At 39.4% G+C, this 288,358-nt stretch overlaps 2 protein-coding genes and 2 long non-coding RNA genes across 9 annotated transcripts; 2 read left to right on the top strand and 2 right to left on the bottom strand.

Annotated features, from left to right (window-relative positions):
* Positions 1-57,438: 57,438 nt before the first annotated feature.
* LOC140593880 (uncharacterized) lies at positions 57,439-94,641 on the bottom strand. The gene is made up of 4 exons (XR_011994237.1): positions 94,517-94,641; positions 93,686-93,812; positions 58,270-58,398; positions 57,439-57,663 (listed from the first exon to the last, which is right to left on the bottom strand). It is a non-coding gene; the product is annotated as an uncharacterized lncRNA (long non-coding RNA).
* Positions 94,642-102,995: 8,354 nt separating this feature from the next.
* Positions 102,996-229,272, bottom strand: B3GLCT (beta 3-glucosyltransferase). Of its 5 annotated transcripts, none has more exons than XM_072719946.1 (16): positions 229,170-229,272; positions 214,408-214,457; positions 204,759-204,798; positions 200,662-200,789; positions 198,762-198,871; positions 185,560-185,636; positions 184,975-185,086; positions 177,622-177,758; positions 164,758-164,821; positions 159,398-159,517; positions 157,668-157,737; positions 150,375-150,488; positions 147,547-147,646; positions 130,013-130,132; positions 122,849-122,993; positions 102,996-105,123 (listed from the first exon to the last, which is right to left on the bottom strand). In XM_072719946.1, the coding sequence occupies exons 4-16, from the start codon at positions 200,768-200,770 to the stop codon at positions 104,956-104,958; spliced, it is 1,446 nt and encodes a 481-aa protein (XP_072576047.1). In that variant the 5' UTR covers positions 200,771-200,789; positions 204,759-204,798; positions 214,408-214,457; positions 229,170-229,272; the 3' UTR covers positions 102,996-104,955. The 5 variants fall into 5 exon arrangements, with proteins under 5 accessions (XP_072576047.1, XP_072576046.1, XP_072576048.1 ...); XM_072719945.1 differs by lacking the exon at positions 229,170-229,272 and adding an exon at positions 228,812-228,992; XM_072719947.1 differs by lacking the exon at positions 229,170-229,272 and adding an exon at positions 227,540-227,560.
* A 16,133-nt stretch (positions 229,273-245,405) lies between these two features.
* LOC140594060 (uncharacterized) lies at positions 245,406-248,902 on the top strand. Its single transcript, XR_011994585.1, has 2 exons — positions 245,406-245,485; positions 248,004-248,902. It is a non-coding gene; the product is annotated as an uncharacterized lncRNA (long non-coding RNA).
* A 12,371-nt stretch (positions 248,903-261,273) lies between these two features.
* On the top strand, positions 261,274-287,228 carry HSPH1 (heat shock protein family H (Hsp110) member 1). Of its 2 annotated transcripts, XM_025996747.2 has the most exons (18): positions 261,274-261,821; positions 264,281-264,338; positions 266,560-266,700; positions 267,407-267,529; positions 269,674-269,773; positions 270,934-271,067; positions 271,704-271,948; positions 272,715-272,943; positions 274,628-274,734; positions 274,994-275,127; positions 277,198-277,406; positions 279,059-279,190; positions 281,735-281,872; positions 282,738-282,863; positions 284,040-284,147; positions 284,252-284,371; positions 284,770-284,931; positions 286,327-287,228. In XM_025996747.2, the coding sequence occupies exons 1-18, from the start codon at positions 261,715-261,717 to the stop codon at positions 286,531-286,533; spliced, it is 2,580 nt and encodes an 859-aa protein (XP_025852532.1). In that variant the 5' UTR covers positions 261,274-261,714; the 3' UTR covers positions 286,534-287,228. The 2 variants fall into 2 exon arrangements, with proteins under 2 accessions (XP_025852532.1, XP_025852533.1); XM_025996748.2 differs by lacking the exon at positions 279,059-279,190.
* Positions 287,229-288,358: the final 1,130 nt, after the last annotated feature.

Below are 288,358 nucleotides of genomic sequence, written 5' to 3'. Positions count from 1 at the left end.
CAGGCTTATGCTACAAACTACCTATTGTGATGTCAGTAATGAGAGAGCTCCCCTAGCCTCCATAGTTAGCCCACTCCCCCCTTTCTCCAAGAGACCAACACCAGGAAAGTTAAAGGCTAAGACTCATCCCTGGATTGCCTTGGATTTCCTTTTGCTATGTCTAACGTATAATAATAATAACAATATTAATTATACACATATGTTGCTTAGCACTGCCCTATACAGCACTGATTTGTAATAATATTCTCATGACAGAAATATTTGTATTAAAAATAGAGACTATAGGGATCCCTGGGTGGCGCAGTGGTTTAGTGCCTGCCTTTGGCCCAGGGCGCGATCCTGGAGACCCGGGATCAAATCCCACGTCAGGCTCCCGGTGCATGGAGCCTGCTTCTCCCTCTGCCTATGTCTCTGCCTCTCTCTCTCTCTCTCTGTGTGTGTGACTATCATAAATAAATAAATAATTTAAAAAAAAATAGAGACTATAAATTCATTATGGTGAGTCAGAGCATAATTGTAATGGTGAAGCATATTAAATTACCAACATTCAACCTTTTCAACCTACAAAAAAAAAATGTTTTCTTATGTACAATGAGTATACTATGTAGAGTGTCTTAAGTTCTTACCCAATGAACCAACTTCCCATAGGGCGCTTTGCTCAATCTCAAAGACATTTAACTCTCTGGTCTCTCTTCTGTTATTGTATATTCTTGTGGTTCAACTCTAACTCACAAAATTAAAAAAGGTACACAGGTGACAGGGTTTCAGATGCTACAAAGCCTTATTGAAGAGCTGACAGGTGATGTGAAATGCAGGCTTAGGGGCTAAGTGGCCTTCCCAAGGCAAGGTCAGAGAAATACAAGTGAAAATCGGCTGCCAAGTAGAGAGTCATGCAAGACCTAAGACATTACGAAGAGCATCATAAGCATCATTGTTGTAGTGGAAAAATAGAACAGAGACACGTTACAACTTCAGGAAGTATGACAAGAATTAATAATTGTCAAGATTGCCTTTTCATAGAGACTATCCCCTGCTAACCCATGTTTCCAGAAAGAATTCTCTATATTAAAAGATGTGTATAAAATAATAATGGTTATTCTATGCTTTGTGGGGACTGTGATGGGCTAACTACTCTGCATGTATCTATTAGGATTCTCCAGAGTGACAGAACCAGTGGGATATATATATATATATACACACTGAGATCTATTTTAAGGAATTGCCTTACACATTGGTGAGGCTTGCAAGTTCAAAATCTATATGGCAGGCTGGTAGGCTGGACAGCTCCAAGTGGCTGCTGATGCTGCCATCTTGAAGCAGAAGAAATCTCAGTGCTACTCTTAAGGCTTTTCAACTGATTGGATGCTGTTAACTCAGATTGTGGAGGATAATATCCTTTATTTAATGTTTTGATTGCAGTTATTGACCGCATCTACAAAATAGCAATCCCTAGATTAGTGTTTAAATGAACAGCTGGATACTATGGTCTAACCAAGATGACAGCTTAAACTATTCATCACAACATGTATGCCATTTTCTCCTCATGAAAAATCTGTGAGGATGGTATCATTTTATCCTCATTTTACAAATAAAGAATCAAGTCCAAGAAGGTCAAGAACTTGTTCAAGGTGATAAAGTTTGTAAAGGATGAGAAGCCATGTTTTGAAACTAGGGAATTTAACCTCAGAGCTTGTGAATTTGACCACTGCATTCTTCTGTCTCACCAAGTAGCAAGGATTTTATCCTAAGGATGCAGAAGTTGAAAAGCCAAAAACCAACAAAATGTAAAGCCAAAAAGAGGTCAGTATTAGAGAATCATAAGCTTTCCAGCACCTAGCCTACCCCCCAGCCATCTCACCATGCAGTGAATGCAAGCTGAGATGTATTAAATAAGCCACCCTATAAATAGAAGATTATGACAGTGCATACAGAGGTACCAACTTGTGTGGGGGGAAAAAAGCCAGATCAAATTGGATTACACATAAGACAGAAATCAGAGGGATGAATAAAAATGTCCTCTTTCTACCATTCCACATTGACTCCTTCCAAGGTTTCATTCTAACGGCAGCATTAGCAGTACCTGGGAAAGCTACACTCTTACAGCTGTGACATTGTGGACATAGAGGATGTGGGAGTTGAGGACTCCCAGGGAAAGCAAGTTAACATCTAGTTGGAGGGGGATTTTATAGTTGCCTTTCCCATAAACTATTGGTAGCACTTGCAAAACCTTTCCATGTCCCTAAAACTCTCAGCTCTGCTTATAGGTATTTTAGTAGAATAATTTTCTCCTACCTTGGGAGAAAACCAGAGACTACCTTCTTTTTTTTTTTTTAATTTTTATTTATTTATGATAGTCACACACAGAGAGAGAGAGAGAGAGGCAGAGACACAGGCAGAGGGAGAAGCAGGCTCCATGCACCAGGAGCCCGACATGGGATTCGGTCCCGTATCTCCAGGATCGCGCCCTGGGCCAAAGGCAGGCGCTAAACCGCTGCGCCACCCAGGGACCCCCAGAGACTACCTTCTTAAACATCTTTTCATACCACCACCAAACACTGATCTGTACCAATCCTCCTTGGCTTCCTCTGTAAGATGACCCCTTGTCTCATGCTCTGGACTCTGAATATCACTACCATCCATCAGCTCTAGAACATGCCTTGTCAGTCTCAATTTCCTTTCTTCTCTTATTTTTTCAACCTTTTTAGTTTTTTTTCATTCTTCTGTCCCTGCAAGTAGAACAAATGCTTCCACCATCTTAAAAAATACCTTGCTTCTACATCTTTTAATAAACATAAATAGATTAAAATGCTTTACAAATGGGAAAATTTGATCAGAGAAGTTGGATTAAAAAACAATATTATTCTGATTATAATAAACACATCTTACATATAAGGTAATAAAGATATTATAGGGGCTCCTGAATGGCTCAGTTAAGTATCTGCCTTAGGCTCAGGTCATGATCCCAGGGTCCTGGGATGAAGCCCCATGTCATTGGGCTCCCTGCTCAGTGGAGAGCCTTCTTCTCCCTCACCTTCTGCCTATCCCCTGTTAATGTTCTCTCTCTCTCTCTCTCTCTCTCTCTGAAATAAATAAATAAAATCTTCAACAAAATAAAGATATTATAATAAAAAGAAAAAATATTTTCCTTCCAAACCCTAAGCAAAATATAGTGTATATCAGATTAGAGCAAGAAATATTACTAGAGGTAAGAAAAGGAAGTTTCATAGAGATTAAAAGTTCAATTTACCAAGAAGATATAAAAAATTTAAATCTGTGTATGTTTAAATATACTCTTCTAAATTTTCGTGTTCTTCTGAACACGAAACAAAAATTAACAAAAGCAAAAATTAACAAAAGAGGAAGTATATATCAGTAATGTACTTTGGGTTTTAACATACCTCTACCAGTAATTTACAGAGCAAGCAGATGCACACACAGTAAGATTTTAGATGATTTTGTCAACCAAAACAGGGACACACATATACCCAGAGACACTTACAAGAATATTTATAGCAGCACTATTCTAATTGTCAACAACCAGAAACAGGTAATGATATCAAGGCAGATGAAATAAAGGAATTATGGTATTTAAAAATATATACACCTTACCTCAACTCTGCTTCTCCTCAAGCTACTAAAACTTTTCTTATCTATCTTGAGTACAAATATTTTCAGAAAAAAAAAAAAAAAAAACACTAGCTCCCTTTCCTCACTTCTATTGCACTGCTCAATCCTTAGCAATATTCCCAGCCTCCATCTTGCCACAGAATTTGTTCTGGACAGGGCAGCAATTACAAAACTCCATAATCTTGTTTCTTTCGTCTTTTTTTTTTTTTTAAGATTTTATTTATTTATTTGATAGAGAGAGAGCACAAGCAATTGGAGAGGGGCAAAGGGAGAAGCAGGCCCCTGCTCAGCAGGGACCCCAACCCAAGGCTGGATCCCAGGACCCTGAGATCAGGACCTGAGCTGAAGGCAGATATTTAACCAATTGAGCTACGCAGGTGCCTCTCCATTATCTTTTTTCTTATTCCTGGTTTCTTATACTTGATTGGCTTCTCCATATCACCTAGAAGTGACAATTACTCCTTTCAACCTAAAAATTCCTTGTTTCTTAATTTATTTTTTATTTAAAAACTTTTCAAATCTATTTACTTTAAATTTCAATTTTACTTTAATTCCAGTAAAGTTAACATACAGTATTATACTAGTGTCATGTGTACAATATAGTGATTCCACAATTCATACGTCACCCAGTGCTAATCACAAGTGCCCTGCTTAATTTCTTGATTTCCCCCTTGGTTCTCTTTCTGTTTCTAAGTTGTTGTTTTTTTCAATGTCTTCCACATCTCCCACAGCCGTTTGTTCTGTCATTGCAGGTATGCTAAGACCTGAGGCCCTGTCTCCGCATGAGCTGGGCAACAATCCTCAGTCCCTTAGCTTTAGTGCCATGTCTGTGTGGAGGCAGGTGGTACAGTTACATGGTTGAGCATAGACTCTGAAGTCAGAGAACAAGTTAACTCTGCACATCAACATCTCTAAACCCAAGCTCTTTTCCTGAGCGTTAATGAGACGGGCCCTAAAAATAAACTTGCTCCAGGTCCTGTCTGTGTAGTGAGCAAATTTGTATCCCTTCGCATTCATAAACTTTTGAAAGTTCATATCCTATTCTCATAATACCACACCCAGTTTGTGCATTTCTCAGATTTGCTTGGCTATGTTGTCTGCTTGGTGATACAGATGACCCTCCAGGAATATCACTTGGTACCAATGGCATTCTTGTTGATCCATGAGGTGATGTCCATCTTTACTAAAGAGAAGCTTGCTGAGCTCTGTCCTTGCCCTCATGAAGGAGGCTGATGTCTCGCTGCCCAGCACTTGGCCTTGCTTCAGTAAGCAGCCACTTTGCATTTCCCGTGTTGCTACAAGCAGGACCAAACCATGCCTGATCTCACACCTCTGGCCTCATGCTGCAGGGCTCTCCCTGCCCTTGTGCTTTGCTGTCACTACTAAAGTGCTGATGTGAGAAGCTTCATAAGCTCCCCAACCCACCTATCCCACTGGTTTTCCAGAACGTGTCTTTCAGAAATGCAGTTTGCAAAAAAGGCAGGCACAAAATGTTGCTGGCTCGTACCCTTTAACTACCTAAATGCCACTGCTCTTGGGGAAAAAATAACCAGAAATGTGGGAGAGTTACACCCTAGTGGTGGAAAGAGACTGTTCAGTGAATAAAAGGAGATAGCAAGGAACCAACAGATTCTTCTCCCTTCTTCCTCCCCGAGAGACTGTTCTGGGACTAAGTATTTCCATTTTCCTTCTTGGGAGTTGTCCTATGTGACTGAGCAACCAGTAAGTTGCTCCCGGTACTAGTTTCCTGGTAAAGTCTGGACCAGCTTGGAATGCTCTCCTTTGTACTTGCTTTCTCTCATCCCCTACCTCACTTACCTGGTTCCTTCACTTTTGCTTCCCTGTATTACACCCCCTCAGCAAAACTGACACCAAAGTTTTGACTTATGCTAGGTACTCTAGGGAAACTACACTAAATTATTCACCATACAAAGGAAAAGGGAATGTAATCCTCTTGATTCCTTAATAAGTGCCTATGTTTTTGCTGAGTGACTTATGTTTATCTTTGAATCCTCACAGAAAACTATGCAATAGATATAATTTTTCCCCTATTACAGTGACGAACTGAAGCTCAGTGAGGTTTAAGCAACTTACCCAAAGAGGCACAGCTAGGAGTAACCAAGCTAAAGTGCTAAGGCACATGTGTCTGGCATCCAAGGCATTGTTCTTCCCCTGTTCTCTACTGTCTCTAATATCAGGACACTGCAACCAGGGGATTCTGTGAAGGTTATATGTGATTATTCATTGTTGGGAGCTTTCAGAAGCTTTGAGAATGATTCAGTGAAGAACATTTAACTATCCAAGCAGAGCACCATAAGAAAGTCCTAAGATGACAGGGTAAGCAATCAATAAAAGCAGATGGTTAAATCATCCTTATTATTTGACATTTAGATGTCACTTATATAGTCATGTCTAAATGGAATTCCACTAATGAGCCAACTAAAGGTCATGAGAGTAGCTGCTTCAGGAGAAGAAACAGAGATCCAAAAGGAGAAAAGAGAAAAAAAAAACAAAAAACAAAAAACAAAAGGAGAAAAGAGGGAGAGGAGCTCCGCCCCAGCCAAGCCTCACTCATTGCCCTATCGATATGTGAGATCACTTGGCCAAGCTCATCTAGATCATCCAGATCTGTCTGTTCTCCTCCTAAAGATATTTGAGAACAAAGAATACGAAGATTTAACTAGAAAATTAATCTTCAAATGAAGTAGAGGGGTCTTGACTGCCAGAGACTGACAAGGGAAGATTTCCTCATCCTGCACAAACTGTTACTGGCAGAGTTCTGTGTGTGTCCAGAGGTTTGGGCCAGGATTGCACTTTGAAAATTGGAGAAAGACTGAATTTGGACCCTAGTGTAACATTCAGCATCTCTCCAGGTTGTCAATTACAAACTGAATTTTTTCATTCCATGTCCCTCCTATGGGAAGGAGATACTTCTTTTTTCGTGTATTATACTGTTTGCAGATCTAATGATTTTCTCTTGGTCTGATAAAGTGCTGAAGGACTGACTCCTTGAGCGTGGTTGTTAAATCATAAATGCATACTTCCAAAAACTGGTGGATTTTGAAGAAAGTATTAATACCACCTGTCTGATATTGTAACTCTTGTCTTTAAACTTGATAGGCATCTCAGAGGTCTCCAGGAGCTCTGCTGTGCCATAGATGGTTTATTCTCTCAGCATCATTGCCAGCAGTGATTTTCATCTTCTGTATCGTCCCTGGATGCTGTTTTGCCACACTGCTACAATGCCCAAACCCTCACCTAAAGAATCAGCACTTGTCTCTTAAGATATGTAAACTTCTTGTCTCTCAAACCACCCTCCAACAAAAACTTATCAAAGAGCTTAAAACACAGTTAATCTGAGAAGGACAACTATCATACGGTTTCATTCTCATGCAGAATATAAGAAATAGTGCAAGGGACCATAAGAGAAGGAGGGGAAACTGAATGGGGAAATATCAGAGAGGAAAACAAAGCATGAGAGACTCTTTAACTCTGGGAAACAAACTGAGGACTGTTGAGGGGGACATGGGAGGAGGGATGGGGTAAGTGGGTGATGGGAATTAAGGAGGGCACATGATGTGATGAGCACATGTGATACAACTGATAACTGAACTCTACATCTGAAACTAATGTGCTGTATGTTGGCAAATTGAACTTAAATTTTAAAAACATAAAAAAAAAACACATTGTCTCAACTTGTAATGTCACCTGGAAGTCTTGATAAAATGACATTTTGATTCAGTAGGTCATAGGAGGAGGTTGGGCGCTGGGATTCTGTATTTCCAGCATGCCCTCAGGATATGTCAATGCGGCCGATCCATGAACAAAACTTAGAATAGTGAGCTCTTAGAAGACCACCTTGATTCTCTTTTGAGTTTGAAGATAATTTGGTCCCGAGAAAAATTTGCCCCTTGAAACTTCCTCATTGCTACCAACAAGCTGTTCTGGGCACCACTGCAGAAATTTTCAAACAGATGGGGATAAAGTTAGAAACACTGAGAACATCACAAAAGAGCTGTTCTCATTGGCCACATTGTTTTAGCTCTCAGCACAGGCACAAACTCAATGCTGACCTAAAGGCTTATTCTCAAAATTACGTACAAAAATGGATTTTTCCAATGCTACTTGACTAATGTGCTTGTTCCTCAGACCACCAGAATTGTTTTATTCCATCTCAAATTGGTTATTTTTCTTTGGGCAATTTCAATTATTGTAGGGCGGTAAGAAGATTTAAATGTTAAAGCACACAAACAGAAGCAGCTCAATTGTGTATTTAAATTCTATATTTGTTTTAACAGAAGTAATACTTGTTATTCTGCCTCTATTTTAGGGTTTTCATTTTCTGCCTGGAGAATTCAGTCATTTTAATGTCTTTTTAAAAAAACCTATTGTGGAAATGAAGCTAGTCCAAAACATGTCTAACTGTCTAGAACAGATGAGGGAAAAGGGTATTAAACTAGGGAGCTCTTTCCAGATGCTTTAGAAATGCTTACTGAGTACATGCCTTTTACCCAAAAAGTAGAGCTGTGTATTATCTTATGTAGAAAATTTACCTTACTTGGGGAAAAATAAAAATAAATATGTGGTTATATATAAACTATACCAGTTTTTAGACTTATCCCTTACATTCATTTTTGAAAACTGCCTGCCTAGAGATCAAATCTTTACCACCACATTTCAGTAACATCCTCCTGGTTACTATCCCTGCCTCTAGAGGCTATCTATTCTAAGTACATATCTATTCTAAAACACATTTACCAAAATCCCCTTGATTTAAGGAGATTAAGACCTTAACAACCACTTATCATTCTCCTATTTTTAAGACATTTGTTTAAAACCTGTAGTTCTCAACCTACTACTCAACACCATTCATTAAATAAATTAATCAAAATATCAGATTTGGGGGACCAGTATATTGCTCAGCAGGGGCAAAATAAGGAGCCCCACCTCAGTAAATTAGTCTTAATTCATTTTCTGTATCCATACTGACCTGTGCCATTCAACTATGAATCCATTTAATAAATATAGAACTATTCAAAAGTTATCTATTTCTTCTTCAGTGAGGTTTGGTAGTTTACGTATTTACAGAAATTTCTATTTCATCCAAGCTGTTTAAATGTATGTGCATAGAGTTCTTTATCATATTCCCTTTATTATACTTTAAATGTATGTTGGGTCTGTAATGATGCCATCTTTTTTCCTCCTGATATAATTTGTATCTTCTCTCTCTCTCTCTCTCTCTCTATGTTTTGGTCAACCTGTACAAAGTTTTACCAATCTTATTGATCTTTTGAAAAAGTCAATTTCTGATTGTACTTATTATTTTTCTTTTTTCAATTTTATGGATTTCTGCTTTCCATTATTTACTTCCTTCTGATAACTTTGGTTTATTTTGCTCTTATTTTCTAGTTCCCTAAAGTAGAATTATATCATTAATTTGAAACCTTTCTCTTTTTCTCATATATGCATTTAATGACATATTCTGCACCCTGCCCCAAGTACTATGGTAGTTTTACTTCACCAATTGTGTTATGCTGTATTTTCATTTTCACTGAGTTCAAATGTTTTATTTTCTCTGAGAATTGCTCTCTGGCCCATGGATTGTTTCTTGTCAATTTTTATCTAAATTATTATCTAATTTCTAAGAATCGGAGAATTTTCCAGATATCTTTTTATTATTGATTTCTAGATGAGTTCCATTATGGTTAGAGGATATACTTTGCATGATTTCAATACTTTTAAATATGTTAAGCTTTTTTATGATCCAGTATATGTTCTATCTTGCTAAGCGTTCCCTGTGCACTTGAAAGAATTTGTATATTCTGCTGTTCTTTGGTGGAGTGTTGTTGTTCAATATGGTATTATTTTTTGTCTACCTGTTCTATTACTGAAAGGGGAAACTGAAAGCCTCCAGTTAACGATTGTGGGCTTACTTCTCCTTGCAGTTCTTCTAGTTGTATTTTAACACCAGTTTTGGTTTTGTTTTTTATGTGTGGCACACATATTTAATATCGTATGTCTTCTTAGTGGATTGACCCTCTTATTACATAATGCTTCTTTGTAATTTTGCTTGTTCTAAAGTCTACTTTGTTTAGTATTAATAGAAACAATCCAGCTTTCTTTTAATAAGTGTTTGTATGTGACATATTTTTCTTTTTACTTTTAACCTATTCATATCAGGATGTTTCAAGTGAGTTGGTTTCTCTCCACAACATATATTTGAGTCTTAGGTTTTTGTCCAACATAATGATCACTCCTTTATTGGATGTTCTTAGACCACTTAGAGTTAATGTAATTATTGATGTTATTGTTTTGCTCTGTCATTATTTTGTTTTCTTTTTGTCCTTCTATTTTATATTCCTTCTTTCCCCTTTTGTGATTTTTTTGAAATATTTAGCTATATATTTATATTCCATCTTATCTACTGTCTTTTTGTCTTATCTCTTTTCTTAGGGGTTGCTCTAGGCATTACTACTACATATATCTGTCACTTTTTACAGATATTTTTTCCTGAGGTTGATTAAGATGCATCTGGGCATGGTTTCCTATGAGTTCATCCAGTGAGGGGTTCTCTAAGTTTCCTGAATCTCTGAGTTTCTTGAATTCTCTGAGTTGAGTAGATTAAGCTCAGCATCCATAGATACCAGTGGCTGGAATTTATAATACAAATAACAAATATGGGAGGACTGCCCAAAGAGAGGACTATGGAGATCTATAAGAGACCTCTTTTGAGTATTCTGAAGAGTACTGATTAGGGCATGTGTGTAGGAAACTACTGGATGCTAGCAAATAACCACCCCAAATGGATCAGAGAAAATATTCTTTGGATTTCATACAGGACCAGGAACATGACTCCTTTCCACCAGAATGGAAAACCTCATAATCCACGAAACAATTAGTAGAGTCTCATAAGTATCTTATTTCAGTAGTGAGAAGTAATTAGCCTTAGGTTAAATGCTGCTCTGATTCTGCCCAAACAAATCTTAAAAGCAAGACACAAAAAGATCAAACTGTTTCTTATTTGCATCCCAGGAAAAAAGATTAATATTTATAGGAAGATAAAAAGTCAAGCACCTAATGAGGTAAAATTCACAAAAACTGGAATCTAATTTAAAAATCAGCAGACATGCGAAGAAGCAGAAAAATATGACCAATAATGAGAGCAAAAATCAACCAACCCAGAATTGACATAGGTGTTAGAATTAGCAGAAAAGGGGACACCCAGATGGCTCAGCAGTTGAGTGTCTGCCTTCAGCTCAGAACATAATCTTGGGGTCATGGATCAAGTCCCACATCAGGCTCTTCTCAAGATGCCTGCTTCTCCCTCTGCCTATGTCTCTGCCTCTCTCTGTGTGTGTCTCTCATGAATAAATAAATAAAATCTTAAAAAAAAAAAGAATTAGCAGAGAAGGGCATTAAAATTTATTATAACCACATTAGATATGTTCAAAAATGTAAGTAGAGATATATGACGATATTTCTAAAACCCAAATCAAATTTCTAGAGATGAAAACTACAATATCTAAGAGAAAACTACATTGGATGAGATTAACATCAGATTAGACATTATTAGAAATAAAGATTATTGAACTTGAAGACAGAAGCAATAGTCACTATCCAAACTGAAGTATGCAGAAAAGAGAATCCAGAAAAGAGTCAGTTAACTGTGGGATAACTTCCAGAAACATAGTATTAGTGTCAATGGAATCTCTAAACTAGAGGAGGAAAAAAAGAAAATATTTGAAATAGTAGGGGGAAAAAAAACCTCCCAAATTTGATAAATGCTATGAACTCCCACAACCAACAGGCTCAATCAACACAAACTTGCCCAAAAACTATGATAAAGAGAAAAATCTTAAAATCAGAAAAAAAGATTTGTCAGGTATAGAGAAACTAAAGTAAGGGTGACATCAGATTTCTTATTGGAAATAAGGCAAACAAGAAGATAGTAGACAGCATTCTAAAAGTGCTAAAATAAAAATTACTATATGAAACATATACCTAGTGAAAGTATCTTTCAAAATCATAGCAAAATAAACCATTTTCCAGACATATAAAAGCTGAAATAATTCACTGTTAGCCTGAAATAAATGTTAAAGGATGTCCTCCAGGCACAGGTAACTGATTATCAGATTTAAAAAAAAAAAATTTTTTTAAAGGAATAGAGAATATCAGATATATAAGATTCATTTTATTTAAATGTCTTCAAAAATAGTTTTTATATTTGTTGAATAAGAAACCAGGATTCAACCCTATGCTGCCATTCAAGACTATATATGTGTATCTACATATGTGTGTGCATGTGTGTGTACATACATATATATAGAATCCTTTTATTTATACCAATATATATAATAAAAGAAATTCTACCATCCTAATATTAGTTATAAAAAATCTGTTGTAATTATGTTAACAGCATAAAAAGCATAATTCAGAGCAAAGGATATCACCAGAGTTAAAGAAGTTTTAATAATGATAAAAGAAATAACTCAAAAAAATCCTAGTCATTTACATATCTAATAATAGAGCTTCAAAATAGTTGAAGAAAAATTAATAGAACTATTAGGAGAAATAGACAAACCCAAACTTATATTCAGAGATATCTATACTCCTTTATCAAAAATATATAGAATATGTAGATAAAAATTCTAAAAAAGACTTTTAATAAACTGAATCCAACAACATGTTAAAAGGAAAACACAACAAGGTCTGTAGGATTTATTCCAGGCATATAGGGTTGGCTTAACATTAGAAAATCAATCTGATTCATCATATTAACAAACTAAGTAAGAAAAAAATATCATGTTAATAGATGGAGAAAAAGCATTTAATAAAATCCAACATTCATTCGGATTTAAAAAAAAAAAACCTCTTAGCATCTAGGAATAGAAGAAAGCTTTCTCAACCTGGTAAATATCACACATAATGGTAAAAGATTAAATACTTCTCCCTAAGACCAGGAATTAAGACAGAAATGTCTGTTCTCACCACTTCTGATCATTATTGTACTGGAGATTCTAAGTACTGTGATTAACGAAGAAAAGGGAATAAAAACCATTCCAATTTAAAAAGAAGTAAAATTCTTTATTTGTAGATAACATGGCCATCTACGTAGAAAATTTGAAGTTTCATCAAAATAAATAAAATCTACTAGAACTAGTAAGTGAATTTAGCAAGATTGTAGAACACAAGTTTAATATACAAAAAATTAATTGCATTTCTAAGTAGTAACAATAATCAGAAATTGAAATTTACAAGAAATTACAATAAAAAATATCATCCCAAAATATTACATACTTAGAAATACACTGAAAACTATAAAACAATAAGAGAAATTAAAGAGGACCAAAATAAATAGGCTATGTTCATGGCTCTGAAGACTCAATATTGTTACGATGTCAGTTCTGGGGCACCTGGGTGGCTCAGTTGGTTAAGCATCTACCTTCAGCTCAGGTCATGATCTGAGGGTCCTGGGATCCAGCCCTGCATCATCTGGCTAGGGCTCTCTGCTCAGCGGGGCATCTGCTTCTCCCTCTCCCTCTGCCCCTCTTCCTGTTCATGCTCTCACTCTCCCTCTCCCTCTCAAATAAATAAAATCTTTTTAAAATAAAGGTGTCAGTTCTGTCCAAATTGATGTATATATCCAATACAATATCAATTAAAATCCCAGTTGGATTTTTTTTGGTAGAAATCGACAAGCTAATTCTAAAATTTATATTGAAATACAAAAAAAAAAATCTAAATTAGCTAAAACAAATTTTTAAAGAAAAACAAAGTTAGACAATCAACTTTTTCCTGATTTCAAGCTTATTATAAAACAGAAGTGGGATGCCTGGGTGGCTCAGCAGTTGAGCATCTACCTTCCACTCAGGTCGTCATCTGGAGGTCTGGGATTGAGTCCCGCATCAGTCTCTCCACAGGGAGCCTGCTTCTCCCTCTGCCTATGTCTCTGACTCTCTGTGTCTCTCATGAATGAATAAATAAAATTCTTAAAAAAAAAAACAGAAGTAATCAGGACAGTGATTGTCTTGATTGGCATAAAGATAAATAAATCAATAGAAAGAAGGATTCCAAAAATATATGAACATATCAACAAATATTGACAACTGATTTTTGGCCAAGGTACAAAGCCTCTAAAGACAGTTCAATGAAAAAATTGGATATCCTATGCAAAAAAGATGACTTCAATTTATACTTCATACCATAGATAAAAATTAACTCAAAATAAATCATAGATTTAAATATAAAATCTAAAACTATTAAACTGGTGGAAGAAAATAAAAGACAAGCTACAGACTAGGAAAATTCTTTGCCCGTTTTTAATATTGAGTTATTTTCTTAAAAAAATTTTTTTTAATTTTTTATTTATTTATGATAGTCACAGAGAGAGAGAGAGAGGCAGAGACACAGGCGGAGGGAGAAGCAGGCTCCATGCACAGGGAGCCTGATGTGGGATTCGATTCCGGGTCTCCAGGATCGCGCCCTGGGCCAAAGGCAGGCGCCAAACCGCTGCGCCACCCAGGGATCCCGAGTTATTTTCTTATTATTGAGTTTCAAGAATATTATAGATAAAAGTCTTGTACAGATGTATGTTTTGGAAATATTTTCATTCATTTTCTTTTTATTCTTTAAACAATCTTTTTTTTCCTCCAAGGTTTTATTTAAATTCCAATTAATTAATGTACAGTTTAATATTAGTTATGGGTGTAGAATTTAGTGATTCATCATTTATATACATCACCTGGTGCTTATCACAAGTGCCTTCTTTAATCCCCATCACCTGTTTAACCCATCCCTGCCCACCCTCCCCTCCAGTCACCATCAGTTTAAACAGTCTTTTTTTTTTAATTTTTTTTAAAAATACTTTATTTATTCATGAGAGACACAGAGAGAGAGGCAGAGACATAGAGCAGAGGGAGAAGCAGGCTCCCTGCGAGGAGCTTGATGTGGGATTTGATCCCAGGACCCCGGGATTATGCCCTGAGCTGAAAGCAGATGCTCAACCACTGAACCAGCCAGGTGCCCCCTAAACAGTCTTTTAAAGAGCAGACATTTTTAATTTTAATAATGTCTATTTTATCAATTTGTTGATTTATGGATCATGCTTTTGGTGTCCTATTCAAGAAATCTTGCCTAACCCAAAGTTATAAACATTTCTTCCTTGCTTTCTTCTAGAAGTTTTATAACTTGAAGTTTTATATTATATTCAGGACTATAATTCACTTTGAGTTATTATATGATGTGAAGTACAAAAGAAAGTCAAAATTTTTTAAGTCTGAAAATATTTATAAATCAATAAATGATTTATATCCAGAACCTATAAAAAAATATCCAAAACACAGTAATAAGAAAATTCACAACCCAGTGAAATAAGCAAAAACAACTGATGCTTCACCAAAGAAGATAATATAAATGGTAAATGAGCATATGACAAGATGCTCAATATTCCTAGTTATTATTAAAATGCAAATTAAAATCACAGTGAAATACCACTACTCACCTATTAGTATGTCTAAAATCAAAAAGACTGGTCAAACCAAGTACTGGGAAGGATGTGGAGGAAATAGAACTCTCATGGTCTGCCTATCATAGGTCAGATTTTTAAATGATACAATCATTTTGGAAATGAGTTTGGTAGTTTCTTGAAAAAGCATGTACTTACTATGTGATCCATCCTTCCTCTCCTAAATACTTATCCAAAAGAAATGTGTATATCTACACAAAGCTGTAGCTCAAAACAGCTTTTATTAATAGCTTAAAACTGAAAACCATCCGAATGTTTATCAGTAGAGCTAAATGGACAAAAACATTTTGTTTATTCACATGTATTAGTTCTTAGGGCTGCCATAATACAGTGGGTGGCTTAAACAACAGATATTTATTGTTTCACAGTTCTGGAGGCTAGAAAGCCAAAATGTTGGTTGCTTCTGAGAGCTATGAAAGAGATCCATCCTATCTAAGTCTTTTTCCTAGCCTCTGGCTGCCTCAGGAATTTATTGACTTGAAGTTGAAGTTCTCTCTGAGATTTTACATCACCCTTTCTCTGTGCATTTCTCTGTGTACAAATTTTCCCATTTTATAAGAACACCAGTCATATTGGATTAGAGTCTGCCCTAATAACCTCATTTTAACTTGATTACCTCTGTGCAAACCCTATTTCCAAATAAGGTCACATTCTCAAATACTGGAGGTCAGGACTTCACCATATCTTTTTGGGGGTGGTAGGGGAGACACAATTCAACCTATAACACTATACAGTGGGTTATTATTCTGCAATAAAAAGCAAAAGCATAAATGATTCTGAAAACATTTATGAATGAAGGAAACCAGACCAAAAAAAAATGGGACATAGGGTATTATTCCATTATATAACATTCTAGAAAATACAAGCTCATCTATAAACTACTTTCTTTATTGAAGGCAGATCAGTGATTGCCTGAAACAAGGTATATATGGAAACTTTTGTTGATGATGAATGTTTGCTATTTTTATTGTCATAATTATGGTCATACGGGTAAAATGATTTAGAGACAAAACAATCAAATTCAGTCAGTGGAATGATACCACACAAAAAATAATTCAATTATTGACAATGTTGGGTATCATTATCCAGGGCAAAGGAACCAGTAGTTCTCCCCTCTGGTTTCACCATCATGTCAGTTAAGCTTTTTGTACAAGCATACCTCAAGAGATACTGTGAATTTCATTCCAGACCACTGCAATAAAGTGACTATGGCAAGTCAAAAGTTTTTTCTGTTTTCTCAGTGCATGCAAAAATTATGTTTATACTGTACTATATTAAGTGTACAATAGCATTATGTCTAAAAAAATATACATAACTTAATTAAAAATAATTTATTGCCAAAAAATGCTAATCATTATCTGAGCCTTCAATGAATTGTAATCTTTTTGCTTATGGAGGACCTTGTCTCAATGTTGATGGTTGCTGTACATGCCTCCATATGCAGTGTAAATGGATATAAATATCAGTTTTGCCAATTATTGGACCCTTAGCTAAGATGTTTTGTATTTCTGGGTCTTGGCTTCTTTAACTAAAAGACAGAGATAATCATATCTATTGCAATTCAACTAGATTTGATAATATCTACAGTTGTTTCATGTTAACACAATCTAAGAGAGGTTTTTTTGTTTATTTAATAAACTGGCATGGTACTATTTGCCAGCCATTGTTCTGAGCAGTGTTCAAATATTAATTCATTTAATACTAATAATAATCAACAATTAGGTATTATTTTCCTCATTTTTAAAGCTTGCATAACTTACCCAATGTAACAAGGCCATAATATGACAGAGTTAGACTTGACCCAAAGAGCACAGTCTAGCTACAGTCTGTGTTCTTAACCACTACACGTTGCTGCCTTATTTTGGGGATTAAGTATAAACTTTTAACAGGAAAAAAAATCCAAATCACTCACTAAAAATGACAGTCATTGTGTTCAAGCAACAGTTTTCACTATCCAATATTAGATAATACTTCTAGTTATTTGTAACTGTCTACCAAAGTCTCTAGCACTCAGTAGGCACACAGCAATATTGATTAGCTGACCTCTCACGTCATCAATTCTCAATTACCTAAACTGAAAAAACAGAGATCCAACAAGTAATAGCAAATCATTTATATATGGCTTATCTAATATGCTAGAGCAAGATGGAGAGGGTTCTTGTCTGCATTTCCCCCTCCTAAATGTACTTTCCTAGCACTTTTACTAAATTGTCTTTCATTCTGTAAGATGTCAGTACATTTTATTTCTTTCATTAAAAATATCATATTCTATATTTCTGAAATCATTTTCCTCTCTTAGCCTCTATGAATCTGTAATTCATCCCTTTGTTAGCTCTGGGATGGCAAGTGGGTTTCATCTGGAGTGTCAACCCTGGATAGTTGTGTCTTCCTTGGAATAATGGATGCAAGAGTTCTGAGGCTGGCTCCTGGCATAATCATATGGAGCTGCATCTATAGGGGACTACAGGAGACATGTATACAGGGTCACACTTATTTCTGTCCCTGTGGCCCACCTCCTTACTCAATACTACATGTCCAGCCATCAGAGTACAATAACGTATGTTAACTAAATGGAATTTAAATAATAACTTTAAAAAAATGATAATGGTGAGGGATTCAAACACCAGTTAGAGAATCCTCCAATAGTAAGAAAGACATCCTCATTTTATTAAATTGAAGTCCAGTAAAGATAGAGCCTACAACAGTCTGCTTGTTACTCTTAAAAGTCAGCTGGGATTCTACTTCTATTTCCTCAGCTTCAAATGACTGGTTTTCAAATAAGTGATTCAGAATCAGGGTCATTAGAGATTACTTTAACCTCAAAGTTGAGAAGATGGAGATGATGCAAGTCAAATCAAGGGTGGTAACAGAACCTGAGAACCTTTGGCAACTGAAAGTAAGGATCCTCGTCTTCTATGAGCATTACTTTATCTATGAAATGTACCTATTTCTCAAGGATGAGTCATTGGAAATAAGATATTTACAGGATATAGGTAGGAAATATCTGAAAATCATTAGAATTCATTTTCCTAATGTTAACTTAGATAAAATCAATTTCAATGAAGCATATGACAACACACACACACACACAAAACAATTTACTTGAAAATTGACTCAATTTTCTTACATCAAGTGGCCCACTTCTTAGTAATCTAAGGAGATGACCTCTGTATGAAGAAAATTAAAAATCCAGAAAAGCTCCGTGGAAGACTGAAGGAAGAAAAATTGGATCGGCCCTTTGCTGTATAGAGAAAAGGCTTTCAGCCAGAGGGGCATTGATTACCTCAGAACATGGCACTATCCTCAGACTATTTTAACTCTTCCTCTTACTACTTTCCTACTGTACAAAGGCACAGGAAAGCATGTTCATTTTTCCTACCTCAGAGACCTCTGACAGCCTGGAATGCTCCAGTGGTGCTTGAATTTCTTCTCCCATCATTGGGGCAAATCTCTTCAGAACAAAGATTTCAGGCATATATGTCTGGTGGGCCAGCCTGAGACACACATGAAAACCCATGGCAGAAAAAGAAATTGCCATGTTGTGTAAAAATATTTCTGCCACTTTAATTTTAGAACATTAGAAATAGACTTTTAAAATGGAAAGTAGCCCAGTGGCTTTAAATACTTAGCTATTAGTTTTTCTAATAAATTGTATAAATGAAACTGAACCCTTTAACCCTCAAAAAAAAAAAAAAGAGTGGATAGAACTGTGTCATTTCACAAGGTGACTTTTTTCAAAGCCTTTTTGACTCTCAACTTTAAAAAGGCTGACATTTGATAAGAACTAAAAGCCTCACATTGTTCATTCCTCTTTGAGCATCTCTTGAAGATGGTCTCTGATTGTGGTGTTTTTAGATAGACTCCCATTATAGCAGCTGCCCAGTGATCCATTAAAATGACAAGCTAAGGGCCACATAGTGGGCTGAGCACATTTAGTGCAACTCTGACAGGAGACATGACAAAACTGTTTCTTCTGGTCAGCTACAGAGATGCCTCCATACCTGGGAGCAGAGGGAGAACTTCTAAGTTAAAGCATAGAATGATCTTTGAAACTCCAGAAACTGGAAACAGAATTGAGGAGCTATGGCCAACTGAATCAAAGTGATTTCAAATTGGTATTAGAAACCAATGGGTTAAACTATATTTATGAAGTTTTATGCACATCACTCAGTAGGCGATACCATCCATGGTTATCTCTTTAATGACAATTAAGCGAAGATTGTTTATACTAATGTAGAATCTGGATGGGTGACAGAAAACTATAGGTGACAATGACCTCCCTGGGATTTTTTTTTAGCCAACAACTGTTAAAACCCATGACCTTACTACTGCAGAGATCAAATTCTATATTGCAAGCTTTGAGAAACATAAATGTGAAAACTTTGCTTTTTGGAGATAGGCCTTTTAAGGGATTCCATTTCTAGTTAATGTGAGCAACAACGAGCTAGATTAAGAAATAAGTGCTACGTGATTTTTATCTGATTAAAATTTTTTAAATGAAAGTCGTAAACAAGACGTGTTTTCTTTTTAAATTTCTATCTTGAAATAATTTTAGATTTACAAAAAGTTGCAAAAAAGGATGGAATAGAACTCCATGAACCCTTTACCCATCTTTCCCCAATGGTGACGCCTTTTATAACTATAGTACAATATCCAAATCAGTAAATTGACATTGGCACATTATTATTTTTTAAAGATTTTATTTATTAATGATAGACACACACACACACGCAGAGAGGGAGAGGCAGGCTCCATGCAGGGAGCCCAACACGGGACTCCATGCCGGGACTCCAGGATCACGCCGTGGGCCAAAGGCAGGCGCTAAACCGCTGAGCCACCCAGGGATCCCCTGGCACATTATTATTAATGAGATTACAGATGTTACTCAGTTTTCACCAGTTTTTGCTCAAACCAGTTATTCTGTCAAACTTCCAAGAAACAGATTATTCCAAATATATATTAAAGGAGTACCACGTAAAATGTCAATATTTGGTCATTTGAAAATAAATATGATTCCATTATGCTATTGAGAATTTGCAACAATACTATCTCTTTAATTTTGTTTTCTTACTGAGTTTATTTTTATTGTTTTTATTTTCCCACAGAAGTAAACAATATATCTTTGAAAGAAATGTAAGAAGTTTTTAAAATGAAGTTAAATGAATATCTTACAGCTAAAGGCAGATAAGATTGTTTTGGGTTTTCTATGTAGACAATCTGATGTGAATAATGACAATTTTATTTTCTCCTCTCTAATCCTTATATTATTCTTTTCCTTGATGTACTGCTTTGTCCAGAACCATCACATAATGTAGAAAGGACATGGTAGTAATGGGTTCTTGATTTTCTAATGGGATGATTCAACAGTTTCACCCATCTGAAGTTTGGTGTAGGTTTTGAAAAGATAACCTCAGTCATATTAAAGGAGTTATCTTCTATCTCTTACCATGTCTTTACCAAGAGCTTTTTGTAAAAAAAAAAAAAATCATGAATAAGTATAGAATTTTCCCAAATTCTCTTTGTGCCCCTATTGAGATGTCTGTACTTTTTTCTTCTGTGTCAATATGGTTGACTACATTTAGAGATTTGTTTTAATTTAAATTCAATTAGCCAACATATTACTATGAGCCATCATTACTTTCAGATGTAGTGTTCAATAATTTGTCAGTTGCATATAACACCCAGTGCTCATCACATCACATAACCTCTTTAATGCCCATCACCCAATTACCCCATCCCCCCACTCACATCTCCTCCAGCAACCCTCAGTTTATTTCCTATAGCTAAGAGTCTCTCATGGCTTTTCTCCCTGATGACTTCCCCTTCAATTTTCCTTCCCTTATTCGACATCCTCTGCACTGTTTCTTATATTCTACATATGAGTGAAAACATATAACTGTCTTTCTCTGATTGGCTTATTTCACTCAATATAATAGCCTCCAGTTCCATCCCTGTCAATGTAAATGATAAGTATTCGTACTTTCTAATGGCTGAGTAATATTCCATTGTATATATACCACATCTTTATCTATTCATCTGTTAATGGAAATCTCAGCTTTTTCCACAGTTTGGCTATTGTGGAAATTGCTTCTTTGGACATTGGGATGTAGGTATGCCTTCAGATCACTACATTTGTATTTTGGGATAAATACTTAGTAGTATTTATTGACCCAATTGCTGGGTCATAGGTTAGTTCTATTTTTAAATTCTTGAGGAACCTCCATACCATTTTCCAGAGTGGCTATACCAGCTTGCATTCCCATCAAAAATATGAGAGAGTTCCTGTCTTTCTGCATCCTCGCCAATATTTGTTGTTTCCTGTCTTGTTAATTTTAGCCATTCTGACTGGTATAAGGTGGCAGCTCATTGTGGTTTTGATTTATATTTCCCTGATGCCAAGGGATGAGGAGCATTTTTTCATGTGTCTGTTGGCTATTTGTATGTCTTCTTTGGAGAAATATCTTCTGCCCATATCTTAACCTCAAACAAATAGGATTTATTCCTGGGCTGCAAGAGTGGCTCAACATTTACAAATCAATCAGCATGATACATCACATTAGTAAAAGAAAGGACACGAACCCTATTATCCTCCCAATTGATGCAGACAAAAGTATTTGACAAAATACAGCATCCTGTGATTATAACTCTCCATAGTGCAGGGATAGAGGGAACATACCTCAGTATCATAAAAGCCATCTATGAAAAACCCACAGTGAGTATCTTTCTCAATGGGGAAAAACTGAGAGCTTTTCCCCTAAGGTCAGGAACACCATAGGGATATCCACTCTCACCACTGTTGTTCATCATAGTACTAGAAGTCCTAGCCTCAGCAAACAGACAACAAAAATAAAAGGCATTCAAATTGGCAAAGAAGTCAAACTCTCACTCTTTGCAGATGACATGCTACTTCATGTGGAAAACCAAAAGACTCCACTCCAAAATTGCTAGAACTCATACAGCAATTCAGCAATGTGGCAGGATATAAAATCAATGCACAGAAATCAATTGCATTTCTATACACTAACGAGACAAAAGAAAGTGAAATTAAAGAATTGTTCCCATTTACAACTGCAACCAAAAACCATAAGATATGTAAGAATAAACCTAATCAAAGAGGTAAAGGATCTGTACTCGAAAAACTACAGAACACTTATGGAAGAAATTGAGGAAGAGAGGTGTAAAAACATTCCATGCTCATGGATTGGAAGAATAAACGTTCTTAAAATGGCTATGCTACCCAGAGCAATTTATACATTCAGTGCAATACCTATCAAAATGCCATGGACATTTTTCACAGAGCTGGAACAAATAATTCTAAAATTTGTATGGAACCAGAGAAGACTGCAAATAGCCAAAGGAATGTTGAAAACCATAGCTGAAAGCATCACAATGCCTGACTTCAAGCTATATTACAAAGCTGTAATCATCAAGACAGTATGGTACTGGCACAAAAACCAACACATAGATCAGTAAACAGAATAGAGAACGCAGAAATGGGCCACTCATGTGTCAACTCTATGGTCAACTAATATTCAACAAAGCAGGAAAGAGAAAGGGCAGTCTCTTCAATAAATGGTGCTGGGAAAATTGGACAGCCACATGCAGAAAAATGAGACTGGACCATTTTCTTACACCATGCACAAATATAAATCAAAAGGGATAAAAGACCTAAGTGTGAGGCAGGAATCTATCAAAACCCTAGAGGAAAACACAGGCATTTAGAGATTTTTCTAATAGTAACCACTCCTGCATCTCTAGGATTAGCCCAACTTCGTCAGAGTATAATTTCTGTCCTTTATATTATTGAATTTAGTATACTTTTACCATGCCTAGGACTTTTTATGTAGATAAATGAGTGATATATATAGATAAAGATAATACAATTTTCTTTTATTATATGATCCTTGTCTGAATTTGGTGCCACACTTGGCTAACCTCAAAGATGAGTCAGGATATATCCTCTTTTTATTCTCTAGAAAAATGTATGCCAAATGAAGTTGCTGTACTTATAAATAATAGAATTCTGAAATTTGGAGGAAAATAAGTTTTAACTAACACATATATACCATTAACAATAATTTTTTACAATAGCATATTAAACAATATATTCAACTTAAAATTTGGTGGTTTTAGATAACATAAATTGTTCTAGTCTTCCAATTTACTAGTTCTTGATTGGGGAAGGTTTTGTTTTTTAAAGCTTCAATTGATGAATGTTGTGGTGGTCTGCTGGAGAAAGTTTCATTGAGTATGACAAATAAAATTTGATGATATCAATAGTTGTCTTACCTGGGTTTAATAAACCACAACATAGCCACCAGATTTATGAGCTTATCTTGCTAGTATTTGGTGAAACATGGATTCTAATCTTGACAAATTGAGTTCAGAAAACTTAAAAATCTTGAATTCCACACTGAAAAAGATATAAATCTGTATGATGCCTGATTTTCTGGGAAGTGTTCAGTGAGTATAAAGTAAGCAATGAAAGATGGCTGTCCATCAGTAGCTGCTGTCAAATTCTGGTCTCTCCTAATCAAATACATTAATCATAGTTTATGTGTCTTGGGAAGCAGTCCTTATTCTTATGGAGGAATGTTAGAAATAAGTACCTTTTGAAACTCACATCTTGAGGCAAAGATATGCTTGACATCCTCTACACTGAAAATATTAGTAATATATATATAAATAAAATACACACACAAAGACATAAGCCATAAGGGGCACTATCATAATCACTCACTTGCATACACTCTCAACCCCTCAACTTCTGCCTGGCATCACCATACTCTTTGGGCAAAATCACAATCCTAGCCAAAACCCACTGTCTGCATATATCATATGTATCTGTACAGCTAATATGACTGGAGGAAAACACAAAATCACAGTGATTGATCTTACTTCAAATTTATAATTTTAAGTCAATTGGACCCTTACTTTATGATGCCAATCATTTATACTTCCCTATTTCATTCACTCTCCTGTTCTTCTAAAAAAAAGTGCAGTCAATTCTTGTTATTCACTACAGTTACATCCTTTGAAGTCACCAGCAACAGTGAACTAATGCATACTGAACCAGTGCTCCTAGCAGAAATACAGAGTCAGGTTCCTGTAAGCTTTTGGCTACATTTTCATCAACTGGTAGCATATAACACTTTTTTTGTCAGTTTTCATTTAAAAACATCTTATTTAATATATATTATTGATTCATTAGAATTGAGCTTACAGATTATGGCTTTATAACTCATGCCTGAATAAAGCTTATCTAGTACACATATTTTCTCCATGAGGCATGCCACAGCCTCCTTGCTCTTAGGAACACTAGACAGCATTTCAGCACTATGCCTGGAAGGGAGCATTGTAAACAGCAAAATCACCAATAAAAAGCACAAAATGCTAAAAATCTGGCTCTAAGTAGACCGTGAAAAAGACACTTTCTTATAGTATGAGAGCTGAAACAAAAAGGCAGAATGTCATCTCGTTCAGTCTCAGCTAGGAGTGTACATCTTGGGTAACAACAATTTTTCACAGTTCTAAGTGTGCATGTATCTGCAATTGAAAACACTGAGAGTACAGATCTGGGGGTGCCAAGTTAATTGTAACAAATGGGTGAATTTGCAAATATTAAATCCACAAATAATGAGAATCAACTATAGTTTACCATCTTTTCCTTTTAAACCTTCATCTTCTCTACTGCCTTCACTCTAACTCATGACCTTGGTTTTTACTTCTCTAAGAAATTTGAAGCAATCAGAGTTTCTCTCCCATCACCACACTGTCAACCTTCTAGCATCTTCTCCCACATACTGTACCTTCCTGCTTTCTACCAAAGATAAGTTCTCCTTGTTTCTGTTTAAAATCACCCCCACTCCTTTTGGGCACTAAGATCCCATACTCTCTTTCTTCCTCAAGGACATTGTTTTGACTATGCTGCCCTTACTACCAAACATCAGTTTTTCTCTCTCCTAGGTCATTTCTATCAGTACAGAAATATTGTTCTCTCTTCTTTCTTGATAACTTTTCTGGAAGTTATTTTGCAGTGTTATGAAAAACTTTTTAAATAATCATACAGGTTTGGAAAAAATTCCTCTCCATCCTTAACACTAATGAAATCATCAGAAATAAGTAGTTTCTATGAGGTTATTAATTGCAGCAGTATTAATAAAAGCAAACAATTAAATCTTAGGCAACAAGGGTGGATCTAGAGGGTACTATGCTAAGTGAAATAAGTCAGACAGAAACAAATACCATATTTCACTTATATGTAAAATCTAAAAACCAAAACCATTGAAACAATTGTAAAAAAGCAGATAGACCCATAAATACAGAGAACAAACTAGTGGTTGCCTGAGGGGAGAATAGAAAAAATGAGTGAAGGGAAGTGGGAGACACATGCTTGCAGTTATGGAATGAGTAAGTCATAGGAGCAAAAGGTACAGTGTAAGGATTGTAGTCAATGGTATTGTAATCATGGTGATAGATGGGAACTCCAGTTGTGGTGAGCACAGCATAACATATAAACTTATGTAATCACTATGTTGTACCTGAAACTAATATGTGTGTCAACTATACTTAGACAAAAACAAAGAGTTGAAAGCAATCTAAATAAAGATTAAGAGGGCTGGTTAAATATATAGAGTAAAATACTACGCAGACATTATAAGCTACAGATTGATATTAAATAATGTAGACTATTGATTTCTATAAATTAAGTTAGAAACACAATTTACTGAGACATAAAATATTGTCCTACCTTTATAAAAAAAAAGAAAAAAGAAATTTATTTTGCCTATTGCACTCTGAAAAATAGTTGGAAAAATATATGCCAACATTTTACTCCTGATTTGCGTAACACATAAGCCTAGGGTCTTAGCCACTCCACTAAACTGTCAGGTGTGCCTGTTCTCAACTAGACTAGGATGGAAGCCCGTAGAAGGTACTCTAAATCTTGACCCAGAAAGCTACACTGAAATTATATATGTTTTGCTAACTTATTTCTAGAATATATTTTTAAAAAGCCAACTAATTGGAGTTGCAGTGTCGTCTTTGTCTTATATCGATACACCCTATTTAATTTTAAAACTGGGAATATAACCAAGGTACTTCTTAACTCTAACAAAATGTCTGCCAAAGTGGTGAGCTGGAATTATCTTCCCTTAGGCGAAGGCAGAGACCACAAAATCCAATACCCCTGGTAGAATAAGAACAAACAGCTCTTACAATAACAAAACTAACCAACAAGTGTCTCAAAACTGTGTTTGAAAAAAACAACAACTCCAATGTCAAAGAGCAAGCAGAGCCTTTTCTAGAGTAGGTAGGAGGTATGTTTGCAGTGGGTTGACTAGTTCAGAGCCAGACTTCATCTTGACAGCTGTTCTGATTCTCACAAATTGTCACCATGGCTACTCCTCAGCTAATCCTCACCAGATGTTTTGAGAGATTGAGAACATTTCCCAAAACCTAGCCTAGTTCCTCAAAATAATTAGGAGCTATAATCAGATTCTAAAACTCACCTTCATATACTGTCAAACAACATAGAAGAAAATAAGAAGAAGCAATAGAATTTAAACTTAATACTATTTCAGTTGTTGAAGGACTTAAGTAAACTTACATTTTTTGTTTTCACAACAATCTCATGGAACATGAAGAGATTGTACAATTACTCTGTTTTATAGATGCAGAAAGCAGAGCTCAATGGGATTAAGTGCTCTACATGTCCAATAAGACCCAGGTGGTGGGGGGACAAAAGCCCAGATCTGCCGCTCCTGGTTTACTGTTCCTGGTTTCATGCCTTCCTGATCAATGTCTTTTCAGACCTTGGCGTGTATGTACCATGAAGCAATCATACGCCATCATCCCCACCTCCTTCTTGCTCACCTCCAACACTCCCCGCTATTCTTTTACATGTTCTACCAAGCCTTTTCCCCTATTTGCCCTACAAGCTCTCACATCAGTCAAGTTCAAGGACTATATTCTGCCTTTATAGGAAACACATTATTAGGCCATATAGGTGTTTGCTTAAAAATTATTCTTTAAACGGTAGTTTTATGTATCCTTCTGCTTTAATATCTCAAACAAAGTAAAAATAGTTCTACGATGAAAAAAATGGTTAACTTAGGGTTTTAAATATTATGTCCTTTTCTTGCCCTTGACTGTTAGCAGATCATGACAGAACTTTGACCAAGTTCCAAATTTTTGGAAAATTGACCCAAATTTTTCCTAGGTTCCTGATGCCTGTTCAACTTCCCTCTCTGCTCCTACCCCGCCCTACGTTAGTACTCCATCCCCTGCAGAAATCAGCCTCATTAGCAAGAATGCTGCCCAACGGGCTCCTAAACTCTGGGAGCCTAGTCTTCGGGCCTACCCAATCCATTTATGGGCATAGAAAAATACCTAGAATTCTTTAAGTTAGGATTTTATATGAAAATAGAGCAAAACAACACACTTAATATGACTAGAACACATACATCAAAATGAAAATTATATAGGTTTTTATATGCATGTAAAAGGGCATTTTTATCCAGGCCACACCTGAGAAACCTTAGAACTCATGACCTCTGACCCAGAGGTCAGCTGTGATGCTGCAGGCAGACCGTTCTTAACTGTCGTGGAACATTGGGAAAATTCTTAACTGTCACTGATAGCAATGTCTAGACATATCTCTTGATGTACCTGATGGAGCAGGAACCCTGTGGGGACATGTGAAATCAATGTATATCTGCTGAATATACAATCCAATCTGCTGGACTGAGTGTCCCCAGAGGAAGCCAGACTAAAGAGAAGTAGGGTCCTAAGAGAAAAATTCCTGTGAATAAGGAAGCTTAGCCCATTGGATCTGACAGGGCATGGTGAAGCAGATGTGCCAGACAGGAGGGATATCCTGTGTGTCCCTAAGCCAACTTTTCTGCCCACCTACCCACAACATGCTCTCCCTCCCATAGGGAGGAGTATGCTCCAGAAAGGAGGGGGCTGTGGTCCAAAGGAACAAAACCATGTCACTTGTGCTCTAATACTGGTGGAGTGGTGATCCAGAGGAGATGAGCAGCCATGTGGGGAGTGGCCTGTGTGGGAGGTGGCCAGAGCATGGAGATGAGGCCAGAGAGGTTGTAAAGCATGTGAGCTTTGTTTTTAGGATGTAAGTCACTGTGCCTCCTTCCAGGGGCTTCAGGAAGAAAATGAACTTCTACCTTCCTAGAAGTAGGGATATTCAGATTACCAATGAAAATACAATTAGAAATCCCGAGGAATGTTTTTGGAAGAGGGATCTTAAAGGGGGGAAAAATAGAATTTTTGCTGGGAAGAGACGTGGGAATCCAGAATAGGGAGAAAGGTAGGGGCACTACAAATGGGCCATGTATATACTCAGGGGCAGATGAAACTGGCTATAAACTCAATGTGTATACAGTGGGGGATGGTATGAATCTGGAATTCTTCCCTACTAAAGGGATCAATGACAATCCTTATCCAGGGTGGATTAGGGGACCATCCTGGTCTAGTCTGGGTCCTCTTCCTCATGTCCCAAATGTCCATGTTCCACAGAATATCTTCTTTGTGTATCCCCTTCTTGATTTGGTGCCCTTATAACTGGACTTTATGCTTAGGAAGTTGTTCACAAAATAGCTTCCAATGACACTGTCCTTCCCATTTGTTTTATGGCAGGCTCTGCTTCCCTGAACTATGCCCTATGAGGTTTGCTATGGCCCTAAGAGTCCAATCCTGCTGTGCCTGTTTCTGCGTTCTCTTTGGCAATTGCATTCTCTCTGTGGGACCCAGCTTCTTCCTTCATGCTATGGTAATCAGATAGGTGTTTTAAATCCAGCTCAGCAGCTGAATATTAGCTCAAATGTATCACCATTAGATTAAAAACAATGTGGATGGGCTACAGTTTCAACATAAAAGGTCAGTTCCTGTTTGAAATTAGAGGTGAAAAGTGTTCCCCACTAGTCCAAAACATGGACAGCAATCTATTGCTTATGCAGGAGGCAGTAAGCTGCACTCTCCAGCCTCCCACCCCATCCTCTTGCCAAAGTAGCTGATAGCAAGTATATTTTGCCAATTTTGTGCCTGTAATTAATGTAAACCTCCATAGAGCAGGTCCTCAGACTTTGCTGCCCACCTCTGGTCATTTTGCTTCTTTGTTTCTTAACTTGCCACCCAGTACCCTAATACCTAACCTATAGATAACCAGGTTACCTACGTGATCTATACTCTTGCTGCCCCTCACTGTTGTCTCTTTCAGAGGGCCAGTAGGACCCAGGTTGCAAGAGTCTGGCTTCACAGGAAGAAGGGTCTGGATGGTGTAGGCAAAGTGTTGAAGTCTAGAAGTCTGTTGAACTTAAGGGAAAAGTAGCCACCATAAAACTATATAAATATGTCTGGAGTTTGGAAATCCGGGTTTCTGGAGCCATTGAATCCCCTGGGGTGGAAGTTGACACCTTTGGCAACGGTCCCATGATACTAAGAAAAGCACACAGCTTCCAGTTCTTTTGTGCCAGGTTGGTTGGGTGAATTTGGGCAGGTCACCTACTTTTTAACCTTGGTTCTTTATCCAGATTTTGGGGAGGATGGGAAAAAGCTAGAGGGCAATTACCAAGAATCTTGCGGATCTGCAGATCCAGAGTGAAGGCAGGAGAGACTGACACCAGTAGAAGAAGATGCTCAGATGGCTCAGGCTGGGGGCATCCGCTCTGCTCTTGTTTTTGTAAAACTATGTGGTCTGGGAACACAGCTATGTGGTCTGGGAACCCTCTTGAGGCAGATGTTTTTCTGTGTCTCCTGACTCCTGTAGCTCACTAGGCTGCTTGCTTCTAAGACTCTCAGGATCCCTAAAAGAATCTTGAGATTCCTCTACTTTATCCATATGTTTCTTTTATCATCATATCCCCTAGCATGTTGAATAGCATTGAGTAGAGATCTCCCCAGCTATAAAAAAGACATTAAGGTCTGATACAAGAGCAGCCTCATTTTGTTGTCTTTTTTTTCTCTGCTTTGATTATTTTTAATTCTAAAAGGATTTTAAATTTAAAATGTATATTTTATGAGGTGACTTGTACTCTCCCACTTAAAACTTTATTTAGATGATGCCCCATTGTCAACAAATCAAATCAAACTCCTTGGAATGAAATTCACAATTCTTCACAATCTGACCCAAACTTTCCAATGTAATCTGTCACTTTCTCCCACCCTAATCACTCTGATTCCTTCAGAGTGAGCCTAGAGAGCCTAGAACATGCTAAATAGCGCCATGTCTCTGCATTTTTGCTTATGTTGCTGTTCCTTCTCTCTCCTCTACCTCTAGACCATACCTCTACCAAATTCTCTTCAATATTACCTTGCTACCTACCCTTACCTCCTTCCTCCTTGAAAGCCACCTGTTCTCCTTGCTCCATACTCCCAAAGTCTACTTCATTCATTTTCTTGTTTGTATACAGCCTTATTTAACTTGTATATGTGTCTCATCTTCCCAACTGTTATAAGTTTTAGGGCAATAGAGATAGTTCTTGCATTTCTTTTATACTCCCCATGTTGCCTAACTTAGTACACACATGTAAATCAACAATAAATGTTGAACTAAAATATAGGGAAAGAAAGCATACCAACCAAACCCCTCTGAGGATGTGCCAACCTGAAGTTTTCCTTCTAAACCTGCCACGTTTGTCTCTTGGCTGAGCACTTTTCTATTGTTACATGTCTTCACTGCCTTCAGTGTTGAAGTCAGTTGATTAACATTGATGATGCTCTTGCATGTCCAACGCATACACAGAAGCCAGGTTCCCAGGCATAAACCAAGGAGAGCAGAAATCTTCTCAACATTGCTTTTAGGATATCTGAATCTGTCACATTGAGATTAGACTAAAATGTCATGAAAGGAAAAAAAAAGTGAATGCCCTGAAGCTATGCCTATAGAGATGAGGTCGAGTTAGAATCTATCTACTTAATCATACTTTAGAGAGATAAACTGTATTATTCAAAGATTAAAATGGGGTTTTTAAGAAATTTGACAAAGCAGATAATGCAATAAAACTTTTATTTTTTTTCTTAATGTCTTTTAAGTGACAAATTATGTCTTAGGAGTTTTGGTGTATCTACTCAAATCCAACTGAGTTTTCTTTCTAGTGATTTCCCTCAGGATTAAGTGAGGAGAAAGATTTATTATGGGTTACTGAAGAATGATTTTTAAAGTATTAAGGAAGCTATTTATAGCATTTTAGATCTTCTTCCCAACTATTTCCAAAACATATATTACAAGTATTCATATAACATAGGTAGTGGTGTATACCAGAACATAAATACACAGTGTATGCCCTTAAATTGGAAAAAAAAAAAATAGACTTGAAATGAATGCTATACTTTCTTGTCTGAAGAAAACCTTCAAGCCCAAACCACAACATTCTACAAAACCATCAACACTATATTGGCGTGACTTTTACTCATATTCTCTCCTGGCATTCTTTAGTCTTTCAAGATAGGACAAAAACCAAACTGTCCTAGATAGGATATGTTCATCATGCTGAGAAATAAAAATATTTGCAAAACAAAAATAAGCCATGAATTCAATCATTCATCAAGATCTGGGGATTATGAAGATTCTTGGCTCTTGGGCTATTACTCGTTTCTCAGAAAACCAAAAGGACATCAGTTTTCACTATCCTTAACATAATTAAAATCATTTTGATGCAAAAACACTTCGAGAGGTAGTTATTCCCATGATACTCACACACTAAATCTCTTTTCTTCTGGACAGACACTGGACACCATTGTAGATATATATAGTCCCTGAAGAGAGGGTTTTTAATCCTGAAATCAAGTTCCACTGGATAAGATATAAATTATAAGAGGACTTCCAAATCTATAATTTCCATCTGATTTTTCATCTTATGAACATATGATTTTCAAAATTGTAGACACTGAAGGATAGCTTGCATTTTATTTTTACCTGTAAAACTGTCCTCAGCACCCTCTCTAATAACTCCATAACTCTTGCCTTCTAATCTGTTTTGCACACACAGGTCAAAGTATCTCTAAAATGCAAACATGATCATGTCACTTTCCTGTTTAAAATCCCTCAAAAGTCCTCCATTGCTCTTAGGATGAAGTCCAAATTCCTTATCTTGGCTTTTACAGACTCTGCTGGGTCAGCCCTTGCTTATCCAACTCTTTATCTTTCCATCCTCACCCCCACCATCAGTACACATCTCTGCTTCCCAACGATATAGAAAATACCTTACTTCTCTGTGCTCCGTTGTCTCCATGTCTTGAACATGTTGTTCCCTCCTATGCCTGCTTCTACCCTCTGTGCTCCTTTAATTTAGACTTGACTTCACATGTACATGTTTGCACAAATGCATGTAAGAATGAATGCCCTAGTGGTGTGAAGAGTAAGATTTCTTAAATGTTACACACTACTAATTCTACGGTAATTTTACAGGCCAACATGTAACTTATTCTTTTAAACAGAGTCATATCCTTTTTGTCTTGATTACCTCTCCCACACTCCACCAAGTTGGTTTAAATGTTTGACATGTAATGGAATAAGTTCTGTTTCAAATTAAAAGCAACTCTAATATGTGGAGTGTTCTGGCCATCTCTCTTGACACCTGTAATTGTACTCTAATGAGATTAGATGTAATCACTCCAGCTGTCTGTGTTTCATTTGGTTTGGTCTTGACTAAGAGTATACAGTGACATTAATAAGATATCTAATTCGGGGATCCCTGGGTGGCGCAGCGGTTCGGCGCCTGCCTTTGGCCCAGGGTGCAATCCTGGAGACCGGGGATGGAATCCCACATCGGGCTCCTGGTGCATGGAGCCTGCTTCTCCCTCTGCCTATGTCTCTGCCTCTCTCTCTCTGTCTCTGTGACTATCATAAATAAAAAAAATAAAAATTAAAAATTAAAAAAAAATAAGATATCTAATTCATCAAAGAGGTGTTTAATTTTCTCATTTTGCTAAATTAACAGTACAATAGTTAATCTAGGGGATTATAGGAGAGAGAAAATGAGTGAGAAAAATTAGAGAGGGTGACAAACATGAGAGACTCCTAACTCTGGGAAAAAACAAGGGGTAGTGAAAGGGGAGGTGGGCAGGGGATGGGGTGACTAGGTGACAGGCATGGGGGGGGCACTTGATGGGATGAGCACTGGGTGTTATACTATATGTTGGCAAATCCAACTCCAATAAAAAATATATATATATAACAAAAATAAATAAAATAACAGTACAATAAATAATCTAGGGGAATGATGAAATAGAGTTCACTTGCCCAATTTTTACTAGATTTTATAGTTCCTAGAGATCCTTAGAAAAAGTATCTTAGTACTTTCTGTAGTTCCATAGGAAAATTATGCATTTGGAATCATTACTTCTCTCAACCTCTAAGCTTTTACTTTCAACTATTGACATTCAGGACCATATATAGTAAGCATTCACAATTTTTGCTGGTTGTTGGTTACTGCCAAAATGGTTAATGATCTGAATTCAAGTTTAAGTTGTTTTAATGGCAAGAAACCATAGCTTTATATAACCTAACTTTAATCCAGGAAGCTTTTACTAAACATTTACTATATTTCAAGGCTTTGCTCCTTGAAAAAGCCCTTATTTTATACCAACTTACATGAGTGATTGTGTAGAGAAGCAAATGTTCAAATATTGACATTAACTCTAGGACCTCCCTAAGTGATGAGACTCTCTAAGGGGCAGGCCTTCCTAAAGCCGCCTGATGCTTTATGTACTGATAGCACCCCTTGCTGCTGCTTGCCCCTCAGAGGGTTTGTGATTACTCCTAGATAGGTGACTTCATCTATCATACATGGTGTTACAGAATACCACTAGAATGCGTCTGGAAAATGAGATATTTATGATAATAAATTCTTAAATAATTCCATAAATCAAGATTTGTATAACTAGGGTCTTTACCCAGTCACAGTTTACCCAGGATCCCCATTTCCAGCAGCCCAAGAGTTCCTAGAATGAGTTCAGCAAGTCTTCACATAAGTGATGGCTAGAGCTGTGCATGCAGCTGGAGCTGGGGTGGCCTAGATAGGGCACCCACTGCCCTTGCATCCCCCACACAAGAAAATCTTACATCCAAATGGCAGGGACTGAGCCTGCGCCTCCTACCCTGCCCTGAAGTTAATAGAGGCACTTGACAGTGAATCAGAGAATGAAGTGGGAAGCTTTTCAAAATGCAGAAGTTTATCCTAATCAAACCAGTCTTTTTTAGTGCTTGAGAACAAAGTCAAACATAGGATTAAACCAAACTCAAGAATTAATACATTTAAGGGGAAAGAGCAAATGAAAGAGTGTTAAGATTTGGTAGAAAATAATATCCTTCCTGGCCGTAATATTGAAAACTTAGGCAATCTCCCAAGAAACAAGTCACCAGTGCCTCTCTCAGTAAGTATGGTGCTGGGAATGCACAGAAGAGTCTGAAGACATGATAAGTAAAAGAATCAATAGAACTTGGCCTATGGTGAGGAAAGATGGGCAGAAGACATGGAAATAAAAAATAATTGGAGTATAACTTCTCTGGTGTGCTCATTACCATCAGTGTGGGCAGCCATCCCTCTGTCCTGGAAAAGAGAAGCTGCCTGTGAGTGCCAACTCACCTGTCTTCCTTATGGGATGTGGGGATGGGAGAAGGGAGGCTGTCTGTTGGGTCTTTCAGACCCCTCTAAAGCTCAGTATGCTGTGATGCAGGGTGAGCTGTGCACTGCTAGAGGAAGTTTTACTCTCAGCAAGCCACACCAGGTTTGTTTGGGAGCCATGTGACAGACTAACCTCTGGGAGGGAAGGATAGGAAGGGATGAACCCTATGAGAAACTCCTGTGGCACCATTAGCAGCCTTCCCTTGACCTCAGCAGTACTTATGTGACTGTCAGCTTTACAAATATTTGTTAAACTGCATGGATTTATGCACTTCTCTGTAGCTTTATTTTACAACATTAAAAATGTTAAAATGAAAAAAGAACAGGGCACGAGGATATTGTAAAAGCAGGCCTTTTCCTGGCACCTTAGTAACTGTAGGATTTTGGGCAGTAAAAATAAGAATCAAAACTATTAGTCGCTGGTTGTGTCCTTGTACTAAACTTGCATTATGCAGCAGTCCCATAGGTTAGATATTATTGTGCCCATTCTACAGATGAAACTACCTTAGCAAGGTAAAGGAGTCTGCTCAAAATTCCATACGCCTTGAAAGGCAGGGCCAGGTTGAGACACAAGGTCCTCTTATAGGTCTACCCAGACCCCGCTGTCCTGCCAAGACACGGAAAGATATCTTCCAAGGCCAGCTTGCTGCTGGCACAGCCACTCAAACAAAACCATGCTGTCATGCTATTCCTGGAGAGTAAGGTCATTTTATGAAATTGTAATCCAAAGATGTGGTCTTGACAGCATACTTTAAAGAATGTGCTGCCAAGATACACATAATGTGATTTTTTAAATTACTTATAAGATTTTTTAAATGCTTATAAGAGTCGAATCAGAGTTTTGATTCGACATGATGTTTCTGCTGGGTTGTGCAAAAGAAAATGGATGAAAGAGCTTAAATACTTCAAGCGGTTTTTACTTCTGTTAAATGGCATATCAAAATACAGTTACATGATTGGCTTTCCCTGTAGTGTCCCTGGTTTAGCCTCTGGTTCCTGCGCCGTAGTCCTTCTGCCCCTGAGGAGCAGTGACTTGGATAGTCACTGGGTTCAGGTGACCCCGGAGAGCCCCAGCCTCCAACTAGAGGAACATGGCCCTCCCCAACCTGGGAAAAAAATGAGCACATGGGGACCAAAGGCCGTTGAACCATTTCTTTAATCACAGGCTCCCACCGCACAGACAATACCAAGGCATGGGGTCGAGGCAATACACCAAGACATGGGGTCGAGGTCCAGGACTTTGGGGACATGGGTGACTGTCACTGACTCTGTGCTTGAGCCAAGCCCTTGGGTCCTGTGGAAATTGTTACTCCACAGTGTCCCATCTGGTTCCCCAAGCCCCTATGTTCATAACCCTGGTACTATAATGCCATTGCCATGCTTCCCCAAAAAGAGGGTGCTTAGGCCTGGATATAAGTGGCAGAAGGTTGGGGGGGGTGGTGTTGGGTACATAAGCCACTCAATAAAATGTGTATATTTTCCTAAAGCATTCAAGTAAACATTATAGTTGCAGGATTGTCCCTGTAGTCTAATTGTAAGAGGCCCCTGGATGTCAGTCTTATTCAAGTTCACAGCTCTAAGATTGGGAAAGGTGCAGGTGGTGTTGGCCTGAAGAGGTGGGGGGCACTAAGTCAGGAGAATGTGCATGCCCAAATGTGCTGGCCCCTCATATTGTACCTGGCACAACATGAGAGCAGTGGCATGCACTTTGCACAGAGGAGGGCCTCCAGCATGTGTTCCCAGTCTACAAGGCCTGGCCTGAGAGGGAAAAGTGATCAACTGCTGTGTATCTGCTTCCATGAGCCTACCCTGGGGCCCTGGAACCTCAGATCTCCATCTGTCACTGGGGGTATGTAGCTGTTCTCTCTGCTGTCTACCCTATTTGCCCAGACTTCTTTATCCTTTAGAGAAGCAGATTTTGTTGACAGACCTATGCCCAGTCTATCAATCAGAACCTATTATTGCCATTTATCAATATGGGGCCTGGCTTGGGGCGGGGAGGGGTATAAAAGTAAACATGAATATACTAGGTAGCAAGTACAAAATAGCCTGAATTTTCAGACAAAATGTGATATTTCAAAAATAGCATCAATGCTTCAGGGTAGCTTTGGGCTGGGGTAGCTTTGGGCTGGCCCAGAGTAAGATTTGGTAGGGTGTGTTTGCTACCAGGGGAGGTGGAATAATATAAATTCATTCTCCTCTGCCCTTAGGCATAGGTAGCTTGCAGAGCACATTCATCAAGTCCAGGCTGACAGCTACCTCTCAGGAATAAATGATCAGGACAGGCCGTCTGTGGTCTCCTGTGCTGCACATGAATAAAAGTTGTGGGCGGCATTGTCCTAGAGTTTAGACCAGGACTGTGGGCTGCTCCTGTGTGGGGTTGTGTCCCAGCTCCGCCACCACCTGTGCTACCTCTAGTAAATTATATCTTGGCTTCTCATTCTCCTCTGGAGATGGTACTAATAGGACCTACCTCACAGAGTTGTTGTGAAGATTAAATGGGTTAATGTGTGTGAGGCTCTTAGAAAGTGTCTGGCAGAGAGTGAGCGCTCAGTAAGTGTTAGCTAGCAGCGATGGCAGGATGCATAGGAGCAGCAGAAGGAGGACGAGGAGTGTCGTTGAGGAAAAGCAGCCCTCACCGGAGATCTCAGCCTGGTTCTGGGGAAAGCTGGTTATTTTCACCTGAAGTTCTCCCTGTCATCCGTCCTCTGTGTGCTGTCAGTGGCTTATAGCATCATCTATCGCCCGTGTTTTTAAATCCATGAGCAATTGCAGGGACTTCTGAGAGACATTCTTCAGCTCCCCTGCGACTGTTGCTGCTACTCCTTTCTCCTCAGAGAAGTACATGATTTCCATATTCATTTTTCCCTGGGGTACAGAGCAAAGGTCACACTGCAAGGGAAATCCTGGCCTCTGGATGCCACTTGATCCTGTTTTCTATTAATATTGCCTTTCATCCAGATCCACACCTCAGAGGCTTTTCGACACCAAACAGAAGAGAAAGACAGAGAGAGGGAGGGAGGGAGGGAGGGAGGGAGGGAGGGAGAGAGAACAAACTCTGCCTTTCGATTGGTTCCTGAAACATTTTCCTTAAATGCTGGACAGAGGCTACATTGTTCTCCTTCAACGGTGTAACTAAGCATTGACCAATTAGAGTAGGAAATGTATCCCTCCCCAGATTTCACATATGCTTTTCAAGCACACTCCCCATTTAATATATTAGTGTCAACGTACAGCAGCAGCAAAGGACCAGGGTGCAGAACGCTGGCCCACCCAGACTTCTGGTTTACAGCATGGGGACCTTTCCTGGCCTCGGGTTGGAAGACTGGGTGTAACCCAAACCACACAGCAAAGAGAAGTGACCACAGAGAGCTGAAAAGAAAAGAGTGTCTTCCTGCCTTTTAAGTTTCAAAAGCTTAGACCTTTATGGAAATTTCCTTAAAGTTTTTGGCTTTAAAAGATTTGGGAGAAAGCCAGGTGGGTAAGAGCAAGACTCCCCATGTTTCTCCATACCTAATGATAGAAGATTCCTCCCCACTGGAGTGGAAGAGAGAGGAAGGATACAAGGGCTGATGTTTGTGGTTCTCTGGAAGAGATCCTGCTCTTCAAGTGAAGCTGTGGGAGGTCTGTGGGGACCATATAAAGAGAGAGCCTGTGCCATGGTTCCCAGGGAAATTCCTAGAGAAATGGGCAGACTCCAAAAAATTAGATGAATAAGGTAAGGGAGGTGTCAGAAAGATGGGACCTTACATGGCCTCCAAAACTTCCAAGCAGCTCAGACTAGTTGAAAACCTGAAGCTGGTTCCTTTGTGCTAGAGACATGGCATATCAATCAGAAGATTGTAGCACCCTGTAGCACCCTGTGTGGTCCAACAACTGTAGGCCCAATGCAACAATGGACATCACAGTGGACACTGTGCAGATAGGTGACCCTTTTGTAAAGTCCTGGAATTTAGCCAAGATCCAGAGCCAAATGTGAGAATCCCTGATTTGACTAGGATTATTTTTCCATTGTCTTATCAGATTGACAGCTTCGAAGATATATTTCTGAGATATCTGGCCATTTAGATATACATGCATCCTAAAATAATACAAAATATAGTGTGCAAATTATTGAGTCTGCATTATCACTACCAAAGACATCTCTTCAAATGAAATATTTATAAACCTTATAGAAAATAAGTAAAATTTGTTGAGAGTTTATTATTCTGAGGGCTTATCCCACATTTGGTGCAGCACTGTCCATGCCATGGTAGGAGAATGGTGAGTAGCCACAAGTACAACCAAGCTGAGGAACCTCTTAGGCCCACTGCTTCACCATAGGGTAGGGAGAAAGTCAACAAATGTTCCTAGATCTTCAAGGAGATTTTGGAATTCTGAGAGGAAGAGTGGCCAAGAAGGGGTCTGAGGTCTAGAAGTTAAGAAGACAATGGTAAGGTCATCAGTAGGTGGCAAGAGAACCATAACCTAATGGATCCCAGGACCAGACATCTGATGCCCAGACCACTGACACGTTCAACAGATACTGCAGGGACAGCTAGCTATGCTCACTGGAGACAAGACATCCCTTTCCTAGTGCTAGAAAGTACATTAGTCCACTTCCCCCCTCCCCTAGGCACTTAATGTCACCTCCAAAAAGGAAGGCTGGTGAAAGTGGAGAAAAAGAAACCCTAGGAAGCAGAACACTTACTTCACCATGGTAAGCTCTGAACTTTGCAGTGGTTGAGAAAACAGCTTTTGAGTGTATTGAAAAAAAATTCTGGGATTAGATTGAATATGTCAAAATGGGAAGGAATGAGTTATCTGTTCTCAAGAGCAAAGTTGAATTCAGCATTCGAAAATAATATCATCTTTGCTCACATTCAAATTTACTATGGTCTGATATAAACTCACATTACATGCCCAGGAGAATACAAGTAGTATTGCAGGAGTGTTCTAGGAAAAAAATAAGTGGGAAAGCAGCAGGCAGTTATAGTCATAGCAGTCCACATGCAAGGAGATGTGGTACTGCAAGAGGGGTTATAGCAAGGAAACATTGCATTAAGCTAGAAAGCCTCTTAAGTTTAAAATCACATTAGAAAGTTCACAAAGGTAGCAATACAGATAGAGCAGGGAGTGCAGTGTTAGAGGTAGAAAGCCAGAGGGAAGTTAGCATTTACCAGTCCAGGAGATAGAAGTGACAAAGTTGAGAAGAAGGGATGGATTTCAGAGAGATTTAGACCTTGCTGTCTGATGCTTGGCTAAGGAGAGGGCAAAGGATGGTAAAGGATCCAGGGTAGATTAGAGCCAGCTCCTTTGAACAACTGTATGAGAGTGGCATTCAATAGTTTCACCAGGGAAGGCAAGGGCTAAGGAGACAGAAGTTTGGGTGGTGAGGGAATAAGGGCGATACTAAACTTGAAGCACCTGTGCAACATTCAGTTGGCAAGTTCTGCTAGCCAGGAACTGTCCACAGAGACCTAGAAAGGAGTATTTGGGAGTTACCAACATAGAGATGGTAGCTGAAGTCATGCCATGTGTGAGACTGCCCAGTGGCCAGTCATAGAGTGAAAAGAGAAAAAGGGCCCAGGGGCAGAGAGTAGGGAGGGTGGACATTTGGGCAGAGTAAAAAGAGCCCATAGTGAGCCCTGGCCATGACAGCCAGAAGTCCAGGAAGTGAGAGGAGAGAGTAGGTTCAGGGAAATGAATGGAGGTTTTCAAGAGGGAGTGGGCAGTTGGGTCAGATTTGCAGAGGAGCCTGGTAAACCAGCTCGCAACTTTAGAGTCAAAGGCTCTGAGTTACGTTTCTGCATTTCTTCTCTCTTCTATGGTTGCATGATTCTAGATGAGCTCGGGGTTGCTGTAGCCTCTCTTACTGAGCCACCAACCAAGATGGGATTTTGTTTTTGTTTTTCTCCTACCACTCCCCTGATTTTGATAAGAACATATAAATTAGCATGACAGTAAACGTAGAATGGCGAGACCTATGAGGGGTAAATGCAGCCTTTTGGAGAGTCCCCAGCCCTGCTGTTCCTGTGAGACTTTCACTTTTTCAGCATTTCCTTTGAACTTCAAATGCTGAACTCTCCAAGAATCTCTTTAGAGAAATATGGCCAACATACAAACCAAGTAGCCTGAGAATTATTCCAGGGCTATAGTGTGCCCTTTGCTTATAGTGGCCCCCAAACGGGATAGATCCATACTTTAGATTGTTTTCAAATGTTCTCCATGGCCATTCTTCTCCTTAGGAGGTGGATAACATTCAGTACTAACCTTACTCTGGTTTCTAGACCTGTATAAATCTCTGTCCTCTTTTTATCTTACTACATGGGCCACTAAAAGGATCGCCAATCACAAACAAAATGGATTAATGAAACTCTCCCCCATGCAATCCTCCAAGGATATGTGTTTGGAGAGTTCTCCAAGATTTCTATCCTCCCTGCTGGTCTCCTCCAGCTCTACTCAGATGCAGAGACAGGAGAACACCAAGCTGTGAAATCAGCTCCATGCCATTTCTTCACCTTCCTAAGCATGGTATTTGATGAATTTCCTCCAGTGCATTCTGGGATATCCACTGGCCCACTGAGTCTTTCTTTAATCCCAGCATGGTAACTTGTCTGAGTCCTATTTTCTTGAATATGCTATAATTTGCCACACTAGGATGGGAACTTGTATCAACCAAACTTGTACTCAGCTTGTCCCATAGCCTCACCTATTCATGTTCACCTCCTTTTTATTCTCCAGAGACTCTGGAGGTATTAAGCCCAGCATGCCTATATATCATCTAATAGTTTATCCATTCAACAAATATTTTTGTGCCAGATACTGGATATAACGAATTAAAATTCAGTCCTTGCTCTCATGGTACTTGTAGACAGACAAAAGAATAGACATGACAATGCCATGATAAATGGTTACAGTGATAAAGGTGCAGGTTGAGGAAGTCAGCATGATCCATGAGAAAAACCCAGATTCTAGGCCATTGTAATACATCCTAAAGTCGGAGCAGAGATCGGGCAGATAGTGAAAGCCTGGGCCTGTTGGGGAAAAAAGCTTGGACTTTATCCAGTAGGCAATGAAGAACTGTGGAAAAGATTTTAGCCAGTGGAATAACAGGATGAGGTTATATATCAGAAGATCTTTGGAAGGCCCTGACTTGCTTTAATCAATGGGCATGGGCAGGGAAGAGCATACTATGGAGAGGACTATCAAATCATCTCTTTAGGATGGCATGGCACTGACACCATTTTTTTTAAAAGAAATGTACCTGCACATGTAGAAGAGATTAGATGATGGGCACCTAGACTTGAAATTAAAGTAGCTAGTTTTTATTCTGCTAATTGGAAATGGCACATGTCCTGATTTAGTTTTGCTAGTGGCTTCCTGTTCACACTCCTTCATTTTGAAACATTTATATGCATCACTTGATAAGCCTTCTACATATTCTCATGGAAATCTAATGGTCATTAATTTCTTTTTTTTTTTTTTAAAGATTTTATTTATTCATGAGAGACACAGAGAGGCAGAGACACAGGCAGGGGGAGAAGCAGGTTCCATGCAGAGATCCTGACTTGGGACTCGATCCCAGCTCTCCAGGATCACACCCTGGGCTGAAGGTGGCGCTAAACTGCTGAGCCACCGGGGCTGCCTTGAGCCACCTGGGCTGCCCTGGTCATAGATTTCTTACTTTGAAATTTCTACTTTTTTTGACCCAGGCCTCAGGTGGATTGGAATACATTCATCTTACATTGTCACAGGGGTAGTGCCCAGGAAAAAAAATATCAGAAACCTCAATTCAGCTTGAAGTCCACCTTTGTGCATTGATAGAAGGATGTGACGATGTTTGTGGTGGTTCAAATGAACCCTTATGTGTTAACAGAACTGCCTTCCTAAGCCGCCCATACCATATCCTTTTTCATGAAAAATGTCTCCCCACAATTTGGCAGAGCCCAGTGCTGAATCTATAATGCATGGGGTCACGCTACACAGGTGCCAGCATGTAAGAGGCCACTATCAAAGAATAACCCTTGTCAGAGCAACAGAGAGGGGCTGTCCCCTGGATCTCAAAACATACATTTGATCAGTGTCCCAAATAAACCTGTTGCATGACTTGGAAGAAAGGATTGCTTTAGCTGGAGGAGATAATACAGAAAGCTCCAAGCTCAAACTCAAGCTCAATTGGTTTTTGAAAAGAAATGGTATTTCCATATTCTGATCTCATATCAGAAGATATTAGAGACCATTTCTTTAAGGTGATGTTTTAAACTTCTGTTGTTTTTAAGAACAAAGCCTTATCCCTTGCACAATGTGGAATAAGAAACAAAATAATTTGATAAAAATAATGAAATGCAACAAAGTATTTCAGCATTTGGGTGATACCTTTGACATACCAAAATCACCTATTTCTGACATTCCTCTCATGCTAAACCATGTGGAATCAATGGTGAATCTTTCTCAAAAGTCCAGGAATGCTATTTGGAAAAATACTTGCAAATTTTTTTTTCTCTAAATCTGAAACAGATGAAACAAGTGGAAGAAACCAATGATTTCCTTTTTTCTTTTTAAATGAAAATGAATACCACTTGCAGATATTAATAAAATAATTAGATGTGACAGCATAGTCCTTTGAACTAGAGCACAGGTAAAATTAATAAATGACGTGGAAAAAATTTACTAGCCTGAGTTTTGACAACTAAGAGAACCATTCTGCTGGCCCATTTGTGTGCTTTTCAGGACAATCACTAGAACATGCAGTGGCTCTAGCCAGAAGACTCCACACACTATTAGCAAAGAGTTAGTTAGAAGCTTACCCAGCAGGGGAAGAAGAGTGGCACTGACTCAACATCTAAGGAAATGCCCTCATGCTGGATAGTGGTCTGCAGTTGGGGGAGGTGGTGAGAAGGAAAAGAGGTGGCTTAGGAGTGGGGGAGTGATGGAAAACGATGGGATTTGCAAGGATGAGGGAAAGACATAGAAGGGGAGTGTTTATGAGGGTAGAGGAAGCCATAAAGCAAGGATTAAAGAAGTCCATATGGAGGAGAAGGAGGTGATGGTGGACGTGTAAGATAATTTTTTAAAAGAACTTCATAAATTACATGCTTATTCTTGGTAGATACTTCAGGTACAGTATCCTAAATAACATGCATGAATGTCATTTTAGAAGTAAGCACTTAATATTCTCAAATCTGGTTAATAGGTGAGAATATTGTTTTTTATACTAAAAGTTGTTCTTTAAAAAAATAAAAGTTATTCTTTTAGAAGAACAACTTTTTTCCCCATACTTCACATATCCTGAGTATGGCAGCTCTTTTTAAGTCAAATATATATATATATGTGTGTGTGTGTGTGTGTATACACATAATACAAAAAATATATATGTATGTATGTACATAATATATGTATATATAATCAAAAACTTTTAAATAAAATATATACTACCAACAAACATGAAAAATGCAGAGTATATTGTCATAATTGAACATAGACTGTGACCTATATTCAGTTTGAATATATGTTTGAAACAAATGACTCTTCTTCTAAAGCAAAGAAATGTAAACTCCTAGCCTCATTTAAAATAAAAAGTCAGCCTGATCAGTGCAATACTTTTTGAAAGTGGTTAAATAAATAAAAGATCCTAACCCTCTCAACCCATAAACAGATTGGTTAAGGTTTCCTTGGGAACTGAGGTCAGGTTACAAGAAGCAGATAACTCCCCTGAAGCTAACAGCTTCTAAATAAAGCCTCCCTGGGCAACAAGAGATATTTCTTAGATGCTGCTGGCTTAGCCACAGGCAAAATTATCAAGTGAAAAGAGGCAACATCTGGTCTCTTTTCCTTTTTTCAATCACATATGGACCTCTGGCTCCCAGAACACTGCCTAGCCTATAGTCATACTCAATAAATCTTGTATGACTAAATGTGAGGGATGAATGAATGAAATGAATGGAAAAGTTATTGAGCATTGCCAAGCTCTCAGAGCCCACAGGCCAGCACTGGAGACAGAATAGCATAGAAAACAATAGAACAATAGAATAGAAAATTAAAATAGAAGATAAAGCACCAAAGGAAAGTGTTTTGGTAGGAATAAGTACAATGCTAGAGGCACATCAGGGCTCTTGCCTGCATTTGTCTTTTTCTGTGTTTTCCTTTTTTCACACCCACCTGTGTCCTCATTTCATTCATTCAAGTATTCTTTGGGTACCTGTAACACACATACCAGTAGTGAGTGGGATATGCCAGGTTCTGCCCTGAGAGACATTACATTCCAATAGAGACGACAGGCAATACACAGTGCACATGGCTCAAGATAATTTCAAAGACAATAAAAGCTATTACGGCCATAACATAGGATAATATAGCAGTGATGGGAATTGGAGGACTATTTCATATAGGATGGTCAAGGAAGGCTTCTCTGATGAAGTGACAATGGCCTTCTGCCCACTACCAGAATAGAAACTGGCCTTTCCCCAGACAGTACCATCTAGGAGAATAACTTTCAAACTGAAAATATCCCCAAGAAAGCAGAAGATATCTAACTATAGAAGTAATAAGAGAACTGCTAGCAGCTAATTATTTTAAATCCCTGCTTAGAAGAGCTAAAAACATGAGGAAATGTGTACACACAATCCTGGAAACTGAGTAATCTTTGAGGAATTATGGAGAATAAGAGGGGAGGCAAAAAAACAAAAATGCTGATTATCCACAGAAGGAAAGAAAGTGCAGATTTCGACCCAGATTGCTCAGTTTAATGTGAATTCTCAGGAAAATGCAAGACTAAGTTTCAAAGAACTGATGCATGTATCCTTGAGGATACCCACCCCATCCACTCAGCACACCCGTGGCTTGACATTGAGCCTGCACTTCCCAAATATCTCCTGGATTCTATTTGCCTGGGTGCTCAGAGCATTTTATGCCCACATCAAAATCTGAGTTCATCATACCTCCACCCATATGTCCCTCTTCTCTCATTTTAATTTACTCACATTCATTTCACAAAGACTTAGTGAGCACTACATGGCAGGCAAGATGCTACATGCTATCAATGCAAAGAAGAATGCGCTGCACAATGTGGCCTGAAACAACTTCAGAGTCAGGCATTCTGCACACCAACCTAGGGGCTTCCACTGAACTAACTATATGCATATAGACAAACATCTTATCCTTGCTCTACCTCAATTTCCTCATCTGTAAAATAGGGGTGATGGCATAGGTTTGGTACTAAAATGTGTGTGGAAAGAGGGAAGGGCAAAGGGAGAAAGGGAAGAGCCGGGGGGGGGGGGGGCGGGTAGAGAGGGGAAAGTGGGAGACGAGGGAAGGAGGAAGGATTGGCACTTACCTCATTTGTGAGGATTAAATGAAATACAAGCATTTAACACTGTGCCTGGCACATGGTAGTATCTACATTTACAGCCCCTCATTTCAAGGAGCCCACTATCTAGTGAGAAAATAGAAACACAGTTCAAGTAATAGTTAACACTTACTGAGTGCTTATAACGTGCCTGGCACTATTCTAAACACTCACTTCATCCTCAGCACTTCGTGGGTTAGTTCTATTATTATCCTGACTCCATAGATGAGAACTACTGGCATAAAATGATTAAGTAACTTGCCCAAGGTTGCACAAGGAGCGAATCGGGAGCAGAGCTGGGATTCAGACTCAGGCACTTTGGCTCCAATCACTACAATCTGGTGCCTCACACAAGTATGAGCAAATGCATCGCAGTGAGGTACACATACTATTATGGGGGATTTGCAGCCCAGTAAGGTGACAATATGGCTGAGGAACTGTCCTGGGGAAGAAGGATGCCTGCATTTGGGGATTTGAGGATACTCATGAGGAGTCAGCACAGGGAAGAGGAGGCAAAGGGCATCACAGAGAAGATAACATAAGTAGAGCTCTGTGTTGCTGGGGCAGGGATGGTGGTGCAGGTCATGTAGCATTGCACACCATGCTAGGGGCTTGGACTTTATCCTCTAAGCAATGGGGAGTCATAGAGAAGCAGCATGATGGGAATTGCACTGTAGAAGGTTTGCTCTGGGGCTGAATGGGTGTGAGGAATATGATCGTGGAGAAAGGAGGTCAGTCAGAGGCTGCTGCTGGGTCCCTGGGATAGTGAACAAAAGTAGGGGGAGATTCATGACCTATTTAGAAGGTATCATTGGAAAAACATTGTGCTTGTTGAGTGAAAACGCTGAAAGAGAAAGAGGAGATGAGGAAGACCTTTAAGACTTTTGACTTGGAAGCTAGAAAGACAGTGGTATCATCTTTTAGGCAAAAAACATAGAAACATTGACGTAAAGATGTCAGGAGCAATATATTTCCTATGTCCCAAAGTTGGGAAGTTCCTCTTCTTTGCCTTCTTTAATTTTTTTTATCATGATAATAATAAACTTTAAACATATAGAAAAGAGAACAATAAATACCCATCACCTAGATGCAAAAATTCTTCACAAATTGTTGAGTTTGCCACATTTGCTTCATATGTACATTATATATTTTTTATAATTATATACTCTTTTATTTTGCTTTTTATTATCAAATAATTTTAAACAAACTACATTTGTTTGTTTGATATCATTTGATATCATTACATTTACCCTTAAACACTGTATCCTGTATCATCAAAAAGTACTTAACAATCACAATACCATTGCCACAGCTCAAAAAATTAATTACATAGTATCATCTCATAATGAATCTACATTAAAATTTCCCTAGTAATTTCTGGAATTATTTTATAGGTTTTTTTTTTCAAAACAAGATTGAAGAAATGTTCTCATATTGCTTTTGCTATGTCTTTGAAGTCTCTTCAAATCTGTAACCATCCACCCACATTTTTTATGACGTTGACTTTTTTATGAACCCAAAAAATGTCTGATAGGATGCCTCATTGTCTGGTCTTGTCTGCTGGTTTCATCACTATGTCTTTTAACTTGTTCCTCTACTCCCTGCATTCCTAGCAAACTGAGAGAAAGTTCTAAAAGCTTGATCAGGGCAACCGGGGTGGCTCAGCGGTTTAGTGCCGCCTTTGGCCCAGGGCGTGATCCTAGAGACCGGAGATGGAGTCCCACGTCGGGCTCCCGGTGCATGGAGCCTGCTTCTCCCTCTGCCTGTGTCTCTGCCTCTCTCTGTCTCTCTCTCTCTCTCTCTGTCTCTCTCTCTCTCCCTCTCTGTCTGTCTCTCATGAATAAATAAAATCTTAAAAAATAAAAATAAAGAAAAAATTAAAAAAATAAAAACTTGATCAGATTCGAGTTTAACATTCTGATGAGCATATGTCATTGATGATGCCATATCCCTTGTATCACATCCCATTAGTATCAAGATTTTGGTTTCAAAATATCATCCTAATCATGCTACTGACAAAACTTGACTGATTTCCGGATCTGAGATGGAGGACAAAGAAGGTCAACCAACCTTGTTCTGGAAAGCACAAAAGTATCCAGATACTAGTGGGTCACATCAAAAGAACAAAATAGCCAATTCAAGGGGTCTCACTGGTTAAATCTGGGACACTTTAAGCATCAAAAAAAAAAAGGACTGGGATTGATTAAAATACATTGAATCTATAAATCTGTATAATAATCATAATACTTTAAAAAGTAAATAAACAATGCAGGATCACTTGGAGATGAGGAATGGTTCACACACTCCTAAGGTAGGTTCTCTCCCTGTCTGGCATCTCAATCTGATCCACACCTCCATGTCTTGAGTCTAAAATACTCCAGCTTTCACTTACACTTGGACATTGATCCCAGCTATCCCTTATGTGTGGCTGGAATAATTGGTAAAGGTCATGGGAACTGAAACTAGATTTTCTTCCCGAAAATTACTTAAGTCTCATCAAAAAAGATAATATATCAAACATCACATTATCATTTTAAAATAAAATTGACAAAAAAAAAAAAAAAGAAAGAAAAAAAATAAATAAATAAAATAAAATAAAATTGACAGCATATTTCAGGACTTCCCTAGTACTGCATAATTCTTCAAACTATTAAAAACCAACAACAAGTTTCTGATCCCAATTAATAAATATGCCTTGCTAGTAAACATTTTTCTTGTGGCTCTGGACCCACTCTAGTTATTTCTCTAAAGTTTACAGCTGTACTGTAAGAATGAGTAGCAGTTTTTCTCTTTAATATTTGAAAACTGGTCTCATTTCCTTATGTTGCCAACAGTCGAAAACACCAAACAAAATTCTACTTCAGAATTTAAAGAAAATATACATTTGTTCATTAAAGTCCAACTGCTTTGTATCATTTTTTTCTCATGTATTAACATAGTAAACTAACATCTAATCCATGCTGCAGAAGTCATACTAAATGCAACAGAAATAGTAAAATATCACAACGAGGGAAACCATCTTTGTGAAAATATATGCAAGAAGATAGAGTTCAAAAAGGAATATTCAGTACCTTTTTTTACCCAGAAAAATAGGTATGGTGTCAGATAAAGACTTCTCAAACAGGTTCTGTTCGGTTCTTAACAGAATCTTAATTCTCTCCTATATTTACCAACAATTTGAGAGACTTGCTTTGGGCCCGTTTTGCTTCCTTTTCATTGCACAGACATTTGTTCAAAGGCTACCCAGTCATTCCTATAGATTCTATAGTAATAGTATCATATATATTGTATCATACACACACACGTATATATTCTAAAATACAATTTTAGTCATGTTTTAGAAAGCCACCATCATACCTTATCCCCTAACTGGATAAGTATTCTCTCTCTCTCATTCTGGTTTTGTACTAGAATAAATTTTTTAGCTTAGAAACAACTTTGAAAATTGATCTTATTAACCATGATCTTGAGAGCAGGATCTTTTCAAATACACTTCAGAAAAGTACAGTTTGCATCTCCCAAGTCTGAAATTAAGAAACCATTAGCTGGTTTACGCCTCATTTCAGTACTGGTTTAAATCTGAATAGCTTTACTGTGCATTCATCAAATATTTAAATATTAATCATTAGAAGTCTTCCTGGCTGCAGACAGAACTAGAGCAGGGGCATTGGGAAAGGCTCAGAGAACTAGAAGAGGCTTGTGCCTCATTTATACCATGTGCAGCAAGGAGATTTCAGCATGGGTTTCAAAAAGGCCTGGGGATGCTTTCTAAAAATTCATCTCTCTTTGGAATAAACCATTTTTTTTCTGCACAAACATTCAATTCTTACTAAAGGGAAGAACTAGGACAAAAAAAAAAAAGACTATCTTCTGTTGTGTGATAGAAGAGCCAGCTCCACATATACTTTTCTGAGTTGTAGTGTGCACTCTGTTGCCGTAAAGGGATTGTCATTTCACTTTTGCTTCAGTTCTTGCCACACAGAAGAGCTCTTCCTGAGAAATGAAAAACTTCAATTCCGTGTACCCCTAACGGTGTCTTATAATCTGGCTTAGATGCTCCATGATGAATCCCTGCTGGCAGGAAATTACTCTCCACTAATATTTGTCTACTGCACAATACTTTAAGTACCAGGCAAATTGACTATCAATCTCAAGCTAAATCTCAGTGCCACTTGCTCAGTGAAGAAATTCATTCATCATGTTCTAAATTAACCATTAATAAAACTCACCTTGCTAACGGAGGTGTAACTTTTTGTTAACTGCAGAAGTTGTTGATGCTGCATTTGACTGACTTAGCATCAGCTTCTTCCTCAGAATCAACTGGCCACTCTCCCATAGTTAAATTAAATTGTACCTGATTTGCCTCCTAATCTTTGTACCATCACTCAACATTAACTTGCAAACTCACTGAATAGCTTGGCTTGTCAGTTATACAAGGAAGACCAAGGGACACCACTGGCATAAAGTAAGCATTGCAGTGGGAGGGAGGGAGACTTTTCTCTGTATTTGCAGCACACTTTCAGAATCAAAGAGGTGAGCCATGATTCTACTGGCTATTGGATCAACAGAGCTGTATTAATTGACAATATAAAAGCTCCAGGGCCTCCATTATATTTCTTAGAAATTAAGTTCTTAATTTCTTCTCACCTTCTCACCATTATATTGATACTCAACTGCTATAAACAGAGTCCCTGAGTATGAACTAAGCTGTGATTCAGCCACCAGGGGACTATCAGAGCAGGACAAGACTTCTTTCTCAGGGCGTGTCTTTCATTGTAAAGAGAACATTCTGAATGAGTCTTAGGGGCTTAGACAGTGTACAAATGATTGAAGCTGCCCTTACATACCGCTTCTACTGTTGCTATCACAAATAATATTTGCAGTAATCTGTGTTTTTTAGTAAAACATGGCTTTGCTCCTGAGACAAGCTTTCTTGGCAAGAAATTGAATTCAACAAATTGTCTACCCAAATGAGATTCCCACCCCCAATCACAGACAAAGTTAATTACTACACCCATTTCATAAAACTGTCAAGTCTCTCTATGAGTCTAGTAAGCTCATGGACACAGGAGCCTTCTAAAATCTGACACCATTAGTTTGGAAACTAGTTTCCTGGGTTCCATCTCTTCTGTGCAAGCAGTTCTCTCCAAACCATGTGAAGGTATCCTTCCTTGCTGAGGTTCTAGCAGCTGTGTGTTTGCTGGACTCTCTCCTGTAGAGTTTTTTCTCTTCTTACTAGGTGACAGCTTTGGCTTATCAGAAAGAAGTTTGGGGAAAAGTTCCCAGAATACAAACTACTTTGGAAGAACAGCTCATAGATTGAATTATTTTTTTTGTAAAGTCTTCATCATATTCCTCTTCAATTCTGTTTTAGGGCAAGACAAGAGTTGTTAATATTTCTGTCAGCTTCAATTCCTTCATCTTCATCAATTATTCTGTCTTCAGTGTCCTGCAGCCTCCTCTAGGCAGCCTCCCATGGTAACTCTCCAGTTACCTGATCCATTGCTTCACAAAGATCTCTCATGCCAAAAGAGAAAGGTCACCAGTACATGGAGCCCTCATATTCTCATGTCCATCAAGAATGCTGCCATTGGAACCCAGCACAGAGCATTGCACCAGTCAGGCTTTGTTTTCTTATTGGACAGTCTCCATCATCATTATGCTTTTGCCTGTGTTTCTTTCCTCAGTAAACTAAAACTCCTCAGGTCTCTAGAATCTAGCTACTGCAGTCTGAGCCATAGCTGATAGGACACCTCAACCTATCTGCCTCCATGGGAACTCAGACAAATGTGGAGGCTGCACCCATCTCTGGCCTGCCCAACCCCCAGTCCATGAGCTGCAGCCACACTGAATGTCCAATCCTGACCTCAAAACATGTGTTTTTATTTGATTATAATCCCCCTGCTCATGTTTTCTCAGATGGGTTGTCTCCCAAGTGCATAAGAATAGTGAATAAGAAAATTTCTTAACTTTTATAATAGAATGTCAACCCTATCCCTGTCTCTTCTAACTTAACACACAAATGCATATTTAGCCATATGGAGTAGCCTACACACCAGATCCTTATATAGGAGGATTATTACTATTTGCTATCCACCACCATCAAATGCTCCACTCAGAGAACTGACATTCAATATAGAGAAAATGGCATAAGACAATTCTTAATTTAGCTATACATGAGAATTGCTTGAGAGAATTTTAATTAAAAATACAAATTCCCTGTACCCCACCCTAGAAGTTCCTGATTTGGTAAGCATAGAATTTAGGAACAGCTGGCTTTTGGAACTCCTGGATCTACTTTTGGATCTACTAAGGAGTAGATCTCTATGCACATCTTCAGCTGTGTCCTCCTATAGTGGGATCACTGTTACAATCTTTATGCTTGTTTTCCTTTATTTTTTCCCCTACACTGATCTCTGCAACTCCAAGAAGGTAAGGGGTTGTACTAGCTTGCCTCACAGTAAGTTTTTACTGGGGTTGAAAGCAGAAATGGCGGGAAGCCTATCTATTCAAAGCCTATCTATTGAAAAAAATGTCATAAATACCCAGAGGAAGATGATGAAGCAAAGTCATGCAGACTAAGAAAGATTGTACATACCATGGTAGAGAGTTATGCTGAACCACATGGCACATATCTGGGACAGTGACAGGGTCTCATAAGGAGAGGATGTAGATATATATGTAGGAAGGACCCAACCCTAGACCATGGGATTCCAATGTTGACAAAGGCTTCTACCCTCAGTGAGCAGTGTGGAAGTGCATTTGTCAAGGTTCACTCAAAGAAGTATAAACAGTAGGAGATTAAAATATTTGGACTTATTAAAGGGAATTGGCTTAAGCACTCATGGGAGCTGTCTCCACATCTAATGCTGGAACCCAGAACCTACAGGCTGGCTGACAGGAAAGAAGGTCATGAACAGGTTGGAACCCCAGAAGCATGATCTGGAACCCCAAGAAGCTAGGGTAATACACATCAATTCTTGTTGCCTGTGCCCTTCATAACAAGAGTGACTTGCAGAGGCCAGGGTCCTCTGTTGAGGACCTAACCAGATCAGGAGTCAGAGAAACAAACTGAAAGAAGTTCCAAAGGGAAGGGAGACCAATTACAGGACAAGTTGCTGCTGCTTTCCAATTAAATGAATCAACAGATCAGGACTGATGTGAATGTGCAGTAAAATAGCTGCTGTCTTCATTACCTTCTCCAACTCTCAGGAGAATCCCCCTGGTGGGTCATGCTAACAGGAAACACAGAGAGAAAGGGAATTCTGGGAAGTGTAGTTCAGTTTAGCCAAGTGGGCATATGGCAAAGTCATCGTGGGAAGCAACAGAGGCTCCGGGTGTCACAAGGAACCAGTGTGGACAAAGACATCCCGAACATTCTGTTTTGTGTAAGGGGATGGGAGAACCGTTGCACCATCCTGCAGAGAATCCCAATTATTATGAACATTAAGTTTTCTGTCAGCCTTACAGGAGAGGGCTTAGTTAGAATTACTTTGGTTTAAGGGAGATAAAATAATGTGATAAAAGTGATGAAATGCAATCCAGTGAGGCCTTCAGAAACTTGTATGTTTGGATCATCTTAGCTTAGCTCCCTCTCAAAACTGTCTTCATTAAAAATTCATTTAATATGACTTTGTATTATCAGTCATAAGAAGAAACAACTGTATGAATACCATTGCATATTTATTACTGAAAGTATACATCACTAATATCAAGGGCATTATTTAGTTTGCTGTCCCCTATTATAAGACTTATGTAGAGAACCAAAGTTAAAGTGTCCCAAAGATGCCATAGACTAAAGTAGGCAAGAAGTGCAAGGGCCATTTTGGGTTTTTTTTGTTTTGTTTTGTTTTACTTTTTATTTTTTTATTTTTTATTTTTATTTATTTTTTTAATTAATTTTTATTGGTGTTCAATTTACCAACATACAGAAAAACACCCAGTGCTCATCCCGTCAAGTGTCCACCTCAGTGCCCGTCACCCATTCCCCTCCAACACCCACCCTCCTCCCCTTCCACCACCCCTAGTTCGTTCCCCCGAGTTAGGAGTCTTTATGTTCTGTCTCCCTTCCTGATATTTCCCAACATTTCTTCTCCCTTCCTTTATATTCCCTTTCACTATTATTCATATTCCCCAAATGAATGAGACCATACACTGTTTGTCCTTCTCCGATTGACTTATTTCACTCAGCATAATACCCTCCAGTTCCATCCACGTTGAAGCAAATGGTGGGTATTTGTCGTTTCTAATTGCTGAGTAATATTCCATTGTATACATAAACCACATCTTCTTTATCCATTCATCTTTCGATGGACACCGAGGCTCCTTCCACAGTTTGGCTATTGTGGCCATTGCTGATAGAAACATCGGGGTGCAGGTGTCCCGACGTTTCATTGCATCTGAATCTTTGGGGTAAATCCCCAACAGTGCAATTGCTGGGTCGTAGGGCAGGTCTATTTTTAACTCTTTGAGGAACCTCCACACAGTTTTCCAGAGTGGCTGCACTAGTTCACATTCCCACCAACAGTGTAAGAGGGTTCCCTTTTCTCCGCATCCTCTCCAACATTTGTTGTTTCCTGCCTTGTTAATTTTCTCCATTCTCACTGGTGTGAGGTGGTATCTCATTGTGGTTTTGATTTGTATTTCCCTGATGGCAAGTGATGCAGAGCATTTTCTCATGTGCATGTTGGCCATGTCCATGTCTTCCTCTGTGAGATTTCTCTTCATGTCTTTTGGCAAGGGCCATTTTGGTTCAGAAACCTATTTCTGAGGATTTCTGAATAGTTTCCTGATATTTAAGTTGGAGCAGTGTGTTGTTCTTAACATCATTAGGACATCTTGGAGACCAGGATGTCCTTTCTCACAGTAATAGCTATTCATAACAATTCTCATAATGCCCTAAATGGAGCTAAGTTTCCTCTCTGGCCAGGACCTGCATAATTGTCTTCTATCAATGGCTGGGACCCTTGGCCCATTGTGCCCTAGAGTCTGTAACTGTGTTCTTGACCTCACTCAGAGAGCTTCCATACAAATCACTCAAAGTATTGAAACTCAACTGACCTTTTTAAAGAATATTACTAGTCTTGCTTCCCAATCCTCTTGGAAAATGCTTTCATTTATGTCAAATTCTATAAAAATCCATTTTTCTAATTGTAAAAGAACTAGCAAATTTATTTTTTCTCTCCCTGATATCAACTGCTATATTGCATCATTGGCAGCAGATCTTTCCTATAATCTGACAATGTAGCTTCCCCATAATTGTCGGGAAATAAAGCAGAGACCCAGCCCAAGAAACTTCTGGGTGTTATGAAGACTCATCCCAAGTGTGTTTTGTAAACACTTGTCTTCTCTCTCAGAGCCTTTTACCCCTCAGAGTTGAGAGCAAAAATGTTGGAAGTGCAAGGATTTGGGACTTAACAGACCGGAGGCTGGATCTGCACTTGGTACTTAACCAATACAATAGTGTGACTTTGAACAAGTTGCCAAGTTTGCTGAAGAAGATTCTTCATCTGTAAAATGAAAATATTGTTATCTGTCTCAAAGGGGGAGTATCTGAGTTAAATAAAATACCTGTGGGCATTCATTTCATCACAGCTGTGTTGACAATGATTGGTGTTGACATAGTGCTACCTGTGCATGTATATGAGGTTACAGATATCATTGCTTTAAAAGCATTACATAGACATACTGTTATATTAAAAAGTTATATATAAGTAATATATTATGTAATATGTACATATATGTATCCTTTTATTGTGGTGATGTCTAAAGTAGTAAACATAATACTTTAAGGAAAGCAATGAATAAATCTCTCAAGAATGTAAAAAAAAGAAAGAAAACTCCTTTTCTCAAGAAAGAAAAAGGAAAGAAAAAAGAAAAAAACTAGTGTCTGAAAGTAGAAAACACTTGACTGGTTTAATATTTTGTGTGGTCGCTGGGACACCTGCACCCCAATGTTCATAGCAGCAATGTCCACAATAGCCAAACTGTGGAAGAAGCCTCAATGTCCATTGACAAACAAATGATGTGGTCTATATATACAATGGAATATTACTCAGCCATAAGAAAGGATGAATACTCACCATTTGCTTTGACATGGATGGAACTGGAGGTTATTATGCTGAGTGAAGTAAGTCAATTGGAGAAGGACAATCATATGGTTTCACTCATATGGGGATTATAAGAAATAGGGAAAGGGATGATAAGAGAAAGGAGAGAAAATGAGTGAGAAAAATTAGAGAGGGTGACAAAACATGAGAGACTCGAAACTCTGGGAAACGAACAAGGGGTAGTGGAAGGGGAGGCGGGGGGATGGGGTCACTGGGTGATGGGCACTGAGGAGGGCACTTGACAGGATGAGCACTGGGTGTTATATGTTGGCAAATTGAACTCCAATAAAGTGTGTGTGTGTGTGTGTGTATATATATATATATATATATATATATATATATATATACATAGTGTGGTGTGTGGTGTATTCAGCAGTAGTATCACTTCTTCAAACAACCTTTAATGAGTAATGATGAAATTTTATTTTTGTATTTGGTCATTAGTTGGTTGTGAGTAGAGATGGCAAGGAAGGGATGACAGAAAATAGAGATTATACTAACTGTCCTTGCTGAAGACTATTCCAGCTTATTAACTGCTACTCAAAGGTAGAGATGGCCACTACTACCCCAGAGAGAATTGCCACCCTGAAAATGAGAAATATGTGCAGCTGTGGCTGTGAAGATGACTAGGGCACAGAAGCCACTGGAAGATGACTCCTAGTTTTAACCCAGAGAGCTGTGTCCTAGAGCCATCCTAGGGCCCTAAATTGTGCTCATTGATGGATTCTGAGGAGCCAGGCTCTCTGAAGTACCCTGAGCTAGCTACAGGACCTAGCTGCAAGGTCCTAAAACCCTTCCTACAGGAAGAGAAAGGTGGGAATAAAGTTTATACATTGGGATGAGAGATATAAATTTGAATGTTATTCAACCTCTGTGACTTAGTTTCTTTCTGTCCAGGCACCATGTCCTTCTCATATCTGGGGTATATAGGGCAGAAGGAGAGGGTACAATCAAGAGCAAATAAAAACTAAAAGATCTCTTTCACTAAAAATCACTGTAAGGCTTTGAGGACTCAGGGGTGTAGTCTTATGCAGCTTGTGAATACAGAGAATAAAATATGCAAGGGTGGCAAGTCCTTCTTTGTCTCATTAGGACCAAGAACAGACATAGGGGACCTGAGGAATAAATCATTTTTCTGCATGAACCCCAGGCTAGAGAGAGAATAGTAGGAAAAAGTAAATATGAGTTGGCAATCAAATTAAATATTGATAGCATTTAAATTTTTTTAATTAAATATAGCTATAGCTACTTACTATTTATCAGGTCTTGTTTTGAAACACTTTGCAAATATCCATTTAACTGTCATAATGACTCTGTGACATTGAAAAAGTAAATATTATCTTTATCTTCACTTCAGGTGGGGATTTTCAGCCATTTCATAATGCCCATAATATTCACTTCATTGTGTATTAGTAGCTACTATAGCACTGGGTCCTACAAATCGGAACAAAAATGAGGGACAAAGTGAATGCAGTAAGCCATACAACTATGAGACACACCTCCAAAGGTATTCCAAGTATATTTGGGGAGAATTTTAAGGAACTAGATTAGCCTATTTATTTATTTTATTGGTCCCAGGGATTTATGAAGCCCAGATTTCATCATGTTGCCTGAAAACATGATTAAAAGTAATATCCTCGTATCAACTCCAACAATACTTTCTAGCAAAGGTCACCAAGTCAGATCTCTGCAAGGACCAGGCATAAAACGTAAGTGAATGAATCTACTCAGGTGTAGAAATATGGTGTCTGCCCCATATAAAGGAGGAAACAGCTTATCAGATCTAGTCAATTTGCTCAGACTCTCCATTTTTTCAAGAGAAGCTAGAAATCCATATTTTATGCTAAATTTCCCTATTTTCACATGTTGGCAGCTAATTCAATTTTTGTAACACTATATAGGTTAATGAAGCACATCTGCTAGTCTCTTCTGGATCTTGGTCATCCATTTTACCATATCTGTTCCATGGCCTTTGTGCCATGGCCACATGAGGAATGTCCTTATAAGAAACAGAGAATCCTGTCAAGGACTCCAACTTACGTGCAAGTCATGCTCCTTATGCTGAGCTGCAATCAGCCCGGAGACTTCTCTTTTCCTCTCTGGAATTTCTTTCAAAACATTTTGAAAGGACTTCTTTAGAAGTGCCAGCCTTACTTATTCCTGTGGAGTCTGAGAGGAAATAAACAGTACACTGCATAATGTTTCCCAGTCACTCCCTTTAACCAATAATCAAAAAGCAAGATTTCTCTGAAGCTTCTCCAACTTGTTCAAGTGTATCCAGTGTGCCTGGTTCTTTGTCTTCACCAATTTCTCTTACATTCTTCTTCTGTTTCCCAAACTATCATAAAAGACTCAGAACAACCTAATTTCATGCAACCCTCTGCTCCATGATGCTCCATTCCTGGAGCTCCAAGGACTGCTCAACCCAGTGGCTCACATCAGTCTTGGCTGTCCATACAGTCTCCTCCATCACAAGGGCTAGAATATGTCTGTCTTGTTCACTGCTACTAAACTAATCTTGGCCAGGTATCTAATATAAATCCCTAGGTAGGTGCCAGTCATCTGAAAAATTATTTTAGAATGACTCAATGTAGGAGTGAACAAATTCATTGACATTATGTCATTTTATGTAGCTGACCATACCATCTTTTTTTAAATCTCAGATACCTTGACTTCTGGAACACAGCATATATCTCCTTGCTTCTCACAGTGCTGGATCTTCCCTCTCTGGTCTGTTTGCTCTTAGCTATCACTTACGTAACTGTTAGGTAACTGGGGCTCTTCTTTCTATATCCCTGCTGCACCTTCCTGCACAGCTGAAGGACTCCCACAAACTGGACTCAACCCAAAAGCAATGTCAATAGGGTTCAGGGTTCATATAAGCTTGGAAGATGCTAGTCTGACTTAAGTCTCATGTTTCTTTTGATCAGGGCTTCCTAGGGTTTTAGAAAGATAAAGAACATACTAACATGTTCTGAGAATTTCTAAGAAAATTTTAAAAAATTACTTAACTCTGAAAACCTCCTTCTTACAAGTATTCTAAAGGTCAAATATTGTGTGGGTCACATCCTGGGAAGCCCATTCTAAAGAAAAATAAGCCAACTAAAATAATCCTAGATTAGGATGTATGTAGGACAGAAGACCAGAAGTAATGAGTGAAGGGCCATACTTCTTGACCTTCAAAGGTCTTTATAACTACTCAGTGGGCAGTCATGATTCCTTCAAGAAATCTCTACCAAGTCACCTGGTTAGTCACTTAGTTCTAGTGAGCAGAGCATCGGACATAATTCATGTCCTTGATGAGTTCTTTTTTGATGCAGCCTGCCTGGGTGTGCCACAAAACCTCAGGGAAAGAGCTCAGTTAGTCTATTCTTTTATATATATATAAATATATATATATAAATTATAAAAATTATATAAATTATATAAAAATTGCTTTTATATATATATATACTTTTAATTATACTTTTTAATTATACTTTTAATATATAATTGCTTTTATATATATATATATATATATAATTGCTTTGATGATGTGTCAGGGAAGAGGTATAGAGGACACACATTGGAAATAAATCTTGTTAGAACACTCAGAACCTGACAGAAAGGTTTGTCAGTCATAGAGGAAAAATGAGATGTGAAGAGTTCCAAGACAATAACCTTTGGAAAAACCAACAATCAATGAGAAGGGAGAGAAAGAAGAGCCAAAAAATATTACAGAGGGGAAGCCAGAGAAGAAAGAAGAAAATCAAGATACTGCATTATTAATAGTAGTAACATTGGCTAACATTCAGTGAGCTGTTGTAGTTATTCATTGCATTCATTCAGTGAACTTTATATTATTGAATCCTCACAAGAGCCCCAGTGAGCTTGCTAAAGTTAAGAAATTGCCCAAAGTCACCCAGCTAGTAAGTGGTGGTAGAGTTGGAATATGAAACAGTCTACTCCTAGAGCCCATATGTAGAGATGGGGAAGTTCCCACCCCCACCCCCCACCCAGCAAGGTGGAGGAAGAACTTTAGAAAAAACAGTTTGGGTAACAGTGCCAAATACCACAAGGACACAAGTGAAACTGGGAAGGATTTTAGTTTTGGCAGTTATAAATTTTGGAAAGTGCACATTCCAAAAGAAGAGAGTCACAGAAACAGAAGCCAGATTATTGGTAATGAGATAGTGATTGGATGGAAAGAAGTTAGAAGTAGTTGGATATGTAGCATTTATGTAAGAAATCTGACCTCAAAGGAAACTGAACTTTCTGGAGGTAACTTAGTAAGCCCTTAATCCATTGAGGCCAGTATACTACTCAGAATACAGTAGTTGCTTTAACAACCCCCAAATCTCCGTAGCCTAAAACCAGAGAAGTTTATTTCTTGTTTTCATTAGAGTCCAGTTAGGTTTATGAAGGAGGAGTACTCGGTTCCAGGTAGTCCTTCAGGAACCTAAGCTCCTAGCATGTGGGTCATCCTTTAAGACCTCAGAATCCTCTACTCAATCTGTGACTCTTAAAATTAGGAAAGAGTTTATAAATGAAAGAGGGAGAAAGGGAGAGATGACTAATGGCTAGGCTTAGAAGTGATGTACAGGGGATCCCTGGGTGGCCCAGCAGTTTAGCGCCTGCCTTTGGCCCAGGGCGTGATCCTGGAGACCCAGAATCGAGTCCCGCATCAGGCTCCCTGCATGGAGCCTGCTTCTCCCTCTGCCGGTGTCCCTGTGCCTCTCTCTCTCTCTCTCTCTCTCTCTCTCTCTATCATGAATAAATAAAATCTTTAAAAAATTTAAAAAGAGAAGTGATGTACATACATTTACATTACATGTGTCCAACTATCACATGTTCACATGACCCCACTCTGACCAGAGGGCTATCTAGGATATGTGCTATAGGTGTGTCGCCAGGAAGAAAAGCAAGCAGCTTGCCTTTAGCCTCTCTCTCTGAGCTCCTCTGCTACAACTCTGTTCTTCCTCTGCTTACTAGCTACATGGTACAGTGAAGAGATAGGTTGAGATGCTTAGAAACCCTAGTTTCTTTTCTACTTTTCATTTCAAAAATGAACTTGAAGTCCAGTCTTGGTATAGGCTGCCATCCTCTCCTGCCTCATCTCTCCTGACTGGCCCAGAGTTGGCCTCTGCCTGCAGTGCTAGACTTCTACTTCCAAGGAGACTGGTGGCCCTAAGCTGGCCCTGAAATAAGAGAAGTGATGGAGGGATCAAAGCAAATACAGAGGAAAAGAAAATCCCATTCACTGTGCTGACAGTTCCAGGGAAGGCTACATTACTTGGTAAATGTGAATGAATAGGGGAGACAGGGAACAGTGGGTCCCCTAGAGAATACTTGCTCCTCCTAAACTTCTAGCTGATTGCAGGGCTTAGGAATATGGGTCCCTTGTTGCCAGATCTTCACATTTTTCAAGAAAAGTCAGAAATCTGGATTTTTATTTGAAAAATCATAATTTAAAAAAAAGATCAAACAAACACACATGGGCCAAGTTCAGCCAACAGGCAAACCATTTTCTGTCTCTAGATTCTGCAATGTGACTCCAGGGACTCTATCCTCCTCACCACTAGGCCCCATTATGCCACTCATAGAGCAATCAGAAGACCTCTGGCACTCTTGAATAACCAGTATCATAAGGAGGGAGGGAACTGGGGGCAGGGGGAAAATGCATTCTGAAGAAGAACCACTGATAAACCTGACTTTGAAACAGCCTACCAGATGCTGGTATGCCAATGATGCCCAAAGTGCCAGAAAGAGGATGTGCCTTCCAGATGCATGTAGTTTAGAACATTTCTAGGTTAGGCTAGAGATTGGGTATAAAGAAATCTTCCTCAGGGGAACCTCTACCTCACATTACCTCTGGGATCCTGGCATGCTATTGCCAAACTCTGTCCCACATCTGGGGTCCATCATACCCCAATTTATTCTGGGAAGTAATGCCACTCTGAGCCATTATGATCTCACCAAGTACTTAGAGAAGTGGACCCATATATAAACAAATTTCAGAAAGCCAATAATGCTTTATTGCCATGTGATACTGCATCTATGACATCTAGGCTTACAATCTTGACTTTTCTTCCTCCAATTTATTTTTTAAAGATAAAGATTTTATTATTTATTCATAGACATAGAGAGAGAGAGGCAGAGACACAGGCAGAGGGAGAAGCAGGCTCCATGCCAGGAGCCCCACGTGGGATTCGATCCCGGGACTCCAGGATCACGCCCTGGGCCAAAGGCAGGTGCTAAATCACTGAGCTACCCAGGGATCCCCTCTTCCTCCAATTTAAATCCCAGTTGAAAAGAACCTTCTGATTAGGTCTGAGAAGGGATTCGCCAATGTAGAAAAGGGAAAGGCTAGAAAAAATTCTACTATTGAATTAGAATTAGATGCATTGATTACTGTGGGGATTTTTAATATGTATACACAGATATGGGAATGGTTACAGATGTTATATATGTGTGTATATTAATATATATGTATGTATGTGTATATACATAACTTTGTCTGCTGAAGGGGCCTGAGAGCAATGACTGCCCAGTAGAAATGAGCATATTGCTCAATTAAAACTTGGCATCTAAATGTCATTTTTACTAAAAGGAACCAGAGCTCCTCAGTGGAATAGCTGTTTCCATCACTGGATTAGGAATAGCACCCACCCACCCACCTTTTTTTTTTTTTTTTGCCAGAAAATACAAAGATACTCAAAAGAATTACTGGAACAAAAGAGTAAGAGCCAGCTTGAAGGGGCCCCCACTGACCAAATCTAGAAAAATTTTAGCATATATAGTGGGCATACCACTGTCTAGCAACTGCAGAGACTCCATATGATTCTGTCAATGCCTTGATAGGGAATTTGAGGCCAACATTAAATTTGAAATATTTAAAATACTTCAAATAGATAAGTGCTGAGATACTTTAGCAACATAAACAGTTGTATTGTCAGTGAAAGAGCCATTAGTTAAAAAAAAAAAATCACCTTACAGCCTATCCAAATTCCCATCTGAACATATACCAGACATGCCTGACAGCTGGGCAGGTACGGTTAACATATAGAGAGCCATATGCTCTTGAACTTTTTGATTCTACAGAGCAAGATGCTTATAATAAAATATGACCTATCACCAGTCCACAACAGATGCATCCAGAGTCTGTTTTTCAGTGCTCTCTGTCTTTATTCATAAATATGAAAGAACAATGGGTATTTGAGACACTACTCTCCACAGTCTCCTTTCTTGCTTGTTGGGACCAACACTGACCTCAAATGATCTCTCTACTACTGAGACATTCTCTAAGAATAAAGCCTATAACACTGAAGACTGCTGAAAAGCAGGACACTTAAAATGGTGTCTACACAATGTTTAAATTGAACTAAAGATTAAGAATTAAAATATGCTTTTGCAATAATGACAAATGCCCTGCTGCATCCAACCACATGTACTCTTGTGAGACAAGGCCCATAGGTATGGTCTAACTCAATTTAAATACTAGTTAATGTTAAGTGCTGTGCATGATAAGAAAAGTGATCAGTACCATTCTTTGGTCTTTTATTTCAAAAAGTTTTGTTCATTTAAAAGGAAGGCATGCTTGCCATGACTGAAAAATTCTTGGCTCTAATTGTTGAGACTCCTTCCTGGTTACACTCTGGAGAGTAATTTGGTACATCTTAGTGAACTTTTTTTTTGTTTGTTTTTTGTTTTCTTCTTTTTCCTTTGAGGATATGTATGGAGCAGTTTTTATTTGGTCTTGTTTTTAATTAACCAGTGGATAGCCCTTGAGTAGAGGAGTATAGATTAATTACTTATTCCACTTCCTGGACCTAATTTGGAAAACATAATCCCATGTAGTGCTATTAGGAAGTAATATAATGGGGTAAATGTCTCATTTAATAACACATAATCCTTTTTGAAAGTTGCCTTTTCTCTCCTTGAGTGGGTCCAGTATTTTATGGAACTTATTGTGACTTATAAGAATGGATGGAACTTTGATGCACCATATATGTGACTATGACTGGCAAGGAAATTTGTCTGCCATGTGTTTTTCTTGAAGTTGTTTTCTGACCTCTTTCACTGATAAGGAGAGAAAAATATTGCACCTTCTGAAATAATCCAAATGGATTCAGTTCTTAATTACTTCCCTGTTTAGAAATATGCACAAAATGTGGGATTGCAACCCATTACATAAAATCATAACCACGGAGCCCATATTAACCCAAAGTTAATAAATACAAAGGGAAAAAGAGAAAGCTCATCCTTAAAATAGAATACCAGCCAACGTGTATAGAAGCAATGGTGAAAATAATCACCACTTGACAGTCAAACCATCACAGCAGCACTTGATGCCAGCAGGAGTTGTCAATGAATATGAGGTTTGGTGGATGGAGATTTGAGGAAGAGGGTAATTTCAGACCATCTTTTCACAAAAGATGGATTAAATACAAAGGGAGAGATAGCAGCTTTACGTGAGGAAAGCTGGCAGACACTAACTTGCCAGGTGATCATGATCAATGTCTTAGTGGGACCAGTAAACATTGTGTGGCCATTGACATGATGCACTGAGAAGAGTCCAGCATCATTTCTGTGCTATCTCTGCCTAGAATATATGGCCCACATCTGGTGAGGAGGAAACATAAGACCAACTCTGGCTGGTGGCCATGCTATAGACCACTGTATTTTTTTAAGCTTTGTAACGACATGAGGACAGGAAAAGACTGTTCCGGACTGAAGGAAGTTGATATGACATGATCACTAAATATAACACATGTTCCTAGGTTGGATGCTGAGCCAGAAAGGAAAATAAGACATTTGGTGGACAGTTGTTAAAATTTGAATGGTTTATAGATGGGAGGGTAATGTACCAGTATTGATTTCCTGATTTTCAGAGGTCTGCACAGTGGCAATGTAAGGGAATAAATAGTATTGTTTGGGAGAAGTATATCCCACAATATTAGTGGTAAGGGGAAATCTGGGTTTAAGGGATGAGGAAGTTCTTTGTTGTGTGCTTGCAATTTTTGGTAGATTTAAAACTATTAAAAACAAAACAAAAGGCTGGAAGAAAATAAAGCAAAATGGTAAGAGCAGCTGCCCTCTGAATACCAAGATTATGCCTGGTTTTTTAAATGTTTTGTTAAATTTTGCTATACTTTCCAGGTATTCTATAATAAACATACATTTTTTTCGTCGATGAGGCATCAGAGTACATAAAGTATACTCACTTGATTTCTTACTTGTGTATACATACTGGGTGAGACAGAACATTTGCAGCATGATGGAAGTTTCCTCTAGGTGGCTTCCCTGTTTATAGACCATCACCAGAAGTTTCCATTATTCTAACTTCTGATATTTTACCAGCTCTTGAATTTCATATAAATAGAACCACAAAATTACATTCTCTTTTGTGTCTGGCATCTTTTGCTCAATATACCTGTGACCATCATTCATGTTATATCTACCAATAGTTTACTTCTTTTAAATGCTAGGAAATATTCCATTATTTGAATAGATCGCAATTTATTCCCTTTCTTCTTGGTGAGAGTTGTTTTTCCAGTTTGGAGCTATTGTAATAAAACTTCTATGAACTCTTTTGAACATTTCATTTTGTGGAACCATGCACTTAGGAGAGGAATTGCTTAGATGTGGTATAGACCAGTGGTCAGCAAACTTTTTCTGTAAATAACCAGATAGTATTTTAGGACTTGCAAGCCATACATTCTGTCTTAACTAGTCAACTCTGCCACAGACAATACCCATTTTCCAAGCCTTCTTAGATACTTGTAAGTTGCCTCTGGATGCGCTCTGGATGCTGCTCTGGTATCTGCATTTGTTGCAGTTATTTTTGATCATGAAGCACAAGCATGAGGACAAAGGCAACATACTAAGGATGACAGGGCAAAATATAAAAATAGAAATTAGTCTCTGATGGCATTTTTGAGCAGCTAAACCAAAGCCAGAAACTACCTACTTCAAAAATAATTTATATGTGATAAAAATAAAACCCTATTAAGATTCTGTGAGTTTAATTTTTTACTGGTAACTTAATGCGTTGCTAATAGATATTTTAATTCAGCTTCAGTTATTCAACAAACTAACACAGATTTGATGAATACTTGGATACACTATGATTCTGTTCTGCTTTTGTTTCGCTGAGTATTAAAAGGAGTTCACAACATGATTCCCACTTGAACTATAGTATCTTTCAAAGTAAATAGAGAAATGTATCAGTATTAAAAAATGAACACATGATACATAACCATCCCATTTCAAATAAATGATATGATAGTGACCAATTGATATTTCTAAATATAATTATTTTCTCTATTCTTTGTGGGAAAATAAATATTTCTTGCCTGGATATTGAAAAGGAGAAGACTGCTTCAGTCTAAAGATTGAGGTTGATGCCATTCACAAGTGAAAGGCAGCTACTCTCATGGAGAGATTTAAGAGCTCCTAAAGGCCTGTGTAAGTGAAGTTAAATTACTTAGTCACATTTCTTCATGTTTTAAAAAGCCCACTGCTAAAACACTTCTTTGGAATTAGGGAATTATCCTGGAGTGGTCCTGATTAAAGTAAATATCTTAGCCAGAACGTGTAATATTAATAATCATCATTGTAGTTTATGTGCCATAGTGCTACCTGAAAGCAAGCTTCTGAAGGATTGAGGTGACAAAAAGGTATAATTTGAGGGAGATTTGCAAAGAGAGGCTTAGAAGGAATTTTGAAAGGTTTAGGACATTCCCTGGGAAGCCAAGTATACTTGTCTACTCGGGCTGCCATAACAAAATACCACAGATCGGGTGGTTTAAATGACAGAAACTTATTTTCTCACAGTTGTGGAGAGTGGAAGTCCATGATCAAGATACTGGCAAATTCACTTTCTGGTGAACTCTTCCTGGCTTGTAGATGGCCACTTTGTCACTATGTCCTCACATAGTCTTTCCTTGGTGCCTATGCAATGGGAGAGATGGAGAGCAGGCTCTCTGGTGTCTCTCTTATAAGGGCACTAATCCTCTTGGATCAGGGCCCCCTTTAATGACCTCATTTAGCCTTAATTACTTCCTTATAGGCCCTATCAACAAAATCAGCCACATGGGTATTAGGGCTTCAATATATGAATATTGGGGGGAAGGACACATTCATTCCATGACACCAGGAAACAGAATGAGGTGCTAAATGTTGAAGGGAAGGAGCAAGAGAAAAATCATACAGAAGCCATGTGACATGAAGACATGGTCACTGGCTTGGAGCCTAGGGTTCTGGTCAAAGCCTTACCACCAACTTGTTGTGTCCTGGGCTGTGTGGTTCAACTGCTTTGCGTATCTTCAGTTAAAATGAAAAAAGCAAGTAGGAGATCTCTACAGTCAAACATATAATGAGGTACATGTGGAAAGAGGTAGTATGGCTCTTAGATCAGGGAAACAGATCCCTGGCACTGGCCCCATGCCTCAGGACTCAGGGCCCTGGAATGCCTTCCTTCAAGGAATCCCCCCCATCCGCCGACCCGCCCTAAGCCTGGCACTTGTTGGGACTAGCCATGCCATCTGTACTTGGTGTGCCAACCCCAGATATGGCCATTTTCTTTTCTGGGAGCACTTTCCAGCCCTCCTCCTCACATGTAGGGTAGACTAGAAGCCCTATGGAGCTCTGGAATTCATAATCAGGAGTCAGCCTGGGGCCTCATAGAGGTACAAAGTCACAGGAAGCAGCTTGAAGAGCAGGTTACTACCACTGCCTGCCACAGTGATTCTTTTACAGGATCACATGAGATTGGGCCACCAAAATAGTACTGAGACACTAAATTTGGGCTGACTCTCACTTATATAGGACACAGGACAAAGAATCTTCACATCCACTGATTGGAAGATAAACAAGTACCCCCATTATTTTAAGTCTTCATCAGTAAATCTCTAATTCCCATGGGTCCATGAATTTTGCAATACAATTTCTAATTGAACTGCTTATGTAGACAGGCAACCTACAAAAAAATTTTCCCAAGGCCCATGTACCCTGGGGGTAGCTCTAGAAAGAGGCATACCTATGTTAGTTACACTTTGTCTGACACTATATCTGGTTAAGAAATTAGAGGAATCAAAGTAGGTAAGAATTAATGGAAGGTTTCCAAAAGGGGAAATCCTGGCAGCTAGAAGATTACTCAATCTTTGGGAAAAGGAAAAGCAATTCAGAACCTTTATGAGCCTTTGTTTCTTTTAAATAACACTAAGGACAATAAATGAAATTGAATCTCATGACTTAAAATTACTGAATGCTGAGTTCTTCAGCGTTAATCACATGTCAGATGTCTGGGTACTTATTCATTGCTCTATAAACAGCCCCCTAGTCCTAATCTTTTTTCCCCCCTAGTCCTAATCTTGAGAGTTAAACTGTAGAGCAGTCTCTCCTCTTATAAGACAGATGCAATTGAAAAAGCAGCTAGGCAGTTCTTAGTGGGTCATTTCTAGGACTTCATTGGACTGGTACATCAGTGTTTTTGGTGCCCTTGTGGCTTTTGGACACAAGGCCAGTTATCAGTTGATTACCTTTCAGCTCCAATCTACCCTTTACCTGTTCTGCCATATTGGAGAGACCATTTAAGCATTTCTCCTTTGCAGCAAGCATGATGTTAAGTTTTGTCAGTAAAGTTCTGTAGAGGGACATTGCAGGAGGGAAGGGGCTTCTCTTCCTGGTGCCAGTGTGTTCACCTCATTAGACAATTGCATATGCATGGTTTTTCCTGCTGTGCCCAGTGGGCCAGCAACATGTGCCATCTGCTAGTGAGACTCTCCCCCTACCTATCTCAGAAAGCTGTGCAGCAGAATGCCTCTGGTGGGGGTCCTTTCTATTACAGGCTTCCCCCCAGCTCACTCTCCTTTGGACCTCTAGAGTTCACTTTCCAAAAATGTTAGCAAATCCTCATTTTCTAATGCTAAACTTACAGCACTCATTGTGTGAACATTTTCGGTCTGCAGAAATTCTGCAAATGGTTTAAAAAGGGAAAAATAGAAATGAGCTTTAGGGAACACTTACATTTCTCAACATATTTGCACCATTTTTATTCCGCAGAGGAAGAAAGACTAGGAGAAATGAAGGCAGGGTGGCACATGCTGCCAAGGTAGAGCTTGGCAAATTGATTATTAATCTGGCTCTTAGGATACCTGAAGATTCTGGCACCTATCTAGATGCCAAGATCAGTTAGGAACACTTTTTATGAATCAGGCACTGTTTTAAAGATTACTAGAACAATCATTTAATTCTCACCACCACCATATGAGGACAGTCTCCAATATTAGCCTTGTTCTAAATGAGGTTGAATAACTCGGTTGAGGTCTACAAATGGCAGAGCTTGGATTTCAACCAGGATATTCTGGCTGTAGAACATATACTCTTAACCAACTGTGCTAAAGTAATGAACTTGGTGGTTAAGCTTAGAGTGTCCCTTTGGAGGGAATTCCTCAAGACAGCCCTTAAAAACAAAACAAAACAAAACAAAACAAAACAAAGCAAAACAAACCCCATAGTAGCTTAACTATTGTTTTGCATTACACTACAACCCAAAACTTATTGAACCCAAATATCCACTTTCTTCACTTGGCATCCAAACACTAAAATGTTAGAGATATCACAAAACCAGACTGTCATACAGAATTTAAACTCATGATCATCAATTTCAAAGGGACACAGAACCCTCCCCCTCTCTGTTTTCCTCATCATAAGCTCACATTCTCATATTCTGAGGCATTTTAACTTTCTCTTCATCCCTCAAACTTCTCCCACCATCTTCTCAACAGCCGTCTTCCCCCCTACCTTGCCTCATTTTTTAAAAAAATTTTTATTATGATAGTCACAGAGAGAGAGAGAGGCAGAGACATAGGCAGAGGGAGAGAAGCAGGCTCCATGCACCAGGAGCCCGACGTGGGATTCGATCCCGGGTCTCCAGGATCGCGCCCTGGGCCAAAGGCAGGCGCCAAACCGCTGCGCCACCCAGGGATCCCCTTGCCTCATTTTTAACTGAAAAGTAGAAGTCATCAGATAAGAACCTTATCTTCCCACAGTGGAATCCAAAGGCCTTCCTGGATTTGCAAACAGGTTTTCTTCCTATCACAATGGGAGAAAGGCCTTCCTTCTAACAATGGTGGGTTCTTCCACCGTACTCAGGTCATATCCACTCTCTGCTGTGTCAGGAGTTCACTCTTTCAATCTTCCCTCTTTTTTCTGTATTCCTGTAGCAATGTTCTCTCTCTGCTTGATTGATGCCATCAGTATTTCATATGCTGTAGTATCTCACATCTTAACAAAGAGATTCTATTTTGACCCTATAGCCCATTCCATTGCTCTGTTCTCATCCACAGCAAACCTTCTGGAAAAGACTATATTCACTTCGTCACTTGACATGCTCACGCAGTCCAGTTTTCTTTTGTCCTACAATCTCTAAATGTAACTGAACTAGTCAAGTCCCCAGTAAATTCCGCATTTTTCAAATCCAGTGGCTTATTTGCAAAAACTTATTCATTTAACTTGGTGACCTTTGTCATTGGCTATTTTTTCAAATCCTTTTCCTATCTTAGTTTCCCTGATAGCATATTTTCTTGGTTTTCCTTCATATCAGCCCGACTGGCTACATAGACCATGGATTGGGAAACATTTTCTAGATTCCAAATAGTAATATTTTAGGCTTTGCAGTCCACACAGGACTCTGTCCCATGTTCTTTTCTGTATGTTTAGGTTTTTTTTTAAAATAGCACTTTAAAAAATATAAAAAATCATTCTTAGTTCATGGGCAACATAAAAAAACAGACTACAGACCAGATTTGGCCTATGGGTTATAGTTTACCAATCCCTGGCTTAAACAACAAACATTTAATTCTTGCTCATGTTTTACCTTAATCATGGGTCAGGTGAGGGTTCTGCTCATTTTAGTGACTCTGGATTCAGGCTTATTGAATAGCCACCATCTCAAACATGATAGTCACTATGCCAGAAGGGGTGAAATGAGGGTTCTGGAATGTTCCATATCAGCAGTGCTGATTCATAACTCATTGGCTGGAAGTAGTCACATGGCCCACCCAACCATAAGAAGGCTCTGAAATTCAGCCCTGATGGTGAACATCACTAATCAGAGTCACATTTTTGGAAGGCAGTTCTCCATAGGTCTCTCCTATTTCTGCATGTCTTACAAGCAGAGCACTGACAGCTTTTGTTCTAGACCACCGTTGCAAAGATGTCTTTATAGCAAAAAGCCATGAAAGATAGAAGCTATGCTTCATTCTGGAGCATAGGTTGTTTACTGTTCAATATAATAATGTGTTTCCGAGACAACAGATGGGCTAGTTTACTTGGAACCCATTAAAAATATTCCCTAAGTTCTGATCTGAGTTCCTCACCTATGATATAATCCCATTGTGTGTGCAACAACTATATATCACCCCCATTGGATTTGGGGGCAGAAGGGACCGAGTGAACATGAAGTTCCCATGGCTTTCTGTGTCCTGAGAAATAAAGTGCTTTGTTCCCGACCCAAAATCTTATGTCTTCTGTCAGCACCCATGAAACCATAGCAGGCTAAGTCAGAAAACAAAGAAGGTCCTCATCCTCATGGGACTTATATAAGAGTGGGGCCAATTTTATTCTTGGCACTTTATCATAAAGGTCTTTCTTAAACTTCCCTATAAGTTATTCTCTACCACATTATCCCAATTCCTTCTTAGATGTTATAAAAATTTGAAACAAATTCTGTCTTAATTGTCCATTTCCCTTCTGTTGAATGTAAGCTTCCTAAAAGTTGACATCACCATCTTCAGTGCCAAGAACAGTGGTCTGGCACAATGGCTACATTGAAGGAAGAGAGGATGGAAGAGAGAAAGAAAATTAATGTGGGTGTCCCCAATCTACAACAGGTCTGAGTACTTCTCTCAAACTCCAGAATCAAAATGTATTCAGAGGGGTTGGCCAAAGGGACAGCGAAGCCTAGCCTTCAGGAAAGGTTAGCCAATGAGAGTTAATCCAGATGTAGAGATCTTTTTCCATCAGAACAAGAACACTTGCATGCTGAACTGTATCCCTGAATAGAGCTAAAAGTTTCTCCCTTGAATGGACAGGTATGGATATAGATCTTGGCTGGTCCTTTGCTGGAGCCCTTTCAACCTGCATGGCAAAGCCAATCCTGACAATACAAGGAAAAGGCCCGGGTATCAGCTTTGACAGGTTAGGGAGGATGGAGGCAGGCAGTTTGTCTTTAATTTGCCTCTCTCTCTTAGCATGGCTTTTGTAAGGTTCCCTCAGTCTGTACTTTCTGTGGATTTTATTTCCAATCTAGTGACTCTTGACAATTTTTAGGTGAAAAGTCACACATCTACCTCTCCTTGCCCTGCCACATTTAGAGGGGAGACAAAAAGGGCCATTCTTGTAAAAATATGTGGTTTTGTTCTAATTACTATTATCTCCTTCCAAAATTCAGTTTCTCCTGTTTATTTTTGTTCTCTTCTGCTCTCTTGGTGTTCTCATCCTTTTCTCCTTTTGCTTTTCACATTGCCAGCTTTCTTTGGGATTTCACCTGAAATAGCATTACCCTGACTGTTGACATTTTCAATATCTCTTTTCTTACTTGAATTTTAGGTCTTGCAAACTGGATTGGGGAGAATGACAATTTTTACTTATTTACTTCAAATTGCAGCAATAGTTCAAAAGGTCTTGAATTTCTAGAGCAAGGTGATGTATTGTTTTATTAATTCAACCACTTAATACAGACAGAAGAATTTGTTGGCTTTTGAATCAATGTGACAAATGGAAGAATCAATTTCTTTTCTTGAAATGAACTAATTAGGCAAATGTTTACTTCAGTAATGAAGGGCAAATGTGAGCTATGCACTTCTGGTGCCTTGGAATTAATTTCCATATTAGTTGAAACAGTGATTCTCAAAAAGGTATTCCTACAGAGTAGTTTCCCAATGAAATGGGCTAACATATTCTAGTGCTCAACTTTTAACAGTAGTATTTTCCCATAAAATTATGTGGGGGGAAAGTAGATGAACTATTTTCTTAATTTTAATATTTTTCTCCCATAGTGTTCATGCATGTGGAAGCTGTCACTGCTTATCTGTTAATAAAAGTCAGTAGATGTGACCACATTTAATGAATTAATAGTAGACAGATATTTACAGAAAATTCTGTTATCTTGCTAAATCTTTTGCATTCTTTTTCCAAATCCATCATTTCACACATCTGAAATGGTTCCTGGCTTCACGAGGAAATTCAATATTTGTGGATCTCTAAAATAAATTCTTTGATTTCTGGTTGTTTTACTATCTAAACAAAATTATCACTCTCTATTACAGACCATGACACAGATCAGTTCTCCTCATAATAGCAAAATTATGAAGTGTTTATTATTCAGTCTTAGAGAAACCCTCATACTACTACTACTTCTACATTCTCCAAAATTCATTAGCTAACCTGATTAGCCCAATGGGGACTCCTAAATCAATGCTAAACAAGGCCAAATTCTAATACAAGATTGTACCTCCCACTATCTCTTGGACTTTCTCATTTGGTTTTTCCACTTAAAACTGCAGAGTCAGAATGTTTCTTTCTGTATATGTTGATTTGAAAAAATGATTGTTCTAGGAAAACCTGGCTGAGTTAATGGCAATGAACATCTATCTACTAGGGTTCTTTCTTTGTGCTGAGTTTGGATGGATTTCCATATTAATCATTATTATCCGTTTCTCTCTCTCTCTCTCTCCTCTCTCTCTCCTTCTCTCTCTCCTTCTGTACGTATGTGTGCCTGTGTGTGGCTGTGAATGTATTGATTGAATGACCTATCATTCAACCTCAGGTCAACAAAGTGATTTAAATTACTATTTCTGTGGACCCATTTAAGATGAAAACATATAAATCAAGTGCTGTGAAATAATAAAAGAAACATCATTCATCACACTGTTAGTGTGCAGTAATGAGGCAGGATGCTGAGTTTAGGTTAAGAGGAATAGAGCTGTCTTATAGCATATGCGACATATGGAAGCTGTGTGCTCAAGTGTTTGTGATATAGATCATCTTGCAGGAGACTTCATGCCTCCACTGAGAGCAAACACTTGATATTTATGACCCATCTGTCAACTCAGAGTTTACTTTGGTTTTTATGTTCCCAGTTCTTCCAATCTTGGTGGCCGTGAGAAAGTGAAGCATAATTGGTTTCCATGGAGATATTATCACTTTTTGCATGTTATAGTGCAGCTGAACCCTTTAAACCCTTGTTTTCATGTTTAAATGCATCACTAAATTGTTTAGATTACCTTTTCCCAAATGGACTTCATGTCCAGATTGTTGTTACTTTTCCCAAAGATTTAGTTGCTTGTAATATTATAAGAGGAAAGGAGCTAACTTGCTTGTATTGAAATAGATAACCAAGACAGGATAGCCAAGAACTACATGAAAAATAAGTACCAGTAAATGTACTGACCAAGTGCCAACTACTCTTACTTATCCAACTAAAATTGTATACCACATAACAATTAAGTGAGAGATGAAAATTTCATTAGGTTTTCTGGTTATTTCCTACAGTTATGTTTGTCACTAAATAACTGCCACTTTTTTGCCACGTAACAAGACAGTTGTGATAGGGAGTGTGAAAATAAAATGGGTTTCATACAGTGTCTATACCAGGAGTTCTGAAAAATAAAGGGTAAATCTTAACCTCAAAAGTGGTGCTTAGGTTAAGAGAAGTGTGTCCTGATCAGGATGGGCTAATGTTCTCTGAGGCAGTCCCCAGATGCTTCTATTCCTCTGCCTACTACATTAACCTTGACATTTTTTATTATGGCTCATGGATCCTCCTTCTGTATTATTTGAGTGATTTAACCCACAATCATGGGTTCTGTGGATCATAGGTAGTTTTGTGGTTTTTCCCCCAAACATCCTGGCAGAGCTATACACTCACATTCCTAACTGGCCCAATGGCCTTCCAGAGGCCACTTTAGGCACTTCAAATGCAATATGACCAAATCTAAACTCTACCTTCCTCTTTCCTAAATCAGCTTGCCTTCTCTTATCCTTTGCCTCTGGGAATGGCTCCACCAAACTCCCAGTGTCCAAACCAGCCTTCTTCCTTGCATTCTACTCCATTGCTTTAGCCAAGGCCCTTGGCACCTCTTACTTGATCTACTGCAATGGCATCCTTACTAATTCCCTGTCTCTAATCTTACACCACACTAATCAATCCCTCAAAATCTCTCTCTAGTGTGCATATTGCTATAAGCTTTTTCCTTGATAAAAATTCTTCAAGATCTTACCATCACCTAGGACAAAAATCTAACTCTACAGTCCACCAAATTCTGCATAAATTTAAACCTTAGTTCTCAAATCAGCACCATCTTCTTAATTGCACTGCTTTTAAAATGTTAGTGCTTTCACATTTTATTAAAAAAACACATACATATAGTTTTCAAAATCAAGTAGTACAGAAGGTCTATAATTAAAAGCAAATGTTCTTTCCCTGATCCTGTCCTCCCCCAGTCCAGATCCCCAGGTCAGCACTAGTTTCTAATTCTTCTGGTGTTCACCTGTGTATATTTAGAAAATACACTTTCACTATCATTTTTTTGCTTAGCAACTTTAGGGATCCTGTTACCTGCATTCCCCACCTCCTCCTCATACAGTCACATCACCTATGTGTACCTCTACCTTTTTTTAACTTCAAGTAATTAAACTATTTCTTATAAAATCAATTCTAGATATTTCCTTTCCACCCTTCAGACTATAAGGATAATAGTCTTCCTACCCTTTCTTTCTCTTCTCTCCATTTCTCTCGCCTTCCCAAATTTTGTCAAATGTGCTTTTACTATTACAATTTGTATATGCTATTCTGTAATAATAACTGTTTTGTTCCTTTCCTGTAGGGAGATTTTTCAAGTTTTAAATATCAATGACATATTTACATTATCATGCCCATGTGAATATTTACTGCAGGGCTGTGTTATGATGTTTCTTTCCTTTACAGCTTTTATTTTCCAAAATACTAATTGCCTTGCTAGCATTTCCTCCCTTTATCACATTCTTAAGTTCATCCAGCATCTCAACAGTACTGTGTGGTCTATGGATATTCTTTTTCTCCAGATCTCCCTTCTGGGTTGTCCCATTTTCCTGCTGCAGTCTGGACTGCTTTTCTCTAGGCCTGCTGCATTCTGTCACTCTGGAACCTTTATTGTTCAACTTAGTAGGAGCCATTGTTTTCTGGATCTCTTCCTTTGTTTACTATCTCATTTGGCTGGAACAGGAGTAACTTCCTAAGAAGTAGTACATAGTGCATGAGAAATAGAATTTCTGCATCCTGGCATATTTACTAACATATTTACTGGTTCCTCATACTTGACTGATAGTGTGGCTTGTATAACATTCCAAGTCCTAAATAAATTTCCTAGCACATTAATGGTATTGATCCCCCTGATTCAGACATTTAGAATTGCTTAAAGCCCATCTTATTCTTCCTTTTGTGTAAGAGTTCTATAGTTTTCTTCATGGATCTTTTGGATTATCCCTTTATCCTTGGTTCTATTAAATTTCACATTGTTGTGTGTAAGTGTAGGAGGTTCTTATGTTTTGCTTGTTGCATTTTTTTTATTATGCTAGACATAGACTAGAGCCTTTCAATTAGAAGATTGGAGAAAATTGTTTCTTTGATAATTTCTGATCTCTAATTTCTATATTATCTATGTAAACCCCATTCTTTGGATGTTGTACTTCTGATTTCATTTATATGAAATTCTAGAAAAAGCAAAACTATCATGACAAAAAGCAGATCAGTGGACACTTAGGGCCCCGGTAGCAGATGGGATTGACAATAAGGGGATATGAGGGAACATTTTGAAAGATGAAAATGTTTTATATAATGATGATGGTGGTAGTTTCATAAATGCATGTATTTTTCAGAGTTCATCTAACTGTGCACTTAATATTAGGAAATTTTAAGGTACATTATAACTCAAGGAAAATAGCCTTTTAAGAAAGGAGATGAGTCAAAACAGAGTAAGAAGCATAATGAGATCTACAGCATGCTATCGGTATAAATTAAAAGTAAATTTGATAAAGGAGGAAAGACTATCCACTGGAAGAAAGACAGTCTCTTCAATAAATGGTGCTGGGGAAATTGGACATCCACATGCAGAAGAATGAAACTAGACCATTCTCTTTCCCCATACACAAAGATAAACTCAAAATGGATGAAAGATCTAAATGTGAGACAAGATTCCATCAAAATCCTAGAGGAGACACAGGCAACACCCTTTTCGAACTCGGCCACAGTAACTCCTTGCAAGATACATCCATGAAAGCAAAAGAAACAAAAGCAAAAATGAACTATTGGGACTTCATCAAGATAAGAAGCTTTTGCACAGCAAAGGATACAGTCAACAAAACTCAAAGACAACCTACAGAATGGGAGAAGATATTTGCAAATGACGTATCAGATAAAGGGCTAGTTTCCAAGATCTATAAAGAACTTATTAAACTCAACAGCAGAGAAACAAACAATCCAATCATGAAATGGGCAAAAGACATGAACAGAAATCTCACAGAGGAAGACATAGACATGGCCAACAAGCACATGAAAAAATGTTCTGCATCACTTGCCATCAGGGAAATACAAATCAAAACCACAATGAGATACCACCTCACACCAGTGAGAATGGGGAACATTAACAAGGCAGGAAACCACAAATGTTGGAGAGGATGCGGAGAAAAGGGAACCCTCCTGCACTGTTGGTGGGAATGTGACCTGGTGCAGCCACTCTGGAAAACTGTGTGGAGGTTCCTCAAAGAATTAAAAATAGATCCGCCCTAGACCCAGCAATTGCTCTGCTGGGGATTTACCCCAAAGATACAGATGCAATGAAGCGCCGGGACACCTGCACCTCCATGTTTCTAGCAGCAATGTCCACAATAGCCAAACTGTGGAAGGAGCCTCGGTGTCCATCGAGAGATGAATGGATAAAGAAGATGTGGTTTATGTATACAATGGAATATTACTCAGCCATTAGAAACGACAAATACTCACCATTTGCTTCAGCGTGGATGGAACTGGAGGGTATTATGCTGAGTGAAATGAGTCAATTGGAGAAGGACAAACATATGTTCTCATTCATTTGGGGAATATAAATAATAGTGAAAGGGAATAGAAGGGAAGGGAGAAGAAATGGGTAGGAAATATCAGAAAGGGAGACAGAACATAAAGACTCCTAACTCTGGGAAATGAACTAGGAGTGGTGAAAGGGGAGGAAGGCGGGGGGTGGGGGTGAATGGGTGGCAGGCACTGAGGGGGGCACTTGACAGGATGAGCACTGGGTGTTATTCTGTATGTTGGCAAATTGAACACCAATAAAAAATAAATGTATTATTAAAAAATAAAAAGTAAATATAGCATACTCAGAAATTGACTATCATTCAGCCATAAATAGAAAAGAAGTATTGACTCATGCTATGACATGGATGAAACTTGTTTTCAATTATACAAAATGAAAGTAGCCAGATACAAAAGAATGATTAAGAATAGAGAAATTCATAGACACAGAAGATTTGCCATTTCCAGGGCCTGGAGGAGAGGGAATCAGAGTGACTGATTAATGGATATAAAGTTTCTGGCATGGGGTGATAAAAATTTTCTAGAATTAGGTAGCAATAATGGTTGCACAACACTAAATGCTACTGAATTGCATATGACATAACATGGATAAAATGGTAAATTTTGTGTTATCTATATTTTCCCACAATAAAACTAAGTGCATATATACTGTTTTTCCACTTGCAGCACTGATGAGGTAACATACTAGACCAAATTTTCCATCAAGGAAAACTATAAAAATAGTATACATGTACTTTTGGTGGGGGGGAGGGGAGGAAGCTTTTGAATCTGGTCATCAAAAATTGGCTAAGGCAGGCAGAACATGAGGCAGGGTAGGTATGATAGACTTTCAGATGAATCCCAATGATCCTTGTTTCATGGTATTCATGCCTTTGAGTAATCCTCTCAAGTGTGACTTGTGATTTGCCAACAACTAGTATATTGCAAAGGCTGTCCTTTCTGTGATTCTATTACATAGGACTATAACTTATCATCCTACCAGCTGAGTCTATTAATGCTCTCAGCTTGTATACTTTGAAGAAAGTGTTGCATTAGCCCATAAGGCAAGGAACTGAGGACATTCTATGGACAAAAGCTAGCCAGTAAGTAAAGCCCTCTTTCTAATAGCCTGCAAGGAACTAAAACCTTCTAACAACCTTAAATGAGTTTGAAGTAGATTCTTTCCTGATCAAACCTTGAGATGAAATTCTACCCCTAGCTGATACCTTAGTTGCAGTCTCATGAGAGAGCTGGAAACAGAGGACTCAGCTAAGCCATGTCTGGACTCCTGACCCCGAGAACTGACATAATCTGTCTTTTAAGTCTCTAAGTTTATGATAATTTATTACACAGCAATAAATAATTAAGAGTAAAGGACAAAGTAAAGGACAATATACTAGGTGAGCTGGACTGTCTTTGTCCCCCTTCCCTCAGGGAATTGCTTGTTTTTAATGCAAAAGATTGAGGCTGAGCAGAAAATAACTGCCTAGAAATTTTTCCAGTTAGAAGTCAAAAATGAATGCAAGATTAATAAGGCAGCCAAACTTGAAGGACTAAGATCCTAAAGTAAAGGAAGCCACAGAAAAGTGAGTCCAACATTCTGCATCATTCTATTCTACATTTTTCCTCAAAGAATTTGCCACATCATAAACTACTCTGGGTCAAGAGGCCAAGAAATTAAGCAGAAAATAGTTACTAAGTGGTTACATGATGGAACAAGAGTTTAGGGGAGGTAAAATTGCAGGTAAGGATAAGACAAGGAAGAGGGATCCTGGTAAATATTTCATGTTTTCAGCTGAGACTCTTATAAACTGCCAAGACCTAGATGAACAGAATGACCAGTTCTCAGAAAGCCTGGAATCCTGCTTGAATCACCTCAAGCCCTGATTAGATCAAATTTTTGCCTCCAGTTTATCTCCTAAAAGGAAATTAAATCATCTCTAGGGGAGATAAAATCAACCACAGTTGATACAGTATTTCATATAAAATGCCCAGCATTCAATCAAAGAATACCAGGCATGGCAGGAAACAGGAAAAATAACTGATTATCAAAAGATAAAACAACAGAAACAGATAATCCAGAAGATAGATGAAGAATAGAGAATTTTGCCATAATACTGGAATCTAAAGTCAAATGGAAATTCTATATCTTAAAATTCCTTTTACTGATTTTAAGAATAAGAAAAAATTCACAGCAGAAAAAAAGAAAAAAGAACTGGAACGTCAAGCCATTTGAAACGATCCACAATTCAAACCACAAAAAATAAGGATGGAAAACACAAAAATAAACTATAATTGGTGGAGTGAATGCTGTAATATATATATACCTGGAGTATTATAAGGAAAGAAAAGAGAGAATGTGACAAAAATATATTTGAAGGGACAAATGACTGATAATTTCCTAAAACTGATGAAAGATATTAGCCACAGATTCAAGAATCTGTATAAACACAAGACCTTAAAAATATTAGTAAAACCACAACTACACACACTAATAACATTCCTGGAAACCAAGGAAAAGAGTAAATTTTAAAAACAGAAAAAAATAAGTCTTAATTCCAGAGAGAAACAAGGACAACAACTGACTTACCAACATAAATTATGAAGCCAGACCCGGGATCGAGTCCCACGTCAGGCTCCCAGCATGGAGCCTGCTTCTTCCTCTGCCTGTGTCTCTGCCTCTCTCTCTCTCTGTGCGTCTCTCATGAATGAATAAATAAAATCTTTAAGAAAATCATGGTATATATACTATTGAATATTATTCAGCTGTAATAAAAAAGGAAATATTGTCATTTCCAATGATATGGATGGATCTTGAGGGCATTATGCTAAGTGAAATAAGAGAAAACTAAATATAGTATGATCTCACTGATATGCAGAAATTAAAAAAAAAAAAAACACCTCACAGATACAGAGAACAGACTGGTGGTTAAGCGTTGGACTGCTGATCTCAGCTCAGGTCTCCATCTCAGGGTAGTGAGTTCAAAGTCCTCATTGGGCTCCATGCCCAGCATGGAGCCTATTAAAAAAAAAAAATCTTTGGTAATAATTTTAGAACCAATATGTGAATCTAACAAGGTGAATAGAAACTGATAACTTGCTGAAATTTAAGTATAAATTCCTTTTTTTTAAAGATTTTATTATTTATGAGAGACAGAGAGAGAGTGAGAGAGAGAGGCAGAGGGAGAAGCAGCTCCATGCAGGGAGCCTGATGTGGGACTCGATCCCGGATCTCCAGGATCAGGCCCTGGGTGGAAGGCGGCGCTAAACCGCTGAGCTATCCGGGCTGCCCATGAGTATAAATTCCTTAAAAGCTTATTGGGAGGAGAAGGGGAAAATATAGTTTTCCCCTCTTATGTTGTTTGAACTGATTATCCCGCAAATAATGATATCTCTGGTTAGACTATTCAAACACTAGTGTGTTCTGCTAACTTTCTTTGGTTGACTGCCTTTCTTCATGTCACTGCACTGGGGACATGACAGGATATTTCTGCTCTCAATTCCAGGCAAGTGAGTCAGTGCAACTTTCTGCATTAATATGTCAGAATAAAATATCACTATTAGCTTCTAATGATACAGAATATTTTTCATCTTAAATTGCTTTTCCATCAAAAAATTTTGTCAAATTCTGATATAAATCTGTAGGTTGTGTTTTCTTCATTTTGTAAATTTCTCTTTGAAACTATATTCGCAGGTTATCTGAGGTTAATTACACAATCAATATGGTGGGTTCAGTGCACCTGTACTAGGAAGTCATTTACACCCATTGAAAAATTGGCATTGGTGCCTGAGGGAGTCCTACTTGGCAGCATCACAAAGTCATAAGCTAAATTATTTAGAGTAGCAGCCTTCAAACTACATAAGTGGTTATGATGTTTAACAGGATCAGTTTCCAGATCTGCACTTGCACATGTACCCTTGGTAGCGCAGGCTTAGCTGCTTCTTCCCCATCCCTCCTTTTACTCTTGTGAAAGGAAGGCCTATCACTCTCCTATCCCTGATTTAACTATGATATGTTGCTCTGGGTAGGCAAACCTCCAAGTTGCAAAGTGAAGGATCCATTCAAAATCTTGGTGTCAGCAATGGGAAATGACTAAGTAAAAGTCCTTATATAGGTGAGGTGGTTTCTAGTTCTTTGCTGTCAACAAAATTGAAAGATGATATAGTGGAATTAGTACTAGCTAGTAGATCACTAAACATCATTTTGGAAGAATAAATTGCTATGTAATTTTTGGCATGTAACTCAGGATTTCAAAGAATTAAGATGCTATAATATCTCCTCCATTTTTATCTACTTATTGGTCAATAAAAATTAAAATAGCAATAAATATTCATCCATGGATATATAAAGGTCATATAAACACACTCCACCAATCTCACTGAGTTGCATTTCCAATAAAATAGTTTCTTATATTTAATAATTTTTTTAAAATGTAGTACATATGGGCGCCTGGGTGACTCTGTGGTTAACTGTCTGTCTTTGGCTCAGATTGTGAACCTGGGGTCCTGGGATCAAGTCCTGCATTGGTTCCCCACAGGGAGCATGTTTATCCCTCTGCCTAATTCTCTGCCTCTCTGTGTGTCTCTCATGAATAAATAAATAAAATCTTTAAAAAATGTAACATGTAGCTGTTGTTTTGGTCATAATGATTATAATGATAAATTGATTTTTTAAAATTTAAAGCCTCAGAGTCAGAGGAAAAATTTTATAACAATTTTATATGTATGTAAGTAAAAATATATATATATTTGCATATATATCTTTATATACATATATACATATTATATATATACACTTATTTGCCAAGAGGTATGATGAATTATTAATAAATGACTTCTGAGAATTCTGGGCATGAATTTAAGGAGGAAAAGCAACGATTTAAAGCTTCTGATTGTTGAAGAATAGATCATTCCTGTATTTTTAAAATGAATGATGGTAGTTATTAAATTGCCATGGTATTTGGATTCATCTAGATAGATCAAAAGAGTGATTTAGCAGTTTTACTTTAATTTTTATAATTACATATTTTATGACTACTTGAACTGTCAAAGCACAACTCACAAAATGTCAAAAATGTAATTATTATACAAATAGAAGTTAAAAACCATATAAATAGATGAGTCAAAGTTTTAGTTAACCCATTACAGAAGGAACTATCATGAGACAAGTCTGTTTTAAACAGGAAATGAGAAACTGGGATTTTATGTAGTCAGTGAAAAAAGGAACAAATAAACAGCATAGGTATATTAGAAACAAAATTGGCTAATATACTATGGGGCAATAAGATCATAACCCATAAGGTTATCTGCTGTGGCAGACAGACTAGAAAAGTTCACATACCTTATCATTTTTCTACCAGCTAACTTGTAACTTGACAGAATTATAAAATGACTTGGCCCCCATCAAGCACAAAACTAAGTCAGACTTCTAGTCCCTGAAGAGTCAGATTATCCTCTGACTGGATGATTAGAAAATGCTCCTAGCAGGAGCATTCATATTATTTACCAGATTTGTATAGTTCTCCTCAGTAAAACTTATGATGAAACATTTTAAATGTCAGGTTTAAAAGGTAAGAAAGGAAACATAATTTTTTTGGAAAAAAAATCAGGAGCTACATAATAATGGTATGATTGAAGCCTGGGAATGAAATTCACTGTTGGCTATGTTTTAAAGAATTGGTAGGCTATTTTTGCCCAGATTTGTGTGTATGTCCTAAGAACAAGAACACAAATAATTGCAGCCCAAAGGTCAAACTCAGAATATATAATATAGAATTCTAGTGCCTAATCCACAATTCATACTCAAATTCCATCAGTCATCCCAGGGGAGTCCTTTATACCTATTTTTTTTCCTACCTGGAGTCCAAAATGTGAGGAGGTATGATACATGCCAAGAGAACTGTGTGATCTTTCTAATTTACATAGATAGGGAATGGGAGTGTGTGTGGGAATGGATCTTAAAGATGTGGGATGAAGTTGGAAGAAATAAAAAGTTGAGTGAGGCTAAAATTATGAAGATGGGATCGCTAAGCAGAATTCTGAATTCAGTGTTTCAGCATGAGAGGGTAGGAAGAGCTCTGTTCGTTTAACTGAAATATGACCAAAGTAGCCAAATGTTAGAACTGCCTTGGTACATTACAGAGGAAGTTAATTAAAGATTTAGGGACATTAGAATGTTAATACGGATTTACCATATAAATCCTGCTCACCCACCCTGGGAGAGACCAGAGAACACACTTTTTACTACGATTGTGAGAGACAGATTTGGGAGGGGAGCCCCAGCATCCTTGAATAGCTCTATGGTTGCCCTTCTCTGTAGGTCAGAAATTACAGGGGGAATTGCTACCACCATATTGAGATCTCTAAATGCAATGTGAATTATGAAGTCTCAGGGTGGCAGGGGCTAAGAGGTGGCACTTAACTGCCAAAAACAACGTGGGTGTGGTTACTGTAATAGACAGTGGGACCAAAACAATAATCAAAATAGTCTAACTGGCCGAGACCAATGGCAATGTCTAGTTGATCTCAGTGTCTCTAGAAAAGAAATAGATGGGCAGCCTACTAAATTCCTACCTGATCTATGTAAGTAAAAAAAATCCAGGTCAAGTAAATAGAAGTCTGACTTGAATCACTAAAATAGTTACTCACTTAATTTGCAGCCTTCAAACCCAGACCATGGATGAAGGTAAGGGGACAACCCCCCTGAAGAAAGCAACCCACTGAACTGCCAAAAAATCTGTACTGTCTTTCAGACATTCCCCCTAAGGGACCTATGGAGCCTGTGAATTGGGAAAAGGGAAATAATTTGATTTCTCGGGGATAACTTGACACTGGCTTTGAACTGACATTAATTCCTGGGGACCCAAAATGCCACCACCAGTGGCATTATCAACCACCAGTGAGAACAGGGGCTTTTGGAGGGCAGGTGATCAATAGATTTAGTTCAGATCAGTCCCACACTGGACTTAGTAGATCCTCAAACCTACCCAGTTCCAGACTGCATAATTGGAGTAGACCTACTTAGGAACTGGCAAAATCAACCACTGGTTACCTGGTCCACAGAGTAGGCATTATTAAGATAGGAAAGGCCAAATGGAAGTCACTAGAATTGCCTCTACATATGAAGAGAGTAAATCAAAAACAATACTGCATTTCTGAAGGGACTACAGAGAAAATGCCATTATATTTGAAAGATGCAGGGGTGGTGATTTTCACCACATCCATATTCAACTTGACTATTTTGCCTGTGTAGTAGGCAGATGGATCTTGAAGAACAACAATGGATTATCAGGTGGTCACTCTAAATATAACTGCTGTTCCACATACGGATTTCATTGCTTGAGCGAATGAACACATACCCTGGTACCTAGTATACAACTATTGACCTAGCAAATGCTTTTTCCTTTGTTCGTATTAGTAAAGACCACCAGAAGTAATTTGTTTTCATCTGTCAAGGCCAGCAATTCACCCGCACTGCCCTACCTCAGGGATATGTCAACTCTCCATCTCTTTGTCATAAGTCTTACCCCAGAAACTTTGATCACCTTTCCCCTCCACAAGACATCATGCTGGCCCATTGCATTGCTGATGTTATGCTGATTGTGTCTGGTGATCAGGAAGTAACAACTATACTAGATATATTGGTAAGACACTGCATATCAGAAAGCGGAAAGTAAATCTTACAGATTTCCAGGGGCCTTCCACCTCAGTGATGTTTCTAGAGGCCTAGTGATATAGAGCATGTCAAAATATCACTCCTAAGGTAAGGAATAAATAGTTGCATCTGGCTCCTTCTGTGACCCAAAATAGTGCTACGCCAACCTATTTGGTGAGTGACCTAAAATTATGTTTTAGTGTGTGAGACCATTCCTCTCGAATCTTAAATTTCTAAATGTGTAGGCATTAACAGCCCATTTGCTTTGAGCAATCTTTGCAAGAACATTTGTATAAACAAAGAGCCTTGGACAGACGAAGTGACTCCTCCTGGAGCAGATTCACTTAGATTCCTTATATGCATTACATTACTATTATGGTAAAGATAGAGCTGTCTCCTTCCTCTACACAGAGCAAATTTGCTTATAATGCAGGGTAATAAGAAAATGCCTCTCCATGGAGGAGAGGATAAGCAAGTTTTCTAGTAGCCCCTGAATAAGACCACAAGAAATTTCCTAATCTCTGGGTTCTACTCCAGAAATGCCTCCCACTCTATGTGTAGGAAACACCTTAACTTTGAGCACATGGTCCTTCGAGAGTTGAGGCTCAGGGAACAGAGACAAAAGTTTACCTCTGGCTACAACTATTGCTAAAAGTAATCATTTTTTCTGACCCAGATGCTTCATGTTCTTCTGCCAGTATCCATCGAACTGTAATAGGCTTACTTCTTAACTTGCAAAGAGAATAAAGCTCAGAGTTTTCACAGTCTCTGACTTGAGAGTTTAACACTGATAACTTATTACATTGAGCTTCTTTTTATGTGCTTATTGGCTGTTCATATATATTCTTTGGGAAGTGTCTATTCACATCTTTTGTCCATTTATAAATCAAATTGTTTGTCCTATCATTTATCATATATTGGGAATATAAGTAACTTGCTAGATAGATGTTTTGTGAATATTTTCTTATCTGGCTTGAAAAAATGACATAAAATATGAAGAGGGTTAATCCTCAATTGGATGTGCAGAAATCATTTCCTCTACCTACATATCAAAAAGAGGAGCTGAAATCTGAGTGCAGACTACAAAATTTTAATTTCCTAATCTCTGGGTTTAATTTCCTAATCACTGGGGGCAAAACTTACCTGAGCAAAAGGGCATTTGTCTATTTGGGGTTTTTCACTGACATGGTAGGCATGACTAGATTCTCAGAATATTCACCTACAGCTCATAGAATTCTTGTGTCTCAGTCTTGAATCTGTGTGCGGTAAGTAATCAGCTCTCAGTCCTAATCTTCTAACAGTAAATTCAGCCATCCTGTGATGGCAATCTGCTTCCCCTAGCTCTGTAAATGCCATTATCACACCAAGAAACTATGTTAATAACTAGAGAATAAAAGTGACAATAGATTTTCTCTTTACATTTCAGAAACATATCAATCTACTTGTGTTTATTATTTAAGGTCTTTTCAATATTCAAGAAAATTAGGTCTTCTGTTTTCAGAGGTGTGGTGGACTCGTATCTACCCTACTGCTGAAAACAACTAAAAATCAAAAAGCTGAACTGGAAATAAGAATACACAAGGGAAAAACAAACTTGAGATGGGAACCAAAGAAGTAGGTGGGATGGTGAAGGCTTGTTTTGTGTTGAAGGTATTGGACAAATTGGATTAAGTTGAAGTTTGCTGTCATGGCACATCCTGGAGACAAATGCCAGGGCCCAGATCAGGAGATCCTGATCCGCTCCATTCTTTCCACATCAGTCATTGTGAGGTTCCAGGGCCTCAGTTTCATGGAATGAAATTCCAGGAATGGTTCTGAGCTGTTGCAGTGTTTTATGACCTTCCCTCATCTTAACCATCCACTGTTACGGACTAGACCTTACTACCTGTCTGTAGGCTTGTTTGATCTGATGTGGACTGTCACGTTGCCCATGTAAGCTTATCAGTTTCTTCAAACATGCACTTTGTTCTCTGCTCTCTCAAAGTGCAAGTAGTAAAACTTAATACAAGATGATTTGAAAACAGGTATACAACTTCTTCTTCTTCAGAGGTCCCATGTTTTCCTTCCAGTGAAATGTACTAATTGGTCTTGGACCAAGGGCATGTATTAATAGTGACACATGCTATAAAAGCAGAACTGTATTAATTTGTACTTTGCAGAATATTCCTGTTCAAATCATAATTCATTTTTCACTGTCTGGAGGAAATGCAGTTGGATTCATCATCTCTTGGAATGCAATCCTCTCAAAAGCAGCAACAAGCTCTATTTTCCACAGGCTTCTAAAACTATTTGTCAGAACTTCATTTAAATTTGCTGTGACTTCTCAAGGTTATTTTTCCTTGCCTTTGGTTCTTAAGGAGCCACTCTGGAAATTTTGGAAATTGGCAGATGCTGAGCATTTTAAGTGTCAGTGCAGAGATCTTATCATTTGAACGTAGTAAGCATTAGTATGATGCAAGAGCCTAGCTTCCAGCTTTATCACTAAGCAGTTCTTACTTCACATTGTGCACAACATTTCTCTGAGCTGCTCTAAGTGGCTCATTTGTCCAAGTCACTCTGCTTTCCCTGATGAAGTGTGAGAACACCCAGAAGTGATAATCATGTGTAAACAGCCATGGTGAGGAGGTGTTACACATAGGTCAATGGACCTCTACAGTCTGTGGATTTTAAACCTTTTGTGTGATGACAGGGAGAAATGTGTATAGCTGTCACTAAAAGCATTTCAGAACAATACCAGTTACATTCAAGGTGTACATGAATGCCTGTGGAATTGATTTGGCAGAAAAAGCACTGGCCACACATTGAATGTAAGCATACATGTAGCCCAAAGTAGTACTCAATAGAAGCATGTTTGACTTCCAGCCAGGTAAGACAGAGCCTAAAATGGTGTGGTAGGTAGAGTAATGGCCCCCCAGAGATGTCTATGTCCTAATCCTCCTATGTCCTAACATACCTATGAGTATGTTACCTTAGATGGCAAAAGGTACGCAGGTATGATTAAGTTAAAAATTTTGAGATTGGGAGGTTATCCTGGATTATTCAGGTTGGTCCAGTGTAATCACAAAAGTGCTTATAAGAGGGAGGCAGGAAGGTCAGAGTTAGAGTAAGATTTGAATACCATGTGCTGCTATCTTTGCAGATGGAAGAAAGAACCAGGACCCAGGGAATGCAGGTAGCCTCCAGAAGCTACAAGGAAATAGATTCTCTCCTAGGAACCCCAGAAAAAAAGCAGCCCTATTGACACCTTGGTGATTAACATGGTGAGGTCCGTTGCAGATTTCTGACCTCCAGACCTACAAGATAATAAATTTATGTTGTGTTAAACTACTAGGTTGTGGCAATTTGCTACAGCAGCCAAAGAAAACTAATATGGAAGGTGTATGGAAATCCCTGCCTATGGTTTCCATGTTCTGTCTCATATTCTTCCCTATTGAAAATTGAAACTTTGGGTATATACCTCAGAGATACAAAGTGCCCAAAAAGTCTAAGCGTGCATCTTTAAGTGATCTACTTTTTTTTTTAATTTATTTTTATTGGAGTTCAATTTGCCAACATATAGCATAACACCCAGTGCTCATCCCATCAAGTGCCCCCGTCAGTGCCCGTCACCCAGTCACCCCAACCTCCCCCCGCCCACCTCCCCTTCAACCACCCCTTGTTCGTTTCCCAGAGTTAGGAGTCTCTGTCTCCCTTTCTGATATTTCCCACTCATTTTCTCTCCTTTCCCCTTTATTCCCTTTCACTATTTTTTATATTCCCCAAATGAATGAGAACATATAATGTTTGTCCTTCTTTGATTGACTTATTTCACTCAGCATAATACCCTCCAGTTCCATCCACACTGAAGCAAATGGTGGGTATTTGTCGTTTCTAATGGCTGAGTAATATTCTACTGTGTACATAGACCACATCTTCTTTATCCATTCATCTTTCGATGGACACCGAGGCTCCTTCCACAGTTTGGCTATTGTGGACATTGCTGCTAGAAACATCGGGGTGCAGATGTCCTGGCATTTCACTGCATCTGTATCTTTGGGGTAAATCCCCAGCAGTGCAATTGCTGGGTCGTAGGGCAGATCTATTTTTAATTCTTTGAGGAACCTCCACACAGTTTTCCAGATTTAAGTGACCTACTTTCAGAGAGTTTCATGATTCTGTTGCCTAATATGAAAAGAAATCTGTATTTTTTTTACATTTTTTAATTTAAATTCAATTTGTCAACATATAGTATAACACCCAGTGCTCATCTCATCAAGTGCCCACCTCATTGCCTGTCATTCAGTTACCCCATCCCCCACCCACTTCCCCTTCCCCCCAACCCTTTGTTTGTTTCCCAGAGTTAGGAGTATCTCATGGTTTGTCTCCCTCTCTAATTTTTCCCATCCAGAATATAAGCAATAGTGAAAAGGATTATAAGAGAAAGGAAGAAATCTACATTTTTAATTAATTCTTTGGGTCCTTGGAAAAGTCATCAGTTAAGCAATGCCCAGTGCACCTCTATACCAAAGGAGCAAGCAAGCAACTGTGCAAGCAAATAATTTACACTTTTGTTAGATCCAGCAGCCCAACCTGAATCCTGCCTAGAATATCTCTCACTGTCTTTTTTTTATTTCAGGATTTCTTACTTAGTGAAAACATTACTAAATCCCCATTGCTTAGGAATTATAGAATGGCCTGCATCCTTTATTTCTGCTTAAAATTTTTTCAATAATAAGAGCTATTTACTAATAGCACACAAGGATTATAAGTTAGATACATGGCTCTATCAGTAACTTTTTGTTTGACTAGGAAATTTTACCAGAATTAAGAAGACTAGGGGCAAAATGGCATGGATAATTTTAAAACACAAGACAGGGCTTTATCGTAGGTTTGCATATACAATGCTAGGTATTTTGATGCATTATATTATCTAAATCCTTTATTCCTTACAACAACCATAAAAGACAGGAAGTATTATTATACCCATTTTACAAAAGAGAAAAATGAGAAAGAGGTTAATTAGCCTGTCCAGCATCACACAGTAAATTGTAGAGCCAAAGTTAAAATCCGGTTATCATGGCTTCCAGCACTCTCAGATTTTAAGTACAAAGCCCTTTTCATTAAATCTGAAAAATATAAAGCCCTTTCTCAGGTAACATTGCTCTTGGAATCTGGCCATCATCTTTAATTATTTTCATTGTAATGTTACTTAAGCATGTACAAACAAAACTGATTGCACATTTCTGTATTAGTCTGTGTGGGCTATCACAACAAAATACCATAGACATGGGCCTAGGAGAACAGAATTTTTTCCCTCACAGTTCTGGAGGCTAGGTGTCCATGATCAAGGTGCCAGCAAGCTCAGTTTCTGGTGTGGCCTCTCTTCCTGGCCTGTAAACAGCCACCTTCTCACTGCCTCCCCACATGGTCATTTTTCTGTATGTATGTGTAGAGTGAAAGAGATCATTAGTTTCTTTTCTTATTAGGATACCAGTCCTATCAGGTAAGGGTCCCACCCTAATGATCTCATTTAACCTCAGTTATCTCCTTGGAGGCCCTGTCTCCAAATACAATCACACAGAGGGTTAGAGCTTTACATACGAATCTGGTGGGGACACTATTCAGTCCATAACAATTTCTTGTTATTGCTCTTATACAACTATAAAAGCAAAACTAATATACAAAGTAAATACAAACAACATTCCCAAGCCAAGAAAACTAATTAGTTTAGCGTGATGGATTTTTGTTCCCTAAAACTAAATTGCCAGGATTAGGTTTAATACTAAAAAAGTGGGGCAGCCCTGGTGGCCTAGCGGTTTAGTGCCGCCTTCAGCCCAGGGTGTGATTCTGGAGTCCCAGGATCGAGTCCCACATCGGGCTCCCTGCTTGGAGCCTCCTTCTCCGTCTGCCTGTCTCTGCCTCTCTCTCTCTCTCTCTCTGCATCTCTCATGAATAAATAAATAAAATCTTTAAAAAAAAAAAACACTAAAAAAGTGGAACCCAAGGTCTGGTTCTGTTTTGACTCTATCTGCATTTTGACTTCAATAACCCAATTGCCTAAGATCCTTGCTCACAGAAGCATATTGAACAGGTTATTAATGACCTCAATACTTTGATCAAAAGGACTCAGGTAGACACCAATGACTGTCCCATGGTGCTAGCTGGAAACTGTAGGCTCATAGATCCATACGTTTCTCCCTGTTCTCCTGGCGTGCATGGGCCATATGCTTGTGCAGGACACAGTGGATGCTTTTAGCATCATGAGGCTGTGCTCCCAAAGAGGGAGGCTGCCTTCCCCTGAAACCAGTCTTCCTGAGAGGTGGGGGCACCTTGTCCCAGCTAACTCACTGCCAACTCTGAAAGGGGTGTCACAGCTCCGATAGGACTCAGATCACACACTCAAATTGGGTAATTGAGAAGAGTTTAAAAAGCAAAGGAGTGGGTAGGGTTTAGAGAAACCAAAACCAATCTTGCAGTAGTATCTCAACACTAGCAATTGTACGAAGCTATTACCACCACCACCACCACTACCACCCCCACCCCGGAAAGGGTCAGGCAAGAGAACTGTTCCCGGGACCACACACAGAGGGGCTGCATGGGAAAAGTTCTCCAGCAAGAGCAGAAGCTTTAATGGAGGGGCATCCCAAGCCACAGTGGCCCAACAGTAAGGTAGGAAGTAAAATAGCTCACCCTCCTCCACTTTTGGTCTCCTACAAGTGTCTCCCGTTGGCTAACCCGGATTGGAAGCCAGTGGGCCTCCCCATGTCACAAAGAAGGGAAGAGAGTAGATCTGAGGGGCAAACGGAAATTATCCAGTGTACCTGGCCAGAGCCTCTGAGGTCATTTTGCTGACAATCCCATTTATCCACAAACACTTTGCTGATTCATGATAATTAAGTAAATAAACCAATTAAGGTAGCCAAAACAATGCTGATAGTAGAATATGGCAACACTATTACATCAGTTTGGCCTTTTGAAAACAAGGTTAGTATTATGGCATTATTGAAATCTACTTTAAATGGATATCTAATCCAATTATTGCTGGAATTAGAACCTGAAAATATCTGAAATTCATTTGCAGTCTTGCAAATAATGAAAAAAAAAAAAAACAGATTCCAGAAGGAAAACAGTAAATGGCTTATTCATTTCTAATAGTATATCAAAGTTTGTTGTTATTGCTTCCACTTTGCCTCAATGCAGGTTACATAAACATATGGAAAGTATCTTTCCCTAGCATGCCCTGACATCATTTGGCCTTGGTGGTGCACACAAGTGCCATCTGTGAACCAGGTCTGTCTCCACTCTTTTCTGACTTAATGATTAAGTAGCACATTATTTGCCCCAAATCGTTGTTTTCACATCAAAATCAAACCCTTAATATGTTAATTAAATTCTTGTGAAAATGACTTTCATTGGTTACTTTTCTCTAGAAAGGGAAAGTTACTTTTAGAGTTGGTAAGAGAATGTAATGGCAGTTGTCATTTTGACATTGATGACTGCTTGTTGCCAACACAATCATAGACACAAAGATGATAGTTGGTCATCAAAATGCTGAGATTACTTTCATCATATTATCTAAAAGAAAAATCAGAATCATCACAAAGAACTGTCAGACTCCCAAAACTGTGTCTAGGGATCTGTACACCAGGATGTGATAGCTTGTGGAAGGTTCCTGGTATCTATGGGTGTTAAAGATACTCAGAAAAGTGGGAGGCCATGGAGACAAATCATCTTACCAAGGAGCTCTTTGTAGGCTAGTTTCATGTGGTGATGGATATGTTACCTCCTTGGTCAAACCTGCAGATCATGGGAGGCTTCTTTGCCCTTTTCACCTGGCTCCTGCTGCAACCAGACTGCCTTGGCCTGCAGGAAGCAAAAAGTGTATTTGAATCTGACAGTGCAGGACTCAAGTCTCTCTTTGTCTCTCTTTTTGCTGAGCCAAAATGTGAAGTAATTTCAGTCCCTCATTTTATACCCTCTTTAAACATATTTGCTGAGTCCAAAATGCGGGTCAGGCTGTGTTCCCTGAGCTGGACTATCACAACACATGGTAATACAAAATGCGTACATTTTATCTAATCCAAGGCAAATAATGTTGGCAGGAGATAAGGGGCAGAATTCTTTCTAGATTAATACAGATACTCCATCCCCTAACAATCTGGGCATCCACAGGGGGTAAAGACCAAAGGGAAAAGGTTGTATGTAAATTACTAACCCTGAAGAGTCACAAGAAGAAGGGCAAGGCCCACCAACAAAGGGAGACCAAAGCTGTCACAGTGGGCAGCAGCCTTGAAGGTGATTAGTAGACAGCAAGCCATCTCCTCTGCCCTGTTTGCTTATCTCATCACACCACAGGTTATTAAAAACCTGAAAGGAACCCAACAGTTGATGAAAGACAAGGAGCAGCTGGCTTGCCCAGAATAGGTAATGATGGTAATGATGAAGGGAATAGGATCCTCTCATGCCCACCTTCCCACTGGGCCCTGGCCAATGAATCATGTCTACCATGTGCTAGAACAAGGTCCTTTTGTTACAAAGGACAATAAAAAACAAAATTCTCTACTTACTTTTAGAAAGCACTTTTATAAACTGCCTTTTCAAATTCAGTAGATTCATAACACCTTTAGCATCTGGGAGTCAGAAAGTCTTTAGATCATATAGTGCAGAAATCTGTGAAATTAAAAAAAAAAAACAGATACACACACACCAACTAAAAAGTTAAAGCACAGAGTGAGGAAAGTACCTTCTCAGAAGAAGAATCAAGATAGTCTATCCTGTGTTAACCATTCCTGACTCAACTATAGGTTAATGCTCTTCAACAAGTATTTATTGAGCATGAGCTCTGTGCTGGGCTCTGTAAAGGACACAAGGATAGTAAGCAGAAGCCCATTTATCAGGAAATCCTAGAGAATAATAGACTAGTAAGTAGATTTGAATCAAAATGGAAAGGAGACATTCAAGAAAATAGAAGGCTCCCATAAAAAATAAAAATGTTATGAAATATGAAAAGTTCTCTGGGACTGGTGGAAGTATAACTTGGCACACTGCTAGAGTACTCTTTGATAATACATAGTAAATGCATTCAAATTACAATATCTTATTGTATCAAATGTTTCACAGGTAGGAATTTAGCTTAAAGAAGTAGTCTTGAACTCTTGAATGTGTACCAACATCTAGCTATTAGGCTGTGTACCACAGTACTGTTTATAAATAGAGGATACAGATGTATATATAATTAAACAGGAGAATGAAAGGAGAAAGAAGGGAAGGAAAGATGGAGAGGAAGAGTTGGTAATTGTTTTAGAGATGGTTGTTATTTTTTTTCACTTTCTTCAAAATAACACTTTTCATTTAAAAAGTTAAAGTCCTGCAACCCACCTACTTGCTTTGACCAACATAACTAATCTAACCCAGAATCTTTGCCTTAATGTCTAATCTTAGTCAAATCATCCTACTTTTATTTCATTTAATCTCTTCTAAAAATTAAATAAAAGTGTAAAAACAACAGGGGCACATGGATGGCTCAGTCATTTGAGCATCTACTCTTGATTCTGGCTCAAGTCATGATCCAAGGCAAATAATGTTGGGCATTACTACATACTACATCCTACATACTATTAAGATATAAAATCTTAAGGGTCATAGGATACAGTCCTGCCTCAGGCTCTGCCCTCAGCAGGGAGTCTGCTTGAGATTCTCTCCCCTTCAACTCCCCCCACCCTCCCACCTCCACTCACGTGCTCGTGCACTCTCTCTCTCAAATAAATAAATGTTTTAAAAAGTGTGAAAACAGGGTGCCTGGATAGCTCAGTCAGTTAAGCATCTGCCTTTGGCTCAGGTCATGATCTCAGGGTGCTAGATTGAGCCCCACATTGGGCTTTCTGCTCAGCAGGGAGTCTGCCTCTCCCTCTCCTTCTGTGCTTGCTCTGTCCCTCAAATATATAAATATTTTTTTAAAGTGTGAAAATAGCAAATAACCAATAATGAGAATTTTTTAGAATATAGTGTAAATATGCAGTGAAATACCATATGGGGATTTTATTATAGAATATTTAATAGTATGTAGGATGTCCATGATATATTATATATGAAGAAAGCAAGCTACAAAGGGCTATTCTTTGTGATCCTAGAGCATTCCAACTTTTTCCAGTTTCTTAAAGAAGATGTAATGCCACCATCACTGGGCCCTTGCATATGCAGTTTCTTCTTCCTGAAATGGTCTCCTTTTGACTCCTTCATAGGATTAGCCACTTTTTATTTTTATATCTTAAAGACCAAGTCCTTCTCAGCATTTATTATGAATACTGTTTTAGTAAAATAGTAGGAATCTGTGCCCTAGATCATAAAGTCTATAAGGACAGAAAATCTGTCTGCTTTTGCTCACCATTCCATGTCCAGAATCTGGAACATAATAGAAACATATATTTTTTAATGACACAAAGTTAATTTTCACATCTAGGAAAAAAATTACCTTAAAACTGTCTCATTACCTAGTTTTCCTATATTTCTAAATCCATGAATGAAAGCCAAGTATATTTCAAATTGATTCAATTTAATAGGACACAATTTTCCAGATTGATAGAGCAGATAATTCATTTTAATTAGAAAACTTTGAAGTCTTAAAATTCTTTTCATAATGGAACATAAAAATGTAGAAATAGCATCCACCGGGAATATTTAGTAATGGAATATTTAGTAATATAGGCCCTATATTTAGACAGTAGAATCATAACATTTTCAAGTTCAATCTGCTTCATTTTATTACAAAGCTGAAGCCCAGAGACACACAGTGAATCACCCAAGATTGCATAGTGAACGCAGAGCTAGGACCTTTTAATCTAGTGCTTATTCTACCTAAACATAAAGGAACAGAGTAATTCCCAGTTCCAGCTGTGGAATCAGAAGAAACTCAGAGGAGGAATAAAGCAGGAAGGTAAAAATAGTGAAAAGAAATTCTAGATATAGACATGTCTGAAAAGGTCCGGTAGACTGGTATGCAGGCCTCTAAACTAATTTCTTCTCCATATAAAGAATGCCTTTAAAAAAAGAAAAATCTGGTATGTGTGTGGGTGGGTGTGTTTCCTGATGTGGGATGATCTAAGTAGCACCATTGAGAACCCAGTGCCTTCTGACATCTAGCAACAATGCCTGGCACAACATAGTCACTAAAAATATTTGTTAAGTAAGTAATGAGTGAATGAATGAATGAATGAATGGGCATGTCACCCATAGACTCCCCCAATTTGCCCACTTGCTTGCTCATGTCATCACCTATCAGTGAATGTTAGCACACTGAAGTAGGCTGAATAATGCTCTCCCTCAAAAAGATAACCATGTCCTAATTCCTAGAACCTCTGAGCGTTAGCTGATACGGCAAGAAAGGGATTTTGCAGGTATGATTAGAGATGGGAAGGTTATGATGGGTTATCTAGGTGAGCTGTAAATACAATTACATGTGTCCTTATGAGAGGGAGGTGGAGACATGGATATTTGACATATAGACAAGAGAGAAGTCAGTGTGACCAGAGAGGCAGAAATTGGAGTGATGCACCACAAACCAAGGAATACAGCCGCCACCAGAAGCTAGAAGAGGCAAAGCATGGATTTCTCCCCTCTGAAGGAAGCGTTGCCCTGCCAGCACTCTGATTTTCACCCAGCAATATTAATTTCAGCTTTCTGGCCTCCAGAACTATAAATGTATAAATTTCAGTTGTTTTGAGCCACCAGGTTTGTGGTAATTAATTAAAGCAGCCACAAGTACAAATTTTGGCCCTGGAAGCAAGATGCTGCTATGATACATAGCTAAAAATGTGGAAGTGGCTTTGGAATGGGTAATGGGTGGAAGCTGGAAGAACTTTTACATGTATGATGAAAAAGCAAACATTACCCTAAATATCCTATTGGTAGAAATGGATGTTAAAGGTTCTGCCAGCCAGTACTCAGGAGGAAGCAAGGAGCACGGGAAAGAAAACCTATGTCACATTAGAGAATACATACCTTGTTATAAACAAAATGTTGGTAGAAATTTGAGCTTTCAAGGCCCTGCTGGTGAGGACTCAGGAGGGAATAAGGAAAATATTTTTGGAAACTGGAGGAAAGAGGATCCTTGGTCTGTAATAGCAGAAAGCCTAGCTAAATTATGTTCTATAGTTAGTTACATGGAAAGTAGAACTTGGAAGCAAAGAACTTGAATATTTTGCTGAGATTTCCAAGTAAAGTATTGAACGTGCTCTGGTTTCTTCTTGTAACCTGTAGTAACATTAGAGACGACAGAGATAAATAGAAAAACCGTGAAGCAAAAAGGAAACTGAACTTGACAATTCAGACTGGGAGATTTTTAGCCAATTCAGACTGTAAAGGATGCCCAAATTAGGAGATTGATGCTGAGGAAGGAATGCCATGAAGAGAAAGCCAAGGGCGTAGCCATTGGAGCAGAAGCCAAGGGTAGAGATGAGACCGTCAGGAAGGATCTGTGGAAGAGCCCCTCGTCCCATTGCATGAGTCCCCTTGACATACACAGGAGACCCACAGGGTTTTTGAGATTGTTACACAAGCAGAAATGATGCCTGTTTGACCCAAAGGGACAGACACAGGACAAAATGAAAGAAGGTTGCTAGACTCCCAGAATTCCACAGGCAGGACAGAGGATAATCATTCTTGCTTTTGTAAGGCCACCCAGTTTGTGATAAATTGTTTCTGCTGCCACCAGAAATTAATACACATTAGATGCTTAACAAGACACTCTTGGGTTTTTTAATGAAATCAAGTTTGGGGGATTCCTGGGTGGCTCAGTGGTTTAGTGCCTGCCTTCGGCCCAGGGCGTAATTCTGGAGTCCCGGGATCAAGTCCCATGTCGGGCTCCCTGCATGGAGCCTGCTTCTCCCTCTGCCTATGTCTCTGCCTCTCCCTATCTGTGTATGTGTATCTCTCATGAATAAATAAAATCTTTATAAATTAATTAATTAATTCGGTTGTCATTAATTACATTAAAATTAAATGTTGAACAGGGAGTATTTATAACATGTATCAGGCATAAAGACTACTTATGAAATAAACACCCATATACACACCAACTTGTTTAAGAAATAGAAATTAAGGTTACCGTTGAGGCCCCCATGTGTCTGACAGCATATCCCTCTCACTTTCCCCAAGAGGTCATTACTGTCTTGAATTCTGTGTTTATCATTCTCGTATTCCTTATTTGTTTAGGTATGTATCTCTGGGTTTACTGTTTCATTTTGCATGGTTTTAAATTATTCAAAGGAAATCCTACTACAAGTTTTGTTCTGTGACTTTTTAAATTTGCTACATGGAGAGGTCTCATGTAGCGGTAGTACATTCATACTAATTGCTGCATGACGTGATATTATAAAGACATACCACAACTTATTAGTTCTTCAAGCAAGGGACACATAAACTGGTTGCAGCTTTTGGCTCTCCTGAACTGTGTATTCTGCTATGAATATTGTTGTACATGCTTTTCAGTGCATTGGCGTACGGGTGTCACTAGGGCATATGCCTCAGAGTAGAACTGTGGAGTCACAGTGCAGGAGTACCTTCATCCCTTCTAGATGTATTGTTGTCCATAGTGCTGGTACAGAGTTTAAAATTCAATCTCAGGTAGCCGATTCCTCATTTTTTTTTTAACCACCCAACACATCTCGCTTCTATAATTTATCTGATATATAATCACATTGGCCTTGAATCTCTCTAATATAGGGTTACTTATGACTGACTCTTGGGTTCTCGGTCATCTTTATCTGTGCTAGTGTTACATGTTCTTCTTAGAGGTCAAAGTCCACAGATATTCAATGAATAGACTCTGGAGCCAAAATGGGCTTAAAACCCAGCTGTGTCACTTACCAGCTAGCTGTGTGACTTTTAACTGGTTACTCAATCTCTCTGTGCTTCAGTTACCCCCAGTGTAAACTGGGAAAAACTATAGTATTCCCTTTGAAGAGTTATTGTGAGGATTAAATAAGCTGATGTGTGAAGCCCTTAGAACAGTGCCAAGCAGAGTAAGCTCTATGTATTATTCACATCACAGCTCTTCATAGGAACAAACATATGTGAAAAGTCACTCCCAGCAGGTTACCTGTCTCACAATAGAAGTGATCAAATTCAGGGTGCCTGGGTGATTCAGACAGTTATGCCTCTGCCTTAAGTTCAAGGCATGATGAGCCCCACATTGGGCTCCCTGCTCAGCGGGGAGTCTGCTTTTCCCTCTCCCTCTGCCCTTCACCCTACTTGTGCAGGCTCCCTCTCTCTCTTTCTGTCAAATAATAAAATCTTAAAACCAAAAAATGATCAGATTCAAACACTCACATTTTCTTGTCAGCAAATCTAAAACTCTTTCTCTGTACCTACACTTTCTCCCATTCGACAGAGTGGATTCCTCCACTGAACTCTGGATTCTGTCCTGTTGTGCCAAGACTGCCCATGTAGTCATTGTACCAGCCTTACTCTCTATGTGATCATTCTCATCACATGTGGACATTCCCTAGAATCTTCTACCTTAAAATGCAAACTACCTAGTCTCCATGCCCCCCCTTAAGCTGCTTCCCCTTGTCTTGAACTCATCCCCCCCCCAAAAAATGTTTATAATTGCTCTCTGCAGTCTCAGAATCCATTCTTCCCCCATGCTACCCCATTCACTGGGAGTGAACTTATCAAGGTCACCTCCATGCTGCTGAATCACATAGTCACTTCTCCATCCTCTCTAATGAACCCCTTGGCAACATGGGACACACCTGACCATCTGCTTCTTAAAAAAAATATTTATTTGGCTTCCTTTATACATCACTGGGGGTCCCTCCCACCTCACTGACTGACCTGCTCAGGCTGCCCTTGTTCTGTTCTCTCCTATACTTTCTCCCTAGATGACCTCCTTGTTCTGTTCTCTCCTGTACTTTCTCCCTAGACGACCTCATTCAATCTTGTGATTTTCAAAACCTGTAACATGCTGAGGAGTTCCAAAATTGTATCTCCAGGCTTTACTCTTCTGGCTGATCTCCAGATTTCCCTATCAATTATTTATTTGACATCACATGGATGTCAGGTAATGATGATAGTTAAGCAATGGTCACACAATGATGATAGCTAAGCAGTGCCACACACACAAAGTTGTGTCTTTTCCCACAACTATCTTGTTCCTACCTTTGAACCTTCACATTTCCTGTTCCCTCTGCCTAGAACAATCCATGAATATACCTTGCATTCCTGATCCCTTCCAGTCCTTTGGATCTTTGCTCAAACATCATCTTCTCAGAGGCCTTCTCTGACCACTCCCACCCAATGTAGTCTCCAGATCTAACATGGTATCCTGTTTGTGCCAACCTCACTCTCTATGTGATCATTCTCATCACATAGGACATTCCCTAGAACCTTCTATCTTAAAATTTATGATAACATTTATCATTATGAGAAATTATCTTGTTCCTTCACTTGTTTACTACTTTACATTCCTTCTCCTTCTACCTACCCTTACTCCTACAAGGAATATAAATGCCTCTTAAGGGAAGACATGCACTAAAAGACAACATGAGATACAAACACTTCACTTTCTACAGAGAGGAGGAAAACACATTTTGCAGGTGACATGTTTATAGAATTCATGGGAATATAAAACAACACTACCTACTGTGTGCCAGGCATTCAAAGATGCCAGGGGCAGAGTGATGAAGAGGACAGATAAAGGGCATCCTGGAATGTCTGCTACATAGCAGGTGTTTAATAAACAGCTGCTGAATGAATCTATTGATTGATTCATTCATTTTAGTCCACAGAAATTATATCTCTGATTTTTAAAAAACATTTATTTTTTTGAGAGAGAGAATGAGAGCATGAGTGGGGGAGGAGCAGACAGAGAAGCAGACTCCTGCTGAGCAGGGACCCCCACCCCCCATGTGGAGCTCAATCCCAGGGCCTAGAGATAATGACCTGAGCTGAAGGCAGACATTTAACTGACTGAGCCACCCAGGTGCCCTGAAATTACATCTCTGATTATGAATAAAAGACAATAGAAACATTCTTAAAATTCTTCCAGCATTCTTCTATTGGATTTTTGAGGAAAAACAAACAATTTTAACGGATACGGATGTGGAAATACTTAAGGTATTCAATAATCAGGAAATTCAGAAAACATTGATAAACCTGTGCAAATAATCACTTTGTGCTACTGTTTTATGTTCCCGAACATTCCATAAGGGCTATGTTTGTGTCTAAATTTCTAATTTAGCTACAAGATGTAAAAATCCTACATAGACAATGTGGCTTTAGTTATATCAGAAGTGCCTTAAAAGCAGAAATAGCATTCCAGCTATTGACATCTCTAGGATAAAAATAACCATCTGGGAGTAAATGCCTATTAAAAAGGCAAAAGAGGGGATCCCTGGGTGGTGCAGCGGTTTAGCGCCTGCCTTTGGCCCAGGGCACGATCCTGGAGACCTGGGATCGAATCCCACGTCAGGCTCCTGGTGCATGGAGCCTGCTTCTCCCTCTGCCTATAAAAAAAAAAAAAAGGCAAAAGAAATGTAACTAGGACAGTATCTGTCCTGGGAAGTTCAGATTCAAAATGTATTTCTTAAGATAGGAACTGTATGGGAATCCATTCCAAAATAACATGCCCACTTTTAAATAATAAGATAGATGATCATTTCATGGACTTAGTATAAATATATCTTCAATGTCTGATGGTTTTCTCTTAAAAGGATAGCTTATTGAGGGATCCCTGGGTGGCTCAGCAGTTTAGCGCCTGCCTTCAGCCCAGGGCGTGATCCTGGAGTCCCAGGATCGAGTCCTGCATCGGGCTCCCTGCATGGAGCCTGCTTCTCCCTCTGCCTGTGTCTCTGCCTCTGTGTGTGTGTGTGTGTGTGTGTGTGTCTTTCATTAATAAATAAATAAAATATTAAAAAAGGATAGCTTATTAATTTTTCTCTCTGAAAACTGTTTACCAATACACCGGCTTTTCCCACTGACTCCATTAATTCTTTTTCCCCTTGCCCTTCCCACTCTAGGTTGGACTAATGAATACATTGGAGGAAAGAGTAACTTAGGCAAAGACCTTTTATTTGTGGTTAGGCTTACATAGTTCCAGAAACTAAACATAATTAACAAAACACCAACAAGTACCAGAGGAGGTGCTCCGGTATCAGTAGAAGGCACTGATCATAAGAAAGCTTGACGTGGATCTTCACATACAGATGCCGGTTCAGTCCTGTCAAACGAATATGCTGTATTCTGAGTGTGACAAGTGGGAGCAGGAGCAGGAAGAACCAAAGCCTCTTCTCCACTGGATCAGGCAGCCAGGCCCTCCAGGGGTATTATCACAGGTGACACGGAGGCCTCTGCAACAGTAGCCATGACAGCCAGCCCAGCTATGACAACGATGCTGATGTCACCACCAATAGTTTGATAGATCTATAAATCCTTAGGGTGCTTCACATCCAGTTCATCGTCTCCGATCCATTCCTTGCACAGGCCACAAAAATCCACTTTCACAGAAACAAATCTAGTGCATTCAGGTACCACTGAAAACACACCAGTCCTGGTATTTGCTAATTTGGAACAATGGTAAAAATACTATTGCATCATTTTGGAAATGAGTCCAGTCTAAGCTACAAGAAAAAAATATTCTTAAAAAAAACACACATGGGTACTTTTGGTGGTATGGCTTTGAAACCCTGCGCTTCACTATAATTATGAGCCTTATAAGCAAAGTTAACAAATAGCAATTTTTATTTTTTTTAAAAAAAGGAAAGTATTTTACTAGACCAAAATTAGTTTAAGACATACGAAAATCAAATTTTATGCAAACACTCTTAGAAAAACTGAATTCTATAATTAAAACATCAGAGTACTTTTTACAAATTAATAATGTGTTAAATTACTATATATTAAAGATATGATTTGAAAATAAAAAATACTGTGTTCAAATCTCATTCTGTAAGAACCAGGGTAATTGCCAAATCACCATGCTGTCTTTCCACGAGGGTTTCATGGTACACTGGAGGGTCTATTATGAGCCAACAGGGAGTCATTAAGTAACATTCAAGAAAAAATAAGAGTAAAACATCAGGTACAAATTAATTTAATTCACTTCCTGAGACTTACACAGAGCTCACTGACTTGAATAAAGCATGACAACATTGTCTTTAAATATTGAAAACACTATTTTCTGGCAGCATCCAGTACACTTTTGTGTTACAAGGAGGTCATAAAGATAGGGCTTCGGGGAGAAATAGAACACAGATGAACCTCTAAAGAAATAGAAAGTTCTAACAGAAGACTTCTTATTCTCTTTTTATGAGGCAAAAACAGAAAAATAGATAAAACATAACAACCTTGATTACAGACTATGGGGGACTTCATACCTAGACTTTTATGATGTTTTATGAATGATATTTACTACAGCATTATTCCTACTGAATAACCAGAAAATAATTTTCATCATCAATAATACAGTCAAAAAGTTTACACCATGGCAATATCCATGTCAACAGATGTTGCTTCTTCTATCTAAAGTATAGAATATATACTGTATGTATAAAGTATATATTCTATATGTACTACATATATATATATACACACACACACATATATGTATCTAGCACATATATAAATACAGTCATGTCTTTCTAGTCTCATACCCATCTGACACTTTATAATGAAGAGAGAAAATAGGAGGGAGACTTCTGGTACCATTTATTTTTCTGTGACAGTAATAAAGCTGCTCTACCACAACTTGAAAAAATACACAGTAATCATTGTATATTAACAATAACTGCATAATGCAAAAGCAAATGCTTTTTTCCCCAGAAAAAAAAAATCCCAGGGTTTTCCCTATGACTCTGTTCCCTGCCCCCCGCCTCAAAAAATACCGTATATGTAATTTCAACCTAAAGTCAAAAGGCTTCCAATGCCATGTAGCATGTGGCAACAGTATGCTCACCGCTCAGCAGGATGATGCCAGTCTCCGACCCAAACTGTGCTCCCAGGCTAGCACGCTTTATAACTCTTCCTTAAAGCCCTTCTGTGTCTCCTGCCTGGCTTTGTCTTCCTCACCAGGTGCCAGCCACGTGAAATACACTTTTACTGGATCAATGTTCCAGTGTTTGTGAAAGGATATGGGAACCTGGTGAGAAAGGTAGTCCCTAGGATAATCCACGGGCCGAGCCTGCAGGAAGAAGGAACAGAGAATTATGTTCCTTTATTCGCTGAAAACAATTTTGCTTCAGAATAGCATTTGAATTTACGAAATGACTGATTTTCTTCAATATTTGATATGGGTTATGGGAATCTAAAGGCAAAAAGGAAAATCTTTTCCGCCCTCTTCCTGCTGACGTGAGGCTTTGGCTTTTGTACCTCCAATTGGAGATTGGAGATTTAATTAAATTTAATATCCATATGTACCACTTTTTGCTTCCATGATCTATAGTCATACCTCCAGGAAATTCCTCAACCATGGTAATAAATCTAAAAAGCCTTCCTTGTAAGTTATTTAAGTGACTATTACAACTTCTGTAAAAGGCAGAAAAATTGCTATTTCCCAGGCCTGTCTAAAGAAACTCTGACTATACATTGTGTGTGTGTGTGTGTGTGTGTGTGTGTGGAATGGGGTGAAGAGTTCTTGGGGTTCACCTTGCCTGCCCACTGCCCTGATGTGTAATTAGGTGTATGTCTCTCAGAGAAGGAAAATGTGGAGCTCATCAGAGGTCAGGGAGAAATGTGAGTAACGCGACACTCTCTTCCTACCCAGATACTTAGTCTGACTCCAGAAATGGCAAGGGAAACATTAAGTAACTAGAAGTAGTTAAAGAGAGCCTAAAAAGTTTGTCCACAGTAATTTCAATATTTTCTAGAATTTACAAAATGAAGTTTAAGCAGAATCAGACATAACCTAGGATGACTGAGATTGAAATATCCTTCAGGGTATAAAAGGAAACAGAAACCAGATATTTTTTTTTACTCTAAACAAAGCATCCACACACTTTCAATGTTTATCTTGTTTACAGATTTATATAGACTATCTGTGTTCTATAGTAATTCACTGGGTTATCAATACTAAAATAGTCTTGGCTTTATTAAAGCTGGATAGGAGGGATCCCTGGGTGGCGCAGCGGTTTGGCGCCTGCCTTTGGCCCAGGGCGCGATCCTGGAGACCCAGGATCGAATCCCACATCGGGCTCCCGGTGCATGGAGCCTGCTTCTCCCTCTGCCTGTGTCTCTGCCTCTCTCTCTCTCTCTGTGACTATCATAAATAAATAAAAAATTTAAAAAATATATTAAAAAAAAAAAAGCTGGATAGGATATTTTTTTAAAAAGTCTTCTCTAGGCTACTACTTTATTACATTATGCTTAAATGTTTAATAAGAATACTATAAACTCTCTTAAATGGTTTACAAAATACCGTTATTAAATTTTATCTCATTCAACCCTTAAAACAACTTTGCAAGATGGTCAGAGTATCCTGATTCATCTTCAATTTATATAGGAGGTAACTGGAGCTCACAAAAGTTATAACTTCCTTAGGGTAACGTGACTAGCACATATTGGAATGGGGACAAGAGCAGGTACCTAGCCCCTAGAGTCCAGTGTTCTACAGGGACACCTGAAGCTGGTCCTGATTCTGTGTGGCACAAGCCTGGCACATCAGCAGTATCTTGGCTGCCCTAGCCTCCTTGAGAGGCTTTATCCATCGATGGTACAAATATTCTGCTCTGATAAGTGTTCACAATAATATCTGCTCAGAATACTTCAAAGTAATGTAGGGGGAGAACTTCCATACCAACCATTTATCGTCCTTTAAAAATTCTAAGTGCTCATGGAGTTAAAAATCTAAGAAGACAATTTTAAAGGAAGAGAGTGAAACAAAGACCAAAAATACACACTAGAATAAAGTCTAACAGAGTTGAGAAAGTTCTGAGTATTAGCTGAGGGGATTCATATATGGTGTCTACTTGTAAGGCCCTCTGGGAGTCTACTGGCTTGGAAGAAACCCCAGGGAAAATATACTCTCAATTCAGTTCTCAGATAATTCCACAATGCTCCCAGGAGAAAGAAAGAAAAGCATGGAAACAAATATCGGCTTGTTTTTCATATTTAAAAATGAACTCTTAGAGACACAAATGCATTTCACAGGGAAAAAAAGAAATCCATAATATCTTTCCCTTTATTGATGCAGATTCCAGAAATGATTATAGTTGAATGTTAGAAGCCATGGATGAGTGAAGAGCTGGTTTAGTATTAGAATGTGCTCATTGTTTCTGGAAAATGCAGTTTTGGAAAAGAAGAAGACAAAACTGGAGAAGTGAAATGGATTCACAGAGGTGTCCATAATACCAGAAGTCTAAATGGACTCTGGTCATCACATTTCTGTGCCCAAAATGCCAAAAGGAAGTACCAAACAGGCAGGGTCGGGGTGAGGGAGGTGGCCTTAGGAACAGACATGGAGCATGATGGGAAGCTGTGTACAGAAAGAGAGAGGTGGCATAAACTGCATGAGAAGTACATCCATTAGGTGAAATTAAAATTAATCTGTAAATATTAGAGCACATTGAACACTGCAACAAATGGAGATTAAATCTGTATTTCCTTAGACAAAAATATTTTTTCTAGCTGTATTGACATTTGATTTACATACCATATAATTCACACACCGTCATGGTAGTTTGAAAATTTCTAATAGATTTCCATATTAAGCAACCACAAATCCAGTTTTAAAATATTATAGTCATTTCCCCAAAATTCCCTGCCATGCACTTTCAGTCAATCCCCACCCTCACTGTCCCAAGAAATCACTGGTTTGCATTTTCTCTATAGTATTGCTTTTTCTAGAAATTTCTTTATCAGTGGAATCATAAACTGTGAATGTTTTGTGCCTGGCTTCCTTCACTTAGCATTGCTGCATCATTACTTTTACTGCTGAGCAGTATTACGTTGAGTGGATATACCATTCAAACAATACACAGTTATTATCACATAGCTTCCATGGGTCAGGAGTCTTGGCACAACTTAGCTACAACCTTTGCTTCAAGGTGTCTCACAAGATCATAATCAGGATGTCAGCCCAGGCTCTATGATCTCATTTGAAGGCTCAACTAGGAAAAGATCCACTTCTAAGCTCACTGGGTGGTTACTAGTTTCTGGTGGGCTTATTCAGTTCATGGTGGGCTACTGAGCTGAAGGCTTCACTCTCATGCCCTGCCCCCTTACAGCTTGCTCCAACAAAACCTGCAAGCCAGGAAGGAAGTAGGGAGAGTCTACAAGGAAGACGGAAGTCACAATCCCTTGTAATTTAAGTACAGAAGAGACATCCCATCACCTTTGCCATGTGCGACTGGCTCATACTCAGGAAAGGAAACACGGGGTATGAATACCAGCAGGAGGGAACCAATGAGATCTATGTCATAAAGTGCCTGCCACATGTATATTTAACTTTTTAAAAACTGCCAAAACATTTCCAAAGAAACTGTATTTTATATTGCCACTAGAGGTCCAGGTTTCTATATCCTCATCAGCACTGGGAATGATCTGTTTGCTTATAGTTGTTCTATAGATATGATTTTAGTTTGCATTTCCCTAATGACTAATAATGTTGAGCATATTCCCATGTGCTTAGTAGCCGTTTATGTATCCTCTTTAGTGAAATGTCTATTCAATCTCTTACCCAGTTTAAATTCTATTTTCTTATTGGGTTGTAAAAAATTGTTATATATTCTGGATTCAAGACCTTTACCAGATACATAATTTATAAATATTGCTCCCAGATTATGAATTTTTTCATTCTCCTAAGGATATATTTTAAAGAGCAAGGATTTTTTAAGTTATATGAGTTCAATTTATGAATTTTTCCTTCTATGGGTCATGCTGCTGATGCCATAAATCTTTGCCTGAACTGAGGTCACAAAGAATTATCCTTATGGTTTTTTTCCAGCAGTGTATAGTTTTAGTATATTTTGTACTTATATTTTGTACTATGATCCATTTTGAGTTAATTTTTGTGTTATGAGGTCAAGTTTCAGGTTCAATTTTTTGTGTAGAATATATAATTGTTCAGCACCATCTGACCATCTGTTCTACTTCTCCACTGGATTGCCTTGGTATCTTTGTCAAAAACCAGTTTACCATAAATGAGAGGATTTATTTCTAGAATCTATCCTGTTCCACTGATGTGTGTGTATGCGTGTGTATAAGTATATCCTTATACTAATTATGCATTGTCTTGATTATCATAGCTTTATAGTAGGTTTTGAAATCACAGGAGGGTAAATCTTCAAATCTTGCTCTCTTTTTTAAGAATCATTTGTATTTCCATATAAATTTTAGGATCAGCTTGTCTATCTTTACAAAGAAGCCTGCTATGACTTTGATTGGGGGACGCAGGGAAATAAAATTTCCTGTAAAAAAGCCCTAAAGCCTACAAGAAACATTTCACATTCCATTTGTCTAAACTGATCTGATCCCCAAAGAGAGTAAAACCGACCTTATCTCTTGGAGAAGCCAATGGTTGTATCCCTGAACCAGGTCCAGAGGGTAAGCGCACCAAGGCGCCAGAGAGACCTGAACACTTTCACCTGGGGATACAGTTACATTTCAAGGAAGAATGACGTATTTATTTGCATACCAAAATGCTAAAGTAAGGAAGGCTTCACCTTTAGAAGCAGAGAAAACAATTTTTCTTTGTCCCTTGCCTATGGGGTATCTAGTCACTTGTGTAGGGAAAGTGAATTGGCCCTCATATGCCTCCCTGAAGGTAAAAACTATCTCCAGGCAGTGGGAGTGGCAGTGAGGGCAAGATGGGCTTATTATTTATTGTGAGGTACTTAATGTAAAAATCTATCTCTGATCCAGAACACTTCATTTAGGCACTCAGGATAAGTTAATTTTAAATGAATAAGATGAAATAATATAGTTCACTTTAAATGAATATTAAAAAGTCGATGGAGAAATTGCCATCATAGCAATATTGAATCTTCTAATCCATAAATATGGTATATATCTCTTCATTTAATTATATCTTAATTTCTCTCAGAATTTTATTGTACAGTGTAACTTCCTTTTTAGATTATCCCTGATATTTTATTCATTTGGATGCTACTTTGAATAACATTATTTTCTTCATTTTCAATTATTTTGTTGCCAAATCACTACACAAATTTTGTTGCATTCTTGTGATAAATCCCACTTGGTTATGGCATATAACCTCTTTTATACATTGCTGGATTCAATTTGCTAATATTTTCTTAAGGATTTTTCCATCTATGCTCAAGAGTAATATCAGCTGGTAGTTTACTTTTGTGATATACCATTTTAATCCCTCTGTTACTTTTTTAGCAATATTTTGGAGTGATTTTCTAAGTTCTTGCTCTAGGGATACAATATGCATCTTTTTTAAAGATATATTTGAGAGAGAGAAAGAGAGAGCATGCATGTGTGGCGGGGAGGGGAGCAGGAGAGGGAGACAGAACCCAAGCAGACTCCCCACTGAGTGTGGAGCCCTGGTGCAGGGTCCCCTGATGTGGGGACCTTAGCCAAAACCAAGAATCAGATGCTTAACTGACTGCACTACACAAGCGCCTCAACAATATGTGTCTTTGACATATTAGACTAATATTGGCCTCATAAAATGAATTGGGAAGTATTCTCACTCCTTTAATTCCATTCCATCAATGTATGTAGGTTCAAATACTTTTAAAAAGTTTTGCTAATGAGCATGATCCTAGATATTTCTCGCATATTATTTAAATTGTCTAAGTTGTTGGCACAATTTTGGTATGACTTGCAGTGATGTCCCTTCTTTCATTATCAACCTTGGCAATGTCTGTCTTCTTTCCTTTTCTCTTGAGCAATCTAGCTTAACGTTTACCAAATTAGCTGATCTTTCCAAAAAAACTCATTTTTGACTTAATTTTCTCTGCTTTTTTTCTGTTTTCTACATTGACTTGTGCTCTAACCTTTAATATTTCTTTTATTCCACTTAATTCAGATTTGTATAATATTCTTTTGCTTTCAATGCAGATGTTTAATGATTTAATATCAGTACCATTTCTAGTATGTTTTTTTAAAATATTTTTTATTGGAGTTCAATTTGCCAACATATAGCATAACATCCAGTGCTCATCCTGTCAAGTGCCCCCCTCATTGCCCATCACCCAGTCACCCCAAGCCCCCACTCACTTCCCTTTCTACCACCCCTTGTTCCCAGAGTTAGGTGTCTCTCATGTTCTGTCACCCTCACTGATATTTCCCACTCATTTTCTCTCCTCTCCTCTTTCACTATTTTTTATATTCCCCAAATGCATGAGACCATATAATGTTTGTCCTCTTCTGATTGACTTACTTCAGTCAGCATAATACCCTCCAGTTCCATCCATACTGAAGCAAATGGTGAGTATTCGTCATTTCTAATGGCTGAGTAATACTCCATTGTATACATATACCGCATCTTCTTTATCCATTCATCTTTTGATGGACACCGAGGCTCCTTCCAGAGTTTGGCTATTATGGACATTGCTGCTATAAACATTGGGGTACAGGTGTCCCAGCATTTCACTGCATCTGTATCTTTGGGGTAAATCCTCAGCAGTGCAATTGCTGGGACATAGGACAGTTCCATTTTTAACTGAGGAACCTCCACACAGTTTTCCAGAGTGGCTGCACCAACAGTGCAAGAGGGTTTCCCTTTCTCCACATCCTCTCCAACATTTGTTGTTACTTGTCTTGTTAATTTTCCCCATTCTCACTGGTGTGGGGTGGTATCTTATTGTGGTTTTGATTTGTATTTCCCTGATGGCAAGTGAGGCGGAGCATTTTCTCATGTGCTTGTTGGCCATGTCTATGTCTTCCTCTGTGAGATTGCTGTTCATGTCTTTTGCCCATTTCATGACTGGATTGTTTGTTTCTTTGCTGTTGAGTTTAATAAGTTCTTGGTAGATCTTGGATACTTGCCCTTTATCTGATAAGTCATTTGCAAATATCTTCTCTCACTCTGCATGTTGTCTTTTACTTTTGTTGACTGTTTCTTTTGCTGTGCAGAAGCTTTTCATCTTAAGTCCCAATAGTTCATTTTTGCTTTTGTCTCTCTTGCCTTCATAGATGTATCTTGCAAGAAGTTGCTGTGGCCAAGTTCAAAAAGGGTGTTGCCTGTGTTCTCCTCTAGGATTTTGATGGATTCTTGTCTCACATTTAGATCTTTCATCCATTTTGAGTTCATCCTTGTGTATGGTGTAAGAGAATGGTCTTAGTTTCATTCTTCTGCACATGGCAGTCCAATTCTCCCAGCACCATTTATTGAAGAGACTTTTTTCCAGTGGATAGCCTGTCCTGCTTTGTCAAATATTAGTTGACCATAGAGTTGAAGGGCCATTTCTGGATTATCTATTCTGTTCCATTGATCTATGGTGTGTTTTTGTGCCAGTACCACACTGTCTTGATGATCACAGCTTTGTAATACAACCTGAAATCTGGCATTGTGATGCCCCCGGCTCTGGTTTTCTTTTTGAATATTCCTCTGGCTATTCGGGGTCTTTTTGATTCCACACAAATCTTAAAATAATTTGTTCCAACTCTCTGAAGAAAGTCCATGGTATTTTGATAGAGATTGCATTAAATGTATAAATTGCCCTGGGTAAGCATTGACATTTTCATGATATTAATTCTTCCAATCCATGAGCATGGAGTATTTTCCCATCTCTTTGTGTGTTCCTCAATTTCTTTCAGAAGTGTTCTGTAGTTTTTAGGGATAGGTCTTTTACCTCTTTGGTTAGCTTTATTCCTAGCTTATGCTTTTGGATGCAATTGTACATTGGATTGACTCCTTAATTTCTCTTTCTTCAGTCTCATTGTTAGTGTATAGAAATGCCACTGATTTCTGGGCATTGATTATGTATCCTGCCACACTGCCAAATTGCTGTATGAGTTCTAGCAATCTTGGGGTGGAGTCTTTTGGATTTTCTATGTACAGTATCATGTAATCTGCAAAGAGGGAGAGTTTGACTTTTTCTTTGCCAATTTGAATGCCTTTTATTTCTTTTTGTTGTCTGATTGCTGAGGCTAGGACTTCTGGTACTATGTGGAATAGCAGTGGTGAGAGTGGACATTCCTGCCGTGTTCCTGATCTAGGGGAAAGGCTCCCAGTGTTTCCCCATTGAGAATGATATTTGCTGTGGGCTTTTCGTAGATGGCTTTTAAGATTCTGAGGAATGTTCCCTCTATCCCTACACTCTCAATATGAGTTTTGATCAGGAATGGATGCTGTATTTTGTCACATGCTTTCTCTGCATCTATTGAGAGGATCATATGGTTCTTGTTTTTTCTCTTGTTGATATGATCTATCAGGTTGATTGCTTTATGAGTGTTGAACCAGCTTTGCATCCCGGGGATAAATCCCACTTGGTCATGGTGAGTAATCTTAATGTACTGTTGGATCCTATTGGCTACTATCTTGTTGAGAATTTTTGCATCTCTGTTCATCAGGGATATTGATCTATAATTCTCCTTTTTGGTGGGGTCCTTGTCTGGTTTTGGAATTAAGGTGATGCTGGCCTCACAGAAAGAGTTTGGAAGTATTCCATCCCTTTCTATCTTTCGGAACAGCATTAGAATAGGTATTGTTTCTTCTTTAAGCATTTGATAGAATTCCCCTGGGAAGCCATCTGCCCCTGGACTTTTGTGTCTTGGGAGGTTTTTGAGGACTGCTTCAATTTCTTCCCTGGTTGTTGGCCTGTTCAGGTTTTCTATTTCCTCCTGTTCCAGTTTTGGTAGTTTGTGGTTTTCCAGAAATGCGTCCATTTCTTCTAGATTGCCTAACTTACTGGTGTATAGCTGCTCATAATATGTTTTTAAAATCGTTTGTATTTCCTTGGTATTGGTGGTGATCTCTCCTTTTTTCATTCATGATTTTATTAGAGTCTTTTCTCTTTTGTTTTTAAAAGGCTGGCTAATGGTTTATCTATCCTATTAATTCTTTCAAAGAACCAACTCCTGGTTTTGTTTATCTGTTCTACAGTTCTTCTCGTCTCTATTTCATTGAGTTCTGCTCGAATCTTTTAACTCTCTTCTTCTGCAGGGTGTAGGTTTTATTTGCTGTTCTTTTTCCAGTTCCTTTAGGTGCAAGGTTAGCTTGTGTATTTGGGTTTTTTTCAGTTTTTTGAGGGATGCTTGTATGGTGATGTATTTCCCTCTTAGGACTGCTCTTGCTGTATCCCAAAGATTTTGAACGGTTGTATCTTCATTCTAATTCATTTCCATGAATCTTTTTAATACTTCTGTAATTTCCTGGTTGACCATTTCATCTTTTAGCAGGATAGTCTTTAACCTCCACATGTTTGAATTTCTTCCAAATTTCTTCTTGTGATTCCATTCAAGTTTCAAAGCATTATGGTCTGAAAATATGCGGGGGACAATCCCAATCTTTTGGTATCAGTTAAGATCTAATTTGTGACACAGTATGTGGTCTATTCTGGAGAAAGTTCCATGTGCACTTGAGAAAAATGCGCATTCAGTTGCATTTGGATGTAAAGTTCTATAAATATCTGTGAAATCCATCTAGTCCAGTGTATCATTTAAAGCTTTTGTTTCTTTGGAGATGTTGTGCTTAGAATATCTGTCATTTGCAGAAAGCACCGTGTTGAAGTCTCCCAGTATTAGTGTACTATTATCTAAGTATGTCTTTACTTTGGTTATTAATTGATTGATATGCTTGGCAGCTCCCTCATTAGGGGCATAAATATTCATGATTTGTAGGTCCTCTTGTTGGATAGATCCTTGAAGCATTACATAGTGTCCATCTTCATCTCTTAGTACAGTCTTTGGGATAAACTTTAATTTAACTGATATGAGGATGGCTACCCCTGCTTTCTTTTGAGGACCATTTGAATGGTAAATGGCTCTCCAACCTTTCATTGTCAGGCTGTAGGTGTCCTTAGGTCTAAAATGAGTCTCTTGTAGACAGCAAATAGATGGGTCTTGCTTTTTTTATCCAGTCTGAAACCCTGCATCTTTTGATGGGATCATTAAGCCATTCACATTCAGAGTTACTATTGAAAGATACGCATTTAGTATCATCATAATACCTATTCAGCCCCTGTTTTTGTGGCTTATTTCTTTGGGCTTCCTCTTTCTTTTACAGAGTCCCCCTTATTATTTCTTGCAGAGCTGGTTTGGTGGTCACATATTCTTTCAGTTTCTGCCTATCCAGGAAGCTCTTTATCTCTCCTTCTATTCTGAATGAGAGCCTTGCTGGATAGAGTATTCTTGGCTGCATGTTCTTCTCATTTAGGACCCTGAATATATCCTGCCAGCCCCTTCTTGCCTGCCAGGTCTCTGTGGAGAGGTCTGCTGTTAATCTAATATTTCTCCCCATATAAGTTTGGGATCTCTTGTCTCTTGCTGCTTTAAGGATTTTCTCTTTATCTTTGCAAGTTTCACTATTAAATGTCGAGGTGTTGAACGGTTTTTATTGATTTGGGGGGGGGGTCTCTCTATCTCCTGGATCTGAATGCCTGTTTCCCTCCCCAAGTTAGGGAAATTCTCAGCTATGATTTGTTCAAATATGCTTTCTGGTCCTCTGTCCCCTCCAGCATCCTCTGGAACCCCAATCAAACGTAGATTTTTTCCTTCTTAGGCTGTCATTTATTTCCCTTAACCTTTCCTCATGGTCTTTCAATTGTTTTTCTCTTTTTTCCTCAACTTCCTTCCTTGCCATCAACTTGTCTTCTATGTCACTCACTCTTTCTTCTACCTCTTCTATGTCACTCACTCTTTCTTCTACCTCATTAACCCTTGTCGTTAGGACCTCCAGTTTGGACTGCATCTCATTTAATCGATTTTTAATTTCAGCCTGATTAGATCTAAATTCTGCAGTCATGAAGTCTCTTGAATCCTTTATGCTTTTTTCCAGAGCCACCAGAAGCTTTATAATTGTGTTTCTGAATTGGTTTTCTGACATCAAATTGTAATCCAAATTCTGTAACTCTATGGCAGAGAGTACTGTTTCTGATTCTTTCTTTTGTGGGGAGTTCTTCTTTCTAGTCATTTTGTTCAGTGCAGAGTGGCTAAAAACGAGTTGTACTGGAAAAAGGAAGAAAAAACTAAGAAAAAAAACAAAACAAAGAAACAAAAAAACTAGGAAGGATATCCTCTTGTTCTATATACTGGAAATCCCTTGACTTCCCCTGGAGCTTTCCAGTGCTGCTCGGTCAAGAACTTGCTTGCTCTTCCCCTGTCCTTCCAGCTGGTCTTCTGGGGGAGGGGCCTGCTGCACTGATTCTCAGGTGTGTGCACCTGGGGGTGCTGCCCCGCCCTGTGCCAGGTGGTGGGCTCAGTGGGAGCTGTGAGGCCCCTGTCCCCTGGCAGCCCCGCCTCTCCCAGGCACAGGTGGACACCAGGAGAAACAACACCACTGGCGGCCAGCTCTCCATCATCCTTAAAGCCAGCTCTCCATCTCTGGAGTCAGCTCCACAGTAACTACTAGTCTCCCAGTCTGCGCTGGCTTGGATGCTCTCAGGGGCAAGGGGGCACTGACCTGCACAGCTCGGGGGCATATGGCGGCAGGAGCGTCCTCAGTGTCCTGTGCCCTCTCCGCCTCTGTCTGTCCCGGGGGAGCGCAAGATCCTGGGCTGTGTCCCCTGGCACCGGGGGATCCCAGGCCTGTGCTGCTGGAATTGTGCTCCTGGGGCCGTGCAGCCCCCTCCAAATGGAGCCACTGCCTGAGCTGCTCCCGAGGCCTCACCGGGCATGCTTCAGCCCTTTACCAAGCTCGGCCTGTGGTGTGTGGCATGCTCTTCCCCAGGCGCACTTCCTCTGTCAGTGACCCCGGGAACCTGGGGGCTCCACTGCCCCTCCTGGAATCCTGCCCGAGCTCCTTGCGAGTGCCTTTCCGTCCAGGAAGAATCCAGTACGGATTTTTAAAGCTCCTGCTTCTCCGGGGCTGGGCCCTCCTGTCCGGGAGGTTCTCGCTGCCCCTCTTAGCCCAGCGTCTCGCAGGATGGGGGATGGGGGCCTCCCCAACTTGATTGTTTTTTTTTTTCCATCTTCCTACCTTGTTAGAAGTGCAAACTCTTCTCTCTATAGCATTCCAGCTGTTCTTTTTTTAAATTTCAGGTCAAATTCATAGGTTTTCAGGATGATTTGAAAGTTATCTAGGTAAGTTGCATGGGGCCAGATGACTTGGGGACCCTACTCCTCTGCCATCTTGCCTCCCACCTCCGCCCTGCTAAGAACATCCATTTCTAGTATGTTTAAAACTATAAATTTCCCTCAAATCCCTATATAGCTATTTGAGTGACAATATTCATTTTTCACTGTAGATATTTAATGATTTAATACCATTATCCATTTCTAGTATGTTTAAAAACTATAAATTTCCTTCCATTTTCCCTATATAGCTATGCTGAATACTTTTGTTATTTTTTTTCATTTTTATTCAAGATATTTTCCAATTTTCCTTATGATTTCTTTTTTGACCCAGGGTTATTTTAATGTGTTGTATAATTTCCAAATATTTGGAAATTCTATTTTTTTCTGTTCATTTCTAATTTCATTGCATTGCTGGGAGGATATATTTTGTATGTTTTAATCCTTTAAAATTTATTGAGATTGTTTTACTATCTAGCATATGACCTATCCTTTAGAACATTCCATAAACACCTGGAAAGAATGTGCATTCTGCTATTGTCAGATAAAACATTCTGTGTCAGGTAAGTAGTTAGTATTTGTTCATTTCTCATTTCAATTCTGTCCATTTGTATTTCATGTATTTGAAGGTCTGTTAGGTGTATATATATATACATTTATAATTATTGTATCTTCTTAATGTACTCACATTTGATCATGAAATGTCTCTCTAATAATAGTCCTCTTCTTAAAGTCTATTGTGTTTAACATAGCGTAACATATTGTGTTTCCCATCCTTATACATTCAACCTATTGTGTCTATGAATCTAAAGTGTACTTGACTCTTATAGACAACATATAGTCAAATCTTGCTTTTTATACAATCTGACAATATCTGCCTTTGACTAAAGGAGTTTAGTCCATTGATATTTAATGTAATAATTGATATATTTATATTTTTATCAGTCATTTTGCCATTTATTTTCCATATGTCTCATTTGTTTTGTCCCTCTGTTTCTCCTTTATTGACTTTTTTGTTAAACAAAATCTTTTAGTGTACTTTTAAATCCCTGTATTGATATTTTAAGCTATATATTGAAAATCATTTTCTCAGAGATTGCTCCAAGGATACAATATGCATTTTAACTTAGGTTAATATTGAATTGAATCAGGGATGCCTTGGGTGGCTCAGCAGTTGAGCATCTGCCTTTGGCTCAGGGAGTGATCCTGGGATCTGGGCTCAAGTCCCACGTTGGCCTCCTTGCAGGAAGCCTGCTTCTCCCTCTGCCTGTCTCCCTCTCTCTCTCTCCCCACCACCCCCCCATGTCTCTAGAATAAATAAATAAAATCTTTAAAAAATTGAATTGAATCAATAAAATCAACTGCTATAATATAGCTTCATTTCCTTCTTCTGCCTTTGCACTATTATCATCATATATATTGCATTTATATGTTATAAACCCAACAATAGGGTTATAATTATTGCTTTAAACAATGTTATGTCTGTTAAAGAAATTAAGAGAGAAAATATGTATGTTTATGTGTGCTTATACACACACTTTTCTTCTTTTAATTATATATATGCACATATATATATGTGTACATATATATATGTATATGTATACAGAAACACAGTCTTTTATATTTTCCTCCATATTAACCCTATCCAGTATTCTTCCATTCATTCTATATATTCGAATTACCATGTGCTGTTTCCTCTCAGCCCAAAGGATTTCCTTTAGTTTTCTTGTGTAGGGAAGTTTTACTAGCAAAGATTTATCTCACTTTTCGTTTACTTGCAGATATCTTTATTCCACTTTCATTGGATATAGAATCATTAGTTGATTGGTTTCTTTTGGGACTTCTGCCTTTGGGCTTCTATTATTTTTAATGAGAAATTAGCCAGTAACTATATTTTTTCTTTCCCTTTTCATTAGGTTTTCTATTGTTTTTAAGACTTTCACTTTTCACCATCTTTCAACAGTTTGACTATAACATGTCAGTGTATGATTCTTTTCATGATTATCCTACTTGAGCTTTGTTGAGCCTTCTAGAGCTATACATTAATGTTTTTCATCACATTTGGGAAACTTCAACCTTATTTCTTTGAAAAAAATTTTCAATCCAATTCTCTCTCTAGTCACTTTTTAGAACTCCCATCAAATGTATGTTGGTATACTTTAAAGTATTTTAATGCTCTGTTCATTTTTCTTTAGTTATTTTTGTCTCCATTCTCTGGACTGGGTAATTTCTATTGATCTGCCTTCAAATTCATTGTTTCTTCTGCCATCTTAAATCTACTATTATGTCTGCCCAGATAATGTCTCAATTATTTGGTTTTACAACCATTCCCATGTTATTCCATAACCATTCATTAGCTTTTAATCATAGTTCCTATTTTTTATTAAGATTTACCATTTGTTGAGTCATTCTCCTCATATTGCCCTTTGATCTAAGACTTTAATTTTATTAGCTTCTTGAAGCCTTTGTCTATCAACTCCAATATCTGGTCCCACTCAGAGTCCATTTCTATTTCTACATTTTTGCCTCAGTATATCTCTCTGCTTTGTCTCATGATAATTTGTTGGAAGTTGATTATTTTGAAAATGTATTCTAACAACAAATCTATTTTTACTACATTTTAAAAAGTAGGGATCCCTGGGTGGCACAGCAGTTTGGCGCCTGCCTTTGGCTCAGGGCGCGATCCTGGAGACCCGGGATCGAGTCCCACATCAGGCTCCCGGTGCATGGAGCCTGCTTCTCCCTCTGCCTATGTCTCTGCCTCTCTCTCTCTCTCTCTCTCTCTCTCTCTCTCTCTCTCTGTGTGTGTGTGTGTGTGTGTGTGTGTGTGTGACTATCGTAAATAAATTAAAAAAAATTTTTTTTAATTCCTTATAAAAAGTAACTTGCCTGGATTTACACTGTGGGATCATTCTCACTGCAATGTGTGGCTACTGATATCTCCACTCAACTTTTAGTTCTTACTTTTATCTTGTAGCTTAGCTTACTAGAGGTCACCCTGTGCTTAAATAGTTTGTGGCCAACTTATGATATAGGAAGAGGTTACGTTCAAGCCCATCAGGCTTCTACCTGGGCTGGAAAGTGCATTCAAAGCTTCAGTGGGTTCTCAAACATGGCTTGGATTTTACTTTTACTTTCTGCTAGACTCATCCAGTGGTCCATGTGCATGCACATGGTTTCCCACCAGGTCAGAGAATTGTGGAGAGCTTTATAGCCTTTCTATTTCTCTCTTATTTCCAGGGTACTATGTATTAAATTTCTGGTGTAGATACCCTTTACCATATCTGAGACTGCAACCTCAGGCCCATAAAGGTACAGGTTTTTCTTAATTGTTTCCTACCAAGTTTGACTATTTTAGCTGACATATCTATAGGTTTTTCTCTCTCCCTACCCACATTGACACCCCCACCCCCTCTGACAGCAAAGCTGCCATTTTCCTCAGCCAGGCCAAATTGTTGTTCCTCTCTCCAAGCTGGGATGGATGGGGAGGTGGAGGCTGGGAGGGCTTCAGGCAGAAAGGCTTCCGAAAGCCTCCTACTCTGTTGGACTTACTGAAACTATAGCAGTTTTTCAGTAATAAATGCTTCTCCTGAAATAAGTATTTTGACAATTTTGCACAGAGGATTCACTAGCCATGGCATGCTGCCATATGAATGAATTGGTGGCACATAATTTTGGAAGAACAGAAAATCACATGCGCTAGATCCTTTGTTTTGTTTTTGTTGTTGTTGTTGTTGTTGTTTTTTTAAAGAATTTTATTTTATTTATGATAGTCACAGAGAGAGAGAGAGAGGCAGAGACACAGGCAGAGGGAGGAGAAGCAGGCTCCATGCACCGGGAGCCCGACGTGGGATTCGATCCCAGGTCTCCAGGATCGCGCCCCGGGCCAACGGAAGGCGCCAAACCGCTGCGCCACCCAGGGATCCCAGATCCTTTGTTTTTAATAAAAGGACATACTACACATTCCTTAAATCCCCTTCTAAGCCTATGATTTCACAGTAACTTTCCCTGACTAAAAAGATAAGGAAAGTGTCCCACGCAACTTTTTGTATCTGAGATTGTTTCCCAAGGCCCACTCTATCTCTAACTCTTCAGGATTCTTAGATTTTTATCTTTTTGCCTCAAATGTGTTTCTCAATATGAACAAATACACTGTTTGGATCACTGTTCAGCATTATACATGGGAAATAATTTTGAAATCATAGCAAATTCCCTAAAAGAGGCTTAAGAATTAGAAGATATAGTGGTATCTGTTGGGGAGCATAAGTTTTAAGCATATTTTACGATTTTGGAAAGATTTAAAATTTATTATGCAAAATAGAGAAATCAAGAGTTTTTAAGTCTGGGAAATGACACCTTTTTTCATTTTTAAATTATCTTCAAAGGATTTTTGCTTAGAGAGTATTTTCCTTTTTTCTTTTCTCTTTATCATTTTCTTTACTAGTTTATTCTTCCCTTAGTGAAAAAGGCCACTATAAAAATCTAACACTGCCTTATTAACAATCATTCCCCTTATACACCAAAAGTTTTAATTACCCTTCCTTTTCTAGAAGTGAAACACTATAAGAGCAAGAGAGAGAGCAAGAGAAAATAACTTGCTTCTCTAAGTCATCCTGTAACACAACACATAGGCTTAAAACGGGTAAGATCTCTCAAGGTTCTAAAAGATGGACAAGTACTCCTGACTGGTACCAATGAAGGTTTCTCATAGACGTCTTATTATGAAAGGTCTGTTTCCATCTTCTCTTGTGGTTGAGATGCAGAAATGGATCCTGCCTTTTTTGATAATGCACATACTTTCTTTGCATTGTTCAATTTATTTCCTAGAGTGCTATTTATGTCATGTTCAATTTTCTATATTGCCATGATAGCATTTGCTACTGGTTACTAAATAAGACATTATTTATCCTTACAACATCAGAACATTCACTGACATGATTCTTAAAAACTACAAAAAATAGTTCAGAGGATTCCCTTCTCCAAAGTGCAGTATGGTGAAGTTATTAGTACCAACCATCTCTGGTACACATCGTCTTAGACTACAACCACCCCCAGATTATATGCTCATTGAGATACTAAATTAAAGCTTAAAAGAGCTTAGCCACTCAGCTTAATAGCAACCAATGGGGAGAAAGCCCAATAAAAAGGCAATCAACGGACAGCGTAAAAACTACGGACAGGGGCAGCCCCGGTGGCGCAGCGGTTTAGCGCCGCCTTCAGCCCAGGATGTGATTCTGCAGACCCAGGATCAAGTCCCACGTTAGGCTCCCTGCATGGAGCTTGCTTCTCCCTCTGCCTGTGTCTCTGCCTCAATCTCTCTCTCTGAATAAATAAATAAATCTTAAAAAAAAAAAAAAACTGCGGACAGTATAGAATTACATACATGTGGTGGCATATATATAGCAAGAAATATTAGGTCATTCCTGTATATTTCCAGATAGCATTTAATAATTTTTAAATGCCATCAATTTTTTAACTCAAAAATAAAGGGGGAAAAGAACAGCTTTCCCTTGGCCCTGTATTCAAGGACACCAGTCAAACCCCATTTTGTTTTCTAGAGATTTCTGCCTTCCATCTTCCTGCTGTGCATGGTACAGCATCAATCCTCTGGACCAAGAGGTCTGTTAAGGATGCCCCCCTTGAACATTTCCACATTGTTTTTAAGATTGTTTCCAGAGAATATGTGAAGGAAATGAAATAGGACCTTAAAGTGAAAAGAAAATCCCCCTCTCCCTCTGAGGTAGGAATAAAAACATTGTTCTCACCTGATGGAAGAGAGGGCTGTGTGTCACAGGGATTCCCAACCCGCTAAAGCACATGCCTAGGACCATATCGTCGGGAGCATCATTGCTGTAGCAGCGACATTTACTGGCAAGAAGTCTCCTGATTGCTTCTCTGCTGAAGACCATTCTAATGGGAAGCCAGAGCAGAGCAAAGGGTTACAGTAAGCAGCATCTCAAGACCTTTAATCTACATAGAGAAATATAGTTCAAAGGATACATTCTTGGTAAAGATGTTAATAGTTATTCTGGGGAAGTGTTCTGTGCTTTCTGTGAAAGGAAAATTTACTTTGAAGATGTGTTTACTATCTAATAGGTAATTTTATTTTTTGCATATTTCTTACAAATGAATACTATACAATGTTCTATACAATGTTCTTTTCCTAACATGTCAATGGAAAATTAGAATAGTTCTTTAGTTTTCACACTCTTAGTGAGATCAGTAACAACATCCACCAACAATCCCAGCACGCAGATGGGCCCAGGTAAACCTCACTCATACAGGTGATGACTAACATTGAGATCAAATCTAACTGAAACCACTGTGCATTGTCCAAGTGATTCCAGTCTATAGAAGCTTACTTAGGTGATTTTCAGAAAGAAAAAGGAGACAGAGAGAAGGAGAGACTGATCTACCTCAAACAGTACTATGATGATACTTGACCTGGTATGTTCGGTACTTTCTGGTGGAACTCATGCATGGTCCTGCCTTTCTGTACCCTCTTCAGATTTGCAAGAGGCTAGAAATTTTAAAACAGTATTTTTCAGACTCTCTTGCCAGCTAAGACCTGGTTTCAATCTGACAATGAGAGGACTACACTGGGCGAAGCCATCTACTTCTGGCTCTGGCAGTCTCTGGCAGAGGCAGAAGATGGTGGGCAGCAGAGTGTTAATGGCAGAAACACAGTAGCAGTGGAGAGCCAGTCCTGTGACTGCCTCAAATGCAGTGTGGTGTCCTAACAGCATGAGCAGCCACAGCAACCCACATGAATGGGCTCCAGGATACAGCCTTTGCTTTGCTCTTCCAGCCTTTGGGGCAGTAGTAGCTTTCTAGAATTACCAAGCTCTAGGTAGAGCCACCTGCACCATTTTATTCCTTAGGCCCTTTCCAACACTTTTTGTACCAAGTACCTGCAATAAATCCTCTTTTTAAAAGGCATATTGGTCCTAAAATATAGGACCATTCTGGCCCTATGGAAGTAATGGATTTTCTCAAATTATGAATAATCCAATAGCCGAGAGGGCTAAAAGGACTAATATGGTTCACAAATTCATCCCCAATAAGCCATGACTTCCTTGAAGGCAAAACTGTCTACAGTTTATCCACATGTTCCCAGAGCCAAATGCAGGGCCTTGCATACAGCAAGCACTCACTAGAATTTGATGCATCAAATAAGTGAGAATTAAGCTGCCTTTATAAAGATCTTCTTCCTGTGTGGGGGAAGGAGTTCTATATGAATCAGTCTAGTGTGAAGGAAAACAGGACAAAGACCTTGAGTACAATCCCTGATGCAAAATGTTGGTTCCACACTCAGCTGGGCTCAGGTCAGTGTAGTTTAACATTAGTGGACAAGTGCTGGCAGGACAACCACACACATGGCAGTTGCTCTGCCCTGGCTAAGATGCCAGAGGACAGGATGAAACAAGACCAGACTAGAGGAAAAAGAAGCTCTTTATTTAAGCTGATATAAGAGAATGGGTCTGTACCAAAAGAAGAAACAGTTCTTATGAACTGTCCCAAAAGGAAACCTGCACATTTGAAAACTCACCAGAAATCCTCTTTCTCTCAGAGTCTCAGTGCCTCCCAGCAACTGGATAGCACCTTTGTGCTGAGTCAAAATCTGGCTCATCTACCTCATAGAAAAGGATCTATGTAAGGGGACAGGAGACAGACACTGCCCTTGCCACATCCATCTGGTACTACAGGGGAATTTCCTAAGTATATTGCAGTTGACCCTGAACAATGCAGTGTGAAGGGCCAGCCTCATGTGCAGTTTAAAATCTGATGCTAAAAAAAAAAAAAATCTGATGCTAACTTTTGACTCCCCTAAAAGTTACCTACCAATAGCCTACTATTTGCCTTACTGATAACATACTCAGTTAACACACTGTATGTTACATGTATTATAAACTGTATTCCTACCAATAAAGTGAAGTATGGAAAAGAAAGTGTTATTAAGAAAATCATAAGGAAGAGAAAATACATTTATAGTACTGTATTTATCAGAAAAAAAAAAAACCTGCATGTAAGCCAACCTACCCAATTCAAACCCAACTGTTCAAGGGCTGCTGTACTTGTATTTCAGAGCTGTAATCTTGTTTATCTTGAACTAAATTTAAATAAAAAGAGTTTACTTTTTTTTTTCTTTTGTCACCATCTAATAGAATGAGAAAGAAAAGGAGAGCCCAATCTTTTATTTTGGCCCACTCTCTAAAAAGTTAGCTTTATAGGAAGATAAAATGGAAGCATAAAATCTTTATTAGTAATTTTTTTCTGTTTTTCCATACACAGAACAGTCTTACATCAGTTATGCACACAGAATACACAAGAGCCTCTAATAACACCTGGTTATAACTATGCTGATGAGTTATTTCAAAATGAAGAGTTGTCCCACAAAATGGAAGATGGTTTTTTTACTAGACACATCATGGTATGTCTGTTCATATGCCAACTTTTAAATATTAAAAAGATGTTGAGAGGCTCTAAGTGATTTCTTTTAATATACAACACACTAATTTTAAGCATAAGAAAGACTGAAACCGGAGACTGGAGCTTGCCTAAGGCCATGCATGCGGATCAAGAGCACATACAGAAGATAAACTGCATCAGAAACACGCCCACTAAAAAAAGAAAAGAAAGAAAGAGAAAGAAAGAAAGAAAGAAAGAAAGAAAGAAAGAAAGAAAGAAAGAAGAAAGAAGAAAGAAAAGAAATGAAAAGAAAAAAAGAAAGAAAGAAAGAAAGAAAGAAAGAAAGAAAGAAAGAAAGAAAGAAAGAAAAACAAACATGCCCACTGCTCTTGGTCTTCCACAAGATGAGCAAGCCAGGGCTCTCTCTAGAGAACACTGCCTTCAGCCTCTTCCAAGGAGGCTGCCAGAGAGAATAATAATGACATCCAGAGCCAGCTTCCTACTCAGACAGAGGTAAGTATTGCAAAAAGGAAAGCAGTTATTGAATAAACTATCTGCAGACACCCAAATATCCAAGGAAGAAGCAAAGAAGTGAACACCAGACAACTGGCTTCAAATAATGCAAAGGTCTCATTTTCCAAACAATATAGAGTACCTACATGTAAAGCACTATGGAGTTTATACTCCCAATTCAGCTCTGCTTAGTGGGGCTTAAGAGAGATGGTTCAAGGCAAGGCTTTACAAAAACTTAACTTGACTGTGAACCAGAGAGAGAACACAAACACATTTCATACTACAACCATTTATATGTGCTGTGTGTATAAAACTGAAACAAAATTTCACAATACATATCCTTGCTACATGTGATACACTATGGTATTTCTATTTTATTCTATTCCATTTTATATGTTATCATTTTTAAATGATGGTCATGATCCATTCATAGATTTTATAAGCCATTAATTGATCCTGGCTTGCTGTTTACAAAAAAAAATCATAAGTCTACTGAGAAATCATTTAACATGATATCTGCAGCTTTTTTCAAAGGTTGATATGAGATGATCTCATGATGAATGTTTCTGCATCTTTGTAAAAATGCTATTAAAAACAAAACATTATACTGGTCGTTAGTTATATACAGATCAAGTCTGTGTTCATGCATTTGTTTATTCATTTATTGATTGTATCTTGTAAAAAATGAGTCTCTATGCTAGGAAGTGAGGATATAATGAGAAATGAGACACAGGTGCTGCCTTCAAATAATTCATAATTTAGGTGGAAAACAGAAAGGTAAATAGGCAATTAAATGATAATGGTTTGCATAATATGCTATGAAAGTACATTTGAAAGGCATCAAACCCAGATTTGAGAAGCCAGACTAGGCCAACGGCTTCCAGGAACAAATGATATCTATATTATGTCCAAAAAAAGAGAAGGATGAGCCGGGTGACAAGGACAGAAGGTTGGGGAGGGGACACAGTGCTATGTAGAGACCAGCAGATGCCAGTCTTGGAGGAAAAGAAAAGAAGAAATGCCTCTGAGGAGCTGAAGTAAGTTCAGGAACTCTTTAAGATGACAGTGCACACAAACGAGGCTAGAAAAGTAAAACAGCATCTGCCAAGGTCATGAGAGGCCTGGTAAGTCCAGATGAGGAATTTGGACTTTATCCTAAAGGTAACAGGAGGTTATAAAAGAATGCAAAAGACTTTCATTTCCCATGGTAATACCAAAAAAAAAAAATCCAAATAAAATTAAAATCACATTAACCTATGGAATTATTGAAGAGATGGATGGTATGAAATCTGGAAGAACTAATTCCTAGAGAGAGGAATCCTTCTCAGTGGGCAGCAAGCAGTGGCAACTTTCAGGACAAGGTGGGTCAAAGGGCAGGAGGAAGGAGACCAGCTAGAGATATCGGCCCTATGGCAGTGGCCTCAGCAGCATCTAAGCAGGCTGTGGACCCGGCAAACTGACAGTGATTAAAGTGAGGCCTGTTCCCAGACCAGCATGACTCCTGTTGGAATCTGAAAGACCATCTTAGATGCCAAAGATAGGAAAGAGTTCACATTCTTGGGGAAGAATAAAAGCAATGGAAGCGAGTGAAGGCCTCTGAGCCAGAGGGCCACAGGATCAGATGTAGTTGTAGAAGGGTTTCTGTGGCTGCAGTGCGGTCGACAGCAAGCAGTGGAGGAGATGAGGAACTGTGGCAGGAGCACATGTGGGAGAGGTGGTGTGACCCAGACTAGACCTGGAGAAGTGGGGACAGAAGTGGTATTTAGGAGACAAAAGTGACTAGATTGACTGCAAGGTCCTGGGGGATAAGGAGGAGAAACATAAAGCAGACTCACAGGTCTCTGGGGCAGGAACTTGTGACTGCATGTCTTCCCTGAGGTGAGACTACCAGAAAAACACTAAATCAGGGGTCAGAGTCAAAAGATGAGGTCAGGATGGCAGTGCTGGGTCTCATGTTCTGTGACTCACCCCAGTGGACACGGCCTCTGGTAGGTGGAGAGAAGTTTGGGGGCTTTCAGCACAGTCATAGGGGTAGATAAGATCACCAAGGAGAATACAGATCAAGAAAAGAAGAGACACTGGAGAAGATGCCTGGAAAACACAGTCATTTAAGGGATAGGAAAAGGGAACTGAGAAGGAATAATGGGAACGGCAGGTATACACAAGGATAGGACACTGTTCTGGAAAGCAAGAGAAAGGAGCATTTCAAGGAGTAAGCAGTCACCTTTGTCAAAGGCTGCTGAGAAAAACTGGAATTGAGCCACTGGATTTGGCTCCATGGACACCGCCAGAGACCCCAGCAGGATAGTTTAGGTGGAAGGCCAAGTGTGGGGGCCAGATGGAAGTGTGGGCTGGGGAAGCAGAAAAGATGAGTTCTTTAGATGATCCGAGGGGGAGAAGAGGGAGGGTGTGGTGGCAGGAAGGAGTTTTAAGATGGGAAAACTGGAGGCAGTAGAAAGTCCATGGTAGGCAAGGTAGAAAGAAGTTGAACGTATAAAAGGCTAAAGATGCTATCTTTAGCCACCACAGGCCTAGGAAAGGGATCAGTGACTCTTATGCAGGGTATTTGCTGATCTGGCCTAGCCTGATCAGAGGGAAGGAAGGAGCTCCCATGGCTTTTGTTTGCATCCCCTATTCCTGCACTCACTAGGCTTGTGGAGTGAATGAGCAACCAACTGGAGTGATGAGACAATACTGGCTAGGCGAGGTCAAGTGCCACTCCAGGCATCACAGGCCAGTCTCAGAAATAACACTGAAATCCAACAGGCAAGGAAGACAGCAAAATAGTTTTCTTGACACAAGTCACTTCTGTGTTAAAAGTATACAAACACCCATGTGCTACAAAATATATAAACCCATATTCAAATAATATCCCTTTCAAAGGTAAGGAGTTCTTACTCAACAGATACCATGCCCTGATCCAAAAACAACACCAGAGCCTTACCCACTGAAAACAAAATGCATTACCATAAGGCTGCACATAGCTTGAGCCTTTTTTTTTCTTTTTTTTTTTAAATGAAGAGATCAGTACTCCATAGCCTTCCCCTTTGGTGTCTTATCAAAGACATGGACACCCATCCCTGTTGCTAACGAGCTCAGGTAGAGGCATGGCATTGCTCAAAAAGATGAGTACTCCTGCCCAGGCTTAGTTATCACTAGGAAAGAGCCACATCCAAGCTATATTAACCCCTGAATTAGCTAGACCAAACCAGAACATCTGGAACGTGATTCTTGAGGTCCTGCAGCAGGAACCATTATGCTCTAGGGGATTACCAAGTAAGAATACCAAGTCCCAACCCTTCAGAGGTTTATACACCAGTGCCAAGAATGTTGCTTTGGCACAGAGTGGGCATGCAACAAATACCTGTTGACGGACTTTAAATCACTATAATTGATACCAAGTTAGGGTTCTCTGTACATACCCCTATAGCAAAGACTACAGAAATAACAGACTAATTGCTCAATTGATTTACCCATATAAATCAAATTAAAATCTTTTCCCACAAGAGATTAGGCAGATGCTTCATTTAAAAACATTGACTTTTCACTATTATTCAAAACCTATAAATCCTATACAAATATCACTTAATTGCTTAAGTCTAAACTTCTATACTACTCTTCCTAAATGTGATTTATTAGCACTAGATGATTTGAAAGTCTAATGGCTTATTTTCTGGCAATAAAATCTATATCCAAACTTCTTTTTCATTTAAACAATCAAAACTAATTGGCTACCTAGAAGCAATCATTCCTATAGGGACATTTCTACCAAGTACCTTGACACCCATTTATATTTCTTCATGGTGTGAAATAGTCTTTACCATGGATTTTTTTTTTTTTTTGTATTTAGTAAATTTAATGTTTGTTCACTTTCCTGTTAAACAAACAACTGCCATTTACAGAGCACTTAGGTATCAGGACAGATCCCACCACCACAGACCCAGCCCTACATCATGGAAACAGAAGTTAATGTTGAGAGTATCTGCAGAAACTATGGTCATAGTTACCCTCCTCCTCCCGTGATGTAGCTGTAGCCGCCAGTGCCCAGGCCATAGCCGTACCGCTCTCCCAGAAACACCGGTTCACTGGAGTCGTAACAGCTAAGCAAGTGCTGGAGTCTGGAGATGCTAAATTCCAAAGGGAACATAAGCAATAAGGACTTAATTCAAAATCTCTTTTCATGGTAAATAGTCTGTGATTCTTACATCCCACTGGTTATACCATATGTATAATTGTCTGTATATAGATATACTGATAGTATAATACTTTACTGAAATCACTTAGAAATGAAATTTAAGTGATTTACAGAAGAAATGCATTTAAAAAAAAAAAGGAAAGAAAAATTGATGGAAGCTGTATATTCCCAGAAACAGGAGGAAAACTAAAAAACGTGGGGCTTACTCCTCAGTTTTATTTTTTAAGATTTTATTTATTTATTTATTCATTCATTCATTCATTCATTCATTCATTCATTCATTCATGAGAGACAGAGAGAGAGAGAGGCAGAGACACAGGCAGAGGGAGAAGCAGGCTCCATGCAGGGAGCTCAATGTGGGACTCAATTCCGGGACTCCAGGATCACATCCTGGGCTGAAGGCAGATGCTCAGCTGCTCAGCCACCCAGGTGCCCCCAGGCTCAGTTTTAAAAAGCTCCTGCCAGAACACAGCTGCCTAGGTTGGGTGAACAGGGTGGCAGATTAATGAAGTAAAGGTGGCCAGTGTACCAGTCCTGTTTCCCAGTGAGTGTGAACTAAGTGCCACATCTTTTCAGGTGTACTTGGTGTAGGAGTGCTAACAACACTGACTCCATCTTTGGCTCTCCATCTCACCCTCACCTGTAGTGCACAAGTGGCGCCACTTTAAATACCCACCCTGAGATAGCACCGCCATGCCCTAAGGGATGCAGGGCTGGAGAGTGGCACAGAATGGCTACATATTACTGTCCTGACCTATCAACTGACCATCAATCAGTAAGTTACCCTAAATAAAACTGTGTAAGCAGAATGGAGTGGCTTGCTTCCTTTTTCGGTATTAAAGTGCCCTCTCATTCTTGGAAGATACTTTACTGACCCTCCTGCACCTACTAATGCTTGGAGTAGTGGGCAGGATACCGACAATGAAACAAGCCATGGGTGAAACGGCCAAGCTGGGGGAAGCCTATGGTCCATGCAGGGGAAATCCCAGGCTGGCTAGCCACGACCCTGTGGGGAGACTTGGCCATGTATTTTGAGCACTTCAGGCCAGTGTGTGAAAATGGAGATGCCCTAAAAATGCCTGAGATTGTGGAGAAGCAAATGGGCCGAGAAGCGGTGGCAGCTTGAGTGTTATGACTGTGGGATGTTGGAGGAGGTGGTATTATTGTAAATGGACTCCTAAGATGTCAAAAATGGCCTAGGCCACTGCTCAACCTGCCTTGTGACCAAGACTGTATACTGCAGGCATGGGTGAGACCTGCAGGCACTTAAAACCTGGCTTAACAAGGAGGACACTCCCTCCCCTCCATTGCACTGGACCCCTTGGAAGAACCGAGGATGGAACATACCATTTACACCCAGTATTTTGGTGGCCCAAATGAAGAATTATTTTTCTCTTACATCAATGTTCATATCTCACAGTCAGCCCCAAGGGCAGGGTATCAGACTTTAGTGTCTGTTCTTGTCCCTGTGGCTAAACAGCCCACTGCTATGATAGCCACTATAGTAGCCAACTTACACAAAACTGAAACGGAAATAGATTGAAAAATAGGGAAAAATAAAGGATCCCCTCAATGATGAAGTGGTGGAAAAGAAGCCTATCAAGATCTTGTAAACAATGGTAGCAAGATCTAATATTGTCTGGGACCCCAAGAGAAAATATAGACAACTCAGTTGGGTCTTGCTAAGCCTCTAGAAGGCATTGCCTAAGGGAAAGCAGTTTACTTCCTTGAAGGCTCTAAAAAGCCAGGTGTGTTGTCAAGGGCCCCTCTGCTAATGGCAGAATTTCAGGGGTGGATACCACCTACCCCTAGAGACAGGAGTTAGGCCAGTGTTGCCCTCTCATGCATGCAGGAGGGGCCAACCAGAGGGCCCCATATGGAATTAATCATTTATTGATCTTGCACTAACCAACAGACTGTACTAGCTCTAACAGTCACTGGCTGAATGCACACTTGTCTACAGAAACACCTTAAATTTTTTGGGAGAAATAAAGGCAAAAATGGTAGTAAAAGGCCTTAGAAATATTAATGCCAAATGTAAGTTGAATGTAATTTCACATCCAGAAGGGTTTGGCTGAAGCTGTGGCAACAACAAAATGGGAAATCAATTATAGTTATTTATATAAGTTCAATAAGAATATGGTTCTTGTAACAGGACATCACTGAAACGGTGGTTATATTATCAAGGCTGTGACTGGAAGGTCCTATTTAAGAGAGACCTGCATAGATTCTGATATGGCCAGACAGCTTTAAGGAACTAAGATTGGTTTTAGGGAGCCAAGGAAGCCCCCTGGAAAAAAATCAGCCTGGTCCCTTGCTTACAGGCTTCCTCAGAGCCTTACCAGGAGATTAAGGAAGATCACTTCCTGTCAGTCTCAGGAACCACAGGTATTTGGGGGAACTCGAAGAAGAGAGGAAGTAACCCAAACTAAACGGATTGCAGGTGAGTCTGATGGGAGGTATTTGGCTTGGCTTGCAGTCTCCAAAGGCTGTTAAAGGCTCAATCTGAAATTCCTTATGAGAAGTCCCAGTAAAGCAGACTTAAAGAACCTAATGACCAGCTGCTATTCTTACTGCATTTATGTAAATAATTGGGCTTAAAAATAATAATTAAGGCAAGCTTGTTAAAATTGGACTTGTTTTACAAATAGCTAATCTTGTTTTTGGCGGCAAGGGGCGCTGAAGGGGAGGGGGGCAGGGAGAAGCAAAGGGGAAATAGAGAGAGAATCTCAAACAGACTCCACACTGAGCGTAGAGCCTGAGAGCATGACCTGAATCAAAATCAAGAGTTAGATGCTTAACCAACCATCTGAGCCACCCAGGTGCCCCACAAACAAGTTAATCTGAATTTGGCTACCTTTGATAGAAATGAAGGTGATTTTAGGGGCACCTGGGTGGCTCAATAGGTTAAGTGGCTGCTGTTGGCTCAAGTCATAATCCTGGGGTCCAGCCCTGCATCAGGGACCCTGCTGGATGGGCAGCCTGCTTCTCCCTCTCCAGTGCTTGTGTTCTCCTGCTCTCTCCCTCTCTCTCAAATAAATAAAATCTTTAAAAAAATGAGTATGATTTTAGAGAGAAAAAAAATTCTTTCAGTAATTTGTCTTTATGGGTGTTAGATTCTAGTTCTGATTATCTTTGAATGCTGATTGTTTGCCTCTAAAACTAGGCTGGACCCTGCATTCTTTTGGTTTCCTTGCATATATGGCTTATTTTCTACCTGACAGATTGCACACTATAGGCCTGACTTTGAAAGCCCACCAGCAGGACCACCTCCTGAAATGAGAACCGCTCTTCAAATGAACTTACCTAATTGCCCTTGTTATAAAATAGAAAAAGATGCTAAGACTATATGCAAGACTTCCAAAATAATGGCTCCATAAACGATGGGGGCTCAACTTAGTACTAATAGAATCTCTGCAGTTGGATGCAAGGCAGTTTCATTCCTCAAATCTTGATCTGCACCCCTTTTCAGCAGGAAGTAGTTAGACTGGTCATCACCCCTACCCCCTCAAGAATGAGAAATCCTGAAAAATCAAGGAGTAGTACTGGTTAAGCTCCTATATTGTTGCTGGCACCAGGATACAAGTCACCTCCTGCTGTCTGGTACTAAGGTCACTGTGAAAGAATGGTGTGCAAAGATTAGGCCATAAAGATGTCAAGGGTGGAGAGAGGAGTGCTGACAACACTGACTCCATTTTGAGGACTTCACCTTGTTCGCCCCCTCTAGTGCACAGATGGTACCACTTATGATAATTACCCACGACCTCCCCACCATGTCCCTCACTCCATAAGAGCAGGGGAAAAGTCCAGACAGAGGCTGAGAATAGGGGTGGAGAATAAAAGCATGTTTCAGCCTGGATCATCTGTCCATCAGCCTCTCAGTAAGTTACCCTAGGAATAAAACTGTGACTGGTTTGAAGAAGCTTGCTTCATTTTTGGTTTTATAGTACCTTCTCAGTCTGGAGAATACATTACTGACCCTCTGCCACTTTCTAACATTTAGTATCTTTTAATTTTTAATGGATTCCAAAAGGAATTTTTTCAAGATTTTAGAGAGAGTGCACATATGAGCACATGGGGAATCGGGAGGGGGACAGAGGGAGAGGGAAAGAGAAACTTTTAGTAGACTCTGGGCTGAGTGCAGAGCATGACTCAGGGCTCGATCCCATGACTCTGAGATCATGACTTGAGCTGAAACCAAGAGTCAGGCACTTAACAGACTGTGCCACCCAGTTTACCCCCACAAATGGAATATTTGAGGTGCAAATGAGATCCATGTCAGGCACATGGCTGGCAGGTGGGGAATGGGAATTTAGGCAGTGAGGATTTCCAGGAAACCTTCCAATTATTGCATACAGCCATGCACAGTTTTCTCCTGAGTAAGGGCACATGAGTTGTCTTTTTATGTCTATTTATACCTCTGGAACCCATACTTCCTTGTTATATGTCAACGAGATAGCTTACAAAGGGCAATGAGAATATCCAGGAACTAGTCAAAAACACCTACAACTACAGCTGCCATAAGGATGAAGGAAGAAAAAGACTTCATAGGAAAATAAAACATAGAAATATTTTTCAAGGGTGACACAAAGGTTGATGTTGAAAAGGCTAGTTTTTCCATGTTTGAAGAACTTATATCACTTACAAATGCATTATAAAGTCCTTCCACTGTGTGTTCTAAACTAGAGCTTGCCAGGTCTCCACAAAAATCCTCAGTACACTAATGATATTAATCAGTGTTCCGTGAAAAGTTGTTTCTTGGTCAATTTTGGATTCTTTTTAATTGGTTAAATAAATTTCAATCTTTCTCAAGCCTGATGAGCACCATGCATGTGTAAGAGGTGGAGATAGCAAGCACCTCTCTAAATTGTTAATCATAAATTCTTCTGTTCTAGAATTTCACTTTCCTCTTTTGGGGGATAGGTAGAGTCTTAAGAAGTCAAAGTGGAGATGTATGAAGTAGAGAAGAAAGAGGACACCATTCCAATCCACATTCATGCAACTTACACAAATACCCCAGCTAATAAGCCTAAAACTTAAAATGAAGAAAATAAATTTAATGCATGAAAATATCACTTAAAAATGTGGTGCTGAGAGTTTATAAGTTTGTTAATCATGTTTATATCTGCCTAGAGGTCAAGGCCTCTGACAATGTAGATAATTTCTGAGTGACCAGAAAAACGTTATCTTTGAAACTGTCATATTTTAGGCACACAAGGTAAACATTCTAGGCACCTAGTTTGGAATCTATCTTCAGAAAGTAAGCTAATAACTTGGCAGGGGAAGGTAAGAAAGTGTACAGATACCCAGTAAGACAGCATTCGGCTATGGAAAATATATTCTTAAAGATTTCTAAGGAAACTGTGACTTTTGGCTAGTAAAAGTCTGTATGTAAAAATACAAAACCACCACCACCAAAAGACAAACAAAAAACCTCAAAGACCTCTGGGGCAAATTTACATCACATTCTTGACCTGAGAAGAAATGAGAAATATTTCTCTTCCTCCTGCATACTATAAAAATGTCGATTCAGCCCCCAACTTGTAATTCCTGAGGTTAAAATAACTGGTACTTAATATCTCATCTGGGTTTCTTTTCCTTATAACGTCAATCACTTCCCTACTCACAATATCATTTTAAAGCTGGAGAATCATAAACTGGGTCTGACAACCATCATATGGTTCATTTTGGTAAAAACTTGAAATGTGAATAAAGCAGATGAATCTCCAATTCTGTCCAAGCAGACTGGCTGTTCACCCAGGAAAGGAACTTTATTTAACAATATGTTACCATTTCAGACAATTTTGAGGCACAGAAATGAAGAAAAACAATATGGCAACACTAAAGATTATGTGCTATCAAAATTATATTAACACAGCTTAGTGTTGCATATAGATTTTTAACTGCATAATACTGATCTGTGTGTGTGTGTGTGTGTGTGTGTGGTGGACACATAATGTTATATAAGTTTCAGGTGTACAACTTAGGTGACAAGTTTACACATGATGTTACGCTCACCACAAGTATAGCTACCATCAGTCTCATGACATTGCTATTACAATATCATTGATGGTATTCCTTACGTTCTCCTTTTTATTCCCAAGACTTACTCATTCCATAACTGGAAGTCTGTGTCCCCCCCCCCTTCCCTTCTCTCTGGCAATCATCAGTTTTCCGTATTTATATTCTGATTCTGCTGTTGTTTTTTTTTAATATTCTGTTCATTAGTGGAATCATAAGTCAAACTGAGAAAGAGTTATTTCACTTAACACCCTCCAGGTCCATCCATGTTGTCACAAATGGCAAGATCTTTCTCTCATAGCTAAAGTAATATTTCACTGTATGTATGTGTGTGGGATAGATAGATAGATAGATAGATAGATAGATAGATAGATAGATACCACCTCTTTATCTATCGATGGACACTTGGGTTGCTTCCATGTCTTGGCTATTGCAGATAATGTTGCAATAAACATAGAGGTGTATATATCTTTTCAAATTAGTGTTTTCCTTTTCCTCGAGTAATTACCCAATAATGGAATTATCAGATCCTATGTTATTCCTACTTTTAACTTTTTGAGGAACCTCCATACTATTTTCCACAGGGGCTATACCAGTTTGCATTAGCACTAGCAGTGCAGGAGGGTTCCTTTTCAGCCACATCCTTGCCAACACTTCTTGTTTCTTGCATTTGACTTTAGCCATTCTGACAGGTGTGTAGTGATATCTCATTGTAGTTTTGGTTTTGACTTCCCTCAAAATTATTGATATTGAGCATCTTTCCATGTCCTTGTTGGCCATCTGTAGGTCTCCTCTGGAGAAATGTCTATTCAGATGTTTTGCATCTTGGATATTAACTTTATATATCTTGTTGGATATGTCATTTGCAAATATCTTCTCCCATTCAGTAGGTTGTCTTTTTGCTTTGTTGATGGTTTCCTTCATTGTGCAAAACCTTGCATTTCAATGTAGTCCCAATAATTTATTTTTACTTTTGTTTTCCTTGTCTTAGGAGACATACCTAGAAAAAATGTTACTATGGTTGATGTCAGAGAAATTATTGCCTGTGCCTCTATAGATTTTTATGGTTTCAGGTTTCACGTTTAGGTCTTTAATTCATTTTGAGTTCATTTTTGTGTAGGGTATTAGGAAACAGTCTATTTTCCTTGTTTTAAATGTAGCTGTTCAGTTTTCCCAGGATCATTTATTAAAAAGACTATCTTTTCCCCATTGTACATTCTTTCCTCCTTTGTCATAGATTGACCATATTAATGGGGGTTTATTTCTGGGATCTCTAACCTTTTCCACTGATCTATGTGTCAGTCTTTGCATCAGTACCATACAGTTTTGACTACTACAGCTTTGTAATATATCTTGAAATCTAAAATTCTGGTACCTCCAGCTTTGTTCTTTTTTTTTTTTTTTAAGATTTTATTTTTTATTTATTTAAGAGAAAGTGAGAGAGAGAGAGAGAATATGAGTGGGTAAAGGGGCAGGGGAGAGAGAGAAGCCAACTCCCTGCTGAGCAGGGAGCCTGATGTGGGGCTCGGCCCCAGGACCCTGGGATCATGACCTGAACTGAACACAGATGCTTAACTGACTGAGCCACCCAAGTGCCCCTAGCTTTTTTTTTTTTTTTTAAATCAGCATTGCTTTGGCTACTGTGGTTCTATATAAATTATAGGATTATTCTAATTTTAAGAAAAATGCTGCTGATATTTTGATAGGGATTGCATTGAATCTGTAGATTGCTTTGGGTAACAGGACACTTTGACAATATTCTGATCCATGAGGATGGAATAACTTTCCATTTGTTTATGTTATCTTCAAATTCTTTCATCAGTGTTTTCTTGTTTTCAGAGTACAGGTCTTTGACCTCTTTGGTTAAGTTAATTCCTAGGTATTTTATTCTTTTTGGTGAAATTTTAAGTTCTGTATTCTTAATTTCTCTTTCTGTGATGTTGTTGTTAGTGTATAGAAACACTACCAATTCCTGGGTATCAATTTTGAATCTTGCAACTTTAGTGAATTCATTTATTTTAGTAGGGTTTTTTTGGCAGAATATTTAGGTTTGTCTATGTATAATATCATGTCATCTACAAATAGTGACAGTTGAACTTCTTTACCAATATGGATGCCTCTTATTTCTTGTCTGACTACTGTGACTAGTACTATGATGAATAAAAGTAGCAAAGAGTGGACTATTCTTGTGTTGTTTTTGATCTTAGGGGAAAAGCTCTGTTTTTCATCATTTGAGGATTATCTGTGTGTTTTTCATTTATGGCCTTTATTATGTTTGGGTTTAGAAGGAACATACTTATTTTGTTGAGAGTTTTTTCATGAATGGAATCTTGTCAAATACTTTTTATGCATCTATTGAGATGACTATATTATTTATCTTTTGCCTTGTTAGAATAATGATTTTTTAAAAATCCAGATGAAATTCTACTCTAATCTACTATGGATTTTGTTTTTTAACATTTTATTAGGAAATAACATCAAGATTACAGAAAAATTCCAGGGATGCCTGGATAGCTCAGCAGTTGAGCATCTGCCTTTGGCTCAGGGCATTTTCCTGGAGTCCAGGGATGGAGTCCCACATCGGGCTCCCTGCATGGAGCCTGCTTCTTCCTCTGCCTATGTCTCTGCCTCTCTCTGTGTGTCTCTCAGGAATAAATAAATAAAATCTTAAAAAAAAAAAAAAAGATGATAGGGCAGCCCAGGTGGCTCAGTGGTTTAGCACTGCCTTTGGTCCAGGGCCTGATCCTGGAGATCCGGGATCGAGTCCCATGTCAGGCTCCCTGCATGGAGCTTGCTTCTCCCTCTGCCTGTGTCTCTGCCTCTCTCTCTCTCTCTCTCTCTCTCTCTCTCTCTCTGTGACTCTCATGAATAAATAAATAAAAATCTTTAAAAAAAAAAAGATACTGTTAAAAAAAATGATAGAAAAATTCCAAGAGTAGTACAATGGAAAGAACTCTCATATATCCTTTATCCAGATTCACCAGTTGTTAACTTTACCCTATTTGCCTTATCATTCTCTCAATCTTTCTCTCTATATAGATATTCATATATCTGTGTATATATGTACATATGTATGTATATATGCACCAATGTGTATGCACATGTGCATATACATGTATATATACATATATTTTCTCTTTTCTAAAATATTGGGAGTAAGCCTCATACATTATATCCCTTTCCCCTAAATACATCAATGTATATCTCCTAAGAACAGGAAAAGTTAAGAACTTCAAGAACTTTAACATTAATAGGGTAATTTTATTAAAAAGCTAAGCCTATACCTATTATATGTTCTAGCCATTCCACTCATAGGTATTTAGCCAAGATAAATGAACATATATCTATACAAAGATATGTACACAAAGGTTCATAGCAGCCTTAATTAGAATTCCAAAATTTAAAACAAATGCTTATATCTAATCTACCACCTATATTCCAATTTTATCAGTTGACCCCGTGTCTATCATAGCACATTTTCCCTCCAGTACAGGATGCAGCCCAGGATCCCTTATTGCATTTATTTTTCATATCACTTTATCCTCCCATAATCTACAATAGTTATTCAGCTTCTCTTTGTCTTTCGGGACACTGGTATTTTAAATAAGAAAAGAACCTCCCCGGTTTTTTAATGGAATGATCATAATCTTGGGTTTATCTGGTGTTTCCTCGTGATAAAGTCCAGCATATACATTCCCAGTCACAGTATTATTTATGTGATGTTGTGTCTGATACATGATGTCCTTCTGTTCTTCACTGGTGGTACTCATTCTGACCAGCCAGTCAATGTTGTTGTCTCGTTTCTCTACTGGACAGTTACTATTTTTCCATTGCTATTTTTTAATTCCAGTGCAATCAATGTAGTGTCATGTTAGTTTCAGGTAACCTAGAAGAAATAAATTCCTAGAAACATACAACCTCCCAGAACTGAATCAGGAAGAAACAGAAAATCTGAACAGACTGATTACCAGCAAGGAAATTGAACACCAACAAACGAAAGTCCAAAACCAGAAGGCTTCACAAAGGTGAATTCTATCAAATATTAAAGAAGAGCTAATACCTATTCTCAATATTCCAAAAAATAGAAGAGGAAGAAAAGCTTTTCTTCCATATTCATTCTATGAGACCAGCATTACTCTGATATCAAAACCGATAAAGACACTACAAAAAAGAACTATAGGTCAGTATACCCAATGAACATAGATGCAAATATCTGCTAGTCTACTATTTGATCTAGTGTATCTTTATTTTGTTACTGAATTATTCATCTCCAGTTGTTTTCTATCTCTGTAGAGGGTCTCTGTAGGACCCTCCACTCATTTCTCTAGTCCAGTGGATACCTTTATGACCATTACTTTAAATTCCTTAGCCATATTATTTATCTCTGTTTCATTTAGCTCTCTTACTGTGATTTTGTCCTACCCATTTGGGACATATTCCTCTGTCTTCTCATTTTGTCTAAGTTTCTGTGTCTATTTCTATGTACTAGGAGACAGTCATAGCTCTTGCTCTTGAAAGTAGTTGCCTTATGAAGAATAGGTCCTGTGGTGCCCTATAGTACAATATCCCCTATTCACCAGAATCTTAAACTTTGGGATGTCTCCTATGTGTGTTGAGTGTGCCCTATTGTTTGGCTAGGCTGCTTTTGCCTTCAGACCAGTTGTCTGCAGTTGCTCTCTTTGTTGCGGCAGGATTTGGCCCCTGTGTTGTTAATGGGCTAGTCTGGGACTGCCGTGGGGATGAGTTGGGTAAGACCAGCTATTCACCAGAGATGCATTAGTATCGGACTGCAGGTCATTCTCCCTGCATCATCCACTGAGAAGCTGTTGGTGGGTGGGGCCCAAAGTCAGACCATATGTCTGCCCCCAGGTTACTGCTGGAGCTGCAGTAGAACTGGTGTGTGTGGTTATCTTACCCTCTCCCAGGGGCAGGAGTCACCCCAGGGTGACCCCCCTTCCTGGGGATGCCTGCACATTTCCAGGCTTGTGGCACCATTCTGGATGCATTCTTGCTGAAGGCTGGTTGGAGGGGATGGGGTGTATAGCGTCAGCAAACTTTGCCCCAGTTTGCTGCGGAAGGAGATATGGTGCTGCTTTAGAGAACTCCTGCCAAGGCCTGGTTGAAGGGGGCAGTCTTCAGAAAAGTATAGGGGTGGGGGAAAAGGGGGCAGGGCTGGGAAGGTGGCAGATGGTTAGCAAACTACATGGAGAGTGTTAGCACTGTGCTGATTGCTACACATGTCCATGTAGGCTAGGGGGTGGGGGAGGGAAATGGTGCCTGCCAGCTCTTTTGTTCTTGGAGAAGTCTCCTAAAGAACCCTGCCCTTCCAGCATATATTCTGAGATAATAAACAAAACTCCTTTCCCTATACCTCAGGTTTTTTAAAACTGCTACTTCTATTCTGTATCTCAGTGGGGCTGTTATGCTATCTCTTTATGAGTGGGAACTCAAGTTTCCTGTGGCCCTCTAGCTCTCCCAGAGCTGAGCCAATGATTTTTTGAAGTTCTAGGTGTTAAGCTCCACTGATTGTAAAAACTGGTAATGTTAATCTCCTTTAGTTTTCAAAGCTAAATATTATAAGGATTTGTCTTCCCAGTGCAGGTCCTGGGAAGGTGCCCAGTGTGGGGTCTGCTCCTCTCCCTTCTCCGTACTTGTAGTGGCCCTCCCATGGACAGTTCCATAGGTCAGCCTGGTTCCTGACTGCTTCTCTGCCCTTTCTACCATTTTTGACATGGCCCCTTTATATTTAGCCATAGAGATTCTGTTCTACCAGTCTTTGGGTCATTTTCTGGATTATTTACACTAATGTAGTTGTTATGTAGGTATTTCCACGGGATGAGGTAAACTTAGGGCCCTCTTCCGCCACCTGCACATCTTATACCTTTCTATTGCTAACTCTGAGACTCTGGGCAGGTACTTTAACACCAGCAAATATCCTTGGCCCTATTAAAACGTAACCCTAGTTTAACATCCATTAATAATTGTTATCTTAATCTTTACTATGATGGTTACAAAGTGATGGCTTTTCCCACTCCATCACTATCTCCACATTTACCAGTCAGAACTTCTCATTATCCTGGAAGCAAGAGTCTACCCACTACGGATGGAATTTTGTCCCTCTCCAAATTTATACATTGAAGCCAGAACCCCCAGTGTGATTATATTTGGAGATGGGGACTCTAAGGAGGTAATCAAAGTTAAATAAGATCATAAGGTAGGAGGACTCTGATCCAACAGATTCAATGACCTTCTAAGAACAGATGCCCCAGAGTTCTCTCTACAGAACACAAAGGACACAGAGATGGTGGCTGCCTTCAAACCAAGAGAAGAGGCCCTGGAAACCTACCCTACCACCACCTGGATCTTGGACCTCCCAGCATCTAGAACTGTGAGAAAAAAAAAAAAATGTCTGTTGTTTTAAACTACCCACTCTATGGTATTTAATATACCATCCTTCCCCCCATTTATTTATCTATTTTCTACTTTTTATAATCATGAACTCACTGATTCCCAATTTTAATGGTTCATAATTCGTTTTTGCCCTTAATTATATGATGTTTGTCCAAGACTTGGCCATTGGGAAACCATTAGAGTTTGTTTCTTTGTCCTCTTAAACTGCACTTTTCTTTTTATACCAGAAAGTAAGGAAGTCTTTAAAAAAAAAAAAAAAAAAAAAAAAAGAATGTTCCAAATGTCTTTATATCTTCTTGCCCAAGCCTTAGAACCTGCTATTTCTCTGCATCAGTGGGGCAGCCAGCACCACAGTTCTGCTCTCTAGTTGGCCAGTGCTACAGGGATATCTGCTTGTAGTCTCCTTTAGGAGAAAGAACTAGGAAACATACAAGTGCACATACATGTACTTTAGAAATCATGAGTCTGACAAAAATTACGAGTTGTTAGAAATTTCTCTACTTCCAATCTACCCCCCATTGACCTGTCCCAATCGATGTCCATATTTCCCTTCTCCCACAGTGAGAACCCCGGCTTCTAATCCCATTTACTCAATCCTCCAGTGTGCCTCCAGTGTACCTAAAATCCTCAGAATGGTTTTACCACACCACTCCAAAAAATAATCAGACCAACTGAAAATTCAGGATTTCTCTGACGTTCCTTACCTCTTCCCACACCTTCTAAATACTGTCTCCCCCATTACTTACATCAGTTGCATTTTTCCTTTGGTGTGATGATGTTTTCATTTGAAACACAGTTGAGTTCATTTGCTTCAGTTTTCTCTCTATCCTTACTGACTTTTCTCCAGTCCTTACTGATTTTCAAATATGTAAAATATGAGCATACTTCCCCAACCCAACTAAGTTAAAAGATAAATTCAGAAGTGTCACACCATCTATCTTCTTCTCCCACCCAACCCTTCTAGAAACCAACTTCATGGTTTACTGGTTCATCTGGCCCTCACTTGTTTTTGTAAAGATAAGGAGACATAGGTATGCTTTATTTCCCTTTCATTCTCACAGAGACTGGCATACTAAATATATTGTGCACTTTGATTTCTATGAGATACCAATAAATGAGAAAAGCATTTAGTACAATTTTTCAAGGAGACAGAATTTTCATTAATTTGATCTTTTTCTCTACCTCATCATGTCTGCATGTATCTTTATTATTTCCTTCCTTGTCTTTTTTTGCATGGGCTTTGTGATTCTTTTCCAACTTTCTGAGTTGGGAATTGATTTTTTTTTATTCTCTTTGGTTTGCCAAATTTTTATCCATCCCTTTATTTTTAGGCTTTGTGAAGGACTGTTTATGTGTCTCTTATATAAAAATAGAGAGTTGGGGTTTGCTTTATGAGCCAATTTGAAAAGTTCTTTGGTGAGTTAAACCCATTTGCATTTAGTGACACGACTGATATTTGATATAATACAGAAATTACTCTAGGTTTTAATTATACATACACTGTTTACTGTATTTCTTTAGTTTTTCCTTTAAAAAAACATTCCGTGTGCTGAGAAAGTTTTTCCCATTATCCTGTATTTAACTTTTTATGCCTTCTTAGGCTTTTTTTCTTATTTAACAGTATTAGATCTGTCAGCTTTACATTGTATCTTTTGAATCCCATCTACTAGGTATACAATAAGCCATGATCTTATTCTACTTCCCCTTTTCTTTACTTCTAAAAATATATATAGATTTTATTTATTCATGAGAGACACACAGAGAGAGGCAGAGACACAGGCAGAGGGAGAAGCAGGATCACCACAGGGAGCCTGATGCCAGACTCCATCCCAGCACTCTGGGATCATGACATGAGCCAAAGGCAGATGCTCAACCACTGGGCCACCCAAATGCTCCTCTTTCCATTTTTTAAAGTTGCATACTTCCTGCTTTGTCAAAACATATTACATTTATATCCTATTCCTCTACCACCTCCCCAACCCTGTTTTTGCTTTACAGTTAAATCTATGTCATGTTCACCATCAGTCCTCTTGCCCAAATTTCATCTGTCTTGTTTGCATGAAGTTCTCTAATATATTCCCCAAGAAGGATGTATGCACATACTACTCCTTTATTTCATGGACATTCATTTTCCATAGCCTTGATACTTAAGAGAATCATAGCTACATATAATATTTGGGATTCAGGGATCCCTGGGTGGCGCAGCGGTTTAGCGCCTGCCTTTGGCCCAGGGCGCGATCCTGGAGACCCGGGATCCAGGTCTTCGCGGGATCGAATCCCACGTCGAGCTCGTGGAGCCTGCTTCTCCCTCTGCCTGTGTCTCTGCCTCTCTCTCTCTCTCTGTGTGACTACCATAAATAAATAAAAAAAAAAAAATTTGTGATTCAGTTTTTTGAGTTTAACACATTCCTCTATTGTTTCCAAACTTGTGTTATTCTGAGAAGTCTGATGCGAGTCTTACTTTCTTGCTCTATAGGTTATTCCATCATTTTGCCTCAAGACTCAGAGGAAGTTATCATCAAAATATAGTAGTTTTACCCAGCTATGTGCAGTTGAAGATCCCAAGTCAATTTTCCATGGCAGCCACTAGGTAGGACCTTTCAACATATACATTAAAGTCCTCTTTTATTTCTGGTAACTTAAGTTTTATTTCTGTTCTTTTGCTTTTTCTTCAATCAGGGACTCCAATTATGCATGTGTTGGACTTCACTGCCTCTTCATTTTAACCACTTTTTTTCTAACCTTTTTAACTACTTGACCCCATTTTCTGGATTGCTTTCCTAATTTTCAGCCATGTCCCTTATTAAATCTTTATTTGAATTTATTTACTTTGGGGTGTTTATTCATAACTCCAGATATGAACTTTCCTTTTTCTCTCTTGTTCTAGTTTTACTTTTTCCCTTTATTGGCCACTTTCTTTTTCCATTTTTTGAATTTTTTTTCTTTTTTAAAGATTTATTTATTTATTTATTTATTTATTTATTTATTTATTTATTTATTTATGATAGATAGATAGATAGATATAGAGAAAGAGAGAGAGGCAGAGACACAGGCAGAGGAAGAAGCAGGCTCCATGCCGGGAGCCCAACGTGGGACTCGATCCCGGGACTCCAGGATCGCACCCTGGGCCAAAGGCAGGCGCCAAACCGCTGAGCCACCCAGAGATCCCCTGAATTTTTTTTCTTAACTAGACTCTATGCCCAATGGAGCCCAAAGTGGGCTTGAGCTCATGACCCTGAGATCAAGATCTGAGCTGAGATCAAGAGTTAGACACTTGACCAACTGAGCCATGCAGGTGTCCCTCCATTTTTGAATTTCCTATCTGCCTCTAACTCTTGCAATTATTCAGCCTCATGACTTAGGAGTAGTCAAAGTTCAAGTGATCAAGAATGATGTCAGAATCTTGCAAAGAAAAGGAGACAAGCTCACACTAAAAAACACATTTATAACCTTATTGGTCAATTATATATTATTGCTGCTAAATAGGAAGAAAATGTGGCAAAACTTTTAATGTAGATTACTGAAGATTGATATACAAATGAACCAAGTGAAGTGGTTACAAATGTAATAATGCTATACAAGATGTTATTATAAAAGACCCTGTTTTTGAAGGTGATTGTGCTCTGCTTAGATGTTCACAGTTATGTCTGGGGTTCACTGATCTGGAATCAGTGTCTGGATAAGTTGATTTATAGTTTTTATCAAATTTGGAAAATATTCCTTTAAATGTTTTGGGATTGAGTCCCACAGTGGGCTCCCTGCTCAGCAGGGAATCTGCTTCTCCTTCTCTCTCTGCCTTTCCCCCTACTCATGCTCTCTCTCATACTCTTTCCCTCAAATAAATAAATAAAATCTAAAATCCCATCCAATAGATTTTTCACCTCAGACAACATAGAGCAGTTCAGTTTTGCTACACCTTCCATGTTCCTTTTTTGAATAAATGGAAGAATTATTAAGCTATAACTAACAGAGCTGGTAATTAAAATAACTAGTTAACACTGCCATTTCTAGGGCAATTTCAATCAACTAACTTTTCTTATTATGGGTTCATTTTCCTGTTGCTTTGCATGTCTGGTAACTTTTGACTGAATGCCAAACATTGTGAATCTTTTTTGGGTTATGGATATTTTGGTATTTCTAGAAATCTTGAGCTTTGTTCTTGGATGCAGACTAGTTACTTGAAAACAATTTATTCTTTTGGGTTCTTTTAAGATTCCTTAGGCAGGACTGGATCAGTACTTACTTAGTCCAGCCTTAGCTGTTTCCCACTATTAAAGCAAAACACTTCTATATGCTCTACCCACTTATGAATCCAGGATTTCCCAGTCTGGCTAGTGAGAACAGGTACTATACTCAGCCCTGTGTGTTGGCCACCATCCCCTCTCATCATTTTGGCTGGTTCTCTCCCTAGCCTCCTACTGGAGGCTCATGCATATGTGTACCAATCAATACTTTACTGAATACTTGAAGGGAGCCCCCCACAGATCTCCAGTGTTCCCCTTCTATGCAGTTCTCCCTCTCTGGTGCTCTGTCTTATAAACTAATGGCCTCAGTCACTCCAGGATCTTGGTGTCATCTCTTCAACTCAAGGTTTGGCCAGGTTCAACCTAGGCTCCCCTTCCTCAGCAGCTATTTACATGTTATTAAGGCAATTAGCTAAGGCTGTCATAGAACCTACTTCCTATGTTTCATATGTCTCATGGGTCATTGTCCTTTGTTCCCTAATGTCCAATGTCTTGTCTTAAAAACCCTCATTTCATGTATTTTGTCCTTTTGGGGGAGTTGTTTCAGATGTGAGGGTAAATCTATTTCCTGTTGGAAAATCTTGGCTAGAAGCAGAAGTACCCATCATAGTTTCTGAATATGAATACATGTAGAATCTAAAGCCACCCTAGGGTGAGAAGGACTCCTTACCTTATTAATGTATCATCATCCACGATGACCAACCATGCTATTTTGTCATAGCTGTGATTCAAAAATTTTTCCAAAATGGCAAATGTCTTTCCACAGTGACCTAGGAAAGGCAAGAAGAAAACTTACAGTGAAATATTTTCTTTAAAATGCATATATAACTCATTTTAGGGGAACCTAAGTGGTACAGGTGGTTAAGCATCTGACTTTTAGTTTCAGCTCAGGTCATGATCTCAGGGTCATGAGATTGAGCCCCACACTGGGCTCTGCACTCAGTGGGGAAACTGAGTTTCTCTCTCTCCCTCTGCCTTCCCCACCACATTATCCCTTTCTCTCTAAAATAAATAAATAAATCTTCTTTAAAAGTTAAAAAAATACATACTTAAATCATTTTAAAACATTTTTTAAAGTTTTAAAAGTAAAATCTTATGTGCTGACACATGCACAAGTAGGAATTTTTAAAATTATCCTTTTATAATTTTTATAGACATAGTGAAGGGGTGGGGACTTAAGAGATCATGAAGTCTAAGCCATTTATTTCACACATGGGGAAATGGGAGGCCCAGAGAGAGAAAGGAGGTCACTTAGATAATCTGAGGTAGAACTAGGACTAGTATCTTCACTCCAAAGTTCTAAGTCTCATAGAAATTACAGAAGCTTGGCACCTTTCCTTAGATATTCTTACTCTGAAAGAACTGTTAGAACCCCAAGCACACATTAATAGGGTAACAGAACAGTAGTACAAAAGGAGGAGATTATACCTTCATTCATTTACTCTGTAAACACTTACTATTAATTTCCCATATGCCAGATACCCTGGCAAGTTCTGCTCTCAAAGCACAGTGTTCTTGGTGGTCAAGAGTTACAGCTCTTTGGATGCCAACAGATAAAGGTCAGTGCTTTAATGGAAGATGCTGGGGCCCAAGATAAGAATACAATGCTTGGAAATAGTACTCAAATCAATAAATAGTAATATACCCCTGATTTCAACAAGATATTTGCTGACACAATAGAGAACAAGCTAATATTAAACCACTCAATTTGACCTTTATTTTCATTTTTCTTGATCTCTTTATGAATTTTTAACCATTATTTGAAAGCCATCTCAAACTCCATTTGGAACAAGGTAGAATATAAATAGCAATAATAATATTAGACTAAACACCAATTAAGAAATCAAATGAGGAATACATGAATGAATGATTTTTAAAGGCAACCTAAATTGAAATCTAAAAAGCAAACTTGGGACACCTGGGTAGCTCAGCTGTTGAGGGTCTGCCTTTGGCTCAGGTCGTGATCTCGGGGTTCTGGGATCAAGTTCCACATCAGCCTCCCACAAGGAGCCTGCCTCTCCCTCTGCCTATGTCTCTGCCTTCTCTCTCTCTGTGTCTCTCATAAATAAATAAAATCTATAAAAAAAAATAAAAAGCAAACTTAATAAAAAAAAAAAAACCTCAATCTAAAATCATTTTTCCAAAGCAAAAGCAATAGACAGACTCAGTAATATATTTAACCTTGTCAGAAGAATTGATAACTACAGGAATGCATATCTAATTCTACATTGTACATTATCAATCAAGGCCTTAGAGACACGTGACCATGAATCAATCCAGATAAATACCTGAGAGAACAAGACAATCAACTTACTACTTCTTTTTCTATTCATAAAAGAGTATGGGGAACCAGAAAACTAAAGAAAAGAATGTGGTGGGAATACTAGAAAAAAATTAAGATAAAAAGCATCTGAAAGTGAAGTGGCCAAATTTCTAGTTTGTTTGTTTTTTTTAAAGATTTTTATTTATTTATTCATGAGAGACACAGAGAGAGAGGCAGAGACACAGGCAGAGGGAGAAGCAGGCTCCATGCAGGGAGCCCAACATGGGACTCGATCCTGAGTCTCCAGGATCATGCCCTGGGCCAAAGGCAGACGCTAAACCGCTGAGCCACCCGGGCTGCCCAAAGTGGCCAAATTTCTACTTCCATTTTTTAAATTTTTATTTTTTTAAGATTTTATTTATTTATTCATGAGAGACGCAGACAGAGGCAGAGACATAGGCAGAGGGAGAAGCAAGCTCCCTGTGGGGAGCCTGATGCAGGACTCAATCCCAAGACTCTGGGATCACAACCTGAGCCAAAGGCAGACACTCAACCACTGAGCCACCCAGATGCCCCTACTTCCATTTTTTTTAAATAAAAAATGTTTTAATTAGAAAACCTGCAATCTGAAGAGAAAAACAGGTATATTACCATCAATTACTAATTAAAATATTAACAAAATACATGAATATCATGGAGCTTATGTCACACATAACCATGTAGAATGTGGGTAAGTGCTACTCAAAAGGTAGGTACAAAATGTGAGACCATAAACTTCATGAGGATAGACACCATAGGCTTCATTCCTATCTTCCCTACTTCCAGGGCTTTGGCAGCTGGCAAACAGCAGTCACAGAACAATCCTGGCTGGGTAAACTACTAAAATTAAATGAGGACAACTTTTGTGTGGGAAGATAATATTAACTTTGGACACTCCATTATGGTCATAATGAATCATTAAGGTATAAAAGGATCCATTAAATAATCCTAATTGTCATGTGCTTGGTCATATCAATATGGCCTAAGAACTTAGAATCTTTTCTTAGTACTTATAAAGCAGCTCTTAATCCAAGAGAATTGGTCCAAATCCATGGGTAAAGATGTTGGGGAGGGGAGGAAGTGACATTTACATAAGGCAAAAATCATACTATTTATAATACATTTCATTTGTATCCTTATTTACTACATTTCAGAATAGACATTTTGAGTAAGAGTAGTATGAATTAAGGACTCACCTCTATCTGTATTGGGAATCCCCAGATCTACTGTAGGAATGGAATTTTCTGCATGATCACTGTAGTATTCAATGAGACTTGCCTGGCCCGCCCAGGTCTGCTTTACAATGGGAACTGAAAAAATAAGAGGAGTGACTGTCACTGACATAGTCATGCAGGGAGGCTTAACATTCTGAAGGGCAGCACAATCACCTATAAAGGAAGAGAACCATTATTTGTTCTTCTCCAGGTGTTTTCACCTGCTAGCTTTTCCTACCCTAAGAAATGTCAGGCTGTTAGTTGATGACAGCACATGAGTGGAACCAACCCTCTTCTTGAGCCATTTTCAATGTACGTTAGAGCCCAACACTTTCCATTCCTGGTGATTCCTCATTCCACGTCCATGTAATGATACATTTTCTAGTCTGTTTATACCGTTGTGCTTAATTTTCCTCTTCCCACCCCCCCATGGGCTATTGCATTTAAAATTCACTACCGGATTTTTAAAATGCTTCTTAGAGGAGTGGGGAATATAATTAGTTCTAAAGAATAGGAATGTTCTGTGTTTCTGGCTGAGATACAAATTTATCTCCCATACAATAGGTGTAGGGAGCTTCTCATACTACACACGTCTGCACTCAATGATTCCAACAGCACCACACAATCCTATCCAGGGCAGGACCCTGAGACCACTGCATATTCTTGTGCTGCACTTCTGAAAAATGTGGAAGAAGAAAGACTGATAACCACTGCAGATTTTTTTACCTCTACCATTAAGAGATAAATTGTTTTAATAAAAGAAACACAAACAACAGAAAACTTCCCCGGTTTTCTGTAATTTAAAGCTATCTTTAAGCATCTCCAGTCTCCACACTTGATCAGAACTCTGCCTGACTACTCTTTGATATTAATTCACCTGACCAAATATCTGCATAATTATTTCTCATATACTTTTTTTAAGCCACTCTCTGTGCATCTCTAAATTTTGAAAAGAGGTTTCTGCTGTTTTAATAGAAAAAAAATTGATCAGCCCTGGCAATTTAAGAATCTGAGTAGAGATTCAGAACACAAGTGAACTAGATCTTCAGGTCAGTATTTAGAGATTTTATCAGATCCTTCATCTTTTTCCTTTTCCTCCAGCCCAAATAAAAACATATACAAAAACTCCCAATGCAATATTACCTCTAAGTGTTTGGCTATGCAAGCCAACAAACTCAGTCAAACTCAGACAGCCTTTGTCTATAAAATACAAAAGTGCACCATTTTATCTATTATTCACTAGCTTTTAAGAAAGACCCATGAATTCTGGACATTTGTTATAATCTAAATTACCTATTTTAACGCACTAAACTTTTAGACCTTAAGACGTACTTCTGCAATCATAAAAAAGCAGAGATTTCTTCATGTCAAAACGGATAAAGGTGCATAAATAACAGATAAGGCTGCTGGGGGAAGGGCAGAAAAAAGAAAAAATAATAATATACTTTCATGTCGTAGCACAATGAAAATCTCCACCTTGGCACTGCAGTGGCAGTTCGCTTTGCATATAACACGCAGGAGGACTTACCCCTGAAAGGGCTCCCTGCAGCTTGCTGCCACTAATTCACTCTTGGGTAAAATGTCCTCCCTTGCATGATGCTGGCAGAAGCTGTGAGGAAATGTCAAGAATCTTCTTCAGTCCCCAGCACTCAGCCATGCAACCTGTGCAAACGTCTGCTTTTACTGTCCTCAGCCTTTATCCTCCAGTTTCTGTTTGCTCTAATAGCTTTATTAAGCAGGGGAGATGTTTATTCTTGGCTGATTTAAATGACATTAAAATCAAGTTGTGAGTGAGTTCTTTGCTGTACCTAACTATTTGCTTTCAGTTTTCGTTTGAAACAGCTGAAACGGAAGTTTCCCTCAAGGTAAGAATTACTGTGCGCCTCGCTCCCCACACCTGGCCCAGTGTCTGGGATGCAATAAGTGTTCAATAAATAGTTGAAGAAGGACTGGCTTTTGCAGAAGTGCTAACAAAAGGCTTAGGGCTATTTTTGGAACTAGTTTAAAGGAAGGTTTTATTCATAAAGGCAATTTGTCATTTGCTACAAGACTGTTGCCACCATTACCAATTGTATAAAAACACACCAGCCATTTTAATAGAGTAAGGTGCTATGATTCTATAATCCCAAAAGCATTCAGCAGTTTTTAATATCTGTCCCCTAATTACTGTAATTCCCAAGGCATTTGTCATATCTGCCAGCTATAAAGAATTTAAAGCTAATGCTAAATCTTCCGGGACAGCAGGTAAAGCCTTTATCTTCATCTGGGGTTGACTCAAAATTACCTAAAACTTTTAAAAGACTAGTGTATTTTACTATTTTATTAACAATGCTTGAATTCTAAGTTGAATTCATTCTATTTGTAAAATATTTTATATTGAGGGACCATGTTCCTAAGGATATTAAACTTCGAGAAAATATTTCAATATAGTTACATGATCTATTATCTCATTTTCAATACAGAGAAGCATACTTTCTACCACCTAATAAAACACTAGTGAATGCCTCTTTCAAGAAGGTCTGCCACAAGATAACTTATAATTGGAGCAAAGTAAAACTTGTACTATTAAAAAAAATACCCCACTGCACAGATGGTATAAATCTTCCACATGGCTTTACAGACTTGAAGCAGGAGGAGATGTGTCTTGCTACAAGGCACAGAACACACATTTTCACCCCTGGTGAGTTTACTTGCAAAAATGATTACATATGAAAATGAAATAGACACAAGCACTGTACAGAAACTACCATGCAATCGAATGTGAATAACTCTTGATTTTAAGAAATCTGCTATTTTCAATTGACAAATAGACCTCTAGTCTATGTATGCATATCAATGACAGAACCCTGGCTGCTCCTCTCTCCACAGGAGAGGGTTAGAAACACACCCTCTGATTTTAAAGATGAGGTATACAGAAGCCTGAAAAGCAACCCTTGGGGCTGATCTAAAACAACATTTTTGGGCAATCAGGAATGTCTTTATCTGTTCAACAGCCAGGAGGAGAACTGAACGAGGCAGCACCTGACTCCCTCCCTCTCCTTAATAATTAATCTGATCACATCATTTGACATAGAGTGTACCCTTCTACCTGGCTGCCTTGTAATCCATTTCATGTCTGAAATAAGCAGACTGCACCACAGTACCTGTAAGCCTCTCTAACCAAAGAGCACCCAGCTACCACAGACTCCTTTCAATAAGTTTGTTCAGATTTGCCTCTTCCAGACAAGATGACTGCTGTAAAGATAACATGGTATTTTGTTTTTTCAGTCTGAAAGGAATAAAGTGTTCATTTTTAGGTGCTCAGGAAGCTGTGAAAAAGGAACTAAATGCTGAGCAAATAGCAATTTTACCTCTTTAATCAGAGGAGACTGCAGCAGGAGAACATCTCACGACCCACCACCACTTGATGAACAAAACTGTGGCTGCCACAAGATACTTGAGAGACGCACAGGAACAGCATGGCAAAATGGTGCAAAAAAAAATTCTTAACATTTTCTGACAGCTCACGTCACACAGTGGAAAAACACATAACCCAAGAGGAAGTGAACGAGCTGAATATTAAAACTCCAGAGACCTTCTCCTTGCTTAAATATGTTACATGCTATGCCTATTTTGCTTTATATAATACTTTTAAAGTTTCTTTAAAATCCTACTAACTGCTTGCATCTCAAGAGTGTGTTGCTATTTCGATGGTGTCAATATGTATTTCCTTCTTAAGCCAAAAGATAGAATATATTTTTGCTGTGTCCTGAGAATACTTTATTTCATTTAAATCAGAATCCAGACATAAAGCAGTTACATAAGCATTTGTTTCACTGTTAGGCAAAAAAGGTACAAGAGGTAAAATCGTTTAATTTTGGAACTTGCCTTTTTATCAATTCTTCATTGAAAATAAAAAAAGAAAAATGAGTTCAATGTATACTTTCCCTTGCCTTGACTGGAGCCTTTAACAGAAGTTCCATCCCTCACTCTCACCCTGGACATGGCCAACATTATAAGGAGCCAGGAATAAGAGGCATTGCTGGGGGTCCTCTGCTGTACCCAGGGGCAGTGCATCCACAATGAGAACCTGCCACCAGATATATAATGAACAGTATAGCCAGCTCTCAGTTTTTCAAAGGTAAAATATACAATCTTATCTTTGGGTTTTTTTCCTTCATTGTCATTTGGCTTTTGTAACTTAAAGTGTTTCTACCACAAAGTGTACAGGGAAAGAAAAAAGAAAAAATCCACCCCGGTTCATGTATTCTGCTTGACTATAGCAGTTACATGTTTGGACAGGGGTGGCAGTCTAAATGCCCAGCTAGGTTTATATTTTAGGTCCTCTGTGATTTCAGTTTCTGGCTATTGCCATTCCTACTGAAAATAAAAAGCCTACTTTCCTACCTTCTGGCCAAGTCAAAAGTGACCTTGAGCCTAGCAGAACGTCAACATGAATATCAAATACCATTTATCAAGTGTTAAGATTGTAATACATCCAAGGAGATTACACTACAGGTCTGCTGTGGCAGAAAGAATTTGGGATTTGGAGCCAGAAAACCTGAGTCCTAGTTCACCTACTCAATAATCTACAAGAACATGGGCCAGTTGTATCTTGTCCCACACTCAGTTTTCTCTACACTACCAAGGGAACAACATTAATTATCACATCATAAGGTACTGTCAACATGAAGGCAGATAATACAACGTATATAAAAAAACACACCAGAAAACGTAAAGAAGATAAGTATAGAAGCAGTTAATGCGGTGTTGTCAATTTAACCGATAGGATTACTGGTTAATTTTCTGGACCATCTGGTGGTTAGACTACCTTCCAAAAGGAGGAGAGGAGCCCAGTGGCCTGGCAGGCTCATTTCCATCAAGCAACATGGACATCAAAGTGCCTAAAATCCTGCTGCCCCAGACTATCTTTGCAAACAAACATCCAAGTTTAAAGACAGCTTGCCACAGAAACCCAACTGTGAAAGCCTCCTAATACCTTTTAATTAAGTCTCAGTCTTCAAAGACCCCAGATCCAAATTCACAGCAGCAAATCAATGCATCCAGCTTTGGGAGGTTTGGTTTTAATGTTCCTAACAGGCTCTTAAGATTTGTAATATTTTACCCACCATTTGCTTCAACGTGGATGGAACTGGAGGGTATTACGCTGAGTGAAGTAAGTCAATTGGAGAAGGACAAACAGTGTATGTTCTCATTCATTTGGGGAATATAAATAATAGTGAAAGGGAATATAAGGGAAGGGAGAAGAAATGTGTGGGAAATATCAGAAAGGGAGACAGAACATAAAGACTCCTAACTCTGGGAAACGAACTAGGGGTAGTGGAAGGGGAGGAGGGCGGGGGGTGGGGGTGAATGGGTGACGGGCACTGAGGGGGGCACTTGACGGGATGAGCACTGGGTGTTATTCTGTATGTTGGTAAATTGAACACCAATAAAAAATAAATTTATTTAAAAAAAAGATGTGTAATTTTTAAAGACGTTTGACTCAAAATTCAAATATAAAAGCGTTTCACAGATATCTAAAATGGTTATCTCAACATTATGCAAATAAAGCAATAAACTAGATCATTCAAAATTACTAAATTAAAATTAGCAAACTTATTTTTCATTTCTGTAGAATTTGAAAAATACAACAGGATTGGTCCCTCATTTTACTGCCTCACCGTAACCTGAAAAAGGTTTCAAAAGAGAAAATACCACCACCATTCTTAACATCATAAAAACAGTCTCTACTCCCAAGTGCAGCTTCAAGATCAAATATATCAATTTGAATACTTCTGCTGTTTGTTAAAAAAAAAAAAGTCCCCTCATTCATTTCCTTTGATGCTTTTTTTATATGTTAAAAATTGTCCCCAAACACCCTTCCAGATTTTAAAATAAGCAAAAGGATATTAAAACTAGGTCAATTTTGTGAATGATGAAAATTGTAACTGCTATATTGATTTCTAATAGTCCTTAGGACTCCTTATATAATGAGTGCATATATTAGGCTGATTTAATAGGACTTGGTACTTTCTGTGACTATTTTAGGTAAACATGAAGGTTTATAGTTATGTACTTTTAAGATACTGTACATCATAACCAGATTTTAATTGATGTCAACATCTTAACACTTCAATCCCAAATCATAATATTATTTTATTTGGAAAATATTCCCCTTTAAAGTTAATTTGTAAGTATTATATTATCAAAAAATTATATAAATGAACGTCCCCCATAGCTCCAATCCCATGAAAACGACAGCTGGTTTAGAAATCTCTTTTACATAAATATCACACTCTTGATGAAATCGACAGTCTTTTCACGGAAAAAAATTAAAATATATGCTAAAATTAGAAAATGCAAAAGACTGTCTAATTTTCAATTTGAGAAAAGTGCAGCTTGAAATAAGGCGAAAAAAGAAAGAAATTATGTCTACTTATATTTAGGATGGGCTTTTTTTTTTTACATTATCACCATAACTTAGTAGAATTCTGTAATGACACCAAAAACTTGAATAAAAACATTCATCTGCACGCCAAGATTTCCTTAAGGGACCACTGTGTATAAGCCACCTGTTGCCTTTTCTGCAGTATAATCTACTCATGAGCAAATAGGTATCTTTCAAAGTTCCAATGTGCACATCTGCCATAATGCAAAAAGAAGGATTAGTCTTCAAAGAAAACATCCTTTTTTGGCAGTCTCTCACCTTGAAATCGCTTCTAACATTCTTCATACAATTCAGAGATGGCACATGGACATAACAGGACACTATTCTGCAGAATGGATTGTTATTCATACATCGTGTCCAAGATTGTCACAGCTGCGCTTTCCCATTTCCAATTTAAAACACTGCTCTGGGGGATCCCTGGGTGGCGCAGCGGTTTGGCGCCTGCCTTTGGCCCAGGGCGCGATCCTGGAGACCCGGGATCGAGTCCCACGTCGGGCTCCCGGTGCATGGAGCCTGCTTCTCCCTCTGCCTGTGTCTCTGCCTCTCTTTCTATCTCTCTGTGACTATCATAAATAAATAAAAATTAAAAAAAAAAAAAAAAAAAAAAAACACTGCTCTGAACAGTATTCAGAAGGGCTAGGGCCACTCATGTTTTGATACAAATGGTCCCTTCTAATTGATCTTGGTGATTGAAGTGGTACAATGAGGAATACTAACTAAGTAACTGCTTTCATTTCAACAATATATGTATCATTATCACTTGAGTTCCTATCTGGTTTGTACTTTTTTAAAAAAGGCAGTTGGTATTTTAAAAGCTCAACAGAAATGAGTAACACAAAACATACTTCTATCACCATGAAATTTCTTGCACGTTTTTACTGCAAAAAATATATCCTCTTTCTTCACTGGATTTCCCTAGAAAACAAGAAAACATATATGAGTCTATGTCATATTAACACCCACATCCACACCCATATTAGATCTCACATACTGTAGGGGTGACATTTCCCAATGTCAAGGACATCAAATCTGTTTCCAAGATTAAGTTTTAAGCAAAAACAGGAACTGTTGTTAGGCTGACAAGGCCTCGGACATCAGCCAGACTTGGGCCCAAATCCCAGCCCTGCCCTGTACACACTGTGTCATCCAGACAACATTCTTCAGCTCTTGACTTCAGTCTGCTCATTTAGAAAATGGTCAGAATAGCCACCATTGAAGCTGCTTTTATTACTACATTTTTTTTTTTTTAGCACATTATAATTGCCCAGTAAATGTTAGTCACCTTCCCCTCCTCTTCCCAGCTGTTGAAGATTTTGACAAGGGGAGAGAACCAGGGGATGTTTCAGTGTAAAACAGGAGCAGACTCCCTTTTGTGGGGCCAGTCTTACTTTGATGTTGAAAGTATTTCTATGGCTCCTTTATTGTCTACCCAAGTCTAGCCTACAGTAACATTCTATTTTCTGACAAAAATAGATTATTTCAAACATTTGGGTGCAGGGCAATTAGGAGCCCTGTGCTGGCCTAGCCCCAGCTGACTACTCACATGAAAGGGGCACACAGCCTGTGGACAGCCTATATATGAGGCCACAGACTGCTTCATGGGGTGTTCTGACCCCTTTATCATCTGTCTTGGGCCTCTAATAACATTCCGTCATGACTCAAACATCTAGAGCCAGTTTATAGTGACATCTAACCACAGCTTTGTCATGTTACTCAAGACACTAGGAGGTTGACCCCACTAGGGGTCAAGAAGAGCATTAAAGAACAAGTAAGTATCATATCTAGAGAGACAGGCTTTCCCCCTCAGGAACTTATCAAACATTACAGATTCTCTCCAATTACTGCAGTGTGTTTGTGTGTGTGTGTGTACATATATTCATCTTTGAAAATGCAACCCACAGACTTCTGTATAACTGCCTTGAGAAGAACAGACAATCTTTGAGGGTGATGAATATATTTTCCCTTCTGAGGACGAACTGTTAACAACCTAGTGAGTTTCAGGGGTCTTCAGGCTCATCCTGGGGACTGGACCAAGGTTATGCCATAAGAAGTACATTCATCCTGAAAGTTCTGCTGGACAGTGTCAGATGAGATCAAACCAAGGTCTCCAGCTGAGCAGAGAGGGGCTTGAGGAGAAAGCTTAGATATAACAGGAAATGTCTGAAATCACTCTTCTAGGAAATGAAATAGATATTCCAGTAGACACATGCTGTATCATCAACAAGAGAAATGATTCCAGGCACACTGACTCTAAAGAATTGTGGCAGGCAGCTCTGCACAGAGGCTCTGGAGTGAGTCTCTGCCATTGTAGTCCTCACTCACCCTTCCCCCAGACTCACTGTGTGACCTTGAACAAGCACTTCTCAGTGCCCCTCTCTTCTTGTGTATAAATAGGATAACAACAGTGCTTCCCTGATTAGGACTATTATTAGTAGAAATGTGACAAAAACTTCTTACCTGGCACATAAGAAATGTTGAGTTCTTTTCAGTATATACTTAAAGTGCCAGGACAACATTATGCACAGCAGGTAGATTTTCCTTTGATATGCATGAAAGTTTTTCTTCTATTACTTACACAAAGTGGTAGAAAAGAATGGAAGGTGGTAGCACAGTAGAAGTCCACAGCATCTGTACAAAACTCAGGCACTGGAGTGAGGGGAGGCCCATCGCCTTTGTCCCAGATGTAGAGGGCAATCTGTCAGGACAGGAGCCAGCAGCAAATGAGAGAACTCACTGCCAATACCACAAGTGTAAGAAGGTACAAAATATCTCAAAGAAAAGCAGATCACGTCTTCTATATATAGGGCATTTAGACTGAAGCATATCAATCTGACAATATTCAACAGATTTTTTTTACTTATAAAAATAGTAACTTCACATTGATCAATCTAATCTTTCATTAACAAGAATCCATATTCTGACTGCCAAACAATTCCAGAGTTGTCATAAGCAATTTCAGGGAAGCTATTTTAAGGTTTCTAAAGCGTTGCAGTGAAAGATAAAAGAAAATACTACCATGATTTTGGTTTTCTACAGTACAGTACCTACATACCTTGACTAACTGACTTGCTGAAAACATCTAAAACTGTTGGATAAAATATCTTTAAAATGATTTTAATTGGATTGCTAAAGTGCCACAGAAGTATAGAACTTATGAGGAAGAATATGCAAAAGGAAGAGCCTGGGAAAAAGGGCATCGAGGGTAGTTTTACTCAGTAGATAGAAGATGAACTCTGGTGATGCTGAGTTTCTGATAAGAGTTAAGAAAATAAAGCCTATGATGTACCCAAGATGAGAGATGTCTAAGAGCGAACCCCACATAAAGCTGGGACTTTGGAGCTAGATGGAGGGGAAAAATCATCTCTAAATTTTCTCTGAGATTTTGTAATCAAAACCCAGGCTTCCCTAATTTGTGTCACCAACATGGTCCAAAACACTTCAAACAGTAATTCAAAGAAGCCCCAAGTCAACATAACCCTGTAGCAGCAGGAAAAGCAAATGTAAACCCTTCCTGGGGAACTCCCACCATACTGTAGGGCTCAAAAGATTACCACAGATACAGTTCTAAGCAAGACTACTCAGAGAAAAATCACAAAAAGCACAAAGATGTGAGCTAACAATCAAGAGCCAGCAGACACAACAAGACCCAAAAGACTGCAGGTCTTGGAATTATCAAACACAGATTATAAAATTACTATGTTTAATATGGTTTCATAAAGAAGAGAAAACTTTCAAGCTTCAGCAAAAAAATTCTTTTCAAAGATTATATAAAATAAGCAAATTTAAGAAAGAAAGGACTAAACTTCTAAAAATAAAAAATAATTAAAATGAAAAAAATTAATGGTTAGGATAACCATTAAATTTAAATTAAAAATTAAATTTATTTACCTGCATATTGGACACAGGTAAATAAAAAATAGTGAACTAAAAGATGAAAGCTCTTAAACTGTCTGAGATGCAGCGCAACAAAAACAGAGGTGGGAAATGTAAGAGAAAAATTCAGAATGTAAGCACACTGTTGGAAGGATCCAGGAGGAGATAACAGAAAGAATGGGGGTGAGAATATACTTGAGAAGACAATGGCTGAGAATTTCTGAAAATTACATAACAATTCTATTATACAAAAGGTCAGTGGGATGCTGGGTGGCTCAGCTGTTAAGAGTCTGCCTTCATTTAGCTCAGGGCGTGATCTTGGAGTCCCATATCAGGAGCCTGCTTCTTCCTCTGCCTATCTCTGTCTCTTGTGAATAAATAAATATAATCTTTACAAAAAATCAGCGAATCCTATGCAGATGGTAAAAAAAAAAAATTTACATCTAGACATCTCATAGTGAAACTGCAGAACACCAAAGACAAACAATCTCAAAAGCAGACAGAGAGAATGCCAGAATACCTACAAAGAAGCCATGTAAGACCATTTTTATTTCCCACAACAATAACAGAAGCCAGAACACAGTGCAGTAAGGCCACTGTGATGACAGAAAATGACTGACAACCCTGAGTTGTAAACACATGGTAACTATGTTTCAAGAACAAAATTAACATAAATGTTTTTAAAGGAAAAAAGATGAGAATTTACCACCTCATTGAAGGAAACGCTAAAAGATGTGCCTCAGAAGAATAAAAATGATCCCATCTGGGTTTAGCCACTCTGGAAAGCACTATGGATGCGTCTCAAAAAGTTAAAAATAGAGCTACCCAACAACCCAGCAATTGTACTACTAGGTATTTATCCAAAGGATACAAACAGTGATCCAAAGGGGCACATGCACCCCAGTGTTTATAGCAACAATGTCCACAGTAGCCAAACTAAGGAAAGAATCCAGATGTCCATCAACAGATGAATGGATTAAGAAGATACTGTATGTGTCTGTCTGTGTGTGTGTGTGTGTGTGTGTGTATGGAATACAATGGAATATTACTCAGCCATCAATAAAAAAAATAAATCTTACCATTTGCAATGACCTAGATGAAACTAGACAGTATTATGCTGAGTGAAATAAGTCATTCAGAAAAGACAAATCATATTATTTCACTCATGTGGAATTTAAGAAATAAAACAGAAGATCATAGGGGAAAAGTAAAATAAGATGAAATCAGAGAGGGAGACAAACCATAAGAGACTCTTACCTCTAGAAAGCAAACTGAGGGTTGCTGGAGGGGAGTAGGGGTGAGGGGATGGGGTAACTGGGTGATGGGCATTAAGGGGGAGGGTACTTGATGTCATGAGCACTGGCTGTTATATGCAACTGATGAATCACTGAGTTGCACTCTACCTCGGAAATGAGTAATACAATATATGTTAACTAACTGAATTTGAATTTTAAAAATGTCCAAAAACATTATCCCAGCCAGCAGGTCTTAGAAGTTAGATGGCATACCAAGCAAAGACACTGGGAAATATATGGTTAAGCTAATACAGACTATGAACTGCATAAAATAAAGGTAATATTGGAGGAGTTAAAAAAAAGAGAACAAAAATACTAGACAACAAAGAGCATATAAATTGTGAGGGGAATAATCAGAGTTCAACTATTCTACATCTGCCAAATTTTTAGGACATCAATTAATTGGCCATTGTCAGGTTAAGAATGCATGTTAAAATATTTAAAATAACCAGTAAGGTACAAACATGGGGACTGAACTTCCAAAATAGCAGGGGAGGAAAAAATGGAAAAAGAAAGAACAAAAAATAATCTATATAGAAAGTATGGAAGTTTTTTTAAAAAAAGTTCCAGAGAGAAAATGGGGGGAAGGATAAAATGAAGTGTTAGAAATCAGTTCAAATATAATGGTAATTGTGTTCAATATAAGTGTAAATTTTGCTACTGGGTTTAAAGACAAAGACTGGCAAAATGAGAGACAAAAAAAAAAAAAAAGATAGTCCTTAGAGAAATTCATCTAAAAGAGGACACAAAAGGGTTGCAAGAAAAAGATGAGAGACAATTATGAAGCAAATACTAAAAGAAAGCTAGCATAGAATAATCACCGCAACAAAATACATGCAAGGGCAAAGAGCATGACAAGAGATAAAGATGATTTCATACGAAGACGTAAAGATTCTAAACTTATATGCATCTAATTAATACAATGTCGGAAAAAAAATACAATGTCAGACTAGAAAAAACAAGAGTTGGTAGTTACAAGGGGAAGCACTGTCAAATGCACCATTATTATGGAAGATTTTCCCATTCCTCTCTTAATAAATGATAGATCAAGCAGACAAAAGTAGAAAGAAGGGAGGGAGGGAGAGAGAGAAAGAAGGAGGGAACAAGGAGAAGGAAGATTAACTTATTCAATTAAATCTATTTCTTCTTTAATAAAGAGAATATTACACCCCCCAAATTATAGCATATATATCTTTTTCTCTACTCACGAAAATTTAACATGAACCAGGCCACCACATAAGCCTAAAAATATTCCTAATTACTGTTATATAGATACAATAATACTAAACTAGAAATCAGTAACACAGTAACAACAGATGCAAATATACTGGGTCACAAAGAAAAATGTAGTTTTTAAAGTGGATCACAGTACAAAAAAAAAAAGTTTAAAAGCCTCTGCCAATGATCATGATGCACATAAAAAAAAAAAAAAAACACCTCATAAAAGTAATGACTGTAATTGCAGGAAACCCATAGCAATGCAGAAGCCCATCACCAGGAGAATGGATAAGTAAACTGGCATAGCCATAGGAGAGACTGAAGCAGAAAGTGGAAATAAGTTTGTTAGAGCTGCTGCACAGATAAACATGGATGAGCTTCAAGTTAGAACAATACTCATGGTACAATTCTGTTTATATGAAGTCCAGAAGGATGCAAAATTGCATAATGTGTTATTCAGAGATACAGTCATATGCTATAAAATATGAAGAAAAAGAAGAGAGATTTCAAGAAAATGTTTACTAGTAAGAGTGAAAGGGACAAGGAAAGTCACATTCAGGTAGCTTCAACGTAAGGTGATGTTCCAGCTCTTAAGCCAGGTGATTACATCATAGATATTTTGACTGATCTTCATACCTTTCACATAAATTAGAAATACTCTTTCTATGTATTTAGTGTCTAATAGATTCCTGAACCTGGGTATCTATACCAAAAAGTTCAATCTTCTTCAAAAATATCTAGGCAGACCTGTGCTTTTGATTAGTCATTCTTTCCTCTCTATGGAGAGGAAGAATGATTTTTACATGTCTATTTCTCCTCCAATGAACTATTTCATTACATGCAAACATCCAAGAAGGTAAAGCCTTGTGCATGCCCTTTTTGTTCCTGGCAGGCTGCCAGCACTGCTGGACTGTTACATGTCAAGACTGATCTAGCTGTCCTAAGATACAGATTCTTGCAGAGAAAGGTGGGGCTGTTTTAGGCAGTCAGTTATGCTTGTGAATGAAACCCACAAAGAAATCTTCTTAACAATGATTCAGTAATGATTAATGATGGGACACCTGACACCTGCCTTCAGGATGGTGGCTCACAGATGTCCACTAAATACCAAGGATGCTCGGGTCTCAACTGGTATGCCATGGCTGCCTCTTGGGACCAACTGGCCCAATTCTGCCCCAGAAGGTCAAGCACAGAAACATAACCAAGACATGTGTACAACCAAAGTACCAAAAAAGAGCAAATATCCTTTAAATGGCAGTTTTGCATGTTTTTAGAAATCCACCTTTGCACCCAGTCTACCTAGCTTTAAAAAAATACAAATATTAAGAATCACAGATGCAAACTCTTGCACTGCTCCTTCTCCACCTACACGATTAAAATGAGCTTACAGAGAAAGACCTAATTTTCGGGAGAAGAATTACCTTGGTGGGGAGAAGATGTATAGATGCACTGGGGGAGGGCACACTGTTAGGGAATAAAAAACACCTTTTATATCAAAATACATGGATTCTTGATTACTAAGACTTTTAACAAAGAAGCCATGACGTACCTCATGTTTTAAGTCTATTGTAAAGTCGGATTTCAGGGATTCACTCTTTAACCTCTTGGTAAGCCTAGAAAATAGATACAATTTGAGGTGGTATTTTTTTTTCTTAATCAGAAGAAGCATTGAACAAGAATAACACATTGAGACTTTCTAATGTTTGAAAACAGATTAAAAGCACACATTTTAAGATAAAATTAAGAGTTTCACATTTCCTTGAGGCAAAGCCCTGTGAAAATGGAGTTATTTGTCGAGCAGGAAATGAAGGCAAGCCTTTTTTGCAAATGTAGCATTGTTTCAACATCTGGCAAATAAGATAAACTACAACACAATATAGTAAATTCCTTAAAAACAAAGCCACAAAGTTTACTGACTCCTGAAAGTATATTGACTCCTGACAGAGAAAGAAGACAGAAAAGATTAAAAAAAAAAAAAAAAAGCTTGCATGACACTGAAACAAAGTTGCTACTTTTTAGTCTCCTCCTTTTCATAATCCAAATGAACTATAGTTTGTGTTTTTAGGGGAAGAAAGCATATGATTTCTGGAAAGAAAAAACATTTCAAGTCCTTTTCTTGCTTAAAGAAATCTTCACTGGCTTCTTGCCATGCCGATGAGAGTCCTTCCACTGTCCCCTAACTCCTCCATACTTACCCTACCTACTTATGCTATACCCACAGCACATACCTGCCCACTGGTATCTCTTGCTATACATCTGCCTAGTACACTCACACCCAGCCTTTAAAGATCAAACTCAAGGGTGCCTCTCCTGGAGGCAAACCTTTGGTCAAGATCAAACTCAAGGGTGCCTCTCCTGGAGAAGGTTGCCAGACTTGCCCACCGGCATAAATGGAAAATTCCTTTGCTCCTAGAATAGGAAGCAAGCCCCATTAACTTTATCAAACATGTTACAACCTGTTGTGTACACGTGCCTCTCTGTGCTATGGAGTCTTTGTATCGCCAGCACTGCCACCGTGCCTAGCCAAAAGGAGCACTCAATGAGCTGCCTGAATAAATGAGGGCAAGATATTCTTTGATTCCAAGCTGCAGGAGGTAGACTTACATACCAAGACCACTGAAATGCCATATGGTTCTATATCCATCACAGGGCTACAGTCTAGACCATTGGTTTCTATTACAAACCCCCTAGCCCATATTTTAACTATAAAGATATAATAGTGGTTTTAAAAGGAAATGTAGTAATAAGTTTCAAACTCTTTACTGAGTTTTCAGCCTAGTTGAACCACAAAGATTTCTTTTAAAATTTACTTTTAATTAGAGGAAAGGAAGAAAGACACAGGTTATCACTTAAGTTTAGTATTAAAGTATTTGTCCAGGTGTAGATTATTAATGAAGCTTGGGGGCAGGTAGCTCCAAAAGCAGCCCAGGTAACCTCAGTCACATTCCTGCTCAATACCAGCCCACAGATTTTTCAGGAGGAGTGGGTGAGGATACATAAAGAGACAACGTTCTCAGACACACTTCCAATATATGTTAAGAGAAAAAAAATCTGCCCTGGCGTGGATTCTCATCCCATTTGAAGCCTGCTCAGTTAGAGCCAGTTTTTATAAATAAACAGAATCAAGGTAATTTTGGAATCTGGACTTATGCCAAGTGTCTTCAAAATCTGATCAGACCACATTCAGATACCAAAGACAGAGAAAATCATAAACCTGCACCTCCTGCCACAGGCCAGGGGCATGGAGTTGTGGTGGGAAACCAGTGGTTTTGGCATCCGTTGTTAGATGGCCATGCATCACAGGCCCCCTTTTTACTAGGCAATAAATACTTCTGCCTTGTTACCCTCAACATGCTTTCTAATTTTTTGACTCTAAGTTTCTTTTTCATTCAATTCTTAAACATTTGTATTTGAGGGAGACCTCAGAGGGACACGGACAGAATTTCATTAAGATGGACAATGACTAATTCAAAGACACACAAAGACATACACTGACATTTTTAAGTGGATGTGCCTGGCAGCCCATGAGGTCTACTATAACATTAAGTGATGGTTACCTTAGCATCAAGAAGGTCACGTGGACAAGTCTGCCTCTAACACCCTGAGCCTAAGTCAATCAACTTACAAATGTGGTCAAGTCCTAAAAGTGTGCAGGGCGTCTACCGAATTTAAAAAGCAAGTCCTGGGATCCCTGGGTGGTACAGCGGTTTGGCGCCTGCCTTTGGCCCGGGGCGCGATCCTGGAGACCCGGGATCGAATCCCACATCGGGCTCCCGGTGCATGGAGCCTGCTTCTCCCTCTACCTGTGTCTCTGCCTCTCTCTCTCTCTCTCTCTCTCTCTGTGTGTGTGACTATCATAAATAAAATTTAAAAAAAATTAAAAAGCAAGTCCTAAAAGTGGGCACTAGGTTTCTCTTTTCTATACAACAAGATAGCACAAGGGTTCTCCAAATGCTAATTTCAGTAACCAACAATGCCAAAAAATAAATAAATAAAAAATAAGGTCAGAAATTCTAATTACTCAGATAAAATATTTCCTCATCAAATATTCAGTTCCTGGCAAATATGGCACTTGATATTCAGCTTTTCTATTTTTAGAGGACATTAAGTCATGTCCCAAAACACAAGCTCTAAAGACACAATCAGCAAGCCTGGAAACTTGCAACAGACAGGGGGCCCCTTCGACTCCACATTAGGAGAAGTTTCACTGAGTTTTACAGCCCCATTTGTAAGCCAGTGAAGACCATCTATTCCTGAGGGTTCAATGAAGAGACAGGACTGCAATCTTTCAGCTCTGGGGCTGGAGATCAGGATGCAGCCATTTTTATTCCGATCCTCTAAAAGACGCACAGAAACCTTTGAGGAAACAAAAGCCACACAGAGCAACCAAAAACAGCTTACACTGAGCCCAGGCCTCTGGCAAAGGGCAGGGCAAATCCACCCAGGCACAGACACCTGAGAATCAGCACAGCAGGCCCCTCCTCAAGAAGACCAACTGGAAGAACAGGTGAACAGCAAATGTACAGGCCACATAGGATTGTAAAACTCCAGTACTAGGGGAAAATAATATATAAAATTCATAGGGTTTTTTCTCACAATTCACTTATCTTTCGGTTTAAAATTTTCCTTTTTTTTTCTTTTTTCCCATTTCAACTAGTTTCTTATTTTATCAACTCTTTGTTTTTTACATTTACATTTTATAGATATATTCTTCATTTTGGCTTCCTTTCACTGTTCAATTTTAATTTTGTATATATACATAAGTTTTGCTTTCTTTACAATTTGGTATGTAGTATCTTCTAACACACAGACCAAAATTCACTCAGGATCTAGTGGATCACCCTATTCTCTATACATTCTGTGGGATGATATTCTCTATTACCCCCATATACACCTTTTTTTCTCTTTTTGTTTTTTTTATTTTTTTTTTCTGGTTTCTGACCTCTTGGGATTTGTCTAGTGTATTTCACTTGGGTCTTAGTTGATATTCTTGATAGTACTTACTTGTTCATCATCCATTCTTCTCTGGACAAAATGAAGGAGGAATTCACAACAAAAGAAAGAACCAGAGGTAATACTCTGCCACAGATCTGATCAATATGGATATAAGTCAAATGTCAGAGATGGAATTCAGGATAAGTATAAAATTAATAGTTGGGTTTGGAAAAAGCAAAAAAAAAAAACCCACTAGAGAATCTCTTAGTGCAGAAATGATACCTAATCAAGGCAAAATTATAAATGCTTTGAGATACAGTCTAAACTGGATGCTCTAACAGCTAAGGTAAATGAGGCAGAATTAAGTAACATAGAAGACAAGTTGATGCATAGGAAGGAAGCTGAGGAAAGAGAGAAAAACAACTAATGAACCCTGAGGGGAGGCTTCAAGAAATCAGCAATGCCATAAAATGAAAAATATTTGAATTACTGGAAACCCTGAGGGAGATGAAAAGAGAGAGGACCACAGGTATATTTGAGCAAATCATAGCTGAGAATTTCCTTAACCTGGGGAAGGAAACAGGCATTCATGCTAAAGAGGTAGAGAGGACTCCTCCCAAAATCAATAAAAATAGATCAACACCCCAACATATAATAGTGAAGCTTGCAAATTTCAGAGATAAAGAGAAAATCTTGAAACCAGCTTGAGACAACAGGTTCCTATCGTACAGGGTAGGAACATTAGACCAGCATCAGACCTATCCACAGAGACCTGACAGGCCAGAAAGGGCTGGCATGATAACATACAGGGTAATAAATGAAAAAAACATGCAGCCATGTTTATCTAGCTTGGATAAAATATTGGATACTTTATCCAATACTTTATCCAGCAAGGCTGTCATTCAGAATGGAAGGAGAGATACAGGGCTTCTAGGACAGAAACTGAAAGAATCTGTCACCACCAAGCCAGCCCTACATTAAGGGGGATCCTATATTAAGGGGGATCCTGTAACTGAAGAGAGAGCCCAAGAGTAATATCAACCAGAAAGAAACAGAGACAATCTACAGAAACAGGGTATTGTTTAATAAAACCTGTATTGTATTACAGGTAATACAATACCACTAAATTCATACCTTTCAATAGTTGCTCTGACTGTAAATGGGCTAAATGCTCCAATCAAAAGACATAAAGACATATTGGATAAAAAAGGAAGACCCATCAATGCTGTGTACAAGAGTCATTTTAGACGTAAAGACACCTCCAGACTGAAAGTAAGGGGGTGGATAAGCATTTACTATGCTAATGGACCTCAAAAGAAAGCTAGAGTAGCAATCCTCATATCAGACAAATTAGATTTTAAACCAAAGACTAGTAAGAGATGAAGAGTGACACTATATCATACTTATAGGGTGAGCTCAACAAGATCTAACAATTATAAATATTTGTGTTCCTAATTTAGGAACAGCCAAATCAATTTAATTTTAATCAACCAAATTAATTTCATAACCAAAATTTCATAACCAAATAAAGAAACACATTGAAAATAACATATTTATAGTAGGGGACTTCAACATCCCACTCAAAGCAATGGACAGATCATATAAACAATGGACAGATCATATAAGTAGATGATCAATAAGGAAACAAGGGCAGATCAACTCCACCCAGGCAAATGAGACACTGGACCAGAGGGACTTCACAGGCATATACACAGCATTTCAACCTAAAAAAACAGAATACACATTATTCTCAAGTTCACATGGAAAATTCTCCAGAACAGACCACATACTGGGTCACAAATCAGGCCTCAACCAATACCAAAAGATTGGGATTATACCCTGCATATTTTCAGACCACAATGCTTTGAAACTTGAACTCAATTATGAGAGGAAATTTGGAAGAAACTCAAACACATGGAGGTTAAAGAGTGCCCTATTAAAAGATGAATGGGTCAACCAGGAAACTAGAGAAGAATTAAAAAGATTAATATCCTTTAGGTATAAAAAGATTCATGGAAACTAATGATAATGAAAACACAACTGTTCAAAACCTCTGGTATACAGCAAAGGCAGTCCTAAGAGGGCAGTACTTTGCAATACAAGCCTCTCTCAAAAAATTAGAAAAATCTCAAATACACAAGCTAACCTTATACTGAAAGGAGCTGGATAAAGAATAGAAAATCTAGCCTGAACCAAGCAGAAGAAGAAAAGTAATAAAGATTAGAGCAGAAATCAATGAAATAGAAACCAGAACAATAGAACAGATCAACAAAACTATAAGCTGGTTCTTTGAATTAATAAGACCTATAAACCCCCAGCCATATGTATCAAAAAAAAGGGAAAGGGGGATCCCTGTGTGGCTCAGAGGTTTAGCACCTGCCTTCAGCCCAAGGAGTGATCCTGGGACCAGGGATCAAGTCCCACATCTGGCTCCCTGCATGGAGCCTGCTTCTCCCTCTGCCTGTGTCTCTGCCTCCCTCTCTATCTGTGTCTCTCATGAATAAATAAATAAAATCGTTAAAAAAAAAGGGAAAGGATCCAAATAAAATCATGAATGAAAGAGGAGAGAGCACAACCAACACCAAGAAAATACAAAGGATTTTAAGAATATATTATGAGCAACTATATGCCAACAAATTAGGCAACCTGAAAGAAATGGATGCATTCCTGGAAACTTATAAACCTCCAAAACTGAAACAGGAAGAAAGAGAAAATCTTTTTGTTTTTTTAAAGATTTTACTTATTCATGAGAGAGACAGAGAGAGAGAGAGAGAGAGAGGCAGAGACACAGGCAGAGGGACAAGCAGGCTCCATGCAAGGAGCCTGACGTGGGATTCAATCCCGGGTCTCCAGGATCAGGCCCTGGGCTGAAGGTAGCGGTAAACCACTGAGCCACCCCATCTGCCCAGAAAGAGAAAATCTTAACAGACCCATAACCAACAAGGAAATTAAAGCAATAATCAAAAACCTACCAAAAAACAAGAGTCCAGGGCTAGATGGCTTCCCAAAGGAATTTTACCAAACATTTAAGGAAGAAATAATACCTATTCTTTTGATGCTGTTTCAAAAAATATAAATGGAAGGAAAACTTCCAAACTTGTTCTGTGAAGTGAGCATTAACTTATGATCTCAAAATCAGACAAAGACCCCATTAAAAAGGAGAATTACAGACCAATACCCCTGATAAACATGGACGCCAATATGCTTACCAAGATACTACAAATAGGATCCAATAGTACATTAAAAGGACTATTCACCATGATTGGGTGGGACTTATTCCTGGGCTGCATGGGTGGTTCAACATTTGCAAATCAATCAGCATGATACACCACATTAAAAAAAGAAAGGGCAAGAACCATATGATCCTCTCAATTGATGCAGAGAAAGCATTTGACAAAATACAGCATCCTGTGGTTATAACTCTCCACAGTATAGGGATAGAAGGAACATACCTCAATATCATAAAAGCCATCTATGAAAAGCCCACAGTGAGTATCATTCTCAATGGGGAAAAACAGAGCTTTCCCTTTAAGGTCAGAAACACGACAGAGATGTCTACTCTCACTGCTACTATTCAACATAGTACTAGAAATCCTAGCTTCAGCAATCAGACAATCAAAAGAAATAAAGGGCATTCAAATTGGAAAAGAAGGGATGCCTGAGTGGCTCAGCAGCTGAGCATCTGCCTTTGACTCAGGGCGTGATCCCGGAGTCCCAGGATTGAGTCCCTCATGGGGCTTCCTACATGGAGCCCGCTTGTCCCTCTGCCTATGTCTCTGACTCTGTGTGTTGGTGTGTGTGTGTCTCTCATGAATAAATAAATAAAATCTTAAAAAAAAATTAGAAAACAAGTCAAACTCTTACTCTTCACAGATGACATGATACTTTATGTGGAAAACCTGAAAGACTCCACTCCAAAATTACTAGAACTCATACAAGAATTCAGCAACATGGCAGGATACAAAATCAATGCACAGAAATCAGTTGCATTTCTATATACTAACAAGACGGAAGAGAAATTAAGGAATCGATCCTATTTACAATTGCACCAAAACCCATAAGATACATAGGAATAAACCTAATCAAAGGGGTAAAGGATCTGTACTCTAAAAACTACAGAATGCATATGAAAGAAATTGAGTAAGACACAAAGAGATGGAAAAACATTCCATGCTCATGGATTGGAAAAATAAATATTGTGAAAATGTCTATGCTACTCAGAGCAATCTATATGTTCAATGTAATCCCTATCAAAATACCATCAACATTTTTCACAGAGCTGGAACAAATAATCCTAAAATTTGTATGGAACCAGAAAAGACCCCAAGTAGCCAAAGGAATGTTGAAAAAGAAAACCAAAGCTGAAGGCATTACAATGCCTGATTTCAAGCTGTATTACAAAGCTGTGATCATCAAGACAGTATGGTTCTGTCACAAAAACAGACACACAGATCATTAGAACAGAATGGAAAACCATAAATGGACCCTCAAATTTATTGTCAACTAATCTTCAACAAAGCAGGAAAGAATATCCAATGGAAAAAAAGACAGTCTCTTCAGTAAATGGTGCTGGTGCTGGGAAAATTGGACAGCCACGTGTAGAAGAATGAAACTGGACCTTTTTCTTACTCCACACAAAGATAAACTCAAAATGTATGAAAGACCTAAATGTGAGATGGAATCTATCAAAATCCTAGAGGAGAACACAGGCAGCAACTTTTGTGACTTCAGCCATAGCAACTTCTCGTAAGACACATCTCCAAAGGCAAGGGAAACAAAAGCAAAAATGAACTATTAGGACTTCATCAAGATAAAAAAAAAACTTCTGCACAGCAAAGGAAATAACTAAAAAAACTAAAAGGAAACCTACAGAATGGGAGAGGATATTTGCAAATGACATATCAGATAAAGGGCTAGTATCAAAGATCTATAAAGCACTTTTCAAACTCAAACACCAAAAAAAACCCCTAAGAATCCAGTCAAGAAATGGGCAGAAGATATGAACAGTCATGTCTTCAAAGAATACCTACACCTGGCCAACAGACACATGAAAAAAATGCTCAGCATCACTTCTCATCAGGGAAATATAAATCAAAACCACGATGAAATATCACCTTACACCAGTCAAAATGGCTAAAATTAACAAGACAGGAAACAACAAACAGTGAGGGTGTAGAGAAAGGGAAATCCTTTTACACTGTTGGTGGGAATGCAAGCTGGTGCAGCCACTCTGGAAAATGGTATGGAGATTCCTCAAGAACTTAAAAATAGAATTACCTTGTGACCCAACAATGCACTACCAGGCCCCAAAGACACAAAAGTAGTGATCCAAAGGGGCACCTGCACCCCCAATGTCCAAGCAGCAACGTCCACAATAGCCAAACTGGAAAGAGCCAAGATGTCCATGGACAGATGAATGGATATAGAAGATGTGATGTGTGTGTGTGTATACATACACATATATAATGGAATACTACTCAGCCATCAGAAAGGATGAATACTTACCACTTACATCAATGTGGATGGAACTAGAGGGTATCATGCTAAGCAAAATAAGTCAAACCAGGAAAGATAATTATCATATGGTGTTACTCATACGTGGAGTATAAAACAGCACAGAGGATCGATCATAGGGGAAGGAAGGGAAAACTGAAGGAGAAGTCATCAGAGAGAGAGAAAAACCATGAGAGACTCTTAACTCTAGGAAACAAGCTGAGGGTTCTTGGAGGGGAAGTGGGTGAGGAGATGGGGTAATTGGGTGATGGGCATTAAGGAGGGCATGAGATGTGATGAACACTGGGTGTTATATGCAACTGATGAATTACTGAACACTACATCTGAAACTAATGATGTACTATAGGTTGGCTAATTGAATTTAAATAAAAAATTTTTTAAAAGAGACTTTTTTAAAGATTATTTATTTATTTATTCATGAAAGATAGAGAGAGGCAAAGACACAGGCAGAGGGAGAAGCAGGCTCCATACAGGGAGCCCGATGAGGGACTCGATCCTGGGTCTCCAGGATCACACCCCGGGCTGAAGGCCGCACCAAACCGCTGAGCCACCCGGGCTGCCCTAAAAGAGACTTTTTATTTTGATTAATTACTAAGCCCAACAAATGGGCTTCAGGGTCAGAATTAGTTTGATCCTAACCAAAGCACTGAAATTCCCTGCAACCATTAATGGTTCAGGATTTAGTATATACCTGAAGTTGACCCAACCAACTTCAACCAGATAAGATCCAACTAGTGACTGAGGAATAGCACTTACATTCCATGGTTAGAGAGGTTCTCCACTGCTGAACATAAACAAAGAAACAAAAAACAAACAAAACATGTAGCCCTTTTTGCCTTAAATCAATAAGGGGAAACAAATTTAGGATGAACTGATGCTGTATGTGGTTTCAGGAGGCTGTGTACTAAGCATGAGAGATTGAGAACCAGCATCTTCAACAACAGGATTGTTTTTGCTTGCAGAAAAAGGGAGGAGAAGCACAGAGAAGACCATGGATATTAATTAACTACAAACATTGTGCAGTTTGTTGGCAATCATTCAGTGTTACGAAATCAGATGACACTGAATGCAGAAGGTTAACTGGTGCCTTATTCCTCTATCATGCCAGAGTTATGGGTGAACTGCTGGAAATTTTTTAAACTTATACAAAAGATTAGTCTTTTGGCCCCAATTCCCATATGAAGTTCCTTACATACCATACCACAATGACATGAAGCCCTCAGTCCTCTCCCATATCTCAGTAGAAAATATTGCTAAGCTTGACCATAAAGACAGTAAGCAGCACTTATCAATAGATGTTTTCAATGACTTCGTAAAGATGACAAGAAGAGAGGCATGTGCTGGTGTAACATCTCTGGAACACCAAGTCATCCATAACACAGTCTCCCCTCAGTAAGACGAATACCTTGGCTAGTACAGAAACTGCAGCCCCAATTCACAAAGCCCCTGGCAGTTAGTCATACAGTGAACATGAGGTAGTTATAAGACAAGCATAAGCCAGAGCCAACAGAACCTGCCAGAACTTTGGCTGCCTCTCCAGCTTATAAGCCGTGAAGCCAGAAGGCAGAATTCACAGACCCAAGAGGTTTTGTAGAAGAGAACTGCCTGTCTGCCAAGCAATGAGTTAGGCTACACTGTCCTTTAAGTGGATGCTAGGAGTCAAAGATCTGTCCAACACAGATTACTTCCATCCACTTGGTTTTAAAGTCAAAAGGAAAGCAATAATTAAGTTCCTTATCACACTGAACTCAGTAAAAGGTGAATTGTATCCAGCATTAGGGAGCCTCCAAGGTCTTTGCTGGATGCGAGATGGAAAAAGTGAAACTTTCTAAACTACAGGATTTGTTTCCTGGATGAGTGGCCTCCTATATCAGAAGGGAAGAATGGAGAAAGGGGTTATGCTGGCTTCAGAGAGACAGTTATATTCCAGGCTTACTGAATGGGGTCTTTGCAGCTCCGTGGGTTTCTCTTCCACCTTGGGAGAAGAAGGTGGGACCTGTGCTCAGAGTACTGCACAAGACAAATTATAGCTGTACCTGTCCCTCTATCAAGGGACTTGTTTCTCCAGAAAATGGAAGACAAGTAGACTTAGGAAGAGCTTATAACCCCCAAGTCAGAGAAACCAGAACCGCCAGAACTTCTGTAGAGAAGTGAGCTCACATAATTCCAGGCTATGAAGACCAGAGGAAGGCTACTGCCAGGGTGAGAATCTGTAAGGCACAAGGAACAACCCAGGGCTGGGATGTGCCACTCATGGCTCTGGAGAGTCCAGACAGAACAGAGGTAGCTGAACTGGGCCCAAACATAAGGCTTCTGGACATAATGGGAAGAGAGCGTCCTGGGGGCTCCTGGTCTTCAAGCTGCAGCAAACCCAAGCTTAATTAATTTGAGAATAAAGATGACCCTGGGCTACTGAAACAGAATTATCTTCCCTTCACTCCAGCAGAGCAGAGCCAGGCAAATCAGTGTAGGGTAAGAAGGGAATAACAACTCTCTCTTCTAGTTCCCCTTCCCCTCCTGCCCAACCCTTCCAAGAATGGAGCAGAGAGAGTGTGTGGCCCTCCTAGGCATGTCTGGCATAGGCTGGGGGCAGGGCATCCCTGCCTGGTATTCTCAGGATGGGTCCATGGGTCCAACACACATTTTAGTTGGAGATAACAGAATCCACTCTGGCCAGTTCAAGCACAAAGTAGACTCATTAATACATATAATATCTCACAGATTACTGGAAAATCAGAATAAAGATATTATAGGCTAAGACTCCAAGGACAACCTCCAGATTTATACTACAGAAATGGGTAGCTGAGGAGCTGTGGCCTCTGCCATCATCAGGAAGCTATTCTCAGCTGCCAGCCTCCAAATGACCCCTCATCTAATATGACCTCTCAAGTCAAATGGACCAGCATATGTTGTCCTTTCTCCATATAACTCAGTTCCCAAAAACGATTTTCCACAGTGCATCAACCTGTTAGAGCTTACCTTATGTAGCTGCTGTCTACTGGGAAGGAAGGCTACACAACATGGAGGTGTTATTGTTTTCCTTTTCTGGATTCTACATTGGGAAGCAGGGTCTTACATTGTAAAAACTTTCAAATGTCAAAGGAGTAGTCAATAAGTGTTGGCCAGTCACAAAGGACAAGGTACGACTATGCTGTATTTCTACAATCGGCTATAAAGTTTCTCAAGACTCAAAACCCTAGAAACAGTGTATCTAATGTAATAAATAACAGAAGCCCTTCCATCTCTGATGATATAAAGGCCACAAATGTTTTATCAACTTTCCATTCCCTAAAGAAAAAAAAAACATAATAATTAACCTGAAGCATTTGAATTAAGAGTCTGTCAACAATCATATTTCTCCTGAATTACAACTTAATTACCTTTACTTTTCACATTGAAAAAAGCATTATTGCAATTATACACACAAATAGCTAGGTATGGATATCTACAGAGACTCTGGTAACTGTCCTTCTTGTCTGGCCTCTGTTGAAACATATACATCAACATACATAATTTGCCATCAACTCCCACCCTGGACATGTTTACTGATTCATTTTCTTGCTGATGATCAAAGGCATACTTATAGCTAACTAGATCCATTAATAATAGTAATAACACCTCTGGAGGTAGAGTTCTCAGAGTACTTATATGCTCTCCCATTGGGCCCCCAATTTCTTATTCACTGTATTGCAGGCGAGGAAAAGAAAATAAAGAATGGTTGAGTAATCTGTCTGAGGAAACTAGTAAGTGACAGAGCAGAACCAAGAATCTCAGATATCGACTCCTGCTCCAGGTCTTCCCACTCTACCACACACTGCCTCCAGCAGCAAAGCTCACTTGAGATCCATCAATTACCGTACTCCGTGAAATAAACGTTGACCTGTATGTGCATGCGCGTGCGCGCGCGCGCGCACACACACACACACATACACACACACACACAAAGTCTATAATAAATTCTTACTTGTTTACAAGTGGAATACTAAGGGCCCAGCCAGCAGCAAAGTCTGGATATTTAAAAATTGTAGGATTTTCAGAAAAGGCATAATGGTGAATTATTGTAGATTCTTCATCATGTAATGCTTTTCCTAAAAACCATTCCTGTTAAATAAAGATATAAAATGTCACTCTCTTATGAAGAAGACGTGATCTCACACACACAACACACACACACACACACACACACTGGAATATCACTTCACCATCAAAAAAATGAAATCTTACCATTTGCAACAACCTGGATGGAACTAGAGGGTATTATGCTAAGTAAAATAAATCAATCAGAGAAAGACAATTTTATTATTTCACTCATATGTGGAATTTAAGAAACAAAACAGAAGATCATAGGAGACGGGGGGGCGGAAAATAAGACAAAATTAGAGAGGGAGACAGACCATAAGAGACTCTTAACTATAAGAAACAAACTGGGGAAAAAAAAATAATTAAATAAATAAATAAGTAAAATAAATAAATAAATAAATAAACAAACAAACAGAAACAAACTGGGGTTGCTGGAGAGGTGGGTGTAGGGGATGAGGTAACTGGGTAATGGACATTAAGGAGGGCATGTGATGTGATAAACACTGAGTGTGGGCAGCCCCGGTGGTCCAGCGGTTTAGCACCACCTTCAGCCCAGGGTGTGATCCTGGAGACCTGGAATCGAGTCCTGTGTCAGGCTCCCTGCATGGAGCCTGCTTCTCCCTCTGCCTGTGTCTCTGTCTCTCTCTGTCTCTGTGTCTCTCATGAATAAATAAATAAAAAATATTTAAAAATAAATAAATAAATAAACACCGATGAATCACTCAGTGGCACTCTACCTCTGAAATGAATAATACACTATATGTTAATTAATTGAATTTAAATAAAATAAATAAAAGTAAAATGTATTTTAAATGTATATCCAAAAAAATAAAAACTGAAAATAAATAAATGTCACTTTCTTTAAAAAGCCATTTCACATATGACCCAAAACAAAGTCATATCATTAATTTTAGCTAATTAAGTACTCTGGGTGATATAGAATTAGCATGGGTTATTACTTTCTAAAGAATTTTAACAAAAACATAATTAATGCTCTATGATAATGAATATGACATAATCTTTACAAAGAGAGTAAATTAGTTTATCAACAAGATGAGTAAAATATTAGTCATCATTATGCCATACACATATAAAAGTGTATTTTACAGAAAATTCCATACCAAAATGCTATTAAGGCAAAGAAAACAAGTGTTCCTTTATGCCCTACTGAGGTTTACAAAGGAGAATCTGAAAAATTCTTTCCAGAATTAGTGTCTATCTTATTCATTTATTCATTCATTCGATTAACATTTATTATTGTTATCAATTCACATTTGACATTTATCCCACACCAGGTGGGAACGCAGCTTACATAACAGCAGGGAAATAGAAAATCAGTAAAGTAGGGTCAGATGGTGACTGCAATATGCTAGGATAAAAATAAAACCAAGTGCCTGGGGACTTCCCTGGAAAGAGAGAGAAACCTCTCGTGAGCTAACAACTGAACTGAGAATAAACAATACCAAGGAGACAGCTAGGTACAAATCTGGGGAAGAGCCATCAAGGCAGTTACTACAAAGTCCCAAGGTGAAAACAAGCTTGATACATTTGATGAAAAAAGAAGTCCAATGAGGTAGAATATACTGGATATGGGGAAACATGGTATAAAAGAGACAGACAGGAGACGGCCCAGGGTGGATTTCAGATGCCAGTGGGGAGCAATGTAGACTTTACTCCAAATGCAGTGGAAGACTGCCACTTCTGGCCACAACAGAATAGCCTGGATCAGAATAGCCTGGGCTCTCCCCCTGAGAACAAGCACTAAAGCTGGAGAAAAATACTTAAACCAAATAATTAAGGGCATCAGAAAACAAAAACAAATAGTAGATGAGGGCAAATATCCAAGAGAGAAGAGAAGCCCATCTATGAGAACACTGTAATCACCTCCTTTTACCTTCAAGGAATTTACCAGTTGTTCCCATAGCAGAGAATGGCACACCACAGAAAGCAGCATCTGGGACTCCACAGCCTTGCTGGACTGAGAGAAGGGTTGGAGCTGGAGGCTGCCAAGAAGATATTTAAGGATTTAAGAGGCTTAGAAGAATCCAGATTTAAGAGGATCCAGAAAAGTGAGCCCCAAATCCTGCATGTGATTTCTTTTCAACTCCTAGCCTGGGAAGGAAAAAAAATAGAAAAGAATCAAGAACCAAGTGGAAAGGAGCAGGAGAGAGGCTAACTGCTGACCAAAGTCTTCAGCAGGGGTACTGGGGAGCCCAAGGCCCATGTACAGGGTCTGCTGGAAGAAAGGGGTCTAGAAGTAAGGGCAGTCTGTAAATAAACCTACCTAAACAAGGTCTACAATTTAGAAGAATATTAAATCCTCCTGTAGGCACTGATATCATCCACAACCTCTTTGATTTTTTCATGTAAACTATCTGGCATTTAGCAAAAAATTACCAGGCATGCCAAGAAACAGCACCAGAACAAAGGCAAAGAGAAAAATGAGAAATAGAAAGAGATACACAGATAAGTACTGCAGTTATTAAAAAAATAAGTAGAATTCATATATTTAAGGAAATTGGTAAAAAGATGAAGAATTTTATCAAAGATCTATAAAAATAAAAAAAGTCAAATGGAAATTATAAAACTGACCAATGTGATAACCAAACTTAGGAATTCAATAGGATATTAGGCACAGAACAAGGAAAGCTAAGTGACTTGGAAGGTAGTAAGTCAGTAAACACTATTGTGTGATACACACACACACAAAAAAAGAAAACAAAAGGAGGAAAATTGAGAAAAGAGCACTAAAGCAATATGAGAAACAGTGAGAATCAGGTCTAAAACATATGAAATTAGGAGGCCAGAATAGGAAGAGAAAGAGAATGGAACTGAATCAACATTTGAAAAAACAGAGGCTTAGAATCTTCCAGAACTAACAAAATTCACCAAGCCATAGATTCAAAAAGCTCTATAAATACCAATAAAGTACAGAGGAAACCACATAGCGGCATATGTTGGTTGAAAAGACCAAAGACAAAGACAAAGAAAATCTTAACAGTAGCTTTAGGGGAGAGGGGTGTACACATTTCTTTTAAAGGAATTAAAATAAGACATATGGTTGGATTTTCAATGGAAACAATAGAATGTAAAAGGCAATGGAACTAATTAAGTACTCTGGGTGATATAGAATTAGCATGGGTTATTACTTTCTAAAGAATTTTAACAAAAACATTTTAACTACAGTGACAGAAGAAAATCACTGCCAACCTAAAATGCTGAATCTAGTGAAACTATCTTAGTTGCAATGGGAAACCAGTGGAAGTTTCTGAACAGATGAGTGGTATGATTTGAATTACCAAGAGGCTAGATTACTAGGATGGCAAGAGTAGAAACCAAGAGACCAGCAAGGAGACGACTCTAATAATTGTCAAGGCAAGAGATGATGGTAGCCTGGACCAGAGAGGCAGTAATAAACATGGAGAGAGGATGGAAGAAGGTATATTTTGGAGGTGGAGTCAATGATATATGCCAACATAGGACTGAGAGAAAAAGAAGAATCAATCATGAGTCGTAGGTTTTTTTTCTCTGAGCAACTGGATAGACCGTGCTGCCATTTCTGAGATGAAGAAGACTAATGATGAGAGAGGTTTGAAAGGCGCATTAAGAGTTCAGTCTTGTATATGTTGAATGTGGGGTTCTGATTAGACAAGTAGAGGTATGGAGTAAGCCATCTGGTACAGGAGTAGGGAGCACATGGCTCACTCCCTGGGTTCCTTCATACTCTGCTCAAAAGTGACCTGATACCCTGTACAGAATAGTAAGCCCACCCCCAATCTATCCCTTATCCCTCTCATTCTTTTTGTGCTCCACTCTTACTACCATCAGACACTGTTTGCATTTTTGCTCCTTGCCTATCTCCCCTGTCACGAGAACATCCCCCTCCTTATGAGGGAAACTGTCCATTTTGCTCAATGCTATATCCCCACCAGAATAACTAACATGTAATAAGTGCTCACTAGTTAAATGAATGGAGCAAGCCCAGGAGAGCTTCAAATGGCAACCATCCTGTTAGAGAAGTTTCTCTAATAAGTAATTTCAATCAAGCTTCCTAAATTCTAAAAGTTTTGCATATTTTCTCTGTTATCCAACCATCACCAACAAACTCCCTCTTCCTGATCAGAAAATAAAAAAACAGGCAGGACAACATATTCTCTCTTCTGATTGTGAAATTGTCCCAAATACCTCCCAGACCCTTGGTTTTGGTCAATTCACCAAGAGGTCATAACTGAACCTGTGTGCAACCCATCAATACAACTGTACACTTAGGGTATAGAGCTACATCATAATTCTCTTGATATTTTATGGATATTTTAAATCATCACTGGGCAAGGGGGATAATTATAAGGTAAATGGCTTTGGCTTAAGAGAGAAATTCAAGATCTTTTTAAAAAATCAGTAAGACAGGACTTTATCAAACTGCTAAACACTACCGAATATGAAAATCATCACATTTAACATACCATATCAATATAGCTTGTTTAAAAAAATGCCTCAGGAGATTTTCAGTACATTGCTTGCTAATCCTTCACTGTTATAATTTCCTGCTGCAAACATAATTTTATGCAGTGTCCAGCTATTACCCAAGGAATAGATTGTTTAAGATTGTTAAGATTGTTTTCCAATATTTGGAGGGGAAGGGGTTATTATCTAAACTAAGGGAGAGGAATGCCTGGGTGGCTCAACGGTTGAGCGTCCGTCTGCCTTTGGCTCAGGGCATGGTCCTGGGGTCTGGAATCAAGTCCCACATCCAGCTCCCTGCAGGAAGCCTGCTTCTCTCTCTATGTTTCTGTCTCTGTCTCTGTCTCTGTCTCTCTCTCTCTCTGTGTGTGTGTCTCTCATGAATAAGTAAAATCTTTTTTTAAAAAAATAAAAATAAAAATAAAAAAATAAACTAAGGGAGAAATTTATACAAAATCTGTGGAAAGAGGCATTCCCTCATCCTTCTTAACAATTTTCTTAATATATAATAAAAGCAATTACATAATTGTAATTAAGACAATTACAATCAAGATAAACTGTAAAATAACAATTCAGACAATGTTCTACTAGTATCTTAGAATACTCTTTACTAGCACCTGTGTTTTACCTCTATTAAAATGTCAATACATTTCAGCAAATGCACACTTATATTAAAAGCATACAGTGGGGAAAAAAAAGAAAGACTTCAGCAAGATAAGAAATTTATAGAAATCACCTAGAAAGGCAGTTTAACAAAGATGACTACTTTAATAAGGATTTAAATTTTCCATGTAAAATACTGTGTAACAATGTAAATTTGCATTAGTAAGAACGACAAACTGAAGGGAAAAAAAAATCAGAATCCAAAAAAAAGATTGATATTCTAACACACTACACTATTATTATTTGAATATAGTTTATTGTATCACTATCAAAGCCAGTTTTACTTTATACCTTTTTTCTAAAATTTCAAATGGTGGGGGGCGGGGGGGAAGCACACTAGTTTGAGCTAACTTGAACATTATGTAATCTTTATTTCCTAATGCTAGTTTCAAAAGAAATAAAGCATCCTTGATATTTTTTTAAAGGTTGAGCTCAGAAAGGAGGGGAAAACATCTCATTTTACCTCTATTCAGTACTTGCTTTTCATGAACTTGCTTTGAACTTTTAAATTTATCATTCCAATTTTCATTAAAAAGCACAGTGAGTCACCATCTTCTGCAGAGAATTAGAGCTATATGGATAATGGAAAAATAATCTCCAGGTGAAATGAACACTAGAAGGAGATTAAAACTCCTACATTGTAAAAAGGATTTGGGAGTTTTTCTCAAGTCAAAAGGAAACATAACAGCCTAACAAATGTTTTACACAAAACATGGCCAAAGTACATAGATGCTGGTTAGCATCATCTGAAAAGATGGGATAAGACACATTCATAATTCTTCTCTCCTTTGAAGGATTTTTCTTTTTAACCTAACAACCTTCTCATTCAATTATATCTATATCTTTCTAGAAAGCAAAAGCATAAAGAGAAATCATAATGGACTCTTAACAGTTTTTAAAGAACATCAAAACCAGTGGCTTTGTTAAGGTAACACACTTTCCAGTATTTGAGAATGATCACTGTTGCTCAACATTATTTATCTACATCAACAAACAACCAAGCAGGCACACAGAAGCCACCTTTCCTTCCCCACCTTCTCAATAAACCTGATTTAGTTCTGGAGTGGACACCAGAATAGGGGTAGGGCAGGTGTCCAGTGGTACCTGAAAGGGCCCAAGTCTACTTATTTCAAGCTTAAAGGATTCCATATGGTGATCAGGGTATAACCTGGGCTTCTCCAAGAGAAATGAATAGCCTGATTACTCTCGACATATCTCTAGGGCATCCTCCTGAGACACGGGCTAGCCCAGCAAAAAAGCAGACATTACAGGGTTAATCAGTCATTCACAAAAACTCATTGACCACATATTAAGTGTTAAGTACTCTGTTCAGTGCTAGAAACTTAGAAATAAAAGATCCAATTGCTACATCACATCTGCCCAAAATAAAATCTGAAAATATGAAAGATAAGGATACAGAAAGTAGCACTGAACTTCTAATATGAGATGCACCACTTACCCCCACACCTCTTCAAACTTTGTTCCCTCTGCTTAAAACACTCTTTCCTATTAACTTTTACTCATCCTACAGGACTCAGATTAAAGATCACCTCCTATCGTGACCCTCAAGAGGTAAGGTTTGATGCCCTGCTATGTGCTTTGACAGCACCCTATGTTTCCCTTACTATATAAGACCTCTCACTTTTCATTGCTCCCTTAATGGTCTGTTTTATCCCTGCCATTCTGTTCCATCCACATCATCAAGATCCTTGTCTGTCCTAGCCTCTGCTATCATAGTGCTTGATAAACAGTTGGCAACCAAGAAACACTTCTCATCTAAAATAATATGTGGTTATTGTTGATAAAGAGAGACAAGCAATTTAAACTTATTTCTTAATTCTGCATTATAGCTTTTTACCTCTCTGAAATTGCTAACACATGTAAATAGACTGTCATTTAAAAATGATTCATTTTAGGTTCTATCCCTCCAAAAGCTATAAAAACCTCAAAAGGAATTATTTTAACATTGCTTCTAGATATTCAACTATTATTTCATTCTTTTTAGTTTTAAATTAAATGTTTTTATTAGATTGGAAAACCTCTTAATCAAAATTAAATCTTCTTTTAAGCCTTTCCCCCAAAGGATAAATACAGGTATTAAAACTGTATTCACCTTTGATGGGTCATATCTTCTGAGTGTTTCTAAGAGTTCTGGAATTTGTATCCTTGTTTCTTCTTCACAGAAGAAAATCCATGATGAATTTCTGCTATATGTTACAGAAAAGCTGACAAAGAGAAACAGGTTATAGTAATCACTTCTGTAAAATGATTTTATAATAAGGTTTAAAACTGACAGACAAGAAACAGATGAAAGACATAGAAGATTGTAAGAAATCTAGATTAATTTCCCCTACATTTTTCTTCAATGGATAGTTTCAGATTATGGGAAAGCAAGATATTAATGGTTTAAAAAACAATTAGTGTTCTTAAAGTTAATTCTCTCCATAATGACACCAGTCCCAAAAAGTAGATTATTTTCAAATATAAATATCAAACCTATCAACATTTTAGCTTTTAAGAAAGCAACATATTTAAAAATAGAAGCCATTCATGATTAAAAGAATCAAGAAATTTGGGTAATGTAGTAATCATAAAAACAGAGTTCAAATTTACTTATTGACTCTTAGTAAGAAAGGTAGGGAACAGAGAAGTGTTCAGGTAGAAACATCAAAATTCACACATTTCAAATTAAACATACTGTGGTAACAGTGGAAGTATCGTCCATGCACCTTCCTGCTTAGACAGCTGATGAAGAAGGAGGACTCTAGGGAGTTCCTAAAGAAACATTATCAAAGGGGAGAAATAAATAAAAATACAATACGATCACTTCAATTAAAGAAAAAAAAAGGACTCAATTTTTAAATGCAGGTATTTTCAGAGACCTGGCATTTTACTCTCCTAACTACTCTCTTTTTCCTTCTCAGGAGCTACTATAAATGTGGGATGTTGGCTGAATCCACAGAATCTCTGTATCACCCAGGCATGAAACAGTACTGAGGGCCTCCAAGAATGGCCTTCGGTGATACCAGTAGATGACCTGAAATTTGCAGACTTGCAAAGGTGATATGAAAGGAAGAGCCCAGAAGTAGTCAGAGATAATGCAGAGGCACAGAAACAACTTTCACTGTTTACACACCACAGGTAGCAGATGGAAAATAAAACACTTCAGCTAAACAAGAGGGTATATAGAATGTCTAATTTATCTCCTGTAAAAAGAAATTTAAGTGCCCTTAAAAAACTAAAACACTATAGTAATGAAGAGTTTCGGTTCTAAATACTAGAAATATAACCCTTAGGTATTCAAACAATGATAGTAATAATAGAAATTCAAAATTTATAAATATAGGATGAACTAATATTCAAAAATAATACACATCTATAGTTAAATAAATATGCATACATATACACAAAGAGAGAGATTAATATGTTTAAGGCTATGAATGTTAGCTTTGAAGCACTATTCAAATATTATATATTCATATATTTCACATTATTACAAGCCCAGAGTCAGATATATTGTAATATGCTTGAATATCACCCTAACAAACTTTAGTATATTCTGTGTTTTATTCTATTTCTTGGTAACTGATGCAGACAAAAGACATTAAGAATAAGTGCCTAAATATCTGAACCATTACTATACTAATGTAGATTACATACCAGCCTTTAAGTTTGTATAAGCTCATTATTTCAGGAGAATGGTTTTCAATATAAATCTTGGGAACTATCAAATAAAGCCTCATGTCTTTATTTTATGTAGTATTTAACTTTCATGTATAAATATGAAATGCAAGAATAATCAAAGGTTAAATCAGACTAACAGTATGACACGTCAAAGAGAAAAAAAGCTGAAAGGCTGAATTAACAGTTAGTTACTCGGTATACTCAATATAATTCCAGGCTTTCTTGCTGTTGACTATGAATTATGCAGTAATTTTCACTGACTTTTAAGAAATGGCTATATATATATATACATATATATATGTATCTGTGTATATATACATACATAGATACATGTATATTCATAAGGGATTATATGAGAACAAAACACGTGTGAAGAAAACTAATAATATTAACAAAATTCATGTATGAAGAAAACTAATAATATTAATAGTTGCATAAAATTTTCAAATAATTATGGCACGCTAATATGAACTAGCTAGAAATGAAACATAGCAAAATACTTTAAAAGGTTTTACAAGAAAATAAGTAAGAGGTGCCTGGGTGACTCAGTCCATTGAGCATCTGACTCTTGATTTCAGCTCAGGTCTTGATCTCAGGTTTGTGAGTTGAAGCCTTGCACTGGGCTCCACACTGGGTGCTGGGCATGGGGACTACTTAAAAAAAAAAAAATGACCTATTCTGTAACAATTGAAAGTATAATAATGAAGACTTTGTAACCATGGAAATGTCTTTATGTTAAGTGGAAAAACACATGATTCCCAATTTGTAAAATTCATATATGAACAGAGACTGGAAAGAAACCAGAAAAATGAAAATATTTATGTCAAGATGACCAAAGTATTATATCTATGCTTTTAAAATTCTTTAATGTAGTTAAAACATTTAGTTTTAAAACAGTTTAGTTTTAAAGCTTCTTGCAGAAAAATAAATAGACTTCAGAATTCTTCTTCCATACAAATCCTACCCTTCCTGGCTGTAAGAAGTATGTAAGTGATGTCAACAGGTATCACAGAAAGGCTGTGAGGGCACCTTCCTGGCAAGGATGCCAAGACACACTTAATGAATAACTTGTCAGGACAATAAAAGTAAAAAGGCAAAGTCTTAGCACAAAGGAGTTAAATTCTAGTCTAAAATAAACTCTGTGGATTACTAAGGAATTATAATCATCCCTATCTCCATTCCTTTCTGTTTACTAAATCATATGCCTGGGTTTCATATTTGCTTCAGTCAGTGAACACAAAACGGCAATCAAGTTTTCTGTACCCATTTATCTCCAAATAGAAACATTTCAAAACTAGTGGGCTGTGTTGATAACTATCTCCAAAGGTGTGTGAATACCTTTATCTCAAAAATATGCCTACCTTGGCATTCAAAACCTGGTCTTAAAAAAAAAAAAAAAAAACAAACCTGGTCTTAACTCTTGATTAACCCAAGGTCATTTCATTGTAGATAAATTTTCATCCCCTAATACTCAAAAAGGCCGAAGAGCTTTTATTCTTGTTTTTTATATATATGTATATATATATGTATGTGTGTATATATGTGTATTTATATACATGTGTATAAATGTACATATATACTACATATAAATAATTCATGTACATATATACTACCACTTCTAAAATAATCTAAAAGGTCACAATAAAATTTTCCATCAAACGATCTCATCTCAGTTTTTACTACTTGGAATTATATAAAATTGCTCTATCTACCACCACCAGATTTAGGCCTCCTTATAAGAGCCATTTGGAATAAAAGCTATAGTAAAGGCACCTATGCATACAGCACGGTCTGGTGGCAATCTAAATGATGCCTATTCACCCAACAATACTATTATTTCAAACTGAAAAGGTTAAGGCAAAATTCTATCAATAATGTGATCATGCCATAACAGAGGCAAGCATAAACGGGCTAAAAATACAAAGGGCTTACTATGGGCATATGACAGAAGAGGAAAAGAAAATGAATAAGTTGAACAGTAATTAAACTTTTATGTCAACTCTATTTATCTCATTGAACCAGTCTACCTTCACTTCCATCATCAGCATCTACTGATCCCTTAACAAGCACTGTGAGGTCAGAAAGCCTACTGGACATGCATTCAGTACTTCCTTTGAACACATTTTGTATCAAGGCATATGTTCACACTTAAAGCCACTAAAAATTATGAAGAATAAACACCTTCAAAATCAACACTCTAATTGGCTCCCTGGTTCTCACACAAATCCACCACCTGCATTTGGCAAAGGGGTTTGATTCCACAGCTGAGCATACAGAAGGAAAAAGTATAAATGAAAGAACCAACACTTGAACATGGATGAAGACAGATTAATATTTTAAATATCACAAATAACTTTAATTATTAGGCAAATTTGGTTTTGGATCACTTTACTCTTTGTATCTCTGTCTGGGAAGAATTCAACAAATTTAACTTCATGCTGCTGGCCTTTTTCCTTCTCTGCAGACTGTTTCCCAATACTTGTAACTTGCCTGTACCTTAATTCAAAGTATAAACCTAGCAGTATATGAGTTTATGGTCTAATTCAACCTCATCATTCAGACCAAGTACTAAATTTGAAAGCAAAAGCCAAAACATTTGTTCAGTGTGAAGTAATGGCTCTGGAAGATTCCAGTTCAACTGTGTTTCCAAATTCCAACTGTATATAAGTCTTATCCATTGAACTGAGCTCTTAGGCCAATACATGAATTATGATGAAAAGTAACATCTGTTTATTGTTATAATTTCTCCCCTAAGAAGGAAGTATATCTTATGAGGATGATGATAAAGATGTCTGATATGCTGTTTGGAACACATATCAGACAGATTTACTAGTCTAAAAATCCAGTATTCATTTATGAACCAGTAGATTACATGTGATGCTATAATAACATATCTCCCAGAAACCTGACCCTATATATTAAAATATATTTTTCCCAGATACCAGTCTCCTAATAAGAGAAAGCTATTACCTCATTATTTATAACATTTATTTTTATTAACTATTTACCTTGAAATACGCTAAGTACATTTTTATAGTACATATAAATCTGTTTTAACTAATCATTCATTCATTCATGAAAGGCCATACAGCTCAGTGTTTAAGGATCTGATTTCTGGAGCCAAGGTACTTGTATCAGAATCCTTACTCTGGGGGTGCCCTGGGTAGCTCAGTCGGTTAAGCATCCAACTCTTGATCTCTGCTCAGGTCTTGATCTCAGGCTCATGAGTTCAAGCCCCACAATGGGCTCCATGCTGGGTGTGGAGCCTACTTTAAAAAAAAAAAAGAACCCTCACTCTGGCTCCTCTGAGCCATGCAAACTTGAGCAAGTTCCTTGCTGTCTTTGGCTGTTACTATCTCATCTCTAATGTGGGGACAACATTAGCCCTGGGGATCGAGAAAGCCAGTACATGCCACACATTTGGCACATGCTACACATGTGATGGTTATTAAGATCAGTACTGATCTTACAGTGTTTATTGAGCAACTACTGTGTCATAGGCACTGTTCTAAGAACACAGTAAACAGCTGTAGAAAGACAGGGCTGCATCCCTGCCGTCTTGGATCTCACGTTCCAATTAAGGAGAAAGGCAAGAAGCAAATAAATCCAGAATATCATGTCGGGGATACATGGTATAAAAAAAAATGAAGCCAGGTAAATGGATAGAGAGAAGAGGCCACAGGAACCACTTCTGCACAACAGCTGCAGCACCAAAGCCCAATCTGTGTGTCAGAAGGCAGCAGCCAGACAGCAGAGGCTCTGGAGCCCACTGGCACCAAGGTGCATGGTATTGCACTACTTATCAGTGATGCCAGCATGAGCATTTTTTTTTTACAATGCAAAGTATTTTATTTTTCAACGTCTAAATTTGAAAACAAAATAGCCTAGGTTAAATAATATAGTTTTCCAAAGCTGAATGTGCTCATTTGGAGCTCAGTTTTTCTGCTTGCAGTACAAAACAACTTCCTAAAACTCCTAGGCAGGAACACTACTGTTTTGATGATCTGTGATTAGATGAACTGATCAATCTCAGTTGGTAATATCCTTTTTTTTCTCCTTGGTAAAGGTTTAAAAAAATTCTAGAACAAATGCATTTTTCTAGTCTTATTACACAATCCCTCGATCTCTCTGAGCCTCGATTTCCTCTCTGCAAAATGGGGAGAATAACAGGAACTACCTCACAGAGTTAAATGAGCTGATTTCTGCACTCCAGCCCCTGGCCTCACCGACCAGATGTCTCACTAGTCCCCGCAAGCCCACCTCTCTAAACATAAGCTCATACACTAGCTCACAGAGCACCTCACTTTCCTTTCAGTCACCCTTTCCCTGATACCCAGTGAGACACATGATTACTGCCTCCATCCACGAGAGTCCTCACACCTGTTCCAGCAGGAATCTGGCAAAATCTTTACCATTTGTTCAAGGCTCAGTTCAAATGCCCTAACAAAGCCTTTGCTGACATTTCCAGGCAGGGCTGGGTGCCTTCTTGTGTGTGTTCTCAGAGTGCAAAGCCACTATTGCTTCACGCAGCAACGTCTGGTGTCTCCCCTACTAGGATGAGCCTGCTGGAGGACGGGCACAGCCACTCACCAGGAAAAGGCCACCTCTAGCCACCGGGTATGGGTGTCACTACCCAAACAGTGAGCTCTCTCAAGTGACTGGCTTCTGTGGACCCCTGGCTCCAGACTCAATTCTATGTGGCAAGGTCTGCCTGGCCACACTCCATCACAGGTTGCCTCCCCCTGAACCCAGCATCTGGCCTCTGACATTCTTACTGGGCCAAGACCCAGCTCCCAACAGACTCACAGGGATAGAGTTCTCCAGAACAGGAAAGGGGTTCTGTCAAAAAGAGATAAATGCTCACAACAGGGCCTTTTCCACAGTATGGATGAACTCATTATTGCTGAGCAACTGCCCTTGGAGCAATGTGGGTCTCAATGTCCTATTTTCTCCTACAGCATCTTGCCCAGGTCCTTGTTTAAAATAAATATTCAATAAGGATTTATTAAATGAGGGGATAGATGAATAAATTCTTACTCAACAGCAATGTAATAAAGTCTCCAAGTTTAATGAATTAATGTGATGTCTTAACACCTATCAGTTACTACAAAACGTGAATCTTTAGTAAGTAATTAGGCATCCAATTGTTCTCACCTAAAAAGATTTTAGTGATAGCCAGTGACACACTGTCAAAGCTAACCTTTCAGTGGAGTGCCTCACACAGTCTCCTTGACAATAAAAAAAATTTCTAAAAACAGAAAACCATCTTTCTCAAGCTTCTTCATACTGATTTACAAAAGGTTTTGCTCTGGGTTTCCTGGCTTATCTCACGGAAACAAGTGTGTTGTTTTTTTTTTTTTTAACTTATGAACCAAAGCCTGTGGACTAAGTCTCCTCAAGAAAATAGTGATTTACAAAACTTTCTGTGAATAAGAAAAAAATGCATTTATTTCTTAAGGTTGAGATTCTTCTAGGTATTTATTTATTTATTTATTTATTTATTTATTAAAGATTTTATTTATTTATTCATGAGAGACACAGAGAGAGAGAGAGAGAGAGAGGCAGAGACACAGGCAGAGAGAGAAGCAGGCTCCATGCAGGAAGCCCGACGGGGGACTCGATTCCCGATTCCCAGTCTTCAGGATCAGGCCCTGGGCGGAAGGTGGCACTAAACCGCTGAGCCACCCAGGCTGCCCAAGATTCTTCTAGGTTTCAGATAAAGTTCACACCACCAAAGAAGACAGTAAATTAGAAGTGTCTGTTCGTTTCAAAAGCTATTTAGTTGCAGGTGGGGAGAGTGCGGGAGTTCCTAAGCAGCCAGTTCAGCTCCATTTGGCCCAAAGCAGAAAATGTACCAAATGTAATGTATACAGCTGCTCACCCCCCAAAAAACTCATAATATCCCACTTCTGAACTTTCTTTTCTGTATTTGCAGGTTGCCTGAAAAACAGAACTGTTAAGTTGTCTGTGCTTCTGCCCATATTTTTCTCAGGTCCTGTGTCCACTGTGAGCTTGGGCCTTCCCTCCCTGCTGCACTCACTCCTATAAGGGCTGACTTCCCCATGCGATGTGGTTCCCCAAACAAGTATGACCCTTGCCCTGTACTATGGTTGAAGCTCACATTTTAGAGTCTTCAAAATGGTGCCAGAATTTTTGTTTTACCAGAACCTACTAAAAATACAAACCACCCCCCCAAAAAACCATGATGCTTTATATTCTTCCCTTTATTGTTTCCAACTTAATCTTATTTTGAAGTTCCTTTGGAGAACAATACTAGTTTCTGTAACTTCAGGCAAGTGTTAATATCTAATACTTCACAGTCTGGGTTCCCCTTGGTTACTGGATCCCAGGTACCAGGAGGGAAGGTACAACCCTCAGAGTACGGCCTCTCTATCAACAACATAAGCATAAGATACTCCCATTGTATCTTCACCAGAGGCCAACCTGTTTGCTCCCATTTCTTGTCACACACACAAAATATATATATTCACAAGTATTTTCACAGAAACATCCATTCAAGAAGGAGTTTTCTTAGGTTCAAAAAAAGGGAAGTCAAATCATAACAGACCCACAGATGCTATGCACATAGTAAGCATTGAAAATGAAATACATGGGGCACCTGGGTGGCTCAGTGGTTGAGCATCTGCCTTTGGCTGAAAATACTATCCCAGGGTCCTAGGATCGAGTCCCACATCAGGCTCCCCTCAGGGAGCTTGCTTCTCCCTCTGCCTGTGTTTCTACCTCTCTCTGTTAATTTCATGAATAAATAAATAATACAATATAAATAAACAAACAAACAAACAAAATACACTCAAGTGCCTGATTATTTAAGAGATTGTTGCACAGACTCTTATGGGTTTCTGTTAGCCTCAGCTCCATGTGGCTTTTTCTTTTAAAGATGTTATTTATTTATTCATGTGAGACATACAGAGAGAGAGAGAGAGGCAGAGACACAGGCAGAGGGAGAAGCAGGCTCCATGCAGGGAGCCTGACGTGGGACTCAATCCCGGGTCTCCAGGATCAGGCCCTGGGCCGAAGGTGGTGTTAAATCGCTGAGCCACCTGGGCTGCCCTCCATGTGGCTTTTTTGTTTGTGAAACTCTAAACAGCCAATCTACTTAATGATACAGTCATTTCCATTTCCATTATGAAACAGTTACCGTCTACCTCATAAGGAACTCAAACAGCTAGAGCATCTTTTCTAACCCTTTATTCCATAGCAATCAAGAACAGTACTCTGCACACAGAAGAGCACTTGGTAAAGTCTCCTGGCTTTCTGATTAGAAAAAGCATATAACTATAAACTACAGAGCCATTAGAAGCTGCATTATAAGCTTCAAAACTGGAAATGGGCATGACAACTCACAGTGAGCCAAATTATTTTAGAAACAAGAGAAAAAGATTTACCATTCTAGCCACAACTCCCAGTACAGAGCTAGGTTTCAGACAGAAAGTTAGTTTAGCCTCCTGTCTTTATATTCACATTTAGAAAGATAAAAATGTTTGCGTTCTTAATAAGACCGCATCTTAGCACCTTGAGGCAAAGCAGGCATACATAATGACTTGCCAAAGCAAAGAGAACAGCTAGAACGAAATGCATAATCAGAGAAACCATTAAATTTTTGCACCTTAATTTTTGGCAGATTTTGTAGTCAAGTGCAACCTGACAAGAGTAATGAATAAATAAACAGCAGTTCTAGACATCTGGTAGTGTGGGAGGAATAGATATTTTGGCCTATCAAATAAATATTCAAATGGTAAAACACTGTTGATTCCTCCCTTGGCAAGCAACTTTGGTGAATGCTCATGGTGGGCAAATCTATGGGGAAATGCAAAACTGAAACCTGAACACTTCATGGTTCAGGTCCCAAATAATGTGAGGGCCTCAGATATTTGTTCAATTAGAGCTAAAGTGCACACTTGCCAAACCATGGGATTGACCCCTCCTCGAAGGAGTGAGCATGCTCCCCATCACAGTGCTGGGGATGCCCTGACAACTTCTACCTTAGATTCTCCCTTTCTCCACTTCCATGGCTGATGAATGAGTTGTCAATTCTTTCTCAAGAATATGTCAATCTCTCAAAACAAGTTCCAGTTAAATTTTCAGTAGGGAGCCATACCTGCCTCTTAAAGGGACTTGGCCCCACTCCCCATGTTTTGTGCATCTCATTTAATTCTCCGAAGTCAACCTTGTTGCCCTATTTTCACATAGTTCTAGGTCAGGGAATCTCAATACCACCCCAAGTATTGTCCACAGACCCTATGTTAGCTGTCAACTGCCTTTGGATCTTTAAAATTTGACTTTTAATCACATACATAGCATAAAAAACTCTATAAGGAGAAAAAATTAACTAGTATCAAGCATAGTTTCAGACACTAAAATCTTTCTGGCCATTTCAACTACCAAAGAGCTGGATCTTGTGAGCAAATCAAATCCAAGTGTTAAAGTTTTGTCATAACTACCTCAGTATTCATAGCTGGCTTCCATCCCAGGAAAGAATTTCAGAATAAGAAAAATAGACTATCTTATAATTAAAAGGAAGTTTCCTTATTGCTTTAGTCTAGACTCCATTTATTATCACAGAAATTAAGGGTTTGCTTAATGATGTTGCTTAATTACGTGTCTTTAAATGTAAAACCAATATTGCCACCTAGTGGCAATCTAAGACACCTACTAAACAGGCTGCCTAAACCACAAACGATAAACAGGAAGGACAATAAAAATTCAGTATATGTAAAACCTAAAATTAGAAGCATGAAATAAAGTTCTAGAGAAGGTAAATACTTCAGTGAAATGGAACTGTTTTCTAAGACTTAAAAGCTGAGAAAATGTATCAGTTAAAAATGCGGTTTCTAATGTCAGTGTGTGGCGTTACCCTGGATGCCACAGGTCAGGGGGTACAAAGAGGACAGAACAGGTCTTGCTTCCCTTTGGATTCTGAAAGCAGGCCAGAGGCCCTGTAGGAGAAAGGGCACCGCAGGGGGTCCCATGTGAAATACCAAAGAAGCATTCCAGGAAAGTAGTGCCTGTGGATGACAACGGCCATCATGGTAGACCAAGGCTACCCCCAGGACCCAGAGGAAAGGCTGTCCAAGTAATGATGATAAGCATTCAACCATAAAACTGAAGGAAATCCTGTAATAGGCTACCACATGGATGAACCTTGAGGATGTTACACTAAGTAAAATAAGCCAGTCAAAAAAAGAAAAAAAAAATACTATGTGATGCCACTTATATGAGGTACATAGAATAGTCAGATTCATAGAGACAAGCAGAACGCTGGTTGCCAAGGGCTGAAGGAAAAGGAAAAGTAGGGTTGTGTGATGGGTATGGATCCAGTTTCAGTTGGGAAGACAAAAAGTTCTGGAAATTGGCATACAACGTGAATGTACTTTACAGTACTTACACTTAAAAATGGCTGAGGGCAAATTTTACATGCTTGCTTTCTTTTTTTTTTTAACCACAATTAAGAATAAAAATAACAATAACAATAACAATAACAACAGCAAAGCCCTCTGGGTGGCAACACGTCCTGAGGTAAGGGCACAGGCAGGGGTCCCCGCAAGACTTTTCAGTTTTCCTGAAATCAGACAACGCACTTTCTCCGTATCTCACACACTCCTGTGTCCCCAGAAGGCTGCTTCTGCTCTGCCCAGCCCCCAAACCCTACTTTTCACCAGGGTTCCACTGTTCCCCTTGGAAGCAGCACCTTCAAGCTTTCAGCCACTACCTATGTATGTTCCTGATCCCAAATCCATCACCTTCTGGACAAACTGCTCTCCTGAGTCTAAAGCAAACAAATATCCAGCCTCCAGCAGCTGACACCTCCACCTCAGACATCACCTATAGAAACCAAAAGTCATCTTGTACCTACAAACCCATCCTCAGCCTCAGATGGTGGCCCCAACCTACCCCACCTCAGTCCTTGCTGGGCACTGGTCCTGACTTTCCAGCCCTTCACCCAAACTGCCCTGGTTCTGGCCTCACATCCCCTCTAAGGCCACCGCCACCACCAGCTCTGCCTCTTGCCCCTGGTCCAGCGCTTCTCACACTGCCTGTGATGAAGCACTAGCAGAAGTCTGTACCCTCATTTTGAGCAGCATTACCCCCAGGCAACCCCCAACGACTCCTTGCTGCAGTCTTGGGTCAGTTCAGCTGCTTTCCTCACAAATACCAGAGTGATGGTTTTAAAATATAGAGTTGACATGCTGAGGCCCTAATGGCTCTCCCTAGCAGTCATTTTCAACTGGCCATGCTTTTGGTAACAGTGACTGTTGGTTCAACCGACATGTATTGCCAAGAGCCAGCGATGCTAAATGTCTTGGATCTCAAATATTTCTCAAATGCTCAGAATGCCCCCTTAGAGGCCTTGAGAAAGGCCCTGGGGCCTTAAGAGGGCTCATGGCTACTCTGGCCATCAGGTCCCTACCTAACCTTCCAGGTATCCACACTGCCCGCCTCCTATGCAACATGCTTCTGCTTCTCACCTGGCTGTCTACAGAGAAACCCTCCCCTGCTCCTATCCCCTGCTCCTATCCTCCTATCCCCTCACCTATTTTCCTTATTTTAGGAAATAGTACCTTATTTTTTATTTTTATTGTATTGTGATAAGAACACCTAACATGAGCTCTGTCCTCTCAATAAGTATTTAGTGTCCAACAGAGTTCAATGCTGGAATGCAGATCCCAGAGCTTATTCATCTTACTTAATTGAAACTTTATGCCAGGTAATAATTACTCATTTCCCCTTCCCCTGGTTACAACCACCCTGGTCTTTGATTTATGAATTTGATTATTTTAGATACCTCATAAGTGGAATCATGCAGTAACTGTCTTTCTTCACTGCCACTTTGCTTTGAAATTGCCTGTTTAATGGGCCTCTCTCCTCTCCTGGACTTGAGTTCTTTAAGTATAAGGACTATACTTTGCTGCTACCTGTGTGCTCAGTGTTTTGCTCTGTAAATATTGAATGAATGAATGAGAGGTTCATAGATAAATTCTACTGACTAGGTGAGTCCTTGATGTGTAAACAAAATCCTGACTTTAGCAGAGATGTCAATTGGTCTCTTCTTCCTTTCAGTGACTAGAACTCCTGGCGTTTTGGCTGGATCCATAGGCTACCCAACTAGATATTACCTTTCCCAGCCTAGGTGTGCCCACATGACAATGGTATATAGGGGGAAATGATGGAAATATGTATACTACTTCAAGGTCATATCCTTAAAAGGAACCTGGTTGTCCTCCACAAATGGGAATGCCCATGTAGTGGTAGTAAACCAGTTCCAACCATGCCAACGAGGACAAGACATTTCAGCCCATGAAATAAAACAGAAGGATCCTGGAGCAGAGTTGCCAACCCCTAGCCCATCCACCAACAGGACTATTTGTGAGGGGAAGTAAATCTCCACCTTCCTTAAGTCATTGCAGAAAGAAAGCAATCGGTCAGAGATACACATCTCCTGTCAGAGTTCTTGCCGAGAGCTAAGGGATAGAATTCATCTACAGACAAGCACTTCTGTCTTAACGGCCATAGCAATGCAGTGTAGCAAGCGCGCTGGGAGGGATGTTTCTTCTGCTCAGCTAAAGAGGAAAGCACCTCTATGGCAGGACAAGAAGGTAGACCTTCCTTTACTCAGACCTTCAGCATTATTCATAGCAGCTGTAGATTCAGTTCATGCCTATTTTAAACATTATTAAAATGTACGTGCATGTGTCGATTTTTCTCTCCATAATCCTTCTTGGATATTACATTACAAATCAACTCAAAAGTTCAATTAATGATATCCAATTAAAAAACTGATTAAGAGACTCATGGAGGAAACACCACACTAAGGTTAATGAAAATGTTATTTCAACATGAAAATTGCCTTAGAACCTGGTACTAAAATTTTGAACATTAATTATCCCTGCTATTTTAAGCCTTGCTTTTAAAATGTTATTCCTTCCACTTTTTTTTATACTTTATGACAAAACCACAAGAGTCCTACAGAATTATGCAAGTCTCTTAAAAAAAATAGGAAGAATTTAGAAGACAATGCTTTGAGCATCAGGAATAAACAAGAGCATTTTGAAAAAGTCAGTATTAAATAAGCAAACAAGTCAGAAGAGTTACTCTCATCTAAATAAAATGGATTTTATCTACAGACGGAGGACTTTGGAAAACGTGAAAGTAACAACAAATAAGTAACTAGCAGACATCCCAGCCATCACTACATACCTGTGTGAGATTTGTTGCTTGCTTTAAGATGCTTTTTTTTAACTGTTCCGCTCTCTTTGCATGAAAAGAATTACTTTGACTCTGGATGACAAATACAATTCCTTTTAAATCTAGAACCAAAGGAAAAAAAGCTTTCAGGTATTTATTTTTCAACAACTGAAATAAACTTAAAAATGGATTTAAAAAAAAAAAGCTGTAAGGCAAGCCTTCAGGCCATAAACTCTTGAGGGAAAAAAAAATCAATGTAAATGTAATCATAGCAACAAAAATCTCTTTTTAAACTGATCTCTGAAACATCCTTCCTAGAAGTTAGCAAGTAAATAAGCTCACTGTACTAGATCAAATCTGTGGTAGCAAACTGTGAATCCGCTCCTACATCTGTCGAAAGATGACTGTAAATGTGAGAAAGTAGGAAAGTGTCTACAATGCTAGTCTCCCCAGTAGCTGAAAATCTTGTTTGCAACTAGCCGCCTAACAACTCACACATAATCCTACACTGCACTATTACCTGCTATGAGTTGAAGTGTGTCCCCTGCCCCTACCCCACAAATGTCATATGTTCATGTCCTAACATCTAGGGCCTCAGCATGTGACCTTACTTGAAGCTGGGTCTTTACAGAGAGGCACTCAAGTTCAAGTGAGGTTGTTAGTGGGGGACCTAACCCAGTATACTTGGTATCCTTACAAAAAGAGAAATCTAGACACAGATACACCGAGGGAAGATGATGTGAAGCCATGCACTGAAGACAGCCATCTACAAGCCACGTTGAAAGGCCTCAGAAGAAATCAACCCTGCCCACACCTTGATCTCAGACTTCTGCCCGTCAGAACTGTGAGACACATTTCTATTGTTTAAGCACACAATTTGTGGTAGTTTATTTCAGCAGCCCTAGCAAACTAATACATGACTTCAAGAATGTTCTGGATGGCTCTTTAAGATGACACTCAACAGGGACTGTTTCTGACCCATTAGGTCACAAGTACTTGCAAATAAATAACTCAATAATCTCTACTCTACTTACCATGGCACCTAGCCAGAATTAAGTGTTATCTCCAGGAAAACAGCCACAATTCTATAGGAGCAGGGCTTCAACATGAAGTGTTGCATAAAAGCCCATCTACAACAACACTGGCAGTATTTACTAGCCCCCTAGGGACTCACCTCAGGGTGGCCAGCTTTCTCACAATGGCTAGCAGAAAGTAAACCCTCGTATGTTAGGCCCACCTGACCAGGGAAGACTACTTGCTTGACAGCAAAGATGGTTGCTCAGTCCCCACAATGGAGAAACACATTAGGTCCTGAGCTTACAATAAAGCAACAGATAGAAACAGCCATCGTGTCAGCAGCCTGCCACCAGACAGGGGCATTGGCAGAAGGCAGACTTCATATAAACTGTAGCTTCCAGGCAGGCTTACAGCAATGGTGGGGACCTAACCCCTACCATGTGCCTTTCCCTTTAATACTTCGATTCAGAGACGTAACCTGGTTTTAATTTTATTCCTTAAATTTTATTGTTCCTATGTTCAGTTCCATAGTTCCATTCATTTATTCACTCACTCAAATATTCATACAACAAATAGCTCCACAGTGAGCCATCTAGATCCTAAAAATAATCCAAAATGCTCTTTGGTTAAAATTTAATAAAAAATTTAAAAGGAAATGCTCAACAACCTACTGAATATGACCTAATTCTTTTCCTGTAGGAGTTTATATAAATATGAACATTCCATGTACCTACCTACCTACCTAATTCAAATCAGTTTCTTGGCTCTATAAATAGGACACACAGATAAGACTTAAACAAGTATCTTATAATTTCAACAGAAATGTAATAGCCTATCTACTATCTGAAACATTGCTGTTAAGTGACATATCAAAAGAGGAGTTATAAAGACTTACTTTTGTTAGAAATGAAATAAATAAACCTCAGAGAATAATTTTTGCAAAATTTAATAAAGCTGAAGACACACATTCCCAATGACCCAGAAACTTCACTCCTACTAATCATCCTTGAGAAACTTGCATACCTGTAAAAAAAAAAGGATATATAAAAAAAACAAAAAAAAAAAAAAAAAAAGGATATATAACAAGAGTGCTCACAGCAGGATTGTGTAAAAGGAAAAAATTTGAAGCAACTCAAATATCCACTAACAACATACACAATTGGATTACTACGCAGCAATGGAAATCAACTAGCACTTGATGCATCAGTCCAGGTGGATATTATAGATGAATCCTACAGATTGAAAAAAAAAAAAAAAAAAAAAACAAGCTACAAAGGAATAACCATATAAATCAATGGTCTGTGAGAAGATAAGCACAAATATATGTAAGATGGATATATACTATATAAATGCGAAAAAAATATATATATATATACATACTATATCATATGTGACCAGAAAATATAAAAGATTACATGAGAATGATATAAACACCAAACTAAGATCATAGTTAAAAGGCTTCAGCTATGTTAGGAATGTTATATTTCTTAAACTTGGTGGTAGATACGTGGATGCCCATTACTCTTTGTAGCTTCCTGTATGTTCAAAATAATTCATAATAGAGTTTTTAAAAGAGCAAATCCATCTGTCAAAAGGTTAATTCTGCAGCAATCAACTTCTGCCTTTCTTTTACCAGATAAGCAAAACTCTCACCGATCCCACAAAAACAACAGTTCTTCCACATGGGGAAGAGGCTTTACAAGAAGGAAAAAAGTCAATTCTTCCCCTTTGCTTAGACCGGAGTCGCATGCTATAAGCTGTATTTGTTTTTTCTGCTACTAAGAAATCATCATGCCTTGATCACGTGAGCTATGAGCACTCGTCCAGCAAACATCTCTAAATCTGTGTTGAGTTCAAAGCTCTGTGCAAGGCTGCACAGTCCCAGCAAGTAAGAGCCTGAGCCTAGTTCAGAAGGCAGCCCTCACAACACAAAGCCAAGCAGAGGAACTAGAGAAGCACAGAGGGGGAGCAAATGTAAGGAGGGTTTCTGGAAAGGGGCATTTCCTGAGTTTCCTTTAAAATGCAGCAATTATCTGCAGACACAGAGGGTGGCAGAGAAGGAAGCAGGGTTATCACAGAGCCCACAGCCTGCCTTCTCTCTGCAGCATCAGGAGTAGATGACCGGGGGAGTCTGTCAGGCATTTCTGAGAAAAAGATGAAGGGAACAGTCAGTGATAAAGTTAGAGAGGGAGGCTGCCTCAGCCAGATCAGATTGTGAAGGATTTAAGTGCCACACTAAGAGAATGGATCTATAGATTAAAAGCTTTCAAACTGGGGTAGGGCCACAGAGCCATCCGGGACCCCAAAGAGTGGGGAGTTCCCAGAAGAAGCCATGAGGACACTGTCCTGGGGATGCCCAGAGAAGAGGTGAGAGGAGTCTGATGGACAGAGGGAACAGTGAAGGTTTGGGAGAATAGTGAAATTAGGGCTCTGAAAACAGTAACATATGGCTAAGAAATAAGATCCATATGGGGCAGTTACTGGTGATAAGGCAAAAGAGGAAGGGTATACCCAACCCAGTTCCTAAAACCCTATTAATAATGAATGACACAATATCACTGAGAAGCCATCCAGCCCCACCTCCATTCTGGGGGGTTGGCGGGGAGGTGACTGGGAGGGACAAGTTAGCACAGTTAGGTGCTAAAAACTGTTTATATATTCAAACTCCTGATGTTCGTCATCTCAGCTCCAAAAAAGACTTGTCTAACAGACATCCTGAACTCTCCCTAACTGATCACATTCTGGCTGAGTCTAGACCCCAGGACTGACCTTAGTGGCAGTCTTCTCTGCCTATGCTGTTCCAGCCTCTGATTCTCAAGCTCCTGCTGCCCAGTCAACTGAGCTAAATAAGACAATCCCCCTATTTCCTTATCACGTCGGTCACACCTCTCTGAACACACTGCAATTTGCCAACGAAAACACTATAAAAACTCAAGACAGATGGTCATTGTTTCTTCTCCAGGAATGGACAATAAATGGGTCATACCTTGAGTGCCTGACAACAATCAGGCACATGATGGGCCAGAAGGGGAAGGTAAAGAAATCAGTCAAGGCTGGGAAAGAACCCGTATGGTTCTGAGGCCAACAGTAAGCAGCAGAGTATTAAGAAAAGATGACAGAACCAAGGAAGTGGTTAGGAAAGATCCCTAAAGCAGAAATAATAATTCTTTGAAGGAGAAAGAAATCAAAGGTCCTCTATTTCTCAGGTGTTGAGCACCTATCATGTGCCAAATGCCCTACTAAGTGCGAATCCTTCCTGGTCAGAGGTAATTTACAAACATGGATTCCATCCTGCTGCTGTCTTTCTGATGAGGAATCAGTGTGCAGTTCTTCTGATAAAAGTCAAATAGCAAGAGGCCTTAGGACTTGAGGCTGAGGGATAAATACACACACACACACACACACACACACACACACGACAGACCACTTCAATTGTGTTCTACTTGGTGAAAATAATTGTCACCCATGAACCTACTGACTAGGCAGTGAGCCAAAACAGAAAAAAGGCCGCCCCAACCTGAGTGTGGTGAGACTGATCTTCTAAGAGGACTGCTTTGGTAGCCCATCCCCGTCCTGCAGACCCATCTTAACACTGTGGCAAATAAGGCCCCTGGGTCTTCTCTGGATAGGCTGATCACATATGATCACATATGTGATCACATATGATTAGATTTGCCATTTGTAATTGTAAGAATGTTGATTTACTTATTCTGGTAACTTCCCCTTGGTACTTTAAAGCCCATATCCCAGACTAGCAACATTAGTTCATTTAATCACCATTTTCAGATTTTTCAGGACACCTGGATGGCTCAGTTGGTTAGTGTCTGACTCTCAATTTTGGCTGAGGTCACAATCTCAGGGTGGTGAGATCAAGCTTCACATTGGGTTCCATGGTAGAGGTGGAGCCTGCTTAAGATTCTCTCTTTAGTTCCCCCCTCCACCCCCTCCTTAAAAGTAAAATATAATCATTTTCTATAAAGAGCCCCAGAAACCCCATAAGCTCCCATAAAATAAATATACAAACACCCAAAATCACAAATGTTGGCTGCATAGAGAACATCTCCACATGGGGAGGAGTGGCTGAGCATCCAGGATGTCATAATATAAAGAAGAAAAAACAATGAACCAACAAGGCTCCTTCAATCTGCCAGTCTCAGAGCTGAATGCATGCATGCCTGGTGCCCCAGCACAAGCTATCCTCCCAAAAAACCCAGGGTCATTCTCCTGCCTTCTAGACTCCACAGAACCCAGGCCTATGAAAGGAAAGCCAACAAAAGAAAATGTGCCCTTTCTCTACTGTCCAAGGAGACACCAGCTTTATCCTCTCAACACACTGGGGCATTTTTCTCATAAGAAAATGACAATAGTAACAACAACTGTGACTTCATGGTCACATTTTTGAGGATGCTTACAATCTTCTGAAAAGGAGTATGAGTAAGGGTACAGAGGGGCCAGGGAAACTACAGGATGTCTACAAGGATCCAAGAAGCTGCTTCTGTACTAGGGTTCTCAAGATGAGTTTGACTGATATGATTGGTAAGCTGATCTCTAGGGAAAGTGATGACTGCAAGTCAACATGTAGAAAATCTGGCTCCAGGCAGAGGTTAGTCCTTTTCTTCCACTAAGTGTGGGCCTCTAATGACAGAGACTGTGTCTTACTCATCCGCATCGCCCCTACAGTGGCAACCTGGCACAGTCATCCGCCCTAATTGGAAACTCAATAAATGAGAGTCAATGAATTCAATCTAACAATATTGGCAGTTGTGTCCGGTACAAATCACATGCCACCATGTCAATCTGAAAAGTGTTCTCCCCATGTCTTCATGAGGGTAGATGCTGGGTCAGGCCCAATATGGAACATGTATTTGCCCAAGGATATTTACCTCATAAATAAAATAAGAAACAGAAACTCACTTCACTGAAATATAATTTATAAGAAATATATACCTGGGTATATACTCATAAGTCAAAAAAAAAAAAAACATTACTTACCTATGTCACTTTTCCTTGAGACACCACTTTTCTCCAAATTCTGTATTTTGGACAAAAGAGAAAAAGATAAATCTCTCCATGTAACAAAGCTAGCAAAACACCAAATAAATATGCATGGTATACAGTAACATTTAGGGGAAAACGGTGAAGAGGAAAGTTTGGCAATGCTTCCCTAAAGAAACAAACCAAAATGTATGGGGGAGGGAGCAGAGATGATACACTTCTGCATCATGACAGGAGCCTCCTATGGGGCTGCCCCTTTCTTATGTGATCTTGGACAAGTCACTTAATTGAACTGAGCCTCTTTCCTCCTGGGTAAGATGGAGCTAAAGCTAACTCTTAACTGGTTCACAATGTTCTGGGGTGAGTTCATTTAAAAATCCTGTGAATTCAAAAGCATGGTAAACAAAACAAACAGTATCAATGCTGGCAGTGTGTTTCTCATGAAGATGAGCTCCACTAATTATGGTATTTATCATCTTGTGGGCTCAGACACACTGTCATCCAGAACATCACCATGATGTGCTCCTCCACCTGAGGAGCAGTACTGGGGGCCTCAGCAGAGCCCGAGGAAGCAGGCAGCCTGTGGCTCAGGAGCACTCACAAGCACAGAAAAAGCATCTCACAGCTACAGAGCTTGGAAGACAGAAATCCAGACGTGGGCACAGAAATACCTGGTCCTGATCCTGAGTAGATTAGGGGAGGGGCTCATAAAAGATTTCTCTGCCAAAGTGCAAAGTGTCAGCCACTAAATCTGCCATCCTCCCTGTCTTCTCCAGCAAACGAGGAAAAGAATTTTCCCTCTAATTGCCCTTTTCTGCTTCTGACTGCCATTCACTATAATTATAACAACTGGACAGTGGCAAATACCCTTCAGTTTTCTTCACAGGCTGCAACAAGAAATGCATTCATGAGCCTTTACCAACAAAATGGAGAACAGCTTCCAAGCCAAGATACAGCCACACAGAGATGTAAATTATCAGAATGCCAAAGGGATCATGACGGTAGACAGGGAGGATAGAGAGGGAAACATAGGACACCGTCTACCTTTGGCAGCATTTCCTGCCATTATCTTTGTCTCAAGAGTAGAAATACCACCAAGCAGAGGAGAACCTCATTGTGGTGTACTGATCTGTTGTGCCTCAGGATCAAGTGACATTTTACTTAATCCTAATGAAACATGGACTTTTTGGAAAAACCCACTAAAAAATACTGGAATGCTCTAGCCACTTCTTTGTGCTGAACCAAAGTCAGGTTACCATCATAAGTTAGCACAGATCGACTCACTGCATCTTCCACAGTCTAACTGTCTGCCCTCGGAGAAGAAGCGCCAGCCTCAGAAACCAGAAATGCCACTGAGCAGTCACCGTTAACCTGCTGCCCACCCCTTGGCCAAGCTGCCCACTACTTTCAAGGCCACAGCTTTGGCTGGGAAGTGAGGATCATGGAAAATTTGAAAGCTTAGATTTAAAAATAGCATTGGAGTGGGTAAAGAAAATATAGTGTATACACAATGGAATATTATTCAGCTTTAAAAAGGAAGGAAATTCTGGCACATGCTATGACACCAATGTACCTTGAAGACCTCAAGCTAAGTGAAATAAGCCAGACACAAAAAAACAAATACTGTATGATTCTACTTACAGCACAATGTGATTCATAAAAACAAAGTAGAGGGTGGTTGCCAGGGGCTGGGGAAGGAGAATTGAGAGCTGTTTAATAGGGACAGTTTCAGTTTTGTGAGACGAAAAGAGTCCTGGAGATTGTTCGCACAACAGTATGAATATACTTAATACTGCTGAACTGTACACTTAGAAATGGTTATGGTTATGGTTAATGTTATGTTTATTTTACCATAATGTTTTTAAAAAGAGAGAGCATTAGAGATTATGTAAACCAATGCTCCCCTTTTACAAATGAGACAATGGAGACTCAGAACAGGGAAAGGATTTGCCTAAAGTCCAATAGTCATTCTAGCCACAGAACCAGGATAAAAATCTAGGTCTTCTGAGTTCCTTCCAATGTTCTTTTTGCACATCCAAGTGATAATGTATGCCGTCTTTCTCCAGAGGTATTCTTCAGAAAATATGCATCAGAAGAAAGCACACTTGAGAGTGAGCTCCAAGTGATACCCACAACAAAAGTCTCCTTTAGCAATAAGCTGAAAGATTTTTACAAAATACCCTCAACTCCTTGTTTCTCAATTTACGCTGGAAATCAACTGGACTTCCTACCACATCTCTTTGTGAAACCAAAGAAAATTAACCAAAATTACAAATCTTTCCATTTGTTATTAAGCCCTGCAGGTCCAACTGGCTGAAAACAATAGCTCAGAAATGATTAACAATTGCGAATGGCTCAATTTGTAAACTGTAAAAATAAAACATCCTAGAATGGTTAAGTGAACTGAATGGAACCAAAATGGTCTTGGGCAATTTCCCCTTTGAGAAAGAAAATTAGACTAAATGAACGAATTGACAGGACATTTAAAATTCTGTCTCCAGCTTCCCTTGTGAAAATGCTTAGCTCTTCCTAAGAAGAAACACGTGGTTTGTTTTATTATCTCTGCTGCCACATGTTTCTTACACAGACTATCAGTTTCAGTCAAAATGTGCTCACTGTCAAAGTTTTGTGAGTCAACTGAATTGTTATTCAGATAGGAAAGAGATTTCTTACTCATGTATCCACCCCACAAACAGCTCTTACCCTAGCTGAGAAAAGACAAATCCAAATCACCCTTTGGTACAGGTTTTATTTATTAAGGCACGATAGATTTCAACATTCACAATCCACATATGTACTGCCTCATTTACAAATGCTCCATGAAAAGAAGACAAGACATCCTCAAAAGAATTTGATATGAAATCTTTTAAGGGACACCTGGGTGGCTCAGCGGTTTAGTGCCTGCCTCTGGCCCTGGGGCGTGATCCTGGAGACCTGCTATCGAGTCCCACGTGGGGCTCCCCACATGGAGCCTGCTTCTCCCTCCGCCTATGTCTCTGCCTCTGCCTCTCTCTCTCTCTGATGAGTAAATAAAAATCTTTTTTAAAAAAATCTTTTAGGAAGAGAAGTAAAATGGCATCTTGTACCCAGTCGCAAACAACCAACTGCCCCCCGCCCCCCCGATGTTTAATAAAATGAATTGATCAGGGGATTCCTAGGTGGCTCAGTGGTTTAGCGCCTGCCTTCGGCCCAGGGCGTGATTCTGGAGTCCTGGGATGGAGTCACACATCGGGCATCGGGCTCCCTGCATGGAGCCTGCTTCTCCCTCTGTGTTTCTGCCTCTCTCTCTCTCTCTCTCTCTCTCTCTCTCCTGAATAAATAAATAAAGTCTTTAAAAAAAGAGAATTGATCAAGATGTGTTCATCAATGGACTCAGCTATAAGCTGGTCCTTGTTTTAATTCTGCCCCCACCACTTACTAACTAGCACCTCAGTTTCTCTTCTGTAAAACGGGAATAATAATTAGAAGACCTACATCACAAGATTGCTGTGGGAGTTTCATTTGGTAATAAAATGTTGAGCATAGATAGAATCTACCTGAAGAAAATGCTCGATAGTTGTTAAATCCAACTCTGTTTCATCATGAACATCATCTATTTCATATGAAGTCAACTAACACCATAAAAGAAATTTAACTGATAAAAAGCAATAAGGTCTATTGTCCTTCTTTTTACTTTTGATTTTTTTAAAGTTCCTCTTGCAAGGCTGAGTAACATACTTCTTGTTGTCGTATCAGGTACACATTTAAATAGGGTGTGGCACTGTTTAAAGGGATGGACACACACACATAATCCTCAAAACAGCTTTTTTGAATTAGATCACCCCATCTCATAGATGAGGAAACCAAGGCAGTGAAGGTGAGTCAATCCCACAGCATATCAGTGTTAGAGAAGGGAAGTGAACCACAGTGTCCAACTCTATCCCTCCATCACCCAGGGCACAACGTCATAAGCCACCACAGGCAAAAGTGCAAAAGTGCAAGCTGAAGCATATACATGGCCATGGTTGAGGCAGCATCAAAGCCTGAAGCATAAGCCAGGGGGTGGCGGGGGGCCGGGGGGCGGGGAGCAGGTTCCCCTGAGAGCTGAGCTAGGTCAGAGTCCAGGTCAGTGCCAGGGACCAGGAACCTAGGAGAGGAACCTTGGCCCAGAGGGCAGGCCCCAGGAGGTACAACAGGGCAGTGGCCGCACCCAAAATTTGGATGTGAAGCCCTGATGCCAACCAGGGAGTCTGAACATTACATGGGGTGGGCCCCCCTCCCTGAGCGGGGCTGCCTGCCTTCTAGAGAGAGCCCTGCCTGGGCCCCTAAAGCCAGCAGTGAGGTGAGGGGGACAGAAGGTGGCTGTTCCTGAGCAGCATGGGGGAGACCAGCCCTCATGGACAATCAACTAATGATAATCCCAAATTACCATGGTTGTTGTTAAAAGCCTTAACTCCTATCTCCAGGTTCATCTACAGACCTTGGGCGACCTTAGACAAATTAATTCTTCTCTAGCTCCCAATCTCAGGTATGGTCTATAGTAGACGTTTTATCGCTGTCTCTCCTCAGGGAATTAATGGCTTTTTTTTTTTTTTTTTTTTTTTGGCTCCATGGCCTAATTGCAGGTGGGGTTAAGGACATTTTTCAAGGACTTTAATACCTTTACATGAAAGATGACACTAAGATACAAGACTCACCTTATTTCTATATATATTTATGTATATGTGTGTGTGTGTGTGTGTGTGCATATATGTGTTTGTGTGTGTATATATATTTAAGACAGATATATATATTTCCCTATTTAAAAAGGTGAGTTAGAACCTATGCTTGAAAGTATATGCTACAATTCTCAATTCACTGCGCAAAGTTTTAATTCCCTATTAATATCACTTAGGTATCCCTTTAAATTCATTACAAATAAGCTTTATTACTGCCAAACACACATACATGTTATAATGCACAAAGCTGCATAATATAAAATTACAGTGTGAAAAAATACGAGGATTCAGGAAATTTAGAATCTGACTTCACCTTTTAATTGCCACATGACCTCACTCAAATCATGTAACTTCTTTGAGGGTGAGTTTTCTCTGCTATAAAGGCATACCTCATTTTATTGCACTTTGCTTTAGCATGCTTTGCAGATACTGTGTTTTTTAGGAATTGAAGGTTTGTGGCAGCCCTTTGTCGAGCAAGTCCATCAGTGTCATTTTTCCAATGGCATTTGCTCCCTTTGTGTCTCTGTGTTAAAATTTAATGATTCTCATAATATTTCAAATTTTTCATTATGATTACATGTGGTTATGATGATCTTTAATGTCAGTATTGTATTTGTTTTGAGGAGCCACGAACTGCATCCATATAAGATGATAAACATCAATGACAAATGTTGTGTGTGTTCCATTCCACTAACTGGCTGCTCCCCATCTCCTTCCCTCTTCTCTGGGTCCCTAGCCCCTGAGACACAACAATACTGAAATAAACCAACTGGTGACCCTACAGTGGTCTCTGAGTGTTCAAGTGAAAGGAAAAGTCACATGTGATTTAAATGATTTAAGTAATTTAAATCACTTTAAATTAAGCTTAGGAAGGAAGGCATGTTGAAAGCCTAGATAGGCTGAAAGCTAGACCTCTTGTACCAAACATTATCCAAGTTGTAAATGCAAAGGAAAAGTTCTTGGAAAAAATTAACAGTGCTACTCCACTGAACACATGAATGATAAGAAAGAGAAACCTTGCTGATATGGAGAAATTCTGAGTGGTCTGAACAGAAGAACAAAGCAACCACAACATTCCCTTAAACCCAAGCCTAATCCAGAGCAAGGCCCTAACTTTGTCATTCTGTGAGGGCTGAGAGACGTAAGGATACTGTAGAAGAAAAGTCTGAAGCTGGCAGAGGTTGGCTCACAAGGTTTAAGGGAAGAAGCCAGCTCTAGAACATAAAGTACAAGGTGAAGCAGCAAATGTTGGTATAGAAGCAATAGCAAGTTATCCAGAATTATCTAGCTAAATTAATTAATGGAGATGGCTACACTACACAAGAGGTTCTTCATAGAAAAAACAGCCTTCTAGTGGAAGAAAATGCCATTGAGGACTTTCATAGCTACAGAGGAGAAGTCAATGCTTGGCTTTAAGGTTTCAAAGGACTGACTGACTCTCTTTTTTAGGGGCAAATGCAGCTGATGACTTGAAGCTGAATCCAATGCTCACTGACCATTCTGAAAATCCAAGGGCTCTTAAGAATTATGCTAAACCTACTCTGCCTGTGCTCTATAAATGGAACAACAAAGCCTGGATAACAGCTCATCTGTTTACAACATGGTTTACTAAATATTTGAAGCACACTGTTGAGACCTACTGCTCAAAAAAAATTTTCCTTTCAAAATATTACTGCTCATTGACAATGCACCTGGTCACCCAAGAGTTCTGATGGAGACAATGAGATGAATGTTATTTTCATGCATGCTGACACAACATCCATTCTACAGCCAATGAATCAAAGAGTTTTTGACTTTCAAGTCTTATCTAAGAAACACATTTCATGGCTAAAATCAAAAACTCAAGAAACAAATGTTGGCAAGGATGAAGAGAAAAAGGAACCCTCATGCACCGTTAGTGGAAATGCAAACTGTTTACAGCCACTATTGAAAACAGTATGGAGGTTCCTCAAAAAACTAAAAATACAATTACCTTATGATCCAGCAACCGCACCACTGGGTATTTACCCAGAGAATAAAAAACACTAATTCAAAAGGAGGACGATAGATAGATAGATAGATAGATAGATAGATAGATAGATAGATATCCCTATGCTTACTGCAGCATTACTCACAATAGCCAAATTATGGAAGCAACCCAAGTGCCATCATTAAATGAATAAAGATGTGGTGTATATATTCAATGGAACATTAAGCCATAAAAAGAATGAAATCTTTCCATTTGCAACAACATGGATGGAGCCAGAGTGTATGATGGTAAGCAAAATAAGCTAGTCAGAGAAAGACAAATACCATATGATTTCATTCATATGTGGAATTTAAGAACAAATGAACAAAGGGGAAAAAAGAGACAAAACAAGAAACAGAAAAAAGTCTTCACTATAGAGAACAAACAGATGGTTACCAGAGGGGAGATGGGTAGGGAGATAGGGGAAATGGGTGAATGAGATTAAGAGTATACTTATCTTGATGAGCACTGAGTAATACATGGAATCGTTGAATTGCTACATTGTACATGTGAAACCATATGACTTCTGTATATTAACTAAACTGGAATGAAAATTCTTTAAAATTAAAGATAAATAAATAAAAAGAAACACATTTCATAAGGCTAATGACCTCGTAATGATTCTCTGATGGATCTGGGCAAAGAAGATTCTACCTGTTATAAAGAATACTCAGGATTCATGATAAGAGGTCAAAATATGAACGTTAGCAGGAGTTTGCAAGAAGTTGATGCTAACCCTTGTGGGTGACTTTAAGGGATTCAAAACTTCAGCAGAGGCAGTAAATAACTACATTTGTCAAGGAAATAGCAAGAGGACTAAAATTAGAAGTGGCACTGGTGGGGGAGATGGGCAAAATGGATGAAGGGGAGTGAGAGGTACGGGCTTCCAGTTATACAATGAATAAGTCATAGGGATAAAAGGCACAGCACAGGGAATAGAGTCAATGGTATTACAGTAGTGTTGTATGGTGACAGATGGGAGCTACACTTGTGGGGAGCACAGCAGAATGTACAGACTTGTCTACTCAGTATGTTGTACACTTGAAAGTAATGTAACAGTATGTGTCAACTCTAATTCATTTTTTTTAAAAAATGGGACCATCTCATGATCAAACTTGAACAGATGAGGAGTTGCTTCTCATGGATGAGCAAAGAAAGTGGCTTCTTGAGATGGAATCTACTCCTGGTGAAGACACAGTAAAGATTGTTGAAATGACAACAAAGGGTTTAGAAAAGTAGAAAGTACATCAACTTAGGATATAAAACAACAGCAGATGTCTGAGAGGACTGACTCCAGTTTTGAAAGAAGTCCTATTGCGGAAGGCTATCAAACAACATCACACATTACAGAGAAATCATTGGTGAAAGGAAGAGTGAATTGATGGGGCAAACTTTATTGTTGTCCATTTTAAGAAATTGCCACTGCCACCCCAGCCTTCAGCAACCACCACACAGCTCAGTCAGTAGCTACTGACACTGAGGCAAGAGCTGGTGGAGGCACCAGCAAAAAGATTACGACTCGCTAAAAGCAAAAGTGGTGGAGTGATGGTTAGCATTTTTTTGTTAGCAATAAAGTACTTTACATTTGAGGTATATGCTTTAACCATGCTATTGCACACTTGACAAGCTACAATATAGTATCAACACAACTTTCATTATGCAGTGAAAACCAAAAAATTCATTTGACTCGCTTTATTGCAGTATTCACTTTACTGGAGTGGTCTGGAACCAAACCCACTAGCCCCGAGGTATGCCTATACATGGGAATATCTGTTTGCTTAGCAATTGAGATCATTGAGGATCACTGGGAAAATCAAATTAAGTGAAATGTCAGAAAATGTTTTATTAAACACAAAGGATCTTAAAACCAAAGGAAATCATTATTATTGTTCCTGTATAGGAAACCTACAATACAGTTAGAACAGATAATACTCTGTTGACAAAAGAGACTTCCTATTAAAAAATGCTTTTACACTAATTGTGGGATAAAAAAAATAAAGTCAACTGAGCCTTAACTAATATGATAAAGACAACTGTTATTCTTTTTTTTAATAAAATATTTTATTTATTTATTCATGAGAGACAGAGAGAGAGGCAGAAGCAGAAACACAGAGTGGGGAAGCAGGTCCCTTGCAGGGAGCCCAATGTGGGACTCGATCCTGGGACTCCAGGATCAAGCCCTGGGCCAAAGGCGGACGCTAAACCAATGAGCCACACAGGCATCCCAAGACAATTGATATTCTTTAACTACCGTTTCTCATTTAAAAAAATATATTGTTTCTCTTTCTCACCTGCTAAACTCATCTAATGCAAAGCCTAAATGGTAAACTCTAGGTGAAGTTCTTGAACATAATCAATGATGAAAAAGCAGCAGCTCTGAGATCTGGGTAAGTGTTGTCCTATCTCCATTGGTCTCCTAGGGTCTATCCGAGGTTGCTGGGTACAACTGTGCAAGGAGCCTGGAAGTCACCTTTGGGGTCTCTTACACAGTGCCACCTTCAGGGAGAAGGATACTCAGGCTCTTGTGACCCCGGGGACATAGCCTAAGACTACTTTCTCAGACTGGGAAAATGAAGCCCAAGTTTAGATGCAATCAGACTAGAGAAAACCACAGTATCCAAGCAAGCTTCTAAAATGTCTTACTCCATTTCAAAATACTTTTTCTTAAAATGAAATGTGAAACCTACTTGGTCTGCTTTAACTATTTTTTTCTTTTTTTTTTTTTTTTTTTTTTTTTTTTTGCTTTAACTATTAAAGGGTTTTTTTTTTCATCAACCTTATCTGTAGGTTGCCATGAGGGATTAAAAATCTATGTTGACCAACATTTCATTAATTCATTAAAAAAATTGGTAACTATTGAAAGATGAAATTATTATAGCTCCCATTAAAAAAAATACGAATGAATCTCTGACAGGAAGAGTAAATTTGATAAGAAAAGTACCTTAGATTGCTTGACCTCTTTCTTTGTATCTTCAGAAACCAAAGCAAAAGCTGGAAAAGAGAAAACATTTTTACATGAAAATTATCAATCAGGATTCATTCTCACATTCAATACTGGTGCTTAAAATAAGGAAAAAGGAGTACTTCAATAAGACACACTTTGCTCATTTTTAAAAGCAGCTGCATTGCTACAAACCAGCACCGCAGGCCACCTTCGTCACTGGACCTGAAATTATTCGTCGGTGGGGAGCCAACGTGCTTAGGCTACCAGCTTAAAAAATACTACATCAAAGAAATTAGAATCTGTATACTGTTTTGTGTCTACGGGTACAAAGTACACCTTCTTAGCAACCTCGATTCTGGGAAGGGGAATTCCGGAGAATCCAGAGGGAAGCAGTACAATTCCTACTCACATAATCACTGCCAGAGCCTGGCAGGCAACAGAGCTAAATCTGGGGCAAGCTTTCAGTCTCAGGGGCGGCCAGGTTAGGAGCAGGGTGCAGATAATGCTGCCACATGCAGGCAGGAGGTAACAGAGCCCACTACGGCGATGTGGCCAAGAGAGTCAGGGAGTTAAAATCATTCTCTATTTAGAATGATTTAATGTTTTGAGTTGGAGCCCATAAACAGATAAAGATATCCCTACAGACACACCTGGGCTCTACATTTAGAAGAAGAACAAGAAAAACAAAACAACATGACAGAAACACTTGGAAAATACAAAGCAAAATAAACCCAATAGTCAGGAAGGTTAAGTGGACAAAAAAATAACATACTTTAATTTTATAGTGCATGCCTCCTGAAGGGCTAAGAGGAAAACACCTCATAGAGTCTGCTTTCTCTAATTAGCATCCCCAGGAGAAAATGGGCAATGGCATAGGGCAGTAATGTACTAAAAGTGCAGGACAGCTGATGCCATGAAACAGTAGTATCATACAAGGAGTTTCAGCAGTAGGTTTCCCCCATGTAATAGAAGAGACCCTCCTGAGAAGCAACAGACCACCTCCCCCATTCAGAACCCCCTCTGGTCCCTCCCCACCCTGAAGCCCAGACAGCCACTGCCTCAAATTCTCTCTCCACATAACACATGCTCAAAGGAAATAATCGAAAACATTCACACTAAGAAGCAAATGACTGACGTCATTTAATCATTTCCATTTCTGGGATGACATTTCAAAAGGCAGGGTGGAACTGAAATGTAAGCCAAAGGAACCTCTATGTGTAGAATTTAGTTAACAGCAGGTGTTACAGGAGGCCTCCCTGAGACCACCTCATATAAACAATAAATCCCCAACTCCACCCCTCCTTACCTTCCCCACTTTTTCTTTTCCTCCAGAGCACTTACCACCACTAATATAATACGTATTGATGTGTTTTTTGCTTGTCTTACATATTAGTTTATTGTAAGCTCCATGAAGGCAGGAATGTGATTTTATTTACCATCTGCCCCATATCTAGAACACAGCCAGCACACAGAGGACATCAATAAATATTTATCAAATGAATGAATCAATGAATGAATAAATGCAAGTCTTTACAATGGTGCTGGGATCCCATTATTCCCATTATTTACAGGCTGTTTACTCCTTCCTCTAGGTAGCATCCACCAAGCAAAATAAAGGAATTTAGTGTGTCCTCCAAAACCAACTTATTCTCAGGAGTGTCTGATCTGCTTTATCATTTTATACTTACACACACACACACACACACACACACACACACACATAGAGAGAGAGACACACAGACAAAATAAGGCAACCACAAAGCCCAAATCATCATTAAATTCTAAGAAGAAAGGAGAGATTTAACCCCAAACACCATTTTAAATTCTTCTGGGTATTTAATGGTTTTGTCATATTTTATTTCCTCCAAACTAGCATGCATACTTAAAGCCCTCAAGAAGATACCAAAAATAGAACTATTAATGAATAGTATATAGGGAAGTCACCACACATTAATATCACTCAGCACCACAGATTTCCAAGAGAGAACATTCCAACAACTTGCAGGATACAAAAACCGTGGTCAATCTAAGTAAGACACAACTCTAAGTTCAAAATCCTTCTCTGCTGACTCCATCAATTCTTAATTTCAAACAGACAGTCAAAGCTCTCTGGGCTAGAATTCCTTCTTTCGTCAAGATAAAAAAACCTTCTCGGTTTAACACGTTCAGTGACTCATCATCTAATAACCAGGATTTAGTCTTTCCTCACTTTTTTTGCAGGCCAGATAGCTATGTAAAAAGAAGAGTATGTCAACATGAAAGCCCTTTAGAATGTAGACTCTATACTGAAGAAAACATGTCTTTATTTGGTATTGGTTCTGAGAGTTACTAACACATCGCCTTTCATAAGCAAGCAACTAATGTCATTTGACAATGTTTCATGTAAGAATTATATGGAGGGAAGACATTCCCAATAAAATAAGTGAATTCCACAAATCCTCCTTGTCATAATCAAGATAGCATACCCCTATCCATGCAACACTTAAATGAAGAGTAAACTAGGTTTAGTTCCCATTGAAAATACAAAGGCCTAAAGTTAAAATATCCTTAAACACACACACACACACACACACACACACACATACACACACACACACAGAGGGACGCCTGGGTGGATCAGTGGTTGAGCGTCTGCCTTTGGCTCAGGGCATGATCCTAGGGTCCTGGGATCAAGTCCCACATCAGCCTCCCCACAGGGAGCCTGCCTCTCCCTCTGCCTATGTCTCTGCCCCTCTCTCTGTGTGTCTCTGATGAATAAATAAATACAATCTTTAAAAGACACACACACATACACACACACACAACTGTCATTTGTCCCGATCACACTCTGCTGTGAAATTAAGAACTCCTTTTTTCCCCATGACAGAAATAAAGTAGACAATATTTAAAGCAATAACAAGGAGGTGCCTGGCTGGCTCAGTGAGTAGAGCATGTGACTCTTGATCTTGGAGTCATGAGTTCAAGTTCCACATTGAGCATGGAACTTACTTAAAAAATAAACAAGTAAAGCAATAAAGTAAGAAATGTATCAGTTACTTTTAGATATAAGAGTAAATCATATGGCAAGATAAGCCTCATTTAATATTTACAGAAATACTAGTTGGTTTTATCTTTATGTTTCTACAATCTAAATAAAACAAATCACCAAGGAACCAAGTGCATTTTGAAGGCACAGAATATGCTATGCCACTAATAAACCCAATCTTAAAATAATGAATCCTTTACAAAATTCCCACCAACAAAATCCTGGCTTTCATAGTTGCTGCAAATGCAGGAGAAATGGTAAAATTAAAGGAGAAAGTGAGAAAAATCAGCAAGCGAAGAAATTACCTGTCACCTTCAATGACCCTAATAAGAACACACAGTGGGGCTTTAACACAGCGTGTCTGAGAGGTGGGGGTAAGGAGGAGGGAGGAAATGATCCCCCAACTCTGCCAAAGGGAGTGGCCACCTGGGGCTGGATGTTTGCTGTTTAGCTTCATACTAATTTCCAGAGTCAGTGGGGAAAAAATATTCTTGAAAGCTTGGCCTTAATGTGCACTTGGAGAACTATTCCAAGGTAAATCATGTTCTTATATGCCAAACTGCTGTTTAAAAGTAATTTTCCCTTTTCTATTTTCAACATGAATTCCTGTGAATTGCTACAGGGAACTATATTTAAAGTGCAAATCAGGATGGGCAATAGAAATAAGACCTTTCCGAGATAACTTTAAATAATTCAAGCTAACTAATGTGTTAGCACACCTATTCTAAGAGATAAATCAAGATTTTACAAGTAACCTGGGACTAAGATTTATAGGCCAGCCTAAGCCCCCAGAGTGCCAGAAAACTGGAGAGGAATTAATTGCAACATATTTAAGCAACACTAATCAAGTTTCTTTTCTTTTTCCTGGGAGGGAGCGAAGGACCCCATGCCCATGCAGGAAAGATGAGTGTACCTCCTAGCTCCTAACTCCATTTTGTTCCTAGTCCCTGGTATGTCCTCCCAGATTCTCCCAGGAACATCCATCATAGAAACCGTGTTAAACACAAAAAAAACAAAAACCACTGAGACACTAAATAACCTCAGTCAGAGGGGTGCTGCCAGGATTAAGTGAGATAATGGACACAGCATTTAGCGTGCAGCTCAGCATATTAAAAGCTCAGGAGATGCTGCAATGATGCCGCTGGTGGTGCAATGATCACTGTCAGTCTGGGCGGTGTCTAGGTGGTCGCGGGCCCTACGCTGAAGCCGGGAGGGAGGAAATGAAAGTGGGTGTCCCCAGCCCCACCATCCAGAACAAAGCCCCAGCACACCCCCAGAAGCTTGCAGCCAGGACCCCTGCGAGGCCCAGGGTCTCATACTGGCTCTGCCCCACATTTCCTTTTGACACACTGTGAGAGGGAGCCTGTGGGGCTTCACTCGCTTTCCTGTGACCTACTTACAAAATGTTTCACCCAGCACAGCTCCTCCCCGAGTGGCTCCAGCTTCCCAGAGCTTTCCAGGCTGAATTCCAGGTGGTCCAGAGGAGGGGAGGCCCAAAGCGCCAGGATGCACAGCCCACAGACCATTTACTTAGCTCTGATTACCTGCTTTGAAGATAATCCATGGCAGCAGAGCTACAGGGAAACAACAAACGCATCGACCCAGCGATGGGGACCGAGCCTGCCTTTCCTTCCTCCTCTTCAGACAAATCTGCTGTCCCTGGGGTGGTGCACATGCTGGGCACCAGCTCCATCCACGTACCTTGAGGCACCACTGCGCAATCTGAGGATGGAGCCCCCACCTTCTCGCACTCCACATGGGCCCAGGACACAACCAGCCCTGACATGCAGCCACAGATCAAATGATTTAGCATGCGTTACATTTCTAGAACAGGGCCTGGCACATGCTAAATGCTTTGGGCCTTAGCAGCTATTGTCATTACTATTAGTTTACATTTTCATTTGTGCAACAGAAAATCAGAGAGTGGCTGTGTTTACTAGTGCCACATGTCATGCTAGGGGCTGGATAAGATGAAGCAGCAGCTGCCCAAGGAGCTAAGTGACACACAGGTCCCTTGGTCAACAACCAAGCCCTCAAGTGTCCACTCTAATGACTGTCATTCTAACGGGAGTCCCTAAGGGAGCACCTAGGGTGGGAACAGAGAGCATCTTACCCAAGGCAGGGCAGCAGAGGGAAGGGGAGGCTTCCAGAGACCTAAGCACTACTTGTACCAAGCTCAACGTCATGATTGGGGCAGTATATTCTAGGCAGCAGAGACTTCAGGTTACAAGAGCAAGGAGGCCTGGAAATAGGCTTCTGCAACAAAGCTTGGTTAATAGTCCAGTATACCCAGAGCACTGACACCTGAAGGGAGAGAGTACTGGCACATGGACACCTAGGGGCAGGAGAGACAGGGAGGCACAGATATATGGGGGAGGGAAGTGCTGGGGCATGGACACTTGTGGTGGAGGGGAGAGACTAGGGCACAGATACTTGGGGAAGTGGAGTAACTGGGGCTAGAGATGAGACAATAGAGGCCGTATTATGAAAGGGGTCAGTGTTAGTCAGAGTCTGTTTTTATTGTAAGGGCCATGAAAAGCTTCTAAGAAAACCAATGCCATGCTGAAATGTGTGTCTTAGACAGGTTTGTAGAGTAGCACCGGGTGGGCTGTGGAGGGACAAAAACACAAGGCATAAACATGCCACCTGGGAAGCTCATGGAGCCAGGTAATGAGATAAGAGAAGGAATTCAGGTGAGGCACTGCCGGGGCACAGCAGGTTGTGAGCAAAAGCAGGTGTTGAGCCATTAAAGCAGCAGAACCTACAGGCTATGAGCAGACCCTACCAGTGGATGGGGTGGGGAAGGGAAAGTCCGGAGGGGCCGGTGAGGCAGAGAGAGCAGTGTGGGTGAGTTGGGGTTTCAGAGGGAGTGGCTAGGTATGCACCAGGGCCCTTCACAAGCTGGAGAATGAAGCAAGGGGAGCAGAAAAGTTAGCTTAGTTCCCAATATCCTGAGATGCTGGGGACATTCAAGGCGATATATCCAGCCCTAGCCTGTACCCAGGTCAAGAGGAGAGGTGCCAACAGTGTCCCCACAGTCCAAGGGAACCAAAGCCACAAGACTAGATGGAAAGACAGGAGCGAGGGAACTCCAACATTTCAGGACACAACTGTAAAGATATAAAAAATAGTGAAAGGGAATAAAGGGGAAAGGAGAAAAAATGAGTGGGAAATATCAGAAAGGGAGACAGAACATGAGAGACTCCTAACTCTGGGAAACAAACTAGGGGTGGTGGAAGGGGAGGTGGGCGGGGGGGTGGGGGTGACTGGGTGACGGGCACTGAGGGGGGGCACTTGAGGGGATGAGCACTGGGTGTTTTCTATATGTTGGCAAATTCAAGACCAATAAAAAATAAATTTATAAAAAAAAAAAGATGACAAAAATGAATGGCCAGGCAGAGAGAAGCTAGAGAGATGGCAGTAGTTTAAGGAGTTTATAAGACGTTCTTTTAAGGCGTTCTCTCCCTAAAGCTTCTTAGGTGCAATGGGAAGGGGCTGCAGTACAGGAGACCTGGCCTCCAGGCCCCACTGCACTAGGAGGACTAGCACAGCACGCGGGTCAGGTACACAGAATCTAGAGTCACACCTCGTGCCATCAAATCTAGGCTCTGCCACTTAGTAGCTAGGTGCCATAGGGCCAGTGACTTGAGCTCTCAGGGTCTTTGCCTCCATCCCTGTAAAAGGGGGTAACAAAACAAGAACGAAGTAAGTTGGTGCATGTACAGGTTCAGGACAGTACCCAGCCTATGGGAAGAAAGAGTTTTGCTCAGGTACCAAAGAGCAAATTCAGGAAGTGATGTGCTGCACTGGGGAGGATGCCCCACAATTCCGCAAGGAGACAGCTGAACATCATTTAGGGCCAGGGAACTGCTATGCCCCATTCCATGGGTTCTGCACCATTTACTAGGTGATCCACCAAGAGAAGTGATGGCGGGTTTTGTTTTTGTTGTTTTTTTTTTTTTGGCGGGGAGTGGGGGGCTGGCCTCTCCTCAAGTGTGGCAGTGAGCGCACAGACATGATAGTCCTCTTTTGAGCCGCTCAGTACCTACCCCTATTGATCCTACTCCACCTGAAACACATCCTCTGTTTTATCAAAAAAAAAAAAGTCAATGGGAAAAAAGAGGTTGGAATACAAATTTTTCTTCACTTGGTAAACAAACTTGGCCAGGACCAATATATTCTCTGTGCCAGAGGGTAAATGTACTTATAGGAAGGGCAGTAAATAGAAAATATAAAGAAATAGGAAATAATTGTATATTTTAGAAAGAAAAAGGTCATTTTTGCTTCTTCGGTTCATATCTCATTTAAACAAATACTATGAAGACCCATATGCCAACTGAAACAGAGGTTCGGGGGAGAGATGCAAAACACCACCCTCATAAGCATGTTTCATAGGCTGAGTCATAGGTAAGGGGCAGAAGAATCCCTGGCCACCCAACCCACTCCAGAACAAACTCAACCACAAAAAAAATCAGCACTTCATATAATTCCTTTGCATTGTAAGAGTAGTACTCAATAATTAGGTGTCAAACTAACTTAAAAAATACAATCTATGCTTAAATTTGGGGTATCTTATTTCTGCAACACAAAAAGTGGTTTTAGAAGCTCTCCCTGTCAGTACCACTGAATCCATGGGAGCCACAGTCTGAGATGTCCTAATGCTGTTAGGAACTTGTCAACTGTCCAAACACCTTTGCTCTAACGACTTAATCTCTAGTTCTTGAGACTCCTGCTGCCCCTGCTACACCCCCTCCAGTAGCATTTGAAAACCTGCCAGTTCCAAAAGGATGCTGGAACCAGAGAAAGACTGCTTAGTTTGAATTCTGGGGTTTCTGGTTCCTTTCCCAAGGAGATGAAATATCTGAGCAGGACACATCAGGTCTCAAATCCACGCTTTGCTGTCTCCAAAACATCTCCTTATTTCATTTTAAAGACAAAGCAACCAGCAATCATCTTTACATTGTACAGATACATAAGGAAATATCTAGCAAGAGTCCCAGTTTATACCTGGGCCTCGGGTGGCCCAGGCAGGGTTCCTGCACCTGCCAGCACACAAGACCCACGTGGGGCCTTACAAAAATGCAAATCCACAGGCCTCCTCTCAGATCTTTTGAGCCAGAAAAATCTAGAGCTAGGATGCTCTAATCTACATTTTAACAAAGCGGCCCTTAACAAAGGGAATTCTTCAAGACACTAAGGTGATTCTCCTGTGTGCTGACACACTGGGGTGCATAACTAGCCAGATGCTCAAGGGAAGGGAACAGAGCTATTTATCCAACAGGCCTTGGCCATTAACCTTCCTTTACTTCATTCACCTCATAAATGAAGAGCCACCCTCAAGGATCTAGAGAAGATAAATTCAGCATGATGTGTAAAGAGCCTCGAGCATCCTACAGCAAGCAATGATGTAAACTAAAACATATCACCTTTACAGACCATAAAATATTCTTTTAGAAGTGAAAATAAGTCATATCCCTAGGAGAAAATAGCATTGCTATAATTGAGATACATTCAAATCTTATTCGATGATACCTTTACTCGTGTTTTTGTGTGTGTAAAACCTATAGCTTTATATCATACAGATAAAAACTATTTTCTGCCCCAGCTTCTACCAAATCTTGTGTACACACAAATTTTGAATAAGAGCTCAAATGGATTTATTTTGACAATTAAGACTCTACTCTTTAAAAAAAAAAAAAAAACTTAAAAATCTACTCAAATTGCTCCCAAATATCTCTGCAGTCGACCTCTCCAATGAGCTCCAGACCCACAAATCTAACTGCCCACCTGAAATGGCACCTTAACATCTCACATCCCCCCAAACTCAATTTGTCCAAATTGAATTCCTCATCCTCACCTCAAATTAAAAGTAAACTTTAGAAACAGTGTCTGGGTACTTCATGCCACTGAACTGTATACCTCTAAATGGTTAAAAGAAATTTTAGGTTACTTAACTACAATTTTTTAAAAATGTTTAAATCTGGTCCTTCTCCATTAGCGCCTGTATCAGTAAACAGCACCAGTAGCCACCCACAGCTCATGAGAAAAGCCTGATTCATCCGTGACCCCCTCCTTTCTCTCGGCCCACTGTACCCATCAACTGCCATGTCTCAGAGACTCTTAATCATCTCTCGCGTAGTTAGTTCTAGCAGCCTCCTCACTGGTCCCACGCATCCACACTGGCCCCCTCTAATCCCTGTTCTCTACAGGACAATCAGAGTGAGTTTCTAAAACGGGAAGTTAAATCATGTCACTGTCCTATTATAGCCCTTCAGCCACTTCCCACTGCTCTAAGGACAAAGTCCAAGAGCCTTATGCTTCTCTGGGAGACCCTGCTTTGCCTGAGCCCTACTAAACTTCTCTGCCCCTCTCTGGACCTCTCCAGTCCTGTCTTTTCTCCATTGTATCCCTCCTGCAAAAACTTCCTGCCCCTGCTGGGCATATGCCCGTCCTCCCCTAACTGATTTCTGCTTCTCTTTCAGGTCTGAGTTCCCATATCCCTTCCTCCAAGATCCCTTCCTTGAGCCCCTACTCCAAGATTTCTCATCCCGGAACCCAACACTATTGACACTAGACCAGATCTCTGATTCTTTGGAGGAGAGGTTGTTCTGTACACTGGAAGGATGTTCAGCAGCACCCCAGCCCCAGATGCTAGTAGCATTCCCTGCCAAATCATCCCCCTGACAATCAAAAAGTCTCTAGCCATTGTCCAATGTTCCCTGAGGGGCAAGATCAACCCCCCAGTAGAGAACCACCATTCCAGACTCCAGGCTAAAGCCCTTTATCTCGCTGCCAAGCATTCTCACAGTATCCCCAAACTCCCCGGCCAGGCACTGAGCACAATACAATTTGTTTCTGTGTGGTGTTTAATATCACCTTCCCCTCGAGACTCCATGCTCCATAGGGAAAAGCTAGACTAGATCTGTCTTCTTCCTGCATACTCCCAGTGCCTAACACATGTAGATACTCAACACTTTTTGAATAAATGAAAAAAATTCCAAGTACAGTTCTTTCTTTTAATACTATTTTTGAACTGTTAACATTTCCTAGGAGTGCAAATCAGCGCCTACACTGAATTGGGTTTCTCTGGGGAGTGGCTTAGTGAATAGAGCTTTGAAACATGGAATTAAGGGAAACTCTCAATCAATAATAGATCTGATGAACCCCTGACACTCACTAGAATTTTTCCTTTGTGTTGGGAAAGATGGAATTAACACTCCCATATACCTTTATAAAGCAAGAATCTGGCAACACCAAAGGTAGATTACCCATAATGCTACAAAGAAGCAAAACATACATTTGCAAATTCCCCATAAATAATCCCTTTGTGCCTAGAAATTATGCGTGTTTCTAATGAAAAGCAAAGCAAAACAAAACAAAAACAAAAACAAAAAAAAACCCAAAAGCAAACAAAAACAAAAAAACTTGGCCCTTAGTCATCCAAATGAGGTCAGTTACTAGAACTTGGCTCAAGAACTCCGCTCACAATGTTTGCCTTAGAGCAAGTTAACAAAAGGGTCGGGATAGCTCCTCCCCACCCCCCACTATCCTATCTGAAACAGATGCCCCTCCATAAAGAGCTTGAAGGTTGGTTAAAGGCAAACTCCTTTGGGTCAAGCCCATGACCCATACCAACTTGGGGACCCCAGGCTACCTGGATAAGAATCTATCCAGATGGGTGAAATCTGTATCAGTCATATTTGCTTAAGAAATAAACAGGGTTTAAAACAAAAAACAAAACAAAAACACACACACACACACACACACACACACACACACACACACACAAAATAACCGGGGATCAGGTCTGGCTCTTGGTGTCCTAAAATGTCTAACTCACTGCAATGAAAAGAATCTGAGCAAGAACTGGACCAGAATGAAAAATCAACCCTAACTTTGGAAGATGCTAACAAATTCAATCTTGACACATACAGAGCAGAAACAGGGATAAGAACGATAAAAGTATCTTATTATTTTACCATTGGTTCAAATGAGCTTCTTCACAGATATATACATTAGCTGCTGAATGTAATAGAAAACTGAAACAATTGAGGCTTAAACAAGATAGAGGTTTATTTTTAATCTCTTGCAATAGAAGTCGGAAATAAGTGACCTAGGGCTGGCATGGTTTCCCACATCTATCTGGCACCTGGGTGGTGCTATCCCTTCTGTTCTACCATCCTTACCACCTGCTTCTTTCTTCAAGGTCACCTCATGGTCACAAGATAACTGCCATGGCTCCAGCCATTAGGTTTACAGACGATGGGAAAGAAGATGAAACAAAGACCAAAAAAAAAAAAAAAAAGGATGCACCCCAACTGGGTCAGCTACCTTTAATAAGCTTTACCAAGAGACCCACCCAAAAATCTCTACAGATAACTCAGTGGCTACCCCGGCTTGCAAGGACCACTGGGAAATGTTTTCTCACTGGACACACTGCTACCACCACCATGAGATTCCTGCATCCTTCCCCTCACTCCCTATATGAATTTGTCAGCTAGCATTGCCTTAACAGCAACCATAGACTGAGTGATTTAAACAATGGAAATGTATTCCTCACAGTTCTGGAAGCTATTAGTCCAAGATCAAGGGGCCAACAGGGCTGGCTTCTGCTGAGTCCCCTTTCCTTGGCTTATAGGTAGAAGTCTTCTTTTTTGTGTCCTTTCTCTGTTCACATGCATCCCTGGCATTTCTTCCACTTCAGAGAAGGATAAGGACATAGGTCCTGCTGGATTAGGGCCCTACCCTTAAGGCCTCATTAACCCTTAATTATCTCCTTGGAGGCTCTATCTCCAAATACAGTCACCCAACACTCCTGATTATCTAAGAGGTTTTTTAGTCTGGAAAAGAAGGAACTACAGGTTATTGAGTTGGCAGAGAGCAGTCTCTGCCACAATAGAATCAGTATGTTAAAACTGTACGAAATGGCAAAGTTCTGGTATTTTATCTAGTCTATGCCTCCTGTTTTATAGGAGAAAACCAAGCTCCAACCCACTAGAAGCCACACGGTGGCTGACGTAGAGGTGTGAATAAATCTGATTCTAGAACTGGCATTGGACTTTAAAGAATTGAAGTTGCAGTGAATTTGGTCTGTATAATCATATGGGCTTAAAATAAATTTTCTATATTGACTGTCCTCCAAAAACTCAATGGGTATGCTACAGTTTGTGGTAAAAAAGCTAAAACTATACATACCCGAGTCAAACTTATAAGGGTATATTAAGAGTATTTTTAAGCAATCAACATTGTTCACATGCCTCAGAACCTGTATCATAAGCTCTGTTCTAGCCAGATTCTAAGATATTTGGTTTGGAGATACAGAGAGTGGGTACCACATCTTTTTACATCTTGGTGCTCCCCCACCATCACCAAAGCAGGGCCCCATCAACTGAGCTCATGATTTACTTCAGACGTCAAAGAATACAGCTTTGTGCCTGTACCAACCCATGAAAGCCAGCCAGTTCACAAAGCCAAATGTCTCACAGAGACCTTTTAAGAGGTTTTATGTCTTATTTATTGTGCTTATCTGACAACTTCACAATGTTAATAGACGTCTCCAAAAATGTGTTGACATTTTGGTTCATTCTGACAGTCCTTTAATGTATTATCAAGTTTGGGCAGTACAGATATTCCCTTAAGCGCAATAAGAGAGCGGGGGGGGGGGGGGGGGGGGGAGTAGATGCACATGGCAATACAAATATGTATTTCAGCCCATATCTGGAATATATTATGTACAAATATCGTAGCCCCAGTACACCACTATACGGCGCAATGCTATAAATAGAAGGCCACTTTCAGCTACCACCCACCCCGTTTGGATTAGGTGCAAAGCTCCCGGGCAGCAAGCCAGCCAAGGCAACCGAGAGCCACCTCCCCCACTTCCCACCGCTCCCACCTCCCCTTCCTCCAGGGCTGACCCCTCCCGGCGATGCCGGCTCCCTTCCCTGCAGCAGATCCCAAGTTCAGAAGCTCTCGCCGTCAATTATAGTTCTCTGTGCCCAAGGTGCCCGGAAATTTTTAATTACACTGTTGCTTACTTAATCATGCGTGTGGACAATTAATTAACAATTAATCTCACTCGATTTTCCCACACTGAGCACCTACCGAAATGCTAAGGGGGAACGCAAACAACGTCCTTTTCGGGGAGTTTGAATCCAAATAAAAATGAGCTGCAAAGGTTCCGGTGGGCTACCAAAAGGCAGTGCCCAGGAACGCCGCATCTGTTCCTGAGCTGCACCGTTCTGCCGTTTCTAAAAATCTGAAATTACTGCCTTTGGACGGACTGGAAGCACAGAAGTCCGGGTTAGAGGAAAATAACCCCGAGAACCTGAAAAGGGAGTCACGGGGCCCCCGCGGTTTCAAACTTGAACAAATCTCATCATAAATGTCAATCAGAATGACTTAAAAAAAAAAAAAAAAACTTTTGCCACATCATGTGACGATAAAGAGGAGAAAACGCTCGTGAGGAGAAAGGAAGAAAAAAAAGAAAAAAAGGAAAGGGGCCCGACGGCGGCGGCAGCCCGCAGGCACGCGGCGTCCACAAGTGTCCTCCGACTGCGCCGCGGCCGCCCGAGCCTGGGGCCGCCCGCCCGCCCCGCCCGCCCCGCCCGAGCCTCCCCTCCCGGCCGAGGGCTCCGCCAAGTTGGCACCTCGGCCCCGGAGCCCCGAGCCCCGCGCCCCGCGCCCCGCGCCCCCAGCCCGGGCGCCGCCGGAAGACCTCGCGGAGAGCCCTGGGGGCGCGGGGCCCGCCTGCGGGACGCGGCGGCGCGGGGCGAGCGCAAGGCCCCGGCCGCAGGGCCCGGCCCCTCCAGCCCGGGGCGCGGGGGGCGCGGGGGGCGCGGGGGGGGGCGCGGGGCGCCGGGGGGCGCGGGGGGGGCGCGGGGGGGCGCGGGGCGCCGGGGGGGGCGGGGCGCCGGCGGCAGGCAGGGGGCGGGCCGCGGCCGCCGCGTCCCCGCTCTCAAAGTTTCTCGCAGTTGCACATTCAGCCGGCGCTTCCTGTGGGGGTGAGCGCCTCGCCCTCCCGGCTCGGCCGGCCGCCAGCTCGCGGCGGAAGGAGGCAGGAGGCGGGCGGCGGGCGGGCGGCCGCCAGGGGGGCCGCGGCGGCGGCGGGACCCGGCAGCCGAGGGGGCGGGCGCGGCGCGCCCCGGGGTCCCGGAGAGCCGGGTCCCCTCCCGGACGCCGCGAGAGGGCGCTGCCGCCGGCGCGGCGGGGACGGGACGGGGGCACACGGGCGCCCGCGGGCAGGGTGGGCCGCCCGGCAGCTCCCTCCGCGCGCGGCCGCGGGACGCGGGACCCGGGACCCGGGACCCGGGACGCGGGCGGCAGCGCCGGGAAGCGCACGCCTCTCCCGTGCGCGCCCGGCCGCCCGCTACTTACCCAGCGAGCAGGTGAGGAGCGAGAGCAGCGCCGGGAGCGCGAGGCGGCGGCCGCGGCGGGCGGGCGGCAGCATCCCTGCGGCGGGAGCCGCGCGCCCTCCTGGGGCGCCGGGACGGGAGACGCTCGGGGAGCGGAGCTGCGCCGCTGCCGCCCCTGCCGCCGCCGCTGACCCTTCTCCGCCGGCTCCCCTCCCCTCCTCCCTCCTCGGCTCCGCCGCGCCGGCTCCGGCCGCGCCCCCTGGCGGCCGGCCTCGGGAGCGTCCTGCCGGGCTCGCGGCGGCGCCGGGCTCCCGCGCCCGACCGGGCAGAGGCGGCCCCCTCGGCCGGTAGTCGCCCCTCCTCTCCTCCTCGTCCCTCACCTAGGCCCGGGCTTCTGCCCCCGCGTCCTGCCACCTTCCTCCGCCACCTCCCTTTCCAGGTCTCCTGGAGGACAGCCGTAGGCCCCGTGCTTACTCCCAAACTGCGGGACTGGGGGGTGGAGGACACGGCACAGAAACCGGAGTCCCTTCTCCCCCCCGCTCATGTGCCATCCGCTTTAAAAAAAAAATCAGTAATTCAGCTTAATATTGTTGGCACCCATGCTCTGCGTTGATGAAGGTGTTTTTAATCAGCTCAACTAATTGACTTAATATCCTCTTTTTTTAATGGGATTTGGCCAATAGCTTAGGCCTGGAATTTGGCTTTCAATAGAAGTTTGTGTAAATGTAATTTCGTATAAATGTGATTTTAAGTGTTCATAATGGAAGAGGGAGGGTGTAATTTTATTCAAAACGTCTGATAAAAATTAATTAACTTGGAATACAGAGAAAGGGAGTGAGCTCCTGTGCAGGGTCCCTCGTCCCCATGGGACTGTCAAGGGGCTCCTAGCCCCGCGGGAGGCCAGGGGAGAGCGCTGACAAAGGGACTAGGAACCCTCTGATGGTTCTCGACTGCCTTGCGCCTGCCCCCAGCTTGACTCATGTCTCTCCCATAGAAACTGTATGGAACCAAGTGCCAATCACTTTCCTGAGATTAGAATATGACCTCCTGCAGGTTGTGTCCGTGTGTTCATTCATACTTTATCATGTTTTTTGGATGCCTACTTTTTACCTAGGATTGTGCTAAGCACAATACCATTGTCTTTCACATGGACATGCAGCATTCACCCACTTGCTAAATATTAAGTGAAGACCAGTGTCAGGTGGTAGGAATACAAGATGTTGGGATAACTGCAAAGCAGGTGCTGAATAAAGGTTGTCTTGAGCCTTATAAACGTGAAGACCATTAAGGGGTTTAACCTTGAATATGTTAGGATAGTATTGTCATTTGCTACAACAAATGTTGTACCAAACAGATTTGGTACAACATCTGCAAGTGTTTTTAAAAAGGAAGTCTGGGGATCCCTGGGTGGCGCAGCGGTTTGGCGCCTGCCTTTGGCCCAGGGCGCGATCCTGGAGACCCGGGATCGAATCCCACATCAGGCTCCCGGTGCATGGAGCCTGCTTCCCCCTCTGCCTATGTCTCTGCCTCTCTCTCTCTCTCTCTCTCTCTCTCTCTCTGTGACTATCATAAATAAATAAATAAATAAAAATTAAAAAGGAAGTCTGGAGGGCGGCCCTGGTGGCTCAGTGGTTTAGCACCGCTTTCAGCCCAGGGTGTGATCCTGGAGACCTGCGATCGAGTCCCACGTCAGGCTCCCTGCATGGAGCCTGCTTCTCCCTCTGCCTGTGTCCCTGCCTCTCTGTGTGTGTCTCTCATGAATAAATAATAAAATAAAATCTTTTTTTTTTTTTTTTAAAAAAAAGGAAGTCTGGAGACTGGGTTTTCTCTCTCTGGTTTCCTAAAACTAGGAACTAAATATCTTGTGTGTTAGCCATTTTGCGTGAATGCAAATAGTACCATCTTGTTCCATTCAGCCAGGTTTTGTGGCTACATGTCAATATTATTTTTATAAAACGGGAAAAGAATGGTAAGAATCCATCCTTTGTGTGTGTGTGTGTGTGTGTGTGTGAAGCTTTTCAAATTTATGATTGACTGCATTGATCCCTCTTATATTCCAAAATGTACCTGCCTGGTAAAGAGTTCTAGAAGATTTCCAATTTTCAAAGGTGTTTAGCTTGCTTCCAGAAAATTATTCCTCACCTATATTGATATTGAATATTAAACCAAGGTATGTGTAAATAGACACAGAAGCCTAATAATTGAGCAGCTTGCTTACCATGTATGTGTTCAAATACCTACTTGATGTTTGGTAACTAGCAACTCTAAGTGCTCAATCAATGTTTTCATCAAAATTCATCCCCTGAGAGTATTTTGTGTGCTGGAACAAGGTATGGGGAATGGAGACCTCAAGACAACAGACAGTACACTCTATGTAATAACCTGCCCTGGCCTTCTTCCGCTCCACGCTAGACATAGATAAATGGCACATTACAAAGCTCCATAACTCACATTTTAAAAAGGATTACCTTTCACTTACTCTAGTCATATGATAAATGGACTTCCTGGGAGTTCCATCTCCCAAAAACAAGTTGAGGATTTCTGAGAACAAACTGTGCTCATGAGGACACTAACGGATTCATGGTAAGGCACTGCTTACCTCAGTGCCTCCTTTGCCATCTGAAACACCAGCCGTAAGGGGGACAGCTCTCAACAGGAAAAAATAAATTTCATAAACTCTAGGACTGTGATCTGAAAAAAGAGCAAGCCTTAACTCTCTCTTCCTGGGATTCACTCATCTTGATTTCAGATGCCAGCCCCATACTGATCCCTGAAAGTATGGCCCTCCCCTGGAGCAAGGAGTCCCCTCTTCTGAGGGAGGAGGGCCTATTACAACATACTTAAAACAGTTTGGTAATTTATAAAAGAATCTTCTAAATGCCAAGAAAGAATATAAAGACATATGCATAAAACCATAGATAGTCAAATAATCTAATAAGCAAGCTCCAAACAGATGGTTTCTGAGCTTACAAAAACTATAGACCCAAAAGCCTGGACTCCATTCATTCAATTGATAGTGAATGGCTTCTACCTGATGTATCCATTACTAGACTCTGGAGCCAATACAGTGAAGCATAAAACGTGGCACTGGACACAGTCCAGTTAGGGAGATAAAAATGTTCAGAGATTTCTAGATGGCTCATCCAGTTGAGCAACTGACTCTTGGTTTCAGCTCAGGTCATGGTCTCCTGGGTTGTGGGATCGAGTCCCGTGTTGGGCTCTGTTGGGCTAGGGTGGATTCCGAGCTCAACAGGGAATTTGCTTGAAGATTCTCTCTCTGCCCATACTCCTGCATGCATGTATTCTCTCTCTCTCCCTCTCTCAAATAAATAAATCTTTTAAAAAATGTTCCTGAGGTGCCTGCGTGGCTCAGTTAAGTGTCTGCCTTTGGCTCAGGTCATGATCTCAGGGTCCTGGGATCAAACCCTGCTTTGGCTCCCTGCTCAACGGGGAGCCTGCTTCTCCAGCTCCCTCTGTGCTTGCTCTCTCTCTCTCTCTCTCTGTCTCTGTCTCTGTCTCTCCCCGTCTCTTTCTCTCTCACTATTTCTCAAATAAATCTTTTTTTTTAAATAATTTTTTTAATTTTCGTAAGTAATTTTATTGCTCCATGATAAATGCTACAGGACAGGTGGTTGGAAACACTTTGGAACATACAGAGGGAAAAACAGAATGGTGGCCATGGGAATCCATCAGTAAGGCAGAAGTGACTTGTGCAAGGTCTTAAAGGAGAAAAAGGTTCCTGGCCTGAGAAAAAGAGGAAAGGCATCCCATATGGAGGCACAACGTACACAAAGCAAATCAGCCCAAAGAAGTGTGGTGTTCTGGGAAGTAGCACAGACTTCTTATCCAGCTCCCTCCCAGCCTGCTACCTCTCTCCCACAACTTGGAAATTTCTGTTATCAGCAAAGACTAAGAGACAAATTTCAACTCTACACTCTCTAAGGGCCCTCTCACATGGCTTCAGGAGAGCGCTTCTCTGCGCACACAGAGAAGCAACCGTCCTTTTACCTAAGAGGCTTAACTACAGGATTCTTAGAAACTAACAGCCCTGAACCTAGGTCCAGGAAATAAAACAAAAGTTACCATCTTGGCAGGCCCCAGGACAAGTCCAGAAATCCAAAGTTATTGCCATTTCGTTTTCTGTACTTTTGAAGATACTGTATGGTATAAATACTTCTCTGCAAAACAATAACACAGAAAGCTATATCCTAGAAACTTCTGATCAGAAACAGATCATCTACTTGACTGTTTTGTTCTCCTTTCTAGAATCACATATCCTGCTGTTTCAGTAAAGATCAGGAATTACTCCTAATAGGTGTGTCAACAGGAGCAATAGGAAATAACTGCACTTGACTTCTTTTTTAAAGTAATGTAAGGGGATGCCTGGATGGCTCAGTGATTAAGCATCTGCCTTTGGCCCAGAGCGTGATCCTGGAGTCCCGGAATTGAGTCCCACATTGGGCTCCCTGTATGGAGCTTGCTTCTCTCTCTGCCTAGGTCTCTGCCTCTCTCCCTGTGTCTCTCATAAATAAATAAATAAATAAATAAATAAATAAATAAATAAATAAAATCTTTAAAAAGATAAAAAAATAAAGCAATTTAAGTAAATTTTACCTCCCCTCTGTGATGATTCTTTTTTATTTTTATTCTTTTTTTATTATTACACTATTTAAACTAAAAACAAACACTTAATTCATCCATATCTCCTATCTTCCATCCCCTCTCCCCCATGCCCAGCCTCTGGGAACCAAGCTATTCTCTGCATCTATGAGCTTGATAATATATATATATTATTTTCTGCATATACGAGAGATCATACAGCTTTTGTCTTTTTCTGTCTGACTTATTTACTTAGCATAAAGCTCCCAGGTCCATACATATTATTGCAAATGGTAAGACTGTTATTTTTTTATTTCTTTATTATTTCTTTTTTCTTTATCCATTCATCCATCAATGGACACAGGTTGTTCCCACAGCTTGGTTATTGTAAATAATGCTGCAGTGAATGGACATTGGGGTGCAGATATCTTTTTGAATTGGTTCTCATTTCCTTCAGATAAATACCCAGAAGTAGAGTTGCTGAATCATATCCTAGTTCTATTTTTACTTTTTATTTAATTTAAATTCAAGTTGGTTAACATATAGCATATTATTAGTTTCACAGGTAGAATTTAGTGATTCGTCAATTGCATATAATACCCAGTGCTCATTACATCACAAGCCCTGCTTACGGCCCATCACACAGGTAGCCCATCTTCCTACCCACTTGCCCTCCACCAACCTTCAGTTTATGTTCTAGAGTTGAGTCTTTTGTGGTTTGCCTTCCTCTCTGTTTGTATCTAATTTTTCCTTCCCTTCTCCTATGTTCATCTGTTTTGTTTCTTAAATGTCTCATGAGTGGAATCATATGGTAATTCTCTTTCTTTGACTGACTTATTCCACTCAGTGTAATACCCTCTAGTTCCATCCATGTTGTTTCAAATGGCAAGATTTCATTCTTTTTAATGGCTGAGCAGTATTCCATTGTATGTATATAACACATCTTTATCCATTTGTCTGTTAATAGACATCTGGGCTCTTTCCATAGTTTGGCTGTTGTGGACATTGCTGCTATAAACATTGGGGTGCATGTGCCCCATGCAAAGCACTATGTTTGCATCCTTCGGACAAATATCTAGTAGTACTAGTCCTGGGTTGTAGGATGGTTCTATTTTTAACTTTTTGGGGAAATTCCATACTGTTCTAGGGAGTGGCTGCACCAGTTTGCATACCCACCAACCGTGCAAGAGGTTCCTCTTTCTCCAAATCCTTGCCAACATCTTTTGTTTCCCGAATTGTTAATTTTAGCCCTTCTGACCAGTGCGGTTTTGATTTGTGTTTCCCTGATCATGAGTGATGTTGAGCACTTTCTTATGCATCTGTTGGCCATTTGTGTGTCTTCTTTGGAGAAATGTCTGTTTATGCCTTCTGCCCATTTCTTGACTGGGTTCTTTGTTTTTCGTGTATTGAGTTTGATAAGTTCTTTATAAATTTCAGATACTAGCCCTTTATGTGATATGTTACTTGCAAATGTCTTCTTCCATTCCATAGATTGCCTTTTAGTTTTATTGATTGCCTCCTTTGCTGTGCAAAAGCTTTATCGTCATGAAGCCCCAATAGTTCATTTTTGCTTTTGTTTCCCTTAACTCTGGAGACGTCTCTAGCAAGAAGTTCTGCAGCCAAGGTCAAAGATGTTGCTGCCTGTGTTCTCTAAGATTTTGATGTATTCCTATCTCACTTTTAGGTCTTTCACCCATTTTGAATTTTTTTGAGGAACCTCCATACTGTTTTCCGTAGTGGCTACACAAGTTTACATTCCCATCAAAAGTGGGATCTGCACTATTTTCAGATGACATGATATTAAATATAGAAAACCCTAAAGACAAAAAGAAAAAGAAAACCCTAAAGAATTCATCAGAATACTTAGAACTAATAAAACAAATTCAGTAAAGTTGCAGGATACAAAGTACACAAAAATCTGTTGTGTTTCAATATACTAATAATTAACTATCAGAAAGAGAAAGAGGGACACCTGGGTGGCTCAGCAGTTGAGCGTCTGCCCTTAGCCCAGGGCGTGACCCCAGGATCTGGGATCAAGTCCCACATCGGGCTTCTTGCAGCTTGTGTCCCTGCCTCTCTCTCTCTCTCTCTGTGTCTCTCATGAATAAATAAATAAAATCTTAAAAAAAAAGAGAGAGAAAGAAAGAATTCCATTTACAATTGCATTATAAAGAAGAAAATACCTAGGGATGAATTTAACCAAGGAGATGAAAGACTTGTATATTGGAAACTACCAGAAAGTAATGAAAGTAAATGAAGAGGATGTAAATAAGTAAGTAAATAAATAAATAAATAAATATTCATATTGTGCTTTTATTAAGACTTTTTTTTTTTTTAAGAATAGAAGCTGTGGGCCATGAATGCACAACAGCTTACAGGAAATGTATTGGTGTTTTTGGTGCTGCTGCTAATAACTAGTCATTTGTTTTATAATATCCACTTCCAGGTGTAGGATCTTGGTTAATAAACTCAACAAAATGAAGAAAAATTTGTTTTCATTTATCCATCAATAAACATGTCATAGAGTATAACTGTAGATATAAGGCCCTCATATGACCTGCTAAGGTTGGGAAGAGAAATGCATATTCTGGGAAGATCACAATCTGGTTGAGAGGACTAAAAGGTGCATAAATGGCATGAGCTCATGTAGAATATGACAAGTACCCTAAGATGCATTTGAAGGAAATAGGTGCACAGAGGACAGCACCTCCACCTGGGGGACCAGAGAAGGTCTCACACATGGGGTAGGTGAACTGGAGTTAAGGAACACATAGGCTGTTCACAGCTAGAGGAGGTGAGAAGGACATTCCAACAGAGAGAACATGGGGCACAGAAACATGGAAGCCGAGAACTCTGAGATCAAAGACTGAGGAGTTCAGTTTGGCCAGCACATAAGAAATAGGAAGAGAGAAGCCAGTTTGGGCCACTGCGCAGAAGACTTTAAATGCCATGCTAAGGAGACTGACCTTCAGTGGAGTGTGGCAGGGACCACAATGGAGAGATGGGAAAGATATTTCAAACCCTCTACCGTAAGACTGTAGCTCTCAAGGTATATCTTTTGTCCTAAGTCTGCAACCACTATCAAAAACCCCAGTACGTAATGTGTACCCAGTTCATGTGTGTTGTGTACTAATTTCATGACAGAGCTCTGCTATAAAAAAGTAATTCAATGGTGACATTTTGGATGAATTGGAGAGAGGAAGGAAAAGAAGCAAGAGTGGTTACAAAAACAAAGCAGTACCCCTGAAACTAATATAATGCAGTAGGGCAACTAACTAGATTTAAAATAAAAACTTTTTTAAAAAAGAAAACAAAACAAAATCCTGAGAAAAGGATAAAGGAAGGGAAACTAATATTTGTGGAACATACACTATAGCTGGGCACTCAGCTAGTTAACTTTCAAATATGTTACTTCATTTAACCTTCCCAAAAAAATGTGTGGAAAAGGACTATTTTTCTTCCCAAGTTATGGAGTAGTAAACTGAGTCTTAGGCAGGTCAAATACCAAGAACCAGAAGTGCCTTTGGTGGCAATTCTGTCCACAACGTCATGCTCTTTAACCAAGGTGATAGCAGCAGGAAAAGAAGAGATCACTGTGAAAGTACGACAGAGGTCAGATCAATAGTACAGTTCTTGTGGTTGAACAGACATCGGCTGGAAAAAGAGATCACAGGAGACAGATGAAGCAATTAACTAAAATGGAGATCTGCCAGAGGAAGTATTTGTTGGGGAAAAATGGAAGATTATCAGTATTACTACTATTACTAATGACAGCTATACCCTTACAAAATCTATGGATTAATAGTAATAGCTAACACTTAATAAGCACTTATATACCAGGCACTCTACTAAGGGCTTTACGTGCATTACTTCTTGTTAAATAATATTTTATTCAATTCTCAGGCCAATATTTCTTTCAATTCTCAAAACTTTTTGTGATGATACTAAAATGTTATTTGCTTTTATCTCTGTGTTTCTACCACTGGTACAAAAGCAGTGTGGGCAGAAGTGCTATTGCCTTAGCACTAATCAAGGCAGTAGCAACAATGACATAAAAGCCAAGTTACTGCTTAGTGAAGCACTACAAATTACTCATTTTATTAAATTATACACTGAGTACATATCTTTTTTATATTTTGTGGGCAAAACTGAGGTGTGGCATAAAAGTGCTCCTCCTGTACATCAAACTATCATGTCATCTCAAGAAAAAGCACTTGTGTGATTGCTTAAGCTGCAAGCTGGACTAGCTTCTTTTTTCACAGAAGACCATTTTTAGTTGACAGACTGAAAAACTATGGCTTTTCAACCTTAGGGACTGGGCATACATTTTCTCAAAAAGAAACAAAATGAGCCTATCACTTCAAGGAAAACAACTGGATGGTATTTGTTGCCAACAATAAAATTCAAGCTTTGGCATGAAACTTGAATTTTGGAAAATTTGTATCTGCAACATGAGCTAAATAGCTTCCCAATCCTTAAAAACTTTTCCACAAAATCAAAGGTGGTAGTAAAAAATGTCATTTTTTTATATCATATACTGACTTGTGTCAATATTTGGAAGATGTTCTGTTAGTTTTATTAAACAATATTTTCCAAATGACCTGTGCATAATGTTACAAAATCATGAAAGGGTTTTAGAAAGTTGTGTTCAAAGAGAGACCAATGGGGTTCCATGTAGCAGAATATAAAAGTTCACTGACGTAAAACAATCAATGTGATCCATCATATCAGCAAGATAAAACAACAAGAACCATATGATCCTTTCAACAGATGCAGAGAAAGCATTTGACAAAATACAGCATCCATTCCTGATCAAAACTCTTCAGAGTGTAGGGATACAGGAAACATTCCTCAACATCTTAAAAGCCATCTACGAAAAGCCCACAGCAAATATCATTCTCAATGGGGAAGTACTGGGAGCCTTTCCCCTAAGATCAGGAACAAGACAGGGATGTCCACTCTCACCACTGCTATTCAACATAGTACTGGAAGTCCCAGCCTCAGCAATCAGGCAACAAAAAGATATAAAAGGCATTCAGATTGGCGAAGAAGAAGTCAAACTTTCCCTCTTCGCCGATGACATGATACTCTACATAGAAAACCCAAAAGACTCCACCCCAAGATTGCTAGAACTCATACAGCAATTTGGTAGCGTGGCAGGATACAAAATCAATGCCCAGAAGTCAGTGGCATTTCTATACACTAACAATGAGACTGAAGAAAGAGAAATAAGGAGTCAATCCCATTTACAATTGCACCCAAAAGCATAAGATACCTAGGAATAAACCTAACCAAAGAGGTAAAAGATCTATACCCTAAAAACTATAGAACACTTCTGAAAGAAATTGAGGAAGACACAAAGAGATGGAAAAATATTCCATGCTCATGGATTGGCAGAATTAATATTGTGAAAATGTCAATGTTACCCAGGGCAATTTACACGTTTAATGCAATCCCTATCAAAATACCATGGACTTTCTTCAGAGAGTTGGAACAAATTATTTTAAGATTTGTGTGGAATCAGAAAAGACCCCGAATAGCCAGGGGAATTTTAAAAAAGAAAACCATAGCTGGGGGCATCACAATGCCAGATTTCAGGTTGTACTACAAAGCTGTGGTCATCAAGACAGTGTGGTACTGGCACAAAAACAGACACATAGATCAATGGAACAGAATAGAGAACCCAGAAGTGGACCCTGAAATTTATGGTCATCTAATATTCGATAAAGGAGGAAAGACTATCCATTGGAAGAAAGACCGTCTCTTCAATAAATGGTGCTGGGAAAATTGGACATCCACATGCAGAAGAATGAAACTGGACCACTCTCTTTCACCATACACAAAGATAAACTCAAAATGGATGAAAGATCTAAATGTGAGACAAGATTCCATCAAAATCCTAGAGGAGAACACAGGCAACACCCTTTTTGAACTTGGCCACAGTAACTTCTTGCAAGATACATCCAGGAAGGCAAAAGAAACAAAAGCAAAAATGAACCATTGGGACTTCATCAAAATAAGAAGCTTTTGCACAGCAAAGGATACAGTCAACAAAACTCAAAGACAACCTACAGAATGGGAGAAGATATTTGCAAATGACGTATCAGATAAAGGGCTAGTGTCCAAGATCTATAAATAAGTTATTAAACTCAGCACCAAAGAAACAAACAATCCAATCATGAAATGGGCAAAAGACATGAAGAGAAATCTCACAGAGGAAGACATGGACATGGCCAACATGCACATGAGAAAATGCTCTGCATCACTTGCCATCAGGGAAATACAAATCAAAACCACAATGAGACACCACCTCACACCAGTGAGAATGGGGAAAATTAACAAGGCAGGAAACCACAAATGTTGGAGAGGATGCGGAGAAAGGGGAACCCTCTTGCACTGTTGGTGGGAATGTGACCTGGTGCAGCCACTCTGGAAAACTGTGTGGAGGTTCCTCAAAGAGTTAAAAATAGACCTGCCCTACGACCCAGCAATTGCACTGCTGGGGATTTACCCCAAAGATACAGATGCATTGAAACGCTGGGACACCTGCACCCCGATGTTTCTAGCAGCAATGTCCACAATAGCCAAACTGTGGAAGGAGCCTCGGTGTCCATTGAAAGATGAATGGATAAAGAAGATGTGGTTTATGTATACAATGGAATATTACTCAGCCATTAAAAACGACAAATACCCACCATTTGCTTCGACGTGGATGGAACTGGAGGGTATTATGCTGAGTGAAGTAAGTCAATTGGAGAAGGACAAACATTATATGGTCTCATTCATTTGGGGAATATAAATAATAGTGAAAGGGAATAAAGGGGAAAGGAGAAAAAATAAGTGGGAAATATCAGAAAGGGAAACAGAACATGGAAGACTCCTAACCCTGGAAAACAAACTAGGGGTGGTGGAAGGGGAGGAGGGCAGGGGGTGGGGGTGACTGGGCGGCAGGCACTGATGTGGGCACTTGACAGGATGAGCACTGGGTGTTATTCTGTATGTTGGCAAATTGAACACCAATAAAAAATAAATTTATTATTTAAAAAAATAAATAAAATAAAATAAAAGTTCACTGATAATGGCTTCAGATTCCATGTCACAACAAATGTTTAAGAAACTCCCAGTTATCTCAAGTTTTGGTGTAGTATCAAAGAATGTCTGCAATTAAATGAAAAGTTTACTTAAAATCCCTCCATTTCTCAACTGTGTATCTGTGAAGCTGGATTTTCTTCACTTTTCTCATCCAAAACAATATATCCCGCCGGATACAGTAAAGAAGCGAATATGAAAATAATCCACTCATCTATTAAACCAAACATTAAATAATTTATTTTAAAAAATGTGAAATAGTGACACTCCCCTCCTGACTTTTTTCTATTGGAAAATATAGTTATTTATCATATAAAATAGAGTTATTTATCATAATTTCTTGGGTCTTATATCTAATGCAGTAAGTATTCATAGAAATGACCCACATAAACAAAAGTTCTTCAGGGTCCTCAATAATTTTTAAGAGTCTATGGTGGTCCTGGGACCAAAAGGTAAGAAAACCACCTTGTAAACCGTAGATGCCATTACTCAGACGCTGGTCTGATTCCAAAATCCTTTCTCTTGCCCTAAATTGCTCCATTTGGTTTTAGATTTATTGCGTGAAAAGTTCCTAATTTCCAAGGATACCACTTTGGCTTTCCGTTGCCTAATTAAACCCCTAATCATTAGGGATTTAAAATAAGTATCAGTTAGGTGGGCCAAGTTATATTGTGGTAACAAGCAACCTGAACATTTCAGTCGCTTACAATTACAAAGGCTTTCTTGGTCCTGCCAAGTCTGCTGCTGGCCCGGGTGACCCTCCAGGCCAGCTGTGCTACATTGTCACTGATGGCAGGTTGCCTGCTATCTCAATTGGAGTTCTCCTTCACAGTCATCGTTGTAGTAGAGGCGCCTGCTGGAAAGCCAAACACCAGCCATCAAAGGCCTCCAGCAACTGTGAACAGTCATCTCTGCGTGGGTTTTACTGCAGGGTGGGGCAGGTGCCGTCCTCATAGCCAGAACAGAGGGGAGCTGGATCCTGCCAATGACTGTCCGGGATCCACTCCCTGTGAGCCGCCCATCTTCTATCACCCCAGGAGCTGCTCTGAATAGAGGCTGCATTAGATGCTAGGGGGCAAGAGTAAGGTTCAGTCCTCAGTACTTAGCCTCTGCCCTTCAGAAACTCACCATTTATATAGAAAGAAAAGACTACAAATATGTCTCTGTAGCTGACCTTTGTACAGATCTTTACTATTTATCAAATAACCATGAAAATCATTGCTGAATGAGGCGGCTAGCAGGGAAGTCCAGATGAACTGAAGAGTTTTGAGTGTTCTTGGGAAAAAGAAAGTTCTGGGTTGGATAATCAAGGATGATTTCAGGGAGAAGGTAGGGTTTGAATAGAAGTCATGAAATGAGAGAAGGATCCAAACCGGTAGAAATGGAAAAGGGGTGGGGGAGAAAAAGACATAAAGCCAGGGAAGTGACAGACACATTAGCAAGAGAGCCAATAGACTAATTGGCTACAGGGGATCATGTCAGAAAATGTATTGGTAGTACACAAAGATGGCACAAGGGGGAGAACAGACAGGCGGTTGTCTGGAGAGGATAGGATCAAGCCCAGGAGAGGAGCCCTGGCCCCACTGAGGGCTTAAGTCCCTAGGAAGGGAGGGTACAGCTGACCAGGCCCCCACGAAAGTAGGCCATGGGGCCCTGACGACTTCTCATTAATCAACAAGAGAAATGTTAGGCTTAGAGATACAGACATCATTTATTTTTAATCGAAAAAACTAGAGCCAAAATAGAACCAAATTTTTATCTCTTTTTTTTCCAAAAAAAGGTACTTCCTTTGTAATTCTTCAACTTCTAGAATAATAAAATAGCTGTGGCATGATACTATCTTACGCAAATGAAAATACAATTTTCAGAAATAGTGCTTCAGTAAGTTTAAGTCAAGCGGATGTCAGGGTATCTTGCTTAAATTAAATTGTCAGTGGCTTTCAAAGATAGGCAAGTCCTGTTTGTGTGTTTTCGTGCTTTGTGACATCTACTGACATCTCCTTTGGAAGAATATAAAATGAAAGGGAAGAAGGAAGGAAACCCCAAAACTTGAGATGCAGGCTATGCCTCTGCTCAGGGAAGCTGCCCTGACTCACTGAAGCACTCAGGGGTTGGCTGAAAGTGGGGACAAATCAAATGGGGTAGCAGTAGTGGAAGAGAAGAGACTGCAAGGAGACATACTGCAGGCATCGAATTTAGAGGACCTCAGAAAGATTGAAATCAACATCTTCTTTCCATGATTCCTGCAGGATAATATTTGTTACTTTGTTTAAATGTTTGAGGTTAAATCAGAGACCAAATAAAGCTAGAACAGAGGAAAGGAGTTGAATCAAGATGGCTGACTTTCTCCAATAGTCAGGAGGAAACCATTGCATTGTCAAGAGGCTGATACACTCATGGATGTAGCCCATTAAGAAAACTCTTGTGGCAAAGTGTAGGATGCATGAGAAAGAGTACAGACGACAGTGAGGTGGGTTGAAGACTGTTGTAATAGTCCAGGCTTAAGTCAAAGAGGAGCCGAACTGGAGCCCGGGTGCAGAATTAGGAAGGAAAGTGAATGCAAGAGTTGTCATGAAGGATAAATTAGAAAGATTTAGGATTAGCCAGAAGGAATTAAACATGATTCTGAAGTTGGGAATCCTCGTTGCTAAGTACCCCGGGGAGATTAGTGAGAGAAAAGAACACACTGATGTAAAAGATTTTGGTTTTCTGACAAACTGTATGTGAGGTAAGGGTGGGCCATCTAAATAGAAACATTCAGTAAGCAGATAGATGGGAGGACTGGGACTTAGAGAAGCGTTAGTGGCTGAAATACAGATTTGAAAGGAACCACAAAAGAATTGGGGGGGAAAAGGGGCACCTGGGTGGCTCAGTGGTTAAGCATCTGCCTTCAGCTCAGGTCATGATCCCGGTCCCGGGATCCAGTTCTGCACTGGACAGCCCACAGGGAGTCTGCTTCTCTCTCTGCCTGTGTCTCTGCCTCTCTCTCTGTGTCTCTCATGAATAAATAAATAAAATCTTTAAAAAAAAAAATTGGAAAAAATCCATAGGAGTCAATAAGAAAAGAGAGGGGCGGATGGCAAGACACCAAGTTAGGGGCACCATCCTGTTGGCTATTAGGTTTTTTCCATCTTGATCCCAAATATTTGGTGTCTTTTGCAACACCTTCAGTCTCTGACAATAGCTGGGTATCCATCAGTTCAATTCAATTCTGACACCATTCACTTGGAGTACGTGTCAGATCTTGTAGGTTAAAAGGCTCCCACAGATGGCCCCCACTTCAGATGCTAAATTGCAAGTTCAGGGCCACCCATATTTCTGACTGATAGGCTATATAAATCTGAGGTTCCTATAACCTCTTCAGTTTCAATTATTTGCTAGAACACCTCACAGAACCCATACAGGCACTTCGCCTAAGTTTACTGGTTTATTATAAAGGGTACAAATGAACAACCAGATGAAGAGGTATATAGGTGAGGTCCAGAAGGATCCTGAGCACAAGAGGTTTGTTTTTTGTTTTTTTTTTTTAAGATTTTATTTATTCATGAGAGACACACAGAGTGAGGCAGAGACACAGGCAGAGGGAGAAGCAGGCTCCATGCAGGGAACCGGATGTGGGACTCGATCCCAGGACCCCAGGATCATGCCATGAGCCGAAGGCAGACACTTGTGCTCAGGATCCTTCTGGACCTCTTGGAGTTGGGGTGTACCACCCTCCCAGCACATAGATACATTCACTGAGGGAAGCTCTCCAAATACCATCATTTATAGGTTTTTATGGAGGTTTCATTTCATAGGTATGATGGATTAAATAACTGCCCATTGGTGATTAATTCAATCTCCAGCCTTTAGCCTCAATCTCTTTTCTCCTGGGGTGGGGGGAGGGGATGGGGTGGCACAGCAGTAAGGATTGAGATTGAAAGTTCCAAGCTTCTAATCAAGGCTTGATCTTTCTGGCAACTAGCCTCTATCCTGAAGCTATCTAGGAGATCCCTAAGAAGCACTTCAACAAAAGAAACTTCTGTCACCCTTATCACCTAGGAAATTCCAAGGGTTTTAGGAGCTCTGTGCCAGGAACCAAGGAAAACCAAAATGGCTGTTTTATATAACACCATCGGGGTTGTCCTCATTGAAGAGTCAAGGGCAGGAAAAGAAGCTAGTGACAAAGCAATCTGACAGGTAGGGCAGGAACCAGATTTGGCAGTGCCAGGAAGATAAGATGGAGGAAGAAAGTGGACATTTAGCTTTCCCTTTTACTTTCCAGCACCTGAGTCCCTTTGCTCCATTTGGGAAATTCCTCATCATACTATATGCAGAGCCTGATCACTTTCCCCTGCTGCATTGCAGCTAGAAAGCAGGGGCAAAATCTAGACTCTGCCAATTAGACATTCATTTCCCAGGCTCTGAACAAGAAGCTGGGGGTGCTGCAGGATACACTCTGCAGTGAACAATGAGGGCAGCATCTGGTTCCCCTAGTGTTGGTACCACCAACAATGTAAGCAGCAACACCCAGGGCTGGCAGCAGATTCAATAGATCAATTTCCAGCATGACTGGAGGACTTACTCTTTGCTTTCTGGCCTCCAAACCTGGCTCCATGCCCTCACCCTATGTGCATCCCATCACCCTCCCCCCCAGATTATTTGAGCTAATCAATACCTTTGTGTCCCTTTTCTTCTTAAATCAGCCAGAGTGACTTCTGCTGCTTGCAACTATGAACTATGGCTAATACAAAAAGTTGCCAACAATGTACTGCTGATTATTGCATTCAATTTCATGATTTGGTTATTTGTGATTTTTAGATGGCTATCTAGTAATGGGAATAAAATATGATTAACAGTGGAAAAAAGAGTGAGTTCAATAATAATACTTACCTAACCACATGTCTGAGATCGATATTGTGCTAACCAACAATATTGATTTGGTTACAGAGTGCTGGAGGACTCATCACAGTCCAGTTGTGAAAAGCCTGAGACCTTTTCTTGTTCAGAGCTACATCGTATGTATTAGGTAAGGCTGGAGAGTGTTTTGAATCACCTTCCTTCTTCCTCCAACAGAGAGAGACCACTCTTAGGATCGCAACCAAGAGGAGAATCCCACAGATTGGTCCAATGGGGGCAGTAGAAAGATCTGATTCTCCTCCTCTGCTTCCTGTGAGGTAAAAGATGGGTTCATGAACTTGCATACACAGTTCTTCATACTCTGGTCTCAACCTTTCCACCATTGGCTCCACCTCTCCCTTGCCTCACATGTCCCACCAGTGCAGCAGGACTCTCTCAGAGCACATTCCCATTCATAAAAGTGACATGTTCTTTCACACATAGGAGAAAACACTGCTATATTTTTCTTCTGACTAAGATGGTCCCCCCACTTCTCTGCCTGGCAAAATCACAGGCTTCCTGTATGACTCAGATTGAATATTGCTTATTTGGGGAAGTCATCCTGAGTTCCCACACTTCAGATCAAATGATTCCTGTTCCTGTTCTCCTTTAGCACTGCTTTCTAAAAAATTAATTATGCAATATATTTATCTATATCTATTTATAAATTACATGGGTGTCACTATACCAGCTATATATTATCTGAAAGCACACAAAAACAGAAAAATGTAAAATATGAGGTAAAAAATACAAAACAAATTCTAGTATTCTTCTTTGCCCCTACCCCACCCCCAGCCCAGTCACATCATTTGTACCCAATTCTTTTTTTCCCTTGGTACATAATTCTATCTCGTGTGTAGCATCTATTGCATCCTATTACAATTCTGTTTCAATACCCTGTTGAATTTGCCTTTCCATCTGCACATAAACTAGGTGCTTATATATATCTGTTGAATTAGCCTAATAACAAGAAATCACTTCTTATAAATTATTTCAAGTTCCCATAATTTCTCAGGGATGACAGTGAAGAAATTGGTATATTGACTGAGTTATCCAAACAGCCACAGTTTAAAGTCAAGTGAATCACCTTCCTTCATTTAAACTGCCCCAATCTTGGGCTCAGTTAGGTTTTCTTTCTGTCAGTCCTGGATTTATGCTTTAGAGCACAAATAAATGATGATCCAATCCTGGATCTGGAGCTATTAAAAATTCCAGAATCTGGGTTTGTTTTTGAAATGAAGTATTTGGACATTACCATCACAGCTAGTACTGGGTCATTAATTTACAAATGTGAAAGTCTCCCCAAATAAGCCAAAAGCCCAGTTATTCATGCAAGACTTGAATCAAAGAAAAAAACCAATAGGAATATACTTTAAATAGTCACAATTCCCATTTTTGAAAATTCTATTCATTTTGGGCATAAGGCTCAGTGCTTTTTCTTATGAGAATTATCTGACTGTGAAATAGTTGTTTAAAAATAGAATGTTTAAAAAATACTATTATGTTGTGGTCCTCTCCAATGTTCATCCTACTTTGTTTAAATTATATGCTGATGGCCAAGCTATGTGGGCAACATATTATGTATTAATAATTAAGTGAATTCTAGGAGGAAAGCCGGCATGCACCTTCCTGATGGGAAGGTGGCTCAGTAAGTGCATGTTGACTCCACATGATGTTCTATAGCTTCATTTCCCAGCATCGTTCCAATAACCAACCCCCAAATACTCCGTTTAAAAAAGCTTATTTGAAATATGTCTATACAGAATCTTGATTGAGCACTTATTCTTTATTTTGTTTCTGTTTACTTTTCCCTCAAGACAATGTTAAATTTCTGCTGAATCCTACAGGTAAGAAATTGATAGTAAGTTTAAAGTAGTGAAAGAAGTTGTTTAGTGTTTGAGTTCATGTTTGGGTTAAGAGACCACTCATTTCCTCCTTTCCTATGGGGGTTTATTCCTGACTGTCCCACATCTGAGGAATAGTAGATGAGCTACTGCTTGAATAATAACCCTATTGCTGAGCTATCATTAAGCTGGATGCATACGGTTGAGGATATACCCATGGTTAATACAGCTGAGTAAAGTTGAGGTCAGGAGGCTTTCCTTCCAACTATTAGATGGCTGGATCTGTAGAGCACAGCGAGTCCACTTGCCCAAGCAACTGAATGGGCAGGATTGACATACTCTTCCCAGAGCCTAGTTCTGTGGAGGCAGAATGTAAAAAAGGCAGTGCCTCTTGTCCAGCCTGACCTTTAAGACCAGCTCACAAGCAAATCATAGGCCAGGTAATGCCCTGAATTCTAGTCCACTGGACCAGCAAGTCCTCTTTCTGTAGAAGTACTAATAGAGTTGAGTATAAGGATAAAATCGGTTAAAGTATTCCATCCACTCTGGAGAAGCAGGCCTAACACAATGAGAAGGTCTGAAGATTCCTCTTCTTCAATGGTAATATTCAGTTCCATAATTTTCTGAGGTTTTCTAAATTTCATGGGTTTGAGGTTGTATCTGTCAGGTTAGGCCATGTTATGATGCAGTAAGAAATGACCCCCAAACTCTAAGAGGTTTACATGATAAAGATTTATTTATCTCTCACATTACGTGTCTATCAAAGGTCAGCTGTACCTCTGTACTATGTCGTTTTGACTCTAGGACCCAAGGTGACAGAACAGCTTCTACCTGGGACATTAGCAGTTGCCATAGCAAGATGGGAAGAATACAGCCAACTATACATCACTTTTGCTCACATTTCACTGGGAAAAGGAAGTTATGCAGACACATGTGGGTGATAGGATGTGTCATCCTTTCTAGGTGAGGTCACCAGAGGCAGGTCACTGAATATGATTAAACTATATTATAGTCTAATGCATGCTGTTACATTCTTTTTATATCAACCCTGGAGAACTTTAGAAAAGTTAGACTCAAAGGAGATCTGGAAATGGAGAAATACAACTAAGGACATATTCCAGCCCCAGATATGCTTCATTATCAAATACTCAAAGAAAGAAAGAAAGAAAGAAAGAAAGAAAGAAAGAAAGAAGAAAGAAAGAAAGAAAGTTAAAAGGCTTATCTTTGCTCACAATATGTCCATCTGAAGTGGTCTAATCTATGGTGTCCTCATCCAAGATGGAGGCTTTCACCCCCACATCTGCAACATGGTGGACCCATGGCAGGGAACGAGAACATAGAATTTGTACATTCTATCTAAAGACTTTCACCAAGAAGTAACACATGACACTTCTACTCCCATTCTGTTGACCAAAGTAGATCACATGAATATGTCCAAATTTAAAGAGAAAGCACTATCCCACAATGTGCTTGGAAGGAGGAGAACCAAACCACAGTTGAACTAACTGATGACTACCACAGAAAGTATTGAAGCTGCCCTGGGTTGAGCAATGGAATAAGATTCCAGAATCTACTGACCACCTGTGACTGCTATGGCTAGATTGCAAAGAATAGGGGACAATGGGGAAAAAAAAGTATACCTTTTGTATGTCTCTTCAATTTTAACTTCTCTGTAGGGAAAAAATAAAAGGGTTAAAGTTTCATATGTTGATGCAAATTTTGAGTTATTTTTATATATTAGCCCTCCATTATGTGGGCTGGGTTCCTATCTGAGCTCACTATATAAACCTGCCAGACAAACCTAGTTAGCCAAGGAAGTAAACTATGGATGACTTTTCAGCCTATTATACAGTATGACACTGAGTATAACAATATCTCATCTTGATCCAGTTTAGAGGATGGTAGGAATCACCTCCTAAAGGCCTGAGGGGCTCAAATACTTACCTTACAGACTTTGGGGGATATTCAGAGAAGATAGGACAATTCTGTGAAGGGGCATGAGTAAACTTCTCCATTTGGCACAGCAGTCTGAGACCCCTAGTTCTTTCAGAAAGTTCTTTTAAAATCAGAAGTAAAAAAAGAGACCCATAAGTCATCATTTTTTCTTTTTCTTTTTTTTTTTTTTCTGTTTTCTGTCTCCCTCTGTTAGAAAGTAAGCTCCACTTACTTATAGGGCTCCTCCACTTATAGGGCAAGACTATTTGCTACTGCTGACAACCGAGTGTCTAGAACAGTGTCTGGCATGTAGTAAACACTTAATGGATATGTATTGAACGAATGAATATCAGAACAGTAAATGTGTGTGGATTCAGTGGGGAGAAGCTCAGGATGACCCTGAGGTTTGCCACTAGCCTAAGTAAAAGGATCTCCTTCCCCACCAATAGATTTCTACTCTGGGGTTTCAGGCAAAAGCCTCTTAGTAATGGGGTCCCCTTTGCCTGACTTTATTCTCTGTAGAAACTCAAGGACAGGACAGGACCTGGGGATGCTAGGTGCCATCCAATTACTATCAACCCTAAAATAGCTCACAAAAATCTCTTGTATGTGTTTCCTTTTTTCTTTCCTTTTTTTTTTTTAAACAGAATTAAAACAGAATACAGCACTTTAAAATTCTTAGGTAAAATGAAAAGAAATCCAAATAGTATAAAACCGATTACCATAGGGCTTGGGTTATGATCCTACAATAACTAGAGCCACAGAACAGATTGATTAAATTTTCAAGGGTAAAGCCTGGCTCCCTCCAGCCTCAGCTTTCATCTGCCTCCAGCTCATTTGTGCTCTGGGCGTTCCCTCATTTCCTATTACCCAGTACACTCCTAAATTTTGCCCTCAATTCAAGGAGAAACTGGAATGCCAACTTTTTGAGCCACAAACCCTTGCTTGCTAGAGACCTCAGTTCAGTTTATGGTTTCTCTAAATGCAGTTAATCCCCAGTTCTTCCTGTTAGTCTCCTCCCCTGCCCTCACTGGCTCGGAGAGATACACTTCTCTGGCCCCAAATCGTAGAAGAGACCCCTCAGAACTCAGCCTCGCCATCTGAAAGCTGCTCCAGACTCTCTGCGCCCCTTTCCTAGAGGAGGGTTAGGATCTGCTCTGAGCTCAGACAGGAGGAGTACAATCCCCACCTACACTCCAGAGGCCTCACCCTATTCTATACCCACAAAGTGCTCAATACCAGATACATTAACCTGTGCCTTTTTAGTGAGAGGAACATTGTTCCATTCTCTGGGATTCGCCTGTGAGGAAGTTTGTGGCTTAGGCTGTGCTTGAAGAAAAGGGAAGGAATTACTTAGAAGCACTTTGCTCTGCTTCCTCTTATTGCCTTGTACCCACGCCCACTACCTCTGTCACCCAAGCCTGCCAGGCAATGCCCTCTACCCTACCCTTCCCCTATTCTTCTCCACCCTCCCTCTGCACTTACCCGCCCCCTTTTTTTTTTTTACCCGCCCCTTTTGATCATGGAAGGACTTCCCGAAATAACAGCTGGTTCCACCACTTACCAGCTGTCCTTTGGGAAATCACTTAATCCAGTGAGGCTGTGCTCTGTAAAATGAGGATGCAATAGAAGGTACCTATCTTAGAAGCGCCTTGGGAGCTAATCTGGAGAACACATGTGACCCCATACACACACACACACACTTGCTCTCTTCTTCTGAGCAGTAAACAGCATTTCGACCTGGAGCTGAAGGGCCTGACTTCATCCCCAGGACAGGACGACAGGAGCACAGAGCAGAGCTTAGCTGAGAGTTGGATAGAGAAACACAGAACATGTCCTAATAAGCTCAAAGGAGCCCCTGTATATGGCTAAGCCTAAACCAGATGCACCCCAAAACTCCCAAGTTAGGTGAATCAACAAATTCCCTTTAGTTTTATTTTGTTGTTTGGTTGGTTGGTTTTTCTGTTGCCTGCAATTGCTTTTCCATGCCCTGACTTTTAACTTTGGCAGCTTCGTATAAGATTTTCATGAGTCTCTGGCTCCCCTGGGTGGCAAAGAGAATAAATTCATGTTTCTAGGATTCCTACTCTCTACATAAGCATTTTCATTTCTACAGTTTATTCACATGGCGCCTCTTGTCTCAGACATATTTGGGTTTACTCTTGGCCCATAGATCCTTTGACAGAGATTTCTTTTTCATGATCCCCACTCCCCGCTCACCTCACCGCCACGAGCTGGTGCTGTGTCTGCAGTGAGCAAGTCAAATCCTCTCACTGGTCCTATTTGGGGTGGCCACTGGATTTGGGTCAGTTGCCTAGTGAACGACCCAAGTCAAGGGAGCAGAGGGTCCCCAGCATCCAAAAACAGGACACAAGGCACCATTTTGGTATTATTACAGGTTTCACCTACCAACTATGTGAACCAGCCCAGATTCTATTGAGCTTCTAAAAGCCCTGCCCGTGTGAATTGGCCTTATCCAAATTTCTCTGAATGAAGAACGTACAGAATTGAAAAAAAGTGCAAGCTGATAGTCATTTTCATTACACAATTTGTAAAGGCACATTTAAAAACACAAAGGTTTGGTCGTACTGGTTTTATTATGATCAATTTCCTGGAGAGTCAAGAACGTTCTTGGAACCCTCACTAACCTTTTAGTACTCAGAGACCATCTGGAAACATGTCTTTGGTATGTACCATTCTGTTGTGCTTACATTTTTTTACATAATTGTTGCTCTTTCCTTACTTCAACCCTTGCACTTCAGAAACACTAACCTGCTTGTCCTTACAGGTTATCCTTCACCTCCTGCGTATCTGCATACTCTGATAGAGAAATGGAGTATCCTTCCCCCATCCTCCTCACCTCAGCTCAGGTGTATCTATCTTATCTCCCCCCATTGTACACCCTTGGCCCAAGTTGGGGTAAGTGTCCCACTTCTATTTTCAATGATGTTCTATGTGCAGCACTGTCATTACAGCAACTACATGAATAATTAACTACTTGCTTATAAACTGTGTTTCCTCAACGAGGTTGTGAAGCTTGAGGTGTGGTCTTTATGTCTTTTTTTATTTTTAAAAAATATTTCATTTATTTATTCATGAGAGACACAGACTGAGAGAGAGAGAGAGAGGCAGAGACACAGGCAGAGGGAGAAGCAGGCTCCATGCAGGGAGCCCAACACGGGACTCGATCCCAGGATTCTAGTATCACGCCCTGGACCGAAGGCAGGCGCTAAACAGCTGAGCCACCCAGGGATCCCCATCTTTTTTTCTTTAAAAAGTGCTTTCTAGCACAGGGCTTGGCCCAAAGTTTATTAAATGAATATATGACTTAGAAGGAAAGGAAAACATAAAATAGCATTTGGTGAGGACCTACTGGCCAGATGCCTATAGCACTGTGGTAAGAATTTAACAAGAAAGGATAAATAAATGACCTGCAGACATACCTAGCACAAAATGGACATGCATATTGAGTGAATGATGGTAGATCCACATTCTGAAGAGGAAGGCTCAGAGTGCTTGAGCTACTTTCTGAAGTCGCCCAGTTACAGTGAGAGAGCTAAGATCTGAACATAGCTCTCTCTGGTCCCCATGCCCTGGCCCCACCTATGCCTCCCTGTAGTCTTCCATTTCCACGCCTCACTATATTCCTCACCCAAGCAGGTAGGCAATTTTTTTTTTTTATGTTGATCATGATCTTTGAATCAACTGTAACACTTTTACACAATGACTTTCGATGGGAAAATTCCACAAATATTTGTTGGGTGAGTGGATGAATGACTAGACTAGGGGAAACTTCCAGTACTGAATAAACACGGGTGGCTGACTGGTCCATTTAGTGCATGGTATTAAACTACTCCTTTAGAAAATGTACAATATCAGTGTAGCAATCCCTTAAGCAGAAAAATAATGCATGATAAAATAACAGTGGGTAAAGGGCTTTAAAAGCAATTTAACAGAAGTAAAGGTAAAGAAAATAAAGTTTATCTTTCCAGGACAGTGACAAAGTTAAAATCTGTGGTATTCAAAATATTCTTAAGAATCTCTTATGACAGGAGGCATTTTGACGTCCCTGCTAAAATCTGACTCTCTGATTTTAAATTATCTGTGGAGATATTAACACAGATCTATCTAACATTTTGAAATCTGGATGATTGATCGTCTAAGCTATATAAGTAGCGCACTGTGAAAGGTGAGGATAAGTAAAGAGTTTCAGGTTCCCCTACCAGGAGAGGATTAGGAGGGGGATGAAGCTAATTGGAGCAACCAAGAGATTAAATAATCAAAGCAGTAACAATCATAGCTGCTGTCCATTATGCTCCCTTTGCTTATGCTATATTATTGAATTAACTGTCCCCACAATACCATGATGTAATAGGATTTCTTATCTACATTTCACCAATAAGATTTCAGAAATTTCCCCAAGAAATGTTACAGATGCAAAGATTTACACCCAGATCCATCTGATTCCAGACACAGAGTCTGGTGGATTGTCTTGTGACTGTCACTGTAAAGGAAAATTCACAACCCTGCTGGCCAGGCCCTGAACCTTACCAGAGCTTGGTTCTAAGAGCTCTGTCCTCTTCAGTTTGCTGTGGATGTGGACTGATCACCACCATGTCTCAGTACAAAGCAAAGGCCTTGCACACCAAAGGTGCTCATCCATTGTAGGTGATAGTAAGGACTACTTTGAAATAAGCAAGGTGCAAAGTTGACTAGTTAGAAAAAGAGCATTTCAAGGTGAAGGCCAATAGGCATTTTAACTATGTAAACTGTAAGGACATATTTAAAGCACAAAGTTTTGGCCATATTAGTTTTATTGTATTGTAATTAATTTCCTAAAGACCCACTGCTATTGAAAAAAGTCAGCAAGATCCTTGCAATCCTTCTTGGAAACAGCCTAACACTCCTCAATATTACAGTCTTCCTGCCACCATCCCTGCCAAGCACCTCCACATTCTCTTATGTATAAGTCCTACCCCAGGGAAGAGTTCTGTTCAAGGACTGATGTGATCCTCAAGGACAGGTCATAGGTTACAGTAGTAAGGGTGGGGCTTCCGGTACTCCCGAGGAACAAAAATGTTCTTTTCTTTCATCTCTGTCCCTCAAGGGTAACAAGCCATAGTCAATACTTCCTCCTCCTTAGGAGGTGTTCTTACCATTGAAAGATAAAGCAAGACCAGTGCAGGGCCAGAGGAAATAAAGTTCTGTAGTGGTTTGTTCTAGGAGAAAGAAGCCCCTTTTTCACTGCTTTGATGTAGTTGATAATATAAAACAGGACTGGGGCTGCCTTTTGCAGGTAAGCCTCTTAGGCCTTGGAAGGTCAGAGACAAATCAGGTAGGAACAGAACATACATATGTTAAGAACCTTAGCAGAGGCAGGTCAGAGATTTGCATTCTGGGCCACATAGGAAACACAATCAATAGCAAATAAGGAGGCTGGAGGCAGGTATGAAAAGGCAGGAGTCAGGAACTATAGACATTCCCCGACCTTTTGTTTTGGGGCTGACCTTGTTCCTTTCTTAAGAGACAAAGGAGGAGAAATTTACATTGTCAAAAAATCAATCAACAGTTGACAAATGGTAAACCTCCTCAGAAGGGAGATTTTGCAAGTACAGAATAAAGTACAAGAACATATTTGTGGAGGGGACTTTTTTTTTAATGAAAAATAACAACACACAAACTTCCTCAGGAAAAACAGACTTAATATTTCACAATTTAAATAGCTGGTTTCAGGGTCATTAGCAATATCAGGTTCCTAACAGTAATTGTGTTTTTTCCTCTCTGGGAGGTTGGAGGGATTTATCTTCTCTAATGCTTTACTCATAACATACCTTAAACCTTATGTTTGTTGATATAGAAAGCAGTTGGAAAGCATGTGCTATTATTTTGGAGTGCCTCACCATTTGGAGTTGGCAAGAATTTCTGCTGCCTTTTTGCTATTTCTCCTTTTTTGTTGGGGAATTAAAGCAATTTTAATTCTCATGTGTCTCTTTCCCAACTATTCAAGCTGTCCACTGCTAGACAACTGATCTTTTGTGATTATATCCATTTTTCCAAGATCTGATTTTGTAATCAGGTAGCCGACTCTTCCTGAAGGATCTAGAAAGAGAGATTTCATTTCACTCTGCACAAATGAAGTAACAGTCCAACTTGCCCAATGAAAAGAAATCCTCAACATGTCAGCACTCCTACCCTCCTGACTGGATTATTAATTCATTTGGGAAACTGAATATACACACTCTGGTTCCATGACTCTAAGGTGCCATCTAACAATAGCATCCATAAAAATGCTGAAATCTCTGGAACTCAGACACATCCTGGTCTCAGAATCTACCTGATTCATAAAAAAACAAAAACACTAACACTTTGGTGGTTGTTTCCCACTGAAATGAAGGTGCATCCTTTCAACAAGGCAAATCTAAATAGTCTGTAGTGAAACGACTCATCTTTATGATCAAGGACTTGAACTTACCCCATTATAGCTCAAAAAAGAGAAGATGCAGGATACTAACTCTCCTTCCTTTCCTTTCTCTCACATGTGCTGAAGAAACAAAGAAAAGAAAAACAAAAAGAGGAATCTGTTTCTGGCCTATGAATTTAGTTTTGGGGATGAGAAATCTGAACATTATGTAGAGCAACAATGATCCTGGTTATCCAAATACAAAATCTCTTATATCTACTATCATAGAATGGTTAAGGTAACCATGATATAAGAATTGCTTAATAATTTTAAGTAACAGAGCAGGAATTCTAATGATTAGTTCATAAGTAAGAAAGCCAAGGCAAAGAAGATAGGTACATTACATATATTTGTTTGAAATGTCTTATAATCACAAGAGGACTTCTCAATCACTGTCAAAATCAACTCCTTGGAATGGGCAGGGCACATGTTCAAAACAGCAAACAGGTCCTATAGCTAACGGGAGACACATCATCCCTCCTCACCTACTGAATGGAATACAGGATGGAGTTGTCTGTCTTATTCATAGTGTTATTATTGTTCTTTCATCTCTTATATAGCCTCTGGTTTCGGAATCAAACATTATTCTATTTTCTCTCAAACACATCTATGCTCTATTTGTGCCAGTTCAGCCTAAATAACATCTTAGGAATATTCTAGCAGAGGTTCTCAATCAGGGACACTTTTTCTTTTTTCTGCTACTGGTATCTAGTGGGTAAAGGCTGGGGGTTTTGCTAAACACTCTAGGATAGCCCATACACAACAAAGAATGATCTGGCCTAGTATGTCAACAGTGCCAAGCTTGAGAAACTCTGTATCTGAGAAAAGCTTGACAAAGCTTCCCCTTTTCCCCAATAAATTTGTGATATATTTCTATCATCCAAATCATTCACCAAATATTTATTGAGCATTACAGCACTGTAAAGAAGACAAGGTCACTGCCTTCCTGAGCCATACAATTTAAAGAGAGGAAATAAATAAACTTACTAAATAAATAAACAGTATAATTTCAGAATGTGGTATATATTGTAAAGGAAATAAATGGATACCAATAGAGAATAACCAGAAGATGCTTTTGATAACATAACCAAGGAAGACCTACATCGCTGAGGAAATTAGGATGTTCTTAACAGCGAATAACAGAAACTCCCAGTTTAGGCCAGCTTAAACCATAAGAAAAAATATGGTTTTCTCTTACATCCAGAAGTAGGATGGGTTTTAGGATTGAATTAATGCTTAGGCTCCGATGTCTATCCAAGGGTCTATATCCAGCTTCCTTTTCAGAATGGTAGTAAGATTGGTTGTAATCATTAGGTCTCATAACTTCACATCACAGTGCTTGCAGAAAGGCAAGCGAGATGGGATGGTGCACACAGGTAACAGTCTCATCCCAGCTATTGCTTTAAGCAATAGCACTGAGAATCACCTGATTGGACTGCATAGGTCACGTACCCACCCCTGAACCAACGACTGTGGGCAAGGGGAATGGAATATGCTGATTGGCTTAAGCCAAAGAGTGCCCACCCTGGGCATGGGGTCTGGAATCAGCTTCTCCTCAACAACTAAACAAACACTTGGTGTCAATTTGGGACTTACTTACTGGGTGGCTTTCAGAAATTTTCTCTGTAGAAGATGAGCTTCAAACTGAGCCTTGGAGAATGAGAAGGAGCTGGCGTAGTCAAGGGCCCAAGGAAGAGCATGGGAACTAGGTAGGAAGTATGGGGCACAAAGGTTTTGAGATGGGGAAAGGAGGCCATGGTGTTCCAAGGGGAAAGTGGTCCACAGTAAACTTGGAAGGGCAGATATGAACAGTATCATCTAATTTGGTTTTTGCTAACCACATTTGTTATAAAATATGATGATCCTTTTTAGGTTGGAAAAACAACAACAGTATTTCCTTCAGGATTTTTCCATGCATTCCTACTTTTAGGTAATCCAATCTTTCTAATGTCATTTAAAAGTAAGACAAAATAGGTTTTATCAGAACTTTCAAAAAATAATTTTCAAGTTAATATATGAGAAGAAAAAATCCTTTAGAAAGCAAGTATTGAAAGACACTCAAGTGGGGACACCTGGGTGGCTCAGCTGTTGAGCATCTGCCTTCGGCTCAGGGCGTGATCCTGGGGTCCTGGTATAGAGTCCCGGAATTGAGTCCCTAGATCTAGTCCCATATCGGGCTCCTGCATTGGGCTCCCTGCATGGAGCCTGCTTCTCTATTCCTGTGTCTCTGCCTCTGTGTGTGTGTGTGTGTGTGTGTGTGTGTGTCTCACGAATAAATTAAAATCTTTAAAAAAAAAAAAGACACTCAAGTGGACGGGATTTCAGATAGTTGAGTATTCAGATGTAGGGGCACTCTGGAGAAGCTATACAAAACTCATCTTGATTTAGATAGAACCCGTTTTACCTACTTCTGTAACCCCTACCACCTGACACGGTACTGAATACAGAGGTGGTCACAATAATATTGATTCACACCAGAAGTTGAAGATCATGAGCACTTTCATATTCATTATTCTACCTACATATCCACTGTTTTGACCATCTCTTCCTTATAAGGAAGCCCATCACAACTTTTTTATACTGACTGCACATTATCTCTTTGAATGGCATTTTGGTTTGGGCTTTTCGTCTTTTGTCTTTGCATTTTTGTTTTATTGTTCTTTGGGAGCTGTTTCTGCTTCCAATCTTGATGACTGTCTCATTCTCCAAAGCAAATATGGGGAGAAAAAAAACCCAGTAACTGCAATGATAGCTGCTACCAGATTTACAATAAAGTCACCGTAATTGCTTGTTTACCTTTGGCTCCATAATTACATAATAATGATGTGTTGGTATTATTTCTATCTGTTCTTAGTTTCATCCTAAAATTCCTGACACTATGACAGTGAGAGATTGTGTATTAAGAATGTAATAAAATAATAAAGTATGATAAAGTAACAAAAACAAGGATTCTAATTAGATAATAAACGTAGCATTACCTAATTAGGCAATAAATGTGGTAGTTCATATGGCCCCTACTTACTCACCTGTCCCAAAGATTAGTTAATGTTGAATAAAAGGGGACTACAAAATGCACAATTAAGAATTCACAGCAGTGTGAGCTGAGATATAAGTTCTGGTATGGCTTTTCTTGAAAAATATTATTGTTGCTATAATTTATTGAGTGCCTGCTACCATATTAGATGTTTTATTTAGATACAATCCTTCCAAACTCCAAATGAGATAGTATGATCTCCATTTTTACATATGAGGACACAGAGGCCTAAATAAGAATTGGAAGATTACACAGCTATCACATAATAATGACATATGTTTAGTGGTTTATATACATTTTCAGTCCTTATACACTTTCAGTCCTTATATACATATTCAGTCCTTTCAGTCCTTCAGTCCTTATCCAACCTTATAAGGCAGAACTCAAGAAGGCTTAGCATTTATCTCAAGATCTCACAGCAGGAAAATTACTAAATATAAAGAGCCAGAATTAAAGCCCATGAAGTCTAACTCTGGGAGGCTGGTACTACTTGTAGAGGTTAAGCTATAAAATATTTTAATATTGCCCAGGATTTGAACCCGACTCAAAGCTGTTTAGTTCTAAAAGACCAAGAACCATTCCTTTCTCCTTTTGGTTTCCTCATAAAAAAAAAATTAAAAAAAAAAAAAGTGAGAAGGCCAAAAAAACTCTAAGTTCTATTTCTGCTCAAAAATGCTATGGTTCCATGGATTTTATTTTTTTTTTTAATTTTTTTTTATTTTTTTTTAATTTATGATAGTCATACAGAGAGAGAGAGAGAGGCAGAGACACAGGCAGAGGGAGAAGCAGGCTCCATGCACCGGGAGCCCGACGTGGGATTCGATCCCGGGTCTCCAGGATCGCGCCCTGGGCCAAAGGCAGGCGCCAAACCGCTGCGCCACCCAGGGATCCCGGTTCCATGGATTTTAAAATATAAGATTTTGTTATGAAAACAACATGGGGGCAAGAGAAGTTTTTGCAAGGCAAAACAAAAATTACAGCTACCAGTATTTTCAAACATAAGAATCCAATCACTTTTAGCTGATGAAGCATCTAAAGTTTCAGTAGCTTGTCTAAGTGCCGGGCCAACCATCATAAAGCGCGTATAATTTACATCTAACAAAAGCTGGGCCTCCCAGCTTGCCTCTAATACAACCTTCTAGCAGACAATTTTTTTTTTAAGATTTTATTTATTTATTCATGAGAAACACAGAAAGAGAGGCAGAGACACAGGCAGAGGGAGGAGCAGGCTCCCTGCGCTGAGTCCCTTGCGGACTGGATCCCAGGGCCCCAGGATCACCACCTGGGCGAATGGCAGATGGGCAACCACTGAGCCACTCCGGTGCCCTCTAATACAACCTTCTAATGATTGTCTTACTCTTCAGAAGATAGATTTTCGGACTCAGGTCACCGCTCCTCCAACTTCACCAGTTACACACCTCTGAACCCTGCTTGTGTTTCTAGGAAAACTTGAAGACAGAGGAAGTGTATAAAAGATCTGATCAGGGATCCCTGGGTGGCGTAGCGGTTTGGCGCCTGCCTTTGGCCCAGGGCGCGATCCTGGAGACCCTGTATCGAGTCCCACATCGGGCTCCCGGTGCATGGAGCCTGCTTCTCCCTCCGCCTGTGCCTCTGCCTCTCTCTCTCTGTGTGTGTGACTATCATAAGAAAAAGAAAAAAAAAAGACCTGATCATAGCAGCAGAGTTCCACCTTTTATTTATTTATGTTCTTTTCATACTTGTCTCCTTACTGAAAGTAAGTTGATAGCAACATCACTGTTCAGGGAAAGAAACAAAAGCTGTTTTCTGATCAAACCAAGAAGCACAACTTAACAATTTACGGCCAGAAGCGGCAGGGGAGAGCAAGGTCCGCTCGAGACAGACAGGACACATAAGCGGCAAGTGATACCGCGGACAGCCCTGCAATCACGCCACATCTAAAAACGATTTCTTTAAAAACAAATCAAAACAACGAAAAACCTATTTATTCCACAAAAGAATATCCTGCCCTCTGACGAATACAGGAACATTTAACACACACCCTATGCCTAGCATTAGCGGCTTAAGCCGAAATCCCCTCTTCTAATGCGGAATCTGTACAATAGAAGCAAACACAGAACAAACAGCAAACAAAACACCACTCGCAGACAAGGCGCGCAAAACCACTACGGGGAGCGCGGCCTCTCCCGCGGTCCCCCAAGACAAAGCCCGGTCCCGGCACGCACTGCGGCCGGGACTACACATCCCGGCATGCAAGGCGCACGTCATCGGCCAGTTGGACTACGGTTCCCGACATGCTCTGTTGACAGCGGGTCGGCCCCCTCGGGGTCTCGGGGTCTCGGGGTCTCGGGGTCTCGGGTCTCCACAGACGTGGGGTTTGTTCCCCCCGCCCCCCGGCCAGCCTCTCAGGGCCGCACACCATCACCCGCTAGTCAGTGGTAAGGATTACGATTTTCCCAGTCGTTCTCCATTGTCCGTTCTATTAGGACGGCCCAGAGCCTGCGGCTCGGGCGGGCGGGGACGTAGGTGAGCCAGCCTGGTCGGCTCGAGCCAATGGCGCTGGAGCGGCTTCTCTGCCACTATGGCAACCGCGGCCGTCCCCGGAGGGACCAGCCACCCATTGGGTAGAATCTTTCGAGAAGGCTCGAGAAGAAGGAAGCGGAAGTGGCACGTGGAGGGGCCGGTGGAGGCGCCGGTGAGTAAATGCCGCAGATTCTGGAAAGTTCTGATCAGCGCGATACATAAGGCTGAGCCATTGGGACCTCCCCTTTTGGGTCTGTAGTTCAGCCCCGCGCGGGTGAGCGGTGGGTGCAGACCGCGGCAGTCAGCTCGAGCCTGCGGAGCGACCCGCGGAGGCCGATCGCCGCCCTCCCGCGCCTACCCCTCCGAGAGCCGCCGCCGTCCCCGGGGAGCCGGAGGCGCCAGCCAGGCCGACAGTCCGTGCGTCCGCCCGAGTGACAGGGAGCGGCCGCCCTCCGCGGGAGCCGCGCGCGGCCGGGGCAGGAAGCGGCTGCCGAAGGAGCGGGCGGGCCCCCGGCGGACGCAGAGCCAGAGCCAGAGCCAGAGCCCGGGCGGAGGCGGAGGCGGAGGCGGATCGCGAGCCGGCCATGTCGGTGGTGGGGCTGGACGTGGGCTCGCAGAGCTGCTACATCGCGGTGGCCCGGGCCGGGGGCATCGAGACCATCGCCAACGAGTTCAGCGACCGGTGCACCCCGTAAGTGGAGCCTGCGGGGGCGCTGGGAGAGGTTCTGGAGCGAGGGGAGGAGGCCGGCGGCGGCCGGGGAGCCTGCGGGGTGGCTGCGGAGCGCCGGGCCGCGCGGAGGGCGGTGTGGGGGAGCGGCGCGCCCCTCCGGGGGTGCGGGCGCGGGTGCGGGCGCGGGCGCGGGCGGGGGTGCTCGCCCCGGAGGAGCGGCGGGGGCTTGCGGTCGGGCCGCGAGCGGGAGTGGGGTGGGGGCGTCTTGGCGGTTCACGGGGTCCACGGAAGTCCTAGAGCGGCGTGGCCCGGGGTCGCCGCCTCGGCGCGGGGCTGCGGGCGAGCCCGCGACTTGGTCCCTTTCCTTGGCAAGCCTCGGTTGGCTCTTTCCGCGGCCGCCCCCGTTTCCCCACGCGGCTTCTCTGAGCTCGCGGTGCCGCCCCCAGCTTGTCCCCCTCCCTCCGAGCACATCTTTGCGCACCGCAGATGCGGGGCTGCTGAGTTTTTTCTTCCGCATTGTGAATCTCGAAATGAACGGAAGCTTCCAGAGCCTCTGTGCTGCTGCTTCCCAGCGAGCAGGCGGATTGTTGTTAGCGACCACGGAATCTCTCCTTTCATTGATGCCTCTTGGTTGCTAACGCACCATCCTTAGTGTCAGCCTTAGTGCCTGGGCTCATTTGTGAAGATGGAAACGTCCTTTTGCTCATTTTATGGGAGCCGTCCTAAATCGTGTTCTAGTTTGTTAATTTTGCACAGTTTAAATAAAGGAGGTAAAATGAAAATCGCACGCTTTGTGCTAGAACTCGGAGAGGAGTGTTGTCACTAAATTAAATGTTATATTCTACAGCGGCATGGGGTGGACAGAGAGAACATTTTATTAAAGCAACTTTTCGAGGGGCTTGTTTTCTGGAGATAATACATGCAAACATATCTGCGTGTACATTGATGAAAATAATTGCTTACTTCTCCGGAAAATTAATGTAGATGTTTGTATTTAAATGCCTTAAACCCAAGATAAAAAAACGTAGAACGAGAGAGTAAGCCTAAAGGTAAAATGAGTATTTATGTCACTATTTGAGTACAGATGGCCATTTATGAAAGTGCATGGAAAATAGGCAAATATTTGACAACGAGTAGCATTGGAAAGACTTATTCTGTGATTTTACCTATTTGCAAATTTACAGTCTGTTCTTTAGCTGTGTAAAGGGCTCTATAATTGTAGTGTAGTAGGAAAGGCAGTATGTCAGGCTTTTTGCTTAGGTACAGTTTATATCTTTGTTCTCTTTGATCCAATAAAAGGAAGAAAAGCTGTTCAGATGAGAGTAGGAAAAAATTGGGTATGTAGCTGTAGTGACCACTGTGAAACTTAAAGACGACAGATATGTCTATAAAAGGTAAACAGGGGCAGCATTGGAATTCCTTTTAATCTTTTGATATAATAGATGTTTCACTTATTTGCTTTGGCTACTGTTAATTTCAGTGTGGAAAATGAGTTAAGTCATTCTGCAAGTGAATAGTTATTCTGAGCCTGGAATGATTCACTGTTTTTGGAAGGTTCTGGCCTTTGCTTGAACACTTCTCTGGCTTTTAGGATGCTATTTAGCACCTGCTCAGATAATTTAGGTCTAGGGTATCTCCCTTTATAGCAGATTTGAAGTTGATTTAGTCTCATGTTTAATATCCTCAGCATATTCCCATTTTGTTCATCACTTCTACCTACTTTCTGATTTAAAACCTGATTTGCTTACCTTCTCCTGATAAGACTGTGTGCTCTGTTGTACCATTCCATTTCCATTGCAGAGAAGCCTGTCTCACAGAAGTCATTTTTCATCTTTTCAAGGCTGACTTAATGTAACTAATTATTCACTGCTTTCCCTCAACTCCGCTCTGCTGTGGTACTTGTTCTGCATCATTTTTACTTGGCTTCCTTAAGTAGAGTCTTCCATAGAGGCCTGGCCCTCTCTTGTGCTTTTAGACTCTAGAAACATCACTTGGGCACACTTCTTTGGGTTTATATAAACCTTTTGATCCTAAAGAGGCTGATGCTGTATCAAGACAGCAGTGGGTTTGACAGTGACACTTAGATTTATGTGGAGTTGCCAACCAAAAAGTGGAATTATAACATATATTTTGTTAATTATGTGTCCAAGGACAGGTTAATAATATCTTTTATTCAGAGTATTTTCAGAGTTGGGTGTCCACTTCCTAATAATTGGGGACCTGGAGAATTATACTGGTATTTGAAGTATTCGCAAATGCCCCCTGAACCATGAGCAGAGTTCTTGGGTAAGATGGCCACCTGGATTGGCAATGAAGTGGACTTCCACTGAGTATCTGACCAAAGCTTTAGAGTTCAAAATTGTGCTATAGTTGTGCTGCCCTCCTCCTCAATGGATGAAGTTTCTATTTTGTTAGTTTAAAGGTATCTATGTCTATGCCTTTTAACGTTTTTAAGACATTGTGGTTTGTATATCTTCTAGATCAGTGATTTCATTTGGATCAAAAAACAGAACAATTGGAGTTGCAGCCAAAAATCAGGTATGTTCTTTAAGAGAATTTCAATGTAAAATCTCAAAGGCATACAAAAGTATGAAATATCTTGGCTTATTTGAGTTTTAGAAATGTAATGTAAGTATTTATGAGCCCTTAGATAGATATTTTTCCTTCTGTTCCTTTCCTCTTCCTAAGATCTGCCGTACTATCTAATCTGCCAACTTTAATTTTTAGTAATTTTACTACCTTCTAGTTTGATTTTTAAAAATTATAAATAAAGCCTTTGAAGTTCTTTCATATGGGTTTTTTTATGATACACATTTAAGAGTTAAAGATTCCTTCTAGAAGTTCTGTATTTAAAAACCTTTTCAGGGATCCCTGGGTGGCGCAGCAGTTTAGCGCCTGCCTTTGGCCCAGGGCACGATCCTGGAGACCCGGGATTGAGTCCCACGTCGGGCTCCCGGTGCATGGAGCCTGCTTCTCCCTCTGCCTGTGTCTCTGCCTCTCTTTCTCTCTCTGTGTGACTATCATAAATAAATAAATAAATAAATAAATAATCATTTATTTTCAGGTTACTTAATAATTAGGGTAAGACTGGAAAAACTTTCTATATAGACCTTTGCTATCTTTAGGGGTTATCTGTCAGATACACTTGAAATGTGCAAATGTGAAGTACGTATGAAGTACACATGAGATTTTGAAGTCTTAAAGGGAAATAAGTATCTCCTTCATATTTTATATTTAGTGCATATTGAAATGACAGTATTTTAGATCTATTAGGCTTTAAGATAGGCTACTAAAATTAATTTCACCTGCTACTTAACATGATTAGAAAATTTATGTATGCTCATGTTATAACTGGTGGGCCCTTACAGTTGGGGAGGAAAAAATAAAAGTTAAAAGAGCACGAAGTATGAAATCTCTCCTGAGAGGCTTTTGAAAAGAGCCTGAAAAAATTATTTTAGATACAGAAAATAGTACTGCTGAAGCAGAAACAAAACTCTAAATCCTGGAATGCTATAATAAGGCTAGTTGGGAGAGATACAAGATAAATAAAAAAGGAAGGAAAGAAAGATAGCTATGAATGCTCAAAATGACATATTCAGAAGGATAGAGACACATTAGTGAAGTAACTCTTCCTAAATATGGCCATTTAGAATATTGATAACCAGACCTAAAATTCTCTTGCATTTTTTTGTGGTTATATGAGGAGAGTCAGTTGAGGCTCAGATCCAGTCTATAGGTTACTAGATACACTTCAAGTCAGTTTCAGAATTCCAGGGAATTTTAGTGTATAAATATGCTTCAATTCCATGTTATTTGGAAAACTAGCACTGCCAGCTTGTGGTCTTCCTTTAAAAGAAGTGGATCAGAGGAAACAGTAAATACTAAATTGTTTTGGTATTTTCGTTACTTAAGAAGTCTCAGCTTTTAATCTTTGAATTATTTCTGTATTTTAAATAATGTTCCCATTGCTGACTTCTGCGAGTAAAATATCCTTTGAAGTATGGGTCTTTTCATTCCAGAGCCTAATCATAAAAAATATGCAGTTGAAGGCATTCACTTAGAAACTTCTTGAATTTTCCTTGCCTCTTTTGCTTTTTGGTATAGATAATTAACATTCCCAATTATTATCCCAATCTATGTATTTTATTACACAAAATGTTTATCTTGACCAATTGGCAATTTATTAGGCTGTTAACAATTACCTTTTTGGGGGCACCTGGATGGCTCAGTAGTTGAGTGTCTGCCTTTGGCTCAGGTCATGATTCCAGGGTCCTGGGATCAAGTTCCACATCAGGCTCCTGGCAGGGAGCCTGCTTCTCCCTCTGCCTATGTCTCTGCCTCTTTTTGTGTCTCTCATGAATAAAGAAGATCTTAAAAAACACACACACACACAATTAACTTTTTTTAAAAAAGTAATTTGACTTGTAGTGCTTCTAGATCTCCTTATTCATTTATACATTGGGTATAAAATTTACAAGCTTAGTGGGGAGAAAGGCTGAAATAAACGGATGCAGTTGATTTGTTCAGGGCTTTAGTGCTAGTTTCCCCATCTTAGATTTTATCTTGCAGATTTTTAAAAAGTCTGGTGACAGTATCGCCTCCTGTTCACTCTCACTGCCTACCTTCTGGCATTTCCCAGGGTTGTGGAGAAAGTTATTTATATTCTTAATGGTTTGAGTTGTACAGTTGACTTTTTATAAAATTGTAATTGCTGATGTTCAAATTAGAAAAAAAATGAAATTTCTAATTTCTTTTGCAGCAAATCACTCATGCAAACAATACAGTGTCTAACTTCAAAAGATTTCATGGCCGAGCATTCAATGACCCCTTCATTCAAAAGGAGAAGGAGAACTTAAGTTACGATTTGGTTCCAATGAAAAATGGTGGAGTTGGAATAAAGGTAATATAACCGAGCAACCTTAGAATACTTAGTAGGCAATGGAATTCACCTATAGAAAAAACGCTTAATACTTAATAAATATTTAACTCAATTTCTTAATTAGGTGAGGTTTTTGTTTTTTGTTTTTTTGTTTTTGTCCAGTTCTTGTAAACTGTAGGTGTGTGTTCTAATGTCTGAAAATTATTCAAGTGGCATATACTGCTGTAACTTAATTTGTGTCATAACTTTTATAACTGTTAAAATTTAGGTCACCTTAGTGGTGGTTAAAAAAAAAAAAATCTCAGTTGTGTTGTTTTATCAAACTAAAGTCTATTCCATGACAGCCCATTTGTGGTTGTTTGGAGAGCAATAGTGTAATGCAACCAGAAATCTGTTTTTAAACTTGCAGAAGGATCTACACAAAATAGTATTTGTCATAGTGATTCATTTCTTCAGTTAGAGCGGAAATTTACTGATTTCTATAATGTTTTGACTAGTACTTTGGGTGGAGGAATAATCTGCCTTAGCTTTTCTTCTGCTCCTTTGCATTTTCAGAGAGTTTATTGTTTTTGGGGGGTTCTTTTGGTTTCCCTTTTCTTTTTTCTTTTTAAACCACTGCAACAATAAAGATTTTCTGGAACAGAATATGTAATAACATTTGGAAGTTAGTATTAGCATGTAGCTTTAAGTACTATAATGTTTTATACGTTTTCTTTCCTCAATGAAGGTAATGTACATGGATGAAGAACATCTCTTTAGTGTGGAGCAGATCACAGCCATGCTGTTGACTAAATTAAAGGAAACTGCTGAAAACAACCTCAAGAAACCAGTAACAGATTGTGTTATTTCAGTAAGTAGAATTCAGCAAGGCAATGTGTTTTATTTTAATTTGCCTTTTTTGCTACTCTTAAGTATCAAATGTGTGAAACTGTTCTATTACTAGAGATCAGAATTCTACTGGACCATATTACCATAGTGTTCAGGAGCATTTCAGAATGTTTGAGTGGTGTTTTTAGCCAGAAGTTGCAGAGGTTCTTGACTGGATGTGCTGCAAATCAGAATCTCCTGTGAGGCTCTTTGGAAAAAAAGACTGATTGGTTGAATCAAGAGATGTTCTAATACACTGAGTTAACACATTGTTAGACAATTTGCATACTTAATGGGAGATTTTCAAAATTAGAATCATCAGTTGAGAACAGGTTGATTAGCAGCTTTACAATGTCCCCTAACAGTAGTGACAAAACTTAAGGTTTTTAACACTGACAAGCCTGTTACCCTCAATGGGCAGTTGGTAGGTTAACAAGGAGTATTTGAAATGGACAAAAGTCATCTTTTATTTGGACACTAAAAAGGCAGCTGTAAATTCTGTTCTCCCAGATGTCTGTGGTTACTCTTTGATCCGCTGTGATTATACCCTGGGCTAAGGCCGTCTGTGTTGGACTTAACCTACATCATGCATGGTCTTTGTATTATAACATAGGCAGGGTGGCCTGCCCAGACCATTCAGAAGCTTTTACGGCAGTGTATCCTAGGATATGAAAGAATAGAGACAGAGGCTTTAAAAATTTCTCCTATTGCCTGTGCAGGACAGAAGGTATTCTACTAATGGAGTATCTGGCTGTCGTTTGGAAAAAATAATATATGGTAAAATTAAAGAATTATAAGTCAGTGGTTCTTCCTTCCTTTTTTGCTTTGTTTAAATAAGCAAGTGGAAAACTGATGAAAGCAGTGTTCCTGATTTGAAAGGTGAGCAGAGACCCACTTCTGCTCTTGCCTCTTTCTGAAGCAGCTACAAATACTTTGGGGAAAAAAATGAAAGCCACTATACTAAGTTTTCTCTTCGGTACTTTCTAGTTAAGTGATTCTGTGGCTGTATTGTTAGATGTTCCTCCTAAAGAGTGTCCTAGTTAAAGTGCTGTCCTAGAAAGTCATCAAAAGAATTAACCTAGCTGTAAGGACAAGTCAGCACCATAAGAAACTACATCCTATCCCTTGAGCTGTTTTTGCTCTTTTTCCTTTTAAGAATATCCACAGGCTTTGCCTAAAAATGTTTTTGTAATATTAACAGGTCTACAGAATTAGAATGTACCCCACCATTTATTAATGCTTGAATGCAATAAATAGCAAAACTATAGGGTAGTGGCATATGCTAGAATTAGCTCCATATTATCTTTAAGGTCCTGCAGTATTTATCTGTAGTTCAGTTATATATTTAACATTAAATTTTGACTTAGCATTGTGATTTCCAGCTGTCAGAAATTTAAGATTAGCTTAGAAATGGTATTGCATACACTTAAAACTTTTTTTAAAATATTTTATTTATTCATGAGAGACACAGAGAGAGAGAGAGAGGCGGGGGCAGAGACACAGGCAGAGGGAGAAGCAGGCTCCATGCAGGGAGCTTGACATGGGACTCGATCCCAGGTCTCCAGGATCACGCCCTGGGCCAAAGGCGGCACTAAACCGCTGGGCCACTGGGGGGCTGCCCCCAAAAACTTTTCTATTAGATAGAATTGGCAATATTAGCAAATACTCCTGATTAATTTTTATTTTGGGTTAAAATTTGGTTACAGTAAAGATTACTTTAATAATACAATTAAGGGGCAATTTTTTTTTAAGATTTTATTTATTTATTCATAGAGACAGAGAGAGAGAGAGAGAGAGAGACAGACAGACACAGGCAGAGGGAGAAGCAGGCATCATACAGAGAGCCTGATGTGGGACTCGATCCAGGGTCTCTAGGATCACGCCCTGGGCTGCAGGCGGTGCTAAACCACTATGCCACCGGGGTTGCCCAAAGGGGCAATTTTTTTTTTTATTCTTCTGAAAGTTAAGATGCTTTTACTGGAGACTAAGTCTGAAGTTCTAATGTTTTATGGCTTCACTAGGCACCTATTTAGATGGACTGTTGTTGATTTATTATAAGTAAGTGGTTGTGAGGAATTTGTATGAGTATTCTAGACTAGTTAAAACTCTTTCCTTTCTTGTTCCCAGGTCCCCTCTTTCTTCACAGATGCTGAGAGGCGATCTGTATTAGATGCTGCACAAATAGTTGGCCTAAACTGCCTAAGACTTATGAATGACATGACAGCTGGTAAGGAAAATAAACTATATTTTTGTGTAGTAATGAATTATACTATCAAAATTAGAGTTAAGACACATCAGGTACCATCACCAAACACTTTTTCATGTATTTGTAGAAAACCTAGCCTATTAAAAAATACGGGTTAGATTTGAAAGTAAAGAATTCTAACTTTTCCAATGCTTTTGTTTAATGAGAGATTGTCACTTTACCAGATGTGAGAATCTGTTTTCATTAAGAAATTCTTTTATGTATGTATTTTAATCCTTTAAATTACGTGTTTTGGATTTAGTTTTTATTTCCTTACATGGTTTTTATACTTCAGTTTTCTCAAAACCTTAGAATTTGGGGTTTCACAACTGCCTTCACTATAAATATTAGTTAAAAAAATTTTTCCCTCTTATATTTCCTGCATATATGCAGTTAGTCATTTGATCATTCATCTTCTGTCAAATATTGACTTAAACTGTATCATTTGCCAGGTATTGTGTACACAGATATAGTGGTAAGCAAAGCAATCACTGTTTCTCCTAGAGCCTTTACTGTCTTTTTATGATTATAGGTGAACAAAAAGTCAGTTACAATTTAGTGTATTCAGACAAAGCAAGTAAGACTTTTTTTCCGGTGTGTATCTAATATATATGTTTTTTAAAACTCCCAAAGCATCAATAAAGATGTGTTCTCAAGGTATATGTGTCTAAAAATTCAGTGGTTTCAGAGTTTGGAAAAAGCTAACAGTCTCTTTAAGGTAGATCATTTATTTGCCTTGGGTCTAAAAAGAAACTAATAGGAACTGCAGTTGCTGTAGCTTGTGTATTAAATTCTTAATTTTTTTGGATAAGCAGTCTCCTGGCAGGTTGTGGTTCAAATGTAAGTATTGTGTAATGAGCCTGCTACTGTTTGTGGTTACATTTCATTGTATTTGCACCTTGTACATTTTCTCTGTCACATCTCTTCATACATTGGAAAGTGATAGAGCATTGTTCTAAAATCAGAAAGGGAAAAAGTATTGATGCCATGAAAATTAGTTCAAAGTCAGGTAAAAAAAGGAATGTGTTCACCTTTAAGTGTTTGAAGTATAGTCAAGTTTTCTGCATGTATAATAATTTTGGTAATGATGAAATTCCTGAGAAAATGTGAGCCAAAGAATTGAAATAATTATTTTTTTGTAGTTGCTTTGAATTATGGAATTTATAAGCAGGATCTTCCAGGCCTGGATGAGAAACCTCGGATAGTGGTTTTTGTTGATATGGGACACTCCGCTTTTCAAGTGTCTGCCTGTGCCTTTAACAAGGGAAAATTGAAGGTAAGTTATAAACTGGAACTCAGTGACCAAAACATATTAAATGTGTTGTATTTGTCATTACTTTAAGCGACTGAGCTTCTTGACTTTGTGGTTCTTGGTAATGAAGAGTTTTGGGTAATATCAACAAGGTATTATTCCTAAGGTTGCTGTCTATAAAGATGATGTAATTATTTTAGCATATTTGTAAGTATACTTGCTTAAGAAAGAGCAGTTTTTTAAGATGGTCTTGTATGTAATCATTAAAAGGAAATCAGCGATTTAGCGTTTCGTTTGGATTTGGTAGTAATATTTCTCTTGACTTGGATTTCGTGTTGTAATTTATTTATTTATTTATTTATTTTTAATTTTTATTTATTTATGATAGTCACACAGAGAGGGAGAGAGAGGCAGAGACACAGGCAGAGGGAGAAGCAGGCTCCATGCACCGGGAGCCCTATGTGGGATTCGATCCCGGGTCTCCGGGATCGCGCCCTGGGCCAAAGGCAGGCGCCAAACCGTTGCGCCACCCAGGGATCCCTCGTGTTGTAATTTAGATAAAAGTTTTGATTCTATTAGTGTTTGAGTAGCAATATTTAAGATTCTAACTAAAAATATGATTGAAAATAACCAGATTATTTGTTGTTTTAACTAAATTAGGTACTGGGCACAGCTTTTGATCCTTTCTTAGGAGGAAAAAACTTTGATGCAAAATTAGTGGAACATTTTTGTACAGAATTTAAAACTAAGTACAAGTTAGATGCAAAATCTAAAATTCGAGCACTTCTTCGTCTGTATCAAGAGTGTGAAAAATTGAAAAAGCTAATGAGCTCTAACAGCACGGACCTACCACTGAATATCGAGTGCTTTATGAATGACAAAGATGTTTCAGGAAAGATGAACAGGTGCGTCTTGCATTCTGCTAGATTAAATAGAAGGAACTTCTTGCTGAAACTACAGCCCAGGTGTTAATCTAGCTGTGGTGTTGTGTGTCGTGGCCCACATTTCAAGATTGTATCTACACACTAGGACTGTTCACATCACTAGAAACTAGGGTCACTTCTGCAAAGGGGTGGTTTATTTATTTTTTTTAGGGCAGGGAGGGGCAGTGGGAGAGACAGAATCTCAAGTAGTCTCCTTGCCCAGCGCAGAGCCTGACATGGGACTTGATCTCACAATCCTGAGATCATGACCTGAGCCCAAATCAAGAGTTGGATGCTTAAACAACTGAGCCACTTAGGCGCCCCATGCAAAGAGGTTTTTAAGAAAGATCTTTGCTAAGTGCCCTCATGTTGGAGGTTTCTTTGTTTGTTTTTTTGTTGTTTTTTTGTATTTATCATCTCTTAGTATTTTTAGGCCAGTAATTGAATAATGGTTTCATAAAAGTTTTTGGAGTAAAACAGCAATCTTAATATAAAAGTGATTTTTTTTTCCAGTAATACCAGTAGAACTAGTTTTCTCCCCCATTTCTTTTCTGTACCTGTTTTGTAGATGTATATATTTTTTTAAAGTTACAAATTATAATACGTTAAACTTGGCCCATCTGGAATCAAGGTTGTCTAAGGAAAAAAAACAATTCACGGAGTTAATACTGTTTTAAAAAATTTTGGATAGGATACTGGTTTAAGATCATGTTTCTAAAGATTTATAGTGTTCGTCTTGTTTGCCAAGGGCACAATTTGAAGAACTCTGTGCGGACCTCCTGCAGAAGATAGAAGTTCCCCTTCACTCACTGATGGAACAAACTCAGCTCAAAGTTGAAGATGTGAGTGCTGTGGAGATAGTTGGAGGCACTACGCGAATTCCAGCTGTGAAAGAAAAAATTGCCAGATTCTTCGGAAAGGACATTAGCACAACACTCAATGCAGATGAAGCAGTAGCTAGAGGGTGTGCACTACAGGTACTGCTTTCTCGGCCCTTCTTTCTCTTGGGGGCTAATTCTTTAAACCCATTTCTACTTTATATCATTGTGGTGGGGTCATATAGTAATAAGCAAGACCCTGTGTCTAGTTAGGTAACACAAGGGAGTTCACTTCTAAGCACATCCACATGGCTGTGGGGAAAAAAGGATCTTCAGATCTGGAGGATTGAGGAAATTTTTGATTAATGGAAATTGGCAGCTGATGTTTCTTAAGGAACAGGCATGATTCTGAGGGCACACAGGAAACAACAGTAAAGCACGAATTAGCTATGTGGTGGTGACAGTAGTTCCCAAGCGCAGAGAGGAGAATGAGAACTGCAACATGGTGTAATAAGGAAATGATTTAGGTCAAGATTTGCAGTGCTAAAAGTATTTGTTAACAAGTGATTCTAGAAAATAACTCATTTTCCTCCAAACTGATTGTAACTTCCTTATCAAGTAAGAGGGCCACTCAGAGGTTTAAGTTTGTTCAGCCAAAGCAAAAGCACCAAAACTGGAAGTTACGGATAGGAAAATGACTACTTATATTTAGGATAATAATATAGTCACTAAGTAGTTTTAACTAAAGTTTCAAGGTAACTTCTTAAATTTTAATCTAGTTAGCACAGTTATTTTTAATACAAAACAGCAAGAGTCTTTGTACACAAAGATCTTTGGAAGGAGTATACTTAGTACTTTAAAAAAGGAAGACTATGTTGATGCTCATGACTGCTGATAAATCCACTGGATCCTTGGGGTGCATCATGGAGTTTTCCTTTTTGCTTTTTCCTTGATAATGCAGTATGCCTTTTTCTCTAATTCCCCAGAACATTGGAAATGTATGTCTATAGATGTAGAGCTATTTTGGCCTCTCTTTTGAAGGATCCTGTGCTAATCAGAGATTAACTTTTAGTTTAGTCGTGTAATCAGTTTTATATGATTAATCTAAATGCATGTGTCGATGGGTGTTATCCACCCCAGATTTGAATTTACCATTGCTTCTTTTTTTTTTTTTTTTTTTTTTACCATTGCTTCTTTTATAAAATTACCTAAAAATACGAACATTTTGGGTTTTATCTTTTTTTGACTTTCTTAAACATTTGAAAGGTGATGTGGGCAGAGCTGTTTGTGGGTATATACAGAGATTCAAAAGCGATACAGCTTATGATTGAAATTGTTATCAGGGCATTTTTGGCAAGGCCAGTGATTTATTCCTAAGCTCTTATGAAAGTTGCTATTAGTTAATAATTGTCCTAAGAGTCATTATATATTTTTTTAATTTTTTAAAATTTATTTATGATAGTCACAGAGAGAGAGAGAGAGGCAGAGACACAGGCAGAGGGAGAAGCAGGCTGCATGCACTGGGAGCCCGACGTGGGATTCGATTCTGTGTCTCCAGGATTGGCGCCCTGGGCCAAAGGCAGGCGCTAAACAGCTGCGCCACCCAGGGATCCCTAAGAGTCATTATATTATCTGCCTATATTTATTGATTGGCTTAGTGCTTAGATATTAAAATCCTTTGTACTTAAAATGACTTCTACTGTAAGCAATTCTGAATTTGAGTTTAAACATACCATCTAATTTGAATTGAGTTTTATATTAAAAGGTGAATGTAGTTTTTCATAATCTTACAGTAATCCTTTTTCTTTTCTCCTCTTCTCTCTCTCTCTTTTTTTTTTTAAAGTGTGCAATTCTTTCCCCGGCATTTAAAGTTAGGGAATTTTCCATCACGGATGCAGTTCCTTTTCCAATCTCTCTGGTGTGGAACCATGATTCAGAAGATACTGAAGGGTATGTAACGGAAGATAACTTTATTCAGATACTGTATTTTAATATGGAGAAGAAAAATTGACACAAATGGCTTTTGCAGTTGAGGGTCTGATTAATCTGTTTGGGATCTTTAACAACCAAACCTATCAATGTCTCTCTCCTTTTGGTGTAAATAAATCGTGAAGTAGAATTGGTGAAGATTTCAGAGCATTTCTTTCATTTTGTGTAGCATAATAAGCTTAAGTGCTTGGAATACTGAATGCCTTTTTCTTTCCTCTAGGGTCCATGAAGTGTTTAGTCGAAACCATGCTGCTCCTTTCTCCAAAGTTCTCACTTTCTTGAGAAGGGGGCCTTTTGAGTTAGAAGCTTTCTATTCTGATCCTCAGGGAGTTCCATATCCTGAAGCAAAAATAGGTAAGTTAGTTTTGTGTGTTTACACTTTTAAAGACTTGGTGTGCCAATGTAAAATTTTTTCTCCTCAGTGATGTTGAATGGAACATAATTCCTTGTTAAAGGCATTGTCAGTTTAGAATAATGATGATGGAGAAATCTCTTCCTTTTATTCATGAATAAATTGGCCTGTAGAGATCAGCTTGCTTATAGTGCTGCTGTTTCTTCCATGTGTTTGTGTTTAGGGACAGACACATTAGTATTCTTTTTCTCTTCTGATACAGTCTCTACTTAAGGGTTAACACTTATTTTTATTCATTTTTTTTAAAGATTTTATTTATTTGTTTGACAATATGAGCAGGGGGAAAGGGAAAGGGACAAACAGACTCCCAACTGACCAGGGAGCCCAGTGCAGGGCTTGATCCAGGACCCCGGGATCATGACCCGACCTGAAGGGAGATGCTTAACCAACTGAGCCACGCAGTCGCTCTCTATTTTTAATATTAACCTTTCTTCTAGGTAGACTGTTAGTTCCAGTTTAAAACCGTTGTGACAACTTCTCAAATGTACCTTTCTATTGTAATCCTTTTAAAAGTACATGTTTTTTGGTACATTTTTCTTTGAGAGGTTTGATAATATCCATCTGTTTTGACTCTTGGTAACTGAAAATTTATGGGAGATATCTTCCTCAGCGGCCATGTGTCTTTCCCAGGCTGAGGGTAAAATTTGCCAGTATTGCTACATCTGTTGAGGACTCACCCTTGCCCCACACCTTTTCATAACAGTTATTTGAAGAAGTCTAGAAAGTGAGAACTTTGGAGAAAGGAGCAGAAGAGTTATGTTTTCTTTCTTACTACTTAACACTAAAAATATTCTGATGCAGAAGAGTTTTTTGCTGTTATGTTTTTAAACCATTTTTACGAATTTATTGCTAAGAAATTAGAGAAATCGTTGAATAGAAACTAAAATTTTAATAGGTTGGATTCTATGCATTAATTCTCCATTGTGCAAAGAATGAAATCCAAACTTTTCAGTATGACATTAAATCGATAGGTTATCACCAAAACTGAAAAGCTTGCACATACCTGAAGAATGATCTTACATCTCTCTCTCCTTTAACTCATCTTCACTTGGAAGCCCCACAGTAAATGCTGTTACTTTAGATGGGTCTTACAGTAATTATTTCCTGAGGGTCCATTGATTTGATCATTACTGAATACCTATTCCAGCATCTTTCACTGACCTGGTAATTAGATCTGCAACTTTCTGTGCTTGTGTAGACAGCACCTGAAATTTGAAGATGTCAAACCCCCATACATAGTGCTTTGCACATACTATGTTCCAAATACTTCATTTTGGTTTAGCAGCCTCTGGAATAACAAGACCATTGGAGATGATAGCTAACACCTACCTCTTGGTTCTGTAGTTTTACGTGTCACTGTAAATACTTACCAACTCTATCTACAGAAGCACACGTAGGTTAAGTAACTTGCAGTAGATTACACAGCTAGGATTCTAGTCCAGAGACTCTGGGTCAGAGTCCATACTCTTAACTCCTACTCAGTAATGCTCTGGAGCTATTGTATTTTGCATAATTATTTCAGGTTTTGATAATAGGTTTTATCAAACCTCTCCTATTGAAGGCATAAGAAATGTTTTGATTATTCAGTCAGAAAAACAGTATTCCCTAAAGACCCTGTAGGCTTAAAATGCATCTGGTGCTTGATACTGCCTGAGATCTCTGCCTTTTACTTGGTGTAACAGATTTTCATGTCTAGTTTGTGCTTACCCATCTGGAGAAATAGGGTAGGAGAATGCAAGGACTATTTATCATTAGTGTCTTACAGTATGTATTAAATAAAAATCCCAAGAGTGCTTTACCTTTGAAGGTTTTCTGGCACATTGAGAATAATTCCAGGCATTGAAGTATACCATACAACTAAGTTTATGTTTGTTGTTTATGTCTTAATTCAATTGGTAGAGAAAATGGGAGGATTTGGGAATAGCCATAGTTTCAACTGTATTTCTTGGCCTTTGTCTTCTTTACAGACATTTAGATTCACTTCAAAAATTGTCAATTTCTTTTTGTTCCAGGCCGTTTCATAGTTCAGAATGTTTCTGCTCAGAAAGATGGAGAAAAATCTAGAGTGAAAGTCAAAGTGCGAGTCAATACACATGGCATTTTCACCATCTCTACAGCATCTATGGTGGAGAAAATCCCAACTGAGGAGAATGAAGTGTCTTCTGTTGAAGGAGACATGGAGTGTCCAAATCCAAGACCAGCAGAAAACTTGGACACTGATGTAAGTTTGTGTATAAGCCTTTGAGTTTGAATATATATTTGACTTAACTCCAGAGGAAAAGAATTAGAGAAGGGTTCTCAAAAATGTTTTCCTTAATTTTATTTAGAATTTTGGGGAATGATGATAGCAGTTGCTAGATGGTGATAATGTATAGCCCAGAATTTGGTGAATTCTGCTTAAATTCTGTATAGCTTAATTTGAACAGGCACATTATATAATAAGACTGTAATAATTGATTACAAAATAATAAAGTGTCTCTGACTTTTTTATAAGGCATTGACCACATATTGAGAAAACAGTGTTGACTGATGATTAAGAAAAAAAGAAAAAGACTTAAAAAATTAATTTGGTGAAATACATACCAAATATTAAAGCTGATTCATAAAAAACTATTGCAAAATTGACTTTAGTATTTTAAGACTTTTTAAAAAATTTACATGATTTGTTATATTGTGAGAGGGAAAGGAGATATATTGTGAGAGGGAAGGGAGAGAATTATCTGCATGGAATATAGAAAGTTACCATTTATATGTTTCCAGTGAGCATGAGTGCAGAAGAATTTAAAGAAACTTTGAAATAAATTAGCTCTTAGAGTTTACTTCTGGATAATAATCAGAAGTAGCTTAAACGAAGAGGCAAGTGGAACAGTGTTCTAGTTGAATATGATTAAGTATGGTATCCTGTGGTCAGACAACTCTTATCCCTAATTATCATTTTTAGAACATTTCAGGAACATTAATAATCTGAGCCTTAGTTGTGTTCTCATTTTTAAAAATTTCAAAATAATGCATTGAATGATCAGTGCCTTGTACTTTTCCATTTGGCTACAGACACCATTATTCTAATGCCTGTTGTATCAATCTCTTAGTATCTTTTGGATCTATTTACATCATGAGTGCCTTGTTTCAGTATACTCAGTACCTGCCTTAGAATCTTGAAGCTCTGAAAGAAAAATTTGAGAGACTTCAGGGTGGGCAGAAAGTAGGTAACTTAGAATGTTTTGGGCTTCTCCCAAAGATGAGAAGACTATAGCAAGCACTGATTTATTGGGGATTGAGGTCTACTAACATGTTGTAGTGCATATTCTTTATTCTGAGTTCTTCTGAGTTGGAAGTAGCTGGATCACAAAAAGAAGGTGAGAAAAGAGAGGAGTCTTGGGTATCTATCTGTAAGCTGAAATGATGAGTCCCTGAACTACTGATAGCTGGTTCCTTTATGCAACTGTTCAGTTCATTGAAATGGCAGTAAGTCGAGCTGCTGATGGTTGCTGGTGAACTTAAGTTTTGGAATCTTGTTTCTGGGAGAGAGGCCTGGAGTTAACCTCTTTCTTCTGCTTTTGAGAGTTAATAGCTGTGTAAAGTGAGGTGAAAGTTTCTTAAAGGAGAGTTCTTGATTGTCATCACATCAAAATGCCTACTGCTTGGTTATTTAACAATATTAACTGCTATCACTCAAAGAATTTCTTACAGGTTTAAGATTCATAAGGAGTTTTCAAATATTTTGTGTTTATTTTGCTTTTATCCAGTATCTGTTCTCCTCCACCTACTAAGATTTCAGAAATTGAGTGTACTGTCTTTGGTGCCCTATAACCTTTTAAATTTCTATAAGTACACCTGCTTTCTACATCCTTTGTGCCTGGGCTTTCATTTCAGAAAAATATCCAGCAAGACAACAGTGAAGCTGGAACACAGCCCCAGGTACAAACTGATGGTCAACAAACCTCACAGTCTCCCCCTTCACCTGAACTTACCTCAGAAGAAAACAAAATCCCAGATGCTGACAAAGTGAGTGACTCTTCTAGTTCATTCCTTTAGACAATGTTGCAACATGTGATCATTAATGATATCATTAAATCTGCAGTTTCAAGAGCAAGCACCAAGTTACCTTATTCTGTATAGGGTTTTTCTTCTAATTTTTTACATGTTTTTCAATTAAAATGAGTTAGAGGTGCTCAAACTCAACTAAGAGAATTGAATATCCTGCTTTAGACATGAAAGCTTCTCTTGATTAACTGCCACTTCAAGCACCAGGAGGCAAATGCATATTATTTCTTGTCTTCTCTAATGCCAGAGGTATCTGCATGTGAGGGACAGAAATCGATACATCCCTGTGCTGTGTGATGAGTTTTCACTTGAATTAGTCTGATGATAAATACATGGGCTATAGGAGTCTAGTAAACTTTTTCTCCTGTCAAATCACCTGTCAAATTTAAGTTAATGATGATGGTCTGCTGTTAACCAGATTGTACTTCAAAGTCCTTTTTCTTTGCCAGGCTTCCACAGTATGTATTGGAAGCAAAATTCAGTATTTGTGCTTTGTCCCTTGAAAAACAACAGCTTCTAATCAGACTTTTAAAATTCATAGTCAGATACTGGAAAGTTCCTATTGTTACTCCAGATCATTCCGTGCTTTGCAGAACTTCACTCTTTGTACAGGTTGCTTGTTAAATTACTAGCCTTTCATTAGTGGTTTGTATTTCTCTTACCTTTAGATGAATTACAGACTTGTTCATTGGCAAATATACATTTTACACTTGGTAAAGTTTCCAGTTTTTACCATGCCCTGACTGGTCCTGTGGGGATCCTCCTATGAGCTTTAGTTCCTGACTCTGAAAGCTGCCTTTCTGTCCTCCACAATGATGGTGGTAGAGCAGCATTGCTTTCTTTGCCACAACAGCTTAATGTCCCATCCCTCCCCTTCACTTAGTGTTGAGTATTAACTGACTTGTGCTGGTAGTCTCAGTGCCTGTCTGGAACATGCCATTGGGTACTATCTAATGTTCTTAGTTGTAAGTGGGACCACTGGCGTCAGGCCTTTTGGAACGTTCTCACACACTCCTTTGGAGGGTTCTTTATCCGTGCCTTGTCGAGTGCCATTTTGTAATAATGTTGGTTTAGTCAGTAGTTGGTCTAATGTTGTACCGTCACAGTCTTATGCTGACTTTAACTGCCACATGTGTACTGTCATCCATTTGTTTATCAAATATCCGTCGTACGCCTGTGTTTTGCGAGGTATAGGTGTCCTCTAATTCATTTTCCTTGTGGTCTGTACCCCCAGAGCATACACAGTATATTGATGGGTTCTCAGGTGCTCTAGGGTGAAGAAGACATGGGGACTGCTGCTGATTGACTAGATCCTTGCTGGTGAGACAACTGGCTACACTTCTGAGACCTGTGACTTACAGGAATACTGAACTAGAAGTCTGAGAAAAAGGAGTTCTAGTCCCACATCTGTCTTTGTCATTTTAGGCAAGCCACTGAACCGCTTTCAAGTTCCAGTTTCTTCTATGAATTGCTTAGAGTTCTAACAACCTTTTAACTTGCCAGAATTAACCAGTGTGGTGCTCATTATAATGATGAGTCCCTCCTGCTTGACCAGTTCAGCCAGTCAGGGTGTATGTTTTATTCCCTCGGTTATTTTCTGATCTGTTCTGCAGTTGAGTTTCCTAAATTGTGGTCTTCGTCCTCTCAGCTGGTAGGAACCTGTAGAAATGGGAAATACATAGAAAAGTCTTGGAAAATTAAAAGCCATAGGAGATACTTACTTCTTTAGCCCTGTATTTATGTATTTTGAAAAATCTGCAGTAAACCATTAGAATTTGCTGCATCATTTCATTTTCTGTTTTAAGGCTCTTTTATCTCTTTTTACATCCCAGAATTGCTTGTGAAAAGGGGTATGACTGAAAGGCAGATAGTGGGAATAAGGATATTTATATGTATACATACGTATATGTATGTATATACATATATATGTATGTATGCGTGTGTATATACAATCCCCAAATTCAGGAGGAAACTTCAGAAGGCACTCATCAGTGTAGTGCTAATTGTAATTGAAGCAGATATAATACTGGGATATAGGGACTCAGGACTGTATCACAGGAATAGAATTGATTCTATTATGCTTAGCATTGGTCACAGTCTATCTTAGTTACTGTTAGATTCTAGACTGGTATTTAAAGATATGATAATTTAATAATAGTTTCGGCTTTTTTGGAGTCTTGAACATTGCTTATGGGGCTTAAAAATTAAGGACCTATAAAGAAAAGTGTTAGCAGGAGAAATTAAATTTAACATGCAAAGAGAAAAATATCCTGGTGAATTCTTGAGGAAAAATACGACCTATTTCACTTGTAATTGCAGGCCAGCTTAAAAGGAGTGGGTGGGAATTAGATGATCTGGACTCTTCTAATTTAGGATTATAGGGGCTTTATTTTTGCCTAAGTCTTTAGTAAGTATGATAGGGAGATTTTGCTGTTGTTGTTTTCAATGATTATTTTAAGAATTTTCCCCTTTTTTTTGTTTTTTTTTTTTTTCCACTTTTCTAAGGCAAATGAAAAGAAAGTTGACCAGCCTCCAGAAGCTAAAAAGCCCAAAATAAAGGTGGTGAATGTTGAGCTGCCTATCGAAGCCAACTTGGTCTGGCAGTTAGGAAAAGACCTCCTTAACATGTATATTGAGACAGAGGTAAGTACTTCAGGTAAATATTTTCCATTCTGGAATCTATTAAGTAGTTTGGCCCTATTACCCATATTTGTAATAGAGAAATAGCTGTACTTCTTTCTCATACCCCAAGTTTTATACAGTTTTAGGAATAAAATGAATCCAAAACCAGTGGTTCTTTAATTTTTTTTAACAAGTTTTAATCACAGTTTTGCATCCTATGAGAGAGATGTATACCATAGATCATTCTGTGTGATAGATAATTGATAGCCCAAGTTCTTGGAAGAAATTGGATGCCAGGATGTCCTAGCACAGGGCACAATACAGTTGGTATCTCAGGCCACACTAAATATTTCTGTTAAAATACATTGTACCTCTCTGTAGTCTAGAGTGTGTGAAATAATTTGAGATTTGCTTTTGTTGTTTTGTTTTGTTTTAGTGAGATGGCAACGTGTTTAAAATTTAATAATCATAGCTCGTTAATATTTCATAAGTAAATAAATTTACTTATAGTCCTTGATTTCAAATATGGTTCCAGCATCCTATGAACATTATATATTGGCCAATATTAATCCCAATATGAGACAACCATAGAATGATCTAAAAGAAAATTAAAACGAATTGGGTTTTTTCCTTCTTGGTATTAAACCTGAGATGCAAAAGCTATGTAATTTATTACATAACTTAAAAAAAATCGAAACCCACTATGTATTTAGTAAATGAGGAACTTTGTAAGATTTGTTATAAGTTTCATGAGTTATAAATTAGAACTGTTAACACTTTTTTGTTTTTTTGGCATAATTGTTGATTTACACTAGAGTCTAGTTAACGTTTAGTTACAGACAATAGAAGATTAAGGCTGGAATTAACCTTTTCTGTTTTCTGACAGGGTAAGATGATAATGCAGGATAAATTGGAAAAGGAAAGGAACGATGCTAAAAATGCAGTGGAGGAATATGTGTATGAGTTCAGGGACAAGCTGTGTGGACCATATGAAAAATTTATATCTGAGCAGGTATGTGTGGAGCTCTGTTCTTATTTAGATAATCTCATAAAGTGTTCCACATCAAATTTGACATGTATGTTTCTACTAGATTATCTAATGAGCTTTCTGAGAACAGAAAACTTGAAACAGAGATTGTATAAACAAAGTCCTGAGGAGAGGCTAATTAGTGAGGTGTGGTTTTACTCTAACTCGTCCCAATGACTTTTTAGTTTTTACCATCCAGAGAGAACCTATCAAACATTTATTCAGAGTCATGACACTACAGGTATGGGGGCTAGAAGGAGAAAAAGAGAAAATCCTTGGTTTTAAACACCTCAGACCTTTTGTTTCTATTTTTTTGTTATGACTCTGGTTCCCTTGGTTGGTCATGGTCATTGTTTTATCCCATAAGACTTATTTCTCCAGTCATTCCAAAGTTGATCGGGCACATTATTCCCTTTAGGCCTTTTCTAAGCTCCCACAGTCGTTGTGTGGCTCTGAGTAAATCCCAAAAGCACAACTGTGAAAATGGGGCTTGGAAAACAACTGGCAGGTAGAAATTTGGGATGGTTTTGGGATTAACTCTGGAGTTAAAAGAATTGAAACTTAAGGGTCAATTTTAATTCTAGGATCCTTGGGCTACCTTGTAATACATGTTAGTTTTTGGCTCTGCTCTGACATTTCCTGGATTTCTTATATTCGGGATTCTGAAGGAGAGATGACCCAAAGCAGGATAGGCCCCCTAAGGATAGAGTAGAAATACGTTACGGGAGTTAGTTCGGAATGATTTTTTTTCAGTGATGGAATTGTCAACTTGTCTCTTTCCTTTCCAGTATTGGATAGTTGTGGGAGTGATTAGAAAGTTACTTAAGACCTAATTGCTTTGGAGAGCAAGATCGTTGCTCTTCCATAACCCGCTCCCCCCCCCCGATTCCAATGTACAGATTGTCCTAGAGTGGACTTCTGAGATATATTATTGTTAAGTCAGTAAGCGGAATTACTGTTAATCCATCATGTAAAAAGTATGGAGCTACTAGTGTTCATTGCTCCTTGATCCTTTTCCATAAAGAGAATCCAACTAATCAGAGTGCCTTCTGAGAAATAAGATTGGTGACTTCGTTTTTAACACATCTAGGATGACTCTGTTTTGTTATGAAAACTTTCAAAGTAACCACTGATACACTGACTCTCACGTTACATATACAGGATCACCAAAATTTTTTGAGACTGCTTACAGAGACAGAAAACTGGCTTTATGAAGAAGGAGAGGACCAAGCTAAACAAGCCTATGTGGACAAGTTGGAAGAATTAATGGTAGGCCCTTCTCCCCTTCTCTCCCCCTAGAAAGCACTGTGTTTTAGACTACAGACTTTGGAAATGCAGTTAAACAAATGTTAAGTTATTACATTTTGTTTTAGAAAATTGGCACTCCAGTTAAAGTTCGGTTTCAAGAAGCTGAGGAACGACCAACAGTGTTTGAAGAATTGGGACAGAGGCTGCAGCACTATGCCAAGATCGCAGCAGACTTCCGAAATAATGTAAGTCTTGTATATTGTAAGTTACCTTAGGTTTTAATAAGCTAATAGTAAGTTGCGGAACCTTCACTGTGAACACATCTTCTTAAATAAGAAATTTGGTGTTTCAGACCAGAGGTAGATTTGAACTTCATGGAAAATTGGGCCAGGTTAGAGGTTACTGTTAAATACTTATCTTTTTTTAAAAAAAAAACATTTATTTGAGAGCATGAGCGGGGGTAGGGCCAGAGGGAGAGAGAGAAGCACACTTCCTGCTGAGCAGGGAGCCAAATGCGGGACTTGATCCCAGGACCCTGAGATCATGACCTGACCCAAAGGCAGATGCTTAACCAACTGAGCTACCCAGGCACCCCACTGTACGTAATTAAGTCTACAGAATGACCATGCTTTTTTCCGTTCAGGATGAGAAATACAATCATATTGATGAGTCTGAGATGAAAAAGGTGGAGAAGTCTGTTAATGAAGTGATGGAATGGATGAATAATATCATGAATGCTCAGGCTAAAAAGAGTCTTGATCAGGATCCAGTTGTACGTGCTCAGGAAATTAAAGCAAAAATAAAGGTAGGCATTACTGTCTAATGTTTACTGCTGTGTATTCTTTGGGACTCAAGTTGCAATCATGTGAACTTTGTTTTTAGGATTTCATTTATTTATTCATGAGAGAGATAGAAAGAGGCAGAGACACAGGCAAAGGGAGAAGCAGGCTCCCTGTGGGGAGCCTGATATGGGACTTGATCCCAGGACCTTGGAATCATGCTCAACCACTGAGCCACCCAGGCATCCTGCAATCATGTGAACCTTAAATAAGCTCTTTCTTTGATCAATCTTTTACCTCCTCCTGATTGAGACCAGATTTCTGAGTTCATCATTGATACTACAAAATATTGACGACCTTACATGCTTTTCTTAAATTTCCATTTCTTCATTATTCATTCAAAATTTCCATTTCTTCATTATTCATTCAAAAACATATTTGTTGAGCCCCTACCACATGGTAGCCATTGTTCTCAGGTTAATTTCAGACAAAGTCAGTTCTTGCCCCTGTAGCAGTCATCTGGTTCGAGGAAGGCTTGTCAGCAACAAGTATGAGAGGAAGTGTATCAGATGGTGTCACATGCTGAAGACAAAAATAAAGTAGTCAAAAGGATTAGGAGATTCTGGACACTGGAGGAGGACTCAGAATGGTATTTTATCAAGAAAGGCCTTGCTGAGTGTGTGAGGCTTTGAAGAAAGTTGAGTAGAAAACCAAAGAATGCTTTCCATCTGGAAAAATGTTCAAACACAGTGAAAGGGTTGTGAGCCTTTTGTTTTGTTTTTAGATTTTACTTAACATATTTTAGAGATAGTGAGCAAGCATGCATGCTAGTTTGGGGGAGGGAGGGAGAGGGAGAGAGTATCCCAGGAGTCGTGCAGACATGGGGCTCGGTTCCAGGACCCTGAGATCTTGACGTTGGCTGAAATCCAAGACCCTGAAGCTCAACCCATGGAGGGAGCCACCCAGGTGCCTCCAAGAATCATTGGCCTTTGAATCGTGAGCCTTTGAAGTCAGAGGGCTATAAGCTTGAATCACTGTTCTTCACTCACTAGTTTTCTTGATCTTGAGGTTGAGTTACCCAACCTCTCTTGAACCATCTTTCCTCTTGCATAGGTGGGGATAATAATTTCTACCTTTCAATATTGTTGTGAGGTTTAAATGAAGTAATAACATTTGAGTTAGTACTTTTAGTACTCTGCAGGTTTCTGACTCATCATAGAAAAATATTCAGTGCTCTTTTCTCTTTTGATCAGAATTCAAGCCATAGGTTTGGGCAAGTGTAATGGGAAAGTTGAATTCCTTGAGATGTGTATAATTGGGATTGGTAGAAAAATAACAGTTCAGGTGTGTTAGGAAAGTAATTGAAAATGACTAGATGGATCAGAGTTAACCTATTTACTGGTTTTCTTTTCCTTGCTTAGGAGTTGAATAACACTTGTGAACCCGTCGTAACACAACCCAAGCCAAAAATTGAATCGCCCAAACTGGAAAGAACTCCAAATGGCCCAAATATTGATAAAAAGGAAGAAGATTTAGAAGGCAAAGAAAATTTTGGTGCCGAGCCTCCACATCAGAATGGGGAATGTTACCCTAATGAGAAGAGTTCCATTAATATGGACTTGGACTAGATATTATTATGTTGGCTTAGTCCTTCAATGAATAAAATATTTTTGCCATAGTATGTGATTCTACATAACATACTGAGACTATTTATATTTTCTTTTTTTAAGGATGTTTAGAAATTTTGTGTATTATATGGAAAGAGAAAAAAGCTTAAGTCTGTAGTCTTTATGATCCTAAAAGGGAAAATTGCCTTGGTAACTTTCAGATTCCTGTGGAATTGTGAATTCATACTAAGCTTCTGTGCAGTATTACCATTTGCATCACTAAGGATGAAATTGACTTTTGTCTTTTGGAGAAACTAAAACTGTACTGCTTGTTCAAGAAGGCTGTGATTAAAATCTTGAGGCATTTGTTCCTGCCAAGGTAGTTTTCTTGCATTTTGCTCTCCCATTTCAGCATGTGTGTGGGTGTGGATGTTTATAAACAAGACTAAGTCTGACTTCATAAGGGCTTTCTAATATTAATTCTGAAAAATAGAATACAACTTTTTGCTTTGATATTAAAAATCAATGAGTAAAGCAAAAGCTAGTGAAATGTTGTTAGCATGCAGAACAAAAACTTTCAACTATATCTCTTGTTATACAGTACATTGTCATGTGGAGGTGTAAATTGGAAGAAATGTTGATTCTGTTTGTAACTGATATTGTGAAGCCTTTTATGAGCTTTAAAATAAAGTTCATCTTACGGTGTTATTTCTAAACGGTTTTGTCACTAACTCCAAAATGAAATCAGGGGAGGGGAAGGTGTATAAATTGTAGCAGAAATGAAGTTATTTAGTATGAAAATCTGATTCTCCTTTTTTGCTGTACTTACATGTGCTTTCTCCTGATAGAAAAGTAGCATATATTTATTACAGTAAATTTTTTAAATATATAAAGTTGAATATAGCCCTAGCATGGGGAGGGGGGAGGAGAACATTAACTTGTTGCATATCCTTCAAGCCTTGTCTTAATGATGGGGATGTGTTGGGACAGGTATGCATGTTACGTGTTTGTGTAGGCTGTTTTTTAAAACTGTATAACCAAGGAAAGAAGTGAATATAGTCAGGTGTTGCAACTGCACTGCTTTCCTGAGTCCCAATATAAAGACATATTTAACCAGTCCCAGTGTTGGTGGAGAGAAGGTTTTTGTTATCTGAGGCTGCAATGGATCCTATCTGCTTATTTTCTAAGGACAAGAAGGGTTGACTTGCTGGGGAAGACATGCATGCTTAGGTTAGATACAGTCCTGAAATACTCCAGGCACTCCAGTTACTCAAATTTTAAAGCCCATACTCCAAAAATGGCCACTAAGTACTAAGTAGTTTGTTTTTGTGTATGTGATGTGTACTTTAGCATTGTAAGTGTTCCTATTTGTAGTTCATAAATATCTTATTCTTATTGATAATGTTTGAATGTTGATCTTCTAGAAAATGTTCTTAGTAACACTCTTAACCATTGGCCGATACTTCACACATTTTCCCAATTTGTAATTTCTTTGCACCTTTTTTAACCATATAGAGTCTGTCTCTTGTGGTTTTTCTTATTTCTTAGTGCATATTAATATATACTCATTGCGTATGTGGCCCCCATTGAGACATGAAGATAGGTTAGTGATCTGTGTACTATTGGGAAGCCCATAAAAAATGAAAGATTTTTAAAAATATGAATGGGAGAACTTTTTCTTCCACCCCAGAAAAGTACCTGGTGATGATAAAGGAACTATCATCTGGCCTAAGTTGTTGTAATTAAAGGTTAGAAATTTTCTGTAGTATCACTTTTCTGTAAAGTCTTTTATAAAATGACCTTTTTTTGGATGTGGGGGAAAAACACAATGTCAACGTTGACTACT

The sequence above is a fragment of the Vulpes vulpes genome, chromosome 9 (genome assembly GCF_048418805.1).
Source record: "Vulpes vulpes isolate BD-2025 chromosome 9, VulVul3, whole genome shotgun sequence".
In the NCBI taxonomy this organism is placed as follows: Eukaryota; Metazoa; Chordata; class Mammalia; order Carnivora; family Canidae; genus Vulpes; species Vulpes vulpes.
This window is presented reverse-complemented; position numbering and strand designations above follow the sequence as displayed.

Excerpts from the sequence above, each read along its gene's own strand:
- HSPH1 (XM_025996747.2), top strand. The coding sequence starts at position 261,715 with ATGTCGGTGGTGGGGCTGGACGTGGGCTCGCAGAGCTGCTACATCGCG. Across the intron at positions 271,949-272,714 it reads GTTTCAGGAAAGATGAACAG|GGCACAATTTGAAGAACTCT; the intron begins GTGCGTCTTGCA and ends TTGTTTGCCAAG. Across the intron at positions 275,128-277,197 it reads ATATCCTGAAGCAAAAATAG|GCCGTTTCATAGTTCAGAAT; the intron begins GTAAGTTAGTTT and ends TTTTTGTTCCAG.
- B3GLCT (XM_072719949.1), bottom strand. The coding sequence starts at position 228,884 with ATGCTGCCGCCCGCCCGCCGCGGCCGCCGCCTCGCGCTCCCGGCGCTG. Across the intron at positions 147,647-150,374 it reads GATTCCCAATACAGATAGAG|GTCACTGTGGAAAGACATTT; the intron begins GTGAGTCCTTAA and ends TGCCTTTCCTAG. Across the intron at positions 105,124-122,848 it reads ACAGCCCTCTCTTCCATCAG|GCTCGGCCCGTGGATTATCC; the intron begins GTGAGAACAATG and ends TTCTTCCTGCAG.